Below are 235948 nucleotides of genomic sequence, written 5' to 3'. Positions count from 1 at the left end.
TTATGATTTATTTAGCTGTCGCAGCATTAGTTTGATGATAAGAGTTTGCCCTAATTGGATCTGAAGCAAAGGGGCACAGATGTACTCGATAGGTGTATTCTTGCAGTAGTGGAGGAGAACAAGAAAATTCAGTTATGTCGTATCCCAAGTTTAAACAGATTTTTAAAGAGAAATGTACCACAGTTTCAGTAATCATAAATTTAAGGAGTGTGCATCAGCCAGTGTAGTAGTAGGGATATTCAGCACAGTGGATTGATGACGCACACATTAGTTCTCAATTCACAATTTCATCTCTAACAGAGCTGTGGAGTTTCTGGACAAGCTTGCCCATTGTTGTGTTGAAAGGAGGTGTTCTTCTCTGGGGACGAGTGGGAATGTAGCATTTGGTTCCCATAACCCAGGAAACATCCTGCAGGCCTCAGCTGTGGTCAGTTTTCCAGGAATTGGCCTGTTTTCACAGGCAGCGTTCAGATATTGCATTTTGTTGTTGAGGAATTATGCACAGCCTGAAAGTCAATGAAAAGTAATCCACGTTGACTTGAATTAGTGATCTTCCCTGACTTCTGCCTGAAAGATCAAGATGCCGTTAGTGCTGCCACCTCTGATTGAGAACATGGAGATGCCGGATGCTAGCACAGAATTAATGGCAAAAGAGGTGGAAAATTGAATGTTTGGTGCTATGATATTTAACTTACGACAGCTCAATCTGTCCAAAAGGAGGTGTTTGTGTTTTGCTATTAAAACTGTTAAACTCCACTTCTTCAGTGTGTACATTTTACATTAGGTACAGCTAAGTTAATCCAGCCAAAAGCTGTAGACCTATGCATCAAGGTTACTGGTTAGAGTGCTGTTGCCACACTGCGACTGAAAACAGAATTTCTCATGCCACCAGTAGGTTCTGCCTTATCCCAGGACCCACAGTTTTAAAATTAGGTTTTGCACATTTCTCACGAGACCGGGAATGTCCCCCTCCGATCCTCCACTCATGGACTTTCTTGGCCTTTCTGATTTTTGTCTGCCCGATGGTTTTATTTTCCCAAGCCTGGGAGAAAACAGTTCCAACAGGTTACCACAGTCGATTTAAATGGCAGTCAGCCTAGAAAATAGTTAAATATTTTAACTAAGTTTTGAAACGCCGAGCCTATCGGAGAACTGAGAATATCGGAGTGGAATTCAAGCCAGAGGACGTAACCTTGGAGGGTAGCAGTTTGATAAGCTTGCCCTGAAGCGCTGGAGGCCAACACTGAACTTACTGGTGACTGATTTTTGAATTTGCCTGAAAGCTCATACACATTGGAGTATTTTCCTAATTTGTGTGGTGATTTACTCAGGCCTTTGACAGCTCAAAAGATGTCTTGACATTTTGCATTGCTCTACTCTTTCCATGCTGTGCTTTTACCCTTTTTTATACAGAAACACAGCTCAATCATCTGCTGAAATTTTAGCCACAGTGGTAGGTCTGCCTTTACACTGCAATATGTAACCTTTTAGCTTTATGGGTTTGTAGAAAGGATGATGATGATGAGGAAGATCATCTAAAAATGAGACAATTAACTTGTTTGGTAAATGTGATTGATTACCCACTACAAACTGTCATGTACTTTACACTGGCATTAATAAGTCTGTTATTGAACAAGCAGAATTTTGAAATGTTGCAGCTCAGCACCCTAAGTGGCTCCAGAACAGCACTGATGTTTGACAGTCATCAAACCTGACATAAGCTACAAAATTACCCTGTGAATCAGCAGTATGGGTAGGGCCCAACTCGACACAAAGCAGACCATTTTCTAATTGTATCGTCTGTCTTTGTCCCATATGTCTGTTTGTGACACTGAGGTACCTTCAGCAATACATTCTTTATGTTCGCTTCGGGGAAGTCGCGGTCAGTTTTTCACTACTGGAAACATTTAGGAAATACTGAATAGACACACACAGCAGCCCCGTTAAAAATAAGATCACAGCATAGAGTTTTGGTATGTTTTCAGGCAGTGACTTAAAATTCAGAAGCTTGTCTGCTGCAACTTTAAGATGAAGCTATGGAAGGACTTACAGTACATAAACACCAAAGCCAAAAAAAACAATCTCGTTCAATTTTGTATTTGAATACAATCTTACAGAAAATCTCCATTACGCATGTGTAAATACTGATTGTTAAGGCCCTTCCTAGTCACCTTATTCTATAGCATTACTGTGTAAAAATGAAAACATATGTCCTAAGCTCCCAGGTGACAGAACCTGTTAACATCCTCACTCTAAGTACAGGTTGGGCTGTCTGATCCAGATGCAACTCCTGTCAACCAGGATTCCTGCTGGGAGCAGGGTTGGGATTAGTTTGCCAGGGCTCTCTATCCACTCTCATTAAACAGTAACTCCTGTGACATCCTGTGTCCCCGCAGGCTCTCAGTGATGTCACTGAGGGACATGCCACACTGCTCCAATCGGTACTGACTCTCCTGTAAGGCAGTGCAGAGCTCTCCCTGGGCAGCTCCCAAGTGGGTGCAGTGAGCCAGGACAATCTGGGTCGGTATAAAAAAGAAAAATGCGAAACGATGTTAAAATAAATGTCACAGGGAGTTTGATGAAATATGAAATACAGTAGATGAAATTCTACTGTATCAAGCACAAATCACCAACGAGAACAAAAATGTTCTCTGCTCTGTATGAACAGCATAAAGCAAAATAGTGCACCTTTACTCCAGGATGAATTAGGTCCAGATCTTTCTGATCTCTACATCTCTAAAACCTGTGGAAAATATTTGACATGTGAAACCTGTTGCATGTTAAAGAGACTTTTAAGCAGTTTATACATTTAGTAGAAAACGGAGCTCACAGAGGAAGGTTTTAACAGAATATCACCTCAGCACACTGGGAGCTGAATTTGAATTTCGGTTAAATTGAAGATATTGCAATCTCTTAAAAATGGGTTCTGCAACTGAGAAATACAGGCATTAAGGCATTTGCTAATACTTTTTGTAGACTGTATTCCATAAGCTGCTTTGACTAGGAAAGAAAGTACTTAATAATCACAAGACAAAGTCTGTGACCACCACGTGCAGCAGGAGATACCACCCTCTCTCTCGAAAGAAGGTCATTCCCAGATCACAAAGGGAAATTAGATGCAGACACCTGTTCCAATATTTGTGTGTCAGTTTGGATTTGTTTTCAGAGTTCAGCCAAGGCCATCCATCTGCAACACCCTTCTTTTTTTGTTCAACATGATATATTGAGGCCAATCAACATGCTTTGTATTCCAGCTTCATATTTTATTTCAAACCAATTGCTGAAAAAAAGTTTGCTGATTCTCCAGGAAAGGAAGAATTGATTCAGAGATTTCAGCTTCAGCTGTCTGTAACTAAACAGATCATAATGGTGCCTTTGTGATTTCAGAAATACATTATCTGTAATGAAACAATGATAAATTGTCCTTGCTTCAGTTGAAGCATGACTGCATTCATCTGCATCTTTTTAGATTAAAACCTTTTCCCAATTCCCTTCGGATTCCTGGAGGAATGTCTGGAGCTCTGATTGGATTGATCCCATATGTGATCTTCTGTCCCTGTTTTGCGGGAACATTGATTTCTAAACCCCTGTAGTGGGTTTTTCTAGGATTTTGTAAACAATCAAGCAGTGATCGGCTATGCTAAAAAAAGAAAGTTCTTTCTTACACACCAGGAGTGGTTTCAAACGAGACATGGCAGGAGTGAATAAGAACATCCTAATGCTTCACTGATGTACTAGAAGATTTCAGACACAGTAACATGGGCCATTTGAGGAAAGCTGAGCTGCACAGACAGTTTATAAAGCTTCACTGGGTTACCTAACCGGATGTTTCACCATCTGCTAACCAGGCCTCTGTGCCCTCTCAAGAGGAGCCCATTTCTGACTGTCTGCCTAGACAGCAGCCTTTCCTACAGTAGGATCTCATTCTTGTGAGGGCCTCATGCTTTGGCAGCTCATCAGTGATTTCTGTTCCTTTGAATTCAGTCCATTAACATTTAATCCCTGGGTTGTTATTACTACAGCAAGCAATTATTAGAGCTTGAGTGGGCAGCTCTTCACGGAGGGAAAGGCCTTTTTTTACATCTGCTTTTTATGCTTGAACACGTTACTGATTTTTTGTTTAGGTTCCAGGGCTGTGTGATCGCCATGGCAATGAAAAGAACACGACACAGGCTCGTTCTGCCAAACCCTGACTCAGGATGAGTTAAATGATAACACCTCCAATTTTGAAATGACAGGCTGCCAGAATAGCTGTGCTGTTAACAGTGATTCATGAATGGATGTAGTTTAGTGCTTGCTATGGGTCTGTGGCATAATACACCTACTGTAGCCCTGGAACAGTAATAAAGAAGGCATAAATCATTCTAGCTTCAATTAGCCCAAAAGACACAGGGTAGGGTTACAGTCTGTGTGGTTTCCCTCCACTACCACTAACAATGACTTGAACATTTACAGTTTTATCAAGGTCTTTACCAATATTTGCTCAACCATAACTTCAATCACATATAAAATGTCATGCTATTTTTTACTTTAAAGATTGCAATTAACTCTTTTTTTTTTTTAAACGGACCATTTCTTCTGCTTCATACTTTGGAACCACTAACTATTGTCCTGGCTCACCACCCAGGTACTGCAGAACATCTCCGCTGTGTCCACCTGTCGAATCCCCGCTGCCACCAGGCAGGGACTGCAGCAGCAGCTACATGGGAGGCACACGTCTCACTGACGTCTCCACAAGCCTGCAAGCACTTGACAAGTCAGGCTACATTTTTTCCACCAGAGGGAGAGAAGGTCACGGCCAAATATTGCCCACGTCACCCTGTTGGCAATTTGATCATTGTATCTTCCTCCAGGTTGGGCTGTGGGCTACAGGACTCGACCCACATTCGGAACAAGTGCTTTTACATGCTTTAAAATGATGGTTCAACACCAGCGACTCTAGCATCACAAGGCAGAGGATAGGATTCCCATTCAGAGTGTCCAATCAAGCCTTTCTAGTATTTGCTGTGAAACCATCATTCTCAATCCTCAATATCATTGTGGAATGTTGAATTTTAAAAAAAAAGATTACAGAGGGATTTACGTGCTTATTTTACAAGTGAAAAAGTATAAACTAGTAAACTTAAGGTAAAATAAATTGGAGTTTTGGGGTCATCTCAGACTTTGCCAGAAAGAAACACACTAGTATTTCGAGTTGGGTAATCTTTCTAGAAAGAGTTGAGAAGTCAGGTGATGCCTCTGGCTAAGTAGCCATGGAATGACCACTAAACTAACATTTTGTCTTTAATTCAGACTTGTAGCTCAAGCGTCTTATTATTTTCCTTTCTATTTCGGTCTATCCTGGACATGACCTGCATGGTCCCCCTCCCACCAGCACATCTGAAAGTCTAATTTGTTGAGTCCTGGAGCCTTATCTGCTGTTTCTCTTCCTCCCCTGACACCTCTTCTCAGAGAGAACTCCTCCACTCCAGGCCAGAGCCGTCAGCACTTCCTCGGGTGTATTTGTGCTTTCGACACAAGGCAAATGATGCTCATTGGAAGCAATAAATGTCAAAAACGCCTCTCAAACAGGTGAACACACACTTTTTTTAAAAAGAAAATGCATCTTAATTTCACAAAACTACATTTTTGTAAGTTATGTTTCAATTATTGAAAACATCTGGAGTTTCCTTTTCTTTTACATATTTAATATTTTATGACTGACAGGAATAAGTAAGCTGAGCAGTGTGGGCCAAAGCATCACAGAACCGAATTCCACCCTGCTGTGCCCCAGTGTGTCCACAGCCAGTGGTCCAATGGGCAGAGTAAGGAACACTTTCTAGAAAGGTGAACGACAACACTATATTACTGTATGTCAGGAGTTACCAAAACATCTCCCCACTGGTCTTTTGACTAAAGACGAATGACTAAAAGAAAAAGGAAACTGCCCACAACTGAACCTAAATGCCCTTAACTACAGGTATTTACCCGGAGGGCTAACCTCAAAACCAAACTGAGTTCTCACAATTTTGAGTGGAGAGGCGCCCTGGCATCACCAAGGAAATGTTCCCTTCCGCTCATCTCCCCCCGGAAACAGACAGCTCCTTTCACTTCCTGGGTCGACCACTATGGGGAGCATGGAAGCAGGCCCTCGGCAAAGCCCTCTCATGATCTGTTATCTGTTCCGACATGGGAATTGACTCGCCTGCTGGCTGGGCCGGATCGTTTGCGTACCGTCCTTTTCCCTTTGTCTGTTGCTCAAGGTCGGTGTAAAACGCCTGTTGGGATGAGCTTAACAGCTGCTCATGTCTGAAACCCTTCAGCCAGCAAATCGGGCCCCTGGACACAAGTCAATATTAAAGACAATACTGGAGAAGGAAGGCAGTTTCGGGGGCTGAATTCAAGAACGTGCAGTGAACCCCTGGGATGCATTTTGGCTACCCCTGACCTGAATGACTGAAAAGAACTAAAAATTTACACCAAAGTGTTATTATCTATTAAGAATACTGCAGTTGAATCAACAAGGCCTTTCTTGTTTTTCTAATGAGGTGGAATGCAGTTAATAACACAGAAGTGTTAAAATACATTTAATAAGAATGATTCGCGAACTGACTGAATCGGGTTTTGAGACAATATTACCCGTGAAGGACAGTCAGAGCAGAAAGCCCTCGCTCCCACACCACATACACAAGGAATCTGCGTTAGATATTTAGGCTGACACTAAGGACAGGAAGGAAGGAGGATCTGTTCAAGGGCATTGAAAATGTTCGCAAAACACCCTGATGCCTAAACTCTCTACCTTGGATGTTGTTCCTTATTGTTTAAAGATAGTCCAGGATACTCTTTTTGAATTATTTTTCAAATGTGTGGTTTTAATGCAAAACTATTCCCTGAGAAAGCTGTGAAAGTTCAGAGAGTTGTTTTAATCATGCCCAAGACTTTCTTATTGATCATTAGTGGAATTCTATGCGGCTTCCTTTCCTTTACGATTTAGCACAGTGTAGCAGTGTTTAACATTTACTATCATTTACTATTTACTATCAGTTTTATTGCATTAATGAAATCAGTAAAGAATGGTACTTCCTTCCTTTGATTATCCCCCTTGATTTATTATAGTCATAACTCCTTGTATGTTCCCATTTGCCCTTTGTTTAATATCAGGGTAGGATGTGGTTTTGTAGACATACCAAGACATGCACAGTGCTAACCTTTATCTCTCTAGTTAAAATGTACTTTCTTTATCAGAAGTTATATGGATGAACGTAAACAAGCTATTTCAAACAAGCAGTCCAGATGATTTGCTGTGCAGGTTATTCAGTTTCTATGGCAGTTTCGTTTTGATAATAAGAAATGAATGCTAGCTGAAGCACCACATTCACAGTATATATGCTTGTTTCTGTGATAAAATATCTGCATTTTAGTGCATGCGGCACAGACACACACACCATGAGTACTTTCAACTGTTTTGAGAGTAGTTTTTTATGCACAGCTTAACTGTGTTGTCAGCAGGAGCATCAGACTTAAAAAAGCAGACCCTCAGCAAAGCCTGACATTACCTGTGGCTTCTAACACTGGAATCAAACCACCTGCAGGACTGGCATACCAGCTGTGTTTGTGTACCATCTCTCTCCCTTTGTCTGCTGGTCAAGGTCAGAGTTAAACACCTGTTAGTATGAGCTTAACAGCTGTACGGGTCTGAAACCCTTTAGCCATGCAAATCAGGCCCCCGAGCAAACAGCTTTCAACACTTATTCTTGAATGTGAACTTCTCTCACATAGATTGCTGGGTATGATCTTATTTTGTCAGCAAATTATCTCCCTTGTTTCTGTGTCAATAAACACAGAGCCAAACTGCCACGGCAACAGGGCAACAGGGGAATTATAATGACTTAATGGGCCTGCTCTTAACCACTAAGTGCTGTAACTGACTCCTACCCCCAGTCCCCGTCTCTGCTTCTCTTGATTCTGTCACCCTTTCTCTCACTGCTACGGTCAAAAACCAACACTGCCTTTGATGTATTTCCTTCTCCTACCATATTGTTTCCTGTATAGTGCTCTGACCTTTCTTAACAACATGTGCATATACCCGGTTCCTGGTCCAAGCCTTTGTTCTCTCTAGGCTCTACCAGTGCAGCTTTCTTTTAGTTGATTTTCCTGCATCACCTGCTTGACATCTCCAAATCATTCAAAATGCTGCTGCTTGCTTAATATTCTCCATGCCTTGCTTTTAGAAAATTCTTATTCTTACCTAAAGGCTACTTGATAGCTCTGTCCCTTCCAGCCTGCAGTCCCTCTCCCCTCCTCGCGCCCTGTCTCATCCTCTTGTCTTCTGCTGGTCGCTAGGCTGTTTCTTCTTGGCTTCTTGCTCAGTTGATTCTGGTCCTTAGCCACCCCTGTAGTGAGACAGGACACTATGGGTCATCTGGGCAGAATACCTTCCTGCACCTTCTTAAGATCCACCTGTTTATACCCTAACCTTTAGATGATTTACCATTCTAATTTCTTTTTTTTCCCTTAATTTCAGATACTGCATATTTTTCTTTTGCAAACTTTTATTTTCAATTATTTAACTTGTTTTGCCATTATAGTCAAACTGTTGTGTTAATTAATTCATGTAGTTTATCCCTCTTAACTATATGTACAGTAGTTTTACTCTCTTTAATTGTCAGCTCCATTGTTCCCTAAATAAATTAATAACTACTGCTTATTCACATGACAGTTACAGAAATTGTCATGTAATGAAGAGGATTCTGCTTTTCCTACTTAAGAGCTTAAAATATTTAAGTGTATGTCAAATACTCTAATATGTTAAAACTCCATCTGATTTGTCATAGTAAGGAACAAGTCAGTACTTGGGGATAACAATGGATGGCCTGTTTGAACTTTGCAGTATCTCAGATCCCTCACTCTAAGAAGCTGCTGTAGATGTGAGACAGATCTATTCTTATTTTCATCAGTTTTATAAGGAGGCTACAGTCTGTGCACATGCTGTTTAATCAACAGAAACAAATCATTAACATTTATCAGCAAGAATATTTGAAAGTTTTATACTTGCACATGTGTAAGTACTGTACACATCTATATAAATTGTATCGGGAATGCAATCTATGTTCAAACAAATATCCTGAACTTTGCACAGTCAATAATGTATTGGAAATTATTTTGCCTGTAGGTTTTAGGGTTCATTGGCAATCTGTGTATCTGTTTTAAGGCTGGCACCTCTTAGATCATCTTTCAGTCTGAAAATGAAAAAGCAGGACTGAAAATTGACATTGAAAGGTGTTCTTGCTTTAAACTGTCTCTGACCACCTTAAGGGGAAGCCCTGCCTATGTTTCTGTCACATATTGTCAAATATAGTTGGATTGTAATGGTTATTGTTAAGTAGGTGTCAAAGTCTGGACATTTTATCAAAACTTAGCACAGCCCTTTAAGCAAACCCATTCATCTATTTTCTAACTGCTTCTTCCAATTCAGGGTCGCAGAGGAGCCAGAGCCTGTCCCAGCGAGTAGCACAAGCAAAGTGGGGTTCACACTGGATGAGACGCTAGTCCATCACGGGGCAGACAGACGAACACAGACAAGCACACACTCCACTCACACCAGGGCCAGTTAACCTGCTAGTATGTCTTTGGACTGTAGAAGGAAACCACAGAAACACAGGTGGAAAATACAAACTCCACACAGACAGCGCCCCAGGTCCAGAAATGAACCCAGGACCCCAGCACTGCAAGGCAGCAATGCTAACCACTGTGCCATCATGCTACTATTTCATGTAAGCCACCTCCTACAAATTCATATTGCAATGCTCTCAAAGGGGGTTTGGCTGAGGTGGCAGAACCTGCCTCAGTTTATATAGCAAGCACGACTTGAGAGCCAGCAGGAAAAGCAGAATGATGTTAGCCTGATAACAGGTGCTATGAGTTGAAGTAGAGAGGTGGGGCATTCTCAGGCGTTTTGTTTAATTACCCTTCCCATTGTCTTCAGTTCCTTGGTAGTGAGGCTTCTTTTCTTTTTTCTGTTTCCCACGGATGTGGTTGCCACCTCTACATAGCTGAGGCGTATTTGCACAATAGTTAGAATAGTTTCTGCAAATCATGCAAGGACTCATGAGGGAATACTTGTACGCAATGCCTAGTGTAAGCACTGTCCCTGCTGATACACATAACCTGGCTTATATATAATAGTCTGTTCAACATTACACACTGTCCAGAAAAATGCCTTGATTTCTGGCAGGTTTGTGTGGTGACATACTGCAGATACAGATCAGCTGAATGTGTTCAGTCGGCTGTGGTGGTGTGTGAAATATTTCAGCCCGTTTCATCTCTCCTGCTGAAAGCATATGTTGTACAGGTGGACAAATGGTACATTCCTATCAGAGCCTATTCCTGTGTGTGGTCAACAAGGCTGCGTTCTGACTTCACAAAAGGCTGTTTATATTGTGGTTTCCCAGGAAATAATGACACCCTCTCTTTTTGAAGGTGCACAGCAATCAAGCTAAAGTTTTAATAAAAGCCTCCTGTTTCCTCCCACCGTCCAAAGACATGGTGGTAGGTCAACTGTTTTTTTGGAAAATTGGTGCTGGTGCGAGTGTGTGCTTGCCTGTGTCCGTGTCTGTGTCTGTGTGTGGCCTGCACTGGACTGGTGTCCTGTCCAGGGTGTATCCTGCCTTGTGCCTGTTGCTGCTGGGTTTGACTCTGGCTACCCAGCAACCCTGTGCTGGTTAAAGCAGTTAGAAAATGGATGCTTGGAATAACGTCTTCTCCAAGAAATTGTACAAAATTGAAACATATCATTTTAGATACCTGCACTTGTCAATAAACATACTAAAAAGACGACTTATTTTCCGTCAACAGTTATGGAGGAGGGAAATTATTTAATGTATAACTGAAAAATAATAATTTAAAGTAATTCTAAATCTGTAAGCTGAGACAAGTGGCCCATCAGGCTGCAGTTTATCCCAGTTTCCATGACAGGAGACAGACAGAGGGTGACTTTCCAACTGCCAGTTCATCCCTGGGCATCTGCCCCAGCAATGCTTAATCATTCAGACGGAACTGTACAAAGTGAGCAGGATTTGTCTGAACATAGAAAAGGTGGAGCAAAATACTTTGTTTAACAGTAAGACTTCTGTTTTACTCAAGACTATTCCACTTCCAACGTAGTTCTCGTAACAAAAGCAGGGAAACGGAAAAGGCAATACATTGTCTGAATTTCTTCTTAGCATTGACATTAAACACCTGCAATGTAAATATTCAAGAAACATTTCTCTCAATACCCGGTAGAAGCTGAAGTGAAGGGAAGCAAAACTTTTCTGTCTTGTGTCAAAAGGAGGCAGAATTTGCATACCATTTTGGTGTGGCACAGTGAGCAGGGTGTTGCTCTTAAACCTGGGAAACTGAAGCCGCAGAAGTGCTTTCACTTGGATTCAGTCCACACCTATTACCCAACCTCTTGGCACGGGAACAGATAGTGAAAGAGATTTGGAACTTTTCAGCTGGTTATGTCTGTAGCCATGGGAATAAGACACCAGCAGGTTGTTTCAGTATGAGGGAGAAGACCCTGGTGATGCCTAGAAATGTCAGTGCTGAGATGAACACGGGCTCTGACACAGGGTAATGGCTGTTATTTGAAATGCTGCAAGTGTGTGAAAATGAAACTCAAGGAGGATGAGTAACCATGAGATGGTTCTAACTGAACAGAGAATTGTGTGTAACGACTTTACAATTACATGAAAATTGCAAATAATTACAGAGCATTATTGCATGAAATTAAATTACCATTACCGACATACTAATGGGTGAATAAAGTTTTGTAATGACAATTAAGTAATATATTCCTTTTAATAGTAATTTACCTTTTAAAGGTAATATTTGGACAATGTTTTAAAAAAGTGCAATCCTTTCAATGATAAAATTCATATTAAATTATTTTTTTATCCATGTAACAAATATTCATTTTCAGCATTTTCAGATTCTGCTTTATTTTTAGAAGGTTACAGTGAGCCAGCCTGGCCCGACTTCACCCTGAGCCAGTCACCAGTCTCGTGCAGGGCCCGCTCTCACACACACATGGGGGAATTTAGAAGTGTTCACTATCCTCTACTGCATGGCTTCAGACAGGGGCAGGGGCCCGGAGAAAGCCCATGCAAACACACAGACACCTTGCAAGCTCCACACAGAAGGCACCATCAAACAGCAGCGCTCACCACCATGCCTCCACACAGCCTGTCTCAGGAATATATTTACCAGTAATTCCACTTGCACAGTTTAAAATATATATATTGAACCTCTGCAGGTGATTTAAAGCAGGAAATCAAATGCAAACAGCAGTCATTAATTCTTAATCACACCAATTAGACTCAACATTGCTCAATCCTGCTGGGCGTATTTGTATTTGGAATGTCATTACAGGTTACATTTGCATGTGTCTGATCCAGTGGGATTACAGTAAATTGTTAGGAGAAGCTGGCCAGGTGATGAGATGACTCAATGAAACCTTAGTTCAGCAACAGGTTTAGGAGAATTAACTATGAACAACCTGCTTTAATCCAAGCTGGACAGGACCTGACAAAAGGAGACAGTCAGAGTTCGTACTTGCAGAGACATGGAAATACTGGAATTGCCAGACCCACTTGGGTGGGGGTGGCTAAACCCCTGGACACTGACCTGTAGGCTGGGATTTTGTTAATAATGGAGAACATTATGCTTTAGCAACTGGCTCAGCTATTGACAGGAGGGTTTTTGGAAACTAGATTAAAGGGAGTTTTCCAGGTTTTTTGGTTTCCTAAGTGTGGTTACCGGGGAGACTTTCACAACTTTGTTTTAAGGGAGAGGAAATGTTTGTCTTGTAAAAAGGCAGCTGTGTCATGGATATTTCATCAGGTAAATTATGCAATTTGCTTCCACTCCTGGGTTAATGGTAAACCAATATTACAGAGGCTTGTTTCCATATGTGGACTCAATTCTCCTTGCTTGCACTCAATCCATGGCATATCGGTCGAAGGTGAGGAGCCAGACAAAGAGCGATCCAAAGCACACCCCCACACTGGCGCCGTTGAGACCTGAGAGATCCCTGCCTGACGCAGGAAGACCAGGAGCCACCCTAGAAGCAGTGTTCACCGGCGAGCTCCCGGTGGCCAGGCCGCCCACATGCCACGGGTGACCACATGGCAGCTCACCACCCCCAGGACGTGGCATGGGGGCCAAGTGCAATGCCTGTGAGGAGATGGGCATGGGCAGGCCAGATGCTACTCTTTATATACCGAGACACTGATTTGCTGGAGGCAACAGGTCTGATTTAGTCAAACTAAGTATTCAGCATATCCTGCATTCATTACCTTTGATCCTTGCTTCCCTCAAAAGGGAATGATTTAGTCCGTCCTTGGGCAAAGTGAAATTTCAGTGTAGTAACATGCAGGTCAGGATCTTCATTGCAGTGCTTTTTGTGTTGCAGCTCCAAAGTTCTTGAATCCTGAGTCTTCATCTGTCTTGTTTTGAGAAATTTGGTGAGATCATTTTCACCTGTTATTTGAGAAACTGTTCTTATGTATTATGGAAAACACAAAACCAGGACACACATCTAAAAGTGACCCATAGAGCGTTTAAAAGGGCTAAAACACAGCAGGACTGTAAGACTTCATCAGCTCGATTCTACCAAAAAGGCTTTCATTAAAGCAGACTTTTGTTATAACTGAGCTACCCAATGATAATCCAGAGATTTACACCCTGGGGAATTACAGTACTCTCTTAGACGGCAAGCCCAGTAATTAAACAGAAACAGAAGTGTAGTGCAGAATACATAATTATGTAGCACTGCATAAAGAAATATAAAGACTTGGCAGCAGACAGGATATGTCTTCCTGAAATGGTTTTTTAAAAAAAAACCCAATCCCAGGCAATGTTCCTAATGGAAGCCACACCTTGAAAGACAAACAGTCATTTTCACCCATGACTCATTCAAAAGAAATCCAGAAGCTATTTCTGTACCTTGCGATAACGTGCCCAGCAAGGGTCCAGGTAACCAACAGTCAATTCATCCAAACAAAGAGAAAGGAAGGGTTTCTCCCCCCAAGAAGCTGCTGGCAGCTCTGCGTGTCTTTACCCAGGGCCTCTGCCTGTGCCCCCACATGGCAACAACACAGCCCTCCCCAGTTCTCTGGATTTCCTGTTGGACAGACCTTCGGGAAAATCAAAGGAGCATTTGATAAGCACTGACAAGCCCCGTGCTGAGCTGAGGGCCCCTTGTTTGTAACTTTGATCATGTTCCTTTCTTATACGATATGATAAGACAGGTGAGAGGCTTGTTCTTTAGCAAAAAAACAGTTCACGAGGAACAACAAGCTCCAGGAGTCTAATGATTTGTGAATGTTTATTGAGTATTTAAGTACTGTCCACTAAGTTTTGTCTTAGCCCGCCCGGTGAAGAGGTAGCCCCCTGGCCACAGGTCGTCGAGGAGGCTGGACCCCCGTTCAGAGAGAGGAGTGAACCCAGGCAGCTGCAAAGGTGGACATGGGGTGTTGGGCAGACAAATGTGACCAATAATGTGAGATGAGGTGTGTGCAGGAGTGATATATAGACAGAAAGTCAGTAATGATTGTAACAGCAGGGTGCGATTGACCAGTCTGTTGCTATCCCTCCACAGCTTCAGTTAAAAACTTCCATTTCTCAACAGGGCTGTTCAATCCAGCCTTCCACAGGCTTAACCCTGCTGACTATAGTTTTACAAACGTTCTGATTATCAGTGCCTTCAAGGGGAAGAAAATAATTGTAATAAAGTAATTAAGTAACTACATAACAACTCTACATAAGGTAATCTGTAGAGTTTGGAAGGAACAAAAACCCAAAGGTCTACAGCACTTAAAAGAGGTTTTGGAAAACTTTTGTACCGATGGAATTGCATTTCCAAGGGTACCAGGTGTGGTACAGGTTTAATAGTTCAAGATTTTACCATCCATAGACTTCCATAGATCTTACAGTATGTCATTCGTAAAGAGCCTTTGCACGCTGTTTCAAGAATAATTTGGTGTGTCTAAAAGATTCATAAACAAAGGAAATGTAAAAAAAAAAATAATGAAAACTATTATCAATTTCTGCAAAGAAAGCACCCGATTCTGCATATTGACTACAGAGTTAATAGTAACAGATCAAAGCAAAAGCTAAAATAAAAGCCTCTTCCATCGGGGTCTTCGTTTCCCTTTGCAGAAACCTGTCCTGTACAAATTCTGGGCACAGAAGCAAACAAAGTGAAAATCTCCGTTTTGAAAATAATCTCCAGGGTTTTTTAGCTCTTCAGGAGGCTCAGTGATAAAGGCCAGTGAAACAGTTTCTCTTCCGCTTTCTTGTAGCTACCTGTAGGAGGGGTAGCATTTAAAAAGACACAGTATCGTTCCCCCACCCACAGACACGGCCTGCTCAGGCAGCGTCTCTTTCCTGCTGCTCTTCATTGGTGAGCTGCATGCCAAGCTGCTCCTGAAGCTCAAAGTGCTGAAGGCTCAAGTGGGTGTTTAGGATTTCTCCCACGGAACTGGAACACAATCTGGCTGCTTGTCAGCACTGGCTTCCGTAAACTACACACCCTCTTTTATAAAGTAACCTTTTGCTTTCATGAGCTGGGACTCAGGATAATGAAGCAGACCAGTGCATCTGGCAAACTTTAAAAGCCTCGGAAGTAATGGACACCACAACCTTTTTTCTATTGTGTTGGGTGTTTAGTGTTTTAAGATAATATATTTTTTCCACTTTTTTCTTTCTTCAAATAATGTTCAGTCAGATTCCTTAGATTAAGTGATAAAAATATTGTTGCTATTCTTTTCTGTGTCTTTTGTTGCCTCTTTCTAAATTCACCTTGAATGGAAACAGATTTTCCCTTGAGTCTCCTTCAACAGGACAGTGTCTCCTTCTGCTTGGGGTCAGTTTGTCACGGAGCCAGTCCTGGCAGGGTACAGTCTTTGCTGCATCATTTTGTTTTCTCTCTACTGCTTTAGATTTGTTATGAAAACTTTACTAGTTACTAGTTTATTTGGCTGATATTGCTACCTAAAGTGGGTGGCACAGTGGAGCAGTGGTCAGTGTTGCTGCCTCACACAGCACTGGGGCATTGCTAAGCACACAAGTTAAAAAGGTGTCTCTATTAGGTGTTAAGAAAGTCCCCTTGCCATTCTCTCTCTGTAGTTATGAGGCATTTAATATTAGATATAGAAAATATTATTGTCATCTCACACACAAAATGGATGGTCAAAAGGCCTTTAGTTCCACCAGTTTACAGGTAAGTCAGTCAAGAAGAGTTAAGTAAATGATCCTGTGAGCCTGGATAGGTGGCAACAATAGCACATCGTGGGCAGACAGACTGGTATCACAGCTAGGACTGGTTATACTTTACCTTATCTAGCTAATCTGTGCAGCTCTGGGATCCAGGAGTTGTTAATGAACACAAGAAGCACTCTTTGTGGAGGCTTGTTCACTAAAACAACATTTGGGGGCTGAGGTCTAAATTTGAATTTACAATCAGGAATCAGGAAGCTGATCCACCTCCATTCCAGGACTGCGCACCAAAAAAACCCACAAAAATTACATCAACAGCAAAAGCAAACTTGGTCTCTTCTTCATGTTTATCGTATTTTTCTGAGAAGAAACAAATTTGTAATTTACAAGTTTCAATCATAATCCTTTGTTTTTCTGCCTTTGTTTTCCTTTTTCTCTCTTTGGTGCAGGAATTAGAAGGAGGATTTTGTCTGAGATCATTTGGAAAATTATGCTTTAAACATTTCAGGGAGTGTAGACTGTTTTCAGTGTTAAAAGTGTATTTTCATTGCTTAAAAATAATGTTAATTCTAGGTGATGAACCCAGGGAATTGTGACTCTCAACTGTGAAAACTGAACTTAAAATCTTCAATGAATTACAAAAGATGAAAAACACAAAAACACACATTAATTCCTGGCTATTTTATATAATTACATTCCTACAATTTATAATTATATAATATTATACATAAATAAACATTGTTTAAAAATATTTAATGTAATAAAAACTTTGTTTATTTGGTACTATCCACATCTGCAGCACAAAAAAAACAAAGTATTTGAAAATCCAGTTCAATTTTCAATTTTGAATGTGGATATCTCCAAACTTATATCTAACATCTAATATTGTCTTAATCCAAAGGGAAAAGAAAAAAATATCTTTACAATTTACCTGTTATATTTGTTACATGTTCTAAGGTTTTTGATTTGTGTAATTAAATAACTAAAATACTACAATTAATTTTACACTTTCCATTTCATTTATCACCCAAAATAATTTTAGCTGGTGACTCTTCCATTGTAAACCAACATCTATTGAATTAAAACTAATTTTATCCTTTTTAGTTGTAGCCAAAAACAAAATATTTCAGTTAAGATTCTGTCCTTTTTGCAAGGACAGCTTGGAAGAATCACGTGTGGTTTCTAAACAGCGACAAATCACTAAACCAAAGTAATAATTCATTTTTAGCATTAACTGCTACCTTTAACTTAAGGCAACAACATGTTGAGATGTTTGTATTGACTCAGATGCATACAGAACTGGGAAATAGCCATCTTAAATGCGAAGAAAGAACCAAACTATTATGAAAGTCAAAGATCACAACGCCATAAAAACATAAAAAAAGAAGCTCCTGGCCATCTCATCATAAACAAGTGCATCTCTGAGTTTAGGATGAGCCCTGTCATCCACACATTGGCAATCTAGTCCATGTTATTTGTCACAATATATCCTTAGCTCTAGTGGCAGTGCATAACTGCTGTGGGAGTTGATTGGGTTTTGAGATGCCGAAGCAAAGCACTCCTGATATGCCAAACAACATCTGCCTTGTGACCTGCAGGACAATTTTTAGCTTGCACTTGAGGTGAGAAGGGCACACACTGATCTTGATCTTGGAGCTCACAGGCACATTGCAAAATGGCAAGTTGGTAATTTCAAGTTAGGAGGGCTTATATATAGTACAGTAAATATAAAAACTATAACTGGAGGTTTAGAAAAAAGCATAGCTTGTACATCAAGACTGAACTCACTTATGAGCTCTGTTAACCTGTCTGACAGGTCAGGGATTTATTACAAATAATCACATAAGGAAGTAAGATAATTATGAGGTCAGATGATTATCTTGGAGTTTAAATCCTGTGTAACACCTGTGGAGACGAGGGTGGGATTGATGGATATAAAGGCAGAGCTCTGGTCAGCTGTGCCTGCCCTTGTTCTCAACCTTTACCAGGGGCTGACTCATCTCTTTCTGGCCTTTTCGTTAAAAGGCTGGTGAACTGGAAGTGACATCATCAACTTGGCAAAAATAAAATCTCACACCACACATGTCCTCTGTTGCCGTCATCTCTTAACTTTCATCCTGGCGCTCATGTGTATCGGGTTTCACAGCTTTTTTTTGTCTCTTTCTCATCGGACTGAACAAAAATCCCCAAAACCTCTGCCAGTCATACTGCAGTCTGCCTGGCACCTCAGTAGTTAAATGGTCTTTAATAAAAAAAATATCCTGTTGTGAAATTCTATGGAAGCTTATTTCCAACAAAGGACATGCTTCTCATAAATAAGTTGTCGAAACTCCTATTAGATAAAAAAAAGGTTTTTATAGAAAATCCCCCAAAATGAAAGGGAACTTCTCTGGAGCAACTTCATGATAAAACATACTTAATTCAGAGCCAGTTCAGTTTCTACTGTTAGAATAAACGTCCCCTGAAACAGTGAGGGTTTAAAATCACACACATTCCTCCACATCTCCTTGTCACATTCCCATGAAATCCAGAAATAGAGCTGTTTCCCCTAAAAGCAGGACTGCAGGAGCCTGAGGTCTCGAGTCTTTCCCAGAAAGAACATCAAAACTCCAAGTCAGACCCAGACCTTCAGTCTGCGGCAGTTGCTGTGAATTAGGTAAATGATTTTTTTTTACCTTTTTTTAACAGACAAAAAGGATTAGAGGTGTCTATTTAGGAATTCAAACTCTTGAAATTCATTGCCCAAATCAATCCAGGTTGACATCCTCAAGATCACGAATGATACAAGATCTTGGGGACACAAAATTAGATCTGGAGTATTCAGACAGAAGACACATTTTAATGCAGAGAGTTATGGGGTTCTGGTCTTCATGTGTGTAAACAACTTGATTGGACTTTTGCCCATTTAGGTCAATAGCACCAGAATAAACTGCATATCTTCCTTGCAGCTTTTCAAGCATTGTTGTTTTAGGCGTAATTCATCTGCAATAGCCAACATGCCTTTTGTTGCAGATTTGATCTTAGGTCTTTTTAACCGGATCACCTGACTGAAGTGGCAGAGAGATCTTCAGAACATGTATTTACAGGACTGGATTGTGATTAAAACTTACTCAATCTCCTTTTCAGCATATCAATGAAAGTCTTAAGACTTTCATTGGGTTTATGATTCGCACACTGTTGGGACTTTCAGCTAGGAACAAGAATATGTCTGAGCTGCACTGAGAGTATCGCTAGTTAATGTTAACTGAAGAGGTCTCAAAGCATGAAATTGTGGGTTGATGTGTGGATTTTTTTTCAGATGTGCTCATGGTTACATCTTTATTAGGCATTTGAGTAGGATGCTTGTACTTCCTGCTGAGAAACTCTTGAGAAAGGAACCTTCTGGATACATGAAGGTGTGGACTGGCGGCTGTCAATTTAGTGAATAATGCCCTTCTGACCAGAACTTTGAGTTTCTGCTCTCTCTTTGCGCTGCCAATACAGCAGCCATACTGTTGTTGCATGATGAGCACACTATGCCTGATCAAGTCTTATTAGTGCATTGAATATTTTCACCATTACCTCTTTGTGTCCAAATCCTACACTTTTAACTAGACAGCCAAGCATTTTCATCACCCTTTTTAAGGCTTCCCCATACAGTCTAAATAACGAACGCAGAATATTGACAAACATTCGTACTGCTTTATCCAGTCCAATATTTCGTATTTGATATATTGTATAAAATGTACAATCCTGTTACTTTGTACAATACAGCTTCATGTGATTACAACCTCATCCTCAGCAGCATGTTTCAAGCAGTGCTGAGAAGTGCAGTATCCCTGCTATGTTCATGTACTGTAAATCCGAAGGATTTGTAAGAAAGGCTTGTCAAGAGCAATATTCCTGGTTTATCTGTTTGAACTGGTCACAACGCCCTCTCGCCCCACCCAGATGTGCACACACGGCAGGTTAGGAAAGCAGTGCAACGATCAAGTCTTTAAAAGGAAAGCTTTCCAAGGGACACTGGGTCACGTGTGACTTCAGGCAGTTGTAATAGAGAGCTCTTTGTGAGTGAGTGAGTCACTGTTCCACTCCCTGAGCTTCTAGCTGCCTGCTTGACCATATAGACTGGAGAGGAGAAGGGGATTTCTCATACAAATCTGAGAAGATACAGCTGTGGCTCAAGCCATTAACACACCCACCCAACTACTAACACTGCACAAGCACAGATACCTTCCCAATCTCGTCATCCCTCGATACAAGAGTTATGAAATACAGCACTGGTACAATACAATCTTGAGGATACGTCTTTTCCTCAGCTCTCTCAGACGGCGAGATCATCCACATTTTCCTCTCGTTTATTTTTACATTTATAGAAATGTAGTCTCTAAGCTTCTTTGTTTACAATTAAAGTGGAGAAAATTTTGGACTGGAACAACAACCAAACCATTAAAAATAATCGCAACCTACCCTTAACCTTTCCGTTTAGAGCTATGCAAGCTGTGTCCTAACCCACTTTATCACAGGCTAATGAGGCCCTTCGTTATTCTGGCCAGCCACAGATCTACCTGGAAGCAAAAGAGATTAATATGGAGAAAGATGGACAAATGCCACCCATTTAGGTCCCATACCAGTGGAATGGTTCCGTCCACTGCGACTTTCATTGCAGGACGAGGGGATTTTTTTGGTTGAAAATGGGTTATTTCCTTCTCTTCGCCCATGATGATCTGCAGTACTATACGACTAGTACAGATTTATGAGTGGCAAGTGGTTTCATCATTTAAATTCACCCCACTTTTTGTCTGATTTAAAGGAATGGCTGACACATTGTGTGGTACGTCCACCTGTCAGCCAGTCAGCCACCCCTCCTACAGATAGTAGAGGACATGCTGGGCGTCTGCTGTCTCACCACAGTTCTGAGGGTAGGACTTCCCAGCCCTTGTCCCAGGACACCAGATTCCATTGAATTTCCTTATTATATTATATTATTATGATGTTATTATAAAGCATCGCTATTTACACTTTGGCAATTGCTTTTCGGCTCTAAATTAACATGGAGATACTTGTATTGTCTTAAAAGCCGTTTTTTTTTTAAAATAGTAAATACAGAATTTAGTCAATGTTCAATGAATGTGGAAAGCCCAGTTAAGCTTCTGAAATGTTTATAAAGGTAATCATGAATTTCACTAGAGTTATAGTGTGAAATTAACACCTTAACTTGCACCAGGGTCGCCAGCTTTACTTGTCGTTTTTGCCATTATATCTATGCCAATTTCAGCCTAGAAATAAATATCATTAATGTTTCTGCTAAATTGTGAGCTGGACAAATGGATATGAACTTCCTTACAGCAAGATTTTCAAAAGGCATTTACTGTCTCAGAAGAGGAACTGTTTAACAGTACATGAGCGCAAGTCCCTGCTGTCTGACTACAGGGCTGTGTGAGAGGTGGGACAGTGCATGTAACTTGGTTAGCCAGCAATGTACACTGTTGTAGGTGCATGAGCAAACCAGACCACGTGCATATATTGCTAGATATGGAAATTGTAATTGTAGCTGTAGAACTCCTGTAGTTAAATCCTATTATACTGTAAATGTTACGAACATTAAATTTTGTGGTCTGACAGCAAGCCTTGAGACTGGTCATCATTACACGGCTGTACCAAGTTCCCACTATCCTATCGACCAACTGTAAACAGCCATGAGGTGGCAGTATGAATTCAAGCAGCACACAGCTGTGAAGAGGCTAGAAAGAACGATTTCAGACATGTCCATACATGTAGCGGATATTTTTTTTTCCACCGCAAACATAAAAAAGTCTAATTTCGTGGCTCAAGAGATTTTCTTGGATAGAGCACGTTGTTCTTGTAAGATGAGTTATGAAACGTCCTGTCCATCATTATTTTGCAGATAAGCGAGTGAGCTGTTGGAACCATTATACACTGTATTATATCATGTACTATATATACCGTATTATAATAGCATAGTCATTGACGCTGTTGTTCATGGCAAGCTGTATGCATAAAGAGTAATTCATGTGTTTTACTGAATCTTAGCTCTGTGGGTTTGTGTCTCAAAGCATAACACATAATGTTAGACTAATAAACTGAACCTGAATTATTTAAAAATGCTTTCCTAATCTAGTTTTGAGAAGCAGTTTGTAATTGTTCAGGAAATATTAAATGTTTTTACATGTACAAAGATAGCATGAACAGAATACTCTTGTTAGCCACATTACTGTTGTATGACGGAAGTGATCGATCTCCTGGCTCTGGGCGAGATTCAGACACACTATTGACTGTTGAGTGGTGCAGACTGCTGAGACACTTTATTAAACTTGCCAACAGACCCAGGGCCCATGCTTATGAAGTATTAGTTGCAAGGGATGTAGTGCAGGTTTAACAAATATATTATTGTTGCTGTATACGAAAGAAAGAAGTAAGTCGTAAGTTGTTGTTTTTAAACGAAAAAGAAATGTTTGTTATTTCGGAGTAGCCTAAATAAACACCAGTTTGCAAACATGACTGTACCGGTAGTACAATCCGAACTTTCGCATTCCTCGCAAGATGACCCTTTCTTAGAATTTAAAGTGGGAAAGAAATCTGTTCATTACGTTATTACTATACATTAGCTCACACTGAGATCTCACACGGCGTGATTATCGTGATCTTTGCGCACCGCCAATTTCTGCTTCGTAAATATGTCCTTTCGTGGCAAAGGTTTCACGTTTTTAGTTGCATAGCACTGTCCTAGTGTGGTCTTTGTAAAGAAACGGGATAATAATCATTATTGGCAAGGATATATAGTTCAGAACTTACTCTTCTGTTTGCATAATTATTATTATGTTATTAAACACTGAGATCAATGTGACAAGACTTAGGCTACAACTAATAAAAGTTTAGTCTTGATCAATGGCAGTAAATCATATTGTAATATATCATTCATCTCCTAGGAACGGAAAAGGTTTCTACCAAAGTTTAATCAACACATTTATTATTTACTTACCTTAAAACATTTTACTGCTTCCCTAAACAGATGAAACCTTCACATTTTAGACTTACAAATGTGCCATGGTATCGTCGAAATGTATGTAAGGGGGGGGGGGGGCTTTTTCTCACATTCATTTTAACCTTTACTTAAGCGTAGCTTCTACATAGGTGTGCACTCCTACAAACGTAAGGGCGCATTTTTATCCGAGTCTGTATTTCGCCGCAAACCTCGCCCTATCCCTTTCCACCTACACCGATTACTCAAGTAACTGGTGATGCATTCCTGGTGACGTCGGAAGTAGGATGGGCGAAGAGGAGTGGGTCATTATAAAATTTCTTGGCTTCACCTTCATTCAACAGCGTGCAAGACCGAGGACCAACGCGGGCGGAAAAGCACACTTTCTCCGGGGAGCTGTTGGGGCGCATTCGAGCAAACTCGGGATCTATACTGTATCTGTGGACTAAAAGTGAAATAAGTAACGTCTCTGAGATCGAACTGTGACTATATGCTTTTAAAAATGAAAATGTCGGCAGTCGAACTTTCCCAGGTTTTAAAAGAAGGGGAACTCGAAAAAAGGAGCGACAACCTCCTTCAGTTTTGGAAAAAGAAGACGTGCGTCCTCACGACGGACAGCCTCAACATTTACGCCGACAGCCAAAAGAAATCCAGAGGCAAGGAGCTCAAATTGCAGTCCATTAAGAAAGTGGACTGCGTGGAGCGGACGGGCAAATTCGTCTATTTCACCATTGTCACTACAGACAATAAAGAGATCGACTTCAGGTGTACGGACGAGGACACCTGTTGGAATGCGGTCATCACAATGGCTCTGATTGACTTCCAGAACAGAAAAGCCATTCAGGACTTCAAATCGCGACAGGAGACAGAGATCGCCTCCCCAGGACAGCATGAAAGGCGAATGGCGAGGTCTCCCTGAGAGGTCCGCGACAAAAGACCTGAAACAAGTGGTGAGTGTAAGACTCAATACCATTCATACTGTACATGACTAGACCGGTAATGAACCGGTAATACCATTCATACTGTACATGACTAGACCGGTAACCGGTGGGTAATGAATCTACACGTAAACTGCTTAGTGCATTAAAAGTTGTAAAAATGTACTTATGTGAATAAGATGTGAATGGCTTATGTCAAGTATCCCTGCCTTAGAGTAAGAATGGGTTTAGAATAATACAAAGTAAAGTCTTGACAGAATATCGGCTTCAGTATTCTGCATTTAGAAAGTCTAGAAATGTGTACTTAAACTATGATTGTTGATTAATTATGCGTAATTACTGTTGCATACTGACTTTTTGCCACTAACGTCTACAGAAAAGACATCTGGTTCAATGCGTGAATTCTAACCTAATTTGTTTAATATTTTCTCTTTTTTTATCTAGAATTTTAAAGTGGACCATGAAGAGTGCTTGGACCAAACGAAGACGTTATTAACAGGTCTGAAGATGAAGGAATGAGAAGGGCGGACATGTCCTTGGGGACTTCCGATACTGGGAGCCGCGTGTGCCGGCTTTTGAAAAGACTGAAGACTGCTTACCGAAAACCAAAGACTGAATCTTAAGACTCTCAAAGCTTCAGCACAAAGCTTTGGGTGACTGAAACGCTTCGCAGTATCACGTTTTAATTTATTTGTTGCAAGAAACCTCTTTTTTTTTGCATATTCGAATTGTTTTAAGTTATTTGTATTTTAACTTGTATTTATTGTAATAAATATGATTTTAAAAAAAGAAAACAAATAGGTCCTTATTTTTACCACCCTTGGGATAAACGATTTTGTGGCCACCTCTTTCTCCAGTAACAACCATTTCAAAATACAAACGCCAAACCCAAAGCCGTATATAAAAGAAGCTTTCACTAGGCTAACAGCTGAAAAAGTGGATGGGGAGAAGTGCAGTCTTGTGATGAATCTTTGTACAGAATTGGACAAATCTGTTTTTTTTTATGTCACCCGAGTTCTTAAAAGGAACTAACTTCCTGCCCCTCCGGTGGCCTCTGTCCCCAATCCTTTTTTATGGTGCCAGCAGAATCTTGCAAAACTAATTGGATTAGTTATTAGTCACTCTTGCAAAACTAATTGGAACCCCTGTTGCTGAGGAAAGACTATGGAACTATTAGTGTTATTTTGGTTGAACACTGACAACTAATTTTCCTACATTTATGTAGAAATAACTTTTTATACAAGATAAGTATTCTGAGGTGGTGATTTTCATGTATACAAAAAGTTTGCCAAACTGCGAGATTCAAATCTGTACTCTTTATCGTGCACAACAGCCAGATTACATCTGAAATGCACCAGATGCTGTTTTGTCCTTTTCAAAGAATCTGTTTCAGAAAGGTAGGATTCTAGAAATTTAGAAAGGAACACGTAATTATACCTTCTGCATGTGATATGCATGCATCTTGCAATTAAATAAGTATGGAAGCTAATCTCAGTATGAACGACCTGGAACACAACTGCCTGTTTAAACATTAAAGAGTTTTAAACACAGTAAAACAATGCTTACGGGAGATTCTGAATTAACAGATTAATATGTAGTTACAAGGCAAGCAGCCAATCTAAACCTAACTAAAAGTGCTGGGGCAGTCAGGTGATTTCCACCTTTATAGCTTTTATCAGAGACCACACATTAGTCACTCTTGATTCATTCATCAGGTAATATTTGATCTGATAAGGATTGCAGTTCCTCTGCTCACTTTTTTACGAGGGATTCAACAATGCCTTTGAAGGTGGTTTTATTATTGAGGTAGGTCAAAGCTGTATAATGGTTATAGCTGATTGTTGCCATGGTGATAGATGGTAAGAATGTGGAGAATGTGGAAGTTGCTAACGTATCATATCCTGTCATCTACCAGAGCACCATTCAGCAGTACACTGGCATCCCCCTTGCTTTAAAGCAGCAACACTTGACCCACTGTGCAGTGCGGGTTTATAGGTAAGGGAATGGTGGTGCGAAGAGGAAGTGACTCCTGGGGACGTTTTTTTGCAGGGACTGTTGTATGATAACCTAGGCAAGACCGGTGCGGTGAGCGTCTGACGACTGGTCAAAACCACAAGCGAACAAAGAGTGTACCTCAAATTCGTCAATGTTCACAATTCTTTTACCATTTCTATTTAAAACTAATATGTATTCAAAAAGGGCAAAGACTGAAACAATGATATAGGAGAGAACAGCCAGGTGACTTATCAAAAGCTTGGACAAAAGATGTAAGTAGGGGTGCTTAAAACTGATGAGTTGAAATCCATTTAATAAATATTCAAGTAAGTGATATTCCCCAATTATTTTTGTCCTTTTCCCTCAACACAATGTGTCAAATGTCCTTTAATAAGCACTCAGATATTAAAACAGAATCTATTCTGGACTTTCTGTTGCAGATGAACATTGAGATTCACTTCTGTTATATTTCACTGTGAATGAGCTGTAGTGGTGCAAACTGGGAAAGTAACACGTGTCATAACTGGGTAAGGTGCTAATAAAAATACAGAAGGCTGTGTCAGATTAATGTTAAACATAAATAAAATTGACTGGCTGTAAAACTGGCTGGAGAGTGGTATGCAAATAGCATTAGGTATACATTGTATAACTGGGACCTTACAGAGTTTACACAAGGTAATTGTGAAAAAGTCAACACAAGTTGAAAACTTCAGCAAGGTTTCATCAAAATGAAACCACTTTTCTAAACATTTTTTCTATATTCTAATACTAGCACTCCTCATCCCGTTTTTCTTCCACAAGAACACTTTCAGCTGCTGGATTCCAGTGGATTTTCCACTGGCTGTGAAAACGACAGCAGCCATGACAATATTGACAACAGGTTAATACAGGTCATATAGTTATAGCTCCTCATATGTAACAGAAAAATAAAGACTGACGATAAATACATACAAAACACTTCATATTCTCCAGTAATTATTTTCCCATTAGAAAATAGATATCAAGCATGATCAAAAAGGTATGTAGGTGGAAAAATTGCTTTGGATCTCACATTTCACTTGGTAAAAACTCCCATGTGACATCTACAGATTCTTTTACAAATTACTAGAAACCCATCCTTTCTCGTTTTTGTCCTAAGCTGTCCTCTCTGTATGGACCACATTTATATTTTTATTCCGCTCACAGTTGGGTTTTCTTCAGGATGAGAGATAATGTTCTCAAGACCATGTTCTACCTGAATCACCTCAAGTCCTAAGTGTAGATTGAAGAATGTGTCACATGGCCAGAGCTCGGAGGGGAGCTGGGAACTGTCCTCACCTGTCCTGTCAGCAGAGGGCTCTCACCCACACATGGTAATCAGAACAACCAAGATGCACGGTACACAGCAGCGTCTTGAGCAGTCATTATCACATTCAAAGACAAATTTCAAAGAAAGGCCGCTGGTAATATCTGACAACTCATTATACTAAAAAAAATCGTGAATTGTGATTTGCTTGGTTTTCTGAACGTGTACCAGAAACCCCTATTTCATCTGAATAATGTGAGCAAAATGAAATATCCTTCTTGTTTTGGTTTGTAGAATTTCAAGGCAGAGGAAGACTGTTTTCATCCATCTACCCATTTTCTAACTGCTTTATCCAAAACAAGGTCATACTGTAGGTCAGGCAGAACCTATCCTGTCAAGCACCAGGCGCAAAGCAGGATACATCCTGGACAGGACGCCAGTCCATCGCAGGCCACACACAAAGAAGCCCATTAACCTACCAATAGGTTTTTGGACAGCAGGAGGAAACTAGAGCACCCAGAGGAAACCCACGCAAACACATTGAGAAAGTCCAAACTCCATGCAGATAGCAGCCCGGGCCCCCGTGTTGCAAGGCTGCCAAGCCAGCCACCGCGCTGAAATCACAAGGCACACATCTATTTTTATGTAATTGCTAATACTGCAAAATGGCAAAATGAGATCAAATATTCTTTCTTGTTGTTGCTTTATTTGAAAAACTGATCACTTTCACTGTACGGAAGACACCCTGCTACAGGCTGATTCCAAATATTAGAAAACAGAAATTATCAGGAAATAATTCAGAGGATTAGGTATTTCTACAGAAAATGTGGTTGCCTTTACAAGTAAGTGCTAAAGAGCCATGCATTGGTTGAACCAATGCAGCACTTAGTACACAACTATTTTTTCTGAGTTTAGCAAGGAGGCCTATTCAGAAATGTCTACGTAGAATTGCTATTTATATTTGGAAAGCATTTCATAAAAATATATCTGCAAATTGCAGGTGCAGCTCGGCCATCAATAAATTAGGTGATAACATAATGAAATGTTTTCCACTGCCTGGATGAAACCATAGGGGACTGTATTACATATATCTCTATGCACATTCCTTTTGAAAAGGCAATTTTCTGCCATAGCCAGAGGTTGGAAGTACAAATACATTTTACAAGATAAAATAAAGAAATGTACTACTAACAGACAGGAATAATGGTAAGTTAACTGTGTAAAGTACTATAGTTTTGAACTAATACAAAAGGTTTTTGTCACATGGTAATTTTTCACAATAAGCTTTTATGGATCTTAATGTTTCCTTATACTTGTTCAAAACAAATCTAGTTGAGCTGTTTTGTATGATACAGTAGTTCAAAAAGCAAGTGTGAAGCTGAAAATGTACATGGCTTATTTTGTTAAAGGGTGGTGTAACTTTTATTACTGACAGAAAAAGTTAATAAAATCATAGGTTTGAGTTTTGGGACGGTAAGATTAGTTTTCCCATTTGTGTTCTATGCAGTAAACTTTTCCACAGGGGTATGTCTCCGTGACAATGAGAAAGGTTCACAGAGTGCTTGTAAAATGAGCTGGTACCCAGTCAGTTCTGAACCGCGGAACAGACTTTGAAGTAAGATCTGGCTATGAGCTGATCAAAGGAGCTGCTGATGTGAAGAGTTTGACTGGAATATGACGGGGTTAAAAATAAATCTGTATTAAAGTTCCCTGTTCTTAACCACTAACCCTTCACCTCCATGTGCTTGGTGAATGTGGCAGGAGCGGACTACCGCAAAGCAACACCAGCTTTACACTTCTCCTGCGTCATGATCAGACAGCCTGTCAAGTGCGACCCTGAGGCTCTCTGGTCTAACCTCTTCTTTAAGAGCTTTCCCTTTGTTCCCTTGAAAGACAGATTGACATGAAGCATGGTGTGTTCAGAATCTGGTACAGAAACAGCCATAAAATAAAGCCCTTTTTTACGACTGTTTTTTTTTTGCGTGTATATAGTTTACTTTTATTAGGTAGAAAACATTGGGGGTTGAATTAACACCTGCTAAGAAGATTCGTTGTCAGTGTTGATATATCTTTCTCTTAGCGATGTTACAGAGCAGGGGCGTAGCCAGGAATTGATTTTTGGGTGGGCCTGTGCAAAAGTGGGTGGCCGGGGCTCTAACTGACCGTCCTGCCAGCATAGGGGCACCCCTCCAATTTGCACTCCAATCTTCGAGCAGTATAATCAAACAGTCGAATTAGCGGCTCCTTTTATTTATATATACATACTGTCCCTCTCTCACACACACAGGTTAAGCAACAATTACCTAGGCTGCCGAACGCTACGGCGGACACACACACACAAAAACAATCAGTTCTTACCTCTGCGGTGAGGTTTTGGCCTTCTAGACCAGACGCAGGCGTCGGGGTTTGGAATTGAATATGGCGATAAATAGTCACTGTCTAGAAAGTCGGCAAATTCCCGTTCAAATGACAGCTAGTTTGCAAAAGTCTCTCATGTGAGGACTTTGTCTTTGGCTAAAGAAAAGCTGCAAGAGCTCATTTTCACTTGTCGCTTGTAACATAAGTATTTCGTATGCCTGCTTTTAGATTGTTCAGTAGTTTTACGAGTTACTCTGAAGTGAATATTTTGTTGCAAAACGCAAGATTCAAAATCCGTCCGAAATACTGTATTTAAAATACCATGCGGGGTTTACCTTGCCTTTAAATAGTCAGCGGACTTTGCGTAACATTCCAGAAGAACGTGCACGCACGTATGGGTTTCAGAGGTTGGAGTAAATGCATCGCAACAAGGGTAATAAGTAATAAGTGAGAATAAAAACTGCGAAGGTATTAAAATATTAAATTATGAAGATCTTGTTTGATCCTTCATGATGCTTTTAAACTTGTATGAAACCCACGAAATTAGGTATTCTATTTTCGATGCCAAAAGACACCTAATTTGGAAATTCAAAAACAAATCATGCAAACAAGGAAAAAAAAAATTAAATTACTTTGGATTGATTGGGTATGCCTAGGACTAATCAGGGTGGGCCTGATTACCCGTGGCTATGCCCCTGTACAGAGCAGCAATAGAAAAACAGAACATTAGGATATATAGTTAAGTGCAGAATTTAAAATATACAGAAATTATATCAAACTTGTTCAATGCATTAATAGAACATGATTTACAATGAAAATAAGATATTGCTGCTCCAGATTTGTTCCATATAAGGGTGATAAGGTATATTCCCAGACGTTAAGTAATGTCTTCACGCTGACATGCTGAAATGACTCTTTTCAGTTTTAAAAAAGGCTACAGGGGTACCTGATTCAAGTATACAGTCTTAGATAAATTCAACCTAGTGGATTTCTTCAGGATCAACAGTGAAACATAACTCTGAGGACACAAGTGGAGACAACAGGGAAATACATTTAAAATTGAATATAGGACTGGTTGAACTTGGTATCCTGGGTCCCGCAGGAAACAAGTGGACGAGATTCTTAACTGCCTACTAACAAATAAAAATGCAAATTTTGCTCCTCTTGAGAATTCCCCTCATTTTGCAACCTTTCCAAAACTTTTTATGTTTGAAGTTTTTGCAGAACAGAGACCCACAGATTCGCACCATTTCATCAGTTCTGTTTGATCCTCATGAAAGTGATAAGAGAGACGAAATACGTACAAAGTACTTGGAGAGACTTGTTTAGCTGAGGACAGATAGGCTGCCCAAACACCTGCCCCCCACCCCTCACTAATACAAGGAGTGAGCTGGGGAGTTTGCTGGCTTTAGATGGGGTGGTGGTGTGTGAGAGATATGTGGAAGAACGTCCTGGTTGCAAGAGGAAGTGTGTGAGATTAACTGCTTTGAATCTGACCACTCACAAAACAGTTTCTAATACAAGACAGCAACCAATGCCACACTCACTGCTTACACAATGTAACCTTCTTGTGTATAGCAGACTTGGGTTCCTTTTATTGATGAGTGGTCATCACTTTTTTTTATAAGAGCAACCATCCCTGTGTGATTTACCACAGTAATGACAGCCAAGATCTGAGGCTGAAAATTGGCCATTTGATCAAACCAACCGCTTCCAGACTTCAAGTAAGAATACTTGCAAATTAGAAACTCTGTATTCAGAATATTTCTGCACTTAAATCCCCTTGGGAAGAAATGAGGTTTAATAATAAATCAGGAATACAAGGACTAACAGCAAGGTTTTAATTTCATATTATAAAGCTGTTTTGAATTGATTTAATTTCCATATCTTCAGTACAAAATATAATTAAAAATGTGTTTTCAAAATAAGAACTTCTAACACTTCAAAAAGAAAATAGATTTTGAAAAGAAATCTAACCTAATGAATTCTGACTATCACAAACACACAAAACTAGGGTGATAGAAAAAAACATAAACGCTAGGCTGTATTTTATCTTGCTACTGAAATTAGAAATCTCAGAATTATATCTTCACATATATTATTTATTTGCTAGGCATTTAAAATTCTCACTGCTTCATAGTAGCTGACCTAAATTAAAAGTGTAATCAATGCATTTTCCTTTATACTGCATAAGTTGAACTCCATGACATTTCTCCATGCTCTTTATTCTGGCTGGATTGTTATCTTACTCTGAGGAATTCTGCTTGTGGCTGAAGAAATTCCAGTTATGTTACAGACAAAATGTGTGGCCACCACATTTTTAAACTGTAGCAGTAAATGAAGTCAATACCAGTACAGATTCTTCATGAATTATTTGGGCTTTCTGAAGGGAGAATGACAGGAAAGAGCTGAGATACTGTATGATCGACTCCTTCATAATGAAGGAATCCTGTAATTGGCAGACATTAATATGCATCAGATTTTGAGTCCCCTCACACATATATCTGCCAATTCAGGACTGCAAGGGAAAGCTCTTGTAATGGCTTGCTCTTGCTCTGATTTGAACTCTTCAACTTTGCTGTGAATTCGGAATGACTTTTTCATGTTGTCAGCCTTATGTCTGTGCAGGAGTTCATCCCTGACGCTGTTCTGGTTTTTGAATGCCACTTTTCACGAGGTAGAAGAAGAGCAGTAAATTGACACCAAACTGAATGTGGCCAAACGAAGAGACACCATAGTTCTGGTAGAGGAATCCTCCTATAGTGGGCCCAATAGTGCGAAGAAAGGACTGGACGGATGCACACAATCCCAACATTGTACCTACAAGAAATGACATCTCTTTAATGGCAAATACTGCATTTCACTATGGAAAAAACCCACAAGTAGGAATTGTATTTGTCATGTTCATTGCACGATGTAATCACAAACTAAACCACTGTTTTAACAAGTGTTAAGTGCTTTCAAAAGAAAGCATTGCCTCCTCTCCTTGTAACACAAGACATCAATAGCCCATAGGAGTATGTGGTGCTGCCAAATGGTCTCCAATGATCTCCATCTTCAGATGATTTGATGTTCTCTAATTCCTCTCGGGGCTTGCACAATCTGCTCCCCCACCTAATTTCCCCCTTACTTCAATTTCCCGCTTGTCCACCTGTTCTGTGTAGCAGGGCTGCTGTGTAGGATGGTGGCCAGGTAGTCATTGTGCTTCAGTGGTGGATGAAGTGGATCCCTTCCTATACTGCAGGTGAAGCACTTTATGATTCTTTAGGATGACAATTACCATTCAACTCCAAGGCCTATATTTGTGAGATTATGTTTGTTTTCATTACTATTTCAATAGATTTCAAACAACTACTGCCTGGTTTAGTGTGCAATTGCTTTGTGTCTTCTAAGGCCACAACAGTCTGGCCATGAGGAGGGGGCTATGGCATTCCTCACTGGATCTAACGACCTAAAGAGCTTCTGTGAAGGTGAAGTTGGGGTGGACAGAGTTTTATTTCAATTATAAAAACGTATTGTACATTCCCTACAAAATCATTCTGGGGTATTGAGTGCACTGAACAGAACATTGTTCAATCAGAAGGGTCTGATTGAAGGATCCGGTGTCATGGACATAAAATGGAACACCATTTTGAGATTTTAAAGTTCATGTACTACTTTTTACACACTGGACTGCAGTCAATGTTAGGACTTTCAAGGATCAATGTAAAAGATTTTGTTTTATAGATCTAATGAGATGTGATCTTTAGCATAATCCTATGAGCTTTACACTTTGTTCTTCAATCAATTAATACTATTAGGAAAACAGTTCCCACTAAGCACGTATTTGATAAAACCATCAGAAATATGGATCATTACAAATTAAATGTGTTCTTGAAAACACTGGTTTTATACCTAGCACAGATATAAACATTTGGATATGGCTGCGCTAGAAACAAAAGTTTTTGTAAATCCTGAATGTGATTTATTGTGCATGTGTGTACAATGTTTATACTATCAGAGTAACTAATAGTTCTTTATTTAACCAGATAAATCAATCTTTCTTTGTATAACACAACATTTAGAACAACCTTAGTAAACGTTGTGTAAGGGTACAACAGCAGTACCTGGCGATTTGAACCCACAGGCTCAGAGCCCAAATTATGACTCCCCACAGCAGTTCCAAATTAAACACAGCAGCCTGGCTTAAACACTCAGTACCCTGGCGAGCAACAGTCACCAGCCTTTCGGTTCACAGCCAAATGTACTAACTGTTGTGCTTAAATAACAAGACATCCTAATCCTTAATAATACATAGATACAGAAATCAAGTCTACATTCCAATTTTCAACTATGACTGAGTGATAATTTATTATCTTCCCTTTGATAGATTAACAGCCCTGTACACCAGTGTCTGAAAACTAAAGAGCAATAAATGAAAATCTCTAACCTGAGTCAGAGGCAGGAACACTCTTTGTCAGCATGCTGTCAGTGATGACATTGAATGTGCTTAATGAGTACATCATTGGAATTACAATGAAGCAAAACTGGATCACATTGAACATGAAGGCCTGAAACAGAGGAACATTAGTGAATACCTGGACATTCAGAATTAAAACCCTAGACACAGGCTTTTATACTGTAGGTGAAAACTGATTTGTTCATAAATTTTATATAGTTTTTGTCCCAATTCCATCAAAATGGACCCATAAAGAATTCACATTTATTAAGAATAAGTTCAGCACAAAATCATCAGATTTCAAACAAATTCAATCGCACAGCTTTCTTTAAGACCAAGAGGGGTTAGAGTGTACTTTTTAGACAATAAAGATTGGCAAAGATGGACTATTGTGAAAAAGCTGAATATCATTAAAGACTCTTACATGTTGAGTGACAACAATAAAAAGTCCAGTAAGATGATGACCTTTTTCCTATACAGCATAACCGTTTATCACCTTTAAGTCTCTGTTACACCCAATGAAGGTTTACGTTCAGGAGCTTGATCAATTAAACAAACAAAAGATCTTTTTGAGTTGGCTCAGCCTGCTTGGCTGAGGGAGCAATGGCCAGGCCACAGGACGAGACCAGTGGACCACTCCCAGCAGTGGACAGAGCCAAGAGGCTGATGCAATAGTGGTTACCAGGGAGGGGGACGGACGCATAGCAACAGCACTGGGAAGGTGTGTTAGACACCTGACACTTGTGCTTGTGTGAGAGTTTGGGTAAAGGAAGTAAGCAAATTTGGGGTCTCAAGCCACCCAAGTAAAACTCTTTTGAAATTTAACAGCGCTAGAGCCTGTTCAGAGTTTTCAAACAGGGACTCAGTCAGACTCCCGTAAAGGCATTCTGAACATAAAGGCATTCTTTCAGCTCAACTATGTCCACTTAGAGCGGACATTCTTAATCTTTTCTCTGCCTCTGTTATTTCTTATCTTCTGCCAGCTTGATGCCCTTATTTTAATGGAATTTCACAAGTAGTTACATCATCCATGTTGTCTGTTGCTTCACGGCTTTAGAGTCTTGGATCATATGGGGAGGATTACAGGGATGAGAGAAATACCTCGCCCAGGAGGGCTGTTAGGACAAATTGAAGTTCAATTTAGAACTGGAACTACGCTTTCGCTGTGGGATGAAAAAATTTGAAACCATGAAAATGGGGCCTGGAAACAGGCTCCACGTTAAGTACAGCAGCTGGAAGATAAGTTAAAGGTGGAATTAAATTCATTGTGAGTGTAAGAAGGAATATCCCGATTTATAAAGAGAGAAAACAGGTGCCCCACGCAGTTGTCTCAACCAACATGCAGAGTGTAACACAGCACAAAACAAAATTCCCTACATTTAAAATATTCAACAAATAATTTAGATGCGTGGAAAATGTCCGTGCTAGAAAATAATGATTTTGTGACCTCAGCACAGCTGTTGTGAGCTCTGGCTATAGGAAACCGACTGTGACTCTGGCTATAGGTTTCCTGTGCTTGAGGAGGTGGTTGGAAGTATCGTCTTTAAACACCAGTGATCTGAATAGTTAACCAACTGTCTGCCATTTGTTTCAGAGAGCTGGTAATTACAGCCTAAGGACACATGACATCCTGCAGGCCTTCAGGGGGTGGGGTAATAACTGACAAAGGTTAAGGGTTGTGAGGCTGCTTCCTATAGCAACAGCTTAGCACAGCACATCAGAATGTCCGGTATGCACAATTCTTGGAGGAAAAAAAACAAACATGTGATCTTGTAAAAGGCTAGGTAACCCGACACTTACTGCCTTCTTTAGTTTTGTAGTTTGCTTTTTGCACTGCAATGGGTTGTAAAATATTTAGCATAGACACAAAGCACATTAAAAGAAGCCAACTTTATTGTTGAAGGCACTTCACTAACTCTTTTCCTTGTCCCAGGTGACATTTGCCTGCCTTGTATAATTGCATAACTGTATCCTGGCATTCTACAAATGTTACAAATGGCATGTGAGCATTCAAGAAATACTTGATGATGCAGAGCTGCATCATCTGCACTAAATACAAAATGATCTAGTTTGGTGGTTGACTTTCAGTGCAGTAACAATTCCAAACACTCACTGCTGTTCCTATTCTGTTGCATTGTAAAGGATAAGACTGCACTCTATGTGCAAATCTCATCTATGACTAGACACTCAGTCTTCTGACACAGGGTGTTTTGCAGTATACAAAAATGCCTTTTTGTTAAAAAATTTGGCAGAAATATATGGTCAAAAATCTGAATATTTTGAGCTAGTGAGAGGTGCTGTTATTTACAAAACCTGTAGAATGAGGCACACCTGGTGTGATTGAGTAATTAGCACATAGAGAGAGTGAAATTCCTCATGAGGTAAAGAAGCTGGTGTGATAGATCCTGTGTGCAGCTAGTCATGACTTTGGGCTAATGAAGAGATTTACAAGAACTGCCAGGAGGAAAAAGAATTCAGAGTGCATCTAGATTCCAGTGAGTAAGTGCTGTACCGAAGGCTGGGCTCATTAGTAATTGTTTGAGGTGGTTCACTGGCTTGTGAGACTCTGTGAAATAGGAAAGTCAAGAAAGTACACTTTAGGAATATGGGTCTCAGACTGTGAGACTTAGGAGAAGCAAGAACAAAGCACCTGCTGCTGTGTCAGAGGCGCAAGTTCAAGTTATAATTAATGAGCAGTGTCCCTGGCCAAACAGGATCAGCTCGAAGAATTGTAGACTGGAAAAGCTAGTGATTGCTAATGAAGATCTGGTGCTTGGTGAATAGATGCACTGTAGTTATTTATAGTGTTTATTAAAGTAAAGAGTGAGAACTTGCCATTAGATGATAAAATAGAGATCAGAAGAATTTAGTGAGTTAAAGACTTTTTTTGTGACTATTGCTAATGGGTGACAAAGTTGAATTATCCAGTGTGTATTGACTACAATTTAAGACTCGTGCTTTTTATCAACAAAAAAAGTTGTAACTGAGTGAATTTAAAAGCACTAGTGTTGCTTGTGTGAGAGTAGAACAGTAAAAAAAAGGAACTGAAAAGGAAAATGTTAGTCTTCCCTGACGAGGAACCAACATTTTAATTCTAGCATGCCACAGGGGGTCTGAAAGAACCAGACCACTTTAAATGTGCAGAATCCAGAGACATGCTGGCAGTGATGGAATTACAGTAATGTTGGAGCTGGTGCCACAGATGCATAGAGCCACGGTGAGCCACATGGCAAAAAGTGATGCCTAGGTGGCTGTTGGTATAAGTTGTTTTTAAAATGTATAAGAATACAGGAACATCAAGCTGCATAATTGCAAATCAATGTAATAAAAGATTTGACATTTTTGTTGGTTTATTTTAATGTTTAGTAGGGATTTTTTTAAAACACAAAACGCAGATTACTTTTGTTGATGACTATGATCTGATTTTACATTAGTTTAGACCCGACCTCCTATATTGTTAAACCACGTGTAGTTATTGACAACATTTTACTGCTATGTTTTCACATTCAAGAACAACTCCCTAACCCTTATGTCAGTTCTCTAGTATTGCTTGTCATTCTCTTACTACCTTACTTAAGGTCTACCTTACTTTGAGCACCTACATGTGGACAAAGGATTGTGCACAGTGAGTATAAACTGTATTAAATAAAAGCAGTCAGTAGAAATGTACAGTACCTGTGCCAATCCCACCAGGCTTGTGATGCTAATGGACAGCAGGAGCAGTGTGCTTTCAGAATACTTAGCTGTCATCTTTCCAATCACAGCACCCTGTATGACCTGCAAGAGTACAAGTAAATAAAGCAGAAGTTGAATGAGTGGGAAACTTTCAGTACCCAGGAGCTCTACAAGAAAAAAAAAAAAGCTCAAACCGTCAAATTGACTAACATGCACTGTCACTCTAAAATAGCTTGCCATTAATGGAATGTTCCTTTTAAAGTGCAGCGAAAATAGCTGTGTGTCTCATCCCTGGTCCGGGGGGAACACTGTTTGCTGGTTTTCTTCTAGCTAAGCTCTTAATCTCCAGTGTTAAAAAAAAAGGGAACAAGAGAATGTCTAAAAGAAACTCCATGAAACACTGTTTCTGAGTACTGATTTGATCTTTTTAATTTTTTTTTCTGTCCTCACAGTCCATATACTGTATTAGGAGTTCCTGTGCGTAATTGTATTTATTGGTCTTCTATGACACCAGGACACCCAGCTGCGTTAACGGGATTTTACATGATAACATTTAACTGTGTTACACGACGTCATACTGGCAATCCTGATGTTCTGCTGCTGGGTAGCTATTTGCAAAGGGATGGAGCCCTATGCAGATAAGATATCACAAACAATATGGACTAAACAGGGAAATCCAAAGTCAAAGTCAAAAGACTAGCAAAAGGTCAAGAAGCCAAAAAGAAGACTCAACAAAACGGATTCCAACAAACTAGGTCAAAAGACAAGCCAAAAGCCAAAAGCCAAGAAGGGGACCAGGGAAGATATCACAGAAGTGTACAGTAGCTCTCAAGGTATAAACCAATACTGAGCACTGTGGGACCAAAGAGCTGGGTTTAAACCCACACTCAGAGAGTATGTACCTCATCCACCCCGGGGAGGCGTGGTGATGGGTTAACGAGGTCTGATGAACCTACTCCTATGAGGTACGTACTCTCTGTTTGGGTGCCCTCTGGTGGTGGGATGCTGGCACTGTAACACCTGATCCTTCCGACCAGTAAGACTGGTGAACCTGTGGTGCCTTTTAAGTGTGCAGTCACCACCTTGTGCTGCTCAAAGTCAACTGAAGTGAGAAAACAGTATGAAGTGCCATACAGTATGTTTTATCATCTTATATTCAAGAGGAAACGACAGGTTCAAGAAAGGGTCATGCAAGTTCTTGCATTTTCTATAGCAAAATCACAACTCGTCATACTCAAACGAATCAATCTGTTAGCACTGTGTTCTTAATAATCAAGGGTGAAAGCATGTTCATATATATGAGGTGAAAGTATTGCCAAGTGAAGTGGAGTACTGGTGGGAAAATGGGATAGACATTTATCCACATAAATGCCAAATAAAGTCGCTGATATGAAGGCTACTTCCGATTGTCTGTACCTGCTGTTCGTGTTCAAGAAAACATAAGTGAAACACATCACGTATTGATCACTAGTGGATTTCAAACCTTTATATCCAAAATGTGTATGTAACTTTCTCAGATAAAAGCTGACGGTACCGTCCTGATGAGAGCATGTCTAAATCGATACTGAATTCATGAGTTCTGAATGACAAGAGAACAAAACACATTTATTGAGCACTGCAGTGATGGCAGTGCAGTGCGGAGAGGATACACCTTCTAAACGGTATGAGCCTTTATATCGGATTAATATTGGTAGTGTTACCCAACAACCAGTTTTCAAAAGAGAAACAAATTTTGCTTTTAATCTAGTATTTAGACTGTTAAAACAGGGAAATTGTTCCAATCTTTCTTTTCATGTAAAACGGCCCCACGATGAAGTCAGAGCCCACATCGTGGCTTGTGTACTCTACTCAGTAGGGAGCCCTAGGAGGAATGTGACCTACAGCAAGGTGAGAGGTCTCTGCACAGTGGATTGCAGATATGAAAGCCATCTATTCCTCATCTAGAGACTATTTTGCCATTTGCTTCAGGGAAGTCCTGAGTCACAGCAGTCTATGACGTTGGTTTAGTTTTAGTTGGTTTAGTTGGTTTAAACAATGGTTTAGTTCTGCAGACCATTTACAAGATTCCTAACGTCAAAGCAGAATAGTTTTAAAGAGCTCTGTTGACACAACCAGCCCAATCTGAGTAAATAGCTCTACTTCTCTTACTGTGAACAATAATGTTAGCATTCTGAATTGTTCCAGGAAGCACTTCCTATAGAGTAAATAAAACCTGAAAAAAACTTGAGTGAAGATGAGTGACTATAATGCAGGCATCTGTGTTATGTTTGCATTAGATGATCACTCCCAAATGTGTATTGGCAATGCTGGTTTATTCTGCATGTTTTCCAATCCACCTCCTCCACTCTGTTGGCTATGATACACACTAGATGAAAAAAACTTCACAACTACAAAGTCATAAACTTTAAACTTTCTGGAAAGAAGGGCGGCTATGGAAGGCCTTTTCGGTAAAGTAATGTTTACGCGAACACGATGTTTAGATGGTAATGAATTTAGGAATAAACAATTCGTCATGCGTTATGGGGTGACGTGAAGTATTATGATTTTAATTCAGAGTCACAGGATGAACTGTAGACCTTACTGTCACCAAGCAGAGATAAGACAACACCAAATAGAAACACAATTGTAATCAGCACATTTTCTAGTTCTTAAAATGCATTTTCTGCATGTGAGAAAATGCCTTTTACTCTCACCTGAGGAGATGCATTGTTGTACAGGGCTCTAACTGCACGCTTTGCTGTCTAGTTCTCTGAAGCATCACCTGCTGATCCTGAAAGTAACTGCTCCCTAGCATGTAATTGGACCTCTCTGTATTCTGAGATGGAATGTGGGCTTTTATTTACTAGACAAAAGGGGGGAAGACGTTTACTGAAAAGCCAGGTAAAATATACTGTACAGCCCCTGCGTGACTCCAGAAACGAGACAGGTGAGCTTAAGGGTGGTGACAAGTAATTTCCTCCCTGGCTGTGACTCATGCTGAAAGACTTTGTGGAGAAGTGTGCTTCAGTTCTACAGCTACATGGCTGAATAAGGAACCAGCCACCATATCCTGAAATGCCTCTGAGCAACTGCTCAAGGCACCAGAAGACACACCCTATAACAGTCACCATGACAAATCATTAATGTATTGTTCTTATTCAAGCACATAATAAGGAGACTTCGGCTTGTTCTGACAGATAAAAAAGGACAGTTTAATACTCCGTTCATACAAAAGCAGAGCACACACTGCTATGATGTTCCTATAGTGAGGAAGACGCATATATTGTTATGTGAATTGCTTGTAGTAGTACAGGCCCAGGAGAGGATATCACATTATGGCCAGCAGTCTGCTACCCTTTCCTGCAGTGGTGAATGCCCGAGGGCCAATATATGATTTTCTGAATACTGTGTACATATAACAAAATTGTATATTTGAATATGTTCCTGAAACGCATCATTTATTTGCATTAATATTCATGAACTATGCCCATGGAAGCAGAACAGTGTGCGTTCAATTGAATGTTAATGACGTCTTTGAATTATTCCCAGCTGGTACAAGCAACTGTGCTCTATTTTTTCTTTTAATTTCATCTGTTGATTAAAGAAGTGACATCTACAGTAGCTTTATTACAAATATGGCCCATAAATTTCAGCCATACAAAATGTGGCCCTATGCATAGTGTTCACTGACAGACGTGTCCTTTTATGCCTCAGGAACAGCATGTTTCCTGAACTGAAGCTGTAACCTCACTTTCCACAAGGGAATACGGCAAACCATCACTATAGCATCTCAGTCCTACTGCATTAGGCCTAGGTCAGGCCATGTGACTGCTTGGATTATTTGAGATAGGTTTGGCTTAATCCTCTTGGTAAATGGGTATCCTCCTGGCCACAAGACGAAGAGGCTTGAACCCCATTCAGAGAGGAGTGACCCAGGTGCAGCTGCAAGGTGGAGATGGGGCTTGAGATGAATGCGAAGTGAGCTGCTTCTGTTCAACGGACAGAGCTAAGTTCTGTAATATTTGTGATTAATAACAGCTGTGTGCGATTCCCTTTCATTGTTATGCTCCCAAACTCCAGTTAATAATATCCAATAACTAAGGTGTGACTGCAATTAATCTTTTACAGGTAAATGGGATATATATAGGTCACAATTTGATTTTGGAGAAATCTTCCATGATAAAACGAAGAGGATTTGTCAATATGCTCCTCAGTAAGAGTTAAATCCCACTGAAAAGCAGACCTCTGTTGTTCTTTTGGAGATCAAAACACTTAATTTAATACCTTGGTGGCCTTGTAGTTTCTAAAACTAATATAACAAAAAAAAAGAACACAGTCTATATGAAATTCCGTGACAAGTAAGAAAGGAGTAAAAGTGCTATATTTTAGGAGTAAAGACACTACATTACGTGCTTGATTTGTTTTAAACGCATCCACTGAACCGAAAACACAGAAGGCTCACTTCCTTTACTCAACCTCACACCTTCCCTGCTAAGGTTACATTTTTTGAAACTTTAACACTTATTGCATAATTTACACAATGTGGGAATGATCTGTAGGACAAAGAAAATCATAACCTCAGACCCTGGGGACTGAAGTGTCTCCATGTTTTGACTCAATGTGCTTTGTCTTTTATTGCAGAGAAACGCACAAAAAATGTAGTGCATAAAAAATCCCCACTAGCAAGAGTTCTATCAGGAAGACAGCACATGAGGTTTTTCCAGTCTCATGAGTAGAGCTTCACGAATATTTGAGATTGAGCTGCAATCACACTTGTATATAGCCATGTCCACCACAGGTCTGCTAGAAGCCAGGCTGCAGTCCCACGTCCTGCTCCAGGGCTCCATGGTCATTCCAATACACATAACACAGAAAAAATCTGCATGAATACCTCACCTATAACCAAGTCCACCACTACTCTGTTGCATAATGTACCATAGTACATAGTATGTATGTAAGTCACCCTCTCTTTTATGACAACTAAAGTACTAAAACACTGGCTTTACAGTACGTTAATTAAAATAACAATGATCAACTAAAAGAAAGAACAGTAATCACAAACTTACTAAGAAATCAGCTAAAATAAACAACATGAATCCATCCTCTTTCCATCTACACTACACTTTCCATCTCTGCCTTCATGGCGAATACCCTGCTCTGTGATAAAACTGCCAATGAGCCCTTAAAGCCGTCTCTTGCCTGCCATCGCCTGTGCAGCTGACACAGAACCTGGAGCTGATTAACCGTTCAATACAGTACAAAACCGAGACCACACTGAGCTGTGGATGCTGGGTAGTGTGGACTTGTGGGCAGGGGCAGAGAGAGGCTCACTACCTGGATTCACCTCATGATCCCAGTCTGTTGTGCAGCTCCTTTGAAAACTGCAGTTCACAACCTTCGGCTCTGTTTCAGCCCTCTCTGTTCTTCGTCAATCCAAGACCCCATCAGCCAGACCAGATAGTGAATGAGTGAATTTGCTAATGCTCATTTTGAAGATGTCAGGACACAGCTGTACATAAATAAAATAATAAAATAATAATAAAATAAATTGGCTCATACATTTGGGTATTATCCAACACAGGAGCCGTAGAAAAGGAAGGTCAATCAAGGAAGGTAAATCGAAAATAATTTATTCACTGAAAATTGCATTCTTACTCGTTATTATCACATTGGAGTTCATAAATCACTGTTTATTGTTTTTATTTGACTTTCTTATAAGGTGTTCAATGCACAATCTGAATGTTAGGGAAACATCTTTAGACACATTTGAAAGCAACTAAGCGTAAATTAATCTGGTCTCCTGTAGGTGGCTTTCCTACACTGACTTCTGCAGACTGTCCCAGACTCCGATCACTCAACTGGAGGCCATATTTTATTTCACAGCTGTTACAGAGGTCTTCATAAAGGGATGTCAGAGAGAGAAATGCCTGTGTCAGTCTCAAAAGTGGGAAGACGTCATCGAGAGCCCTGCTGGTGAGAATAAGAGAAGCTGCCTTGTCTCTTGACACCATAACAGGGTTAACGGAGACATGGGGGCTGTGTGGGTGTGTGAAGAGAATGGATATCCTGTCACCCTTTTCATGCTATCAAGAGGGCTCAACTTTCAGCAAAACACAAAAAAAAATAACAGATTAAGTTCCTAAACTCTAAAACAGTCTCTGCAAGCTTGCCAAGGGGACCTCTCTGCTTTTGTCTTTTTCTGCAGAGCTTATGGGATTCAATTATTATTGACGTAATGTGTATTTTCTGTTTAAGAAAGTAAAATCTCAGGTCAAATGATAAAACCCTTTCCCTGTTATTTATTATTTTGATGTAGGTTTAGGATTTCCTTCTTCAGGCTGTGGCTGTCATACATCTCCATACTGCATGTCAATGCAATATAAGCAAACTAGACTTGGTCACTTGTCAAATTTAAATATTTAACCGTCAGTAGTTTAATGATCCAAGAATCATATCAACACAAATCTTACAGGATAAAACCATGTCAGCTCTCTGTGTAAAGTGATAATGCGTTTTCTGAATGGTCCTAATCGTGATTTCCAGATTAGGACCACTGATTTGTATTTGGGCTCTTTTTATGTGTTTGATCTTGAAGAAGTCCCCTGGATTGACTTGGTCAGTGTCTTTTGGGACATTGAATATCCGCATCAGTTTTGTTCCAGGCTAAAAAAGATTTGGTTCCATTAAACTGTGTGAGTGTGACGGTACCTTCAATCCACTCAGTACTCTGGCTTTAGCATTATACAGTATTATTAGACCTTAATACTGAATAATAATGAAGGACCAAAACCAATGCTGCTTAGAGAAAAACCTTAAAGGATTTAATCATGAATGCAACTAAAACTACAACAAAAAAAAAACAAAACAAAACCAGAACACATAGTGTGCCACAAAGAAGACAAGAGATGAAACTTGTTTCTCATCTGCCTGTATGTGTTCTGTTTTGCTGTGTCTATATAGCATTTGCAGTTAAATAGTTCAGCTGCGACTCCTGCAATGTGAGTTTGAGTAAATAAGGAAATGGAAAAGAAGCAGGTTGGAGTTACACAGGCTTTGCATCATAACACCTCTCCCCACTCTATTTCAGAGGTTATTTTTACCACACTGTCAGAACAGCAGACAGCAGGGGAAGAAAGCAGGTTCATGTGGAACATAAGTTATGAGATATTTACTGACGAATTCGGCCAACAGCATAGAGAAATGTACATACAAATGCTTCATTTAAGGCCAGATAAAGTTAGCTGTTGGTGTCTTCTCTGTAGCTCTCCATCTGTCCTTGAGGCTCACTTAAAATGAAAGCAGCAGTTCAGGAAGCTTTGAAAATAATAAAACACAAAATCCCTGGGTGTATTGACTGTTGTGTTAAACTCTAATTCCTTAATAACAATTCCCAACACTATCTCCCCTTCAGGACGCGAATAGATTAAACTTTACTGTCATACTGCGCTGCAAGTAGCTTGGATAGCTAAAACCAGCTCCTCACTAGAAAAAGAAAAGGCCACATTCTCCCCATGTAAACCCGCTCTCCACAGATTGATGTGAGAGGTGACTTCATTTCAGACTGCAGAGGACTGCAACACACTACTAGGCAATACTGGTCAATCAAGGACACCCCAGTAGTGCCTTAGAGCTCCCTAGGGAGGATAAATCAGCCGGGAGACTGATTAAGAGTGGGAACAATTTCAATAGACAGGTTCCATTCATTACATTCACCATCATCTGTTGGTCAGTTTTTCTGTCCTTCCATCTACACAATTTAAAGAATTTCCTAGTTTCCATTTGTGCAAACTTACAGTATCTACAGTTCTCACTGCATGGTTTTATCAACACTCTTATTTTCCAAAGTACTGTAGAAAAAGAACCTGAAAACCAAAGGTACAAATATTTAATAGAGCCATGGTGTGAAAAGTGTATAGATCTCAAACAGGCTTCAAACCCGTAATTTCCAATATTTTCGTTTTGTTAGGTTGACCCTGTTATCCAAAGCAATTTCCATTTGGACTCATTGATATGGGAATTTTTACTAAAGCAATCTGAGAGAAGTACCATGCTCATGGATACAACAGCTGGGCCCTATCCAGTACTCCAACTGCTTATGTACAACATTTGGGGTTTACTTATCTTTCTATTTAGGTCATTAAACTGTCCTTATTACCACTTCAGATTGTGTCTGCAGACGTATGCCTACCTTTCTGAATTTATGTTTCCCTTTCAAGACTGTTTACCATGAGCGACCCACTGCTTACTGTGCACTGGAATTGTTTACTACTGTAGATGCGTCATGTTCACTTTCATAAATCACTGAAGAAAGGAGGTGGGAGAAGTGACCGTTGGCCAGTCTGTCTAAACTCCTCCAGCCTGCCTACTCAATGAGTCATGTGATAATATATTTTTGTCAGTGAGGTGTTTTGACTGCGAGCAAATTGTACTACAGAGAAAATTGGAGAAGCCAGGTTAATACAGTCTGACAGAAAAGCAGTGCTAACTTTTCTAATCTCAAGGTCACGCTCTCCTGTGGGGCCAACTCTAAATCACACTAATATTGGTAAACCACTATATTCCCAGCCAGAGATTAAGATAACTCAATTTAAATAAGGGGGTACGTAACTTTTAAAGCACACTCACAAATTGTATTTTAGTTAATGTAAAAATATATACTTAATATATACTTAATGTAAAGGATTGCTGTCTTATAAGACTGGGAACCTGGGGTCAACTCCAGACCTGGGGTGCTATCTGTCTGTAGTTTGTACTTCCTCCCTAAGTTCAAAAACATACTCGTAGGTTAATTGTCTTCTGAGAATTTAGCTCTAGGAGTGACTGTGTGTCCATCCTGTTCTGGACTGGCGTCCCATCCAGGGGTGTACCCTGACCTGTGCCTACTGCTTGCCCAGAGAGACTCTGGCTCCCTCACGACCCTGAATTGGAAGAAGAGGTTAAAAAATGGATGGATGGACAATATATGTAAATGCAATTAAAAACTGGGTTGTGTGTGATGTACAGATACACATTACAGGAAAATACAAACATAAAACCATTTTAATCCAGAAAACTGGATTAAGGTGATGACAGCCAGAGTAAAGGGAATCTTTTGTGTTTTCTGGGCTTGGTGACTAAGGAATAAAGCAGAAGTTGGAAAGTTTGGTAAAGTTCAGGAAGTGTCTTCTGAGTGAGGAATTTATCAAAAAGGTTGTTTAGATGAAGAAACCTTCTTCAAGACAAGAAAATTCCAAACGAGATTATGATTTTTTCTCAGACGTATGGAAGCCTTCACAACACATCAACCTCTACATTCCTCCTTGTGTATGTTGTGATTAAGGCCAAAACAATACATAGTAACCGAGAAAAATGAAAATATTCCAAATTTGAGTTTCATAATCCCTCAAAATTATACAGCACAAAACACAACCAAGAACATACTAATGTAGGAGAATTCCTTTTAAGAGTGCCTTGATTTATTGTTCGTTTTACTGAGCTCTGAAGCTAATTACAGGCGTAAATTACACTGCGTAAGTTACAGTGATTTTGTGTGCAGAATTGTTCCTGAGCCCAGGAGTAAAATAACTTTCACTGTGGATGGAAATGGTATGTTTCAGTTACGGATAACTCCAAGCGAACTGTATCAACAGCACACAGAGCCACAAACCTGAACAGTATGTACTATTCCATAAATGCTGGGAACCTGGATTATTTTCACTAAATTACAGAAAGTTTGACTATGTAATTTAGATAGTCTTGTGGGACATTTCTACTTTGTCTAATTCCTATAATTTAAACAAAAATCTTCCCTTATAAAAATGGTTCTTATAAAGAATATAAAAAAGTACTTTTTCTCAAGAAACAAAGCAGCCTTCGCGTCAGGAATAAAACAGTGAACATGTGAATTGTTACATCAATCACACATTGATTTCTAAATGGACTCGGATTCATTTTTAACTAATAGATTGCTCAATGCATTCTCAGCACTTTGAGAGCTAGCTTTTCATCACTTTGGTGTTACCAATCTGTTATACCCAATATTAGTTTAATTGCTTAATTATCAAAAGCTATAACTTGGATTAATTATTACCTGGTCTTGATTCTTTATGCATGTGAAAATGTCTTTGAGAGGTACTTAGAAATTCTTAACTACTGACCATGCAAAAGAAAATCAGATCGCCAAGTTCTTACATTAAAGGAAAAGTATGTTAACCCTTAATTTCACTCACCTCTATAAATTTACAAACTTTCAGCACAACACATTTTCCAACATCTGCTACCACATATCATTATTTGTAAAACCCGCCAAGCAAATACAGGTTAATTCTTAATTCTCTCATTCTGAGACCCCAATCTTAACAATCATATCGCCATGCCATTCGTTGTGAGACATAGAAAGGAAAAGGTATTACCTTCAAAATGGAGTTCTCATGATTGAACACTACTAGACATGCTAACAAGAGCAGGAAAAGCCAGAACTATTGAGTCGCTACTGTTTTCTTTCTACAGCTGGAGGACTGAAACGAAATCCCCTTCCAGTAAGAACGAGCGGAGATGAAACCCTTCTTACCATCTGAACGACCCCAAAATAGGCCATGAGGTAGCCAGTCTGCTCAGCCTGCAGCTGGAAGAAGTCCATGGCGATGATGGAAAACATCACCTGAAAGACACCTGCACATGGAGAGAGGGGGACGAATGATTGAACACCAGACACACAACAAGGGACATTCCCTCCACCACAGTCCAGAAGAATTTGTATTATACTGGCAAATATTCACACCTTCATACAAATAGTTTGGGCCTGTCTGGGCCTTAGCTAATTTTGGAAAATGTGGGCTCTCCATTTTCTCAACCTCTGATCTTTAGCAAGAGATCAGGAAGCAGACTGGAAAGATAATGAAAAATATTCCAGCTGTTGCATTATCCTACATCGTTTATCGGATATACAGCTTGCAATCCCCATCTTCGGCTGGAAGTCATACAGTAGCTCGTCACTGCCAAGCAAGCCAATCCTGCATTATCAATCTGCAGAGGTAGCTGAACTGCCCACCTTTGAGTCTGAGGTTGTTTGCAGTGAGATTAAAAACTTATATTTAAACATACTGATTGTACCCAGCATTCGTTAATGCTGCTGTGTCCCATTGTGTTATTCAGACGTATTTGCTCTTTTCTTTCTTATGCTGCTGTTATTCAAAAACAGTCAGTGGGCCACTTAGCCAGGATGTCATTGTAAAAGAGAATATGTTCTTTAGACATCATTTTATCTCCATTAAATGATAAAGACAAGATAAAGAGAGTTAAAATACTTCATTAAAACGAAAACATTCACAGCCTTGTTGCTCTGAATCTATATGTACAGTATAACACAGGTGCATGGTATAATTTTAATCCTGCTGATTTCACCTTAGAGAATCGTGAAATACAGGAATACTGTAACAATCTTAGATTCCAGAAAATGTTTCCAACTTTTTTTCTTCATCCTTATTTGCATTCCTTTACAAATCTTTCAAGAAATCAAAATATCAGATGGAGTGAAACCGCATCCTCACTGAGGAAATAGTCATGTCTTAAGAATTTCCTGTTTCTTGGAGCTCAAGGGTCCATTCTTTGCACTGAGAATGAAGTCCAAGAGTTTGCTTCAGTACAGTGAGGGAGGTGAAAGCAGTGATGAGCTTTGAAGCAGTGATCGCTTTTCGTGTTTTCATTCTTTACAATGAAAGAGCTATTCTAAGTACAGTATGCCAACATCATGTCTACCATGCTATCTGGAAATAAAAACAAGAATGAAACTTTTTTGTCTTTCCAAAGCAGTACCTCATTCCTTCCTTGCATGTGTTAAACATGCAATGAAAGATTAACAGGAAAAAAAAGAAGATTTGTAGTTGAAAGTTAAAGCTCACAGATGTGTCAACTTCAATGGTATTGCTGGCGACAGACCAGTACCTGTGTTTGTTTTGTACATGTTTGTGTTAATGTTTTAGTTCTTAAGAATGGCGATTTTTAAGTTGAAGGCTGGTAAGTGACCTCAAACCTATGACTGCAGAGCACATCTTGTGGTTTGAGAATCAAGCGATGTGAGATTGATGTACTGTATGTGATGATTTAGCCACAGACAATTTTGGCCTCCTTGCTCTACAGAACTGAAACCCTTTGCCATTTTTCAGATGCATTTTAAAGATTCAGTGTGTAGAAATAGATATCAGTATTAAATAATCAGGCAGCCAACGATACAGGAAATAGTGTATGCAGAAAAACGTTCTGCCAAAATGCAGAATGTCTTAAACGAGATTGGAACAGGTGGATGGTGGAAATTTCCAAGTTCTTTTTACATGAAAAATAACTAGTCATTTTAAATGTTTGTGGAAAAAAAACATTTGCAAATTATTACTAATCAAAACTTTACACAAAAATCAATCTGTTTTGAAGATTCTGAAGAATATAACATAAATGCTCTTTAAAAAGAACATAACTGGTTCATTCCCACCTTGGGGCACTCCTGATATGATCTTCACTGCAAAGGTTTTGCGGACTCCAGGGAATTTCATGAGCCGTGTGATTTCACTCAGGTTGAACACTGAGCCAGTCCCAGCCTTCTCTAGAGCGACACCAACAAGGTTTGCGTATTATAAACAACAACAACAACAACAGAAGTGAAACCGATCTTAATATTTCAACAACATTTATCAACATTCAGTCCCAGACAGTTCACAATCCTGCGCTTGGTACAGACTGCAGTTTGGTGGGTTTGTGGTAAGTGACTAGAAAATAAAAGCTCAATTCAGTTAACTCAAGGAGATAACAGACTTATGAAAAAGTGAGATTTCAAAAGGGATTATTATATTTTGTTTTTCTGTCTGGTTTTTGCCTTTGGGTAATTTTTAACCAAAGTAAAATTAGAAATAAAATGCAAGACTTTAATATAGCACCATGTATAACAAGCTCCTTTCATGAAGAAAAACAAAGTGCCCTAACATCTTTTGACAATGGACATAATATAATATTCATATGATATCACGGCCACGTTGATTCTTGGTGAAAGTAATAAATTCATATCCATGTTAATATTTTTAAGATTCAACTGGTGTCAGCTTACTGGTGTAACATTTCCATTTTAAATTTCAAATTAGCTTTAGCCGGTATATGTCCTATACATCGCCTCACATTACAGACACTGTTTGTTTTATTGAAATGGTTATTAAATTTTGTATAACTGCGGCAGACAAGAACCATGAGACGGACACTGTAGGAAGAAAAAGAACAACTTAAAATAAGCTGGTGGCAATAAGGCTACTCAATTGCGTCTTTGTTACAGGAATCTGCATTTCATGTTGTGGAGCAGAGATTATCAACAGCCATCATTTATGAGAAGAGCACAAACAACTGCCAGGGGCTGTACTAAATAGATCTTGAGTCTTCATTTTACTGCACAGATTCCCCACAAAATGCACAACTGCATTCTGTCCCTCTCATTGAACTTTGGGCATAAACTAGTTCCCCCGAAAGGCTTTAAAATATTAAATTACTGTAAAACATATTTTACACCACAGCTGTTGTTCATTTTAACAACAAGGCTTATCACTTTCTTTCATGACATAATGATGGCTTTGGCTGAATATTCAACCACTGCAGAGAAAAAAAAATATTCATGACAGCAAAGAATATTTTTTTCCAAAATAAGAGAAACACCGTGACAAGAGAAGACACAAAGAGAGGATGTAGAGCTATACAGAAAACCAGAAACTGTTTAAAATCTGTTCCAGAAGGCATTCTGAGTTGTCTGTCTGCAATGAAGAAGTATTTATCAGGGTAAAACAGATGTTTAGTTTTTTTTCTCTTGGCAGTTACTGGATTACTTACCTTTGTGTTTTTTAATCACTGCCTGGAATAAAAGTCATAGGTTTACAGACGTACAGAAAATCTGGCGCATCTTTCATGCAAGGTACAGTAGTTTACCGGAGAAAAAGTTTGTGTTTTCAGTCTAAACATTGTTATGCGTCTGGATGGATATTTTATGCAGAGTAGATGAATGTTTTCCACACAGTGTTTTCACTATTTGGAAATGGTGTGGCCAGCATGGTGCTGTGGGTTCACACAGCTCCTGGGTCCCAGGTTCAGGTCCAACATGAGGCTCTTTCTGTGGGGAATTTGCCTGTTTCCTCTGTGCCCATGTGGGTTTTCTTTGGGCGCTCCATTTTCTTCCGATGAGAAGATGGTTAAGATAGTTGATGTCTTAAATTTTGGGTGTGTCCTGCACTGGACTGCTCTCCCATTCAGGGTGTAATCCAGCCTTGAGTCCCTGTACTTCTGAGATGCTCTGAGGTGCCACATCCATTACCAGAAATAAACATGTTTCTCATAATGAGTAGAGATGGTGTGTGAGCATAAGAACAGCTGTATACATTGGTAAAACACTTTGGTTTCTTAGTAACAAAGCCTCAGTTGATCTTAAACACAATTTGTGTACTAGGAAAACAGCTTGTTTGTAAGTCAATGTACATAACCGCAGTTATAAGGACCTTACTGTCAGTGAGACTCTGCACTCCAGCCTGGATTTTAGTATGTTTAGGAATGAATTTCTGAACAAGGATAGTGCTGACAAGACTTCCACCGGCTGCCACAAATGCTGCAAAAGATTCCCTGAAAGACACAAGGCAATGAGACACTTCATTTTTCATTTACACACTGTCTACCATGTGAAAACCCAGGCTGGACTGGCATACAGGCCCATAATTAACCAAAATTAGTTTCTGCTGAATGAGAAGGGCTCTCATTACACTTACAATTATGTATAATTTTAAGAAAAGAAGAGATAAACAAGAGAAAACTGATATTTGGAGCCATCCACCGATATAAAAATATCCTACTTTGTAGGTCACAAAAACACAACAAACAAAAAAACACCAAAAACAAAGAGCAAGTCTCAGCCTTTTAATTTCTTCACAGTCACGCTCGTACATTGCAAACTGTCTGATTGATGCTTTCAAATGCGCTGTAAAAATGGAACACTCTGTGCATGGTCACAGTCTCCATATTGGGCCCAAAGACTAGGACGGTCACTTACAGCTCTGAATGAATGTTAGAGGCTACAAGTCCTTAAGCTTCCAAATACCTGTCTTATAGGGGGGTATAAGAACAATATTAGGGACCCTCTATGTTGAAAATTACACAACAATTACGAGGCTTTTAAAAAAGTTTCGAAAACAAATGTTAGATAACTAGTCTTGGAGTAGATATGGTCTTGGAGTCAACCAACGCCTATAACAGCTACAGCTAAGGCAGCAGCGATTCAGCCTGGGTCTATGAAAATCGGAGTCAGAGGTGATGGGGAACCACTGCCTCCGCCGGCGTGCTCACTGCAGCCCCTGGCCCGAGCTGTAACCCAAGCTGGAGGAAATGCCATTCCCTCCCACACGCTGGGCGCCTGCACAGGACAACAGAGAGCAGAGTGTTTCGCTGCGAGGAGGAGGAGGAGCGCCTCTCACAGGGAAACACTGACGAGCGGCACAGCTGGCACAGGGGCAGCAGGAGCCGCCCACAGCGCAGCCTCTGTCAGAGCCTTCCTCACATGGCGGGACAGCAGGGCAACGGGCTTGACACGGCCCCTGCAGCAGAGCGGCAAGCTCGAATGGCGTGCGTCAGGCCCCCGCTTCCAGCAAGGATGTGAAAGGATCAGCTCCCAAATGAGAAAAAGGACAACTGCAATAACAGGAAGACCGTATGACTCCCTGCATGACTCCCTGCATGACTCCCTGCATGACTCCCTGTATGACTCCCTGTATGACTCCCTGCATGACTCCCTGCATGACTCCCTGTATGACTCCCTGCATGACTCCCTGTATGACTCCCTGTATGACTCCCTGCATGACTCCCTGTATGACTCCCTGTATGACTCCCTGTATGACTCCCTGCATGACTCCCTGTATGACTCCCTGCATGACTCCCTGTATGACTCCCTGTATGACTCCCTGTATGACTCCCTGTATGACTCCCTGCATGACTCCCTGTATGACTCCCTGCATGACTCCCTGCATGACTCCCTGCATGACTCCCTGCATGACTCCCTGTATGACTCCCTGTATGACTCCCTGCATGACTCCCTGTATGACTCCCTGCATGACTCCCTGCATGACTCCCTGTATGACTCCCTCCATGACTCCCTGCATGACTCCCTGTATGACTCCCTGCATGACTCCCTGCATGACTCCCTGTATGACTCCCTGTATGACTCCCTGCATGACTCCCTGCATGACTCCCTGTATGACTCCCTGCATGACTCCCTGCATGACTCCCTGTATGACTCCCTGTATGACTCCCTGTATGACTCCCTGCATGACTCCCTGTATGACTCCCTGCATGACTCCCTGCATGACTCCCTGTATGACTCCCTGCATGACTCCCTGCATGACTCCCTGCATGACTCCCTGTATGACTCCCTGCATGACTCCCTGCATGACTCCCTGCATGACTCCCTGTATGACTCCCTGCATGACTCCCTGTATGACTCCCTGTATGACTCCCTGTATGACTCCCTGCATGACTCCCTGCATGACTCCCTGCATGACTCCCTGCATGACTCCCTGTATGACTCCCTGCATGACTCCCTGCATGACTCCCTGCATGACTCCCTGTATGACTCCCTGTATGACTCCCTGCATGACTCCCTGCATGACTCCCTGCATGACTCCCTGCATGACTCCCTGTATGACTCCCTGCATGACTCCCTGCATGACTCCCTGCATGACTCCCTGCATGACTCCCTGTATGACTCCCTGCATGACTCCCTGTATGACTCCCTGTATGACTCCCTGTATGACTCCCTGCATGACTCCCTGCATGACTCCCTGTATGACTCCCTGTATGACTCCCTGCATGACTCCCTGCATGACTCCCTGTATGACTCCCTGCATGACTCCCTGCATGACTCCCTGTATGACTCCCTGCATGACTCCCTGTATGACTCCCTGTATGACTCCCTGTATGACTCCCTGCATGACTCCCTGTATGACTCCCTGCATGACTCCCTGTATGACTCCCTGCATGACTCCCTGTATGACTCCCTGTATGACTCCCTGTATGACTCCCTGTATGACTCCCTGCATGACTCCCTGTATGACTCCCTGCATGACTCCCTGTATGACTCCCTGTATGACTCCCTGCATGACTCCCTGTATGACTCCCTGTATGACTCCCTGTATGACTCCCTGTATGACTCCCTGCATGACTCCCTGTATGACTCCCTGTATGACTCCCTGTATGACTCCCTGCATGCAGCTGCTTCCAGTCAGCCTAAGGAGGCAGCAAACTAAAATGGAATTTAAAAGCCTTGTCACTCCACAGTATTATATTATATTGGGAAACTTTTCCCTGCCCCCCCCCCCAACAGATACTGATCTGAGCACAGTATCAAGTCAAGAAGTTGCTATAGACGTCTGACCCATGTAAATAATGCCAAGTGATGACAGGATCTGTTGTGGACAGCAGGGAAGGAATGCAGATGCATAACCTGTACCGTTTCTGCTGCTTCTAGAGGCTGGGGCTGCTTAGAAAGAGAGGAATGCAGAAAAATCTGTTTGAAAACAATACTACAGTACAAAAATTGTGTAAAACTTTGCCCAGATCTACACAAGATAGTGTCTATGAGGGGTCATGTAAACTCTGTGAAGAATATTTAGAGCATCTTTTTAGGATTTTTGGATGTTGACTTTATGTTATACTATGAAATTTCTTCATTTTAAATGCAGATAAAGCAGATAACAGAGCAGATAATGAAGTTAAGGGTTTGCCATAGGCACACCTTACAGAACAAAAACAGAAGTAAAACAAGAAAGACCAGCCTCATTAAAATATATACTAGAATGTGAATCCCTGTATGATGAGAAAGGGCAGTCACCTGTAAGGATTTGGTGAATATGGAAAACAGGAGGATGATTTCAGAGATTTAAGGGCAGAAGTAGATTGATGGAGTTTAAGATGAGGCTAACCTGAGGTGAAAAACCTGACGAGTGCCTAGTGAATTAGAAAGAGAAGGGGCTGCCAGTTCATACCATTGCTGAAGGGCTGGTACACAAAATCCAAACATTAATCAATCCTGGGGCCAAGCCTATGTGATTGAGAACTGATAATAAAAATTGCCACTCAAGCCAGTCATAAGCCTTCTCAGTGTCCAATGTCAATTACAATGTCTATCCGTGCTTGTATAATGTCAACATTATCAGATGCAAGGCCCCCGTTTATAATATCTGAGAGTCTGTCTGTTTGAGGTGTACTAAAACATTCAGTACAATGTCTATACAGCAAATCTAATTGTTTTCTGACAATGACACCAAAACATATTCTAACTTTACTTTAAGAACTGAAATTTTATATTCTGAGAAGATGATGCACATTCTTTAATGATTATGGGTTTTGTCCATTGGTAGTTGGAATGTGTATTTGAACCTAAGAACAGTGATACCTGACACTATAAAGACGGTGATGATAACGATGATGTTGACGACGAACTTGTATGACATAAACTATAATTATTATTTTTTACTTTTGTTCCGCAGAGTTGGTCTGTTTTTTCTGCCATCGCAATACTGGGCTACATTTTTCCCACCATTCAGAAATTTTGAATTCACAAGTGACCAAACACTTTTGGAGACCTCCGCTGAGAAACAAGTGCCTCTTCTGTTACACAAGAAACTTAAACAAAAGCTAACTGCTTATACAAGAATGATAGAGACTGTAGCTAAGGATGTGCAGACAGTCAACATAATTACCAGTTTCTATTTTCTTTAAACCTAAAGATATGGAAAACAAAGACAAACAGAAACAGTATAGTGAGAACCACAGCCTGGGGTCACTCTTACTCTGTGACACTCCTTCCAAACTCTCTTAAAATAATGGTAATAAGCAAACATGTAATTAAAATAACAATAACTACCGACAAAATTCTATCTGTATCATTAATTGATCTAATTACAAGTCTGAGATGTCACACATTTGTCTTTAGAATGTTTCTTCAAAACCACAGGTGCCAAAACTTTTAACAATAGCACTCGCTATTATCCGACCGGCTGATCAGATCTACGTCCCAACTCGGCAGTCTGAAGTTTTGTAGTCACCTCAGTTTGCAGTTGATCCATTGCAACGTAATACACAGAAGTAAAACAATTTGATTAAATAAGATCACTTCATAGGCCATATACAATTTCTTGCATTAGGAATTTGTCTTTCCACATACCCCAGCTTGCTCTCCATGAGACACACAGGCACACAGACAGGAAGAGAGAAGCTTGGGGTCAGAGCACAGGCTCAGACATTCATATGCCACCCCTGGAGCAGCTGGGGTTAAGGGCCTTACTCAGGGACCCAACAGAGTAGGATTCCTCTGCTGGCCACGGGATTTGAACCAGCAACCGTCCAGCCACAGGCGCAGATCATCAGCCACAGAGCCATCGCACCGGCCCCTGATTTCTCTATTCACTCACTTTATTCTGATTCGGAGCTGCTTCAGGGGCGAAGATGGGGCGGAGGGAGGGATGAGAAAACGAAACGCAAGTGAGTCAGCATGATGCGTGAGAGTAATCCGCAGGCAGGCGGAAGCGGGTGAGATTAGGGTTTGACCTCATCCCGTACTTTTGTTCAAAACTCCATTTCTTAGTTGCTCACCCACAGTATATCTTTTCTATCTGTTGTGTCTGCCCCATTGGACAACCTCCAATATTTCCTAAAGTGTCTACCATATTACGTCCATAGTCTTTAAAAAATATCAACACAAATATAATTGCAAGCGGTCTTTAGAGTATAATGCTATTAAAGGCCTTTAGGAAATTTGTACAGAGTAGTTTAAGGCTCCTACCCAACAGAAAACTAGGTGATTCTGCAATAAAGGGCCAGAAATTCAAAAATACAGGCTTCAATGTCTAACCGAACATCGCATGACTGCCAATACTGTCTTTTTACAATTGGCTAGATTACAACAGAAAAACAACTTGTATGGGGTTAGCAGAAACAGTCTAGTTAATTAAATGTATTAATTTGAACCACAGGGTATGATTTATAAATTAACACCTGAAAAATCTGCTCTGCCTTCAAAAGGAAAATATAAACCTTAACTCTACGTGACAAAAGATATCGCTTCCAATACTGGGCAGTTTCCCCATGTGTGATAATCTCTATAACCTCTATACTAGTGCCATCAATGCTCAGTTATATTTATTCACAAATTCAGCATCACCTGATAGTTAGGCAACGAGAAGCAAGATTTCTCAAGCAAATTAAAATGTAAGTATTGGGCTAAATCAATCCCACAGGCAAAGAAACGGAAAGAATCCTCTTCTGCCTGTTTTGTTAACTTCTCTAACAAAGACATTGTCTATGATTCTTTCTGTGCCTGCATCAAGGCAAGGGCAAGAAATGCAAGGAAAACATGGATGCCCAGTCTATTGTGGTTTTCTTAGAACTGATCCATATTTGGAACTATGCCGATAAAACATTTTTGCATGCAATTCCAAGCTGTACATTGTCATTTTTTTCTGAACTATCTCAGTAAACCCTAGAAAACACATGGAGAAAAAACACTGAAATGGCACAAACAACAGGCAACAGGACAGGATTTAGGAATAATTTCTTTGTATTAAACTTTTGAGACAAACATATCACAGCCGAGAGAACTCCTTAAATAAATTATTTAATGCAAAAAAGAAAGACACAATGCACAACCATGGGCTCTTTTCTACTTACAACACCACACATTACTCTCATATCTTTGAATAGGTAACAGCATGACTCATTCTGTCCTCGCTAGCTATACCTGAGACAGCTGTCCTAGTAAGAGTGATTACTAGGACATGGTTTCATAGGAACATGCTACTGGCATCTGTGAAGCGTGACTGAAATCTAAATTATGTCCAGGAATTTTTCTGTAGGACGGGAGTGATTTGCTCAGACTTGATGTAAGGCCAGTCTGGTTACTTGGGTGGTTCTGTGTAAATGTGTGTGGGGCTCAGTATCAAACATTACTCACTCTATCCAAACACAGCCAGCAGGACTCCAGGCTTTAATAAGAAAAAAAAGACTCCCTTATCTTCACCAAGTGCTAAAAAAAACCCCAAACACTCCCATTCTGCCATTTAAAAGGTCATTCTAACCACAATCTATGCTGTTATTCACTGTATTTTGTTTGTTTTCTGTCTCCAAGTCAAGAAGACAAGTCAATGTATGATACTGCATCACAGCTTGTAAAATAGAAACAAAATAAGATAGTTTGAAGTTTAGTCTTAGTTCTAATAAGCATCTTAAATCATGGGTACTTTTAACATAACTATGTTTAATATTGACAAATATAGGGCAGAAGGGTTATTGTTTTGTTCAGTTTATACCTGTCTTATAAATATAATTCCTGGCAAAAAAATAAAGACAACAAACCTATCTGAAAAAGGTCAAACAGATCACATGGCATCTCCTGCACGTTTAGAAGAGTTCTTTCAGTAAAACAAATTACATAAAATAACACAAAACACATTACTGGGGCAGTAAAGGAAGGACCTTGCTCAAGAACATCTCACATGGGATGGGACCCATCAGAGTCCAGAGCTCTTGCCACTACTCTACAGTGCTGCCCCATGGTTTTTTGAGGTGTGGTACTTCAGAATTAAGAGCAAAAACTTCGCACCCTGAATAAAGATCACATTGAACTTACCACATTCATGTTTCATAGCCACTTGATAATAGTATTTTTTGCCACGTACTGGAGGAACCCATGAACACAACCGGAAACCGGTTAAAAGCCAGGTTCACGCCACGTATAGAAAATACATTTCTACACAGAATGTACAGAAAGGACGTCCAGGATACATCTCTCTATTTCTGTCCAAGATCCTTTCAACACATTGGTCTGTCTGTACAAACAAGACCAGCCCAGCTGTTTTCCGCTTCATCGCACAGAGGCCTTCTGCTCGGAGAAACCACAGTGTAATTAAAGCAGCCCTTTAATAAATCCCTCAAATTGCACATCCTGCAGGCCACCTGCCATGCCTGTACCATGAGTCTACAACCAGCCGAGAAGACAAGTGCTGTCAGTGTTCGGATTACAGGAGGAATGTTACTCAGTGAGCACCATACTGTCTCTTCCGGTTGTCCATTATCTACAACTGCACTCCGCCAGAAGGTTTGTGGTGTCATATTAGGTCAAATATGACACAAAAATAACTCTTCAGAACAAAATGACAACTCTATTAAATATGACTAAACCATTACAATGAGTCAAAAAATCAATGTACACAAAAAATAATTTCTTTACAAAACTATACATTTCTAAGTATCAGTTTTTCATTTGTTATGAATGTGTATCTTTCTCTGACTGTAAAATTCTGTTTGTTGGAATAACACAGCTTTGCCTGGTTTGGACTCTTGCTCTCGTTTCAGCACGAGGATACAAATAGCAAGTTTTCTCTGAAGGCTCTCTGAACTGCTTTCACTCTGTGAGTTCCCACAGTCCCCAGTGCAGCTGGTATCTACTGGAGAAGTGGGGTGAAGTGGCAGAGCCTGGACAGTAACAGATGATGGCTGGACCGTAGGGCTCACCTGAGCTCTGAAGAGTGTACTGTACCTGCTTATGGGCCACCTAGGAACCTCTGAGGTAACCATTACATATCCATCCATTTATAATACTTTTTAAATCAAATGCACTGGTTTGCTAATCACCAAGTTTTTCTTAAAATTTTAGAGATGTAAATCAGAACAGCCAACAGCCAACAGTCCAACTTGGCTTTGTATGTATTTGGAGTTTTGAAATGTGTTTCTGGCAAAACTGACTTTTTAAAGAAAAGAACTGTACTGGGACTCAAGGAGTTTTCTTTTGATTTATAGGACAGATCTTTAATGAGGAAGGAAAATCACTTAAGAAAGTAAATTTATGTCTTTCAAATATAGGAAGGGTGCAGAGATGTTTGTACATGCCCTTGAATGACCTTTTTATTCTTGATTACCGCAACTTGCTGTTTCCAAGAATGCCTAATAATAAAATAAATAGGTCTAAACTTGTACAAAACACTGCAGCTAGATATGTCTCACGCAGCTGCTTCCTGACACATACCCTAACTATAGTGAAGTCTATTGCTTATCAGTGTCTTTGTCAATTGACTTTAGTAGCAAAATTAACAGGCAACTGGTCTTCACTGATTGGGAATCTTTTTGTTCTCAGTAATGACATATTGCATATTTTTCTAGCTGTTCCACAAGTTCACAAGCAACATTTTGGTTAGTAATTCAAAGACATCCTCTTCAATCACCAGCAGGATATTCACCTCCCCCAAGCCACCTCTGTGTATTCCAGCTTGTGGCTTTTGGGATCTTTGGGTGTGATTGGAATAGAATATGAAAGAGAAACATCTAATGTATGGCTGTGAAATCTGTCATTTAAAATCATCCATCCATTTTCTAACCGCTTTATCCAAAACAGGATTGTGGGGTATACAAAATCACAAATGGAAAACTAAGATTAAAAGACATCTACACATTCAATATATCAGATATTATTCTCCCTTCAATGACCACTTGCTATGATCACTTTCATTTTCTTTTTGTTATTGTGTCTTCAGCGCTTTCATGTCCACACACACTGCCAGCTTTTTCTTCTAGGGTAGGGACAAAGCCACAGGATTCTGCGTTTGAGTACAAATCTGAATACAGAGAAAAAAAAATCAAAAGCAAAACACATTGCCTGCATTCAGGAAGCAGTGCCGAATGTCAGCTCCAGTGACAGAGGGAAATGCCTGCTCTATGAGTCACCCTGCCTCTTCAAAGCCAGGCTGTCCTGTAGTGACACTAGGAATCTGTGTAAACAGAGCTAGGGGCTGTACAGTCTGGTGGGGGTGGTGAGACTGGAGCCAGCTACTGTGCACTGGGCAGAGCCTGGACAAGACCCCTTTCGCCAAGTTTACCACGCTAACACCGAGTGGCAATTCCTCACTTTCCCCATGGGGGAAAATAACAGAAATCCATTTTGCAAAAAAGCAGAGCAAAACCCCAGTAAAACTCACCCAGTGCTGCTGCAACCTTGGCAAAAACTGGTTGGTGTGTCACCTTTTCTAACCTCAAGCTACTGCACACTCCGTGAACACATTCAGAGGCCACATGAGTTCAATCATTGAAGACAGTTCCTTATAAGTTGTATTAATAAAAGTAAAAAATTCAGTTACTTAAATATTAAATTAAAAATAAAATTTGTAACTGACATCATCTTCATTAGATCACCTATATTCACAAGACCTTTACACTTTCACATTCAAATGAAATTATACAGTTAACTATAACAGGGCATGTTATTATGAGGTCTTTTAAAACTACAGATGCTGATTAAAATGATTTTATTGTTTCAAACTAAGTATTGCAGTATTTATTTACTGTACCCTTCCAAATCTTTTTCAAGCAGATACTGTATATTGTATTGTGGTTGGCACATTGGCTAACTGTGTCTTTGCAGTGCTGGTGCCCGGGGTTAAATTCCTGGGGTGCTGTCTGCATGGTGTTTATATATTCTCCCCATGCTCACATGGGTTTTTCCTCCCACAGTCCAAAGACATTCTGCTAGACTAATTGAGAAAACTGGCCCTAGTGTGAGTGTGTGTGTCTGCCCTGTAACGGACTGGCGTCCTGTACAGAGTGTATACTGTCGTGTGCCTGTTGCTTGCCGGGATAGGCTCAGGCTCCCCCCATGACCCTGAATAGGATAAAGTGATTAGAAAATGGTTGGATTGGTATACTGTATTGCACTGTGGAAGTAAATACATGTTTTGCCTTAAAGTCTACCGCCCCTTACAGCACACAACACAAGCACACATCCCCCCAGTAAACATGTCCAGGTAAAAATGTGTGGTGGGAAAAAAACAAAACCTAAATGACCACACAAGTAAAGCAAAGAGTCTTTTATGTCTAACAGAAAAAGAGTAGTTAACATTGTTGGTTTTGTAAAGTAACCAACTTGGACAATACGTACAGCAGAATATATACAGTATATATATATCATCTGTATATATGTGAGGAGATCCTAGGTGACTGACACTTAGTAACAGCAATTTAAACATGTTTAAAAAAATTATATAGGTTGATACTGATCACTTCAAAAATGACGTACAGTAACATGAATCTAATGTTTTATACAGTGAGTCAAAACTACAGTTAACTATTATGGGAATTTTATTTTACCATATCATACAGATTCTCTATTAACATTATATAATTTATGTTTCATATTTCATGCAGTGCAGAAAATGCCAGTTTCACAATCAGACTCTTGACTGGTGGTATGGTTCCATCTGTGATTACAACGCTTTTATCCATAAATCACCACAGGAAGGAGCTTACTGGAAACAGACAAGGATGTACAGCACAGTTCCAAGGCACAAGGTCATGTTTGAAAAACAGATCTTTGAAATAATACCCACGGGATTCATTCAAGCCTTTGTGAGGCATAAACCATGGGTTTTAGTGATTGTCGTCTTTAAAAAGAGAAGCAGATGTTCAGTTGTCTGCTTCTGCTCACTAATGGGAGTGACAAGGGGCAAATGTCAGAGTGGCTAATTGCGTCTAGCCCTGGGCATTACAAGTGCAAGTCTGGACATGTCACACAGAGGGACATAGACATTACATTTCCTAAATGGCCAGCTACAAGCAAATTGTCTGCATCCTCCATAAATATTACTACTGTTGCGTGCCTCGTAATTTGATGCTGTGGGACTTAACATACTGTGCTATACAGTAAGAAGCACAACCAACAACTGATGGCCTTTCCTCTCAGCAGACAAGAGCAATTTCGATTGTCATAAAATAAACTTGAGCTTCTTTTCTTAACTTTTTCTTGTTCTTTACAGGTTTAATAGTTTCCGGTGTTAGGTCAAAAGGATTATGCTTCAGGGACTGAGTCTGGAAATGCAGCAGAGATCAAAACTACTGGTTATATGACATTACGTGCAGGAGCACTATAACTCAGATAAACACATCCCTTGCACCTGGCAGTAAAACTGAAATGGAGACTTAAACTCTCATTCTGTATATGGTATTTCCGTACACAGGATTTCAATCTCCCTGCTGGAGGACGCTGAAAACTAAGTTTATAGGACACCCTTTGTTCTTTATATGAAATTCCCTTTCATATATCATGTACAAAATTGGCAAGAATCATTTATAGCTGCAGGCCACAGGCATGTCTTATTTATCTAAGGTCTTTCAATATAGTCATGAATCTCGTCTTTGTAGCTGCAACTTCATATCATAAGGAATCTTCCTGTGTGGCTTGAACTGCCCTGGGAAAAAAACTCCAGGCAAATCCAGTGTTCACAGAGCCTTAACCGACTTTATTTTAAACAATAAGCAGGGTGAAGAGAAACAAGATAATCAGGCAGGGATAAGCTGCCAGATCTGCACCCTGAGGCACAATGGTCCTCACAGCCAGAGTCCTACACTTAACCTCCGAAAGTCCACAATGTCCTCAAACTTGAAAGGCAAATGTATATATATGGGTGACAGACTGCTGAACTTTTATATCCCTGCACTCACCATTCTGCTTATTAAACTCAGAACAGCTGTTTCATAACGGCAACTGTGAGGCATGGAATTGGGAATCATTACAAGCCAGGCAAGGAGCAAATGGCGAGAGAAAGTTTCGCAAGCAGCTGGGATCTACAAAGATCCATATAGCACGGGGTCAAGATTATTCTCCGGTGACGAAAGACCGTTCACATTACAAGGACCATCGAGCTACTGGGTCGCAGCTCTTGGAGGTGAACGTTATTTATTATGAACTGCATCATATCTGCTGCAGGTATACTAAAGTAGGATTATGAAAGGCACATCAAAAACTCTGCAAACTATAATAACACTAAATTTAATTTGAGCACAATTTTGGTATTTTTAATATGCATTGTGCATATTATAATTAAGAGATATTTGACTACTATATATAGTAAACACATATCTAAGTACATTACCAGACCTTGTACTAAACCTATACAATCGAACTGTTACAGTATCTTCGAGTTTGGGTTTGTGATATAGTATCTCTGAGTTATGTATAACACAATTCAATTAACTGTCAATTGACTTGAACAGAACTATTGGCCAGATTCATGAAAAAAACAAGATCTGCAATTTCATACGTGGCTGTGTTGCAATGCTTCAACCAAAAAAAATCACTGGTTTAGGCTGAAATGGAGATTGGAAGTAAAAATGAAATAAAAGCCTAAATACAGGCCAATAAATACAGTTTTCAAGCACTTTGTAGGAGGCTTTGATTTAGGTATTATTTATCTGAACTGTAGTATGGATTTAACTTAATCTTCCAGATATATATATATATTTAATACTGTATAATAATAATGTAACAGATATTTTAATAAAATTATTTTGTAAACACAACACAAAAAAGCTAAGGGTCTTCATAATAAGTGGATCACAATGTTAGAATAGAATAAAAATACAGAAATAATGAAAATACAATATTGTGAATCCAGTAACAAAGCTGCTAAATTGCTAGATTATGAATTGCAAAGGGGAAAACACCTCCTACTCCTGCAGTACCATCAACAGACAACCAATTAACATTCCTAAGGGAAAAATGTTAACCATTTCCCCTAAAAACAATACCAGTGAGAATAGAAAGTTTACTGAGGCAATGTCCCATAATAAAGTGAATGCAGAACAGCCACCTAAAGATAAACTGGAGACACCATTCAATTAGTAGATCAGTGAACTGTCCATATCTGATAAAGAGGTTTTTCTGTTATTTTGAAAAGGCTATTTGCATAACCAGACAAACTCTAACATTAAAATTCAGAACTAAGACCCCATTTCTGTCTCTCTCGTTATTGTCCTTGAGATAACGAAATACAGAAATGGGATCTTAGTTCTCAAATAAGACATCACTTTCATCTATGCACTGAAATGATAATTTTTGAGTGAACTGTTCAAAGGCCCTGAAATTATACACTATTTTTTTAATCCAAGCCATTATTCTGTGATTACTCATGTTTGACTCCTATAACCACTCTCAATATAATAGTGGTCATATAAAAAAAAGGTTTGCCTGCAAATCCTAACAAACCGATTTAGAACAAAGCGAAACAGGGGACCGGCACTGACAACCATCAGGTGCTGCTGAAAAGCCCAGACGTGCTCTTCTGAAACTCTGATGACAAGGGGTGATACTCTTATCTGAGTGAGTAAGTTTCTGTGCCCTCGGGGGCTGTTTCTTCAGAGCAAGCCCTGACTGGCACTCCCAACCGCATCGCACTTTCAGCCTGTGTCAAACCCAGCACAGCCATGCACAGCGCACGCACTGTTCGGGAGATGTTTCAAAGTAACCGGGTCTGTCCACCCACGAAGGTTTTTGAGATATCAGACAGGCGTCTCAGCTGACTCTCCCGGGTGGTTTCATCACACAGGCCTCGACAAGCGAGAGGCCTATCATCTTTTTTTAGAACGAAAGCTTCATGGTTTAGATACCGTCTGGATTCCTAAGAAACCACAGCCCTCTGTGCAAGCAGATAAAAGAGGATACCCATGCTGAGACAGGTGGTTTGACCTATAACACTCACTCAGGTTGCCTGTGCTTCACAGAGCTTAGAGGGATGAAAATGGCTTGATGGAATAAGACAGTGCACAGTGAGCAAACACCTCAAAAGGGTGGTAGGGGATGGCAATTTCAAGGAGCTATGGATTCATGTCTTTAAAACAAAGGGATGCAGTTCTTCTTAAAGCAACTCCTAAATTCATCTGTGTCAGATTCTTGTAATCTGTGGCATTCTTGTAGTTTTAGTCTTGAAATTGCAAAGCTTTTCAATGCCATGCCACCAAATACTTCTACTTCCTGTTTAGACTGGCTAATGCAGATTGGCCTGTGTCCTACTATTAGAGAACAAAGAGAACAACTATCGCAGTGGGACCATTCCCACAGGTCACCAGCTCAATCACTGAAGGATGAAAACAACTCATCATAGGTCATTATTGCAGCCCCATAAACAGGGGCTTTTAGGCATCATGTGTCCTGCAGAGAGAAACTAAGGAAGAAAAAAGAAACCAGTTTTATTGAGAACAAATGAGAACTAATACATTCAAGCCATAAAGGATAAGAATTTATTCCTATTCCTTTATCTTCACACAACAAAGCACAAAAAAGCTTTCTTTCCTATCTGTCTGTTTCCAGCATGTTTCAACATGTCTGACTAAGGCCAGCATTGCAAGGCTTTTTCACAAGCTTCCATGGTAAAAGAAAAAAACAACATTATTTCCCAAGGACTGCCCTTCACCACAGTGTAAGCACAACCTTTATGTGCATATCCAGTGGATGTTTGCTTTACTTAAGTACAGTATGCTGCTCGGAAGTAAGATTATGTTTAAGACAGATAAAGCTTCAGTCGGAAGTTCTACAGGTGGGGTTTAGGATATCAAAAGCTAGCTAATCTGCACTAGGATGTTAGAGATTCACAAATAATTTACAAGGAATACTCAAAGATTTCTGAGTTACCGTTTCTACATTAAGTCCATAGCCTTTCCATACTGTGTCATTTTTCTCATTGTAGCACCACAGTTTTGACTTGTTGTTTCCTTAGCTACAAGCTCTTATAACAAAATTCCCAGAAATGCTCAAGAAATTACTGGAAATTATTCACTATTCTGTCACATTTGCCAAATTCTAGGTGTGATCAGTAAATAGCACTGATGACTCCGTTGAGCCTCTAGTTAAACACTTAACTATGATGTACCTCTACCTCACCATGATTCCTCATTAAATAAATATTTGCCTGGTCCAGTGCATTCCTTTTCAGTGCAGAATTCTGTCAAACTAAATATTAAATACAGCACTGCATCCATAAGGTAACTTGGCAGTGACCTACATATGATCCTTAAAAAACACATGAATCAGTTTCAGGGGAAGATGGGCATAGACACAAACACACACACACTCACACTAGGCCAGCATACTTTCCAGCATATCTTTGGACTATGGGAGGAAATTCAGCAGCATCCCAGGAACTGAACCCAGAGCCCCAGCCATGCTAACCACTGAGCCAATGTGCCACCCAAAATGCAGTTCTGTGCTGTGGATGATCATAAACACCCCTCTCCCCATTTGTTTCACAGAGGACTTGGAAATGCAAAAAAAATGAGGTTTCTACACCCTGTTAACTTCTTGTCTAGAGCAAGCAATACATGGAAACTTCGTGCCAACCCTCAGCCAAAGACTCCTCCCACCCATATTGAAGCTGTACCCTAATTGAAGGGCTCTGAAGTACTGCCACTGTAACAGAACACAAAGCTCCATTCAGTTGCACAGCACATACGTCAGCCTTTACAAAATCACTCCGCAGTCCAGATGAATGCCTTGTGGGCTCAGTGTGGGATACAGAGACCACCCAAACACTCACAAAGGCCAAGAATTCCTCTCTACTCTCCATTTTAAGGCCTGGCCTGTGACTTCTGTTGCTTGTCCTGCGTCACTGAGGCTTGACCAGCCTTGGAAGGAAGTTCATGATAACTGTGACAGGAAATCTTTAAAAGCACCCCTCGAACTTATCACAAAGCCAATCAGGTCTAAAATGATCTGATAATCTAATTGTGAATCTACTTGATCTCATTATTATTGCCAGCTGAAGGACCTAGATAAACACATCTATGAACACGTTCTATGTAGATTTTCACTGCATGTGAAACTGCAGTGTTCGAGATAATCAACTGAAAAGGAAAATAAAGGACGTGTGTTGTACAATTAAAACTATTCTACATGTTATTTGTTTCCAGATGTTTTGAACAAAAGTCATTCCTTGGTTGTGTATAAAGAGGATCACTCTGCAGCAGATGTGCACAAATTCTGAGTGTGATGCTGAGATGATGTCACATGAGAATGTTTTATCCCAGAGGTTCCAGTGTACGCAGTCTAAAGATACATTCCCATAAATTTTGAGAGGTCAGTAAATAGCAGGGACTTATCCAACCGAAAGTCCAGTAGTACGATTATTGCAACTGAACTGTTGTGGCATTACAATGTAAAAGGTTTTCTTCATTTTGTCTACATACACTGCATATTTATTTGTGTATTTATATGCATCAACGCAATTGAAATTCTGCATATCAGTATACTGGATACCAGTAATATTTTAAGAGTTTTTAACCAGGTATTAGGTAATTAGATATACTAATTGTAGTCATCCTGTCTACCTCAATGAGAATTCTCTAAATTACTTTAATTACTATTTGGATTTTCTCCAGCATTTTGTCAGCTCTTATATACAGTAAATAAAACCAACCCTAACCACACAGCTACTTTTTACTATAGTACCGGAAATGAATTCCTCTCTGGTGGTTGACATGCAAACCATGCCAGGAATATAGACGCCATCACATTTCTTCAACCTAATCCTTGACAGAATGTACGAGACCTAAAGAGAACTAATTCCCTATCTCTGTTCATTTCCTTTGATTAAGTACATAAATAAAACGTGAGATAAAAATCTATTTCAGGGGCTCTGGAGTGAAACCAATAATAATTGAAGCAATGTGCAGTTTAAACCTGAAGACTGAATTTTTTAGGTTTCTCTGCTTTTATTTTAATTTCTGTTGCTCTTGTCAACGTAGTAAACTTCAGTTTGACCTTAACAGTATTTCAAAGCGAAGCGCCGATGCACAGTCATTCCACTGGAATGGCTGAGGCGGCACACCGAGCTAATCTTTACAGCCCTGCCCGCACCCTGCCCTAAACCGTCTACAGTAAGTCACACAGAGGTGCCTTTGCACTTTCACAGCCGATCATTACCGATTCCAGTTCAAATATAACCCTCCCTATTCATAGCGGCTCAGGGTTTTATTTCTCACATACTGTAATACTCAACAGGTGCATCATCACCTTGAGTTCATGAGAAACAAAGCATTCCAAAGGATAAGCTTGTACTGAAAAAAGCCAATGCAGTTCGGTGGATCTTAAAAATCATTATTATACTAAGTTGAATACTAATCTTTAGAAATCATTTCTGTGTGTGGTGTTATGAAAACACTGTTTTCATATTAATGCAGATGGTCCGTTAACTATGCTTGTTGAGCTCATATTTAAATACATTTACTTTTTTTAAACTAACTCCACCCCCTAAACTTTGGAGGACTTCTTTATTTTTATTTTATTTTTTTTCACTCTCTCATTTTTGTTCTTATTAGACAATAACAAAACAAATCTTACATTCACAAAAAATATTAATTCAAAAACTTCCTACTGATATTCTACTAAATACATTTACTTTTAAAATCTGTTCTAGTGCCAATTAACAGCTGAATCCATGACACTAAGTGATACCTGATCATGATCTACTCTATTAACCTGTATTGTATTCAACATTTTCCCAGTTTATTTCTGCTTCAAACAAATACAGTTACTAAAAAGTGATAAATCCTTAATAATATTTATTAATCCTTAATAATATGCAAACCATTTAAAGTACTAAAAACTTAGCATGTAATGCATCCTATTAAAAACATTTACATAAATCAGAAAGCATATACAGACTCATTTAAAAAAAATTAAATGTAAAACTGCAAACTCTTCTGTGAATAATGCTCTTTTGTATACTTCCACTACATCTCCCTTTTGTCTGATTTCTTTTCTACTTTTTTGCCATTGAAAAAGTTCAATGTTAATGTTAATTTATGTTTTATTTAATGTTAATTGTTAATGTTTTAAAACTGCTGTGCCAAAGGTCTGAGAAAAAAACGTTTCTTCAAAGATTTCCAGAAACCAACAGAAACTTGAAAATGACAGATCGTCACACTAAAAATGAGCACACATAACTTCTTGTAAGAGTGTAAAAGGTACAGAAGTCCTTTATGAGACTTCTGAAAAGGCCTAGCGAGGACTCACTTGACCCTTAAGAAGAAAAATGTCAAGTGTCCCGCTCTCAGAAATGACAACAGCACTGTATGAGAATGACATCTGAAGACTCCACTCAACACAACAGCAAGACCCTGACACTGACATGTCACTGCCGGTAACATTTCTCTGAAAAGAAAATACACCTGACAAATAATCACAAATGAACAACAGAATCATTTTCTGTATTCTTCCCCAATGTCCCCAGCCCCCTAGTCAGCAAAACACAAGAAAGGTTAAAAAATATATTTTCAGCAATACAACACATACTTTAAATAAAAAAAAAATCTTTTCATTTTCAAATAAAAAGCCAACTGATTTCCTTTTCTTTGAGACTGTGAGAGACCAAGAGGACAGGGTTATAGATTGTACATGGAGTGTTAAAAAGTCTCTGCCCCCATACTGTATCGCTGTTTGAATCATAATGATAATGTGTGCAGTCTTCCCACGGAATCAGAGCATTTACAGTATAAACAACTATACTTCCCAGTGAGCAGAAGGGGGATTGTTAGTCAATTTCCTAGGTCACAGCTGTTGTTAATTAGCCTGTTACTCAGAGTATTAAAGGGTGTGGCAGCTACAACTCTAGGTCTCCTGTTTGGAGGAACTTTGTGCTATGGTGTTGTTTGACACATAGAGGAGTTCGATATTAAGGTAAAAAAGCAATTAGAAGCACAGAAAAGAAGACCTAGGTTAGAAATCTGCATGTATTCCCAGGGCTATGAGGAAGGCGATCGGTTGTCTTAGGAATCAGTACAACATTCTGGGACTTGGCGAAACACTGGGGAACTTTAAAGAGCACTGATGGAGCTCTAGTTTGCTCGAGGACACAAAGAGACTAGGCCAGACATGACATGGCACCCCAAGCGTCACATATGACATAAATGCAATTTGTGATCAAGAAAATGATGGCAAAATTGAATAAGAACACTGTAGACCGGATACTGAAACAGTATGTGCTCCTAGCAACAACGTCAACAAGAAATGTTTTTTTCCCCAGTTACACGTAAAAATTACGGTGGCTGCCTTCTTTTTAAAAAAATAAATCATTTTTTCCAGATTTGTTTTGGAATCCAGATATATGTGGATAGGACAAGCAGAATGGAGGAATGTCATCTTGGATTCCTTTGGCAGTCCTTAGTAGGCACTACAACAGTTGTCTCATCGCACCCAATGTTATTCTTGCCAAAACTCGTACAATGCTGGGACCTAGGAACGCAGCAGAAGACTGCAGCTTTCTTACAGCACTCTTATAGATATGGGACATCTACTGTATGTCCTGTCACCCAACCACTCACAGACCCCTCCTCGGTCCCGGGTGTACTGAGCTCTATATGCATACGCTGGCTCTGTTTCAGTTTACAGTCAGAATGAAGTAGTCGGAGATTACTGACCCAGTTAGGGCAAAGAAGATCCGGTCGAGACGAGTGTCCTAATGAAAGTTCTTCACACAAGCTGCCTTGGAAACAAAGTGGAAAAAAGGCGTTACAATCTGCATAAATCTTTTTTATATTTTGCTCAAGGTTTGAAATGAACACGTGTATCAGAACACGAAAAGGGAAATGAGAAGGTAATTTGACATCCATTTATTTTCTAACTGCTGTATCCGACACAGGGTTACAAGGGAGCCAAAGCCTGTCCCAGCAAGCACCAGGCACAAGGCGCACAGACACACAGATACAGTAGCCACACTAGGACCAATCCTCCCAGAAGCTGACCCACACTAACACAGGTGAACAAAATCAAGCAGACAGCACCCCAGGTCTGGAATTAAACCCAGGGCCCAGCGCTGCACGGCAGCAATGCGAACCACTGTACCACCATGCCACCCCTTTGTCATACAGCGTGCATTAGACCTGCCAACATTCCTGCGTTACAAAACACATTTCTTACACGTCCTTAAAATAAGACAAATATAGCTGATAAATACATATACCGTCTCATTTCATGATGACTAAAAAAAGATCAGTTCTCCTTCTTCAGTTCTTCCAGTCCTTCTTCATAACCTCTGGACTAGATTAACTGTGCTTTTCCAGATAGACTGCCTGATGATTTTGCAATTGTTATTCATGACAAAGTTGTTTTTTCCAGGTGTACTACGTAGGTGTAACAATAAGTTAATAAAAAATAATAAATTAATTTCTTCATAATGATTTGAAATATTGTTAATACTAATTCCTTGCAATAATATATGAGCAATTATTTAGAACCCAAAGGATCACACAATATCTTACACACAGGAGACCCATTTCATCCATCACTGGAGTGCAGCCCAGGCAAGAGGAAACTGAAGTATCCAGAGGAAACTCTGCTAACTCCACAGATGAGGCACAGCAGGTTGGAACTAAACCCAGGACACAAGGACTACCTGCTGTGCCTCTCAATAACTGAGCAATACGGACCATCACTCTTTCTCAGTTTATTTATGCGTACATTTCTCAAGTGTGAATAATACAAGACAATCACCTGCTGGTTTTCCATTCAGGCTGAGCTAAATTACTCAATTTAAGCCTGATTAGAACATTTGTAAGTTTTCTTTCGACTCAAAAGTTAGACATTTTACGGTACTTACAAAATATTACAGTTAGAAGACAACCTCCAAAATGTTTAAGACCACAAAACAATCAAACAATTCAAATGAATCCTATTATTAAGTGAATTAAGGGTTTAATTGTGTAACTGAGAGTTGGGCTGAAACACAAACCACCAGGTGTGTGGGTGTCCAAAATCAGGATTGGGAACCCTTGTTCTGCACAATCTATTAGAGCAACCCGAATGAATTCATTCTTCCTATAACTTTATTGTAGATAATTGTCTTTCTTCGATTTCTAAATATTGACCTTAATCACTGCTCTTGCACACTTATATGTTTCAGAACATCTGTGTTTAACTTCCTTAAGCCTTTATATGAAGTTAATTTGTCCTAGAACAGAAGAGAAGAGATGGAGCACAGTGATGCCATTGTTTGACACAGTCACAGCATTCACATTTTGCCCTCAATGGGACCGCACTTTATTACAGCCACTCGCTCAACAAAGTAGCGATGGGGCTATTTACATTGCTGTGAAGCATGAAATTGTCATCCAGTAAAATAAGAAAAATAACAAAACAAGATGTAAAAAATTACAATAAAAAGCTGCATGCAGGGTTACAGACTTCAACTAATTGAAAATCCCAGAGGAAAAAGAACCCCAAAAAAAACATTTAATTTTGTTTCTTTTTTTTAATATAGTTCATTAAAACTTTTCTGCCCTGAAACACTCAGCTTGTGTGCATGCCTGTACATACAGTAGCTCTTTCTTTAAGTGAGCCCTTAACTGGACATTTGCTAAGAAACAAAATTGCTCTTTGACTGTTAAACATGGAGCGCAATAGTACAGAGACAACCTCCAACATGACGACTGAGAGGGGTCTCCGTGTAAACAGCAATTTCCCTACAGCCAGCTCATCCCCTGTAAAACCTTCTGTGACACCTGGCAGGGTCATGATTCAACTATCGGGTACTTGTATGGGAAACAACCCATTTCCCCAGGAGACATACTTTTTTGTGCTGCCAGTGAAGACCATCCCAGCAAACGTCCTGTGCTGTGATATTATCCTCATTGATTCACATGAGGAACATTTTCTTTCACTGGTCAGTTTAGCCAGGTTCATTAGTTCACCCATAAGCCAGGTCTAATACTCATATAACTGAATTAAACTTGTTCTGAGGATCATTTATTCTCTGCGTTTCTTGCAAAATCATTACAAGTAGGTCCATTTTGAATGCAGGTTTCCTCATGTACATTTACTTTTCAGATGATGTGCAGAACTTTGTAACTTGGTCATACAGGTGTTAACAGACAAATTAAGCACTATATATGTGGAAAAGATTACGTAGAGTCTCTACGAGAAGCATAACAGAAGCAGACTACACTCTGCCACCAATATTGCCCTGACAATACTGATAAGTTGGCTTAAAAAATACATAACATTATATTAACTTAAAAGTAAAACTTTCTGTTTTAACGATTGAGAAGTACACCACAAGATCGATAATCAATACACCACACGAGAAGTAAATTATCTGGCTCCTTTTTAAATATTTGTCTGCCTTCACGCAACTGATGCCCAAAATTTCTGATGGTGTGAAAGTATGTCATTAGATTAATCTGTGAATTATCGCTGTAAAAGGAGAGATAGCCAAGATACAGCATCAGCTATGAATGGGAGCCTCACTTGGGCAGCTTGGAGCCTCCTGGAACTCCTGTGGCTCAACAGCACCACCTACTGTCACAAATGTAGACATTCTTTACCTGCCCAATTCTGAAATTCACAGTCAGCTTGATCCTTAGAGCACGGGGTTACAAAGATTAAATATTACTATTCACAAAAACCTTAAGACTCATGATAAGTCTATTATACTGCAAATACTTCTAGATATTTTTAAAAAACGAATCAAACAGGTATCAAAACAAGAAACATGAAAAATTTAAAAATTATGAGCTGTTTCTCTTGAGAGTACTCACCTACTACTATTAAGAAAGGATATACATTTTTCAGAATTCTCAAATTCTGAAGCGTTATACTGTAGATCAGAAGTCTTAAGCCAAATAACTCAATTTTAGGGACTGCAATAGTTTTTCAATCTAATTTGATATTTAATGGAACTTGAATGTATCTGCTTTTTACCAGTGGTACATCTGTATCAATTTGTAACAAAGTGTGTATACTGTACATGATGTGGACTTTCCTTGTTCTTACAATCGATACCAATTGTAACAATAAACTTACATATGTTTATTCCAAAGCTGTGATGTTTAAATATTATGATAGAAATATCATGCTATCATATTGATAATATTATGTTATTGTTCTAGATGTTTGTAAATGTTTTTGCGGTAATGTAATTCACTGGGTTTGCCAATAAAGGTCTTTGAAACTGAATTTACAACCGAATTACATTGCTGATCGCTTAGCCTGCAGTACCTTCTAGAGGAACATAAAAAATCTGCAAGGCCCGTGAAAATTGAGCTTGCCTTCCAAACCAGTGCCTGGCAAACCACAAGCACTGCAACTTCAGGAACTGCAGTGCAACTTCCACAAAGCTCAGCACTTACAGTACATAAATTCACCATCTTTTCTCCTACACTTACTTACAATTACTTACTACTGCTAGATCAACATTGATTAAATGTATCACCATGTTTCTAATTAGCTGGAGACACTTCCACTTTCATACGAAGCAATGCGCTTTAGTTTGATAGTTTAACACAATTTTTAGCTCCTCTGGCAAACCACAGTACGGGTCCCAATCCAAGAAAACAACTGGTTTAGCCTCAGAGACTGTGTGTTCCCTGTTGGCTACAATGATTAGAAGGCAGCAAAGTGTTGGGCCCAGTCCTGCCACAAAACGGTCGTGCAGTGTCAGCACTGTATAGTGGCAGTTCTGGTGGTGTCCCAGGTAGGAAAGAGTTAAATCAAGTCGAGTGTGTCCTGCAGCCTCACTGAAAGCAGTATCAAATAAGACAAGAAGCATGATAAGACGGGGTCTCTGACCTGCTTCTGTTTAGTCATGAACTCACGTGATTGCCTGCTTGTAAATCCACAGATTTAGCCAAGTTACAGAGCTACGCTACAATTACCTTTGCCCTCAAGGCACTAAAGCCCTTTCTTAGCTAAGCAGTGAAGCAATTACTCACCCTGTCATCCCAGCAAGCAGCTGGAAATCAAACAGGAGGCAAGGTTTGATACAGGCCTCAAGCATGGTTTAAAATACCTCCAAGAATCCTTCTATAGATATTAGACTTACTGCCAATGTAAAATTTCAGAACTTGTTAATTGTAGATCAGTTATCAAGCAGGTTAGTCCAGCGGAAGCCAATGGATTTTGTGGCGCTGTAGGCTAAACAGAAAGGCACTGTACGACAGTCCCCTGCCTGAGCTCACCCAGTGTATCATTTCACTGAGAAGACCCGAGACCAGATAGCTTTAATAATGCTCCGCTCTTTTGCTTTAAAAAAATAATCTGCTTCAAATCAGGGGAAACAAAGGGAGAGACACATCAATGGCGATTACAGAAACAACAACAGCAAAGACACGCTGCCATGCCTTAATCAGTGTGCAAGTCTGCGCCACCCCTGGACAGAGCCCGAAGTGAAAACCCACAACCTACCCGTAGTGTGTGCTGAGAGCGCCCCCCAGCGAGGAGCCCACAATCATGCCGATGCCAAAGCACAGGCCCAGCTTTGCCAAGGCGTCAGCTCGCCGTTCGGGCTCCGACAGGTCAGTCACCACCATCTGGGCTCCTGCGAAGGGGGACATCGCATCAGCCGCAGTCGCCAGAAGAGCGCCCTCGCGGCCTCTCTGAGACCCGCAGCCGAGCGGAAGGGTGAGCAGAAAAGACATCCAAGGGCGACACTGTGGTTAATTCTATCACCCGTCCTTCCTCTGCAAACAGGACGCAAAAGTCTGACACCAGCGTGGAAAAAAAATAATAAATTGCAACTTTACCAATAGCTAGATCCTTTTATGGCTCAAAACACAGGAATGTTAATGAATACAAAGACAAAACAAGAAACAAAATAAAGTTAAATAAATATAAAGGATTTAAAACTACCGTATAAGGACAAAAATAATTTCATTACTTCTAAAAGCAACCTGGCAATGTCCTTTGCTAGACCTCCCTCCGTCAGGACAGAGCAACAGTCCTACATGGCTGATCTGCACAAAATGATTTTACTGGGTTGACTTGTCTAGAGGGGGCAGAATGTTACTGTTTAAAGTGATTTACACATAGATCTGAAAAACAATGTCAGCCTGTGGGAAGCAAAGGATGTCTTCAGTCAGACCCATGTTAACATTTTACTGATTAGTGGTACTCGTCCAAATCAGGGGGGTTGCATGGTACTGGTCATAACTAAAGTAAATTAAAAGAGTAAATTTGATACACAAACGCAGATGGAATAACCTCCAAACGTATGCACTAGAAGTGATCATTTTTATTTCCTCCTAGGAACCTGTGCCTGGACGATGCTGGGACTCTTTAAGCAGCCGTACTTGGCGCACCTGGTAGGATGTGCATGAAGACAGCAGGCAGCTTGTGGATGAAGAGCAGGGGCACACTGTTGGCAACGCCCAGGAGCAGGAAGTATACCACCGACGCCACGCAGGACATGGTCAACGCAGCCCGCGCTCCAAACAGATCGGCAAACCTGCAAACAGCATCACATTAATGATCAGCAACACTCCCAGAGTCTGCCAGTATTTCTTCGAATCTTCTTTTAAGGGGGGCTGAATCACAGCAGGCCCCACCAGACACAGATCATACATGTGAAGGGACATACAGTATGTAGACAACATGGAAGCCTGGCTGAAGAGATCAATAATACTCAGTGTGAAAAACAATTTGTAGAACAAGTGTTTTCGAAGAGGTATTTTCATATTTATAAAGCCCTGATTTCTTTAAAGAGGTAAAGGTGTCTTTAAAAGGCAAGGATAGGGGAGGTAGTGCAGACGGACCATTATCTGATGACAGATCACACTCTGAACTAATCCATCTCCACTTCATGAACTCCGGAAAAGCTAAGAAAACAACACCGCAAGAAAGATAACCAGTTATCCAGTGCTGGTTTACCGTGATCGCATAGAATTTAAAAATAAAGTACAGTAAAATGCTCCATAGTTAAACATGCGTTCACCTTAAGAAATCAGAGCTATTAAATCGAGAAGTGATTCAATTAAGTAATTAAGTACTCAAGACTGCCAGACAAAACTGCATAAGAGAATGAGACTTTTGTTTCCCTGCTTTGTCCAGATAAGGACATCGGCGAGTCTACACAAACACTTTCAGAAACAACTTTTTCATAACATGTTTCTATAAGATCAATGCCTCCTATCTTGTCTGTTTTTCATACTTGCATGCAATACTCTGCACTTGACTACACATGGTGATTTATTAACATACTGACAACCTTTAGACACAGGATGTTAAAGAAGGTATTGACAGAGCACCATCAACTCTCCATGCGGGCATTTCAGAGTCCACACTTAAACTGCAGAGAGCGCACACACTCGATCTGAGACTGTGATTCACACAACCACTGTCAATTTACAGTACCTGTATGTGTTAAACTGGCCCATTCCTGAACAATCAAAGAATAAATATAAAGGTCAGCACTGCTTATTTCTTTAGAACTAACCTTTAGATCAAAATCAGACATGGGCCAAAGAGAGGATCACAATCTTCTTATCACATGTGTGTGGTACAATTACTAAATTATTTTCCCAATGGAACAGGTACAGCACAACTGTTCAAAGTCTGCCATTGTGCCATACTGCCTACCTGCCAAACACAGGTCCTCCCAAAAGCTGAATGACTCCCACTGTGGTCTGCAGATACCCAAACCAGATTGTGTTGAAACCCAACCTTTTGGCCAAGTACTGCAGAAATAAAAGAGAGCACACAGACAGAGAGAGGAGATATTACGCAGATTTAACAACTAAAAGTCTTTTTTTTTTCAGACTTCTACAACGCACTGGTAAGACCTCATCATGTATACTGTCTTCAGCTTTGGTCACCATACTACACAAAATATTTTATAGCTTTAAAAAGTGTTTAAAGTAGAGCAAAACATATTCTTGGATTCAGAGGACTGAATACATACAGGTACTGTACATAACATCTGTATACCTGTATATCTCTTAAATACAGTATAGAACAGCAGAGATTTCATCCAGGTATACTAAATCCTAAGGGGTATAAATTGGGTATATCTTATGGGTATAAGAGTATATATGAACACATAATGGTTGTTCTCTATACTTACAGGTGTTATAGAAAACTGGACGAACATCCAGGTTATCTCCAGTGCAGCAACTATGTACGTGATGAAGATAACGGTTTGCGTTTTTGGAGCTACATGCTTCTCCAGTTTTTGTTCAGACATTTTTATTGGAAACCAGCTTCCTATCCCTGTTTTCTTGTTTCACTGAAGACAGGCATGAGCCTAGAGGTGGGAAACATGCAAAAAAAATGGGACATAAAAATTTAAGAATATCAGAAAGGTTACAAATGATCAATTTGACACACTGAGATGGTTTTGTAGCTAGTGGATCTGTGGATCACAACCAGCCATTAGCCAAGATATAATTTTTGACATTATGGCTGAGTAACTTATCTCAGAGTCTCACAACCCCTTTGTGTAAAAACTGATTTTCTCCTGGTCTCATTTTTAAAATGTACTTCCCCATAGATGATATAAAATGACAAAATCAGACTGTTCAGGAATCTGTATTAGATTGAGTCTACATAAAAATGCTTAAAGAAACTGTGTGAAGAATGTAATGTTAATAACTATGTACTGTACAGTATATTAAAACAATATAAAAATGGTCTCTTTAAATGCTTATGAACATTAACTAACCTTGGTGCTCTTGTTCCGGGATGATATGGCTTTTCTGTTGTAGTTAACTATTCTTTTATTATCTCGCTATTTCACCGTCTCATCTGCAGTTGCCAATACCACAATAGTCCTTGGATCACACATTAATCAAACCGGCGGGAGTTTGCTCTTAACTGGGATTAGACCTATTCTTTCAGTCGTGGTTGTCATCATGTCGTGACGGGTTTTCGTGTCTAGAAGCAATGATTTCCTCACCTCCTAATCCGCATTTACAGTCCATTAATATGTGACTGTAAATTCATGTCCATAATGAATCATACTCTACGTTTGGGTTTTTAATGATAAATGATGCTGCAACGGCAACACTGAAAACACTGGAAATCATTGACAGAAAAGTACCAGGTCCCACTTATTTGTGTGATAATAAAATATCCCTCATGCCGAGAGTAAATATTACATATTGTAAATATTGCGGTAGCACATTTGTGGTACTTTCCATCCTCCTGTTTCCAGAAAGGACGGTTTTCCTCCTTAGACTTCAACAGATTACAACACAGTTACTAATATGGACCGAAGAATTTAACAATCACCACTGTTAAGTCAGAGGTCTATTTTGTGTCCGCCTGAGTGTTTTTCTGCTGATCAAAAACTACTGAACTACACTTATACGAGCCTTTAAATTGAATACAGTACTACACATTTTGACATACTGTATTGTACAGCCTAATTTGAACTTCTTATTTGTGCGCCACACTGCAGCCACAAATGATCAGAATGCACCGAAGTACTGTACATTAGCAACGAGTTTCTAGTTGTCAAAACTATACAACACTCCTTTTTTTATAACTTTGCGGAATCCCTACAAGGTTATTATACAATTCGTATGCTGGATATGAATTAGTGAAGACAAATATGAAGTCCTGACGTTTTTAAAATTCGAAATCCTTAAAGATAAGAATGTGTTATTCACGTAATAGTAAATGCACTGCACCTACTGTAGCGACGTTTGCACGCATGTTTCATTTTCTCTTTGAATGTTCAAAGCAAAATGCTTCCGGTCTTTAAGCCAAACTGATTCAGTTTATTACACGCAAAAGAATTGTTTTCTTGGTTTCTTTAGACTAATAGATTGGTGTTTTTGACGCAATATATAAAGATAAAAATTCAAACAACTCACCCGACAGGACTTCCTACTTGATTCTGATGTACACTTCCTTTCTTACGCTAGGTGGATTGTTATATAACCTACAGTAAAACTCGGGAGAGGTTTTAGCTGTTGCTGTCATTTTCAGGCAGCTTTAAAAAAAGCAAACATTTTAAGAGATATCACTCTGTACTGTAATGTCCAGTGTCTGCCTTAATTGCCCTTGGCTATCTCCTTTTATTATTATTTTATTGCACGTTTCACCGGATGGTGGGAGAACATAGCCAAGTAACGTCATGGTTTTCGATACACTCCGATCTTTTCTGATTATGGTGTTCTCCAAGAGATTTGGTACCTTTGTTGGTTTTGGTTATTCCTCTTAAAATCAGCGTTCTTTCGGGATCGAGGAGTTACAAACGCAGAGAGAGGTCGGAATGCAGTCATTCTTCAGAGGATGGGGTGTCAAGAGAAAATAGAGAGATACCTAGATTGTCTCTGCCCTGTTCCGTCCTTAAACAGTAAAGGAATCCTTCGGGATAATTGGGTGAACTAAACCTTTTTAGTTGTTTTTTTTTTAGTTGCTAGCTCCTCAAGCTGTTTCCGAGGAAAATAAATATTAGTAGTTCCATACAACTTCCTGTGCAGATTCGATCGAGGTAACCAAGTCCTAATGTCCTAATCCTCGATAATATTGGTGCTATGAAACTTTAAACAGTTCAAAAAAGTACTTTCAACATTCATCCTCTTTTGTGCTGAGCTAATTAAAAACCATATGGAATACTTGTTTTTATCCGTGGTAGGGTATTGCTTTGTGAATACATGTATAAAATATTTAGTATTTGTCATTCATTCCTAATTAGCTATGAATACTCCATGAATATGTTTACATAATTCACCTTGATTGATCACTGATTTATGTTAAGACTGAAAAAAATGGTCTTTGTATCAATCCCAGCTCCCATAGCATTTTTGTAGGACATATACTGTATACTGTAAGTGGTTATGTATTCACTGATGTCCACATATTTTATATTTACTTTGTCTTAAATATGTTTAATGGAAACAGACTGAAATAAGTCATATGGAACATGTGTTGTTTAAGTAGCTAATTTGATTATTTTAATGTCTTCCCATCAGTGGAAAGTACTGTAAACTTAGAGGCCTTGTAGCCATCGCACCAACCATAGACGTCAAATGTGATTCTACTCTTATTGGCCAGAATATTACGAAACCTCACTAAAATAAACTGTCTGGCTCCCTGGCAGAAATTGTCCTATTGAAAACACTGGTAAGAATCAGGTCATGCAGCTTGATACCACTCTCTGTTACCTTCATGACTTCACCTGGCTTTCCTGCTCAGATAGTGGGGTGGAACTAGTTGAAGGATTTGAAAACCTTGTGGAATACAGTACACGCTGAACCTTGTTCAAAGAGTTCGTATTGCTTTCTCATTTGTGGCCTGTATATATGTATATGTATGTTATACTATATGTACACTGGATTATATCACCACTGGTATAGTACTGTATGTTGTACATTTCTCATATGGTGTAAGTGCTGATGGGCTCATCATCTTTTTCTTTCCCACTGGAACGATCCGGGGTTCTTGAAGTTCAATGTTGGGTGTTTAATAATAATAATAATAAAATAATAATAAAGTAATAATAATCATATTCCTTACACCTGTATAGCACTTTTCTGGATACTGCACTCAAAGCGCTTTACAGGTAATGGGGACTCCCCTCCACCATCACCAGTGTGCAGCCCCACCTGGATGATGCACTTTCAGTCTCTCCAGGAAGTACTGCTGAAGGTTAAGTGCCAGCAATCTGAAAACACACCACTACACAAGATATTCATTACAAATACATTTACATTTTACATTTATTAATTCGGCAGACGCTTTTATCCAAAGTGACTTACAATGGGTCCAGTCAAGATGCAAAGTGCAGATAACAGTAGCATATATGAATATACAGAATATGTAGATAAAACATACATTTTCCATTTACTTAGATGGCAGTGCGTTTGTTATCCAAAACAAGTTATAAAACTTATTTTTTTATAAACCAAACGGCCTCTTCGTTTAAATCCAAAAGTACCAAAACTATTTGTTTTCGTTTTGCTCTTCATTTTGTGCACTTTTATTTTGTGTAGAAGTATGTGTACGGGATAGTAAATGAAATAGGATGAGAGTCAGTATGAAATCCCTCTTGATTAAAGATGTGTCTCTTGCTTTGGCCATATCATCTTCAAAAAACACACACACCTAGGATTGCTTCATTGCATAATTGTTCTTACATTTTTTCCACTGTAGAAGGAAATGGTTCGGAATATAAAACTGTAATGAGGCATAACTGTAAAGTGCACTGTTTTCATAACGTGGTGCTTTTTTGAAATGGTTATAAGCTCGGCAGGGCAAAACCACATGATGGTGAAACAGTATTTAAAATTCCATGTGCTGCAGTCAGGTCGCTGGCTCACACCAGCATTCAAGTGATTGTGAAGACTGTGCTGATGACCTCTTGTTTGCTTTAGCAAAAGCTGACTGAGTCACTCTGAACATATCAAGGACAGCCTTAATTTGCAATCAGGAAAAATGCAAAAATTCACATCTTAAAATGCAAATGCTAATGGGAACAAATGTCAACAAAAACTAAAGCACTAGCATGAGTGGTAGAAAAAAGTGAAACCCAGTCTGAGTCAGTCTGCAAATTATTTAATTAGCACTATACAGTGATTGAGCACAAGATTCTGATTTATGTTTTTAAATTTTACAAGGACCATCAATTCAACCTTGTGGGAAAAGGGTATTTAAAGCTGATATAGCATCCCTCCCTAAAGAATAAAACTTTCAGATTTTGGAATTGCTAAGTCTTGCTGTGCATGTACAGTATCAGCTTCCCTTAATGCAGGAGCACCAATGAGGTGAAAGAAGAAGAATCAGCCACAGTCTCCCATCAGCTTCCATTTGTTTTACCCATTTTTCTCTCAATTTAACCTGCCATGACCCATTAAGAGTGCATTTCATTGCAGCTAAAGTCAGGGGGGCTGAGTAGGCCTGCCCTTTTCTTGCTCCATGAACCCCTGTCATTTGAATGCCTCAAATATTGTGAAGCTCAACACAGGCTGTTCTGGGTCAGCCAGATCATGGGCTAAACAACCCCCCTTAAGGGGGTTTAATCAATAAGTTCCCAAGTCCCTGCTTAAGATAGCTAAATGCAGGGAAGCTATTACTGTCTGCAGCAATCCTGATAAGAGCTGCTTCAGACACATAACCCTGACCAGACTACTCTAGATCTCGCATCTTGTGGTGTCTCAGTCATAAGATTGCTCACAATGGCTACACAGTACTGAAGAAGGACAGGACATGAAACAACAGCATCTAATCCAATCCCTGAATTGTAGGAACTACAAGCTCTGTGTGGGAAGCAACTGACGCCAACGTGTTACTAAGTATTTTCCACATATCAACTTAAAACTTGTAAACATGTACTCTTCTTAAGGATTATAAATACTGTTTTGGTAAGTCATCATTACTGAAAGATGAGACCTACTTTATATGTACAAGTTAATATAAAACACAGAATTGCACAATGGAAGTTTGTTTTGCTTCTTTTTTTGGCTTTAGCATTAAGGCCCAAAGTTTGAAGTGGAAAAGGGGAACAGAACTGTGAGTGTTTCCTACAAGAGGCCTCAAAATCAGTATTGCAATGGAGAATAAAAAAGTGCACATCCACTATTACTGTGAAGGAGCTCTAAAATGCCCTGCCCCACATCTAGAAAATAATGTGTTTTTCATTTTTAATTATTCGTTGTTGTTTTTTTTCCCAAAAGTGCTTGGTGCCTCATCAGACAGCTCCTACTGGCATTCCAAATCTGACTGGTGGCGGCTCTTTTATTGCTGTGCAGAAGTGTCTGTCATTTGAAGACATAGTTGATGAAGAGCTGAAACAGCAGCAGGATACACAGAATGAGACAGTGCTGGCTGTTCACTTTAACGCTCTCCCGAGAATGTCCTCGCCGGAACATTTGTTGACTCAGGCCGCACAAGTTCCTGAGGGGGGTGGGAGTTAATAGAAATGACAGAAGACCAATTAGTTATCAGACCGGTGAGACACGAAGAAACAGAAACTTGATGGAGAACCTCACGAAGTATATTTACCTTTGTATATCCTGTTGGGTCTTCTGTATCGATGCTATGGAAGCCTCAATTTCAGCAATATCCTTGACTTCTTTGTTACATCTGGAGCATTGGGTCATGAATGCTAAGAATGACATGGCAATGTATTTAGATAGCAGGTAAGGTAATATACTTAATATACTGTACGTACTGTATACGTCTACCTGTGCCAGCTACTGTATGTCCATTGTACTATATACCTTAGTTATATGTTTGCAATATATACCTTAGTTATGTGTAAAATTGGGATACATCAATGTGAAAAATACAAATAATATGATGATAAACTTTAAAGGACTTCATCTACTGAATTGTAAAAAAAACAATTGATAACATATGACGAGTTTCCTAGCATGGTCTTCTTGGTTGCAGTTATAGTTTGCAGTTGAGCTCTAGTGGCTCCTGACAAGCAGTGAAGGAAAAGGCCGAACCTTCGTTGTCAGAGGACTCATGGTGGGGCTCCGGTGTAGTGCTGCTGCTCTCCGTGTTCTGACTGCAGCTGGACGGCTGGCTGCTGGTCTTCCTGCGCTGGCTCTCTTTCTGGGCCTGCAACACAGCAAGCCCTCTTGTCAGACTCTCTGTCCCACAGCACGTCCCCCCGTCACCCTCTGTCCTACAGCTCTCCCTCCCGTCAGCCTGTCTGTCCTACAGCCCTCCCTCCCGTCACCCTCTGTCCTACAACACATCCTGCACAAATGATCCATTCTGCTCACTGTATGGTTGCAGCACTAACTGGTATTCTGTGACTTCTAGACCTTGAAAAATTATTAAGGCTCCTTTGTCTCTCTTTAGACCTCTTCGCTCTTTCATACGCACCAAACAGGGCCACATACTGTCTATTCATGCTCACAGCCTTCTGGCCATCATCTGTGAGGAAAACAATCATCGCTCTCTGCTAAAGCATTCTGTACCCACCATTGTGGGTGGGAAATAAACATGCTATGATAATGTAGTTGGCAGATATTCTTGATTGTGAAGTTGCCTAACAACCATCATAAAAGGCATGCAATTTAATAGATGCAAAAATAGAAATAAATGGACCTATTCGATTTTGTATTAGCTGGCAGTGTGGGGGATTTTTGTAGCTACAGTAGATGTTGGCTGTGTACCTTTTGCTTTGCTGCTCGGTTCTGAATGTACGTCAGGCCATTTGGCCTCTGAGGCTGTCTCTCCTTGGTCTGGATCACCCCATTCTTCTCAAACTGGACCAGGCTGGTCTCAGGATCCCAGGGCCTGATACTAGGGAGGCAGGAAAAAAGTCAGACATCAGCCTACCCCTATAACACAATCAACTGAGCTGAAATTCTATCATCTCTCACCGAGCCCTAGTTACATGTCCCCCATTTGCAATATATTATTTTCCTAATTACAGAATTCCTCATTTTGACACAGGAGTGACAAGGGAATGACATGAAGGTCCCATGGTGTGGCACCAGCTAAACTTATGACACATTACAATGTAAATGGCTTCTGTTCTGTAGATACTCAAGGGTGAAAGCAGTCCCAGGGCTGTGGTGTTTTTAAGACGTTATGCAGAATCAAGGCTGAGGCCAGAAAATAAAAGCTTGTGTAACAGCTGTGTCATAAAGAGTCACGTCACAGAGCATTTCACTGGCTTCACATTGAGTCACTGGGCACTGAATATGAATATGTCCAGTGCTGGATCCTCACACCAAAGCAAACACCAGACGTACTCGGCATATTTGTAGCGCCACTCGTTTAAGAGGGGGTCGAGCTGGAAGAGCTGTGGAAGCCACTCCTTGTCTTCTCTCTCCTTGGCCGCCTGTCGCTGGGCCTCCTCCAGGACAAACTTCTCCTGAGTGGCTTTGTGTTGGTCGTGGCTGTTTATCGCACTCGTCACATGTTGCCACAACCTGAAGAACAAAAGCACACAGGGCCACGATGCAGAGGATAACCTCAAGGAGTCTGTGAGACAGCACTGAGAATAGGAGGGCTTTTCAGGGGGCTGGTGGAAGCAATTATCACTGAGTCCCATGTACTGTATGTTGTATATTACACCGTTCAGTGATTTTAATCCAAAACTGCGTCAGATCAAAAGCTGAATGGGTAAACTGTTTTAATTATGTCATTTAACGTGCAACTAGAAGTCTAACTGGAGTCAACATTTAATGGTTCTTGTAACCCACACCCTACCCTGGCCTGAAATGCTTATTTATTTCAATACCATTTTTACAGCATTTTTCAACCAATTAAAAATTTGCCTAAAGAAGACACATTATTGAAGACAATAATTTCCGAGAGCTTTTTTCCAATGGTTTTGATTGTTTTAGACTCATTTTTTGGTTTGAGTAATATTTTCCTATCTGATAACTGGAGGGCTGGAACAGACTGCTCTATTGAAGCCCCAGCTAGGGTTAGGGTTAGCATTCCCACACTACGTAGACATTTTTTATGCTCAGTGGTGGATTTTGGGTCCTAAGGGAATTTTAGGACGAGTGATAATTTAGCTCCTATCTGCAATGTTTTTCGGAGACATTTGGGTGCCTACAGTACACTGTTTTATAGCTAACACATTCTTGTACCTGAAGATTTGGAATTCAATACTGGATTAACACGAAGACCAATAAAATAAGAGGCTCTTAAAGCAGGAAACATGACTTTTCATCTTGTGAAAGCTTGACAACTTATCGACAAGGTCTCAGTAACTACAATAAAACGTTCACCTGACAAGCAAGGGGATAGTTCACAGTTCATTCAATAAAATAACATGTAGAACTAATAAGTATGAATTAAAAATAGTGCCAAATAACTGCACCTGAATACCTTTAGGTAAATTAAAGGATACTGGGAAACTACCTTTAGTGGGCCAAAGTATTCCTCATTTACACTGAGGTTTGCAGGGCTAATGTATTATATTGTTATTTAAACAAGAAAAACCCCAGCACTGCATTCAAAAGGCGTGTGCTTGCTAAGCGGGCCGACCATACCTCTCGGACTCAAACTCTCCCTGCTGGTCCAGCTGGACCACCTGTCTCTTGAGGCGCTGCCTGCGCACCTCAGGGCTGGGGTTCCAGAACACCTCGTGGTGGCCTGTCTTCTTCTCGTGCAGGAACACCTCCCCGTCCTAAAGTGGGCCCCGGGAGGAAGAGAATCAAAACACCCCACGTACATGTGTGAGCTCACCGCAAGCATGCAAGCACCTTCACAGCTTAAACCCACCCATCTGTGCTTAACGTCTTGGTACTGGAACATGCATGCAAATCGGGATTTCATCGCACTTGTGCATATGGCAAATAAACAGAACAGAACGATCCATTTTCTAACCATTTCATCCAATCAGGGTCGAGGGGAAGCTTGGGCCTAGAGCCTATTCTGGCAAGCAACGAGTGCAAGGCTGGGCACACCCTGGGTGGGATGCCAGTCCATCACAGGGTAGACCCAGACTCAAAAACACCAGGGCCATTGTTTCCCCTTTCCAGTACACTATGTCTTTGGATTGAGGGAAGGAACCAGAGCACATGGAGAAAGAAAACCAGGCGAACGTGGGGAAAACATACAGTATCAATTCAAAGCAGATACTGTAGCTCCCCAGGTCCACAGCTGAATTGGGCGCTACCATGCTGCCCCCCACCTTAAATCCCTTAAGAGTTAAATCACATGAATGCGCAAAACAGGTTCATAAACCAGGTGTTTTAAGAGTCAGCCTTGATGGTTCTGATTACACACATGAGAGAAAATGGCAGCAGTAATTAAGCCTTCTCTGTTTTGCTCCTTTCCTCCTCTTTTAATGTGGACCATGGAGACACTGTTGTTTCACTCGCAGTGCACACTAGTAAAGGGTGCACAGTCACTTACTGGAGCAAAAAATAATGTCAAGCTAAACACTTGTGAACCTGGTGCTCAAGAAATGTGAGGGTGAACAGCATTAGCCAAAACCTGATGCCCAGATCCGTGTCCACTCATAGGCGTGCAACCTTTCCATGATCTGCCATTTTGTTTTGACGTGAGCAGTTTTCATCTTTGCTTTGTCGTACCCAGTGTCCGTCAATAGTGGCCAGCACATCTTCACCTACGCGAATCTTTCCTGAAATCTGGTTCACACTGCTGGAACTGCCGAGGAAAGGCTAGGAGAAAGCACAGTGCTCATGGTTTGTCTTTTTTTTCTTAACAAAAACTTTTATTCAAAAGCATGGCATTGAAATTAGCCCTAAAGATATAATCTTTCTGAGGTACAGAATCCAAAATGTCATGCACAAATGCTTGCACAGTATTGTACTGTGGTGCAAGCAATTATCTAATGATTAACAGCATTAACTGCCACAATCATAATAAAAAAGGACTGGTTTGATGTTGTTTTAGCATTAGTTTTGTTTTGACTAAAGGTACGGATGAGGTAGAAAAATTAGGTACAGTAGCTCAGTTACTGCTCTCTGCTGCTATGTGATAATAATGCTATACCTCATAATAGGAGACCTGAAAAAGCACCAGTTCCTTACAGTTACTACAGAACAGCCCACAGTGTGCGAATTGTGAATAAAATCCGTACCTTTAGTTTAAATTCCAGTTCCGCTATATACTTGGTTTTCTCACAATCAATAGTTATTTTCCCTCCTAGTTCCATTGTCATTGTGCCGTATAAAATACCTGAAAATAGAAAATAAAAAGCAGAGGATGATGAGACTATTGTTTTTGAATGTACTGATTCCGGAATATGATTACTGCTCCTTCCTGGGATAGAATTAGGCATTTTGGCCTTTTGGATTCTGGAATGTAAAGACATGGTAGTTTCCTGGGTGTCTCATTTTAGTTGGTAGTTTGTTCACCCGTCTTTTAACAATAACAATAATGGTAGATTTGGTACTTCAGATCCCACAGTTGTTGTTGCTTCCAAATGCAACTGATTAAAATGCAGAATGTTCTCTAAAAGGAACAGCAGTGTTCTGAATATTCCTGAACAAATGCCCTTAGAGCAGGTTCAATGCTTGAGAGTAGGACACCCCTCCTTTATTGCATCATTTTTGTTGCTTTTATTATTGCTGTATTATTCTACTGTAGAACCACTTTTACTTGCTCAATTTGTGATCATTCATCTGTACAGTAGTCTGTGCGAATGCAGAAGCACTGCAGGAAGTGTTTTATAAAAAAAGGACGACAGCTACACGAAAGCCGCAGGACTGCAGCCCCTAATGGCGACGTGGCGGCGCACCTTTGCAGTGTGCGTAGGGCATGGTGATGACGTATTCCTCATCGCGGGCGAGGAACACAAGCCTGGCCTTCCCATCCAGGATGGCAGACAAAGAGTTGCCTGGAGAAACAACAGCAACAAGGTGTTACACCACCGCCTTCTCCTCTGCCATGAGGAGGGGAAGAAGAAGAGGCACACCGTACCATAGAACTTGGATTTCGCCAGGATGCTTCCGTTGATGCAGAACCCGTCCTTCTTGTTGCAGACGTAGAAGGCGGACACTGGGGGGTGATGGGAAACCTAGACGGAACATTAAAAAACGCTGCCTACTGTTTTGTGGAACAATACAAGTATTTTTACAGTTATGAGATAGGACAGAGAGAGGGTTGAAGGACAACCTGCACAACAAAATTCTCACGGGCAACTATTTATCATAAAGCAACGTACATTTAAATCAGCTTATCTTCTTTGGTCTTCTTTGGAGGGTCCAGGGAAATCAACTGGGAAATAAGCTGAGATGAACCAGAACTCAAAGCCGCCTTCATCCCAGCACAACATGAGATGCCTGCTAGTTTTACTGCACTACACGCTGGGCATCACTGAAAGACACCTTCCATGACTCGCTGCTTTCTAATCTGTACTGGTTAGTTCCCACTACCTCTCCCTTTTTACCGTTACAGTCTTTCCTTCTGCAGGAAGCAGATCTGCTGCCCATCACCTCTGGGCTGGTGTGCCAGTAAAACTACTTTATTTACGATACCTCTTCCATATTATATGTCATACATATTATATACTGTATGAACAGTCACACAACATGAGAATTCAAAAGTATCTAGAGACTTAACTCAGCTTTTTGTACATTCAGGGGGACGTCTCACCTGTTCTGCAATATAGAAGGTGCAGCTGTTGGTCTGGGGGTGGAGCCAGCAGCAGCGGAATGTCTCCCCGAGAATGGGGTTGTACGGCTTCTTCAGTCCCTGTCGTGCACAGAGAGCAAAGACCCGTGAGAGCTGGCGAAGTCTCAGGGACTACAGATGTGAAAGCTTTTAAAGATGTCATGTTTAAAAGAAGAGTGGTCAGCATTGCTGTCTTGCAGGCCAGTGCCCTGGGTTCAGTTCCAGACCTGCGGTGCTATCTGCATGGAGTTTGTATATTCTCCCTGTGTTTGCATGGCTTTCCTCCAGTTGCTCTGGTTTCCTCCCTCTAAAGACATAGTCAAGTTAATCAGCCCAAGGTGTGAGTGTGTGTATGTCTGTGTATCTGCCCTGCAATAATCTGTAACCTGCTCCTGTAACTCCTGTTCATTTAACAGTGAACAAGGTAACTGGAGAGAAGGGTGACAATGGGTGTTAAGTGTGAATTCTGCTGGACTGGACTAGTCAAACAGGGGAAAGCCTGTTTCACCTAGTGCGTTTGGACAAAAGGGCTTCTTAACTTAATCTGAATCAGTACAGATAACTACATGAACTCAGGATGTGAAGATGAAATCTGAAACAAGGAATTCAAGTGTAGCACCTCATGCCTCTTCCCCTCTTTACAATGAATGGAAGACAAACCTGTTAAAGGGTTATACTGCATGAAACTGCAATTCGTAATAGGACCTTAGACTGAGCCTTAGAATAAGTCCACCGGCAAAATGGTTCGCTCTTAAGAGAAGGCACATTCAAAGCCAATAAATATTTATAAATCAATAAGTATATAGTAAATCAATACTATAAAACGACTGAAGTGGCTGTTAACAGCCCCTATCCATAAGAATAAGATTTGCTTAAAATCTTTATGTCTGGCTTTTTACAAGGCATCGTTTTATTTCCAAGTAGGTAGCTGCGTTAGCTGCAAGTGAACAAGTAAAGTTTATTCCATGCTGAAAATAAAAGAAAGGAGAGACAATGTTACAGCTGTGGAGCTTTCTTCTGGTGTGGTACCTTCAAGTGTTGCTCCACAGCCAAAACATTGTGTCCCTTTTCTTTTCTTTACAGCATGGAATAAACCTTTACTTGTTCCTTTTCATCAATTTATTTCCTCACAGAATACGAAATGTTCTGCATGCTTTAATACTTTAATAAAAGAAATCTGATGTTAGGAAGCCCAGTTAATGACACAACATAGTGAGGATATAATCTTGAAAACTGCAGGGATTCCAAGGTACATTTGGTTCTGGATCTTACCTTTGGCTTCTTATAAAAGCCAGACAGATACCACCGCAGGACCTGCTTCATCCTACAGTAGGGGCTCTCTTCTGTGACAGCTCTGAGGGAAGGAGACATCAGGCCTGTTAATCTATCTGACTATCCTTAGTAGTCAGATAGATTAACAGGCCTTAAAACTAAATGTGCGTCGCACTACGTGTAAGGTGTGACGCACATTTAGTTTTTGAACGATGTTACTGTAAAAATGTAGGGTAGTTTAAAAGACAGTGACCTATAGGTGTCCCGAAAGAAATCAAATCCCGCAGGACCTTGCAGGCCACTCCAGCGCACTTGATGGGTCTCTTTAAATCACCAACATCAGAGAACTGGTAAAACCTGTTCAACTGGTTCAGTTAACTAATAGTGAGCACAACGTGGTAATTAAGAGCCGAGCCAGAATGAGAACATTGAGCACAAGCCTTCCAGGACATCTGGGAAACCTCAGAGTGGTTTTATATATCAACAGCGAAATAGAACTGTCCTGTCCCAGAGGTTACAAACATTTGCAGATCTGGCATGGGTCCAGGGCAGGGGGAGAGCTGGAGTGCTTACTGGGACAGGAAGTCGGCGTGGTAGTAGTAGTCGGAAAGCTTGTCCAGGAAGGAGCGGGGCTCCAGAATGAATGTGGGCAGGACGACACGGGACAGGTCCATCCCGGGGCGCAGCTGCTTCAGGAGGGTCCAGATCAGGCCCTTGTGCTCCTCCGAAACAGTCTCGGTCTGGGAGGCCTCCCCTGCCTGCACGAGAGAAGGGGCAGCACAGTCTGTCAGCAGAGCCTGGCAGAGCTCCACCTAATCCCGGAGGGCTGCAGGGTCCCCCGAGTCTCGGCCCACTTTATTTCACTGGGAGACTTTTGTAGTTGGCTTTTCTTTTCTAAACACAGTTTACAGTATATTTACAAAAAGGGCATTTATACGAAGAGATATTAAAATGTAACAAATGGGAAATAATAGTATTTGTGCATTTGTAATGCCTCCCGGTATATTTTTTGTCTGATATGTTAAAGTGAAAGTTAACAGGAAAGAACGGATAGATTTGACAATAAAATATGTCATCAAAGTCAAAACCACTAGTTTTATGGTAAATAATCACTACAGTTTTTTGTAAATATCTACTGCTACTAATATAGTACTACTATAATCTAGTTATACAAAACTACATAAACAAACATGGGCATTATCATTATTCGGTTTACCTCTGCCATCTCCTCCTGGGGCTGTTCAACATAAGCAGTGGCCTGAAGGCCGGGGGACAGGTCTCCCAGCGTGTCTGACTGGTCTGTGTCACTCTCTTCCGTCAGCCTCTGCCCATTCTCATTAGCCCCAGTGTCTGACTCCTCGTGAGCCTCCCTCTCTGACTTGTCAGAATAGCCATCGTTCTCCATGTGGTGATTTTCCAGCATTGACTCATTCAACCTTTCAAAAGTAAAAAGCAAACAAATACGTGAAACACCATCTTGGTGCAGAAAGTACACAGGTTGTCGTCTGGCATTTCTAATCTGTGTCTGCATTTCAGCTTGCAATTCCCTCAATAATTCATCAGCATGAGCAAGGGCGGCCTTTAGAGAACTTGTGTCCTGTCATGTCTCATCTGTCTTTCAGATGCCTCGGCAGATTCTCCAACTGTGGCCAGTGATGGTAGAAGAACAGGATTTTAACTCAGTTGGATCCTACCTGTTGAGAAAACAACCGCATCAGGAGCTGATCTGCTCCAAATACAGTACTTTTCTCTCCCTAAGTAACTTTACATATGGCAAAACCAAATACGTTCACTCATAAAGTCAGTTCTGACAAAAATCTCCTTCCACACCTTAAAATGTTTGTTTATACTCATGATCACTATTAGGATTAGAAAAAAAACATGCTCTGTATCTGCAAAGCACTGTACTGTACTTTTAGAACCAGCTGTATTTCTAGCTTCAGTTGGAACTCTACGATTATACTGACCAAAGCATTATTACATCATGTACCTGTCAGAACACACCCCACAGTACAATAAAGGTTTAAGCAACAACACCATCATCCAGTACTCTCTTTATTAACCATGACACAATCCTGAAGACATCATTAAAGCCATTCATAATCAATTACTACCTTCATAACTTAATCATAATTTTAGGTTTCATAGATGTCTTTTTCCATCTATAGCAGAAATGTTGCTAGGCTTTATGCAATTGTTATCCTTTTTTAAAATAAATTCAATAGCATAACCAATAATTATATAGTTGTATGCAATACACAAGAGATAACCTACTGCTTGTGAAAGCTTGTGAATTAATATATATAAAGGTAAAACCTGAAAAAGTACAGTAAAAATACAGAACATCAGCTTTTATTTCTGGATATTCTAGTGCATACATGTTAAACCATGTTAGAACAAAAATGTTTTTGTGTTAAATCTCCCCCAGATTCAGTTCAGAATAAGTGTGGGCACAAATTAAAACAAAGTAAATTAACCTAATGTAACATTAGTATTTGGTCGCATGCAATGACTGCTTCACGTCTGTGACCCATCGACATCACAAAACTCTTGATATTTTCCATTAACATGCTTTGCCAGGCCTTAACTGCTCCCACTTACAGCTGTTGCTTGTTTGTGGGGTTTTCTCACATTAGGTTCCTGTTCAACAAGTAAAATGCATATTTAATAGGTTTCAAATCAGGAATTTTGACTTGGTCAGTTCAGGTTTCCACTTCATTCTGGTGAACTCCTTGGTTCAGTGTACTGTATGTCTTTCCTTGCTGCAGGGTGAACTGCTGTCCAGCAGGTTTGGAGGCATTTTTCTGCCCAAGCCATGACACTACCTCCACCAAGCTTCACAGATGAGGTAGTGAGTTGTCCTCTCTTTCTCTGCTCTTTTGCCTTTACATCACTTTAATAAAGATTAATCTTCATCTCATAAAACTTTGTTTTAATTGTAATTTTCTTTACTCTCCTCTTCACAATTCCTTGCTTTTCCATCAGAGAAGCAGACCCAAATAGTCAACTCCAAAGACTGGGACCAGGGCTATACATTCACAGCACTTATAAGTTTTCACAACTAATGGACATGGAACACCCAAATAACTGGAAACACCTATCAGCCATTTGTCCCAATACTTACGCTCACCTGAAGTGGGGTATTGACCACAACAATTCGCATTGTTCTAATGTAGCTAAACGTGCATGCAAAATAATAGCAAGAAAAAAAATCTGTGGTTTTATGCTTCTGCCTCATATTAATCTTTTGATCTGAAATACAAATTACATTAATGCACAGCAAAATTTACAAGTCACTTCACTATATATATAAAGCTATCAAATTGTATTAATAAGAAATCAGATGAATTAATTGCTCAAAAATAAAATAAAATTGTATGTTATATGTGAGTGTTTGCAGATCATTTATTTAGTGGTGACAACAGGTGCATTAATTGCATGTCCTAACAAAGGTTTCCTAAGAATTCTCCATGTCGCTTCCTTTCTTATCCCTCCGCATGAAAAGTAACAAATGTGTTCAAATTTGACAAAATAGCAAAGAAAGGTCTAGAGGCAATCTCAGCTGAGCACAGTAAAGAAAAGAATCAAATCTCCTTCAAATGTTAAATATCAATTCTCCCAAGGTCACATGTACAGTACTAGATGTTCCATTTCACGCTGTAAATCAAATTTTTTTTTACCATACCCTAACCAACCATATCATTCAACCCTGAAATCTTTGTTACTGTCGTCCTTTAAATATTTTAGTAGATACAAAAGCTGTCACTACAACCTGTAATTACCTTCACAGGAAAGGGCATGTTCAAATCCAGCACGTTTTGTCACCTGCTTTGTTGTGTACACCACAACAGAAATGCTTTGTGCTGTCTGTTTTTCAAGAAAGCCAGTTTTTTAAAAACATGTTGAAGCTCCTGATCTGAACAATATCAGCCATGAATCTGATATACTGTATGCCTTGCATTTAAAAAAAAAACAACAAACATGCCAGCACATACTGCTTCACAGCTTTGTCGCCAGAACAAACAAAAATCTCATGCATCACTGATAACTGTCAATTCTTACCTCAGAAACAATACTAATTCCAACAGCAGTCTGACAAAAGCTTATATGAAAAGCAGGAACACCAAAAGGAGGGAATTTCTTTTCATGTATTATTTGTGATATAATATTTAGAAGAGCAAGGATACCATAGCCATTTTCCTTCTCTCAGCCTCTTTTGTGTGTGAAAGGCTGTTACTTGTGTACAGTCCACATTCCCAGCCCTTCCTGCTTTAATGTGTACCACATGACAGCTGAGAGCAGGAGCCAATGGCTGGGTGGACTGCAGTCGTACGTAGCTGATAACAGAGCAGCTCTGTTACAGAGCTGGGTGACTGCTGTATTTCTGGAAGACCAATCTGAGTAGCAGTCATATCACGCACACAAGCTACAGGAATAACACAGCAAATCTTACAGGTTAAAGATAAGGGAAAAATATGAAGGAGATGTTTTACTTACATTTATAATGTGTTATTGTCTTTCAGTTATTTATATGTATATTTCAGTATATGACACTAAGGTATTTAGTAAATAAACTAGACAGATTATTATTAACCTCAATTTAGAATGGCAGGATATATTTGCCAAGATTGAAACATTTATTACAATCAAAGAACCTTCTGATTTGACTATTAAATTGGTTAACTCTTTGTATTACCACATAAAAAACAACTGAACACTATCACTGTCTGTAAACAACTGTCAGTCTGTCACTTGCCTAAGACCGTTTGTTTCACTTGGTAATTAAAAGAACTGCACTCTTCAAATGCAGGTCTAAAAACAAAAGAGAAAGTTATAAATCCTGATCAGACAACAACATTATTGTGGTACTGTAAATTTAAAATAATAAAATTTTACTTTTTTTAAACGGACACACATTAGACTGGCTGAAACTAAAACTGACAACAACGTTTTTCTAATACTGCACAAGCAAAAGACCAGTGAAGGATGAACTATTATCTAATGCCTATTAATTGAGCACAGTAAATGTCAAATACACTGAATTCCGCTATTTGTGCTGCTATTCATTATGAATTAACTCAATACAAACGAAACCCACTCTAGACATTTTACAGGAAATAGAGGTGCTTAAGATACACAAATCAACTGGCCTGTGATATAAACTGAAAAGTGCCAAGTGTAAATGAAAGGGTTCTAAAATTATACAACGCACTAGTAAAACCTAATCTACAGTAGAAGTTGCAAAAAGATAGTTGTGCTGTAAGCAGTTCAATGACATGGAAGGTTTATTGTTTTAAAAGGTGTGATACTTCAGGCAGGTTTGCACAGGTTTGATAGTTTTGCATTAAAAATAATCAAAACACTAATGAAGTGAGCCCAGGGATAAATAACTTCAAGGTGATCAATTACTTGGGGCCTGAGGTCACAAGTAGAAACTAAGACCAGTGCATTCAGAACTGAAAATAGGTGACATGTTTTTACAACAGCCATGTCGCTACACAGCGCACTGGTATCCTTCATGAAATGGCTGTATTCTGTCATTTATGATGAGGCCTGAAACAAGTCTTGTTTACAAGCTTTCTTATATTCGTTCTCTTTCTTTGAAGTAACCAGCTATTGTGCTTCAAGAGATCTGGCTTGAATCAGAACTATACAGGGAGTCGGTGTCTGTCGGGCTCAGGCAGGGCTCCACTTACTGGAAGAGCTCGTGTTCGTACAGGGTGGAAGACTGCAGCAGGCCGAGGATGTGGGAAGACTCGGAGGAGAAGCTCAGGTCCCCATCACGGCTGGCTTTGGAAGCGGTGAGCTGGTAGAGACTGGAGCAGCTCAGGGCCAACTCTAGAGCATCCATCCAGCAGCGACCTGCACAGCACGGCACGCAGATGCGCGGGGGGGGGGGGGGGATACAGTCAGCGCTTGCGTCACACTGCTCCCCTCGTAAGCAAGCACAGACACGGTAATCCAACACACAGTCGCACACTCATACAGAACCAGAATTTCCACACTGCTTGTTATAAGCTACACCTCGACTCCGCCACACACACTGGCAGTAATAAAACCCCCACTGCTTCCAAAGTAGCTTTTGATGAAGCGCAGAGATAAGGATTAAAATAAAACGGAGACTGGCTCACCGTCAGACTCTGACACAGCTCTGAAGATCAGGTAGCTGCTGGGGAGGGGCTGGGTGATGGAACCCACATTCTCTCCTCTGGGACCCTGCAATAGAAGACATAGAAGTCACTGCTCAGTATTACTGCCAGAAAAAAACTACTCCTTGTAACCTTACACGGTAATTATAAGACATTGTTAGACTAATAAAAATCTAGCACTTATTTTTATACTGTCCAATGCTCTATATTTCAAACATCAACGATGTACTGACCAGCAAGAGGCCCCAGGGATAGAACAAACAGACACACAGAAACAGACAGAAGCACATATACTTTTGTTATGCAAAAGAACATTGTTTTGTGGAAAACATTACAGTTTACAGAAGAGCATGAAAGAGGCCACAAGTGTACAAAGACTTGACACTTCTGTTGGTTCCTAAAGCGCCCAGTCCTTTCACCTCCAGCCTCACCTTCATGGCCCAGATGGACTTGTCCAGGGGGTGGTAGAGTTTGAAGCAGAAGCCGTCCTTCTTGGAGGGCCTCTCGATGATCTTGCAGGCATTGAGAAGAATTGTCCCCACCCAGTGATCCACCTTTGGGGTCTTGTAGATGAGGAGAACTCCAGGCTTCAGCACACACCACAGCTTGGTCCAGCTCTTCAGTGTGCCACGGATCTGCGGGACAAGCAGAAGAGCTCCTTTCATTTTCTGCTCTGCAGTGAAATCTTCTCTGAATGAGTATGGCATTCTCTCCAGACCAAGTCTGGTTGGCCTACTTTGTACTGCTTCCAGAGCAGCAGTTCCCAACCTTCCTGATGGTGCTGACCCCTTTTCTTTACCAAACATTTAATGGATCACCGTGTGCTACTAGTTGCGTTGTTGTTAAATATGGATTTTAATGTAATAACAATAAAACCATCCACCCACGGTAAACATTCATAACATGCACACTTTAAATTGTGAAGTTCTTATTCATGACCTCAACTAATATCTGGAAATCATAGCAGTGCAAGTGGGAACATGTGTACTGTATATTGAGTAACATAAGGAAATAGTCTTTGAAGTAAGTGAAACAACATAAGCTATCACCTATTCGATAATGGAAATATAGATTCTCGCATCTGTATGCAATACCCTACATTTTTTACATTAAGTCCAGTTGTCTTTCAATGTCTGATTTTTTGTTGTTGGCACTACTGATATGGTATTTGCAACTCAATCTATCTTTTATCTTTTATCCTCTACAAATCTGACAAGACCCTACTCTGTTGATATAGACTAAGAAGAACAGTGGTCCTCCTCTAGCAACCTCACTTCGGTCTGAGGTAAAGTCCTCGTCATCTTCACATGACCAAAATCTTTATCCAATTGGGATTCCGACAGGTTTTACTTGTGAGAATGAGTCAAAATTTTTCATAAACATAACATTCTGTGAATCCTAAGGATATTGAACACTTTACTGCTTTATAATAATTCACCCACCTTGATATAAGAGTATCTGGGTCAGCGGTGAAAGGCAGTGATGAAAGGAGGAGGGTTACAGTATGGTGTGTTGTGTGGTCAGTAGGAGTAAATCTTTAAGCCTCCACTCTCCTACCTTAAGCCAGCTGGCCATGATGACAACACTGGGGTCCTTCAGAGCGCTGAACAGTTCCTTCGCCGCCCTCTTCTTCTCTTGTCTGTAGTTTTTCTTCTGGACCTGCAGGTCCAACACAGGACAAGGGCTGAAACAGCTGACAGCAGTCTCCTGACCTGCAGGATCTACACCGAGTCCTGGTTCTCCACAATGAATTAAACTGCATCTGAGCTCCTAATCGCCACACTAAATCAGTTATTGATTTGAAATGCCCACATTATCACTGCTCTCAGCTAATTAGCCTGTCATGATTTTCTGTTTCATATAAACCCCATGGTAATCACAGCCATCCAGGAGCAGGAGGTAATCCCACTGATGAAATACTGGAGCTTGCAGTACAAAATCATCAATCATCTCTACCTTTAACACTCAGTTTTGGGTTTGCCTAATGATATTCAAGTCGATTGCCCACTGTAACACCATCCCAAGAACCATATTGGTAAAACACCTCCTACAACAGATTGACAGAAAAAGAAAAAACAAATCTTCTAATGTCTCAAAAGAATCATATGGCAATCTGTGAAGTAAATTCTCAGACCGGACAGAAGTCGTGTGACATGTCTCACCTCATGGGGGCATTGCTGAAAATACAATGGTGGGCTTGCTTTCTGTCCATGATTTTGTTTAATCGTTATTTATAAACAACAAAATAAAAAAAAGAAAATAAACTACATAATTGCCACGTACACAATAAGCAATACCTTATACCTTCTGTATAGCACTTTTTTTACATGTGATTTCACATTTTGAAAGGAACTACAGTATAATGTCCTGCAGTTAATACTGATGACATTTCAAGGACCTCATTCACAAATAATTCTTATGTGCTAAGGTTCACATTATCCATAGGCTTGTCACAGGGAAATCTTTTGAGAATGCGTATCTATGTCTATGATACCATGGTACGGGCACTAGGTGGAGCCATAGTCAAAACTACCACACAAATCAATCCAGATTAGTTTAACCTACAATGGATGGGTTGTTTTCACAGGGTTAAAAATCCAGTGCTGTACAGTAAAATGCCAGTCCAAATGAAGCTGATGTATTATATTGACATTTTGATAGACTGTTCACGCTATTCCGTATTACTATCTATCAGGCTGATGTTCCTGCCAGTCCTTAACAATCAGATTTCAATTCTTACAGCAGGATGGTGGAGATTCACCTTGAAAATGCTGGTCTTTAAATGGGAAATTAGTGACTGCATAAACTAGCTCCTCTTTACACAAACACTTGGTTGTTGCGATTTCCTCTTCTGGCTCTCCATAGAATCTGCAATCGCAACTCCTTTTCATTAGCGTCTGTGGCTAAATGAGGATTCTCGGCTTGGTCTGAGAGCCTTTCCACTCTGTCCCGTCTCTGTGTCTGGCCTGCCCCCCTGCCCTCAGGAGTGCCTACCTTCAGAGACTCTTTCTTGGCCAGCCTCTCTGTGGGGGAGGTGCATTCCTTGTCATGGCCATTGAAGACCTTCGACTCAGCCTGAGAGGCAGTGAGAGAGGCAGAAAAGAGAGCAGAGCAGATGACTGTGAGGTACGTTAATGTCTGAAAACGTTGCATTATTAATTGTACTTGCTTTGGCAACACTGGAATTCATTAGTCATACCAATAAAGCCCTTTGAATTTGAATTTTCTGGTCTGCACCTTTTAGCCTGCTTTAAATCTTTAATTAGAGGGACTTAATAACTAAGTATAAAACCTGTGAAGCCTTTGTTACATGAATTGATGCAAAGGACTGTGAACAGTACTATTCTTTTTTTGCACTCTACAGCACACCATGTTTATCTAGGTCATATCAGTTTTAACATGGAAATTCCCCTAATGTTTTAAGAGCTCTGGTCATTTAGGAACTGAGCTGCTTAACCCTGTTTCACGTTGCCGTGTGATGCGCTGTTTTGCATTGCTCTGGGGAAATACTAGAGAACGCCAGTGCTTGTGCTCTGTCAGGGAGTAGAAAAGAGCTCAGAATCCTGCAGGAAACACAAGGATCGGTGCAGGTGTGCTGGGAAGGTCAGCATCCAGCCTTATGACATAAGATTCTCCTCATTGACATGCAAGACAGCTACACGCAGCTACTGTGGCTGCTGAGCACACCAGCCGAGCGCTCCAGCCATAAACCTGCAGATCCCTCACACTGCGAAGAGCGCCGCATGGAAATGTGCTGCTGTGTGCTTGAGGAAGAAGGACAGCAATGCGTACTTTAAACATTAATTAAGGTAAAAACGGAGTAATTTTGTGTCAACTGCTGAGCTTCCTAAAACGATATATTACAGAAATTAAACACCCAACAGTGCCTCAAAATGACCCTGCCCCTCTGTAATGCTATTCAACTACTGTATAGTCCAGCTTTCCAGTGGTTATTAGAACTGGTGTTCTTCCACAGTTAAGTATGCAGGGTTGGGCAGCATAATTCATTTTTCTCATAAGCAGGGAAAGGGATGTGGAAGGGGATATGATGCTTTAATTCATCAAGAGTCAATGCAGCAAAATTGATCGATGGCGGGATATGGCCAGGGCATCAGGGTCAACCGCAGAGCAAACAAGAATGGGTATAAACAGAGCAAATGACTTCCTTCTTCCAGAATTCACAATTAAAACTCTGACTCTAGTCAGACTGTCATAGTACTGTAATGTTTGCAAAGTTGTGTGTGTCTTCAGATTTATAGATTGATTGTTCACCAGCCCATTGGGTTGCTATTGCTAATAAAGTTCTGTGCAAGACGTTTCTTTCTCTATCATGACCAAGCCTCCATTTTAGGGGAAAAGGAGCCTGAAATGTATGCTCAGAAACACAAACCAGGCAAGATTTCCCATTTGTATTTCACCTTCATGGCTGCTTTGCTTTATTTCTGTATTGCACTCAGAAACATGCATGATTCAATTCGAGATTTTGCTGCAGACCACAGCAATCTTTTCAGATCAAGATATTCTGGTGCAGCATTTTCTTATTTTCACCTGAGTATACTATGTCCTACCTTGGAGGAACAAAGAGAAAACTAGATTTTTCTCTAAATGAATTGTCTTACTGTGACCGAGCAAAGGGCTTCATATTGATTCGCAGGGCTTATCTTTCTGCTGATCAAATGTTAGCTGATAATTTGGCATTGATTAGCCATGTGCACCATGTATCAGGAGAGGATCAAGCGCACTGACCCCTGTGAACACTCTCCCTTCCTTTGCCCCGATGAGATTACTCTCTGGATTCCAATTCAATTTCCTTTTCTCTAGTGACAGCTGTCAGAGCCAGCCTTCACAGTCTGAAAGGATTGATCATTTTGCACAGACACCTCACACTTCCAACAAGCCTACAGCAGCTCCCTTCCATCAGAGATGTCCACCCCAGGCTGGTTTATAAGTACACAAGCCACCTTCAGCACCCGCTAGTTCACCACTTAATTTCAAAGTCAACCTTTACCTCGCCCATTACTTCACAGCCTCAGTTAATAAAACACTGAAAAAGTTCAAGAAATGGCATGGGATAAAAATGGCATGGTTGTCTCGGTTCTTGCAGCACTGAGAAACAAAGAGGACAAGAGAATAAACCAGTAACTTTTCCATTTGGGGAAAACAGAGACCTGAGACCATGATTGTTCTACACCTTCATCTTTTTTAACATACAGTACTTCTCACACTTAAATAGACAAAAGATATATCTAATACTGTATATTTACCCTTAATCATTTTAGGACAAAACAAGAGAGAGGAGCTATTGCTTCTAGTGCAACTACTGTACAACATTATCAAATGTATCTTATATTACAGAGTTAGGTGATGGGTAAGAATAACTATAAAATATCTTGTGAATGATAGGAGCCTAAGAGCAATCCAAAATATCAGTTGTAGTCACAACAGCATTGGATACATTGTGGTAAAAGGCCTTACATGGTGTAGCCACACCTTGGACAGGATGCCAGTCCATTGCAGGGCACACACAGACTGACATACGCCAGAGCCAATTAACCTGCCAGTACGTCTTTGGACTGTGGGAGGAAATGGGAGCACCCGGAGCACCAGAGGCAGCACCCCTGCTCCAGAACTGACTGTAGGGCCTCAGCAAGGCAAGGTAGCAATGCTAACCCCCGCGCCACCGGGCCACCTTAACACGAAAACCCTTCCATTCCATTTGTTTACAGTACACAGGCATCTACATTTTGAAAAAGGAACTTAAACAAGTAATGCACAAGAGTGCTCCGCATGAGGTCAACATCACTGAAGCGTGCGAGAGAGAGTGCTCCACTCAGACTTGAGGCGTTTTCAATCGCACGGATGGCTCAGGTAAGCTCATGAACCCAACTTCAGCTTTCAAGAGCTGTGTAATCAAGACTGAGCACACGCTTCACAAAGACAACCCTACCGAACCACTGGCAGCGCTGCTGTAATTACCATTATTACTCATTCTGTGGAGGCGTGAGTTATACGAGAGAAGAGTGTTGATGAGCTTCTGCAATTTCAAGTGGAAGACTTTTTTTTTTCCCCATGGAAAGTGTCACACTGCCTGAAAAGTACCAAGGTGTGTCCGCTGAACCATGAGTCCATGTTCAAAGCTTATTTCCACTGCACAATGCACTCTTTCAAAAAAAAAAACAACTCCTACATTTGCAAAATAATAAGTGAAATATGAGAATAATTTATTTTCCCTTACCTGAATGGACTGTTACTAAATTTGGACACAGCAGTTTTTTAATTTACAGATGTGGGAAATACATTTTCCTACTGATTGAAAAGCTTCAAAAAATTCTCAGTTATCAACAGAATACCTAAACATTTGGTCTAAAAAATGGAAAAAAAGAATTAAGGATGGATATAGTAAACACTGTGTTTACTATAGCCATTCTGTGACATACACTGCAAGGCATTGTTCTGTGAGATATAGAAAGACGGCTGTCACAACAATGACAGGCTACCAACAAAGGCATCTGGGACCCTTCAATCTTACCTTGTTCAAGTAGTTTGGGCTCAGACTGCTAGCCAAAGTTCAAATGAAAGGTGCTTCTTTTCAAATATAGTGAAAACAAATTGTCCACCTTTGGATGTTGCAATAAAAAAGAATTATACTGTATGTCATCAATATTAAACAATAGCAAAGCATTGGAGTACGAGTATTACCTTGCTGTTGGGTGTCTGAGTGGGGCTGACATCGTCTCTCAGCACCGGCAAACCATTCCTCTCAGAATCGCTACCTGCCATGAAGCCACACAGAAATCTCTTTAGAGAAAGACAGGAAGAAATGAGTGGGCCACAACAACCCTTTTTTTCCTGCACAGAGAATAAAAGAGATCAAGAAGGGCAAAGCAAAGAATTTCCACATAACAACAGAGTTGTGACCCTTGATTTTGTGCAGAACTCAATCCTTCCCTAGCAATTAAGTTTCCAGACAGAACAATGGCAGCAACGAAAAACCCTAGAAATTCCCATCCGTCCACAACACTCTCTTCCCAGAACACAAAGTCCGGCAATCACAGAAATTATTGTGCTGTGAAGGAGCCAACCACAACTCTGAAAAACAAATTGATGACAATCAGCAACACAGAACAGGCTATGTGGTAGGCTTCTCACTGTGCCGCCTTGTTCAGCTGAAGCTCAACACTGTGTGATCAATGGTTTGCACTGTCAGATGTCTTATATATCGGCTGCTTCTCTGTCATGTCTCTGGCTCTATGCGATCTTGTTAAGGCCGAACATGACGTGCCAGTTGAAGAACAGTTTTGCCATCTCTTTGCAATTAGATGTCCCAATAAAGTGCCAAAGCAGTCGTGAAAAATAAATCCAATGGGATGTCTTGTGTCTCCTTGAGTCTAAGGAAAGATGAAATAAGATCTAATTTCTCGCTATATAACCATCCAGGGTGGATTTACAATAGAGACGACTGCAAACAGTACCGGTGTGAAGTAATAAAAGGAGCACCTTACAGTACAGTATATCAACAATATCGTTTACCTCCTATTTTAAACCATACTGTATTTGTTGCTATGTGGGTGATTCAAATTAATTTAATAGGATTCTCTCTTATGAGTTCTGCTCAGGAAGCTGAATGGCATCCTTATTTATTCTAACTAAAGCAGCTTCTTAGTAACAATATATCTAAAATAAATTTGAGCTGATATAACAATTAGCTAAAAAGTATAGTGGGGCACTGATTTATGGGCACTTTCCCAGCACACTTCTTCAACCTTCACCTCAATGAGGTTTACTTGAGGCTTCCTTCATACAAGAAGATAATCCTTCTACGGAAATGAGCAGGGCAGAGGTTCTGAGAGGAGCGACTGGTAAAAGTTGCAGGTTGAATGTCCAGACACTGTTGGCTTGAGGCTGGGCTACTGTATGTCAGTGGCTGACTGGCCCTCCCAAGTAGAAGCAGATAGCTGACTGGGGTTTCAGGCAGCTTATTTCTGGGGTTGGGTGGATTACAGTAAGTCAGCCAAGAATGCCTTACAGTATATCAGTGTTAAATCACTGTGTTTTGGGAACAGAAATGTTATTTATTTGTTCTGAAAACTTAGTTGGTTTTCTAGAAAATCGTAAGAGGGGACAGAACTGGACATGAAAGTGAAGGGCCTTGTTTTGTTTGAATGCTGTCTTACCGTTAATAATAATGATGAATAAACAATATGGTAATTTTCCAAAAGGATCACAAATAAAGAGATTTTAGTTAATAGCTTTTTTAATAGATTTCACTCGTATAGAGCTTTTCATCCCAAACACCAAAGCACACCAAAGCACTTTACATATACTGTACCGTAGCAGGGAACATTTCAGGCATGCATGTACCAGCAGCTACTTTACACAGCAAAGCCAGTGGAGAGGTGAGAAATTAACAATTAAAATTTAAAGATGCCAGACTGTGCAAGTCCAAGCTTGAATTTACTACCCTTCTGTATGAAAATGTGAGATGGGATTATAATGACCCAGTTGTTAGGACTTTTTTAATGTCTCATTTAAAGGGCAGAGCCTACTACAGCACAGCGGTTTAGAAGTTCTGATGCCACCTATTGATACACTAATACCACTTCCAATAACAACCTGGTTTCTCTCAGAGGTCAGGAGTGACCAGGCCCAGCCTTGCTTAATCCTGACAAGATAGGGATACAAGATGCTATTGCTTGCAGTCAGGACATGAAGCCAGTGCACGATCATGATGGTTAAAGAGGAACTGCAAGCCTATTTTTATATTTCAGGGTTAGAAAGGGTTAAAAAGAATCGGCATTGATGGGTGAATTTCAACAACTCAACAACGTGGGAGACTATACAGTATTCTCACAAAGTTCCTGTTGTGCTTAATTCGGAATTTGTAAAATTTGGGATACTGCCAATTCATTTATTTTGTTTCTGAAACTTACAGTAATGTCATTAAAGTTCCCCTTGAAGATTTTTGCTCGGGAATAAAATAGCGGGTATACGGTTACCTGTTAAAATTTAAACGGTTTAAATACTCACAGTAAAATATAATAGTCATCACAGTAAACCTTATAGCACGTGTTAGGGTTACAGCTGGGAGTATGGTTACTATCAGGAATGGGGTTTATTTGTGTTACGCATAAAACAAAGTTATAAGCAAATCACATGTACTGTACATTCAAGGTATATCAGGAAAGAATTACAATGTGTTTTAAAGAAACATCTTTCATAGATCAATACACAGCTTGTATAGGAAGCCTGACAAGACACCTGGGCTGAGAGGGTAGATGTCATTGTCTCCTCCAAACGAGAGGTTTCTGGTCAGCTTGCGTGGGTCGATCTTCTGTGGGGTGGTAGTAGGTGGACACAGAGAAAACCTCCTCCTGAACAAGTTCCCCTCCTTCATCGTGTCGTCTGTGGTAGTCTTCTAGAGAAGGAAAGAGAAGCCATCAAGGGGACAGCTTTCACTGCAAGCGGGCGTAACCACAAACCAATCCACACACGTCCATGCAGAATTATTTCTGACCGGGATTTTTTCTACTTTAGTCTGGACAATCCATCAATTTTCCAACTGCTTTTTCCAATTCAGGGTCTCAGGGAAGCCGGAGCCTATCCTGGCAAGCAATGGGCAGAAAGGCAGGGTACCTGCTGGACAGGACACCACTCCACCACACCAGGATCTTCGGACTGTGGTCCAGAGTCTTGTGAGGGCCAACTGGAGCACCCAATGAATACCCACTCAAACAAGGGGAGAATATACACAGCACTCCAGTTCCCCCTGTGCTGCGCGGCAGCCATGCTAACTAACCACTGCACCACCATGCCACCAAGTCTTGACAGTCTTAACTATAATATGAGTGGACTGTAGTGCTGTATGTTTGTTCTGTTCTTCTCAGTTGTCATCAAGACACTAGACACCCATTTTAAATGAAAAGCCAGGTAATAATCACACAAACGTGATGTACTATAAACAGCACTGAGTAGTATCAGTAGGTTTGGCTCAGGACTGAGGACAGAAGCTGCAGTCAAAAGTCTTGTGAAACAAAAGTTGTCAAGATAACAGAGATTGAATTACTGGTGCAAAGGAGATATGCCAAATGTAAGCTAGATTACACTTCTGTTCATAGCAGCTTTATATATTACTATAAACCCACAGAGCAAAATGCATGAATATTTCAAGCCCTCACTGAAAATGCCATGTACAAAACTTAAAAATACAAATAAAAAATAACTAACAAAGGACAAAAGGAGTGCACATTTATTCATTACTCCATCGTTTTATTTACAGTACAATAGTCCAAAATAGATTTAATTAGTAGAACAGAATAAATTAATAAAACTGGGTTACAAACAATCTCTAGGGAGAATATTATCCTGGCATTTGGTACAAACTGAGTTTTCAATTCACATGTACATTAAATTTTGTTTTTGATGTTTTTGTCAATTATAACACCCTTTTATTAAGACAGGAGGGCAAACACTGGTTCCCACACAGTCTTGCTAGCGTTATTGTGTTCAGCAGTCTATTTGCTACTCTTTTTTTCCGTTAAATAATGAACTACCCTGCTCAATGGGATCAGTCTGAGCACAATTAACCTTACATCACCACTGTCATGGCATTCAAAAAGATCATCAGCCTATAGTTCCATTAGGTATGAAAGAAAGGAGCCATTCAAAAAACGAGAGAAAACTGCCTTCACTCCCACTGCATTTTCACTAGGCATCGAGTGTGTCATCATGAGCTAACAATTCATTACCAGCCACTGCCCACCTCCTTCTGCTGCCTGCCTCACATTCAACACTTCGGTACAAAAACAAGAGCTAAAATTAGTCACAAGAGTTCAGCAAAGATCCACGCCTGATGAACAGTGAAAGCAACTTCTAGGATAAGAGACTCAAAGATGCCTTTTTCTGCCTTTACAAGAGAGGCTCTCCTTAGCTCCATGTGCGATGGGATTATTCTTTCTGCAATGCAGGGAAACAAATACTTATTAATGACTAAATTAAATAACTGGCAGCATAGAGAACATGTTTATGTTTAACTACATAAGTCTTAGGCTCTTGTGCAAACTGCACAGATGAAGTAGAAATCAATATTTAATATGTTTAATATCAGCTTAAATGTTTAGAAAAAGTGTTTATCCATTTTAGTTTGGCATGTATTAATGGCATTTTGTTTACTATTACTTAGATCTCCACTGTAAGGCCAGAAGGTTCTGATCAAAATGCCTTATGCAATACATACCATCAATTCCATCTACCCTATTGCAAATTAATTTAAAATAATCTGTGTCATCGACAAATAGGCTGCAGTTTTGCTAAGATGTTCTTCGAAAACTGTGAAGTCTAAAAACAAACCTCTCTAATACTCAAAGAGGTTTCAAGAGCAGCTTTTCCTGGGGCGCCCGATGTTTAAAAATACATTTTCCTCTCGTCTCCCTCCACTCCCAGAAGGCTCCCTTCCTCTCTCTGTCACTTCACATGATGGCCCTGGCCCGTGGATGAGATCTGTGACCCAGGCTAGCCCTGCAGCCCAAAGCCACTGGAGGACAGTACTACAGACACTGGACAGCTGTGACTCCACAGAACACCACTGCACACAGCTACCAGGACAAGTGTCCTTCTCTGTGGTTTAGAAGCCTCATCGACCAAGGAGGATGTTAGGAGTTTCCTAAGGCCTGGCTAGTAAGTGCTGAAAACCTGCACAAGGATGTCCAAAATCACTGTGGTTTTTCCTGCAGCTGAGTCTCTAAATGAGGGCACAACAACTGTTCAGGTGAGCAAGAAAGATGAAAACAAAAGCAGCAAAGGGCATAAAACAGCTTATAAACAAAATACTTCCCAAATGTAAGATTTGTGTTCTCTGAAGTGTCTGCTATGATACAATAATATACAGTATGAAATTTTGCTGTGTTCCAGAAATGTGGAACTATCCAAATCTGTACGTTTGTTAGATGAACCACAGCGTTCTCAGGTGAGTTTACAGAATAAAAAGATCACACTGTCCTAACCCTTTAGCTCTGGCCTTACAGCACTGGAGTTCTGTGCACAGACAGTACATCTAAAGATGCAAAAAGCGAAAATATGTCATTCTTCCACAATCAGCTATGCTAAACACGTTGAACACAATCTCACCTTGATATACATCCCAATAATAACATGGACAAAAGTGTAGCCTAATTTTACATAATATAAATTATGTTACCAGCAGACTGGATTTACATGCATTCACCACATAGCAAGAAATCTGCCTTCAAACTCAAAGCAATTTAGCAGGATGTCTGCCATTGTCTATTTTTATGAGGGCTTTTTTAAATGACATGATTAGAGCTACGGATCATTTTTCATACATACCTTAAATCTCCACTGTAAGACCAGAAATCTCAGGACATACAAAAAAAACTAATCAAATGCCCTGCACAATCAATTCTACCAACTCCATTTGCACTACTTCCAGATTTATTTGCAATAAGATCTAAACTAGGAGCAACACAAATAGTTGCATGTCAGCCGGTGTCTATTTGTACAAGGCTTTTAAGATGACATGGTTAAAGCTTAGGATAATTTATCTGCCATGGAAGTTGTATCCCATTTCCCTATTGGTGAAATCTATTATAGACAGATGCGCTATTTTAAGAAGGAGAAACATCATGTGGCCAGTAGGGATATTCAGGTCACATTGTGAAATACAAATGTCTGTAAGGCATGTTCTAACCCCCTCAGTATTAAAAAAGCTGCTTGTAAATAGCTTTTTCTCCTTTTCTGCCTAATCTTTCTCATTAGAAAACTGTACGCTGCCCCACGTTATTTATGGGACTGGTAAAAAATGGAAAAGGGGTGTGGTTTGGAGAGTCTCTTTTCGATGGTTATGTTCTCAAAGCAGACTTCAACTGGGCCATCTTTTGAAGTACTACTGTCAAAATGAGGATAGTTGCATTTCGCAGACAAAAAAACAGAAGTGCTCTGCATTAAGGTCTGCACCAAGTAAATACTATTATAGGCAGATGTCATTTGTCATAAGTCATAGGTACAGATTAGATATGCTGCACCAAGTTACAAATGGTCTTGGTCTTGAAACAATAATTCTATTTGCTCTACAAGATGTTGACAGTGACATTGTTAGTGCTGCAGATTTATTTCTTACAGTATGAATGGGCATCTAGTGTTCACATCTGCCTTAGACAATACATCTAATGCTCATGCTTCTTTCCTTTAAACAGTTCCTTTATTTCTAGATTTGGATAGCTCAAATTATCCTAGAAATCCCTGCCTCTTATGTGGGGTCTATTGCCAGTTTTCTAGTTTATCCTGGAATATTTTTTTAGAGATGACCAGATCCTTAACGAAGCAAAGAACCAATATCCAAATTCAAATTCGAGGAGCTTTATTGGCGGGGCCAATGAGTAAGTGTTGCCAAAGTAATAGCAATTAACGGAACAAGATACACGCTAAGTCTCATAGATCTCTCTGCATCATGATATCATAAGTCACCTATATACAGCTGAGTGTCTAATACACAGCAGTCAGCTGAGCCATACACAAGTTGCCTTGGTAACCACAAAGAAAGCACGAATACCCCGGAAAATCTCACAGAGATATTTACTTGTACAGTATAATTTTTTATTGATGTATAATGCTCTCCTAAAGTATCAAGACAGCAAAGGCAAAACTGTTAGTCTTGCTCTACAGTCCTGTGATTTGTATTTGTGATGATGAAATGAATACGAATCTATGGACTAGGACTAGGTCGCAGGGGAGCCGGAACCTATCCTGGAAAGCAGTGAGCAGAAGGAAGGATACACTCCACTGCGGACAGCAAAGCTGAACCTGATCTTGTCAGATCTCAGAAGCTACGCAAGGCTGGGCCTGCTCAGTACTGGGAAGGGAGATCTAAGAAAAACCCGATTGCCGAGTGGTGTCTGTAGACATCTACCGTAGGTGGCGCTCTTCTCTCTAGACCAAACTTCCCAAACCAGTATGCTCAGCATGGTGGCAATGCTGTGCCGAGTGTGAGATCAGGTGGGGAAGAATAAAAAGGAGGGAATGCATTGGCATGTGGTTTCAGTGTACTGTAAAGCTGAACTTTCGGTTGCTTTCTCTGACTGTCCTGCTTGTTGTGCATTTTCCAGTTTAATCCATGTGATTTTCTGTTGCTATGTTACAGGCTGCCAGGTCTTGTGCACTGTTTGTGTAGTGTCTGCTACTGCGCAGTGATTGTAATAAAGAGGTGCGTCAGCATCAGTCACAACACATCAGATCTTATAGGTCTCTTACAGGCCTCTTTAATCATCAGCGTGCAAAGGCTTGGAAAACAAGAGATCTTGCCTTAATATAAAATCATTTTAGTAAGTTGACACAACTAAAGATGAAAAAAAGTAAGGAATGGCCTACTCTGATCCTTCAGAGTTACAGGGCATTAATGTTTAAAATGATCTCTTACGTGCTCTACAGAGCAATCTACCTCCTTGGGTTGTCAAAATAAAAGTGTTCCAGCTGTGGTGACACGTGGCTCTCCACGACTCATGCTGGCTACCCTGGTCTACGTGTTGTAAAGAAGACCGCATTTCAGACACACAGAGCAAAACTGTGTCCAATTATCTGACACCATGTAAAAAACTCTGGGAGATTCTGTATTGATATAAAAATAAAGTAACATACAGTAAGTGTGGAAAAAGTGAAAGTTTCCTTTTAGACCTGCGACGGCTCACAAAAATGTACTAATGATATTGTTGTGCCTAGCTCTATGTTCTTGTTGCTTATAAATTAGTTTTGCTGTACAGCTTTACTCCCTCATCATATTAAACAACAGCCTCAGAGGAAAACAAGAGACCATCTATGAATCTATGGCAGAATTCCAAATGCAACTCAACATGAAATCATCTCTATTAAATATCTTGGTAAAACACCGCACACCATGTAAAACACAGCTTGAGCATTAAAAGTCATAACAGTCTAAAAAGTACAAAATTAAGATGACAAGAGTCTTCCAGGCTCAGAACCATAACAGCAAAGGAAAAGCTGTGACGAATTCATCTGAAAAAGTTAAAGGAATTTATAGTAGCAGCTTGCTTACTGGAAAAGCTTTTTAAAGCCAAGAAGTGGCAGAAAAAAACAGATTTTTCTTTTCATATCATGGCAGTTGGTAAGTTGGAAGCTGTTTTGGCAACACCCTCCTGTGAAATATAGCAATTGTTGCTATGGAATATGCTGGAGTAGGCAAAATAAATTTGCTTCTCATACATGCACACAAAGCACAATCAAAGTATACAACTTCCCAGAAATGAAATCAAGGTGGACATTTCTTTTCAGGTTTTTGTACACCAATTTACTCATGCTGATAGGGTGGTAAGCTTCTTCTTAAAGCATATCTTTTGGTGCGGCTTTCATACTTAAACTTCTTACTAATGGAGTTAGCAGCAAACAATTACAATAGCATTTAACATAAACAGTTGTCATTCAAGCCATGTAGTTGTTGTCATTCAACCCACCTTTTTGTGAAATTCCAAGACAGCAAAGAATATAATATTAAATCTTTCAGTGTAACCTCTCCTGTATATTGAGATAAAGAAAATTGAAAATTCCGTTTACAAATAGGAACCATAAAGCCGTTACTTTAATCCAGTCAACTTGTAAAATTTTCTGTCCCAAGAATAGGTAGTGCACAGGATTCAAGAACAGGCAGGATTTAGAAACTTTGGTCAAGACGTCTGCATGTACTGTACAGTAGCAGCAAATAAAACAGAAACTGCAGAATTCTCTACGGAATGAAAACGGTTTTGGTGCAAGCAAAGGCCCAGCCCTAGCCTTATTCCAAGATGGCACCAAGAGGTTTTAGTAACCTTTGCTGGCATTCCGATGTAACAGCAGCCCATCACACAATAAGATGCTGTTCTCTCACACAAAGGCCCCTCTGCTGCAAAACTGCAGATCCGACAGGCTGTCTGCCAAGTGGGCACGGAGACCCAGCGTGTAAAGAGGCTGCTGCAGGCCGAAGGTCATGCTGGGTTATCTTACGATAAGGGCGGTGGGGAATCAGCAGCACACACTCCACACAGAAACCAGTCAACCGCTGGGTTTGGGAGGGCTGGGACTAAGACTGCCCTCTCTGATCTGGCGTGATCCACACCGCATCTGCCTATTCCCAACCTCAGAGATTATGGAGGGATCAAGCTTCTTTGCAGCATAAATTCTAGCCTGCCAGGATCATCCGACAATTCTGATTATTGCCAGGAAAGAAAAAAAACCTGACAGATCTGCTTCAAAATTTTGAAAATTTGGTTACCAGCAGAGTCCTCTTAGTTGAATCTATTACTTATGCACAACACAGAAAAACACAAATAAAATGACTGACTCCTTGACTGGGGACACAAACCCACATTAACTATTTGGTGGACTGTAGATAGAAAATAAAGGAAGACAGAAAACAATGCTGAAAAAGGCTGGCTTTTTAAGTTACTGTCAGTGTTCTTCCAGGGGGGCTGTCGCCTTAGTCACTGTGCCACACCTATAGTACTTCTATTCTACTAATTAGTGTACTGCAGGAATGAACACACAGATCAGTGGGTGTGGTATTAAAAACCTGCCTTCTTTATTAAAAGGACGAGGTGCTCTTAGGCAGTACTCACTCATTTTAATTCTTCCTGCAGGCTGCTTTAAACAAATTCCACTTTAACTCTACCATGTTGCTAGTTTCTTTTGTAAATGGCAAAGGCAGGTGCTGTGCATTAAAACCCTCCGGCCATTCTCTGGTTTTGCACTCCCATCTGGATAATACATCCGAGCTATTTAAAAAAAAAATGTATTTAAAAGCATGTAATGAGTTTTTTTGGAGGAGTGTAAAATGGTGACTGTACTGGATTGTGCACTGCAATTCTCATTTTTCAAAAACGGAAAAATTGACTTAAAATAAACTAACAGCACTGAATTGTCCAGAGATTAAAAAAAAAACAAAGTACTGGATTGACTTTTTTCCCCTCGTCTCAAATATTTACTAGATGTATGCGACTGTAAACATTTGAAGTTGGCTGAACAGACATACTTTGGATTTTAAACAGCTGTTGTTGCTCTCTCTAGCTCTGGCAGAGGGAGATTCCCCGGCCTGTGTGAGTCTGCCTGTGCCTGATAATAGGACGAAAACACTGGGCCACTGCCAGTCCTTCGGTGCTGCAGTGCTCTCCCATTCAATCCCAAATCGGCCCTTTTAACAAATATTTGCACTGTGCCTGAGCGAGGAGCCACGGGCCTGCCAAATGTGGGGGGTGCAAAACAAGAAGTTAGCAACATGAGGAAGTTTGTTTTTTTTAGAGAATGTTTGTGAGCTTTCAAGGTAACTTTACATCTTGCCGACTGTATTTCAACGCTCCTGGAACTCTGGAGCTCAAGGTGACAGACTGCACTGTACATAAACCAGAGACTTTTCCACAGCAATTACCTTGTCAATTTAATTTAATCTGTTAAATTGGAAGTTTTTGTGGTTTCCAACGCTTCCCCATTTGTCATGCTTCTGCATATCCCCGTGTTCAGCTTGGTCCACGCTAAATCAAATGATGTTAATTTGTATCGAAGAATCACAGAGCCACTTCCCATCCCTGGGTCCACGTTCTGGATTAGTGTTTAGCAAAGTCTGATTAAATAGCCTGAATTAAGGAGGAAGCACTGTAACACCCGCGTTTCGGCTTTGTGACGGCTCTGCAGTTGAAACGCTGTCCGTCTGTTTCTTTTCTCCAGTGTGGAATGATCCTCCGTTGGTCTCTCTGCAGCTCACATACAACAGGGGCTCCCCACTCGATTCAAAACTCCAACTTGTTGTGCCCGATAGTCGAATTGATTAACTTCTGTTTTGAACCAGGCTGTCAATGTTGCAATTGGAGAAGTGGTGCAGGACTCCAGAGGGCTGCAGATTCAAAGCCCAGATGGGATTGTGATCTTGTAACCCTTAGCAAAGGGTCTTACAAACAGTAGATTGCTCTGATAAAATGTCCACTGTACAGTATAAATGTGTACTCTCCAGCTTGTCATTGTGCACCAGAATTTGTTCTTGATTTTAGGTTAATAAATGACTATTTCTTCACAGAAATAAAACAATGTCACTGAGCACATACTACAATATTAATGGACAACCCCCTTAGTCAATTCCAAATGGAATTCCAGTTCCAGTTCCAAGACAGGTCTTGTTTTCCATTATAGTCCTTAGAGCTTATTCAAGAGTGGAAAAAGCACTGAAACAGAAGCAAGTTATGCAATATAATTCTCTGTATTTCAATGTTATAGTTGTGAATATCACGCTTATCAACATATTAATAATGTATTTTATAATCCTTCTCAACACCAAAGTCAGCTGTCAGTAATTCTCCTGACAAAAGCAAGCACTTCATTTCCCTTTGGTCATCTCTATGTCTAATAAGAATATGCCTTACATCGTCATTTTTAAATTTTGGTCACAATCTTAAAGATTCAACAATGCTGTGCAAGGGAAAGGGAATGTAGATGATTTCTCTTTAACTTTCCAGTGGTGGAAATCAGTCTGTTATATTGAACAGTGGTTTGACCTGTTTTCATTTTTTACAAGATTTTTTGTACACAGCCAAGTGCCAGATGTTTCAAGCACACTGCCTTAGTTTGAGTAAATCTGTCTTAACAGACACAAAGTCAAACAGTAACTGTATCTGCTTTTCATCTTTTCATCAACTTGAGGAGGAGCAGAAGCTTGAAAAGTACCCAATGGCAATGCAACTGGAATATTATGTTCACTTTTGCATCCAGTGTGTAGCTTTCCTGGCTTTTTATGAACTTTAAAACAATTCTAATATGTATCTTAGAAACTATTTTGATAATGTTGTGGAAACCGTGGTTTAGCTTTTCCTTAACATTAACAGTGGAGTTAATGCCTTTCAGCTGTAGCTGTGGTCAAAGGGCACCTACACAGAGAAAACTTTTTCAACAGTTTTTTTTAAGAAGCCCCAACACACCAAGTTCAGTGACAATACAGAATCTCTCTAATCCTGCAGTGGGACTGCTGCTGTAGATATTTGTAACTGGAAAACTTTCCAACAGTGTAGGAGGTTTTAGATGAAGTAATATTTAGTCTTTTAAAATGTTTCACGGTGAAAAAATGTTCATTAATGGTCAGAACTACCAGTGACAGCACAGTTCACTCAATGCTTAAATTCCATAAAGAAAGTGATGCAGAGGACTACATTTGTGTACAGGCCCATAGACAATGTAATTTGATTTTTCTACATTAAGAGACAGTGCTAAGGCAGTGATTTTGCAGGGAACATACAGTTTTGAATTACAATAAAAAGATTAAAAACCATGCAACCACAACAGAATGGAACATGGTGCGTTATCACCTGGTGTTGTGAAATCCGACCTGGGCAGAGCTCACCCTGGGTTCGACCGAGAAGGCATCTCTCCCAGGAGCACATCAGTGAGTGCCAGCTGTTCGCTGACAAGATTCTCCTCGACAGATTACCCCCCGACAACATGATTACTGGGTGGCCCAATGACCTACTTTATTTCTAATGCAACAATCACATCTACTCTCAAAACTCAAAAATGCGTGGATTTTATGATTTTGGATTATTTTTTAAATAAATCACTTTTCATCCTTCAAAGTGATTCCAAATATTTTAGTATTCAAAGACCTGTGACAGTTGAGTACTGTACATCCCAAAGAACAATTTCCAGTTAGGGAGTAATAGCAAACAAGACCCCTGATAAATCTGGAAACTAGAACACATAAAATCAGTAGACAGCACTTTACTTCAAAAGAGGAAAATGAATGTATATAATCTAGTAATGAAAGATACAGTACATGTACAAAGATCAGTCGTCCTGGAGTCATTAATATATCTAATGTGGGAGATAATAAAATACCAATTTAATTAAATTACATTTACAGTTTAGAGTTAAGGGATAGTGGGCAGAAGAAAGTCTTTCAACATTTATAGCTCTAACTCAACTGCAGTTGGGACCTCAGATTTTGCCTCACTGCTTTTATAGTCCATGATGTCGAAGTGATTTACAGATTGTCCTCGAATCTCCCCGCCCATTGACTGTCAACCCTCACCCTATCCCCCCATCTCTAGGCATCACAGGTTAACAACTGCACTGGGCTAGACAGGAGCCACTCTCCTGTATTTCCCTGAAAGACACATTTTTCTCCCTCCATACGTCCCTTAATGTTGTCACTAAGACCAGTGTTGCATGTTTGTTTTAAACTTGAGAGTTGGCTTGTGGGGGGGTCGGTTATATTTTAAGGGTGCACATCGTGGGAAAGAGTCTAAAAAACGATTCGTCCAGCTGTGTCTGCTCGTTCAACAGACTCCTGGCAAGACCCATGAAAGCACTAGACTCAGAGCTGAATAAAAAATACATATTCCATCACCAGGGACAGGAGAACTATCAGCGGCAAGGTCAGCTGGAAACGTCCTGCGACCTTCTGATCTGCACTGGTAATTCTGCTGTGACCTCTATTTCAGACAAGGCACAGAAGCTGCTCTGACCAGTGTCACTTGCCCAACCAAACACAGACAGTCACCGCGTGCTTGCAGCACAGCTAGTCCTGAAATGAGACTATTCAGGACAACAGAACGGTTTATTCTCCTGTCTATTTTTGAGCATTTCTAAACTAATTTATTACCACAGCAAGAACAAAACACAGATATAAAACAAAAATATTGTACAATCTGAGCCTTAACAATTAGAATAAAATTAGGGCAGAGCTGGGGAGCAGCACGTGCAAGTAACAGCACTATGTACTTAGATGTTTTTTGATAATTATATTCTGTTCCTATTACTCATATCAGAGGGGAATTTTGAATACTGATACTTAAAAAGAGACAACTTTTTTCTAGATAATTCACAAGTAAAAAATGTACAAGTGTAAAGAATTTATAGGGGCCTACTGTATATGTAGCATACCACACCATTACAATAATACTGAATGTAGGCTAGTTAAAAAAGCATTTCATTATAAATCAATTTAAGTTGTGAAAACTGGGTTATAGAATGCCTAACATTTCCTGCAGGAGTATTCTTAAGGCACTTAGTTACAGTGTTTACAATAGTGCAATCAAATTAATACTGCCCTATAGAGTGGAAGTTTCAGCTTGTACTCGCTGAGCCACAAATAACACACATTCACATCCACGATCGATGTACATGTACATGACTGTTGTTCGATTCCAAGTGTGCTACAGTTAAAAGAAGGAAAGGCATACATCTTCATTCTTTTGCACCTGCTTTTTTTACAGAAACCAAGAGTGTCACACACAGCACCTTTACACATAAAAACTATCCCAGAGAAAACATATCAGTGAGTGAGTGCAATACATATTCACACTTATACTAATAATTAGGGTGTTCTTTGGAGGCCAACTCTGTCACTGCACATTTCTGTGTCAACATAAGAAAGGATACAAACAATTCAGTAACCAGTAACCACTACTCCTAACAGCTTCTGAACTGTGGTAAATCAGGTCTGTAGATATACAGGGCAGCACTTTCTCTCTGTGGTTACTGATCCAGTAAAACATCAAACACAAATTCAGTCACAGTAAAACTAACAGTTTAGTCATAAGTACTACTGTACTCCATGTCATTCAAAAATAATTTAAAATGACAGACTGAATTGAAACGGTACAACTATTGGTATTCTTCAATGTTTCCTGTGAGGTCTTGGCATTGATATCAAGCCATTAAATAAACCTTTTTTTATATTAATGGTCCACCTAGGAAACACTTCAGATGTAAAAGAAGGTCTATTTTTGTCAGTCCAGACAATGCTGTTTCAACTTCGGTAAGTTAGAACTACACACACGATTGCTATACTTGTTTCTGTTCTGTAAAGTTGTGCCTATTGCCCTTTCATTGAAAAATCCATTATTTCTCTGTAGAAAATCAGGTTGCAATAGGGCACATGAAAACAGCTCAAATCAAGTTTCAAAGAATTAACAAAACAATATTACAGTACATGCATTGAGTCTAACACAGACAAACCTATTTCAAATTACCCAAGGGTATCCTGCCATGTTCACTTGCCTGCTACAGCAGTGTGGCTGGGCTTCATGACTTTCAGCTGTCATCCAACTGCATCTGTTCTTTCTGTTCACACACACATCCATCTTGAACACTGGCCAGAGCTGCCTTAAAAGGAGACCATTTGGCTCACTGAGCTCGTTTAGTCCCATTGCCAGGACAGTGAACAGGTATCTCATCCCCTTGGCATCCCCACACAGAACAGGTAAGTGAAGCCAATCACACCTAACCAGTCTACCTGTGTGCGGACCCTCACCACCACCGCTGTGCCACTCTTCTCTGTGAGACCCCCAGACTGGGTTTATTCTAGGATGCGTCTTTATCGTGGCTCATTGGCTTCTTCACACAGAAACAGGCACATGACACTGGCAATATCCCCACTGCCCTGCTGCTTACAGTAGAAATGTTTTCAGTTTATATTCTGGTGTTTATTCTGGTAACCTCCTGAAAGCAGTAATGACTGAGTAAAGCATGTTGTGACAAAGCAAATGGTACAAAATTTAAGTGACAAAATCCTTCTCAGTGTTTAGGGTGTGTTAGAAGACAAAGATGAGTGCAGCTCACCTGTCATGGTAATTATGGTGTGAGCAATGCTAGCTGAGAGCACAAAGGGACACTGTAAGTGTGAGTTCCTTGATCTGACAGTGGAGGTATACCATCAAAACCACCTGTCAAGCAGCAGAAACTTATAACCATCTGCCACACAAGGCTGATCTTACAAGTCCCAGCTCTATCTTTGAGGGCACAACTGTGACAGGGTCCTGCTGTACACAGCGAGAGGAATGGATCCTCGGAAAAAGAAGCCTTATATCCTTAGGAGATGTTCTAATCTTACAAACATCCTTCCTGACACAATTGGATCCTTATTCCCAAGCGATATGTATTCCAATGGTGATTTCTCCCAGACTCACAGGATTGATGAATCCAACTACCGAGCCTTGAGTTCACGACAGATGTTCAGTTTTTGTTTTTATAGCAGGACAACTTCTATTTAAACAAGAATACTTTGCAGTTTATAAGCACTGTTAAGCTTTACAAAACTTGGAAAGTAATGAGATTAAATCTTTGCTCCTGGTTCTCTTTCTGGAACATTTTTTTCCATTTATCATTGAGCAATGGGCCTAATTTAATACAGTCATTAGTATTTTTTAAGTGTACCTGGGCAATATACAGTATGTTTAAAATAGATATTACATGACCTGATACAGTATTTAATACAAAACACATATAATATATGCACACAATAAACACAGACCAGTTTTTGAAATCTGAAACAGGTAGACCTCTCTCACTCCTGTGTAGCTGCTCACTGATAGCTCACTGAGAGAGCGGAGCAGCTGTTTACTGCTAGCATCCCTTTGCTCAGAATGCACATTCAACTACAAGATTAGACAGCCAAACAACTAAGGGGTGGGGAGAAATTTAAATCTAGTGGTACATGTCTTCCAGCAGCTAAACGAAGTACAGCTAAAATTCAAAACAGGATCTTTAGTGAAGGAGATACAATGTGTTTGATCTGCTTACAGGGGTTACAGGTATCAATATATCATGTTTTTCTAAAATACGCTCCTCAAATCTCAGCAGTTCAGTGATGTGAACATATTCTGTCAGTAAAAGAGGCCAGGAAGTATTGCTTTGAAAAACAGTTTGAGTTGACAATGCATTTAATCTAAAATTAAATTTAGACTAGCTGATGATTTCCTCCATTTCATTCACAAATTGCATTTGACCAATTCCTCTCATTCCTGCTCACTGCTAAAACTCATAAATTATTCAGTAGATGCTTACAGTGACTTATGAGAATAGAAGGTGACCTATGCATCAGAAACAACAACAGGAGCTCTGTTTAAATTCCCACGCAAAGGAAAGAAGGTTAACTAGCTTAGTATCATACTCAGGAAATCAGTGTTAAACTGGAGCTTTGAACTGGGAACCCCCTGGTATTATTCTTTGACAGTGGATAACTTCCTGATCTCTGCATTACACCATGCACAACCCTAGACACACCTTCATCAGATTGTTTGAAAAGGGGATTCTAGACTAGACTAGGCTAGTAGTGAAGCATTCATAATAGACTTGTCATGGATCTCATATTCACTGGTACTGATCAGTCCAGCAGGGTCTGGAAAGGGACAAGGAGTAATATTTCTCAGCGAGCAAGACCGATTTTCTTTGGTGACTGGAGTTCCCAGACTGTAACAAGCATCCCACATATGGGCAGAAGTCTAATGTGGGCTAGTTCTGTTGGAAATCTAGTCAGCACTGTATTTTTATATTATTTTAAACTACAGTCATAACCACAGATAAAGAGGGCTGCTTTTTCTCTGCCTCTCCCCAGCAACACTCTCTTCATGGTCCATGAGCTCCATTCTGTCCTCATTCTAAATTCAGAATGGAAAGAAGAAATGTCTCCTGAAAGGCACCGCTGCTCAGATTACAGGCACGTCTTATGAAACAAGCTTTTAAAACTTTAGCCAATCGGAGCAGAAAAGCCTACAGTATATCCATTTTGAGACGGCCCTAGTAACAACCTCCTCAACCTCCTCACTAACATGGAAAAACGTACACAGCTGTAGCTTTATATTAGAATCCATCTTTCTTTACTTTCTAACTTACTGAACAAAGTAAGGAGAATGAGTGCAATTAAAGATTTTTACCCAAAAGGGAACCAAGCAGAAAAGTGATGGCTTGCAAGTACTTCATGAAGCCTCACTATCCTTAATTTTATGACCTGCTAAAGCAGTGATGAGAACATGCACTTTTAAGTCAGCAAATACATTGCCATTAAATGCCAGTTGCTTGCAATGTTTTTGACCAGCCTATAGAACGGCCTCCGCTCGTTTCTTTTCCAAAACTGCACTTCATCATGATGAAAAGATCGTGTCTTCCATTCACTTTGACCAACTAATGTCGCTGACTGACAATTAGAAATTGTTTGCTTATGCTAACAAAAAAATCAAAGCAGCCTATTTATACCATTGAACTGCTGGTTTGAATGATCTCATACCACTCCATAAAATAGGACAGCTTACAATATCAGCCAGTTACAAGTGCAGCAAAAGACAAGATCACATGTGCCAGAGAACACATTTCAAACCTAGGACTAAATGGGATTAGCAGTGCTAGCAGTGATTTGGCAGTGTTTTGCTTTCTCTGGACATCTGGTGAATTGGCAGCAAGAGCGCAGAAGTAGGTAGATTGATTCACCTAAATGGGTGAAAGACTAGTTCATCATACAGCACCTGGTGAACTGAAAAGACTGGAAACTCTGCTTTGTCTTTTATATAAAAAAGTTGCGATCTCTCCAGATTCAAATACAATTCAACTAGAGACTTGGGAGGCGCAAGGTCTCACTCCTACCCATTCACTATCTAACAAGGTCTCGTTCAGTAATCTGGTGACCTAGAGATCAGGTTGTATCCTGCCTTGCTCTGGCCTACCCACAACCCTGTACTGGATAAAGCAATTAAAAAAAAATCAATGGATGGATGGTCCTCATCAACAAGTGATTTTTGGTGAACTACAGTACAAGAACAACTGAATTGATCGCTGCATAACTTCCATTACATTTTTAGTGGTTTTGAAGTAGACTTTTCTATTCACTGGTACAGTTTACAGTATGGAAAGGTTTAATTATGCACTGACATTAGTGAGTAAACAGGTCTATCTAGTCCCATTGTCAGCCATTAGGATCTAGTTATCACAGGATTTTCAATGTTAGCTTGACACTGGATCCTGTTAAACTCCTCTGGTCACTACTGAACATTTGAATAATTTGCACAACTGAGAAATTAAATGAATTGAGTTACTCCATCACCTACAAGGACTACTAAAACCCCACTTTAAACTGAAATACATCAGTCAAGAACATAACTTGAAGGAAACTAATTGGAAGTGTCTATATTTGTCATACAGTATCTCAAATTAACAATATAGTTTTAACTAGTCCAAAACAGGAACTTTTTGAGAAGGGACAGTACATCATTTCTCTTCTTGGATTCAGACAGAATGTCATTTCTGCAGCTGCGTACTATGTAAACATTGTAGATTCATTTTGCATAAGATTATACACGTTCGATGCAACACCTGGAAGAGCAGTAATGGATGGTGACAGACTATTTATCATACTCAGATAGCAGATAAAGAGAGTGATATTAAACTGAGCGCTTGAGAGATAATTAATGAGACAAAGTGACTGAATGTATGTGCAGCGCCGCACAGCATTTTTGTCCTAACAAAAGACAATCACTATTTTCTGAATAATTCTAATGTCTCCATCCCAAGTACCACTCTGCCCCTCTCAATCACAACCTCTTGATGTGTGGCAGGAAAATGAATCACCTTTTCACTGGGCCTTCTGGATCAGCAGAGGTAATTACAATGATAAGATGTGCGTTTTTAAACAGGTAGATCTCCCACAAAAGTCTGTGGTGTCTGAAAATAACTATTTTGCATGAAAGCAAGATTGTATGTGAACTCAAAATGGAATTTAGGCTACCAGATCATCATTCATTAGGTTTGTAAGGTCATTCTGTTTTCCCCAAAGCTGATGGGCTTGTTCATAAAACAAAATGCTTAGCAAGCTTTCAATTTCTAGATTTTCAATTACAAATTATGAAGCTTTTTTCATGCTACATAAATATGGACATCGACAAACTAAAATATTACAACAAATCTAATGTACCTAATAAATATGGATCGGATTTGATTTTAACTCAACAGAAGTGGATAAATATTCCAATTACAGCTCAGTATCATCTATCTCCAGTAGTACTGCTGCTCTAAATCAATTCGAAATAATCCATTAACATGGGAGGTGCTTACGTTGCATCGTGCACTTAATCAATGTTGCAATATCTATTCGTGTGTCAAAAATATCAAAACCTACAAGAATTAGGCATTAGATTTATAAAGTGTTTATCACACAATAAGTTTACTTTAAATAAGACCCCAGGTATGAAAAGCAATTTGAATATGGCACTGTTCCCTAAAGGGTTTATATCCCAGTCAGTCACGCCAATTCAAATAAATCTCTCTCAGCAGCTATTCGCATTCATAAATTTTGAGTACAAGACGCTTTAACATGGCATGATTTTTCATCCTCAAATAAAATACAAGCTAATTTAATCTCTCTCCAGTAAAAGGTCAGGACTTGCCCAGGGGAGTTTTCTGCCTTGCAGAACCTATGTTTTACCAGCTTCTCAGTGTGGCGCCTATTAAAAGTAAGTAACCTCTGAAAAGGATTTAGGTTTTCATGTTGATTCATCATTTTGCACATCTAGACAATGAGGAGAATACAATAATAAGGCCAACAAATATGAGAGGATATAAAACATAAAGTGCAGAATTTAAACCGAGTGAATCAATGTAAAAACGATATATATTTCTCAAGATGCAATCTGCAGCAGGCAGAACGAGCTGGGCATTACTTGGTTCTAGGGGTTACATGGGTCATTTAAAAAGCTGCCTGGTCTCAAAGACTTCTTCTAAAGGTGTTCATCTTGAGCTGTGGAAATTCAGAGGACGCCTGAAACAAGTATTCAGAGCCCTGAGAGGTACTGAACACACAAAGTCAAAGCTCAACCATGAAACCAGAACTTCATTATTATAGTGTAAAACCATAAGTGTATACAGAAATTATTTTATAAAGTATTCATTTTTATGAATTCTTTTGCTTCCAAAACAAACTATGAGGTGTTTCTAAGCTGACTATGATGGATGTTTGTGAAGGTGTCTGGATTTGGACCTTGGTATGATAAACTGCATTACTAATAACAGAACAAGCAAGATGGGCCAAATTGCCCCCTATTGTGTTATCCCTTATACTGTATACTCATAAAATAGAGTCCCTATATGCATCAGAGGCATGGTAGAAACTATGGTTGAAGTGTTTTGCATTTAATTTCCCTTTAAACAGCAGTTTGTGGCAAAATTGGTCAGAAACGTTTTAACCCTGTATACCACCTATCCTGTATGCAAGTTGAATGCAAAGTGATTCAAAGAGAAAGAATACCGAACCTGCCAACAGGAAGTGAATTGCAATTAGTGAAGCTCTGGACATCATGATCACCACACTACAATACTGTGGAGAACATACACTGTATATCTGAAAGATATTAAATACTGTGCAAAGTGAGACAATCATTTCCATACAGTCCATCAGCCAAACATCTGTTACCTATTACACTGTTCCTCTTCTCCATTGTTTTGCATTTAAATTTTAGTGAAGAAGCTGGAGTTGTAAAAATGTAGTATCTACCAGTTTCAGATTGACTGTTTGCTTCAAAATGAATACATACATATAATTCAATATGTTTTAATTATCAAATAACATAAATCACATATAGACAATATACAAACCTAGACACACTAGATACAGACTATTAGAATATATTCTAATGATTCTAAGACATTTACAGGGGTCATTTCCTGGAAGCATGACCTTTCAAGGAGATAAAAAAGCCTCTTCCTGAAGACTTCTATCCTCTGGCATTCTGTTCTGAGGAAGAACGTGGGACAGGAATGTCGCTCAAATACAAAATCCACTCAGTTCCCAGCCAGAATGATCTGTGCTGCATTCACTAAATCATCTGACAGAAATAACCTTGACACTCCTCCCTGCTCAAAAAGATGTAAACAATCTGCAGGAGAGATGAGTGATGACCTCGTAGAAGAACAGCAACTAGTTTCATTTCTAAACTGTGTGTTTCAGAGGTGTAACACATGAAGTACTGCTAAAAGAAGCTGACAGTGGTCTAAGTTCTTTCTTTTTGCAAAATCAAGCAGTGTATGTATTTTGTGCATTCTCCTCCATTGGCGTTTATGTTTGCTGCTGCTGGGCTTGCAAACAGTTTCTAAAGGGACCAGTAACGGTGTGAGCACCATGTAATGAAATCAATTCACTTCTGCACCTCGCCCCTTATGAAAACGTTTATGAGATGGAAACAGCATGCACACTTACAAATCTACTTGGGTTGCATTTTGACTAGGAATTAAGATTAAGAGATTGAGAATGAGACAGTCCTTCCATGATCTACTGCAGATCACATCGTAAGGTTTAGTCTCTGGCCAGACAATCCATACCTGTTAGGCAGAAAAAGAAAGCAAAAAATGCATTTTGCTGTAAATGTATTTGACTTGCTACAACAAAGCTTAGGATGACCAAGTACAACGAAATGTAATTGTTCAGGTGTAATGTCAATGGGATGTCAATGTCAATGATCATTGTTTAATAATACACTATAATATATGTAATATAGATGGATATTGAGGCCATTAGATCAACTCAGAGGTCCTGATGTCAAATTACATAAACAGAAAATATTAATAATAATAGAATTAATAGAAAGGACACTTTAAATGAGATAGGAAGACAAGACATTCATGCAGGCTACAAATGTTTTCACATTAGAAGGATAATGTTCTGACTGGTACCTTCTGTACTGCGAGGCAGCAATGCTACCAACTGTGCCGCTGTGCCACCCAGAATGGGAGACATTCATTTTCTGATCAAGATGCCCGGCTAGAACATTTCTCCATTGCTCTTCAATCACACTGAAGCTGAGGTGCTGTATTCCAAATTGAGACTTAAACCTCTTCTGGCTGATGTTCTGTACCATGAAAAGTAGCATCCAACCCAAGCTCTTGGATTACACAGCCTAAACACTGCCATCCCTCTGACGACAATGACCAAGCCATGACCTTGGTCTCATGTGGAGCCCTTTGTTCTCTCTGAACGCAACAGTATTGAGAGGACGAGGCGCTGACTGACTGCTTGACTGAGATCCCAGTCACACTGGAAACACTGAGCTGCTAACAGCCGCATATGCAGTCATGTCCATAGGGTGGAGTAGGCCAGTAGCAATACAGCCGCATCAATGCTTCATACTCCTGGGCTTTTGCACCGAGCACTGCTATGTGACCTATAGCACGTTTATATCAGAGGTATATACAGTAACATTAGCTATAGTCGTAGTTATAGTAGTATAGGATATAGTTATAGGAAAGGAAATCATACAGTATAGGGTACTCAAAACAGCTAAGACTCTTATCTATAGCAGTCTGAGGCATTTCAGCTTTTAGAAGCTATAGACTCTTGAAAGGAAAAAATGAACAAATATACAATACATGCAAATGCTTTAAAATGAAGGCCAAAAACCTGAAATGGCCCAAACCTAACAAGGGGTGATAGAGCAGCATCTTAGTTGCAAAATGCTATAATACATCAAATTAATACTCAATGGAATTCTTATCTTTTCCCCTTAAATCCTAACGGGAAATCATAATTGAAGAAAGAGCATTTTGAAACACTGCCATTAGTGCTTACCCTCACAGTGCTTTGTAGTGCTTCCAAAAATCAATCTTACAGTGAGTCATATATTCTGTTAGGAAAAAGTCAGGACACAATTGGCAATCATACTTATACACAGTCCTACCGCAGCAATTTATCACTCTCAGAAACACATCAAACCCTTTTAATAAAAGTATCAGGACAGCAGGTTTCCTAAAGAGCGCTATTCTCTGATCTTTAAAACAGTGCATTGAATATGACTCTCATTTCAACTGTAACCAAAGGAACCCTGGTTCTCGATGGTTTGTTGATTCTGGAAATTTAAGGCCATTCATTCCTCTCAAGGATGTTTTGTCTTCATTGGGTCTAGACTTTAAACATGCTGATAGCACTGGAAACTGTAAAACCAGCATTTACTGTATATGTAGTTTCAAGAAGTTTTTTTTTCAGAAACTATCTACTTTAGACGCTAAGCCTATATATCACAGGAACATTTTAGGGCTATATTTTAGGGCTATATTAAAAACATCAACAATTGATGTGTTGAATGAAACATCAAACTGCACAATGTCCAGAGTGCTCAAGTGAAAAACGGGCTTGTTGAAGACTCTTGATCTCCTCACAGTCTGCAACTTTCTTCTTCATTACCATTGGCCACGTCACACAGCATAGCTCCACATGTGCTGTTTCAGCACTGCATTTGCTCCTCTGCAGTCATGTCTATCACACTGGGCTGTGTTTGCTGTACAAACTGTGAGCAACCCTTCCAAATAGACCGGATCTGACAATCACCACATTCGCATTGATGTTCCAATGAAGATGGAAGTTTTCTAACTCATTTTCTAATTATAAGACAAACATTTCTCTAAAAATATAATAAAATTACAGTACATGAGAATTTAAATGAATGACAATCAAGTGTCCCTTTTAATCTTCCTAATTATAGTTCCATGTTGCTTTCTTGCTTTTCAAAATAATTACAAGCTTCTATAATATATGCCTCAAAGCAAAGCTACACTTTTCTCATTACAAAAACCCGGTAGCATGGCGTGCATTTAAGCATTCTGTTGTATACTTGAGATCTTGCAGATGACTTTTGGTCCTCCTGAGTTTGTCAGCAAGTTAATAAGATGACTGGAACACTCGGCTTTTGTGAAAAGCAAGACTATATAAAAGCCAAGATTCCAGCAGGATGATATTGGCCAAAATACCAGGATGCAGGATAGGAGCTAAAAGCAAGAGGATCCTGACACTTACACATCTTAGACAACTTCAAGATTGCACGATATGAAAGGAGATAGCTACAGTAGGCAAATGTCATCATAAGGAAAATCTGCAAAGATACAGGGAAAATTTTCAGATCTTCAAAAGAAGGAAGATGGTGCAGACCAAAATGATAAAGATCAGCACTGACACTACTAATACAGAAGGCATCTTCTCTTGACAAGAGTCAAAACCAAGGCAACAGATGAGCATTTCAAGTAAACTGAACTAGGAACTCCAGCCCTAGACAGGCCAGATTTCATCTGTGAAATCAACAGTATGCACGAATGCCACTGAATACCTCATGGACATGGAGAGCTTCAACCAAAAGCACCTGGATGCAAAGAACAACAAAACCTTGTACAAGATTCTACACAAAATACATCACTAAGCAATGTTAAAAACTATATCGGTTTGTTAAATGGACTCAAGAGAATAGAACTGAATGACTTTATTGAAAATACACTACTAAGGGGTTGTAATTATTGTCATTGTTTTTACAAGAGAAACGAACACAAGTTCAAAGTGAAAATCGCATTTTAGAAATCACTACCCCAATACATTTGTAGGGCGCTCAACTGCATAATTCGGATAAAGGCCGGCGCATTCCCACGACCCCTGTCAATCAGACACCGGCCCGATCCAAGTCCCGAAAACGACAACGCACAAGCTAATCATCCCAGCACGTCTCTCGCATCTCACCGCACCTGCTATTTCAACCTCCTCAACCTTCACTTCACCGCTTGGTATTAAACAGTCTACTGTTTCCCCGAGCTCTTCAAAACCTTGGCGATCCCTTTTTTTCTTCAAGCCTCCTGGAAACGACCCTGCCTGCATAACCGACTCCGTCTTCGCCTTGCCCTACTGGACTCGTCCACTCCCCGACCTGCATAGAGTTCTTCACACACTGTTACACACTGTATATTTTACCATCATTGTCATAGAATTTGATGATTTGCTCCTTCTACCTGATGCAATGAATGCCAATTAGTGGAACAATAAGCTCCAAACGGCACTTTTCTCTTTTTAAAGGCTCTTCAGCAGACAGGTCATGGCGATCTCTGCCCTTACTGCTAAAGCCTGGAGTTAAAGTGACAGCTGGTGCTCTGGTGCCATGAATAGAAAGAAAAAATACAAATAAAGTTAAAAAAAAGTAAATCTTGTTTTCTGCAAACTAGAAATTACTGAAAATGAGTTGAGTACAAAGGATTGTATTTACATGTTTATAGTTATAATCATGATACTCAAAGCAAATTTCAGTACTTTTCAAATCTCTCTTCGGGCACAGTTTTTTTAATGAAGTACATTACACTGCGATTCCAAAACATAGGTTTTAAGAAAGTACTTTATAGGATTATTTCTTAATATTATTCTTTAAAAAGTGAAGAAATCTGCTTAAGTAATTTTATCCATGGCTTGTGTAAAAGGTTAGATTTCCTACTGTATATAAATAAATTCCTGTATAAATCTGCAACTAGGTCAAGTTATTTTCATGGGTGATTACGAGAGACTAACAAATTCCATGTTGGAACTAGCTGGGATTTCTGCCTCTAAACAATAAGAAAAAACAACCTTTTAGGCATATTTTTTTTCATTTTAAATGTTAACAAACTAAAATTAGGACTAGTCCGATCGGAGGTCCAGAGCGTCGGGAAGAGTTCTGTCACAGAGCCAACGAGAGTAATTTCCTGTCTGGAATTTAAGCTTCTAACGCCCCCTGCAATGATATTAAAAAAAGGGTGGGGAAAACTGGGAAAATCAACAGAAGATAACCTGGATAAAGGCTCTAAGACCTTCACCTGTGCTTCTTGAGAAATTCTGTAATTGTACAGAAATGTCCCCTCAGACTCTGTGATCTCACTCGTGATCTGTGCCCGTGGAAGTCTCAGCTCAGAAAACAGTGAAGAGCTACCTGTACACACACTTTAGATTCTTATATCTAGAAACACAGGTGAAATAAATAAAATACTTCTTTACCATAAGCACTTACAGAGACAAAGAGTTTTTTTTCCTGTTTCTGTCCCTTTCCATTGGGTTCAGTCCTGGGATACATTCCCTTTAGTCAAAACATGTAGGCACTTAATTTTTCAATTAATCTTATAAGGATAGGAGCACTCAATGGACTCAGGAGCCTCATAACTGTAATATATTTGTTTCCTGTTGTTTTTATTCTTTGTTGGGTTTTTTGGTACATTTCAATATTGGAAATTAACTTCCAAGTTTGACATGTGAGTGCTGTGCACACTCTAAGGGATGAGGTGTCTTCTTTTCCTGATACCACAACGTCTGGCAATTTGTATGTAACCATCAGGCTTTTAATTAGTTTACTGAGTATCATCACATTTTTAGAAAATGCAGGACAGCTGAATGGTTCGGTAAATAGACAAGTCCAGTAACGTCTTTTTTAAAGCTAACTGTTGTCACCCTGTTACCATTTTCAGCACAACTGACTGACAACATGAAATCTGTTACTAGAGTAGTAGTACACGTACACAGCAATCTAGAGTACACTCCTTACAACTTCAAGTTTAAAAGTGTTTTACAAGACTCATACTTGCCTCAGACATCAGACTGTCATTCTTCTCTTTCATCTGGTACATTTACGCTCATGTATGGCTTTAGCTGGTCATTTTCAGCCTAACGTTAAAAAAGAAAGGACATTTGTTTTTTAGAACACTTACATTTAGCTAAAGTTTCCAAATCTTCTTGGCTTCTATACAACTTTTGCTGGATGCTTCATTCATTCTGTGACAAGAAGGAAGCCTAACAAGCAGGAATGTTCGTTGGAGTGTAACTACATTACCAGGAATCACTAATTAAGGAGATTGGTGCTTACAAATTGCTGAGGGGAAATGGGCACTGCTCGTTATTTGTATAAACGCATACTGTACATGTGGCATGTTGCAATTTCTGTATGTTGAAATTCTTACAAAACAATTCTCAAAACAACCATGGCCTATGCAAACAGCATCCAGTCTCATCCCCCACGTTAAATAATGACAATTGTGAAGAAGCACAGCAGGTTACAACACTTGTGATCAAGTCATACTGTGTATGTGAAAGATGCTCTGAGATTAATTTGAAAATTTCAGATGAAACACATTTCTGAAAAGCAAATGTCATTCTCTCTCGGGAAGAAAGGTCTAACTGCTGTGTCTTACCACAGCTGAAAAAACATTACACTCCTCTCACTATCCTGTCATTTTTTCCCAGAAATCGTCTGTTATAGAGAAATGACGTTATTGAATGAGCTGCTGATCAATTATGAGCCCCCAACTGCTTCCAGCAAAGTTTAGCTGGGAATAGAATTTGATTACCTGGCTGAAACTCTGGTCCAACTTTAATGAAGAAAGATTTATTTGCAAATGGATGCCATGAGCAGCTGTGAAATAACTTAAGGAACTTTTTGTGAAAGAAAAAAACTTGATGCTGACACCAGACAGCAAATCTTAACCAGCCTAGGAATACTGTTGAATAAGAAGTCAGATCTATGTCTAGGCTTCCTAAAATTCACATCGAACTGTGGGATATGAAATAAAGAAATCAGTTCTGAATACAGTATACTGTATTTGGATGTAATGCTTGACATTTGGTTTTTACTTACTTTGGAGTTAAATTCTTAAGGGCTCATCTTAGAAGAGAAAAAAGTTTATAATGTAAAACTATGTGAAAATAGGGGGAAAAATAAGGGAACTTTTTAAGTTACTGTAAGGCACAGAAAGAAGCATGAGTTATACATCTACTGTACTTTCTGCAGAAAAAGATATAAAAAGACACATTCAAGGTGCAATAGAAGTTATAGGATGTCTTTTTATTTCTGAAGCAAATTTAGTTAAACTAAAGTCTCTTCACCATGCAGCCAATGAGAAATGTTGTGAATGTACAGTAACATTAGAAAAGCTCCTCACTACCCCTGTGATTTGGCCTCCCAACCGCTTTTCCTAAAATTGATATTTTTCCACAAGCACAGTGCTGCTTTCCTATGCCACTTTCTGTGAAGCCCTGGAAGATGTTTAAGCATTGCTCTGCTCCATTACCCGGCTTGAGCTCGATCTTCATTAGCATGTATTTGACAGGCAGGATGACATGGGAAAGAGGGACACTGTCAGGAAAGGAAGATCATTCCAAAGCATTCCGCTTCTGCATTCTGCAAAAGGACCCTAATTATCTTCAACAAAGAGAAGAGGAGGCTAATTACAGGTATTCTGATTTTCCTGAAAGCTACGTCGGATGTATCCTCAGCACAGCGTATTACATAAGTGCTTGCTATTCGCTGTGATACTCTTCACTGATCTGCTCATTCATGCATTGCATTCATCTGTTTCAACAGGGTAGAGGAGTAACAGCAAATATTTTAAATGAAAAAAAGTGTAGGAGAAGAGTGTGAGCAGACAATAATATCATATAATGTCATATAGGTTTGCAACAGCCTAAGCAAGTCTAATGGAATACATGTGATTTGTCAAAAAAATGTCACTTGAAATGAAACTTTACCAAGCTTTTACTTGAAAAAAAAACCACTTCAAAATCTCTCTTTAAATTAAAATACTTGTAAGACATGCAGTAGGATAAATTTACTCTGCAATGTTTTTAGTGGGGACCCTAAAGTAAGAATCAAACTTCATACAGTACAACTTCACATCTTTAAGGGTCACATCTTAAAGCTCAGTTGTCTTGATAGACTTAAACAGTTAGAAATGTAGATTGTGGACATGACCTTAAACACCCCAGTGCACAGCTTTGGCAAAGCTTCTGCTTGTTTTTTCTATCAGTGAGCTGCAATGAAATTCTGACAGGAAACGCAGTAGCAGGTAAAACAGACCAGCCTGCCTATTTGTGAAAATCAACCTCGCAATACATACTGTAAAAAATTACTCAGCATGAAAGCGGGTTAGCAGCACACAAATGAAAATGCATCAACTGACAAAACGTTCTGAGTAGCAAGTTCATAAATATTATATGCAACGACAGAACTGTGCTGATAAGGATGAAAGACTTACAAGACTCGCAGGAAACCGCAGTGAGTAATCCACCTCTACAGCCAATATATGCTGGGATTTTGGAACATTGGCTATACCAAATTCTTCTTCCTCTAGTCAGTGAAGAGACAAGTTTATATCCCAGGCTGGAGTCTGGCACAAGATACCTTTGCTATGAACTTGCCTGCAAGTCACACGAGAGCACAATAGACCGTTTTGCAGACAGTTAAATAAAATCCCAGTTCTATTCCAATGAATGTTAACAGCACTATGGCTTAATCTCCATATACTATATAAGAGGCTCAGGCCAAAAAAATTCAAATTGCCTATCAAAGTAGATTATCTCTTATAATTTGCAGTTCATTTCACACCTTGCACATTAGAAAGGCCTGAGTGAAGTAATACAGTAGGTCAGTTACAGCAGGTCTTAAACACAAAGGCCTCTGGGATATGGAGCAATAGCTGCTTCAGTGCAGATGACAAACACAAATACTGAGCTCTGAAACTCGTTATCCTGTCCACTATAGTAAAAACAAACAAAATAATGGAAGCTAATATCCCAGAGCTAAGGTCTTCAGGGACAAATCCCAAGCTTACTCTTGATTATTGCACATACCATAAAACACATATCATGAAAGGAAACCTTGTCTGTGCAATGAGGGTCACGGATCTGAAGACTAACCATTAAAAGCCTGGTTTTAGTACTGTACATAGCATCAAAATGGGGCCCTCAGATCTGGGATATTTGTTTTTGCCCACATTGCCTGTGACAATGCAAGTTTTTGAATATTAAATACGTATACAATCGTAGGTGAGTTTGCATACAACAGTTCTTCCACACAACAGAACAGTTTCCATCATGCTGACCCCTCTGCTGCAGCTTGCACGTCATGCCTGTAGGTTGCAATGTCCCATCATCTCCAAACGGCTGGCCACTTGTAACTATTAGGTAGTGTAACTTAATAAATCTAAACCCCTTCTGTTTGGCTGGTTTAAAAATATAAATGTCAGTTTCCTTTAGGCAAAGTGCATTCCTATGGTTTTCATGGCTTACAAACCTAATATTAAATACCACCATCTGTCCTCACTCAACCTCAGATGTGCTTTTTTACCCTTAAATAAAAAAATCACATACTGTACTTGGCTGTAGACTATGCTTTTTAAACAGCCCGCGGCAAAGGAGTAATGAAGTATTTTGTCACTACTTGAATCAGTAATTTGAATGTACTCATCAAAGTTCATTATAATACTGCAGTTTATTTTCACTGAAGTAAGCGTATACAATAAAAAAAAATATTGTGATGCAACATTAGAAATGTGCACAACCCGATTGAAAGAATTGGCTTGGCTACATTATCATTTAGCATGCTGTTAAGAAGAGAAGAACATAAAATGACAAACTAGAGGAGGCTATTTAGCCCAGCTAGCTTGTCTGGGAGTTTTTTTAATTATCAAAATTAAGAGCACCTCAAAAGTACGAGAACTTGAAGTTTATTGAAAAAAAAATTCCCCAGGACAGAACTGTGCTATTTTTTTAACGTATCCTTCTGAAGGAAAATGTAACACTAACATGCTATAAAATACCAAGGGGAAAATAAAGTATCAGAGCTGAGAGCCTGTGTTTTAAGCCGGTGCTTTTATGTCTCTACAAAACAAAGCAAAAAAAAAGAGTTTTAAAGTCAATTACCATTTCTCAAAAATGAGCACAGAAAAAGCAGAACTGAATATAAAGAGCCACTCAGTATTCTGTGACTGCTACTATACACTGTGGCTTTCAAAAGCAGTATTATTCTCGAGCTGCAAGTCCTAAACCCAACACTGATAAGAACAAGACCTGCCTGTTTGGCAAGGTCTTCACACAGTCGTGGATTAATGTGCTTCTAAACCAACACAAATATTTCTTAAGCCAGAGTCCGAATAACGAAACGTACCTTTCACAACAGGAAATGCTTCACAAATCCTTCAGCTGCTACAGACTCCCACACAAGCTGGTTGTAAAATTAGAGGTTTGAAAATGGTCTTGGAAACATCAGACTAACTAAAACCCCACCCAGACATTTTGGAGGAACCTGGCTTGCATACAATTATGACTCTCCATGTGAACCATGCATTGGTTTGAAATATACTTTGGTTGAGGTGAAAGCCTAAACCGATTCGGAAGCACTAGAAATGGAATTATGAGTGCTGCCCTTAACTCAGGCTTGTGTATCTCGTTTTTTCTGCAAAAGCAAAAAAAGAAGAACGTAGAATATTTATTGACTGATAGATTGGTTATGTTTTGCATGGTGCATGCCCTCTCAGACTGTTGCTTCTGTGGAGTCAGCCACAGAGTCAGAATCAGATAAAGCCAATAAAAAAAACAGACCTACTGATATTACTTCTCCTGAACTGAATTACTTGGAAATGCTTTCTGTGCCTTTAAATTCCACTGTAAATACACGTGTGATTACAGATGAGTACCCCTAACCTAGATGAGAAGTGGACTGAAAGTGACACTGATTTGCCAGCACAGCCCAGAGAGACACAGCCGTGTCACTAAGGTGCCACTAGCTGTGATGTTACACAATGTCAAAAGACCGCTTGTGTTCAAATGGACTGAACTAAACTGGGACACAGCTACTGCTTGGCTGGCTTTCCTCTCTGTGCTGTTAAACCATGACCTGAGATTTGTTCAGATGTGAACCGCAAAGTCTCTCAAAGACACCTGTGAGACACTGGGTAAAAAAACTGCTTTCTTGGACTTGAGAAAAATAGTTTGGCACGCTTTCTGAGCACAATTTGTGGCCCCTTTACTCCATCTTCAAACCTTGACCATGTAATCTTCCTCTAAATATGAACTGTAACACCTGAGTTGACCAAGTTATAAACAGGATACGGCTGTTTGTAAAAATAGTGTTTACTTTTAGGTTAAATATAGGAGTAACATTGAGGGCCAGATGTACTAAGACAGACCAGTTGCTGTGCAAATATGACAGAATTTGCTGAGGTATTCTGATAATTTACAAAGTACACATTACATCCTACTGTAGTTCTCTTGTGATGCTCCGGCAAGGTCAGAAATACTTGAGCTTTGCGAGAGCTTTCAGAACAAACAGCATTGACTGTGGTTATAGGACACAGCCTACGAAGCTCCTCTGCATGCTGTCGAGCAGAAACAAATCTTTCAAAGCAACGTACCAGAGGCCGGACAGAACCTGGTTCTGGCAACGAAAAGGAAAAACTCTGAGAAGGGACATTATATACAGTACATCCATGGTTGTGTTTAAGAGACATAAACAAGCACAGAATACTTGGCTACAATATCTTTTCGTTTTAAGACTGAATCACATGTCTGTACATTCACAGAAAAGTGTGTTTCTTATTTCTATACAAATGCTCAATATGAGATGTTGGTTTTAGTATATTATCTTCAGTCAGTTACCTCCAAAGCATTGCATTCATAATACAGCTATACTGGAATCAATGCTGCTGTAACATCTTCTACCCAACACTTGGTAAACCATCATGAAGCAGTGTAAAAGGCTAATAATTCATAACACTTATAATTAAATGTGTATTTACAGGGGATTGCAATTTCTTATTAACATATACTAAGCCCCCACAGGTTTATATTATATTGTATTATATTGAAATATACATACAGTATAATACAGAATGTATCCATTTTGAATTTAACAAGGCATTCCATCTTTCCAAAATAAAAATCCATTCAACATCATCAGAGGTTACTGTATGTTATTCAGTCACAATTCTGTTATATAGCAAAATGGTTAACAAAGGCTGAGATGCTAGTGATCTGGGACAATCAAAGATTTCTTTCACAGAAGGCATTTACTGTCCTCAACAACTTGAACAGTGTTGATTACCAAATTCTGATAGAAAATCCCTTTGCTAGCAAAGCTCTCACTTCTATAGTACTGTACATCACAGGTTCCCTACTGTTTGGTGAAAATCCTGCCTATATGTCTCAAGAAACAAGTATTATTCCAAGATGGCAGGGGAACTGAATTCTCAGAGGAGCACTGAGCTCAAAAGGCATTGTTAGAGAGGCAGGCTGACTACAGCATATTTCCTTTTCTTAGCATTAGCAATCCCAAAGCATCTTCTATTAATTGGGTTTGTTTTGTTTTCAGCAGAATATGATTTAACCGCCTGTCATTTCTAACTTAAGTAAATTCGATTTATATCCATTTATACAGCACAATATTTTACTAGAGTAATCTGAACAAGGTACAGTACCTCCCTCAAAGGTACTAGAGCAGTGAATACATCCAGGGCTTGAACTCACAACCTCCCACTTACAGAGTCCAGATCCCAAACAACCTCATACTGACGGACAGCACTATAAGGGTACTATGTATGAACAAGTGATCCCACAATCTAAATTTAAAAAACTCTGCGAGGAAACATGGTGTCAGGAGCCTAGCCAAAACCTAACCTCAGGGTAATCATCACCAGGCTCATATCATTGAATCAAAAGGTCTCCATCAGGACTTAAACTGAATCCCCCTGATACAGTAGGTGCCCATAAACTGGAGCTGCAGCCAAGCATGCAAAGTCAGGTGCAAGGAGGAAAGACCTCAGCTGACTCTTGATGCATTTCAAGTAACACCTCAAGGAAGGGTCAATCCCAATCTCCTGAGACTACCCAGAGTGGAAGAAGAATGGCGATTAAGATCACTAACTGGTACTGTATGCCAGAGTAACACGGAGATGTCTGACAGTGAATAAAATCGTATTAAATTGCTGCAGAACATCTGGGGCACTGTGTTCTAATCACACTCTTAAGAAAATTCTATCATGTTTCTGCTCGAATTCACTGAGCTTACGAATCTCTTCAGACTAAAGCCTCTTGTTTCCTTGCAGACACGGTGAACCCTTTTCTGATATCAGTTTAAATAGATTGCCCAAGTCAACAAGAGCAATGCTGGGCACAAAACACCACCTCTCTCCAGGGATTCAATTATTGCTCTCCTGGGACACCAGCACCTTGTGCAGAGGTAAATGCTGCAGGTTCATTAAGGCTTTTAGAAGTTTACAACCCTTGGGTGATCAAGTAGAGGAAAATAATGAGAGCCCTACCTCAAAAGGGATGTTGCCAAGCTTTCTCAGATTAAAGCTAATGCAGTGACTTCTTAAAGATTTCAGTGCAATTGTTTAGACTCAGCTAATTATTTTTCCTTGCATTTCCTCAAAGGGGCATTTCTTGCTGGTTTTACTGTTGTCCCTAGGGCCAAGAAGCTGTTCATGCACAGATGTGATAAGGCTGGGTTTTGTCTATAGATCACAACAGTGCTTGTGAAGAGCAAATTAATAGCTAAAAACATAAAGGCAGGAAGGTTTGGAAGAGAAAGTGAGTGTGGTTGCCAAAGGTGCATTTCAGTTCAAGAAAAAATCCAGATGTGATTCTTGTGTTAATGCAGTTCCTGACGTTTGCCTCTGATTCGACATGTTCAGTCCCAGACTTCATTCAGGGCAGCATGTTTAATGTACAGTATGCACGGCTGTTGTTCAGTTAATCTGAAGCTAAAACTTCTCTAAGGGGCAACCCCCTTTCCCAGTACAATTGAGAGACCTCTAGCGTACATGTGGCTGGGAGCAGTAAGTAGAACGAGTCTCTTAAGAGCTGTGGCAACAAGCGACATGCAATAATGAGGTTTTTTTCTATGGTATTAGCTATTCAGACCCAGAGTTTAAAAACAAATGAGTGTTTTTTAGCATATACAGTATATGAATTGGAAAAATAATAGTGAAAATTGTTTAAAATAAAACCAACAGACAACACGCAACATAAAAATATAAAGTTCTCATTTGACCAAGAGTTATACAGAACTTCTTTTCTTAAAGATGAAGGTGATAAATGCTAAGCAAGACCTTTTCAATTTGCTTTCATAGCCTGCTGCTCCACTATACTGTACATGCTACTGTAGCTAACACATGAAACTACTTGCAAAACTACCTCCGAGGTAAGGTTTATAAAATCAACACACTCTGGCCTTCCATGTATCATGGGGAAAAGTGCTTTCAGTAATGGTTATTTTTTAAAAGAAAAGTATACCCTTCAAGCACTCAGGATACTTCACTTGTCACAGCACTTAACCCTGATTGAACTGCACATAACAAAAAATCTTGCTGGTGAGCAAATAACACTCAGAGAATGCATAATTTCTAAAGCACTTTGGTAAATCAGACTGTGGTTTTGTGAAAGTAAAGAAGCCTTTTTAAAGCCTTTGACTATGTACTTATAATGTATAAAATATGTGATATATATTATATATAAAGTGTCTATTTCAGTATGGAAAATGATCCCAACATCTTTGGTTTCCTTGTGACAGAATCTTTATAGTTGTGAGGTAATATTCTACAAAAAACACTTTTGGTCTTGTAGAATAACCACATGCCAAATCACATCTGAAAGTAGACTCTTATCTATCCAGGTAGGAAATATGCATATGGTGCTTTTTAGCATTTTATGATGGATTTAACTGAATCAACAAAACACTGTGCACATTAATAGTAATATTAACTGACACCATTCTGAGATGTTAAAATTGTCTTCCTTCTTGACATTCCAAGAATTGCACATGAGAAGAGTCTCTGAAAAAAAAGCAGGCCAATACTTAACATACTATAACCACATTATAGAGTATATCTAAAAATAATCCTCAAAATACATCTCCAATTATCAGAACTCCATCAGAAAGGAGATTTCCGATGTAGCACTAGGTGATGAAAAAGTTCACAATTACTTCACATACCCTCATAACACATTTTCAAGAAAACAGAAAGTTCTGGAGAAACAGGCTAAAGAACAGCTTGGTACATAAATTAACAAAAGTGACACACTGTGACACTCCAGTTTAAAGCACAAACATGTCTGTGTTTTTTACAGAAAGCACTGTTCCTCTGCTAGAAAGATGATAACCAGTTGCAAGTATTTGGTCCAAAACAAAAAATGTGTTCACTTGAACTTTAAAAAAAATGACATTTAAATTGATTACAAATATCCATGCTTAAAAAAAAAAGTTATATAAATACTTTTTTTTAAAATTAGGACACAGACTAATTATATTACTTTGCCACCAACAGCAGTTAAACATCACTAAATTTATTTTCATGTGGTCAAAGATAAACAGAGGCAAATGCAATACAATGCCAAGAAAAAGTATGTGAATTCCAAAAATAAATTTGGAAAAGTCAAAGTTTTACCATGATATCCAATAGGGTTAACAGTAAATGTCTCTTTAAACAAAATGATTTCTGAATTAAACAATTAGTAGATTCAGGGAATGTAAAAAAGTAAGTGAATGCCTTTCATTAGCTCAAAAAGAATCAGATGGACATTAATTAAGTTGATCCTGGAAGCTGAGTTGAGAACTCCTCACCCTAAATAAAGAAATATTGTGAGTGTGGTCTTCACCATAGAGGTGTGGGGGAAAAAGGCATGCCACTATCTAAGGAAATCTCTAAAAACCTCAGAAAAAGTTGATGCTCATCAGTCCCAAAAGAGTTACAAAATCAATTCTAAGGATTTGGGGCTTCACCAATCCAGTGTGAGACAGTCTACAAATTGAGAAAGTTACAGAGAAAAGTTACAAAGAATCTCAGTGCATCATCCAAGAAACTGCAGGCCACTCTCACCTTGGCTAATTTGACTGTGCATGACTCAACTATGAGAAAACAACTGGACAAGAATGGTGTTCGTGGAAGGATAGCAAGGAGAAATCCCCTACTGTTCAAAAAGAACACTGCTGCCTGTATGAAGCTTGTGAAAGAGCACACAGATGATCCATAAGACATCTGAAACAATGTTCTCTGCTCAAGGGGTGTCACTAGTTATTGAATCTAAAAGGCTCATATACTTTGCCACACATGAATATTGAATGTTGCATCATTTGAGGATAAATACATGTTGAAATAAATTCTTCCATTTGTTTCATCAGGTCACCTTCTGCCTATTAGGACCTAGATAATAATAAGGTTTAAAATATGTTTGAAAAAGCATTGTATATTATGACAGTACTGCTCAGCCTGGATGTACTAGGGGCTGCCTAAATATGGTGTGAGGGGCTGTACAAGGTCTCAGGCTTTGCGGAGGCCGAGGGCAGAGGGATGTTAGAATCGAAGAAGATATACTGTAGAAAGCCTGAGACTTGTTGTCTGGCTGGTGTGTCACCTACACCTCTGATGTCCAGGTACTGAGGCTTCAAATGACAGTGTTGGCAAACTGTGGCTTTTCCCCAGGCACCAATTACTGCAGAACAGTGGAAACTTCAGAGGTTCCCTGACAAAACACACCAAGCTGTAAAGTGTCAGATTAATTATGTCTCAAAGGACCAGACATGCTCAAAACTGGACGAGTTACTTATTAGGCTTTATGTGTTAATGTGCAGCAGGGAGAGCAAAGCACAACAGTAAAGTCTGTTGCACCATGCGAGACACACTCGATCTCCTTTACACAAGCAAAATCTCCACCTCCACATGTACTGTAGCTGTTTGATCCATTTAAGATTTTATACAATGCTGCTTATCCAAGATATTTCCAGCTCATGACAGCCTACACTGAAAGACCCAAAGTCACAGTACCGTTCATATGGATTAGGCTAAAAAAGCTAGCCAACAATTACAGGAATCAAAACGATCCCTAACTGGAGTAAAAAGCTTTCAGTTAATAGACAGCCGGATGATATTTTATCAGAAAGATTACTAAAAACACTCTTCTGGGAGTTTGTTCTACATTCAGATTAAAAACACCCACCACCTGGAGAGATTCAGACAGAATCTCAACAAAAAAAAAATGTGGTCAATGAGCTGCTGCCAGAAAACTTAGCACATCTCACATTTACTCATCTTGCATCACATTCTATCAATGTTCCCACAGTCCCTCAAAGTTCATTTTCCATTGTTTACCAGACGCGTTTCTGTTATCATGCAGTCTTGCCATTATCCCTCATAACCAATGAGCCATCAATATTTTGTAGTTTTTAAACTTCACGTTTTCATATACTCTATAGATTTAATCAAATCAAGGCAAAACACAAGCTTTATTGCCCAGCTGTCTAAATAGTTTTTGCTGTCACTTTATTTTTGTAATTTATGGATGTGTTGACAATGAGATAGTATAGGCCATGAACTTATTTCACATGCAAACATAGAAAATAAAATGTTAATTATGTAGTACACAGCCCTGGGTCAAAGTAGACCTGTATGCTCTTCATACAAACAGTATCAATATCCTACAGGTTAATAGATACATCACAACAGGTAATCCATTAAAAATCCTCAACGTTTAATGCAGTCCAACACCACTTGATGAATACCATGTCAAAAATGACCTCTGTAACTTAAAATGTTACCTTCCCTCACAAGTCTTATCTCCCAGAAACATGAATCTACCTTTAAAAACAGAAAAAAAAACTTCAAAATGTGTAACACAGGCAACAGAGGCTGGAGCAAGGGAGATGTGCCAGACATTCTCTTTGCTTGAGAAGCAGTTCATACGAGATAGATAATCTTTCATCTAAATGTATTCTTCTTTTCAGCCCTAGGTTACAGCCAGAGCCACGTATGACCTAATAGATGACAACAAGAGCACAAGCAGGGACACAGCTACTGGATGTAGCGTATTCTAAAAGTGCACATTCCACTCCCTGTATTTCCTAACAACTCGCAAAGATAAAAATTCACATTTCTTACTTTCTCATCAGAAAATGCCAGAAATACTTTTCTTGCCTTGAAAGGCTCTAAAACCCACAGGGGCAGCAAGGAAAACTCTTAAATGAAGTTGATCTCACAGTCAAAGCTGCGAGGTCAGAAAAGCACCATTCACCAAGTCTTTTTACTGTTCTTGTTGCAAACTTGCCAAGGGTCTGCTGTCCTCTCGGCTGACCTCTGTTACTGTAACCTGCCACCACCTCTCCCAAAGCACACAGAAAGAACAAAGTCACGTTTCTCCTGAAGGGAGATGCCAGGCATGGGCTCCTGTTTTGGTTCCCAACAGTGTGCACAGTGTTAAAGAGCAAGAGGAAGTTACTTACTTTGTGTTTCTGTTTTACTTCTTATCTGTGTGACCTCCCTTATTTAACAAGGAATATGAAAAAAACAAAACATTTTATATATACATTTATTTTTCTTTCAGTCCTGATATGCACATTCTATCCTCAGACTGGCAGTCAGAAATAACCTTTTGAAACAGAAGTTCCTGCTTGATTCTGATGTACAAAAACATTTGAAGAAAAATCAGATTATTCAGATTTCACATTATCAAGGCATCTAAACCACTAACAAGAGATGCTTGAGACATCTACTGTAGGCACACTCAGCTTCCTTCAGAAAGAGATCTCTGCATATATTACGTGGCTGGACATGGACATACACCTAATGGTCAGAGAAGGTACTGTAGATAGCATCCCTTTCTTTGTTAAGTACAAGTTAGATGATGGGCTATTGGTACTGTATGCTTCTGGGACTCTGTGAAATCCCAGCTCTGTGGAATTATGCTCAACAACTCCAGTACTATAGCATGGAAAAAAGATGAGTGAAAAACACGAAATATTTACTAAGCAGTATTACATACTCTAGGCTGTTCTAATTAGTTCCTAAATTACAGAATAAATACAATATATTCTGTCAATAATAAAAAAATAACCTACAGGTTTTTAAAATGTATTTATCGATAATAGGTTTGGTCCTAACCCTTGCTTTGGGATGTTTTTAATTACAAATGCAGAAGACTGGGAAAACAAGCTGAGAACTTAAACACAATCGTGGATACACATATAACCAACCTTGCTTACAAGAAACACTTCAAGTGGCTTGGGTGGGTGCATTCTGCCACAGACAGAATAAAGTCTAAGCTGTGATCCCTAGAAAAATCATGGGTCTCTTATGCGTGTTGGAATGTATGAAGAAGTAATAACAGGTAAAAACAACTTTGAAACACTGACTGACAATCTGAGCGATGGTTTCCACTGCAGAGAGATGCTGGGGAGAGTTTAAATTTCCCACCTCACTCTCTCCCTTCCTGCCTCCTGCAGCTATTAATTAGCTGGCAGTGCCGATCACACTCAATATTAACACTAGAAATAAACCTGTGCATTCAGACCTCCCCCAATTAAAATGAAAAGTGCCACTATTACAGTGCTTCTTTCCCACACACGCACAAAGCAATCAGTCCTTGCATGGAGAGAAGGGACTGTGAGCAACTCAATTACTCCCAGTGGAAAGTTCTCTTCCTGCAGCAATAAAAGAATTGCAGGCATGCTTTCATTTCTCTCTCCCCTTACTGTAGCTCAAATGATGGCATGTGTGGCTGCAAGACACAGTGACTAACACCCAGGCAGAAGCAGAGAAGATTCATCACAGTTTCTAAGTGAGGACGTCCCATCTGAATTATGGAAGAACCTACACTTAAGAAAAAAAAACAATCACACAGTGCCAAAGGTTTCCTTACAAAACAGAGATTTCTAACCTCATGTGCAGACAGGAAACGAACTTGGATTCCATCCACTTCCACTGAGAAATCAGCTATCGTGAGTGCCAACACAGGTTGCAGTGCAGAAATAACAGTTTTGACTGAAAGGGGATTATGGCTCAAGGCTGACAGGTTTGTTCTCGTCACTGTCCCCAGGGTAGCCCACACATTTCATCATTTCATTTCCTAAAAAATGATAAAAGCACACATGAAGTCCAAGGGCCAGCCCACTGCCTTCTCCACTAACAAACTGCAAACTCAACAGTCGACTTATCTGCCAGGCCTCTTACTTTAATGCAATGAAAACCTGCCACTAAGGAAAGAATATGTCACCGGGTAGATCATAATTTTGATTTAATCTGGGACAAGAAATGCAACAAAAGGAAAATGTTCACTGTATTTTTCAGGACCTTCATTTTGGAAACCTTTAGTTAGTACGTACAGGCTCAAATTTCCACCCTACGCTTACAGAGCTTCCCTCACATGGATATCTCTTAGATCTGAAATGGGCAAGTCATTTGTAACACCCAGAATTTATGTTAGAAAATTCAAACTGTACAGACGTTTCCTACTGCACCCTGATTGATTAACTGGAGTGACCTAGTACATACAACATGTGTTAGAACGAGTAGTAGGTCACCTTAAACGATGATGTCATGACCTCCAAGACTGACTTACTGTACCTGCCTAATGCGAAAAATCAATATCTGCATCAGCCAACATAATAATCTAAAAAATACAGGATGCCAGCAAAGCAGCATTGTCTCAGCTAGGGGTTTATAGGCCATATGTTTGTAACCCCTGAGGATTTGGCTTTAAACAGCACTGAGAACAGACACTGAAGGAGCAATTTATGCCTTTTGCACTTTCTAGCAACTTCACAGCTGATTGGTTTTGTTACTTACAGTATCTCACACTATTCCAGAGTGGTTCAAATAACTACAGTACTCTGACAACAAAACAGCATCAGAAAAAAAGGTCTCTGTGGGGCTAATCATAATGATGTGCTGGGGACGAATACTTCTGAAAAGCATCATCAAGCATACTTTTTTACCAAAGGATAACCATTTGCCCATGTATAACCCTACAATGTGAAGACCTAAGCTATACAGTATATTATTAAACAGAGGCTAAGTGAATAGGTAGCACCTATTAACGTTTGTAACACCTTGATTTACTTGACTACGGCTTCCATAACGTAATTACAATTAAATTGTATGTAGAATACAAGAGCAGGAATAAAGATAGTGATGGACCTTTAGTTTTGTAACACTGTAATCTATAATCACCCCACTGTCTGAATTCCACTGAGCAACTCCACTATCCAAAGCAATGTTTTCATGAAATCTCATTTTTAACTTCATTTTTCCTTCTTGTAGTTCAGATTACATTGTTTTGGGCATCTCTACTATTGTTCCTGTATTCATTCTCACTGATGACAGACCCTTAATTGAGATATCTAGAGATAATCTAACATATGTAATACAGCTGTGACAAAGCATGAACTACAACAGTGAGTAAAAACACTACTGCTTCTGGTAGGTTGTAGAAGACTGATATCACTAGACTTTAAATATCACTTGAAAATCCACTTGAAAAGTGGATACTCCTCTTATTTTTATAAAGGCTTTATTTAGTGCTACAGAATCCTGATTAGGGGGGTCTTTGATACAGGAAATGCCAGGGGGAAGGCTATTGCTGTTGCACTGCCCCTGTGGTTAATGCCACTTGCACGGGTTTGTGTTAATGAGCCCCCTGTAGTTTTTCCCCCTGCCAAACAGTGTATTCATGGCAAAATTAAATTTTAAGCAGAAAGAAGGAATTGAAAAAAAAGGCACATAATTAGAAATGACAAAACAAAGCAGGAACAGGGCTGCTATGTACAGAAACCATCTCACTACAAAAAAAAGAACCAGCTCAATAATTTCAACAAACAATGCCACTGTCATAGCACAGCATACGTGCAGTGCATGCAAGACAATGAGCAATGCAGACAGCTCTGTCCTTGAACATTATACAGTATACTGTACTATACAAAGGCTCACAATGACATCGACACCATAGCAATTAAAGGCTTTACCAATATCTACCCATGCATACTGCATTGACAAGCCAACAAGCAGCTAATTACAGCTGAGCCACAACCCTATCAGGACTGAGACTTACATAGGAAATGGATATCCAGATTCAAGTACGTTTAACCACTGTTTATCCTGTACAGTACTGTCCTATATTTCAATGGATAAGATGAATTCTCAGAAAACGTCTCACATTCTTAAAGTGTTGTTTTAATATTACAAATCTCTTATCACCCTCATCATCTGTTAACACTTTCCAGAGTTAATTTTTTCCTAAAGCTGGCTGTTTTAGAGGAAAACTCCACCAATTCCAGTAATCTTTGTTTTGATTACTAAAAGAAAGGATGGAATTTGTTCACTGCTTAAGTTAACGTTCAGCTCACATAACTTGCAGATTTTATATCAAGTAAAACAAAATTCTGTTTGCTGGAGATAAACAATCATGCCACCAAGGCCAGAGAACTGGGAGAGAACAAACAAGAATAATCAAGTATAAGAGTCACTTTCTAAGGTCTCCTTAGCACACCTACTTTCTAATCACCTACTGATAAGCAAGGTCAACAGCACAGTCTTAATACTCACATGTTACTATTGTCTGGTAATAGCAAACTTGCCTCAATGTTCTTATACAAATATTTAAAAAATCCAAAAGTAAAAAGCGTGTTTCACTGTACTACATTATTCTCTGTCTAGAATCTAACTTAGGACCATCAGAAAGGTTACAAATTTACTAAATTTCACAATCCAAAGGATACCTCAATGTCCCTTAGGCTCTTCCTTGTTACCCTAAATCTCAATACGAGACAATAAAACCGCCAACCCCATTTCAAACATCAGACTCAAAGTGTAAATGTCACTTTAAAATATATGTTTGAATGAGGAACATCTAGCTAAAGATCAGAAAATGTAAAGACCACTGTATGGTCCTGTATAAAATACATTTTCTAATGCACATACTGTACAGTTTTGTAGGATTTTACTCATACTGAAAGGCTACACAGTATATCATGTATACACACATTTTTATACATTCATACACTGTGCAATCCTCATCATACTCAGCTTACCAGAAGAATGAAATATATATGTGCAAATTTTCATCCAAATCTCTCTCTTTCCCTGTGCAGAAAAACGTCTCCACCTCAGTCTCGGCTCCAGCACATCTGTAAGCCAGTCTGACAAGATTCACTTTCCACCTGGGCAGTATTAGCAAATTCTGAACTTCAGCCAAAGCTGGTTAGTTCAGACATGACAAGTTAACACTCACTGCAGGCACTGGGACACGCCACTCCAAGTTAAAGAAATACCTTGAGCAACCCTTTTCCCTCTTCATTTTCATTTTCGCCCTGTATAAGCTCAGAGCATACCTGGACTTTCCATTTAAATTCCTGCTACAACGACCTCCTCAATCCTGATTGTGAGGAATGTGGAGGGGAAGTTTAGTGTTGCTGCACAAGCAACAGTGCAAAAAACAGATGCATCTCGAATAACTCTATAACCCTGGTAAAGCCTTAACACCTTGCAGAGACATCCAAATCCATAAGAACCAAGATGAAGACCTCTGCTAATGTCTGCATGAAGCCAGGTCATGTTCCCTTCCTGACAGATGTGCCTCTCTTGCACACAAAACAACTAATCCACTACCTAGCACCTCAGTTCATCCCCCAGAGGGCACAATTAAAGCCACAGCCTGCTTTAGACAGCAGTGGAAAAGGAGAAGTGTAGCAACAGGGAATTGGGTGCATGGTTTCACTTTGTACCAACAGACTTTGAGCTCTATGTGCTGTAGACCCAGTTCGCTTCCACAGAAAACTGAGTGAAGAAATGCCTTGCCAAAATCTGTGAAGACATTACTTGCATACAGCATTAAAAAAAACAGCCAACAGAGCAAGAGGCAAAACCACTCACTGGGCACATAATAAAAGACAAAAAGGGGGAAAAAGATGGCACTAACAACTGTGCTAGTGTTCTTGTGAGAGAAATGAAGGCACCAACCCTGGCTGTCCTGGAGCTGAGATGGGAAATACCCTCGTACCAAGCAACCTGCACAGAATACACTGCAGAAGAGGAAAACAGGAATCTTCTCAGCAACAGCGAGGCAGTAAAATTAAATTGCACCACCTGGTTAATAAGGAAATCAAAGCTGCTCAAAAGCAACTTTTGCAACTGAGGTGTCAAAGTGTGTTTGTCGGTGGGTAAGGATGAGGCAGCCAGAAACACCAGCCAGGAAGAAAAAAATCTTAAGTAAAAAAACCAAGGATGAGGGAGTGGCAATGAGAGACACTGAATCATTTTACTGAGTTTCACTTTTGATTTCCTAAATTGTGAGTTTCACGTTTGATTGAGCATTCGTGTAACAGCCCAATGCGCAATCCCTTACTGGTTCCAATGCACATACTATACCAGTATTACACTGTTCTAAACATCCGGCACTACAGCAGCAGACATATCACAACCTGCAGATCCAAACACAGAACATGTCCTTTTCCCAGGATGTGAAACAGAAAGAAAGCATAACAAATGGGTTAGTGTAGTGCGTGTTGGAAATCCATTTTCCATTGGGTTGGGTAACAAAGGCAGATGAGGACAAGTCTGCTAATGTTAGGATTTTGCTTCTCTTAGCTTCAAGACTGTACACGCAAGGACAGGAATAACACTCTCACTGTCTAAGGCTGGAGGGGCTCAAGCCTTTATTCTCAGCTCAGCTGGTAAGATGCCACTCTCTACCTAGGCAGTATAGCAAATACAAATCACTGGGAAAAATAAGAATAACACAAAAATAAAAATCAGATTTCCATGTCTTCTGGAAAAGCTCATCTCCTTGTTTTTCTAAAAATCCGTACTTCATTCTTGACCTACAACCGCTGACAAACTGCAAACTGCAGCACTTAAGAGTAACTTATGAGACCAAGATTTTGACACTTGTACCTACTGTATGTACAGTATGCAGGGAGCTGCAGTAAAAACAGAATGCAGAATAAAATTATTGTGGGACCCACAAGGCAAGGTACTAAGATTTGGCATTTCAGGCTATCCTGCTGGGTATTTTGAATATAACTGGATGGAGAAAAGATAAGGGCTACACTAAGAAAGTACCTACTGTATATTATTTGTAAATTATGGTCATAGATATAGGAGTCTGTTGTGAAACCTATTGCGTAGGCCAACAGACTGAGAGTTCACCTACCAGAGGGATCAAGAGCAGACGAGGTGATGTGAGAGGTTCTTTCTCTTTGTTCAGTGGTGGATGGATTTATAACACAAGATTAGAAGAAATGTGACAAATAAGACGTAGCCTTTCAACCCAACTAGCTTGTATGGATTTCCATCAGAGATCCCAAGAATTTGGGATCATGACTCCTAAATCGTTAGGAGTTCTGAACGCAACTGCTCTTGAGTGTGTTGTTTTGACTTTATTCATGTTTTATAAGAATTTGAATATTTAAAACAGGTCTTCTGGCCATCTCCTTTGCTCAAAACTGCAGAGCTAAGTTTTCCTTTAGCCCACACGTAACTCTAATCAATCTTCTCTTCTACTATTACTGTACTTCCCTTAGATTTACACTAAAAGTGAAATTCTCGTGCTTTTATTGCATCTTAAAATTGCTAAATCAAAGACTGGTGTCACTGAGGATTCATGATCACAGAATGATGCAGGGAGATTAAAAAAAACACAGAAATTGAAATTCTAGGTTGAATAAGTTAAAATAAATATTTGCTGATGTTTCCACAAACAAAATCCCCTGGGTCCTTCTGCGCAGCGGCAGGCTGGCTGTGAACAGGAATGTAAATGAAACGATATTGGGGAACAAGAGCAGTTCACTTCCTGTCAGGGCTCCAGCTGTTTAAGTGGCCTTTTGTTATGGACTTAAAAAAATAAGCAACCGTTGGCCTGGGTGGCTCTTCAGCGCTATGTGTGTGTATACTGCAGGTCATTTGCTGCTATTTTATTCTGCCTCACTCCACATGGGTAATCATCAATTCTGGCAAAAATGCAACCTGCAAAATAGTCCTGCAGGGCGCTGTATGATTCTGGGTAACCACTCTCCTCTCAACTACACCCATTCCCTGGCCTCTACACTGAAGTTTCCATTCCGCAAGTCTTTATATAACCCCCTTTTCACTCAAGTCCTACATGAACCTTTCTCAGCTGCAGCATGAATACTACCATTTCTGATATCTGACCATAAAGACATATTTCTGAAAGAAAAAAAATGGTACAGTAAACTCCAAATTTACCCGAAAAGTAAAAAATATACATAATACTATAGTAAATTAAACATTGGAAAGAAAATGACCTTTCATCAAACTTTTAAATATGACACATTTCTTTACCCTATACCGTACAGTTCAGTAACTAAACACAAAATAAAGTGACATGAAATTTGACAAAAACTCAAATTTAATTATGTCAAGTCATAAGTAACACAGAGAGAGGCTGTACTCAATTTTACTTTGCTTGAGGACACTAAATGAAGCCTTCCTTCAAGAAGTACTCCTTTAAAACTGATTTTTATTTTCTAAACTCACTGGCAGAGCAGGTTAAGAAGGCCAAACATCCAGGCCTCAGAGACTTAATCCGCAGGTGAAAGGTCATGTTTTCTCATTATGTGATGAAGACCAAAGGTCAAAATGTCATTTACACTGTAGTTATGAAGCAGAAACAAGGATTTTCAGGGGCTTTTGTTTGTGCATTCTCCATCCGTTTTTGCTTATACTCTTCCTCTGGAATGAAGAAGGATGTTTTCACTAAATTAAACACAATTAAAACAAAACATTTCAAACAGAAGTTACAAACTTAAATGGCTAAATCTGTCCTGTTTTTTAAACTACACAGAACACAGGTACAAAAGTGTTAGTTTACACTACATCTGGTAAAAACACAAGCAGGCTGACAACTATTAACAGAAATATTTCCACTTCCAAGGGGTAACAAAGCAGAAGTTGTTTATAAATACAAACATTCAAAATAGTTTCTTACAAGTGAATGCACTCACATTTCCCAAGAAGAAACACATTATTATTAATAACTGTTAGGAAATACACAGCAAATCTATTTGATTTAGATTTGATTTATTTCTCCAAAGCCCTATCTATGCCCACCGTATACTCTTTCAGCGTCGCCCCACAACCAAAGGCCTCATCCATGTGAAAGATTTATAAGCCCAAAGATAAGAGTCTGGTAGGTTTTAAATAAAAGGCAGGACCTGGGGGCATGACACACCATGCAACAGAAAATTACAAACCTTGTGCTTGATTTGATGGCAGGTTTCCATTAGGCAGAAGCAAAACGTCTCAAATGAGCAAAAAGTCCTCGTCGTGTATCAAGCGGTGTGTAATTTTTGATAGCCAGGGGTGGGTTTCAGTCATAAATCAAAGGAGATGCAGTAATAAGTCTTATAAGAGGAGAGGGATCATTATCCAGTGCATTTCAGCATCACAGACAAGACATTACAACAAGGATGGCTGTCAACAAGAACAGCCTAATTAATGCACATTTGGAAAACAACATTTTTACACCATATAATTTGGCCTGTCAACAATCAATTGAGCTAAGACAAAAAACAAAGGCAAAGTCAGGGAGGCACAAATCCAGCTGCCACCAATACACAGTGCCTTGCAAACCTACGGTACAGTATTCATTCCTTCCAATGGTGCCCCAAATGTGTATGCTTTTTAAAGTGGAAAGAAATTCGGACAAAGTCAGAACCTTTTGGTCGTAACGCAAAGGACTGGAATATCAATCTGTGGAATAAACCAGGCACAGATAGCAAACCGAATCTGATTAATGACCAAGAGAAAGCTTCAAATCCACTACAGTACGGTGGTGGGATCTCCTCCACTTGTTTCCCCCCTGTTCAGCAGAGCAATGCTGCAGTCCCGATGAGTCGTGTCTGCTGTATCATTTCTCAGACACCAGGTTTGTTGGCAGCATCGCTTCAGCGACCGTTAAAATCCATAAAGTGCTCCCACCTCCTCCTCTGCCTATGAATTCTTCACAGTTTAATTTTAAACTCGAGGGAATTCTGAGCCTTTGGAAAGACTCCTTCATGCCTTTTGTGCTGATATGAAATGTTTATCTCCAATTTATGACCAAAGCTCCGGGTAGCCCTTCATATGTTACAGAATACGTGAATATGTGAACAGAATGCACACATTGTTACTATTATCACAGCTTTCAGAAATGTACCGGAATTGCTCTCCAAGTACTTCAGCCGGTCAGTACAAGCGTGTTTAACACAAACAACAACCAGCCTCACGGACTGAATTCTTAACCCACATCCTCAACCGATTTTAGCATGTGTATAGCAATAAGCCATCACTGCTCGTCAAAACGCAAAGTCGTCAGAGGTTTCCGTTTGATTTCAACAGTGGAGTTAAAAAGTTGAACAGCAGAAATCCCACTGTCTTCTTGAAGCATCAGTGCTGACAGGCAATGGCATGCTTAGAAAAATACATCTGTGCAGCGTGTGCCCAGACACTCTTAAAATGTAAAGATGTCTTGAGAAAATTACTATATATATATATCAAAATGAACTAGTTCCTATGCAAGGAGCTCATCTGGTGAAACTGCAGTGTTTTTTTCATCAAAGGGGATTTCGCAACACTGTAGCCACGGACACAGGTGTATAAATCCCAGATGAATCACAGTTCGTTATTATGCATCAATATCAATCTGTGAACTTAACCACAAGCCAAATAAATCACCCACGCACTGCCAATTCATGTATGGTACATAGACGCACACAAACCAGGTACAGCTTAAACTGACACGGGAGAAAATGTGCTCAAATTCAAGATGCGTATATTTGCGACAGATGTGATATTTCAAGATGCTACTTTATCTTCTGTACTCAATATTCATATCCATTCTACCTTTAATTTTTGTCCATCAAAGCCGGCAGTATACAAAGGCAACCTCAAAAGAGTCAAAATAGAAGATAATGCAGCAAATCAATTAAAAGAGCAAATCCGAAGCAGTGAAATATATGCAGTTACGGGTGTTACAGTGCTCAATGACGCTTTTTTATTTTTCTTTTTTGAAGCATAGCCTATACTATTACTAAACATTACAGCGACTCCTCCCTAACCACTACTATAAAGCAAAAATTAAGGTCTATATGAAACTATGGACAGGAAACGTAAAGCTAAAGTTATGAAATATAATCTTGCACAAAGCCAAGGGCAGAAAATTGTATTTTTTCCATTGTGGTTTGGCATGTCAGAGCTGAAGCTTATTATTGTTCTGAATAATGAATACGATATATCCTTACGATGCTGTTGGTTTGAATAGTTGGGGAGGAAGACAGAAGTAAAAGAGAGAAAGCTGTGAGAGGGGGGGAGTGAAAACAGTATGTCACAGAAGAGGGAGGTAGGTTAGGTCAGAGTCCCAGGAGAGACTGATATTTTGTCTCCTCCGTAACAAAACAGTAATGTTTCAAGGAGTGTGAAAATCAATTTTTTACTCCTAAAATCAAAGAATAGCATTTGTGCATGTAGGAACTTATTTGTTTTTGGGTGCTTAGACTTCTTAATCAGTTATAAAGGAAAGCAGATCTAGGCATTAAGTGTTTTTCTCTCAAAAGGTAATTATTTTCTATGCAGACTCAAATACGATAGACATACAGTAGGTTATGAACAATCCATAAGTTTCAGCCACAAAGGGCCGCTGTCAGGATGTTTATGTTGATAGGCATCTCCCACTTGTCACAACAATGCAGTATCTCCATCTCTATAACATTTCCTTAGTTCCTCCTTAACTTCTGCAAATGCAATGGCTAAAAATAATTAAAATACAACATCCCAGATTTTAAAACAGATTTATATTACGTAATGTGCATTTAATATTGTAGAGCAAACTAAAATTCTCATCTAAGAAAATCACATGCTGTATGTTCTGTACTGTACACTGAAGCTCAGATAATCCCAACAAGGAAATAGGTCTACAGACAGACCAGAACAGAAAGTCAATGTATTTGTCAACATTACTTCACAGTACTTCTGCTTTGACAAAGCCTACAGTTAATACAGTATGCTGGCCTGCCTTTCAGCTTTTAACAATTGATAACAGCAGACGTATTTACAGCTTACACACAGCATGTTTTGTTTGGCTTTTACCTGCCAGTACTGTAGGTGGTCACTATAGAGGGTGACCTGCTCAATAGGGGCCCAACAGTCAGAAAATGCCACACCTGTGCTGAGCAGTGTATGGTAAACATTGCATTGCAGAAACACAGCAGGAAAGCTGGCTGCTCATGTTATTGGGCTTCTTTCAGTTATACCTCAAAGTACAGGATGGAGCACACTGGACAGAAGCTCCAACAATACTGTAGCTCACAGTCCATTATTTTGTGAATTGTATTGTTCTGTGTACACCCTTTACAGGATAAGATGGCCACTTCAATTACCAACATACTGTTCCTACAGTCATTGCACTAATGGGTGTTTCTGAAGAAATTGTACTCCTTGTTGTACACTGGACTGAAGGCTGTAAGTTTTTTAATCTTTTCAGTCTCAGTAAACAACATCTGAGAGGAGATCCAATGTAGAATCTGAATTTTAAAGGGAATAATTCAAGATGATCCAATTACTGTGACTTATTTCAAATTGCATTCACTGAAGCTATACAGCGAAGGCATGACTGGAAACATTAAAAGGCTGATATTAGAAAACATTTCTCATACATTTTATTCTGTATACAGTAAGTGCATGGAATAGGCTCCCGAGATCTAATGAAGAACAGTGATTACTTTCTGAACTATTCTGACATGTGAAAGTCACTTTGCATAATATATCAGAAGCTAATCCGTTCTAATGGTCAAAATGGCTTAATTTCAGTTTTATTAGGATCTGTCCTTATATTCCTTTTTCTATTTTGGATGGCTCTCAATGAAGTAAAGGAATGTTTTAAATATGGATAAATCCAATAATTAAATAAAATCTCACCTCATTTCAATCAATAACAGCAGCACTACTCTCAAATGATATGACATACTGTATGGCACTGTTGTTGATTTCAATATATAGGTCTAACATTCACGCTCATCCTGGACTTTACTTGCAGCATAAAATAAAAGAATTGTAATTTAATGTGATGAAAGGGTTACTGTATATTATTGGGACTGAATTTCACACAATAATCTGTCTGGACAGCTCATCTAACCTTGCGCTTTCACTGTAAACAAGTTCTCTAGATAGAGTCAATAGATAAAGCTTGAGCAAAAAAATACTAAACTTCTGTTGTGACAACGAGAAAAATTCTACACCACAGAAAAGTCAGAAAACGCATTAAGGAGAAATAAGTCAAAACTGACAGAAAATCAAACATTTCTGAAATTCTATCTCCACATGTCCTTTTTTTTGTATTCATACTGTACCTACGTTGCTGTGTCCTCTTGAATGTTTATAGTGCTTTTTTGGCTGTGATTATGTTTTTACATACAGTATGTTTGTATATTAAGTAGTATCCCGTGGGACTCTTGGGACGTTTGCTCCCCTATCTCAGTAAGCCAGCTGTCTCATGCAGGTTTGAACATAAGGGTGTAATGCCAACATCCTGTCTCTAATGCTCTTCCGACAAGTTAGCAATAGCAAGTGGACACCAACTCGAAGCAATAAAAAGCAGTAATTCAGTTATAGTAATTACTATAGCTCCTGCAGCAAAGGTTGACATATATAATAATCATAATTGCTTACACTTATATAGCGCTTTTCTGGACACTCCACTCAAAGCGCTTTACAGGTAATGGGGACTCCCCTCCACCACCACCTGTGTGCAGCCCCACCTGGATGATGCGACAGCAGCCATAGTGCGCCAGAACGCTCACCACACATCAGTTCTCAGTGGGGAGGAGAGCAGAGTGATGAAGCCAATTTAAGATGGGGATTATTAGGAGGCCATAATTGGTCAGGGCCAATGGGAAATTTGGCCAGGACGCTGGGGTTACACCCCTACTCCTATATACTGTAGATTAATGTATGGCATACAGTATAATGCTGTATTCGTCTATAAGGAGAATTGCAGCTCGGAGGAGATGCTGTATTTAACACGTTATTTCATACATACTGTACATATCTTCCAGGGATACTAACTGCATCTCAGACCCAGGCTGCTGGAGATCAATCAAATGAAAATTAGAGAAACAACTCAGATGGTTAACTGTACGGTTTGCTTTATGCGCCAATAAAACCGAATTCATTGAAACAGTCTTCACCTGTTACAAACATATATCAACAGAGTGGACTTTGATCCTGCATGCAGCCGTACAATACAAAACATCACCAGGTAGAGAGAATAGGCAAGTCTTTAAAAGGAAACCTCAGCACTAAAATGATGCCGATTTGACGTACTTTTTATCGAATTCATACAGTACAGACACTTCCTAATGGATATGAAGGGATGCCAATATACAATACTGTATAACTAACACACGTAATGTTTCACTTTTAAAGACGGATTTAACATTAAGCCAATCTGGTTTCATTGTTGCAAATCTCCGTTGCACCGTGAACACATCACAGAAAAAAATAGGTGTTAGACGATTACGTGACTTTGCAGTAGCCAACAGTATTTCACACCCGGCGCAGTGTGACAGCTGCTGTGAAGATTCTAGAATCTCCTCTGGCATCCCTCGCCTTATGCATAACGCAAATATCACGCTTTTTAACACCGTAATGTGGGTTGTTTAAACAGCTTCATGAATGATTCGCATCGGAAAAAAAATCACGACACAGACGATTTCTCTCTTCCTTCTAAAAAAAAATAATCATTTTTTTCCCCCTGCCGGTTCGTGTATAACGAAACGTCACGAAGGCACAAAATTGTTCGGGTGAACAGGTTAAGAGGCTGAGCTCACCCCCGGCACCCCTGCTGCTTGGGAAAAAGAAATGTAGAAAGCTGGACAGTCACTCATCCCAGCTCATCGTGTAGCTGCTGTACACGAAACACGTCACCATACCTCCAGGTCTCTTCACCTGTACCTACACCTGCCTGACACACGAGTCCCTTTGAATGGGTGTTTTATTTTGTAGAGGTACCAAAGCACAGCCGAAGCAGGAAAGCAATTTGGTGTAGGATGACATGCCCGATACGACTAGCTTCTACACCTGACGGTCACAACCAGTTGTTGAGAGTTAGGCGTGCTTGTGACGGCGTTCATGCGGCGTCTTCTCGTGGCGGAAAAATGTTCCAATTCCAAATATTTCAAAATAAAAACGCGTGAAAGACGCCTAATATGAAAAAAACATTAATTTTGTGACCGGAATGATAAATTACTTCCATATCCGTGTTGTACATGTGTTCACTTGGAACTGTATAGGCAGATAATTTGCACAATCGGTTCAAATGCATTTTAGAAACGTAAATATATTTGAAATTTGAAACACTGAATGTCGATATTAAAACATCACGTCTAACCAATGCTTTATCCCTCAGCCATTCAAATTCACGGTATGCCGACAACATAAAACTATACACATTTTACCTGCAGAACAGACGTCCTGTGTATGTTTGGAGAGATGTACCCAGTAACTGTCTTCAACCAAAGAGACAGCTGTATCCAAATAACTTCAATGCATTTTTCTTTCAGAAACACAAAGTTCTGTTGGAAGCATCAGTTTGTCCCACGTCTGGCCATCAAACCGAGAAACACAGATGAAAAAAAAATAGGTCTCAGCCGACCTCAGCGCCGGGGTTATCGCCGATAACGAAGACCACCGCTTGGATCAATCATTGCCTTTTCCCAGGACAGCTGCCGGCTGGAGGGACAGGACGTGATTCATCAGACATTGATCGTTCCCGCACCCGCAGCTCCCGACTCCAGCTGTCCAAAAATAAGAGAAGGAAAACACGGAGAACCCAATTTTTAAAACCAAAACAAAAATAAATGTGGCGAGCAATTCTTGCGACGAGCCGGAGAGCTGGGCTCGTCTCTTGGTAGCCGGGGCTGCGTTTGCATCAGTGGCGGAATGAGAAAGATAGCGGGCCAGCAAGCACTTACACCCGAAAACCAGGGCAGTACAGCTGTTCTGGAAGGCAATAGCAGGAAATACCAGAGAACTTCAGAGGAGAGCGCACAACATTGGGGAGCGGAGAAGCGCTGCAAACGTGGAGCGGAGCACGGAACTGGCTTGATTTATTAATAAGCCACGCTCGGCTGGAGGGCGTAATGCAAAGCGACGTGCACGCCGAAGAAAACCGTTTCTCCTTCTTTTCCAGAACTCTAATATTACGTTTCAAAAGGTAGGGGGAAAAAGGAAGTGTATATACAGTATATTGCATGCGAATGCAACAAACAGTACCATCCAGAGACAGTCTATCGCGTCCTTGTTTTAACTGAGGGATTTGTTTGGATCAGTGCTTCTTACAACTGGTTTGTCAGCGCTGCATTACGAGGAGCAAAAAAAAAAAACTTTTTACACTGTTTTGAAAGTAAGATGAACTATTTGTGCAGTGAAATGGCGACGCAAACCTTCCTGTTTATGAACTTCGTGAAAAACAAAAACGATTTGCCAACGTAAAGACATGACCTAACAATACAATAAAAACACGCGTTTGCAGTACTGGATATCTAATTTTGACAAACGTTTGACATTTATAACCTAATAAATAATTCCTTTGTCAAATTAACCTTTAAATGAGTTTAGGTTAAGCCTCCAATTTATTTTTATCTCCATCATTTACAGTCTCCCGTTTCCATGGTAACAGCAAGCTAGGGGGCCAAGCAGAGATTCCTTACAATCAGCAGTGTGGGTCACAGAATCACAACTTTGACCTACTAGAGCCTGAGTGAACACGGTCTTGTACTGAGGACCAAGAACGATTCTGTTTCAAAATGCATACTGTATCTGTAAAATAGCATTTTTTAAAGTAGCATGAGATATTTGCTCTGATTGTGTGTGGCTCTGTATTACAATAAATATACTGTAAGTTTTGCATAAGTACCAGCTTTAGCATTTAGTAATGAGATGTTTAATAGTTTAGAAGTTCTCAAAATTGCATTGAGCATTACTTTTTCCATATTTCCTTGCGGTGTGTTGTGATCCTGCCATTGAACACTGAGCTGCAGGTTTCTCTACAAGAACAAAATGAAATGAATGCAGGGAAGATTCTTGGCTTCAGAGGAACAGAGACATGTTAAAGGAAAAACGATACCTCTTTAGTCTTGAACTGACACAGTGGAACCAAGAGTAAGACTGATTTCCACATTAAAAGGTTTAATAAACAATAGATCATTGAAAACGAAGACCGATCGCAGTTTTTTTTTCCCGGACGAGTAGTTCCACGGACATTGTGTGGCACCATGAAAGGACTGTGCCAATGTGTTGATAGAGTAAGAAGATCAGAATCAGCAGTTCAAATTATTTTATTCCTTAAAATAATCTGGAGTTGGACCATGCTGTGCCCTATGTGTGAGTAGAAGAACGTTAAAGTTCTTCCTATATTTCACCCGGATGGAAGCTGTGTTGAAGCAGAGTACTTCTTAGCGCTGTAGCCTGTTAAATACCTTAGGAGATGGCATTGTAAGTAAAGTGATAACAATCTAATCTTCATTAAATAAAGGTATGCATCAATAATTTGGCATCACATAAATAAACAAGAATCTTAACCGTGCAAAGTTATGCAAGCAAAAGAAAGTTGGTCTTGTGACATTCCTAACATGTGCTTCAAATTCTAGCAGACGGTCAAACGTAACACCAAGGATTTTAACTTCAAGGGTCTGTTGACAATGCCATCCACAGCAACACCAAATTCACCAAATTTGGAAAGCTAATATTGGGAGCTTTCGAGCTTTTGAGCTTCACTCTTACCGTAGTTTAGGTTAGGTGCTGTTAAGTGTTGTATCCATATGTTACAATCAGATACCCATAAAGTTCAGAATCTGCAGTACAGCAGAGAAATCCAGATCCATGATGGCAAATAATCTGATTAAGAGGCAACATGTGAAAACTATTAGTGTTGGATCCGGCACAGAATACTGTGAAACACTCTGAGTAGTGTACTGTAAGTGGAAAACCATCAGATTTAAAACACTGAAGATTTACTGTACAAACTGGCTCCTGGTACACAGTCAGAAGACACATCAACAAAGCATAGCATCAGTCATCACCAAATCATTTTCCATGCAGTCCAGCAGGATGACAGTTTAAAATCCATACTTAGGAGAGCATCCAGAGAAGAATATTAAGTGAACCAGAGTCACTGAAGTCAGAAGCTATCAGAAAATTAAATACTTTAAAAGGGACTTTTTAGTGCTGTGTTGCTAAACCCAGACTGAAATGATATGAACATCTCATGAAATACAAAGATACAGGAAGTGGCTTTCATTACAATACATACAGTATACAGTATATCAGGATTTTACCCATAAATGAATAATCAAGATTGAAAGCTTTATTTACATTTGATTCATATTTACTGTTCTGCCTATATTTATAGGAAACAGGCAAGCTTTCAAAGACAGAGGTATTACACTGCCCTCTACTGTATGTCTGCTGTTAGATACTGCTCTTTAGTACCATTTTTTAAAATTAAGTGACAGTCCCAGCAATTCAGCTGCTGATGAATATATTGTGAAATTCTCACATGAAAATTGAATACAAGTAAATGTTTTCATGTCCAGTGTCTCCCTGATCTTGATGTTCTTAAAAGCTTACAATGGTACAGTGTTTTGTAGGAGGAGTCATGCTTCACATCAGACATTACACCGAGGTTCTGGTCCTGACGGGTTTGTAATTGAAGATTCTGTGGCACTATTTGTAGGAATTGGAGTATTAACCCTGGTGTCCACTGGCCCTGTGCAGCCAGGCCTGCCTGAAGTTCCCCCTTAATGCAGCTGGTAAGGTAGTCTCTTACTTCTTCACCTCATCTCCTGTGTAGAAGCACCTCTGGTATATACTGAAATTGTGTCACATCACCCAGGTGGGCACTGTCCTTGAGTGATGGATAAAGTGGGTCCCCTCCTTTAAAGCTATAAAAAGGTCTTTGGGATCACCTGGGATGAAAAAAAACACTATTAAAACTGCAGGGAGTCATTCTGCCTTCATGAGGTTACGCGATTAAAGACCCACAAAATCAATCGATCAAGTGAACTACACTAAACCATCACATTTGACTGTTCCTTTGTGAAGCCAGTTGTGAATGATAAGGTAGTACCTGTACTGCATGCTGCTTTAGCCCAGTCTGTGAACCCAAATCATTGTCGAAGGTGACAAGAAAATTAAAAACGATCAGACCACTTCTGCTATCTTAACATTCTTGTTGTAGACAACAAAAACAATACTGGCAGTATAGTATAGTTAAGATTGCCAAACCAGCGTTTAAAACCACATAATCAGAATCCCTTTTATTTGTACAAGGAATATACTCAGGTGTAGCTGGCACTTCAACAAAATTCTACTGTATACATACCATACACAAGCAGGACTATATACATCATTAGGACAGTGCCCTTACTTCATAACTAGGATGTAATCTTCTTGGTAAAATGCATATTTCACTAGAAAGATACCAAAACTTGATGATGAACAATAAAATAACATGCCTTTCCTTTTGTGAAGCAAGATCCCTTAGTTCTTCCATGAATCACCACCATTTCATCACATGCAGAGGGTTTATTTGCATTATCACACATATGAGACGTCATCTGTCAGTCATATCTTTTTCTGTGGATACCATTCCTTAAGGGGCCATACTAAGTACAGTAACTCAAGAATGAAAAGCTTAGAGAAAATCTCTCTAATATAAAAACACAGGCTTTGACAGTGACCAGAAATTTAAAAAAACAACTGCGAAAAGCAGCTAATCTTTGCATTGCTTTAAAAGAAAAAGAAGGCATAATGCAAAAGCTAAAAATAACATCGCTTTATTGAGGGAATGAGTCACTGAAATGACAAAGGTAGCTCTTTATCTGGAGCGTGGAACCTACTTGTTTTTCCCTTTTTCAGAACACAGTTTCACTACTTTGAGTGCTGCGTTTGAAGAACAGTTCGGAATAAATCCTACTCCCAGTCTATTGCTGAAGCTGAATTTCTGTAGGGTGAGACATACATTACTTTGAAGAGGGATTGGTTAAGAGAAAGCCTTAAGTTTTCCTTGTTGGGGGGAAATAACATAGCTAATCATTACTAAGGCATCCTCTTTTCCATATTACTTTTTGACTGATGCCTTTAGCAAAGGGCACTCACAGGGGTAACTAATAAACAATGCGTAGTGTGTGGAAACATAACTTTACCATTCATAGTAACAAAGTTAAAATGTACAGTAATTTTTGCATTACACATTTTGTGTTTTGTTCACAGCTCATTGAGCACAAGGGTTCCTTTTTTGGTTTTGTCTAGGACAGGGTTTGCATTATTAACCAGGTTTTCAAGCACAAAGCACAAAGCACAAAGAGGATCTGTAAATGGTTTCAGGGCTGAATAACAGATAATGATGGGGAAGTACTGTAAGTTAGTGGCAGCCAATTTTAAGAGCAGGAGCTCGATCTGGAGCATCAGGTCATGGTAGAATTCAATTTCCCTGTGCAACACTCTCTAGAAGAGCCGTAAATATTGTTTTGGTTCTGGAACACTTAGGCTCAAGGTTCCATTTTTGCACTATTAAAATGTATTTGTGACAAACAGCTGTTGTTAAATTCATGTGTGTATTGGTCGGTTCTACGGTGTGCCCCAGAAACCCTCACCAGATAAACTAGACTTAGTGCTATACTATGACTGCCAAGTTAAATCAAGATAAACCCCATTTAAGCCAGAGGTGAGTTAGGGTCTATAAACACAAAATGTTTAAAAGAGACAGGAAATAAGAATGACACCGTGTATCCACAACAAGTATGGCAAATACAAACAATAACCAGTACACAAATGACATTAACAACACTTGTTTACAATAACAATGGCAATGAATATGCAAATAAAATATCTAGTGTTTTATATTTCCTGTAATGAAGATAAAGATGAAACAGGTAAGTGAAAAATGAATCAGAGATTATAAGAGACCTGATTAGACCACAGTGCTAAACAGGCAATTTATGCAAAATTAACTCTGTACATAGTAACAGATGATGAGTGAAATATTCATATGTCTAACAATATTGCATTTTTTCCTCTATATCTATATCTCTATATCTATTTTTAAAGTATTTTTGAAAACTAATGCTTTAAAAAATTAGAAATGTCATGCATGAAAAAGACAACCCAGTTTGAAATGCATTTTCTGTTAGTCAGCTAAATAAGTATGAATGGAGAATTCCCATTTTGTAGAAAATCAAAGCAGAGACTTCCACCTTCTTCTTGTGCAGAGTACTATTTCTTTAACATTCTCAGCAGAAATGCAACTTGAAGACTCAAGACAATGTTATTAAAGTGTTCAGTTTCCTTGAGAATAAGTCCCCTGCCTGGAGGAAGAGAGTGAGAATTGCAACTCTGCAGCTTAGATGAATCACCTGAAAACACAAAAGGACTCTCTATCAGAGACATAGCACATCATTTCAATATATGCACTATACCTGCGATCTTCAGGCGTGAGTGAAAACTAAGAAAATTGTTTCATCCTGAATATTTTCCATTTGGCTTGACTTGGTGTGGTGTGCAGTAAATAATCACAACTACCCATACTTCTGTACTGTGACTGAGTGCCAAGCCATCCTTCAGCTGGAAAACTGACCCCAGCCTATCCCAGAAGAGCCACATAGCTAGTTGACCGTAATCAGTGCTTGCCAGTAACAGCAGGGAGTCCTATAATTTAAATCATAATTACTTTAGCCCCTATTTTTAATTGCAGTGATATACCTTCCAATCAAAAAATGTGCTCAGCTTCACCATTATTAGCCAGACAATTGGGATAATTGTCTTCCATTATTATCCTATGTGAGAAAAACATTGACAGTGACAGTTTCTTTTTCCCCTATACAAGCAACTATCCAAACTGAAAAGCAAAACAGGAAAGATGAAGGGCAAATTGTGGAACTCTGGTGTCTTTACTTTGTTTTGAAAGAGGGACTGGCCACTACTGTAGCTTATCCTTTAAACCCAGTGTTGCAATAGACTTACCTGTACACACAAGGCCCCATTAATATGGCACACTGATCACAAATGAGACATTATGGCTAGGTTCAGTGGTTGCAGAAATTAAGCAGGTCACCACTGGAGTTGTTTCTAAAAAAAGCTGATGATTTCACTTTAAGGTTTCATAACCTGAAGTGTTGGTTCTCCTTTTTCAGAAATAGGGTGTCACACATCTTGTATACATTTTATGAATATTGCCCTTAAACTTTAAAACAACATACATACAGATCAAATGCAACGTCTTCTCCAGATAGCTCATGTCCTTATCAGTCAATTTGCCCTGTGCTTTCATTGGACGTTAAACTACTGATCAAGCTACTAGGTACAGTATATTTTAATAAATGAATAACACAGGAACTGTTAGGGACTCTTTGTATAATATTCATGTTAACTCATATATAACATCTTTTTAAATATCTACAAAGGGCCACAGTTAAACAATGCCTAGTTCAAACTGCTTTCGTATAAAATACAGGTCAGAAAGATCCCCATACAATATCTTAGCATGTACACACACCGAAGTCACAAATGCTACAATAGATGACCTCCCTCCATCCAGCTATGGTATTATAACATCCCCACTTGCCACATACAACCTATTCTTGGTTAATTCTTCACTTTCAGCACTGTCTGAAAAGATTTATGTGCTTGAACTCAACACATGCATCAATTTTTAATGGCTGCATAACTTATGGAACCTCTTAGTGGAATTCATCTGTCATTGCTTTTTCTCCAGTATTGACAGCAATTCCACAAGAGCACATATAGCTGGTTTCACACCATCAGGTGCTATCAGCTCAGTCTCTGTCCCATCTTGTGCCTGCCTCCTGTGTGGAGTTGTCAGGCAGGAACTGCCTGCGTTCGTCCGGTGATGGATGCTCTGTTATATATTCATTTTGAGTCTTGGTGCAACGATGCAGACCAACTCTTCAACTGCCATTGTCAGAGTTGAAGGGTGAGCACAGTTGGTTTTGCTGCAAGAAAATGAGGATGAAGCAAACTAGGATTCATATATCAATAAAATAAAGCTACCATCTCCAAGTTAAAGGTTGCTTTTTCTCAAAATAGACTCTTAATGTGCACAGTTTGATCAATCAAACCACAGCAGAGCAGGATAAGTTTGCACTACAGCATCATCTGGCTTGGGGAAGCAGAAGAGTGGTGAGAGTTATCCCGAATTTTAACACTCACGGCTTTGGCAAGTACAGTACAGGAGAATGTGTGACTGATCAGGCAGTGAGACTTCCAAATAACTAATTTGGAAACAAATAACTTTTGCAACCCTTCCAGTTTGTAGTCTCTTACCTGTTCACTCAGAACAATTTACCAGGGTATCGGAGAATGATCCCTACAAGCTGGGAACTGTGGTTAAACACGGCATTCTCCACTTTATGAGCAAAATCCTGTGCAGGACAGGTGGCAGTCTCGTCCACCCTAATGCACTACATACAAGGTGAAAAATAAAGTCTCCACCTCTTCTATTGTGGAGCTTTGGTATGCAAATGACAACTACATCATTGCCCACTGGAGAGCAGACCTGCATGATTTAAAGCCCATCAAGCAGGTAATGTTCCCATAAAGGGAATATCAGGCCCTGGAGGCTGAAGGATATTCTGATTTCTGTTCCAAATGATCTCCAAATTACCTAACACGGCACGTACTTAATTAACCATAGTTAAACTATTTCAGACTTAGGAACTGATGATTCAAATGCTACTGTACCTGTGAAATACTCTATGCTGGTTTTGGGGCTGTCCAGGACCAGGGTTGGATAACCCTGCTTTACTGCTTTACTGGCTGAGCCAGACACCTCTTTAGCTAAACCAGTCTGAAATTGTGTTAAATTGACTCTGGCTAATGGGAAAAACGTGACATTTACTGAATGCAAATTCATGCAATTACCTAAATTCTGCATTTGTGGAGTTTTGCAACATATTCACTGGCATATCAAGCATGGCCTTTAACAAAACTGTCTTTTTGTTAAACACTGTCTTTTTTCCGTATGCAAAAAGGCAAATTCAATTTTTTAATGTCAACTCTTTATGGCTGCCTCGAGAATGACACCAGACTCAATCAATAAGAAGCCAGCTTCTGCAAAGTCAGTCTTTTTCTGAAGCATTTTATTTCCTTACTGACACACACAGGGTGATCATTTTTTGTGGCATTTAAGACGTGTCCTGTGATTACTCCAGGGCTGTTTCGAAGTAAACAGTGAAAAACAGTACCTCATCTCACTGCTTAATATTTGGCTCTCTGTGATGCTATAAAGCATGCTAACTACATGAAAATAATAAACTGCCCCTGTCAATTACTTTACAGTTTACCGGCTGCCGTAATGAGAACTGTATATTTCTCATCATGTACTGTACACACACAAGTGCTTGGACTCACAGCAGATGGGGACTAAGTCTCTCAGCTGCAGACCTACTGCTGTAGCTTGACTGAGGTGCTTTACCCCAGTATCTCCAGTCCAACCTGCTGTATAAATGGGAACCAGTATTGTTGGGGGTATGATTTGGAAATGATCTAATATACAGTACACACACACAATTCTCGCATTCCCCATCACAGAGGTGATGGTGTGTCCAGACGTTACGTGCTGCTGAACTGAACCATGTATCTACAGATTTATCGGCTGTACTGCTATTCTTTTGATGGCTGTTTATACCACATATTGAGTCAGGTATCTGGTTTAATTACAGTATGTAGCCGTTTCATTCAGTGCTTTGTATGCAGTTTGTCAAAATATCCACTAGATGGAAGCAATTCATTTGTCAGCCTGTTCAGTAAGTTCACAACATAATGATCACAGTGAAAATATAATCACAAACGATCAATGAATAATCAAGGTTTCCGCTGTTTTTGGTGTCTGGTTCTGTTGTGGGTTTGCAGTTTATTTTTACTGATCAAATGTTTTATCCAGTTTTCATAACACAACCTCCTTCCAACAGTGTTCAAAATAGTCTTGGATTGTCTGCTGCTCACTTGTGAGATCAGGATCAATATTGTACAATGAAACTGTCAAGAAGAGAAGAAAAGGATAGTAACAAGCATTATCCAAACTCTGAGTTAAATCCATTCATCCGTTAAGTCAGCTACAGGTGTATTTTATATATATATATGTTTTTATAATATGTCACCCTTTTTAATATCTTATAAAATGGAAAATTAGGGCTTATCTTTGTGACAAATGTTAATCCTCAAATTGACAAAGTTATTTTAGTTAATATACAGTATAAAATGTATTACAGATACTCAGATACTAATCTTAAAATATTTCAACCCAATGAAAACATAGAACTGACATACTACTTATATTTATGATGTAAAACGTCAAAAATACAAGGAAATAATGTAGAACACTTGGCAGCATGCAAAATTACTGATGTATGATAAAAGAGAACTATGATTCATTGTTGTACTGTTATTGTTTTTTCATGGGATGGACTATGAGGTTTAATTCATTTTCCTTGCAAAATCGGTTTGTTGAGTGCATTATCTACAAGGAGCTGAGAACAAGTTGCTAATGAGGCTATAGTGAAATAGGTACTGTGTCTACAGCCCACAATAAACCCATGCTTCTCACTCAGACATGACAGGTCTATTAGTAGTTGCGTCCCTCCTCCTTCTTTTAAATCATATGAGACACAGCGAGTTTTCTTTTTAGAAAGCTAGTTATTATACTTATTAGGATTCTGTTAGAAATCTACCACTAACACTGAAAATCTGTATCACAGTACTTTTTAGATACTCTTATAACTTGCTTGATTGGTTATTTCCTTGAAATAGAATCCAGTAAAGTCCAGTGTTACATACGAGGTTGCACATATGCATCTTTAACATTTAATTAAAACATACAGTACTTATATTATACAGTACTCATTTAATAGAGAAGACCTTATATACCTTTCTGACTGTGCTGCAGTCAGTGGGAAATAGACTGTGGTGTGTAATTGTGTGAATTACAGAACAGTTGCAAGACAGACAGCAATTGTCTAACTCAGGCTCCCGAGTGGTGGAAGTGCTTCACATTCAACCCAGGAGCATTGTTAATAGTCCTTGATGGCAGCAGGCTTGGGGTTTCCATCTGGCGATATGTTTCACTGATTAAGGGAAACAATGAGAAAGCTATTCATATATCTATTAACTAAAGAACTGTCAACATTTCAATGTTAACAACGTGGTATTAGGCTTTCATTGTGTACAAGGACAATACTAAATGTATTTTCTGACATTCAGAATATCTTCTATTTTTGTTCTGTTTTGGACCTTGTTGCACTGAATCTGAGGGAAATGAATATGAGCAACTTCAGATTTTTTGGAGAGTTTTTGTTTTGATACCATACCTTGGGTCCCACGTGTCCTTGAAACCTTGAGTGGGTCTGCAGTCACGAGGACACATGACAGCTGATGGAGGACAGTGCAGGCAGGCCTTTAGGCCTCTAGGTTTAACAATAAAGAAAAACTTTTAAAAACTCAGCCAAAAAATATGCCAGTTACGGAGCCTGGGAGGGCTTTTTCAGTAAGAAAAAAAAGTTATATCGTTTGTTAGTAAACGTTTAGTAAATCATTCCCTCGTTTTCTTTAATTCATGCATTTGAAATAACATTTTCTAACTGTCCTTTAGATACCACATAAATGCCTAATTACATACATGTGAGAATGTGCAATTCCACTCCTTCTCCCCAATAATTAGATAATTGTCACCCAGTGTAGCTACAGTATTTACAACATTTAGAGGTCATCTAGGTCACCTGTATCTGCAGCCCAGTCTTAAAATGCCATAGTAAGTGAGAAAGACCTTGTATTTCTTACATATGGGGTATTGATTTTTGATACCTCTTCTGGGTATAACTTTGATGTCCAAGGCAGTTGGAATATTGGGTCATAGCTGTGCTTAGCATCTTAAAGGAAGGCTCAGCCCTTGTGTCTTCCAACACCACATTATACTAAAACTGCCAACTCTAGAACACAAGACTGGTTAATGAGGGAACAAAGTGTATATACAGTAGCTAAGTGTAATCTAAATAAATTACTGTGTAAATAAATTGTATGTACGCAGCCGAAAAGCTAATGCACTAGTAGAGGGTTTTGGCTATGAATTGGACAAAAACTGGATGTAAAAAAATATTTTCTGCTATAACTAAAAGATCATCCTCAGACTTTGCATATCAAAAACTAATGCTACGGAGCAGTGGAAACTCAGATTAAACTGATAAGACTGCAGAAAGCATCTTTCTGAAATGTACATGCTTATCCTACATCTTTTCCCACATTGGTGGATAAAGTATGTCCACAAACTAAGAAAAAGGCCTTAATCTACTGAAATGCCTACAATACAAGCCTGGTTTCTGTTGAGATTCCAAAAATGAAAGCCCAGTGCTGTTTTCCGTATTTCCTTTGAAGTTGAATTTAATTTCTTTAATACTCTTACCAGAGCATCATGCAATAAAAACCAACAACAAAAAACGAAGGCTTCAAATAAGAAAAATAGATCATCATGTTAACCTTTTGTGTGGCTTAATGGTCCACAAATTCCATCCAAACACTATTAAAAAAATAACATTTGTATAAAAGCTCACAATTTACAAAACAATTAGCACAACATAAGTTCAAATGTATGTATATCCTCTGGAGATCAGGAAAGCCTCTTACTTGTATCATCTCTATCTTATCATATCCCACTAAGTAACCCCAAAAAATATTTTCTGTTCCGCACACAAGCTTGTAATATCATGGATAATTAGAATCATGTAGTCACACACCTGTAGATGCAGTACTTAAGATAATAATCCCCACCACTTTGTTTTATATCTTAATTCTGTACTTGTTTTACTGGCCTCTAGTGGAAACATTTGCTGACTGCTCAGAAGTTTTTAACATAGCATCTATCATAGTCTTAATTTCCATATCATATTCCCAGCTCCAGCACAGCAGTCTGAAGTAAGAGGCAGTAGATGGAGGAAAAGGCAGAGCTTAAACAGGCTCAAAAGAACAAAATAAAGATTAACAGTACTTTGAGCACACCACAAGTATATTCTGTTTCCATGTGACACTATAGATTATCACCAACTGCCCTGCTCAGATAAGAAACAGATAATAAATAATATAAAATGAATTGACCAAACCGGTGATCTGTGCATCTTTGGGGGTATAAATGTATTTGTACATGACTTTGAATAATGTTGCAAATGTTGATTTGTTGGTTTTTTTTGAAAGTCTGAATACATTTATGTGTAAATGGAGATAGTTGCACATTGAAAGACCTAAATTTGAAAGTGCTGAACATTTTAATACAGCTGACAGTCTAAGCAGTTAAATGATCAGTATAGATCAGTGATGTATACAGAATGCTTCAGTGTAATAAATATTTAAAATCTTTGAGGGGCTAGCTAAATTTCAGTTAAATAGATCTAGTAGCTGGACGCACATTTGTGAACAGTATGTTCCTCAACACTTGGTTGTACTGTCCTTGAGACAACAGTCATACAATTTGTGGAAGTTAAGCAGATCCCAGTGCTTTTCCTCTTTTCCATTAAAAGATCAGCTCACATACACCAGAGCAGGAGTCCCCAAGGCCAAATTTACCACTCAGAATATGGAAGAGAAATAAATCTCTTAATTAATTACAAAATTGAACTGTTCATTCTAGCTGCATCCAGATAATTGCCCGGATTGTTAGGAGGCTGATGATTTATCACCTTTTAATTAAACCTTGCTATTAGCACAATCCCAAAGGACGTAAAGGAAATAGCTCTTTTCTTCAAGGTTATTAAGGAGCTATGGATATTTAAGCAGCAGGTTCGGCTCATCAGGGGGACAACAGCAAGAGTTCTTCGCAATCACCTGCGATGAGTGGAATTCATCAGTAGGATGAACTTAATTAACGAACTGGTGATGGGGTTTTCCTTTATAAGGTCTTCACCATTGTTGTTTTGTGTGGTTTGCAAGATTCCAGCAGTAGAAGATCTGAAAAGAGGAATAGGATTGTGCCAGTAGAAGCAGGTGATTTTCAGTGGAATGCGTGGAAGGGAATTGTACAATTATGATAACGAATCTTCACTATGGAAATTACATTACCATCTGCACAATTTTACTGTGCTGCTCTTGAAAACACAGCCTCATATTGTGGTAACATACTGTGATTTCACCATGTTTACTACACATTTTACACAGTTACTACTTATAATAAAAGCAAGTTTTATAACTTTTTATTTTTTCTAAAATAAGAAAAATAATGTATGTACTGTATGATATCAAAACACTAAAATGATTCACTGAATATGCAAAATGAAAGGAGTAAGGTTGAAAGACGAAAAATGAGAGAAAAACAAAACTAGAACACTGTATGTACAGAAGTCAAAGCAGCATCATACTGTACGTTGGAATGAAAACAAAATGACTGTATATTTACAGACCAGTCCAAGGAAATGGCATAATCATGTCACAAATGAAGACTTTTATTTGTTTGCAAACATTTTGTCAGACTGCAGTAATATTTCAAAAGTTTTTTTAATGATCAACTCCCTTTGAGGTAATGAACTGTATCATGCTAAAAACGATGAAAGAATCAAGTGAAAAGTCATAGTCACATTTCAAAAACAGGGCACACACACCAAGAAAGAATGAAAAATCAGTCAAAACACAAATTCAAAGATAGAACATTTAATTCCAGGTTCTGGAATGTTTACCACAATATTTTGTACATTTAAAACTAAAATCCTTCATTATTTGGTATTCATATTGTACCTTCAACATCACAATTTTCTCAGAATTAAAAAAAGTCATTAAGCAACATGTTTTTCACAATAATATCAAATTGCAATACGTGCCTTAAAGACAGAATGTCATTTGGAAAAGTCCAAGCGTGCAGATATCTTATCAAAACAATTTAAATAGTGCCATCAAACCAAAAGTCAACAGCAGATAACAAAATTCACAGGCTGACAGATTTTCCAAAGTATGGTCTTCTTTCTTTAATAAGTAGATTTGCAGTCCCTTCTTAAATTAAAAATATATAATCTTCTTTTATTAAAGCTAATACTAAACATTATTATTTAAAAAAGAGGTACTTCCTACAACTGAGTACGAATGTGACTACAGAAACATACTGAGACAATGTATGTACAGTAATTTCAACTAAAAGTCCCTTTTTTGCATAATCTTTGGACATTTTGTACAAGGGAAGATGTTTATTTACAATTGCATAAAACACATTTCTAGTTTTAAAATTTATTGAAATGATCCAACCCAGTGTTATTACACCTAGAGAGGTCAATTAAATTTCTCATTCATTAAATGAACCACATTTTCTGTAAAATTTGACAGACTTACATCAGCTACAATGTAGAAATTGATATTTGGCCTCTGATAATCTGAATTTATCAAAAGAACTTGACAAAATGGTGCATTTTCTTTGCCTTCATTTACACACTCATTATTTCAGCTTACAGATATTCTTCAGCATCATAATTAATAATGCTCATTTGTAATAGATCTTAAATATATTAATTAAAAATGCAACCAGTGCATCGTCATAATTAGAAAAGTCGATCATTGTAGCAGTTTCATAATAAGGACTTTAAAATTTAAACAACTCTGATAGTCAAATAATATACAGTGTATTGCTTTTCATCTTCACCTCAAAACATTGAACTCTAACCAGTGCCATAAATACCAACTGCAGTATACATACACAAATATTTTTGCAATATATTGTCAACCTTTGGAATATGAGCATTTATTCAGTTCGTCTCAGCAGTGGAATTCTAAAGGTGGTTCTCTTCTTGCATGTAATGGAATGAGTTACCTACAGCATTGTTTTGATACACAGTACTCATTTGTGCAAAATTGGTAATGGATTCATACTAACTTCAGTTATCAGTGTACCACATATCACAGAGGATATCACTTCATGAGAGATCAGTGCTAAGAGGCTTTAAAAGGAAAGGAATGCTGTTTCAACAGCAGCACAGTGTACTATACATTGGATGTCCCCAGCAAACAGAGACAAATGTACTTAGACCAGTAGGATACTGCAATAAATCATATATTAAGGTGCAGCAATAAGAAATGGTCAAGATCCTGCTTTATCTGACATTTTGAAATGCTTCAATTCACGGTAAAAGAATCTCAGGATAAACTACAGTTACATGTTTAAATAATTATATAAAATCTCTATGCGTGAAATGTACACAAAATATTTAACAGACTCTTCTTTCTTTTAAATACACACACAAACACTTGAAAAATACAAATTAAAAACAGAGCTGACCTGAGCATAATATCTTTCATAAACTATGCAAGAGTATGAAAGCATAATTCTCTAACCTGAAATTTATAGTCAGACACCATGTATTGCACTGATAATTATAACCTTACTTTAGAAATATTAACCTATATTAGGACATAAAATGAGACTCTCTTTATAAGACCAAAGAGGACATTTGTACAACCCAGACTAAACATTTTACTCAAGTCTTCAACATTGCTTAAATGTGGAGTCTTGACTTCGGAGAGCCTTTCATATTGTTCTACATTTCATAAAATTGTTGACAATTCTTGACTTTCTCGGGCACTAAAAATATTTTTCAGCTTTTGACTGTATGGTTATTGCTCATAATCCCCTGAAAACTAACAAAGAGCAAAGGAGGAAATGCATTTGTCAGCTTGGCACGTTATTCAAGGCTTGTCTTAAGGCAATCCAGAGGCTTTCAGCTGAGTTATACTCTCAGAAGGTTTCAATACAGCATTAAGGCACTTACAATTACAGCATCTGTTACACGAAACACTGTTCTTCTCCCTTGTCTAAAAGGTCTTTTCTGATGTGTATATGAACAGTCAGCAGGATTTTTGTTACATACTCATTCTGTAAATATACTTTTCTACAGCAAACATTATTTTATTATTTAAGGTTTTGTATACATTCCCTTACAGTGCCTTTTTAAGTATCTTCTCTGTACAAATCACTAAATACATTTGATTGTCTCTGTGGAAACCACTACATGAATTTTAAAGCTGATTAATTTGCCCTTAAATGTTTACTATTGCAGTATGTCCACATACATACATGATAGGCCTGTAAAACTATTATTCCTAGTGCTTCTGTACACTGACGAGCCAAATTGCTAAAATGTGTTTACATTAAATACAATCATTAAAGTCTGGAAGAAATGTTTCCCTTTTTTTAAAAAAGGTAGTTTTTAATAACATAATTGCAGTGCAATCTTTACAGTATTGTTCTGTCTCTGCTTAGTAACCATTCTTTCCTTTAGATTTTACAGGATCAAAGTTCTCATATATGCTCAGAGCTGCTGTGTTTTGGTAGATTAAGTCCACGTTAGTTCCAGTTCTTGATCTGATAATGTCCATGGCACATTGGTTTAAAAACACGTATTGGTCCTGTAAAGACAAATCAAAGACAAAACCCATGAATGCAGGGCTCTCTTAAACCCCAAGAACACCTCATCCTAAGGGGAAGAGCTTCTAACTGAACACCAGTGATGTGCTGCAGGATCCATTTTAGGTCATTTTAGGTTCTTTGCTCCTCCTAAAATATATCAATGATTTTGATTCTGACATAGAAAATGGGTTAAATTTCCCAATGGCATAAAAATAGGAAGAGTGGCAAACAGATTCAGTGGCACAAGAATTTCAAAAATATGTTCAGGGATTGTATTAATTTATTTATGGGTCTGGATATTACCAGACGATCGTATGAGAGCAGGCAGTAGAAGTGTGAGCTTCTCCGTACCTCTGTCTGGACCATCAGCGGGCGGTGCATCCGAAGACTATGGACAATGCCGTAGACATCCACAATGCCCTCCCGCTCAATCTGGTAGATGAGGGTGTCAATCGCAATGAACGTTCCTGTTCGCCCAACTCCAGCACTGATTTCCAAAAAGGAAAATAAACCAAACACACTTCACGTGGGAAAATTGCAAAATATAAGTCTCAACAATATTCATTTGCTGATGAATCCGAGACAGTAAACATGTAGAATCTGTCTAGTATTATAAACAGTACAGTAACACTCCTGTACTGTGTGTGGTTACCACGGTTCGCAGTACAGAAGGCCAGTCTGTTCTACACATTGTGCCACACAATGACTGCTCACCTGCAGTGCACTATAGTGGGAGAGTTTCTGGAGAACTGGTCCATGTGTTCTCTCACGAGGTGTCTGAAACTGATCAGTAGCTCTGTGGTCTCAGGCACGCCATGGTCTGGCCAGGCAGTGAAATGGAAATGGCGCAAGTTGCGAGTTTCAGCTGTCTTAGTCTGAGACAGACAGAAAAAACACATTTATTTCCATTACAAGGTGTAAAAACAGAGCAAATTAATTACTCTGTATCAAACATAACATTGTCTGAAGCACCATTTCTGTGAAATTAGGAAATGCAGATAAGGTCTAGAAAGAAGCTGTGATAAATATGAACACACCTAAATATCTCTCCATCACAACCACAACTGTTGAATAAAGTCCACATTAAATCAGCTTAACTATGTAAATGTTGTTCTTACTTTAACACATTTACAGTATCAATTATAATGTTTTTGTTAGAACAACATAGTTTACCTCTTAGGAAGTATATGCTCATTATAAAAAAAACATCATGTTGTAGAAAATGGCACAATGTCTCGAAAAAAGATCTTACATTCTAGCTACTGGAGATTCAAATAACCTAATCTCCAGAGAGCATTTTAAAATCAGTCCATACTCACATTTTTTATTTTAAACTCTCTAATTGTCCAGTCTTCTAGGGGGATTTCCGAAGTCAACGTCACTGTTATGTTGCCACAGACCTTTGTCTGAGAGGGCCAGTATTCTTCACATTTCACCTAAACAGCAAGAGATTGGTTGAATATTCATTGCTGAGCTAGTATTGGAGTGTTACTGTGAGGTAAAGGTCAAATTCACAAATTCACTGTAGAGAGATCGTTCTTTTAGCAGGTTCCCTTACAGGTTTTATAGAGAACAGGAGGTAATTATTATTCACAGAGGGGGGAGGATTGTGGGAGTCTAGAACACGCTACCCTGTCATGTTGACACCATATTTTATCTCAGTAAATAGCTGGAGGAGATCATAGGACCAGTTAGCTACTACAGACCATAAAAGTGGTGGCCTAACAACTTCCTTCTGCTTGAGAGCTTTAGGTTCTTTTGTCTCTACTGATAAGTGAAACATGCCTGGTAGGAATAAGCTCTGTTCAGATGTAGCATCAAGTTTCCATGTCGCGCCTCTTGACTCACCCGTCCCTGCTCGTTGCACCTGGTCAGCATCACCAGCGTGTGGACGTTCTTCTCCCAGATCATTCTCCAGAAGTCATTCACAGTCCCCGGCAAGGGCCCTTGGGCGGCAATGTATTCCTTCTTCGAGTTATAGCCCTTGGAACCCAGAAATGTCATTACTCTTTATAGTCCCTTGTGATTATTATTTTATTTCCCCTTCAGCCACAGTGGGACTGGTCAATTAAATGATTGCATGAACACGGTGATAATGATCCCTCTGCCTATTACAATAGCAGATTTCTCCCACTGCACAGCATTAAAATCTATTTTGTGCTGTTCTTTTTTTTTTTAAAAGTAAGGTGGCAACAGTTTTTCCCTGAAATAAATCCACTTGAACCAGAGCCATCCTTGTTTTTTAAGAGACAATCCACAGTCATTAAAGAAATATCTTTAAGGAAATTAAATAACCTTGGATTAAATGCTTCTATGTTTCTAACACGAAATCTTTCTCAAAACAGAACACTTGACAGGATGTCATCTTTAGGACAGAAGACCAAGGGACTGTGGGATGGGCTACAGAGAGCACAGAGTTGGCCCATGCAACATAAATATACAGCAAGACCTGCCCACTCCATGCCAGACTGTGAGGCTATAATCCTCTATATTACCAGATGCTGGTATGAGATCTGGCAGAAACTCTTGGGGTACCTTCTAATTTGTGGTAGTCATATTGTTCAGTTTAATTAAATTGAACTTTTTGCTCCTCATTTTTAATGCATTAAACCTGCCCTCCCTAAATAGCACCTTTGCTTTTTGTTCATTTAGTACATTAGCAAAATGATTACTCTTAGCACTGCTTATTAATCAGTAGAAGTAAATTGGTTAGCAGGCACTATGGGGAAGTGTAATGCATGAGTAAGCCTGCTCTGCAATGCTCTGTGAGATATCTCTACAAAACAGTGCAAGATCTGCTGCTGTTTCTAACTGAGTCATCTACAGTAGCTGAGTCTTCTATGGCAACTAGCAAACATCAAACATTTGAGAGCTTCATCTGAAAATTAATGACAAGGAGACACTTACAGGCATGTAGTTGGCATTGATATAGTCATCACAAGGATTTCCTTGAACAGAAAGCTTGACCCTGCTGGTGTCATCTGGGTGAAAAACAAATCGGAATCTCATAAGAGAATAAATAAGTTTATTGAACACGGATGTATTCAGAAGAAAGATGCAGTACAGCTCTCTTTATGACATAGGAGAGTATGAAAAATGTTAGTGACTTACATGGCAGCACATTGTTGTAGCGGTTCTTTGGTTTGTTATCTGGTGCTAGGGCATGATTCTTGAGCTGGACTGTGCCCACGGGTTTAAGATCCTAAAGCACAAAGCATGATGTCAATGCAAATCTAGTTCATGTGCGCTTTCAAACAAACGCCCATCAAAACCAAATACAGTATGGAATCACAGATTACCTACTGCATGTGGAGAGCAGTATAAGAATGCAGTATCTACAGTAAAGAGGTTTGGACTGTATGTGTAACAAACTGGTTTATAGTAAATTTGGCTGACCAGGGCTTTTTACTCTGTACTCTGCTAAATGCAACCACACCTTTCTGTGGAAAAAACAAATTGAGTTTCAAAAAATGTAAAAGACAGGAGTTAGAAAACTAGATAAGGACAGTCAGAGAACAGAGAGGACAAAGCCAGTATGAGTATATGAGTATAATATGAGTATTTGTCAAGACCTGCCTTTAGAAGTGTTAACTTTGAATAAACTCTGAATAAAGTTTAAATGTAGTTTTCACAAGGTGTGATGAACGGGTGTCTAAGAATATTGACAATTTGCTACAGTAATCTCTTTAGTCAGCATAAATAATGAATTAATCTGAACAATGAATCTTACTTGTTACTTGAATCCTACTTCACCTTTCCTGATAGAAACGGACAGCTAGAGAGCCCAGCAGCACTTTGAAATGGAGCCAACAAAAACTGAATTCTCATTATTCTTTTGATATAGCCTTTTCCTATCGTCTTCTATTCAATTTTTTATTTTACCTCAAATTCTTCTGCAAAACCACAGTTTGAATCAGCCCTTTGCTTCTTGTAGTAGGTTTCATAGGCCTCAACTCTTACAGGAATGCCCCTAGACAAGGGAAAACATGGTATTTCAGTGCAGTTTCTAAATAATGAGAGTTTACCATTATTTCCAAATACAACTGAAGCATTCGCACAGAAATAAAAAAGAACTTATGAAGGATTTAAAACAAGAACAGTTTGTACCTGCTTGGTACAATAGCTTAGAGATCCAAGAACTACTGTACATTATTGACATACTGTATTTTCATCTTAATATGTTTTGCAGCTATTATTAATTAACACTACTAAGTGTTTTGAAATACCTTTAAATTGTAAATATATCAGGAACATGCAATAGGCATTTTAATGAAAGTGTGAAACCAATGAATGCAGTACAATCCCTTCTGCACTACTAAGATGACATGAAATAAAATCAAGGTTATTTTACATGAGTAGTTTGTGAGCACAGAAATTAAAAATGATTAGAATAGTGTATCATAGCAGCAAATTAACACACAGGCTCATTAAAATAGTGATGACAGAGTTTCTAGCTCATTAAAAATGTCAAAAATGCTGTTATTTACAATGTATAAACCGATTTTATCATACAGTACTTACCACATTGCTACATTGAAAAAGAACACTGAATTAAAGTTTACCCTATTACTTGATATAAGCCCATGAAAAAACAGATTACACTAGAGCACAACTGTCAGACAGAAATGAAAATACTGTAAGTGTGCATGGAGAGGTATACTTACACTTTGGCTCTGTAAAAAACAGAAAGAAAAACAATTTTACACTTAAAATGCAAATATCTCTTTGAAGCATGACACGTTTTAAATTGCACTAAAATACAGAAATCTATTATTTTAACTTTATTTTCTGCAGGGATAGTTTTGAGATATGTGACACATACAGTACTGCTGATGGATCACAACACAGGTGTGTGAAACATGAAATATCTTACAATATGAAAGTACCGTATCTTTAACTCTGTCTCTTGAAGTCAAACAGAAACTCAAAACATCCACATCAATGTTTGTTCCAAAGGCTATACATTAGGAGAGATCCTATAAAATGCAATTTTATCAAACGTTTTTTTTAAAATGATGTAAGTGTGACTTTAAAAAACTGCTGGTAGGTTCTGGACCAAAGTAAGAATCATATGGAAAGCTTCTTGTTTGTTTCACACATGGTCACAAAAGTTCTAAAAACTCACCTCAGAGATGTGAAAGGGACATCTTGAGATTTCTTGTTGGCCCGTCTGCAAAAATATACATAGAAATACATTCAGTTCAAGAACGTATGGAAATCTATTGTTTATATATGTCGATACTTTGATATCCTACTACTACTTGCTCTGTGATTAATTTACTTTTTCTCCATTGTTATTCTGTTTAGAGAAACCATTATCACTTTGATTTTAGATTCAGCAGTGTACTGTAAATAATATTTCCATGTTGTAGGACACAAAATCAGATAAGCAAATCATGAAGTGGAATGTATTATAAACTCCTACCTAGTATTTAACATTGCAACGAATCACATTTAATCATTATGCCTGCAATGTGAGTGAGAATCTCTCACATGGTAAACCAAGTATAACAACAGCACAGGCCACTTTAACCCTAAAATCGTTTATTCTTTGTAGAAGAGAAAAGGCCGAAGATCATCAGTTTGTAGTGACAGGCATCTGACTGTAATGACCAATAAAACTAGACGTAGTCATATACTGTAGATCTCTGTAGAAGGCCTGGTATATTGTAAAACAGAAAAAAGGGTAGTAAAATATTATTTTATAATAACTTACATGTACGGATATCTGATTTTAATCTATAGATTCTGAATTACTCTAATTGTGTATTTTTTTATATCCTGTTTTAGTTTCATTTTCTTTTGTAAACTTTTACCTCTTTGAGGTAAAATATTTCCTGATAAAGTTTTCCCATCAGTTTCCACTGATTTAATCAATGGGCTTGCAGGTTAAGACAACTGCTGTCACACTCACCTTCTCCAGTAGATCACTAGGATGATGGTGATCAGCAACAGGATCAGGAAAACAGACAGGGTTCCTCCCACAGCCCCTCCAATGACAGCTTCAAGGAAGACAAGAAGAACACAGGATATGAGGAAATTGGAGTGCCTGCAGAAAACTCATAAAAAAGGGAGGGAACATGCAACCTCCACACATAATAATGTATGAAGCTGCAATCAAACTTGAGGCTGCAAGGCAGCACCATGCTAGCCTGCTTTCACTCTTTTTAGGAACAAGTAATAGGTTTATTCCATGCTGAAAAAAAGAAGAAAGAATGGAGTGTTTTCTTTCTTCTTCTTTTTTCAGCATGGAATAAACCTATTACTTGTTCCTTTGCAGCCTACGCATGCTGACGCAGCTCCCCACCTGAACTACTTCACTCTTTTTATAGTATTTTTTGTTAAAATATTTTATTTCGTGTTTATTTGAACATTTTCGGACAAAAAACATTCCACAATTACAGTATGACGATCAGAAGGTATTTCCCTGTTATCAGTGAGAGTGATAACAAGTCAGACCAAAAACAAAGGGAAACTCATCTTGCAGACAACTTGCATGAACAATTTTTCTAAGAGAAGGAAAATTACAAAATTTAAAGTATCTTGTCCTACAAAAATTTAGGGAGCCATTCTTGACTTGAGTGTTTTGACACACAAGTTTGTCAGTGAAAGCATTGTGGTACAGTACAGTATATCACAAACACTTTGGTGCCAAAGAGAACTGTGGTTCAAAAGTCTGAAGATGGTAAGGTTTTAAAAGCTTCTGTTCTAAAGATTTGTCCTAAATGAAAAACAAGATAGTGATCAGTTCCACGTGCAAAACAATAAGAGGATAATTTGCAAGGATCCATGTAAATCTTTTAAAAACTTTATGACTGTATAGGGATGTATAGTGAAGGTGTAAGGAAGCAAAGGTTTAAAAGTTTTCTTCACGGGCAGATGTGAAAACAAAACTGAGGGAAAAGTGGAACAAGACTGGCAGATTTGCTACAAGGCATATTTCAAGTGGATAGAGATTTTGCAAAATGCTAAAATGTATTCATCACGTTCATTGAGGTTATATACAGTATATATGAACTTCTCTGGGCATAGGATTTTGACATGTTCCCCAAACCAAAAGGAATGAGTGGGAACCAGTCAAGACCACTGATCGAAGCTCTTGCATTTGAATGAGATTCAATAATGCTTGCTTAAAGCTTTTGATCCAACCGACCTCCAGGCCCCGACAAAAAAAATTCAGATAGGACGTAAAAACCACTCATACTAAACTTTCATCCAGATCACTAGCAGGGCTTACACATTTTCAAAGGGTGCCTAATAAATGCAAACATGCTATTTGTGCGTATTTAGTGCTGTACATCCTAATTACACCTTGGTCAATATCATGATCACAGTCCTTAATAAAAAAGCATCAGTGGAATTCTAATGAGCATGACAAAATACAGCAGGAACTGTAGAAATTCCATTGAAGTCCATACCTGGATTCTCTGCCAGGACGATTATATCTGAATATGATGATATTGACAGCAATGATGTTTGATGATTAATTAAATTATTTGTTATTTGCAGTTTAGTAAATGCAACAATGGCAACCCTACAGAAGACAAAAATACAACAAAAGAAAACTCAATTATTAGTCATTCAGTAATTTGCAAGAGATGGTCATTTCTACAAGATTTTGATTTATATTAGAAAAGATGGGAAAAGACAAATAAATATCTGGTATTATACTTGTTACAACATGTTATAACTAATTTAAATAAGATTCTCAGGCCTCTCACAGTTTGCAGGCAAATCACCAGATTGTATTGAATTGAAAGCAAGTCTTTGCCAGCTCTATTTACCTGCTAATACATTTTCTTCTTCTGGAGTGAACCAGTTTATTCTGCATTGCTGCTCTAGTAAGTTTGATTCTGAGTGGCAGCCATTCTTAATTTGAAACTTCTGTCAACTATCTGAGACACTTTTTTTACTACCCTCTAACATTTTTCTATCTTCTGTTTTCCATTTTTGCCTGTCAGCTTTAGTTGTCATTCATTAAGATCAGTACTTCTGCCTCCACCTACTGTATCTGATCATCTCTGCAGCATTGTTAGCCAGACCAAGAGGTGCTGACGTAAGGGCAGTGTTCTGAAGTGTGAATCACAGACATTTAACAGTACTGCAAAAAGGAGAATTTACAACTTTTGCCATTTTTTTCACATTTTTAATAAGCCTTTGATTGGTGCTCAAGCATAACTAAAGTCAGTATGTTGTAGGAGAAACATTATGAAGTGTGGGATCTGAACCCATGCATTTCTTTGACAATATTTACCTGTATTGCCCAGTGCGGCTCAGTGGACCATTTGTGTATCCATACTGTTTTGACCCATCTCCTATTATAACACTGTAGGAACCAACTGCTCGGTTTACATTCGTTGCTCCAATTACTGTTGCCAGGTAAGTCTTTATAGATCCACTGTAGGTACTGGATAAATCCGTTATATTGGGTTTACCTATAATGAAACAATTTGGATGCTTCAGTAAGTTTGCGCAAACTGTGCAGAGGGGAATGTTCCTACAGTACGTTTCCGAGTCAAAGTACTAACTTGATTCCAATTGAAAGTTTAAGGTGAGGCTTTAAAGTCCATCAACTATCTCCAATGAACTAGTTAGAACTGGAGCAGATTTGCTACGAAAAAAGCACGAGAATACACCATTTCCCTTTATGAGACTGGCAGAGACCAGTCAATCCAGTCTTTGCTACCAAAGGTGTTTCAATAAGTACTGGCCAAGGGGGATAACTGTAGTTATGCAATCAGTAATTTTACTTTGTATTGTCTTTTCTTTGTAGGTTTTGCTGATATTCAACCTCTTTCACATATACTGTACAGTAACTACAGTATGTTTAGTTTGATCATTGCAGTTTTTTTTTAATATCATAAATATATTACTTGACATTTCTCCAAATTAATCACCAATATCTATATTGGCAGGGAGTGAATACTTTTGCAAGGTACTGCATTCCAAAATCTTCTGATAAGATGGTCAAGAGAGAGAAAGTAATACAGCAATGTAGTTCAAACAATAAATGCTTTAAAGCTTTTTCTGTACTTTTTACTTTCTGTAAATTTTTACACTTACTGACTATGCCATTATTTTCCTGTATGTCAAGGACCACTGAAACCCCTTGGCACTGTGAAACACCAAATACATCACAGCACTTATTTAACATGTTTTTCTGTGGTTTTATTGTTGTTTTATGCTACTGTTTATGCACATTTTGACCAGTTGTGATTGTACAGTAAATCACTTTGGATAAAAGCATCTGTCAACTAAATAAATGTATATGAAATGTTAGTCTAATAGTAGTAGCATACAAGAGGCTTAGATATTAGAGGCACTGGAATCACTGAAGATAAACATGTCCAGAGCATAATAGTATTCTACCAACCTTTTAAAGGAATTGAAGGATTTCATTTTTAAAGATACAGTCGGTTAACATTCATTGACAGGAATATAGCACTAAAGCAGCATCTATCCATAAAAAGACTGTGATAAAAGTAAATCAAATACAGTTTTTATTGTCCAATAAGTACCATGTCTATTACGTGTAAAGGTACTGTATGGAGATGATATTTAGAAATAAACTAAAGGATCATCTGCATCAGACTCTAGGAGTCTAGGAGATATTCAACATTGGTTTAAGAAAAGGAAGGTTTTGTTTAACTCGTTTGTGAGACATGTTTGAACAAGGAAACAGTCGTAATTGATAAAGAGTATACAGTATGATGCAGTATACGGTGTTCTACTTTTTCAGAAGACTTCATCAAGTTCTTCAAAAAAGATTAATGGAAGACTGAGCTTGCCATGTACTGCATGTATTTTTATTATTGTTTTACTTCTGACAGCAAATTTCAAACCTATTCACCAGTCTCAAAATAAAAAGTACCTCATCAAGTCTTCTTGATTCATTTCATGTCCATCTATTATCAAATACCACATTTTTAACTCTGCACGGTCAGTTTGTGAAGACTTAATGTGGACCTTAAAATTAATTTAAAATCCACAATTTTATTGATGCAAATATTGAATTAATACATAGAGATGTGATTAGGAATATTTTATATCTTCCAGATTAACCCTAATCCCATAACTACAGAATATTCTTGTTATATATAATCATGATTTTAAAGCAGGTGTTAAAAAGCAATAGAATTGAAAACCTACTGTACCTTGTAAAGCAGAGGTAACTATTATCCCATAATTTGTGATGGGTCCCCTGGAGTCATTAAAGAGGCCCTGACTGAAGGTGACAGTAAAGCGGTCAAAACTTTTATCAGGAAAGTCTGCCACGGGAATATCAGTTCTTGCTGGAGGAGGATCTGGAAGGAAAAAAGAAAAAAATAAGTCAGCGTTGGGATACTTCCACTCATACTGTAAGAAGAAAAACAAGCACTGGGATGTACTGGGAACAAGCACTGTTAACCGACACTGTCAGACGTCAGCTTGCAAGCAAAGTACAATCTCTAAACATTGGCGGGAGGACATTGGAAGTCCAGCCAATGTGAGTGTGGCTGCTTATCTTTAGCCACCAGGCTGTGTCGATGTAGACAAAAGGCAGTCAAGTATATCTAGAGCAGCTCCAGAATTGCACTTCACCGATTTCAATCTCAGCTCTTTCAAGGGGGAAAAGCACAGTGCGGAGATAACACAGAAGCATCACACTTCATTAGCTTTTGTCACAGGTGGCCCATCGACGCAGGGGGCAGACTAGGCAGTAGCCAAGGATGCCAAGTGAAATGGCCCGCCGCCAAGGCGAGGTGGAAAAAAAAATTGCTTACACTTATATAGCGCTTTTCTGGACACTCCACTCAAAGCGCTTTACAGGTAATGGGGACTCCCCTCCACCACCACCAATGTGCAGCCCCACCTGGATGATGCGACGGCAGCCATAGTGCGCCAGTCCGTTCCCCACACACCAGCTCTCAGTGGGGAGGAGAGCAGAGTAATGAAGCCGATTCAGAGATGGGGATTATTAGGAGGCCATGATTGGTAAGGGCCAATAGGAAATTTGTCCAAGACACCAGGGTTACACCCCTACTCTTTTCGAGAAACACCCTGGGATTTTTAATGACCACAGAGAGTCAGGACCTCGGTTTTACGTCTCATCCGAAGGACGGCACTTGCTTACAGTATAGTGTCCCTGTCACTATACTGGGGCATTAGGACCCACATGGACCGCAGGGTGAGCACCCCCTGCTGGCCCCACTAACACCTCAAATAAAGTAAGTTTAAAAAAAAAAACTGAATGTAAAAAAAAGTCTCTCTTTCAATGGATAACAGAAACAAACGGATGGGCAAACCAAATCATTAAACCTCAGTTTAAACAAAAGCTAAAAAAATGAAAGAGGAGGGGGGTACACCCCCCTTAATTTAACTTGCCAACTGGCAGCTATTCTTGCTCTTGGCTGCCATCACCTGGCCTGGTTAGGTAATGCAAGAAGAGGGTTTACATTTCATTGACAGATACAGTACCTGTGATTCCCGTGCGACAGGAAGAGATGAAAGGAGGGCTATTTTTTCCACATCCTTTGGTCTGGATTTGAACACTGTATGGAGTGCTGTAATTCAGCTGTGTTTTATTGAAGAAGGTCTTCTGAGAAGAATTACACGTAGAAAGGTTGTTTTCAATCCCATTGACTTGCACCAGAAATCCTGTATTCAGACCTACAGGGCAGCTCCAGTTCATGACCAGGATTGCAGGCCCCCCATCTGGTCCTCCACACATGAAGTCTGTTATCACTGCAGCAGCTTAAGAAAGAACAAATCAGACATTGTTTTTTTAAATGGATGAAAAAAAAATCCACATCTTCCGTGATGAAAAGAAGAACTTTTGCATTTCCAGTTCAAATTAATTTTAATTGTCATTTAAAGAATCAGGCCTTTTTAAAAGACTGTGGGAAGTTGATTGTTTTGTAAAGGATGTGTCTGTTAGGCAACAATTGACAAAGCAAATATTTTTTTAACAAATTTAAAATGAACACAATAAGGTCTTCCACTTTTTTAAACAACAAACAACTCTCCCCAGATTCATGTGGATTTCCTCCCACAGTCCAAAAAACATACTGGTATTGTAGGTTAATTGGCTTCTTGGAAAACTGGCCCCGTTGTGAGTGTGTGCTTGTTTGTGTCTGTGTGTGCACTGCGATGGACTGGTGTCCTGTCCAGGGTGTATCCTGCCTTGCACCGGTTGATTGCCATGCCAAGATAAGTTGTGGCTCCAATGCGACCCTGAATGTTGGCTGAATGATTAAACTTCTTTTCCTTCAAAAATGTCAGCACCGAAGGCAGTGGTGGACTGACGTGAAATACTTACTTGTACAGGAAGTAACTGATGCAGGTGATGCAGATGTATTATCAGATGTCAGTGTTGTTACGTTGAATGTATAACTTGCTCCTGGAGTTAAGCCAATAACTGTACGATTCTCTGTTGTTTGCGTCTCATTTGATACCAGGCTTCCAGTGTTGTTTTGTACAGTTACTCTGTATTGATATCCTTCCTTATAATCTTTGGGTTTGTTCCATGTCAGTATAGCTGAGTCATTTGTTAAAGAGGCTGTTGTAAGAGACTCAACACTCAAGGGTACTGTCAGAAAGAAAATAATTTTAATGAATTTTTAAGAGACTGGTACTGTTACAAAACTAAAGGTACAGTACTCATCAAGATTCTGAAAAGGATAACACTGAGCAGCATGGGGTACAGATACAGAAGATACAGAATTACTTTTAAGATGCCCCTTTTCTAAATGAACACTAAACAAAACATGATTGTAACAAACTGTCACAGCTGTCTACAGATTGGTGAAAATAAAAACCTGTCCTTGAAACTTTCTTTCACGTTTTTTCAGGTACAAATTTGCATTTGCAACGGATGCTTTTATAGGCAGAGGCTTTGTGAATCTGCTTGCATAAAAGTTACAGGAAGTTATTTCTATACTTACTAGTTGTAACCAAATTATATATAACTGGATCACTCTGAAAGTCCAACTGTCCGACTGTCACCACAGATATGTTGTAGGAGGTCCCCGATTTCAGCCCACTTAAGGTAGTGTTGTTTTGATTTTCATATTTGGAGCTATTTTGATCTGGCTGCAATTTCACGTAGAAGCTGAAAGGAACGCTGTCCATGTCAGGAGGTGTGCCCCATGATAATGTAATGGAATTGCTTGACTTGCTCTCAATTCTGATTTCTCCAGGCGTATTTGGACCTAAAGAATAAAAATAAAATTCTTCTAAGCAAAATTTTATCAACTTATGTCCCTGAAAAGAACTTATATCTGTACCCATTTATACATCAAGCCTGTTCCAGTTTGTGTGGAATGTTTTGCCAAAACTGCTGCAAGAATGTCTCTTCCATTCTTACATACTGTATCCACCTGTATACGTGTGATACTTTGAACCTTATAGCAGACCGTGAATGCAAAATAAAGGCAGTGGAGATTTCCATAAGAACCTGGAAGTCCTAGACTTTGGTCACATCCCTACTGAAGATGTCCATGGCATCATCAAACAATGCACTGGGGCATATGAAGATCTGAAGACTTGTGATCATGACAATGTGAAGTACAACCTTAAATGCCAAGGCCATATAACTTTCCAGGCTCATTCCCCAGACATTACATGTGATGGGAAGAAGAGGCAGGAAGAAGAAGCTGACTAACAGCATAAACAAACTAACAACATAAAGGCAATGGGCTTTGTAGAGACTCATGCACTTACTACCAGATTGGGTGCAACAGAGACAGATCCTTGCTCAAGGGTACCACAGCAGTGTCCTACTACTTGGGGTTTGATCCACAACTTTGTCATGAGCTCCGCCCACTCCTCCACACTACTGCTTGCTTGACAGACGATATCGTACGGTTGTAGTGGTGTAGTGATAGTGTACCCTGCTTTACAGGTGTTTGATCTTAAGATCACAGGAGAACATTTTTGCTTGATGCTTACGTGTAGCATTTTGAACCACATCGGATTCTTCTCTAAAGGGACCACTGATGGTTGTCACTGTGACATTGTATATTGTTCCAGCTTTCAGGCCTTCAAATGACACAGATGTGTTGCCATTTTTTTTAGAAACTTGTCCAGAACTGTTTCTGATGCTGACTATATAGTTCTCCACATTCCCTTGTGGAGGACTCCAGGTGACAACAATGGTCTGATTTGTACCATTGTTTGAGACGCTGATGTTCGCAGAGTTTATTTTGTTTGGTTCTGTTGGAAAAAAAACGGGGAAACAGTTGTGCAATTTTTTAATCCAGCATTTGTAGAAAAGTCAATGAATATTCACGATGAAAATGAGTAAACATCCACAAAAGGCAAGCAGCTGCACTGATTTGAAAATGAGGTTTTTGATTTATTTTGCACTGTGGAAGCCCCTACAAGACCAAGGTCCTGGGTTATTATTATTATTACTACAAGGACAAGGGCAAGGTTCCAGGCTCCCTACCGATCTTTGCAATATGTCCAAAACAATGCAGCTAGACTTATATCACACACCAGGCACTGGCAGCATATTACTCCTGTTCTTCTATCTTAACTTTGGTTGCTTCTAAAGTCACATATCCAATATAAGATCTTGTTTCTGACTTTCAAGGCTCTAAACAATCTGGCTCCATCACACTTCTCTAAACTCCTCCATGTTTCCACTCCCTCGCTGTACCTGGGACTGCATCTTGGGTTGTGGTCACTGACAGGGGCAGGAATTCGCTTTGATATGATATTTTAAAGACAAATACCACAGCGCAATTTTGACCAAATTTGGAGGCAGATGTTGAAACTGAAAAGGTACAGCTGAAAGCAATGCCTTACAAACTTAGAAAAAACATTATAGGACTGAGACAGAGTCTAAAGGAGACTGATTCGGGTAAACTGTACGTGGGAAAAATTACAGTACAATTAAACTCATATTTTTGGTTAAGAATTCAAAATAGAATAAAAAACACTAGAATAAGCAGGCATACTTGTGTAATTGGAAGCTGTTCTTGGTTCTGCTCTGCTGTCACCCCCTGCCAGGGTAAAGACTCTGAAAGAGTAGTTTGTTCCTGGAATCAGGCCTGTGATCACAGCTGTCTCACTGTAGACTGTTGTATTTGGTCCTCCAATGGTCTCAACCACATAAGCATATCCATTCTTATAATCAGATGGTCTGGTCCACGTCAGTACAACTGCAGTGGTATTGATGGTAAACACACTTAAATTGCCTACAGGCAATGGTTCTACAAAAAGAAAACATAACATGACATCCAAATGCGTATTTATTCATAAATAAATAAGCATTACACTTATATAGTGTTTTTTCTGGACACTCCACTCGAAGCTCTTTCAGGTCATGGGGATCCTCTCCACCACCATCACTGAGTGGCCCCCAGCTGGATCATGTACTGACAGTGTCGGCAATACAAGGGTGTAGGTCATTTTTATAAAAATACATTTCTATGGCATAAATATACAAGCACATATACATAAATATATTGTACATACAGTACATTGTAACTTCAAACTAATCAGAGGCTTTCTCAAAGTGCGATAAAAATATACAAATATTTGGTTGCACTGCACACTCTAACTTAGCAAAAAAGTTCAAGGATGTGACATAATGAAGATTTAGCGATTTTCTAGAACAATTCATGCCCCATTTACCATTGCAAGCATACTGTATATTGGACTTACTTGTGAATGCTGAAACAGTGGCGGCAGAGGCTTCAGTGCCATCTTTGGCCAGGGTTTTTACATTAAAAGTGTAATTGGTGCCTGAAGTCAGCAACTGGACTGTAGTGTTCTCATACCTCACTGTGTAATTTGTGACTGAAATGGTACTGGAACTGTTCAGTACTATTACATTATATGTATACTCCTCCTTGTAGCCATCAGGTCTCTGCCAGTTAAGTAAAACCAAGTTGGTGGTAATATCAGTAACGGTAAGTGCTTGCACAGGGTTGGGTCCTGGAAGAAAGAAAATAATATTGTTTTCAATCAGCTGTGTTTTCCGGAAACGCGTTGCTGCCACCAAGGGGAAAAAATGTCCCCTTATCTTACAATAATCTAATTACAAGATTCTTTTCTCGAAGTATATACAGTATATACGAGATAGCAATGATTACCTCAGTGTTGGTACAGTACAACATGTTACATTGTGCACTAAACGCATCTAGAAGCTGCCGTGAGCTTGACTGGCGCTTTCGGTTTAATGATGTGTCAATGTCCAGAGCTGCAGAATTTGTACAGATTTACTTTCGACTAGAGTTCAGTCATAATGAAATCTTCCCATTTTTAGCAAATATGAACAGAATAATTTTAAGCATGAGGACCTGTTGTGTGGGATTTATAGATCAAAGCAATTATGGTTCTGTTATGAACAGTTATACGTGCAATCAGTTCCATTGCTTAAAACTGTAAGTCCGCACGTAGGTAAATAAAGATATTATATGACAATTGTGCTATCGCGTGATGACATAAAGTACGTGAGAATTACTATCTCGTAATTACGAGATAATTTTCTCATTATTAAGAGATAAGGGCAAGGGTTTTCTTTCCTTGGTGACAACAAAGCGCTTCTGTAGTTTTTGTCCTTCTTTTCATACCAAAGCAAATTCTGTACTGTATAGAAAGATTATTATCTCCAATGCGCCACTCATGCAGTCCAAAAATATTTAGGAAATTCTATGTAGTTCTTATGAATAGAAAATAGAAAATAAAAAGTTAAGACTTATTTCAATACAAAGATGTGCTGTGCTCATCTGATGTTAGGTTCTATTATTTTGATTAAGGACTGAAAAGTACTGAAACAAATTCCTACATGTTTTATACTTACACTGTATTCACTGATTCTTATTCTATCTATAAAAAACAATTAAGAAATAATCAGAAAAATTCACTGAAAGTCTGATTTATGAAGATAAAGTTTGATCTTTTGAAAATAGTGAACCATGTGAAAATAGTGAAGATACTGTACACTACCTTAATTTACTGTGGAGACTAAATTATCAGTCCAAAGGCCGATAATGGGTGGAGAGGGTTTTTTTAGAACGGTGGCCTTGAAATACTCACTGGTATAAACTGCTGTAGTGACTGGAACACTCTGGAGTGCCATCTGTCCCACAGTGACCACTGAAATCGTGTACTGAGTTCCAGACTGCAGACTGGTTAACGTGGTGTTGTTCTGAGTGACATTGTTAGATGTGCTTTTATTGGATGCCGACAGGAACGTGACAAAGAAGGAATGTGGGGTATTGTTCATATTAGGAGGCTCGCCCCAAAAGATAGACATGGAGTCATTTGCTATGCTTTTTATTTTTATGTCTCCAGGTGCAGTGGGATCTGGAATGAAAATCAAGAGACAGTGGTTGCAGATTTAGGTTATAATTGTTCAGATTTAGGCATTCTGTGCTGCTGACTAGAAAGTATTGAGCATTTTTTTAGTTTGGTGGTAAGTTTTTACAGCTCCCCACTACGTTTACGCCTGAGTGTCTGGGGTTTTGATTAAAAAAAAACATTTTCGCTGCCTTCCACTGCCATTAGTCAGCAAAGCAATTGCCAAATGCTTGCACTTGATTGATGATTACTCACGTATGGCACAACGTACACAGGCATTATTTAAGAGCCAGCAGAGACCATATTTGTAATTTTATAACAGCTGTCCTAGTGATGCTCTTCATTCTCTGAGTGTAGTGCTACCTCTGGTCAGTTGCTGTCGATATTGTCACAGCACTAATAAACTGCAACCTACTGTAGTTATTTAGATAGCATCATTAAAAATTACAGTCCCTCAATACTGAGTTTAAAGTCATCCCAGAAAACAAAATAAACATGCACAGAATTCTTTTGCAACTTCAGACTGAAACATACAGTTTTTGTTTGATTTGACAATATACTGTATGCAATACTTGGGGTAAATAAGCCCCATACCTATTTAATTCAGTTAATTTTTAGTTAAAATATGAATTGTATACTGCGGTGTGGGAATACTGCATGTTACAAATGTTACTACATAATGTCACATTTAATTTGACATACAGGTAAATGTACTTTTAATTCTTTTTAAATTCGCTGGATTAATTTCTGCATTTAATTGTACTAATTATTATTGCTGTAATCACTGAGGAACATGCATCGTCTTAAGTGATTACGTGCATATATTTTAACAGCTGTGATCTGCTGAAAATCTGCCTTTAGCAATGGAAACTAATATAGCTTTTGGAACTTACAAGTAGCATTTTGAACTACATCAGAATCCACATGGAAAGGTCCGCTGATCGTTGTCACTGTAACATTGTAAATTCTTCCAGGTGCCAGGTTGGTAAATGTTACAGAACTGCTGTTGGAGGTTGTGATTGTTGAGCCACCTTGGATCGTAATGTTATATGATTCCACATTTCCAGCTGGAGGTTTCCAAGTTACTGTTATGCTGTTAGTTGAACCATTGCTTGAAACCTGAATATCACTTGTTTTTATCTTTTCAGGCACTGAAAATTAAGAATAAGAGCAGATACAGTATAAGACAAATATTGTACTTTTTAGACATGATTTAAATGTCAGTTTTGGATAATTACTGAGAAAGTTCACTTGTGACAGAAAAAAAATACAACATAAGTTTAATAGTTTTCATTTGACAATTAAGAGCACTGAAAAAATGACTGAACAGATATTATGCCCATAACTCAAACAAGTTAAAATCACACATCACATCATCTTCCTAATAACAAGAAAATCCAGAAAGCTGACCAATAACTCTTTAAGGAAACATGAACAAAAGCTCTTGGTGTCATATTTGTGTAATTTGAAACTGTCTCTGCACCTCCTGTAGTCTTATTTTGTATTTCACTGAAAACCTGAAAAGTGTATTTGGTTCCTGGTGACAGCTGGGCAATGATGGTAGTCTCACTGGACTGTCTTTTCACTTGAACTGTTAAATTTGGAAAAGTCTGAATCACATAGGAATATCCGTTCTTGTAGTCAGATGACTTGTTCCATGTAAGCTTTATAGCTGTCGTGTTCAGGGTTTGAGCAGTCAAGCCTACAACTTTTGTGAGCTCTAAAAAAGTAAAAGAAGGATGTCGGCATGCTTCACTAAGACTGTACATTATATCACAACATAAGAACATAAGGAAGTCTTCCTCTTTGGTTGCTGGTAATGAATTAAACCAAGGATCTAATCCAGCAAATGTTTTTAAGGAATCCAGGGCATTGGCTTTGGCTAGCTGTGTGGAACATCTAGTTCCACACAAAAATACCAGAAAACTACAAAAACATTATCTGGATCAATAAAAAAGGAAAAACCGAAACAGAAAAACGTCAGACCGTTTTTACAATGAAGTATAAAAAGGCTACAGGCACGACTGAAGATTTCCAAGCAAGTGCCAAGACATCAAAGCAAGTGGAGCAATATGGAAGTGCAATTAAAAGTGCGGAAAAAGCTACCCTGCCATGCTGTTGAAAATGATATCCTGGCTTCTCTCACGAAATGGCTGTATGAGATCCTCATACTGTATCAGTACATTACTATCCACCAAACAATCTAGATGGGCCAAATGTCCTCCTCTCATTCATAATCATTTATACTTTTCTAATTGTATCATTTATAATCATAAGTCCTTATGCTTTATTCTCATGAATTACTACAGCAAAGCTTGGAATGACACCTGTAAAATAAGAAGCTGATCAGTTACATGGTTTTTTTAGTTGGTTTTCAAAAGTGTTCAGACACAAAAGGGACAGCAGTACATCCTTAGGTGCAGACACCGTCAATACAGTGATGTTGAAGAAGCTCAGACTTATCAATCACGTAACACCTCTATAGCAGAAAGACAGGTCACCCAAATGAGACTCCTGCTTATGCATAGACACTATGCAGACCCACTCCCTAATTACAGTATAAATCTTCCCAGGGATACTACAAAAAGTGGTGAGAGGGGTGTGTTCTGATGGAACACCCACCAGAGAAAGTGCTCCTTTATTTCCCTCTGGCCAACTGGTACAGGTCACAACCCACAACCACAACTGTATAATATTTCACTCAGGGCACTCTGGAAACCCACTGAAATGTATAATAATGTATAATAATGTAAATGAATTGTAGCCAGGATGATATATACTGTATACGTACTTTAAATCTAATATATGCTCCTGCTCTACAAAAAAATAATTACCATTTATGTGAAAATTATTTTGAGTAAAGCATGTAATGTATTACTATGATACTGTATATACAGTATGGTTATAAAAAGGAAAACAAATAAGACTTCAACAAACAAACAAGATCGTTGAAGACAATGTATTGATAAGTTTGTAAAAATCATTACATATTGTAAATGATTATACAAATAAATCCCAGGTTAAGAAAAAAGTCTTACTTGTATACTGAGAGAGGTTGACAGGGGCTCCTGCTGTTGAGTTATCTGCAGCCACTGCAATGACTGTGAAAGAGTATCCAGTCCCCGCAGTCAGATTAGTAATATTAAAGGCCTTCTCTGTCATATTTTCACGACTTTGAGTCAGAGAAAAGGTTGAATTTGTCCCAGTCTTCAGCACCTCAACTCTAAAGTAGGAGCTTTTTCCCACAGGCTCAGTCCAGTTCAGAGACACAGAAGATGTGGTGACTTGAGTGACAGTCAGGTTCCTGATGACATCAGGCCCTGTGAGTGCAGGTAAGGGGTTTGGGAAGAACAAGCACAAACATTAGCTGGGTTTTGTGATCCTGTTCGGAGAAGTACACTCTACAAACAATAGCAAACACTCATCTCTTTTAGACCTGTTTGAAAAGATTGAAGTGAATCAAATAAAGGGAAATAATTGAAATAAGAAAATTCCACCCATCCATTTTCTAACCTGCTTTAACCAAGTTGCTGGGGACACAGAGTCAAATCCAGCAGCAACAGGCATAAGGCAGGATACACCCTGGATGGGAGACAAGTCCATTCAACTCAAACCAGGACAAGGTTTCCCAGAAACCTTTTAAAATCCCCATACTGTATGCCTTTGGAGTGTGCGAGCAAACTGGAGCACTTAGAGGAAACCAATGTAAAACTCCCTTCTGGAGTTGAACCCAGGACACGAGCTCAATGAGACAGCAATGCTAACCACTGTGTCATTCTTTATTATACAATGCGCATATTAAAAAACATAACTTTCAGGCAACTGCAGAGAAAAAACATGATCTAGTGTCTCAGTCAGGAGAAGACAAAGTCTTACTTGTATACTGAGAGAGGCTGACAGGGGCTCCTGCTGTTGAGTTATCTGCAGCCACTGCAATGACTGTGAAATTGTATCCAGTCCCCGCAGTCAGATTAGTAATATTAAAGGACTTCTCTGTCATATTTTCACGACTTTGAGTCAGAGAAAAGGTTGAATTTGTCCCAGTCTTCAGCACCTCAACTCTAAAGTAGGAGCTTTTTCCCACAGGCTCAGTCCAGTTCAGAGACACAGAAGATGTGGTGACCTGAGTGACAGTCAGGTTGCTGATGACATCAGGCCCTGTGAGTGCAGGTAAGGGGTTTGGGAAGAACAAGCACAAACATTAGCTGGGTTTTGTGATCCTGTTCAGAGAAGTACACTCTACAAACAATAGCAAACACTTATCATCTCTTTTGGACGTGTTTGAAAAGACTAAACTGAATCAATAAAGGAAAATGATTAAATTATAAGAAAATTCCACCCATCCATTTTCAAACCTGCTTTAACCAAGTTGCTGGAGACCCAGAGTCAAACCCAGCAGAATCTGGCACAAGGCGGGATACACCCTGGATGGGACACCAGTCCATCTCAACTCACACAAGGATAAGGTTTCCCAGAAACCTTTTAAAATTCCCATACTGTATGCCTTTGGAGTGTGCGAGCAAACTGGAGCACTTAGAGGAAACCAATGTAAAACTCCCTTCTGGAGTTGAACCCAGGACACGAGCTCAATGAGATAGCAATGCTAACCACTGTGTCATTCTTTATTATACAATGCGCCTATAAAAAACACAACTTTCAGGCAACTGCAGAGAAAAAACATGATCTAGTGTCTCAGTCAGGAGAAGACAAAGTCTTACTTGTATACTGAGAGAGGCTGACAGGGGCTCCTGCTGTTGAGTTATCTGCAGCCACTGCAATGACTGTGAAATTGTATCCAGTCCCCGCAGTCAGATTAGTAATATTAAAGGACTTCTCTGTCATATTTTCACGACTTTGAGTCAGAGAAAAGGTTGAATTTGTCCCAGTCTTCAGCACCTCAACTCTAAAGTAGGAGCTTTTTCCCACAGGCTCAGTCCAGTTCAGAGACACAGAAGATGTGGTGACTTGAGTGACAGTCAGGTTCCTGATGACATCAGGCCCTGTGAGTGCAGGTAAGGGGTTTGGGAAGAACAAGCACAAACATTAGCTGGGTTTTGTGATCCTGTTCAGAGAAGTACACTCTACAAACAATAGCAAACACTTATCATCTCTTTTAGACGTGTTTGAAAAGACGGAACTGAATCAAATGAAGGAAAATGATTAAATTATAAGAAAATTCCACCCATCCATTTTCAAACCTGCTTTAACCAAGTTGCTGGGGACACAGAGTCAAACCCAGCAGAATCTGGCACAAGGCGGGATACACCCCGGATGGGACACCAGTCCATCTCAACTCACACAAGGATAAGGTTTCCCAGAAACCTTTTAAAATTCCCATACTGCATGCCTTTGGAGTGTGCGAGCAAACTGGAGCACTTAGAGGAAACCAATGTAAAACTCCCTTCTGGAGTTGAACCCAGGACACGAGCTCAATGAGACAGCAATGCTAACCACTGTGTCATTCTTTATTATACAATGCGCATATTAAAAAACACAACATTCAGGCAACTGCAGAGAAAAAATGTGATCTAGTGTCTCAGTCAGGAGAACGCAATGTCTTACTTGTATACTGAGAGAGGCTGACAGGGAATCCTGCTGTTGAGTTATCTGCAGCCACTGCAATGACTGTGAAAGAGTATCCAGTCCCCGCAGTCAGATTAGTAATATTAAAGGCCTTCTCTGTCATATTTTCACGACTTTGAGTCAGAGAAAAGGTTGAATTTGTCCCAGTCTCCAGCACCTCAACTCTAAAGTAGGAGCTTTTTCCCACAGGCTCAGTCCAGTTCAGAGACACAGAAGATGTGGTGACTTGAGTGACAGTCAGGTTCCTGATGACATCAGGCCCTGTGAGTGCAGGTAAGGGGTTTGGGAAGAACAAGCACAAAAATTAGCTGGGTTTTGTGATCCTTTTCTCAAAGTCATATCTACAAACAATGGCAAACACCGATCAACAAGCCTGAGCCTGTCTGGAAAGACAGCACTAACATCAAATAGTTTATATCAAGTGATACAACCTACAGTATTTGAGAATTCATATCTTGAGAAATGTAACATTCCAAGACTAAGAAATAAAAGATTAGTGAAAATACCGTAAATGCACAAAACAACAAAATGGTCCCCAGCCAGAAAAATGCCATGAGTTCTATAGGAGACAGTAACTTACCTCATTATAATCTGAGTAAAGACAATGCTCATTTAAAAGAAAAGCATAATGACATTAAAAATCCAGTTGAGTTCAAACTCTACATCTGACAAAGGGGCATATACTGTAGCAAGGGATGAAAAAAAGTGATTGTGTACTGAACTGACAAAATGAACTAGAATTGTCTCCAATTGAAAATACATAAATTGATGTTTAAGTCTGAAGAAGGCAAAGTCTTACTTGTAAATTTAAAGAGGTGGATAGGTGCTCCTGCTGTTGAGTTATCTGCAGCCACTGCAATGACTGTGAAATTGTATCCAGTCCCCGCAGTCAGATTAGTAATATTAAAGGACTGCTCTCTCATATTTTCACGACTTTGAGTCAGAGAAAAGGTTGAATTTGTCCCAGTCTTCAGCACGTCAACTCTAAAGTAGGAGCTTTTTCCCACAGGCTCAGTCCAGTTCAGAGACACAGAAGATGTGGTGACTTGAGTGACAGTCAGGTTCCTGATGACATCAGGCCCTGTGAGTGCAGGTAAAGGGTTTGGGAACAACAAGCACAAAAATTAGCTGTGTTTTGTGATCCTTTTCACAAAGTACACTCTTCAAACAATGGCAAACACCTCTCCACTCTCTTAGAGCTACCTGAAAAGATTGAACTGAAATCAAATAAAGGGAAACAATAAAATTATAAGAAAATTCTACCCAACCATATTCTAACCTGCTTTAACCAAGTTGCTTGGGAGGCAGAGTCAAACCCAGCAGCAGCAGGCACAAGGCAGGATACACCCTGGACAGGACACCAGTCCATTTCAACTCACACACACTCACACCAGGACCAGTTTTCCAAGAACGTTTTAAAATTCCCATACTGTATGCCTTTGGGTTATGCAAGTACACTGGAGCACTTAGAGGATACCCATGCAAACACAGGGAGAACATACAAACTCCATGCAGGAACTGAAACTAGGGCTTTAGCTCAATGAGATAGCAATGCTTTCCACTGTACCATCCTTTAATACACAATGTGAATTTAAAAATAACAACTTTCAGGTATCTGCAGAGTAAAAAACGTGATCTAGTGTCTCAGTCAGGTGAAGGCAAAGTCTTACTTGTATACTGAGAGAGGCTGACAGGGAATCCTGCTGTTGAGTTATCTGCAGCCACTGCAATGACTGTGAAAGAGTATCCAGTCCCCGCAGTCAGATTACCAATATTAAAGGACTTCTCTGTCATATTTTCACGACTTTGAGTCAGAAAAAAGGTTGAATTTGTCCCCGTCTTCAGCACCTCAACTCTAAAGTAGGAGCTTTTTCCCACAGGCTCAGTCCAGTTCAGAGACACAGAAGATGTGGTGACCTGAGTGACAGTCAGGTTCCTGATGACATCAGGCCCTGTGAGTGCAGGTAAGGGGTTTGGGAAGAACAAGCACAAACATTAGATGGGTTTTTTTATCCTTTTTGACAATGTACACTCAACAAACACCTCTCCACTCTCTTAGAGCTACCTGAAAAGATTCAATTAAAATCAAATAAAGGGAAACAATAAAATCATAAGAAAATTCCACCCATCCATTTTCTAACCTGCTTTAACCAGGTTGCTGGGGACACAGAGTCAAACCCAGCAGCAACAGGCATAAGGCAGGATACACCCTGGACGGGACACCAGTCCATCTCAACTCACACACACAGACATGGACACACACACCAGGAACAGTTTTCCAAGAATGTTTTAAAATTCCCATACTGTATGCCTTTGGATTATGCAAGTGTACTGGAGCACTTAGAGGAAACCCATGCAAACACAGGGAGAACATACAAACTCCATGCAGGAACTGAAACTAGGGCTTTAGCTCAATGAGATAGCAATGCTTTCCACTGTGCCATCCTTTAATACACAATGTGCATTTAAAAATAACAACTTTCAGGTATCTGCAGAGCAAAAAACGTGATCTAGTGTCTCAGTCAGGAGAAGGCAAAGTCTTACTTGTATACTGAGAGAGGCTGACAGGGGCTCCTGCTGTTGAGTTATCTGCAGCCACTGCAATGACTGTGAAAGAATATCCAGTCCCCGCAGTCAGATTACCAATATTAAAGGACTTCTCTGTCATATTTTCACGACTTTGAGTCAGAGAAAAGGTTGAATTTGTCCCAGTCTCCAGCACCTCAACTCTAAAGTAGGAGCTTTTTCCCACAGGCTCAGTCCAGTTCAGAGACACAGAAGATGTGGTGACCTGAGTGACAGTCAGGTTCCTGATGACATCAGGCCCTGTGAGTGCAGGTAAGGGGTTTGGGAAGAACAAGCACAAACATTAGCTGGGTTTTTTTATCCTTTTTGACAATGTACACTCAACAAACACCTCTCCACTCTCTTAGAGCTACCTGAAAAGATTCAATTAAAATCAAATAAAGGGAAACAATAAAATCATAAGAAAATTCCACCCATCCATTTTCTAACCTGCTTTAACCAGGTTGCTGGGGACACAGAGTCAAACCCAGCAGCAACAGGCATAAGGCAGGATACACCCTGGACGGGACACCAGTCCATCTCAACTCACACACACACAGACATGGACACACTCACACCAGGACCAGTTTTCCATGAACGTTTTAAAATTCCCATACTGTATGCCTTTGGATTGTGAAAGTACACTGGAGCACTTAGAGGATACCCATGCAAACACAGGAAGAACATACAAACTCCATGCAGGAAACTGAACTAGGGCTTCAGCTCAATGAGATAGCAATGCTTTCCACTGTGCCATCCTTTAATACACAATGTGCATTTAAAAATAACAACTTTCAGGTATCTGCAGAGTAAAAAACGTGATCTAGTGTCTCAGTCAGGTGAAGGCAAAGTCTTACTTGTATACTGAGAGAGGCTGACAGGGAATCCTGCTGTTGAGTTATCTGCAGCCACTGCAATGACTGTGAAAGAGTATCCAGTCCCCGCAGTCAGATTACCAATATTAAAGGACTTCTCTGTCATATTTTCACGACTTTGAGTCAGAAAAAAGGTTGAATTTGTCCCCGTCTTCAGCACCTCAACTCTAAAGTAGGAGCTTTTTCCCACAGGCTCAGTCCAGTTCAGAGACACAGAAGATGTGGTGACTTGAGTGACAGTGAGGTTCCTGATGACATCAGGCCCTGTGAGTGCAGGTAAGGGGTTTGGGAAGAACAAGCACAAACATTAGCTGGGTTTTGTGATCCTTTTTGACAATGTACACTCAACAAACACCTCTCCACTCTCTTAGAGCTACCTGAAAAGATTCAATTAAAATCAAATAAAGGGAAACAATAAAATCATAAGAAAATTCCACCCATCCATTTTCTAACCTGCTTTAACCAGGTTGCTGGGGACACAGAGTCAAACCCAGCAGCAACAGGCATAAGGCAGGATACACCCTGGACGGGACACCAGTCCATCTCAACTCACACACACACAGACATGGACACACTCACACCAGGACCAGTTTTCCATGAACGTTTTAAAATTCCCATACTGTATGCCTTTGGATTGTGAAAGTACACTGGAGCACTTAGAGGATACCCATGCAAACACAGGAAGAACATACAAACTCCATGCAGGAACTGAAACTAGGGCTTCAGCTCAATGAGATAGCAATGCTTTCCACTGTGCCATCCTTTAAAACACAATGTGCATTTAAAAATAACAACTTTTAGGTATCTGCAGAGTAAAAAACATGATCTAGTGTCTCAGTCAGGTGAAGGCAAAGTCTTACTTGTATACTGAGAGAGGCTGACAGGGGCTCCTGCTGTTGAGTTATCTGCAGCCACTGCAATGACTGTGAAAGAGTATCCAGTCCCCGCAGTCAGATTACCAATATTAAAGGACTTCTCTGTCATATTTTCACGACTTTGAGTCAGAGAAAAGGTTGAATTTGTCCCAGTCTCTAGCACCTCAACTCTAAAGTAGGAGCTTTTTCCCACAGGCTCAGTCCAGTTCAGAGACACAGAAGATGTGGTGACCTGAGTGACAGTCAGGTTCCTGATGACATCAGGCCCTGTGAGTGCAGGTAAGGGGTTTGGGAAGAACAAGCACAAACATTAGCTGGGTTTTGTGATCCTTTTTGACAATGTACACTCAACAAACACCTCTCCACTCTCTTAGAGCTACCTGAAAAGATTCAAATGAAATCAAATAAAGGGATACAATAAAATTATAAGAAAATTCCACCAATCCATTTTCTAACCTGCTTTAACCAGGTTGCTGGGGACACAGAGTCAAACCCAGCAGCAACAGGCATAAGGCAGGATACACCCTGGATGGGACACCAGTCCATCTCAACTCACACACACAGACACGAACACACTCACACCAGGACCAGTTTTCCCAGAAACATACTAAAATTCCCATACTGTATGCCTTTGGATTATGCAAGTGCACTGGAGCACTTAGAGGAAACCCATGCAAACACAGGGAGAACATACAAACTCCATGCAGGAACTGAAACTAGGGCTTCAGCTCAATGAGATAGCAATGCTTTCCACTGTGCCATCCTTTAATACACAATGTGCATTTAAAAATAACAACTTTCAGGTATCTGCAGAGTAAAAAACGTGATCTAGTGTCTCAGTCAGGAGAACGCAATGTCTTACTTGTATACTGAGAGAGGCTGACAGGGGCTCCTGCTGTTGAGTTATCTGCAGCCACTGCAATGACTGTGAAAGAGTATCCAGTCCCCGCAGTCAGATTACCAATATTAAAGGACTTCTCTGTCATATTTTCACGACTTTGAGTCAGAGAAAAGGTTGAATTTGTCCCAGTCTCCAGCACCTCAACTCTAAAGTAGGAGCTTTTTCCCACAGGCTCAGTCCAGTTCAGAGACACAGAAGATGTGGTGACCTGAGTGACAGTAAGGTTCCTGATGACATCAGGCCCTGTGAGTGCAGGTAAGGGGTTTGGGAAGAACAAGCACAAACATTAGCTGGGTTTTGTGATCCTTTTTGACAATGTACACTCAACAAACACCTCTCCACTCTCTTAGAGCTACCTAAAAATATTCAATTGAAATCAAATAAAGAGAAACATTAAAATTATAAGAAAATTCCACCCATCCATTTTCTAACCTGCTTTAACCAGGTTGCTGGGGACACAGAGTCAAACCCAGCAGCAACAGGCATAAGGCAGGATACACCCTGGACGGGACACCAGTCCATCTCAACTCACACACACACAGACATGGACACACTCACACCAGGACCAGTTTTCCATGAACGTTTTAAAATTCCCATACTGTATGCCTTTGGATTGTGAAAGTACACTGGAGCACTTAGAGGATACCCATGCAAACACAGGAAGAACATACAAACTCCATGCAGGAACTGAAACTAGGGCTTCAGCTCAATGAGATAGCAATGCTTTCCACTGTGCCATCCTTTAATACACAATGTGCATTTAAAAATAACAACTTTCAGGTATCTGCAGAGTAAAAAACGTGATCTAGTGTCTCAGTCAGGTGAAGGCAAAGTCTTACTTGTATACTGAGAGAGGCTGACAGGGAATCCTGCTGTTGAGTTATCTGCAGCCACTGCAATGACTGTGAAAGAGTATCCAGTCCCCGCAGTCAGATTACCAATATTAAAGGACTTCTCTGTCATATTTTCACGACTTTGAGTCAGAAAAAAGGTTGAATTTGTCCCCGTCTTCAGCACCTCAACTCTAAAGTAGGAGCTTTTTCCCACAGGCTCAGTCCAGTTCAGAGACACAGAAGATGTGGTGACTTGAGTGACAGTCAGGTTCCTGATGACATCAGGCCCTGTGAGTGCAGGTAAGGGGTTTGGGAAGAACAAGCACAAACATTAGCTGGGTTTTGTGATCCTTTTTGACAATGTACACTCAACAAACACCTCTCCACTCTCTTAGAGCTACCTGAAAAGATTCAATTAAACTCAAATAAAGGGAAACAATAAAATCATAAGAAAATTCCACCCATCCATTTTCTAACCTGCTTTAACCAGGTTGCTGGGGACACAGAGTCAAACCCAGCAGCAACAGGCATAAGGCAGGATACACCCTGGACGGGACACCAGTCCATCTCAACTCACACACACACAGACATGGACACACTCACACCAGGACCAGTTTTCCATGAACGTTTTAAAATTCCCATACTGTATGCCTTTGGATTGTGAAAGTACACTGGAGCACTTAGAGGAAACCCATGCAAACACAGGAAGAACATACAAACTCCATGCAGGAACTGAAACTAGGGCTTCAGCTCAATGAGATAGCAATGCTTTCCACTGTGCCATCCTTTAATACACAATGTGCATTTAAAAATAACAACTTTCAGGTATCTGCAGAGTAAAAAACATGTGGTCTAGTGTCTCAGTCAGGTGAAGGCAAAGTCTTACTTGTATACTGAGAGAGGCTGACAGGGGCTCCTGCTGTTGAGTTATCTGCAGCCACTGCAATGACTGTGAAAGAGTATCCAGTCCCCGCAGTCAGATTACCAATATTAAAGGACTTCTCTGTCATATTTTCACGACTTTGAGTCAGAGAAAAGGTTGAATTTGTCCCAGTCTCCAGCACCTCAACTCTAAAGTAGGAGCTTTTTTCCACAGGCTCAGTCCAGTTCAGAGACACAGAAGATGTGTTGACTTGAGTGACAGTCAGGTTCCTGATGACATCAGGCCCTGTGAGTGCAGGTAAGGGGTTTGGGAAGAACAAGCACAAACATTAGCTGGGTTTTGTGATCCTTTATGACAATGTACACTCAACAAACACCTCTCCACTCTCTTAGAGCTACCTAAAAATATTTAATTGAAATCAAATAAAGAGAAACAATAAAATTATAAGAAAATTCCACCAATCCATTTTCTAACCTGCTTTAACCAGGTTGCTGGGGACACAGAGTCAAACCCAGCAGCAACAGGCATAAGGCAGGATACACCCTGGATGGGACACCAGTCCATCTCAACTCACACACACAGACACGGACACACTCACACCAGGACCAGTTTTCCCAGAAACATACTAAAATTCCCATACTGTATGCCTTTGGATTATGCAAGTGCACTGGAGCACTTAGAGGAAACCCATGCAAACACAGGGAGAACATACAAACTCCATGCAGGAACTGAAACTAGGGCTTCAGCTCAATGAGACAGCAATGCTTTCCACTGTGCCATCCTTTAATACACAATGTGCATTTAAAAATAACAACTTTCAGGTATCTGCAGAGTAAAAAACGTGATCTAGTGTCTCAGTCAGGTGAAGGCAAAGTCTTACTTGTATACTGAGAGAGGCTGACAGGGGCTCCTGCTGTTGAGTTATCTGCAGCCACTGCAATGACTGTGAAAGAGTATCCAGTCCCCGCAGTCAGATTACCAATATTAAAGGACTTCTCTGTCATATTTTCACAACTTTGAGTCAGAGAAAAGGTTGAATTTGTCCCAGTCTCCAGCACCTCAACTCTAAAGTAGGAGCTTTTTCCCACAGGCTCAGTCCAGTTCAGAGACACAGAAGATGTGGTGACCTGAGTGACAGTCAGGTTCCTGATGACATCAGGCCCTGTGAGTGCAGGTAAGGGGTTTGGGAAGAACAAGCACAAAAATTAGCTGGGTTTTGTGATCGTTTTTGTCAATGTACACTCAACAAACACCTCTCCACTCTCTTAGAGCTACCTAAAAATATTCAATTGAAATCAAATAAAGAGAAACATTAAAATTATAAGAAAATTCCACCCATCCATTTTCTAACCTGCTTTAACCAGGTTGCTGGGGACACAGAGTCAAACCCAGCAGCAACAGGCATAAGGCAGGATACACCCTGGACGGGACACCAGTCCATCTCAACTCACACACACACAGACATGGACACACTCACACCAGGACCAGTTTTCCATGAACGTTTTAAAATTCCCATACTGTATGCCTTTGGATTGTGAACGTACACTGGAGCACTTAGAGGATACCCATGCAAACACAGGAAGAACATACAAACTCCATGCAGGAAACTGAACTAGGGCTTCAGCTCAATGAGATAGCAATGCTTTCCACTGTGCCATCCTTTAATACACAATGTGCATTTAAAAATAACAACTTTCAGGTATCTGCAGAGTAAAAAACGTGATCTAGTGTCTCAGTCAGGTGAAGGCAAAGTCTTACTTGTATACTGAGAGAGGCTGACAGGGAATCCTGCTGTTGAGTTATCTGCAGCCACTGCAATGACTGTGAAAGAGTATCCAGTCCCCGCAGTCAGATTACCAATATTAAAGGACTTCTCTGTCATATTTTCACGACTTTGAGTCAGAAAAAAGGTTGAATTTGTCCCCGTCTTCAGCACCTCAACTCTAAAGTAGGAGCTTTTTCCCACAGGCTCAGTCCAGTTCAGAGACACAGAAGATGTGGTGACTTGAGTGACAGTCAGGTTCCTGATGACATCAGGCCCTGTGAGTGCAGGTAAGGGGTTTGGGAAGAACAAGCACAAACATTAGCTGGGTTTTGTGATCCTTTTTGACAATGTACACTCAACAAACACCTCTCCACTCTCTTAGAGCTACCTGAAAAGATTCAATTAAACTCAAATAAAGGGAAACAATAAAATCATAAGAAAATTCCACCCATCCATTTTCTAACCTGCTTTAACCAGGTTGCTGGGGACACAGAGTCAAACCCAGCAGCAACAGGCATAAGGCAGGATACACCCTGGACGGGACACCAGTCCATCTCAACTCACACACACACAGACATGGACACACTCACACCAGGACCAGTTTTCCATGAACGTTTTAAAATTCCCATACTGTATGCCTTTGGATTGTGAAAGTACACTGGAGCACTTAGAGGAAACCCATGCAAACACAGGAAGAACATACAAACTCCATGCAGGAACTGAAACTAGGGCTTCAGCTCAATGAGATAGCAATGCTATCCACTGTGCCATCCTTTAATACACAATGTGCATTTAAAAATAACAACTTTCAGGTATCTGCAGAGTAAAAAACATGTGGTCTAGTGTCTCAGTCAGGTGAAGGCAAAGTCTTACTTGTATACTGAGAGAGGCTGACAGGGGCTCCTGCTGTTGAGTTATCTGCAGCCACTGCAATGACTGTGAAAGAGTATCCAGTCCCCGCAGTCAGATTACCAATATTAAAGGACTTCTCTGTCATATTTTCACGACTTTGAGTCAGAGAAAAGGTTGAATTTGTCCCAGTCTCCAGCACCTCAACTCTAAAGTAGGAGCTTTTTCCCACAGGCTCAGTCCAGTTCAGAGACACAGAAGATGTGGTGACTTGAGTGACAGTCAGGTTCCTGATGACATCAGGCCCTGTGAGTGCAGGTAAGGGGTTTGGGAAGAACAAGCACAAACATTAGCTGGGTTTTGTGATCCTTTATGACAATGTACACTCAACAAACACCTCTCCACTCTCTTAGAGCTACCTAAAAATATTTAATTGAAATCAAATAAAGAGAAACAATAAAATTATAAGAAAATTCCACCAATCCATTTTCTAACCTGCTTTAACCAGGTTGCTGGGGACACAGAGTCAAACCCAGCAGCAACAGGCATAAGGCAGGATACACCCTGGATGGGACACCAGTCCATCTCAACTCACACACACAGACACGGACACACTCACACCAGGACCAGTTTTCCCAGAAACATACTAAAATTCCCATACTGTATGCCTTTGGATTATGCAAGTGCACTGGAGCACTTAGAGGAAACCCATGCAAACACAGGGAGAACATACAAACTCCATGCAGGAACTGAAACTAGGGCTTCAGCTCAATGAGACAGCAATGCTTTCCACTGTGCCATCCTTTAATACACAATGTGCATTTAAAAATAACAACTTTCAGGTATCTGCAGAGTAAAAAACGTGATCTAGTGTCTCAGTCAGGTGAAGGCAAAGTCTTACTTGTATACTGAGAGAGGCTGACAGGGGCTCCTGCTGTTGAGTTATCTGCAGCCACTGCAATGACTGTGAAAGAGTATCCAGTCCCCGCAGTCAGATTACCAATATTAAAGGACTTCTCTGTCATATTTTCACAACTTTGAGTCAGAGAAAAGGTTGAATTTGTCCCAGTCTCCAGCACCTCAACTCTAAAGTAGGAGCTTTTTCCCACAGGCTCAGTCCAGTTCAGAGACACAGAAGATGTGGTGACCTGAGTGACAGTCAGGTTCCTGATGACATCAGGCCCTGTGAGTGCAGGTAAGGGGTTTGGGAAGAACAAGCACAAAAATTAGCTGGGTTTTGTGATCGTTTTTGTCAATGTACACTCAACAAACACCTCTCCACTCTCTTAGAGCTACCTAAAAATATTCAATTGAAATCAAATAAAGAGAAACATTAAAATTATAAGAAAATTCCACCCATCCATTTTCTAACCTGCTTTAACCAGGTTGCTGGGGACACAGAGTCAAACCCAGCAGCAACAGGCATAAGGCAGGATACACCCTGGACGGGACACCAGTCCATCTCAACTCACACACACACAGACATGGACACACTCACACCAGGACCAGTTTTCCATGAACGTTTTAAAATTCCCATACTGTATGCCTTTGGATTGTGAACGTACACTGGAGCACTTAGAGGAAACCCATGCAAACACAGGGAGAACATACAAACTTCATGCAGGAACTGGAACTAGGGCTTTAGCTCAATGAGATAGCAATGCTTTCCACTGTGCCATCCTTTAATACACAATGTGCATTTAAAAATAACAACTTTCAGGTATCTGCAGAGTAAAAAACATGTGGTCTAGTGTCTCAGTCAGGTGAAGGCAAAGTCTTACTTGTATACTGAGAGAGGCTGACAGGGGCTCCTGCTGTTGAGTTATCTGTAGCCACTGCAATGACTGTGAAAGAGTATCCAGTCCCCGCAGTCAGATTACCAATATTAAAGGACTTCTCTGTCATATTTTCACGACTTTGAGTCAGAGAAAAGGTTGAATTTGTCCCAGTCTCCAGCACCTCAACTCTAAAGTAGGAGCTTTTTCCCACAGGCTCAGTCCAGTTCAGAGACACAGAAGATGTGGTGACCTGAGTGACAGTCAGGTTCCTGATGACATCAGGCCCTGTGAGTGCAGGTAAGGGGTTTGGGAAGAACAAGCACAAACATTAGCTGGGTTTTGTGATCCTTTTTGACAATGTACACTCAACAAACACCTCTCCACTCTCTTAGAGCTACTGTACCTGAAAAGATTGAAATCAAATACAGGGAAATACTCAAATGATGAGAAAATTCCACCCTTTCATTTTGTAACCTGCTTCATGCAATACGAGGCTGCTATGCAGGCAGAGTCAAACCCAGCTGTGGCACTGCGACATTCTTTGTTAGACAATAAATAACTTTCAGGTGTCTGCAGTGTAGAAAAATGTGATTTAGCGTCTCAGTCTGCATAAGGCAAAATCTTACTTGTATACTGAGAGAGGTTGACAGGTTCTCCCTCTGTTAAGTCATCTGCAGCCACTGAAATGACTGTAAATGTGTATTCAGTCCCGGCAGTTAAATAAGTAATTTCAGTGGAGTTTTCTGTTGTATTTTGTCGACTCTGTGACAGAGAAGAGTTTGAATTTGTCCCAGTCTCCAGCACCTCAACTCTAAAGTAGGAGCTTTTTCCCACAGGCTCAGTCCAGTTCAGAGACACAGAAGATGTGGTGACCTGAGTGACAGTCAGGTTCCTGATGACATCAGGCCCTGTGAGTGCAGGTAAGGGGTTTGGTTAGAGCAAGCACAAAAATTAGCTGGGTTTTGTGATCCTTTTCACAAAGTACACTCTTCAAACAATGGCAAACACCTCTCCACTCTCTTAGAGCTACCTGAAAAGATTAAATTGAAATCAAATAAAGGGAAACAATAAAATTATAAGAAAATTCCACCCATCCATTTTCTAACCTGCTTTAACCAGGTTGCTGGGGACACAGAGTGAAACCCAGCAGAATCTGGCACAAGGCAGGATATACCCTGGACGGGACACCAGTCCATCTCAACTCACACACACAGACATGGACACACACACCAGGACCAGTTTTCCAAGAATGTTTTAAAATTCCCATAGTGTATGCCTTTGGATTGTGAAAGTACACTGGAGCACTTAGAGGAAACCCATGCAAACACAGAGAGAACATACAAACTCCATGCAGGAACTGAAACTAGGGCTTCAGCTCAATGAGATAGCAATGCTTTCCACTGTGCCATCCTTTAATACACAATGTGCATTTAAAAATAACAACTTTCAGGTATCTGCAGAGTAAAAAACATGTGGTCTAGTGTCTCAGTCAGGTGAAGGCAAAGTCTTACTTGTATACTGAGAGAGGCTGACAGGGGCTCCTGCTGTTGAGTTATCTGCAGCCACTGCAATGACTGTGAAAGAGTATCCAGTCCCCGCAGTCAGATTACCAATATTAAAGGACTTCTCTGTCATATTTTCACGACTTTGAGTCAGAGAAAAGGTTGAATTTGTCCCAGTCTCCAGCACCTCAACTCTAAAGTAGGAGCTTTTTCCCACAGGCTCAGTCCAGTTCAGAGACACAGAAGATGTGGTGACTTGAGTGACAGTCAGGTTCCTGATGACATCAGGCCCTGTGAGTGCAGGTAAGGGGTTTGGGAAGAACAAGCACAAACATTAGCTGGGTTTTGTGATCCTTTTTGACAATGTACACTCAACAAACACCTCTCCACTCTCTTAGAGCTACTGTACCTGAAAAGATTGAAATCAAATACAGGGAAATACTCAAATGATGAGAAAATTCCACCCTTTCATTTTGTAACCTGCTTCATGCAATACGAGGCTGCTATGCAGGCAGAGTCAAACCCAGCTGTGGCACTGCGACATTCTTTGTAAGACAATAAATAACTTTCAGGTGTCTGCAGTGTAGAAAAATGTGATTTAGCGTCTCAGTCTGCATAAGGCAAAATCTTACTTGTATACTGAGAGAGGTTGACAGGTTCTCCCTCTGTTAAGTCATCTGCAGCCACTGAAATGACTGTAAATGTGTATTCAGTCCCGGCAGTTAAATAAGTAATTTCAGTGGAGTTTTCTGTTGTATTTTGTCGACTCTGTGACAGAGAAGCGTTTGAATTTGTCCCAGTCTCCAGCACCTCAACTCTAAAGTAGGAGCTTTTTCCCACAGGCTCAGTCCAGTTCAGAGACACAGAAGATGTGGTGACCTGAGTGACAGTCAGGTTCCTGATGACATCAGGCCCTGTGAGTGCAGGTAAGGGGTTTGGTTAGAGCAAGCACAAAAATTAGCTGGGTTTTGTGATCCTTTTCACAAAGTACACTCTTCAAACAATGGCAAACACCTCTCCACTCTCTTAGAGCTACCTGAAAAGATTCAATTGAAATCAAATAAAGGGAAACAATAAAATTATAAGAAAATTCCACCCATCCATTTTCTAACCTGCTTTAACCAGGTTGCTGGGGACACAGAGTGAAACCCAGCAGAATCTGGCACAAGGCAGGATATACCCTGGACGGGACACCAGTCCATCTCAACTCACACACACAGACATGGACACACACACCAGGACCAGTTTTCCAAGAATGTTTTAAAATTCCCATACTGTATGCCTTTGGATTGTGAAAGTACACTGGAGCACTTAGAGGATACCCATGCAAACACAGGGAGAACATACAAACTCCATGCAGGAACTGAAACTAGGGCTTCAGCTCAATGAGATAGCAATGCTTTTCACTGTACCATCCTTTAATACACAATGTGCATTTAAAAATAACAACTTTCAGGTATCTGCAGAGTAAAAAACGTGATCTAGTGTCTCAGTCAGGTGAAGGCAAAGTCTTACTTGTATACTGAGAGAGGCTGACAGGGGCTCCTGCTGTTGAGTTATCTGCAGCCACTGCAATGACTGTGAAAGAGTATCCAGTCCCCGCAGTCAGATTACCAATATTAAAGGACTTCTCTGTCATATTTTCACGACTTTGAGTCAGAGAAAAGGTTGAATTTGTCCCAGTCTCCAGCACCTCAACTCTAAAGTAGGAGCTTTTTCCCACAGGCTCAGTCCAGTTCAGAGACACAGAAGATGTGGTGACTTGAGTGACAGTCAGGTTCCTGATGACATCAGGCCCTGTGAGTGCAGGTAAGGGGTTTGGGAAGAACAAGCACAAACATTAGCTGGGTTTTGTGATCCTGTTCGGAGAAGTACACTCCACAAACAATAGCAAACACTTATCATCTCTTTTGGACGTGTTTGAAAAGACGGAACTGAATCAAATAAAGGAAAATGATTAAATTATAAGAAAATTCCACAAAATTCCACAAAATCCTTTTCACAAAATCAAGTGTGCAATCAATGGACTACTGATCAACTAAATGAACCTTTCTGGAAAGACAGTACTAACATTAAATAGTTAATGAGAAAAAATCCACAATCTATTAGAAATTGTGTATCTGAAAAATGATAAACTTATAATAATTCCTTACACTCCACTGAATGCACTTTAGAGTCATGGGGACTCCCCACCTGGCTGATGTGACAGCAGCCATAGTGCACATAGTATGCTCACCACACATAAGTTAAGCAGAGGGGAGCAGAACAGAGTGATGAAGCTAGTTCAGAGATGGGGATTATTAGGAGGCCATGATGATAAAGGCCAATGGGAAATTTGGCCAGGATGTTGAGGTAACAGCCCTACTCTTTTCGAGAAATGGACTGGGATTTTTAATGACCACAGAGAGTCAGGACCTTGGTTTTACATTTCATCCGAAGGACGGCGCTTTTTTACAGTATAGTGTCCCTATCACTATACTGGGGTATTAGAATCCACACAGACCACAGGGTGAGCGCCCCCTCCTGGCCTCACTAACACCTCTTCCAGCAGCAACCTTAGTTTTTCCCAGGAGGTCTTTCATCCAGGTACTGACCAGGCTCACGTCTACTTAGCTTCAGTGGGTTGCCAGTTGTGAATTGTATGGCGATATGACTGCTGGTCACAAACTAAAAAACCCACAGTATTTAACAATTTCTACTGCATCAATAAATGATTCCCTAACATTGCAAGCATAAAAGTTAATGTCAATATATTGCATTTGAATCCATAAGAAACGTCTTTTCATACATTAAGTGCGTACACAGTATGTGATCTGATTGTTCTCAGATTCCAGCAGTAATCTAAGTACATGTGAAGTTGTTTTTCCAGATATTTGGAATGTGTATATTGTCTCAGCACCAAAGTATAATAAAATATTCCAATAAAATCAGCTTTTGAATTAATACCAGTATGGCACCAACAAATTGTCTCTATGGCTTCGGTAAAAATAATAAAAGTGCATCTACACTTCACTTTATGAGCTTTTTTTCAGCCCATGTTACTCAAAAGAAATAAAAAATAAATTGAACAAAACAATAAATAAAAAAGAAAATTGTGTTCCTTTATGAAAAATAAAAGAGAAAAATTCAGTGGCTAGAAGACTTTTGAGTGAAAAAATACAACTGAATACCAAATGTGTTTTCACTTACTGTAGTTGAAGATATTACTGTAATAGAAACAGACTCCAGAAAGTCTTATTGTCTGTTATTTGGAGGACTTACTTGTAAAAGTAGAAATCAGAACTCCAGGTCCTTCACATAATTTATCTGCAGTTAATGCCGTAACATTGAATGTATAGTTGGTCCCAGCAGTCAGCCCAGTCACGGTAATGTTTGTGGTGTTTGTTATAGATTGATTCCCAGTCTTCACCACCTGTACTCTATAGAAAGAGCTATTGCCTTCTGGTATAGTCCAGCTGAGGGAAATGGTTGATGTCGTGACTTCAGTGACTGTCAGGTTCTTGATCATATCAGGACCTGTGCATGCAAGGGAGTGGCAGAAGATAGTCTCGTGAGCCATTTAAAATACAAAAAGAAAGGAAAGGTTCCATTTATTTAAAATCATGCACTCCTTATCATCGCCAGCATCACCCTCATCACAACAAGCAGGTATAAGCAAGTGGTGTGTGGTGTGTTCAGAGCTGCAGTGTCCCTGGCCCTGCCTCCCCTCTGCCCTGGTCACCAGGGCGAGAGGACATGCAGGGCATGAGGGTATTTAAACCCTTTCGGTCTGTCCTGGGCAATCTGGCAGTGACTCCAGCCCTTCCTGTCCCTGGTTTCCCGTTCTCCTGGGCTCCGCCTGGGATCTCTGGCCCGCGGCTTTGCTGTTCAGAGGGTTCTGGCTACTGAGAGGGGACCAGAGGAAGGCCCGGTCCAGACTGCGCTGACGGAGCACGCCTGGCCCAGTCTCTGGAGAAGACTGGACCCCCGTGAGGGCAAGCGCCATGGACCAGCCCGGCTCCTGGAGTACCTTGCCCGGCCGAGGTCGGACCCCTCTGCCCTGTGATGCCACCTGGACGGACCACAACTACGGACTTTGGGGGCTCCTCCCCATCCTGCACCTTCTACTCCTGCGCTCCAGTCCGACAGTTCGCCTGCCTGCATCCCGGGCAAAGTCCAATGGGCTGTCCGCTACCCTGCGCAGTCCCTTCTCCAGGAGCCCAGCTGCAAGAATCTGGACCGGATCTGCCTCCCTGTGCGTCCCTTGCGTCCGGACCCTGGACTGCAGATACTGCAGACAGTATCGCCTCAGGCTGGCTTTGCCCGAGGTGCAGAGAGACGGCCACTATCCCTGGACTGTGGTGCCCCTGCTCTTGGGTCTGTAACACCTGCATCATCCGCCCCATTCCTGGGGGGCGGAGCTGGTTGTAACAAGTGGGTTATACTTACAGATGCAGGGATGACTCATGTTTTAACGACTCGGTATTGTCCCAAAATGATGTAGGTATCACATACATACAGTAATTTTTTTACATAAAAAAACACTGCTTAAAATTCTTCAAAGACAGAAATAACTTAATTAAGGTGAAACCCGATCCACATGGATGCTGAATTTGAAGAGATAAAGATTTTGACAGTACATCTTTATAAAGAAAAGTAAAGTGTTACCTATGTGGCAACCATAAAAAAAACAAAAGGCATTACCCCTGGTTAAAAACATTATTATTGAAAACCACAACATGGATGGAAATACATTAATTTTGCTAAAAAAGTTTTTAAATGAAAACAGGTGTACTTACATTGTTGCCCACATGAAACCTACAAGGAAAACAAAAAAAAACAAATTTAATGATGTTGCAAATTATTCATGTTTGATTTTGCAAAATATAGAGTACTGTATAGCCCTTATTATACAGAGACTACTGTACAACTTGATGTAAGATTCAAAGATATATTTGGTAACACAAATATCAAAACAACCAATTAAAAGAGCAGGAGGAAAATCTAAGGACACATGACACAGGTTAATGAAATAACATTAAAACCCAACTTCCATTCATTGATCCATCATCTAACCCCTTCATCCAATTCAGGCTCGTGAGGGAGCTGCAGCCTTTCCCAGCAAGCCATGTGCACAAGGCGGGCTACACGCGGCACGGGACGCACACACAGACACACACACACTCACACCAGGGCCAGTTTTCCCAGAAGGCAGTTGTCCTACCAGTGCAGTATGTCTCTGGGCTGTGGGGGGAAACTGGGGCACCTGGAGCAAACCCACCCTAACACAGGAATGCTAACCACCGCACCACCCAGCAAGTTCAGGACTGAAATATACTCACTCATTGTGCTACTCTGCCCTCTGGTGGAGCAATATAAATATGACAATTCCATAGCTAATTTACAATAAATCTACTATATTTAATATTTCTTTCCCTGCACATAATACATATTTTTTTTTGTGGGATCAATCAATAAATGGATATTTGTTTTATTGAGATCAATTTAAAATTCTAAATTAGTAACCTGGAGCATGATTAAATTTGACAAATTGTAGACACAGAACAAACCCTGATTTAATCAGATCCATTGAATAATCCTTTATTTAACCAGATAAACCAACTTCTCATCCTTGCTCATGGGCGTAACTAGATCAATCATTTGCCATGTGCGAGTAGAAAGTAGCCACAGATAATTTAAATCATAAACGACACTAAAAAGATAATTATATTAATATAAACAACAACAGTGCCAATTCACAGATACAACACATTTAAACATATTGTGATTCTACACTCATCAGTAGACAAGCGTATTCTTAATCTGTGGATATTTACATATTATATTCTCACACACACGGTTCTTTTCAATCCACTACACTTCTAAACAAGGTGCATTTACACAGGGTTTGCCACAAGAGGGCATGCACAAGCAGCTCTCAGCAGGGCAGAGGCAGTGCCGAGCAGTTATACTGTACAACACTGACCAAGGTGAGAGGGACAGACTGGCCAGTTCACTGACTAATCTAGCTAATGAGTCCCACAGGTGTGCGAAAGAGATGAAGCCCCCTTCTAAAGAGTGATCTTCCACAAGCTGAGGCTCTCATCAAGTCTCAGTGCAGAAGGCGTAGCTCTTCCGTAAAAAAAACAGCGAGATAAGGACTCATGAGACCCTGGTCAGGACCCTAGATAGTGATAGAGCGTGAGTCAGTAGACATCTCTTTACACTGGATAGGTCCGTGCCTTGACTTCAAAGAGGGGAAAATCTCCCATAAACTAGCTCCACCTCGGGGTAGTCAGTGCTCTGGAAAAACAAGAGAACAGATCTTGGCTGGAGTTGGAGCATTTAAGGGTATATTCAAACTGGATTAGTTTCAAACCAGCTTGATGAATCTGCATGCTAGCCGTAACTTATCTGTTACAGAGACCATTTGGAAGTGGGCTAGAGTCTGGTTCACTTGCTAATTTTAAGGAAACTTAGTTTGCTTGTGCTCACACTACAATAATCAAGTAAACTGTTTTTAGATTATGCCTTTACATTAGATTCCTTAATTTTTTTCCATTTCAAAATACATATGATATTTTTTTTACTATGACCAGTGTTGTTCACAACAGTTGCATCACAACTCCTGGGTCTAATTTGTGAGCTGTGGCGCCTTCTGTGTAGAATTCGCACAAACCCACAAACAAATTTGAGTGTGTTTTGTCCTGGTGCTCCAGCTTCTATGCACTTTTCAAAGACATGCTGGCTAGGGTAACTTGTACTGGCAATGCACAGGCTTCCTTTCCAGGGTGCAGACCTGCTTTGTGCCCTGTGCCCTATCCTGAGACAGACTTGGTGTCGCTGCACCTATAACCAGGAAGTGGCTTTCTGATAATGGATATTGGCTAATCCAACACAATAGAAAGCAAAAGAAAGCCAATAGTGTATATCCTGTACAAACAGATTGCATTGTCCCTAAAACAACCCATATTGGTTTCTTTTGTTAACATGCTTCTATTTCAAAAGTATACATTCCATCTCAGCCTTGGTGTGGATATTATCTTTTGCTAATACACTTTTCAAAGCCTTGAGAACAAAGGCCTCAGGTGTTCTGAGACGTTGTTTTTGTGAAATGGGTGACTGGTTTCTTAGTGGATAAACTAGTTAGGAATCTGCTGTTGTTGAATAAACTCTTATCTAGGTCATAAATAGCCTGATTCCTGGAAATGTCCCCTGCATTTCAATCCTGTGGATTTCGTGTTACTGTCAGAAAAACAAACTTACAAGCTGATGTAGATTCCTTTAGACAGTTTTGTTTGAAATTACTTTGAAAGAAAGCAATTTCCTTGATTGACTATAGCAGCAACAGGATAAGAAATGCATTTGAGGTTTTCCCAGTGGCAGATTTGTACTGATAATTCGTAATATAAAAAATTAATACAGTTTCTGAACATGTGCTCTACTGCAAAATGAACATTATTAGTGCTTTAAAGTATCCAGCTTCAATAGCATAGCAGGATAGGGCGTTAAATTTCCTAAATTTATTTTTTTTTCATGAAAACAAAAGCTGACATTTTTGTAGGGGGCCACCTTCATCGGCCTGAATTGGAGTTTCAAATGATTGTGTTTGTGGTTTTAAGAACATACTATTCCTACAGTTCACCCCTTCACGGGTTTTAGTCAACCAAGAGCAAGGTAACAGAAAGGCTGCCAAGGACGAGTTGTTGGAGTAAGTGGTGTTGATGGACCAGTGAGTGGTGCTCTTTCCTCTGAACCCTAAATTAAAAAGCCTATGCTCCAGTATAATGACTGAGGACACTGTGTTGTAGAAAGAATTCTCCTGCGGATGAGACGTGAAACCCATGTCCTAAGAACCTGTAGTTTGGAATTATTTGTAGGAGGAGGAGTGTTAAATCCATTGTTCAGCTCAGTAATTCTGAGCCTTGATAATCTGCCCTCCCTTAATTCAACTGGTGAAAACAATTTCTTACTTCTCTACCTAATTTGGTGTGTAATGGAGCTGCTCCTCATACATGATAAGTGCTTTGAGATACTTTGATATTAAAAGTGCTACATAAATGCAAATAATTAATTAACAGTAGTTGAAGTAGGGAGCTGCATTAGCATGCATAGGCTGCAAAGGAAAAAGTAATGTTTCATCTGTGGAGCCTGAAGAACACCTGAAGAAGGCTCCACAGCCGAAATGTGTTGCTTTTCTTCTCTTTTCAGCATGGAATCCACCTTTACTTGTTCCTAATGAACTAACAGCTGCCCTGGCACCAAGGAGAAATGCCAATGGGATGGGGTGTAGATAGCATGTTGAGCTGGGGAACTGTAACACACCATGAGACTTCCTTATTTAGAGGCCTATGGGTGCCTGACAGAAGCTCTGCTGTGTTTGTCCACCCCTTGTGCAGCGGATTTATTGCAGCGTTCATCTGCCAAGCTTCCCTTCAGATGTGATATTGAGGAAATACTTTTTACTAACTTCAGCAAAAAAAATGCACAAAAAAAGGAACAATACCCCAGTGCTAACATGATCCTAACATGATCTTTCAAGATCTCAGACCTTGCCATAGTTTTGCTGTTAAACTAAATTAATAGCTATTCATGTCACAGGAAAGTTTTGCACTAAGACCTGTTTGGTTTCCTAATTTTTGTGACAGTTACAGCTCTGGTCTCCGCCTGCTAGCTAGCGCTGACTGAGGCTTGGCACTTGCTGCAGATCTTATTGCTGTGCTCTGAAGAGAAGGGGCATGTGTCAGAATCTACAGAGCTTGAACATTAATTAATGGGAGGGTCACTTTTACAAAAGCAAACATGCATGTTACTGTGCCTTCTGTTTAGATTAGGAGAATCTGGAAAATTCTATGCTTAAGAGCTAAGCTACGTTTATTAGGTGTCTGTCATTTTAAGCAAGTAAATCACACCTTTAGAAGAGGAACAGCAAGTTAAAATGAACAATGACTGTCATAGCATATACTGTAGTTTATTTACTGTGCCATGAACAAGACTCTTACAAGTGAAACATGAGCACAGCTTCTGCTCTATGTGTTGATGCATCAGAAACACAGTTCTGCCTACAGTTTGAGAAACATGAACAGTAAGCAAGTGAAGGAAGGTATGTAACAGTAAGCAATTCTATGTTATATGGGCTGCAGCAATCATTCCAGGATGATGTTAGCACTTGCAAAACAAAATAAACTTCACATCGCGCCTACATAACATGCTACAGAACAGGAAAGACACGATAAAGTTATTTGTCAAGTGTAACAGTGTTCAGCAGAAGTGAGCCTGTAACAGAGGTGACATCATGAAGCCTTGAAGCCTAGACAGCTCTGCATTCTCCAGCAGAAGAGGACCAAGAGAGGACCCGGTCTTCAGGTGCACTGAAGCATGCACTGGTGCAGCCTTATCTCTACTGTTGGAGACCAGCTCTAGCTGCTAAAAAGGGCTCACTCTGAGACACAATTCCAGCACAGCAATATCTGTGGGCTTGTCCGGTTCTTGCATGTAAAGTGTGTGCAAACACTGAAACACTGAAACACTGAAACTCAGCTCTGTAGTTCAGTGTGCAGTCTCCCTGTGGACTGGGATACCCCTACAGGAAGGTGTATGACCACACTACAGGTCCTCATTGCAGTCTAAATAGAAGGATGCCATTTATATACTATATACTATATTTATTCCAACTTAACTAGAGATGATAACTTGTCAAATAATAAACAGTGATGTCTTCCTTTAAAATTACTGATTCCATTACATATTCCCACTCATGCCATTTTAAAAGATACTAAATTAACATAAATCTATACTATTTAACTAATCTAATAAGTACTGAATGGACGAGGGATGTTTAATCCTGGTGCAAGGGGGCTGGTGTGTTCCCAGGTTTTCTAAATCTCAACAAAGCACAAACACCCGAAGATCTGGAAGACGTTGTTAATTCTAGTTGCAACGAGGTTCTGAACTGGAATGATGAAGTGCAGATGGACAGGTTCTCCAGAACCAGTTTTGCATACCCCTAGACGAACAAGACTGAGAAATAAAACTATGAAAATGTGGTCTCAGGATGAACCAGTTTCCTTTGTGCTTCCTGTGTTTTATAAAGAAACGTTGAAGAGGCTTTACTAATAAAGCAATCTAATTTACATACTGTATGAAGTTCACAGTACATAGGAAACAAATGATAAGTGTGAAAAAAATTGACTTTTGGTTTTTTTTCTCTGTTGCAAAACATGAAAAAAATTAGTAACATCCATTCTTACATGTTTTCTGCTGGTTAAGACTGGACCAGTGTCTTTGCTCTGCACAATATAGGAAACATTTCTAAGGATGCAACAAATCCATCAGATGGGAAATTCCACATGATGTTTAGCAAAACATTATTCACAGGAGTGTAAACAATAGCTGCAAATTACTGGATTTGCAGGTGGTTTCGTTTTTCTCTGTAATAACTCACCTGAATAAAAGGCACATTCACAGGTAGCAGAAATCAAATTACAGCAAAGTATGGGATTTTAAAGAACAGACTAAAAGCCATACCTTTTTAATTTTCTGTGTCAAAATAACCACTGCACTGAGACTGAGCAAGAGGTGTCTTCCGGGTTTAGTCACAATTCATTTTCTTGCTGCTTGTGTGAAATGAAACTGTACTCTGGTTCTTTGAGCAAAGCATAGCCACACAGACTGGGACATGCCAATACTGTGAGCAAGATGCCTAAAGGGTGGTATTCAGAAGGACAAATCTGTTACCTGAGAAACTAAAAAGGATCTTTCCTTTCTTAAGCAAAACCTAAACTGTATCTGTGGTCCCCTTGCCCCCGAAGGATCTAGTTTTGAGGCTTACATTTGGTGTGACAGTGAGTTTCTCAATTGTACTGCATAGCTATTGAAAGGTACAATTAAAAAACTGAAACCTCATGGGGTAGCTACAGTACATAGCACAAAGGCTTTATTGTAAGATGTTATTTTTAAAAATGACAAGTGAGCAAAACGTAAAATTTGTGTGCTTGTGACATTAAATGAAGGACTGAAAGGAGCTCAGTACCCTTTTTCAACATCCCCAGTCAGATCTGAAAACTAGTCATGAATGCTAATCGTCACACAGATGGGCTTTGTGAACTAACTGCTAACGGCCGTGGTTACTTAACCATAGTACTCTGGAGCTGCTAAACAGCCATGGAAAATAATCAAATCAGCAGCTCACAGAACACAAACTACAGTACCAAACAGCCGAACGGCCGCCTCTCATTAGTAAGCTTCCTTATGTTCTTGTGATCCAAATTTATATGTTCCTATGAATATGATGGATTTTAAAGCCCTGCTGTTGCTTTTGTTTTTAATAGATTTGGGGTTGCTAATATATTATACAGTATAACCACACAGCCAATTAGTGAGAGCTGTTTTGAGATGAACTGCACACTTCGGGAGAGCAGCAGACACACAGACACCCCTTCCACGAGCTGGTCGGAAGACCCTTTCACCATCTGGCTTCACGCTCTGCTGGGCCCAGAGTGCTGGCACTGATTGGAGGAAGGGCGCATGTCTCGATGATGATGTCGCTGCATGTTTGCAGACAACAGGTAGGTCAAAGGAGTCAGTTGTTGCCAGAAAACGAAGACATTTTTCATTGTGTCAATGTAATTACGGTATCACGCTTCAGCATTTTTACTGTGCGTTCCTACAGCTGCAGCAGATCGACTGTTTCCTCCTACCTTAAACATGAACTCACCTTTGTTTTTACTGTTGTAAGCTAGGGTGTGTCACTTAGGAAAAAGCAGGCAGGCAGGGTCTCCTGTCACATGAGATACTGTCTCAATCAGTACTTGACAAATAAGATGTTAACCCAGCTTAGTTCCTGAGGTGTGCCTGTGTGTTACAATGTCAGTGGTTTCACATGTGCCCAGTATAGCACCCTACAGTACCAGTGCTTCTCTTGCAAGACACCTCTGCATACATAAACTCTTCTGGGTAATTAGTTTTTGCTGGGTAACAGAGTAGCATGCTAGAAAGGACAGGAGCAAACGCACCATGACGTGAATCTCTTGTCATAATTATTAGGCGGCTGAAAAAAAAGGTTGCTGGAAACCTATTGTTAACGTTAAGATTATTAGTCCTATTCCACCAGTTTCTAAGACAGAAATGTCTAAATCCACATTCCTTGACAAACGTTTACAAGACTACAGGCTCAACAGACACTGCAGCAAAACAAAATCAATTAAGGTTACATAGGTCACATAGTTTGGCAGCCATGCTAGTGTCTTCAAGAATTCAGGGCTGTTTAAAAACAAGAACTTCCTCCACTGAAACTGGTAGTGGCAGAAGTACGAAGATCAGGCTACAGATTATCCTTATGTCCAAAGCTCTGACCGGCTCCACTGGACACATGGTATGGAGGACATAGTGGACTTGTCAAAAATATTTAAATGGCTTATTTTTTTAAACTGTTATGATGCAAAAATCCAATCTCTGCCCATTAAACCGTAAAAAAGGTTGTCTGTCAAATTTCTTTAGAGGCAGGCAGCTACAGTTCAGTTACAACTGGTATATATTTGCATACATTGCAGTATTTATGTGTGGAACAATGTAATAGGCTTAAAATTGTTATTATTACTAGATAGATAGATACTTTATTGATCCCGTAAGGGAAATTGCAGTGCAACAGCAGCTTTACACAGACAACACAGCCACAGTGTAATGAATGATACAATAATAATAATAGTACAATACATACAATACAATCAGTACAGTGAGGGGTGCACTAAAAGAGTTACTCACAGTCCGGACACACAAAGAACAAACTAGAATGGTTTGTACGCAGTACGCAGTACGCAGAAAAATCGTATCACACATATGAATATAAATATAGCTGTAAGATGTACTATGGAATGCATATGCTATAGGAAACCATTAATGCTCTGTCAAGCCTTTGTACTGCACATGGCCTGGAACCTCTCATGAAGTGCTTTGGTAGACCATTCCTAGAACTTGGGTAGCAGAGGTCATCAGGGTGTGCGTCAGCTTGCAGCTACAGTATATTTATCATGAAGGTTTAGCTCACGACAACTTACTGTACGTTTGTAACAGATACTGAGCTGTAAGAATGTACAGAATACAACAGTGCAAAATGGTGCAGCAGAAATATTGTAGGAAATACTCTATGAAAACAACACAAGACTGCAGAAAACAAGCTGAAGGATTATGGTGGTGCATGAACATTAAACCAGACTCGTCCAATGCTAGAATAGAATAAAAGGTTTACCAAAGGTGGCAGCAGAAAGATGGTGATCTTCCACAGTGGGAAGGATGATGTAGCACCTCTGTACAGATGACACAGTTCATGCATTGCAAGCAGATCAACATTTGAATTTCAAATTGGAAGAGGAAAAAAAAGTCAGAGAAAATGGCAATGGAGATTTCAATAACAATGTGACATTATAATGCAAGTTCTTCCTTATACACTTCTCATAAATGACATAGTGTACTGGTGTCAGTTACATCATGGACTGGCATGTATGTCGATGGAAAAGAGGGATCAAAATCACAGCTCCTTCTTTATTCCTTCTACCAGTGCTTTTGCATTGCTGTTACATGTTAAATGGTGTTATACACAGTAGCTTGTTTTAATACGATCCACAGCCCATAACTAGGTGGCACATCACCAACTGCTGGAGACTGAACACAGATACAAAAAAAGAGAAGTAAAACTCAGAACATGAATACAGAGAATAATCCTCTTCCTCTAGCTGTCAGCTGTTATTGAACACATGCAGAAACTGGGAATAAATTCTCCTGTTATCTGCTTTTTCATCTGGATAGATATTTCCTTAACTTCCTGATAGCTTGCAAAAGCCCCTAACCTTTAATCATTTCTGAAAAATCAAAATCAAACATTTCTCTCAGAAGGCTCTTATTCCCATTAGACAGTACTTGGTTTATCACTGCATAATAATTACATTAAAACACATAGAAAGCATTAGAGGATGAAAGGTCTATTATATTACTCCCTATTTTGTTTTTAGAAGAGGTTTTCCAACTTTCATAACCCTCATGGCACTAGTTTGGGGGTAGTCAGTGGAAGCCAGCAGGCTGTTTCGTGTATCACTGATGTCAAGTAATTTCTTGTGGAAGCTGTGGATGGCCTCAAATGTGTTGTAGATTAGTCATTCTTCATCAAGATTCAACAAAACGTCATTGTGACACTGGTTAAAAAAACTATGTCAAGACATATTTCTAAAATCTGAGAGTTCTATAACTTGCAGATGTTAGCGATAAGTCTTTACTCCTGAGACAACCTAGTGCATGTAAAAAGGTACTTTGTAATTGATTTTTTTAAATAATTACATTTACATATTACATTTCATTTGGTGCTAATGCTGTACCATGTTATACTGTAGGTTTTTATGGCTGGCACCTTCTTTAAGGTGATTAACAAACTTGAAAGATAGTCAAAGATCTACACGTTTTCCCTCCTTATGACAGTGAAAATGATGATTTTTTAAAATGCCCTCAGGGATTCCAATACAAGAAGAATATTGAACAATGCCCCCACTTCTGATTTATGCAGTGGGATACTCTGTGGCTCTGTGGTTTTTTTCCTTGCTACAAAACTCTGAAAGTACTTCCCCAAGGTGAGTGAGAGAAGTTACAGAGAGGAGTGTTTCAGTGGCGCACAACAAGGTCTTATCATCTCTTAATACTTTACAGCCCATAGCCATTATAGACTGAAGATGTTAGATTTTAAAGATGGCAATATACACAGTAAATTCAATGAGTACACATACAGTATATAAATAAATCCTTGTAAAATACTACAGGTATCAGGACTTTGACTTCAAGAGTTCATCACTAATACACCTCAGCAGCTCAGTGACCTGGAGTTATACTGTACACTAATATACCCTTCTGAAGCACATTTGAAAACATGTTCAGTTTACAATATCAAAGGGTGTATTTTTGCACTACAGCTACATTGGAAATCCAATATTGTACAAACATGTATTTTAAAAAGGCATAGAACAAGTAAGTGAAGGAATAACTAGACAGAACGTGTGAGGAACAAAGAGAAACACAGCCCACGTCTTCTGTACAGTCTGGTTTAGCAAAGACAAAGCATTAAAATACAGAATGCACATAAAAATTAAGTCTGTAGATGCCTTTCACCCAAGTTAAAAATATTTTAGGAAACCAAAAATTATTTACAGTTTTTGAGGCTCAATTAAACGAATAAGGGTGGAGAAGATTTTGTAGGAACCTAACTATGCCATCTTTAGAACTACTATAACCACATTGCAAATGCTGTATTGTTCCCGTAAAAAAATGTATTATTAACAAATGGGAAGGAAAATAAAGTGAAAGGACGAATAAACAGCCTTTTTACTTCCTTTTTTTTATAAAAATGCCGTTTCAGTAGTGTTTCTCAACATAGGGCTATTGACAGCAAAGTAACATCACACACACAAAAAAAACAAATCTTTAAACAGCAAAGCATTTTAAGGATTCGCTTTGGCTTACTACAGTCTTTTGAAAACAATAAATAAAAAAGTACAAAAACCCGTGCTTTATCTGATTCAATTCAACCATCACTTTTTCAAGTCGGTCATTTTGAGTGCATCACACCAAAAACCTCTTCGTCAAATTCCAATTTATGCAAACTGAACTTGAAAATAATTTATCCTCTTGCCAGAGAGATGCATTTCTAATAATTTTAAATATCATGAATAACACGGGGTGTCAATTATCTCACTGTATTGAAAACTGTACCTCCCTGTGTGCATTGTATACAGTAGCTGGAAGCACAATTTTGAAAGACGTTTCATAAGAAAAACAGACGTGCTTCTGCAGAGTGTTCAAAAAATGTCAGTGTTAGTGGCATTTGCTCAGTTACTTGTTTTCTTCTACGTTTAGCTGTAGGGGAGATATTGAGTGGGCTATCATCTCGAAAAGTGTCTGTGTTACAGTACAGTCATGCTGGTATCTACTAACACCTCTGCCAGCTGCTTCTCTGCAATCTGCCCTTTTGCTCCACATAAATTGCTGCTTTCAAACCCAAAGCTTGCACACATACCGACAGCAGGGGACAAAGTAACAGGGAAAGCAGAAAAACACGAGCAAAATTAAGTATAGAAGCTTCAGGAAAAATACAGGAACCTTCTCTGCACACAGAAAATGGTGCAGGTCTGAAATAAACTCCCCAGCCACGCTGCTGAAGCAGCCTGTAAGATACTGCAGTTTCTATAACACCAGTCTCATTGATCAAAAGGAATCAACATAGTTCACGTAGGATGGTGGCTCCCTGAATGTTTAAAGTAAGCACAGTTTTAAAGTATTAGATGGAAACTGAAATAATATAATGGATATCTAAAATCCAAATACTACATATAAAACCAAAGGAGAAATACAAAAGGTGCATGTGGCATACTCAGTTCTAAATAATACATGATCATTGTAAACAAGAATTGTCTTATTCTGATTTCAATTTTTCCAATAATTACAACACAAGCAATAACCAAACCGTGACACTTGAATTTTGAGGTGTTGAAAAGATATACTAGCATCCTAAAATTCCTTATTTCTGCATGGCTTCTTAAAAGCAAGGAGTCCAATTGCTAACTGTTTAGCCAAGCATTCACAATGCACTTACATAGTCAAAAAATTGCTGCAAACACTTTTTTTTTCTCACTACCAGTTTTATGCTAACAGAATAGACAAGAAACTTCCTCTTTTTTATTCTCCAGAGAGCACTGTGGGTTTTGCATGGTTCTATGTGAAATGCCTTTTTTTCTTCTTTTTCTGACACAGCCACAAGTTAAATATAAACTTTTGAAAGTTTCCAGAAGTCAAGGCCAAAAACCCAGTGCACAGGCCATGGCTGTTTTGTAGGTGGTTCAATGAAGGCTGATACAGAATTGTCAAAGCCTGCAACCTGTGTGTTAACATGATTCATTAATGATTAAAGGACCCTTAACTGCAAAACCAAAGCATGCCTTATGTGGTCATCTTTGCAGAGTAATGTTACTATCAGCTTTCAGTGTCCATCTGCCTACCTTCTGAAATGCCCAAGGCTAACCTAATATTCTCCCCCAAGGAAGACTGCAGTTATGAAATGCCCTTCTATTTCTGCATTTGTTTCTGAGTGGTGATGTCTCTTTCAACAGAACAAAAGATCTCCTAGTTGATCCATTAACCTACTGTATGTGGGCTTCTGAAACTACTCAAAACATTTGGTACCAAATAACCCCACTGCTTTTGCACAGACTGTATAGTATTTCATGATATAAAAAAGGCAAAAAATAAAACAAACACTGCTACCAGCTTTCATCATATAACAGGTAAACAATTCACAGATACCAGAATCTTAGTTTAAAGATTACTTTAAAAGTTTTTAAAAAATCATTTAACAATTGTAAAATTTGACTTTTTAGGTTATAGGGACATACCTTGTTTTTAAAGACAAATTCTAGCTTCAGTCACTTTCAGGATGATAATTCACCTCCAGGTTAATACATAATCATGTAAAAACTTTACGTGTAACAAGGCCTGCCAAGGGTATAGGGGTTTATGAAAAAACAGGGGATAATGCTGAACCTTTGCAGAATGAAGGTAATCTGATGAACTCTACAGTTCAGAAAGCATTGCGTGCCAATCTAACGCAGAACTAAACTCAACTAATCTAAGGATTGCTTTGTTGTGAGGCTGGGAGGGGAGTGTGTTTATGCCTTCTGTTGCCTTTCTCAAATGGTAAGTGGTATCAAACACTGGAAGACAATCAAAAAACACCCAACAATTTAGGGCAGCTGCTACTGTTATAAATTCAGTAAAGCGTGAGTTATACTGATGGGCAACTGCATTCCCTAGCTTAAAAGGGTACAAGAGCCGCTACTGGCTCCAGAGTTTCCAGAAGAAAGGCCTTATCAGGCAACACAGCCGAATTATAATGGAGTGGCGTTCTGTGGCAGGAAGAGATCCGTACAAAAAATGCATGCTAACACTTCCCCCCCAGACCTCCTCAAGGGAGAAGCGTTTCAAAGGGAAGAAATTCTCTCCAAGCCCTTTCCTTATGCTATTCATAACAATAACATTCTACTCCAAACGATGAACTCAAACCAAATGCTTAAAACAGAGGTCACATCTAATACAGCAGGAAGCTCCCTTTGTGAAAGCTCCACTTAGTTTTGTGAACTCTGAGGCACACCTTCATCGCAAGGTGTAAATGTAGACAGCAATGTGGCCACCAAATGCTTCCCACTCGCTCAGCTGTGTTGACAGCATAACAGCTGTCCAGAGCAAGGTACAGTCAAGTGATGTACTGTAGTTGTGACACTCTAGTTGACCAATAACGTTAAAAGAACCTGACAGGCAGAGTATTTTACCAATATGCTCCCACCTACTTGCTGTATCTTAGTAATCAGGTTGTTAAGTTACCCCTTTTAATCTTTATTTGTAAAAGTAAGAAACTAGGCAAAGTAGCAACACTAGGAAAAAAGTCTCTTGCCCAGTTATGAAGCAAATAAATCAGGGAAAAGTGCTATATTTGTGCTGCAATGCAATTGTGGATCCACACTTTGCTCAAGGTTTGGTTTAAGCACTAGGGCTATAGCCACAGTGGTGGGCATAATATTTGAATCAATATTATGTGAAAAAGTGATTTTGTTGTCAGAGCAAAGCATGCAAGGTTTAAAATGGCCTCCTTTCAGTACAATCCCCTGCGCCAAGAATTCTGCAGACTATTTTGCGGCTGATGTCTGGTCAGCAAACTTCATCTCCTACTCTACAGTGACCGATTTAGCGTGAAAACTGCAAACTACAGTACATGTCATCTGTGCTGGAAACCGCTTTTTGTTCACAATCTCTCCAGCACCAGTGCCATGACTGTGGTGCCCCTGCAACCGAGCTTACGAACACTGGGACACAGTGCTGCAAACATGGTTTTAAATTTGAAAATGCATGAGTTGTTATTACTGGCTATAAATTACAAAAAAAATAAGGAGAAAGAAAGCAATTCCTAAAAGGATCATATAAGAACAGGACTAAATTCAAGAAAAGGAATGAATCCCCAGAACAGGCCAAAAAAGTATTTTTATCAATATTACAACAGCAGAACAATAACAGATGCCCAGATCTATGAATGGGAAATGAAACAATGTAATGAAATAAATATTTCACCAAGGCATTGTGCAACAAAGGCAACATAAGAACATAAGATAGTTACAAATGAGAGGAGGACATCTGGCCCACCCAGCCAAAGTTCTATATTAAACGGTGTTACACATACTAGAAGCACTTACAGTAAAATAAATAAACCTCCAGAGTTTGATGGTATGTTACCAATTGTACTTAAGGAAACAAGAGAAGCTATTCAGAAGTCATTAACAAAAGTCTTCTGCCAAGTCTCTGGAGACAGAGGTAACACCCATTTACTGGAAAAATGCAAACGTAGCGCCCTCCCATACAAAGAGAAAGAAAATTAAATCAAGTAATTCTAGACCAATAAGTTGAACGCCTATTACATGTAATATGATGGAAACAATAATTAGAACTAAACTAGAACAGATGTATGTAAAAAAAAGGATTATAAGAAATAGCACAGAAAAGGTAGGTCTTGCTCATCTAACTTGCTAGACTTCTTTGAACAAGCAACATCAAAAACAGAGCACAAAAAAACAATGCTTATTTTCGCAATGAGCTTGATCAAATTAACCAGAAAAGAACACCCAGACTCTTTTCAGGGCTTACTGGAATGAAGAGTGAGTCTAATGACCCCATTAGCCCTGTGGAATGTTTTAATACAGACAGTATACAATTCCATACAATAGCTTTGCCAGTCTTACACTGCAAATATGACATAACGTAAGGATGCACAAACCCCTTGTGAAATTCACAGTTTACTAATACAGCTCATTTTTCACTGTCATCCACGGCCTCTACTTCTGCTTGGCCCTGGCTTTACTTTCCTGCTTGGTACGCTACGCATACGGTACTTTTCCCTCATTAATTATTTCTAGACGCTCTTCACATAACGCCACAGGAAATCGCATGCGTGTCTGAAGTAAATTCCAGCTCTCATTGTACATTCTCACATGTTGCAATTTAGGATAAGACTGTGTCTCAGTTCCTTATCCAGCACAATTTATACTAGATCTTCACTAGTTTTTTTTGTTTCATATTGCTGCTGATGATGCCTGAAGAAAACTTTTCAGGTCTTTTTTTTTATTGGGCACATCAGTGTGACAGAAGAACGTTCTTCCTTTTTCTTTTTTTCTGGAAGACTGGACCCTACTATTAACATGTCACACTAGCAGAAGCTGAACACTTTTATGTTTTTTACCATAAATTCACACGACAAACAAAAAAAACACCAAGAAACTTCCCAATGAAATGAAAAGAGTAAAATGATTCTCTAGCCTTCTTAATTATGCTTATACAGTACAGTATGTATATAGATAATATATAACCAATGTATATTATTTTGTACATTAACAAGCATATTCCTATTGTTATCTCACAATTACAGATATCACAATGAATTCCGAGGAAACCTTCTGCTGCTTGGGAAAGATGTCTGGAAGTTTATACCCCGATATTCTTCAATATCCAGGGATATGACATGAGCTTCTGCTATAAAGTGTAGAAATGAACATCACTGTCTCATTGTCAGTATCACTAGAGGAAAGGTCTGTTTGGAGTAGTCACACAGCAGACAGGATTTAAAAGATCAATTGCTTAAATCGTTTTAAATCTTTTTAAATCTCCTACTGCAATGTGTTTGGTTTCCTGGCAGCTTCCAAATTTAATAATCAAAACTCTAGTTGTGACTTGCAAGTTAAAATATTTTAGTGGGAGTTTGTTGGTTCAGAGAGTAAACAACTGAAAGGGACCCACCTGCCAATTCTGGCATTTACTATGGTCTTGCAATACCCTAAAATTGCTTAAGGGTGTTTTCGTTGATTGAGAAATTAAAGGGTGTAGAAATTAAGCCAACAAGGAGACAAGAGAAGATAAGGCCATACTGACCAAGTATATTCTGCCTTTCTAGATATCCAATATGGCTTTTAAAGGAAAAAAAAAACTAAAGTTGCAGAATCACAATAATACAGTAAACCCGGGTATAGGGAAACCTAGATTAATGTCCAGGGGGCTTACGTGACAATTAAGAGAGAATAAACAATCCATCCTCTCACCCATTTTCTAACTGTCTCATTCAATTGAGGGTGGCAGGGGGAGCCCAAGCCTCTCTAGGCAAGAAAGGTGGGGTCACCCCGGACGGGACGTCGGCCCATGGCAGGGCAGACACACAGAAACACGCACACGCTCACTCAGTCCACTCACACAAGTATGTCTGTGGACTGAGGGAGGAAACCAAAAAACCTGGAGGAATCCTAAGTGAACATGGGGAGAACATACAGACTCCACACTGCTAGGATCTCAGGAATTGAGTCCTGCGATGTCGAGCGATGTTAGCCACTGCATCACCATCCACCGTGAGAATAAACAATTAAAACTGAAACAATAGGAGAAACTAGATATTTGATTTCCCTCATGTCAGATTAATGTCCTCAAGCAAAAGGTCTAATTGAGTTGTATACAATTCAGGATCTGTCCTCTCTATGTGCCCTTCTGAGTGTCCTAACGTTAACAAATGTCAAATAACAATAGCATTCGCTATCTTTCTTTACAGATTACATTGCTTGACCAGAGCTTTTAAGTTATGAAGCTCCCCAGTAAAAACACGTTATGATCTTTCATTAATTGCAGAAAAAACACCCAAAGCTGCTAACTCTAAAATATTTTTGGATGCTGTTAAATACTGTTGGTATTTTCACATTTTCATTTCAACTCCTAACAATGAATCTCATTGATGCCTGGTGCTAATAATAAAATTAGAAACCCACAGCAGTACAGCATCAGATAAAAATAAAAACACAAGCAGAGAATTCACAAATGTGACCGTTTCTTATGTCAAGCAACAGAAAGTATGTCAATAACATGAAAAGACTAATTCGAATTAAGTCACATTTTGTTTTTTTTATGTTCTCACTCATGGGAGTTATAGGTTATTTTAAAAAAAAGTGTTAACAGCATCTTTTGAACACAAGCTCTGCATCTCAAGAATTAAGCTAATCTTACATTGAAACTAAAATAACATCCTCATTCTTTCTTCACAATAAAGAAATAAGAGGACTGACGTCTAGTCACTGTTGCTACACCCTGATAAGAATTTAAAAGAAAAATCAGCATTTATTTTCCACACAACACCCATCCAAAAACCACAGACTTTTAACTTGCTACTGTAGAAATATCCAATATAAATAATTTTCTGAGAGAATGCTGTTTGACAATAAGAAGACACTCCCTAGTCAGAACAAAAGGAAATTTACATTTAACAGCAGAAATGTTATACACATCTACTGTCACCTACTTCCTCCAAGAGTCAGTTTTACTACCTCATTTTGAAAAACTCTATTACTTTGCCTTTTCTATCTATCTAACGTATTACTGAGAGCTACAAATATTAGTCTATAGTAAGAGGTATCCTATACTCCATAGTACTCATACCCAATCTTTGACATGAATGTAAGAATCTAAGGTAATATACATGAATGGGCAGAGAAATATTTAATGGACAGAAAACTGATACATTAGCAGTGATAACTCTAGATCTTTAAGGTCATTAGTGAGTACCACAGGGATCCGTTTCAAGCCCACTGCTCTTTACAGTTACACAATGATCTAGATTCTGCTACAGTCTGCAAACTTGTCAGACTTGGAGATCAC

General features: G+C 39.6%; 4 protein-coding genes across 8 annotated transcripts; 1 reads left to right on the top strand and 3 right to left on the bottom strand.

Moving 5' to 3' along the window:
* Positions 1-23574: 23574 nt before the first annotated feature.
* On the top strand, positions 23575-24957 carry phlda2 (pleckstrin homology-like domain, family A, member 2). The gene is made up of 2 exons (XM_088934957.1): positions 23575-24171; positions 24604-24957. Exon 1 carries the CDS (start codon positions 23712-23714, stop codon positions 24138-24140), a length of 429 nt encoding a protein of 142 aa, XP_088791083.1. The 5' UTR covers positions 23575-23711; the 3' UTR covers positions 24141-24171; positions 24604-24957.
* Positions 24958-31615: 6658 nt separating this feature from the next.
* Positions 31616-79748, bottom strand: slc67a1 (solute carrier family 67 member 1). The gene is made up of 10 exons (XM_088935177.1): positions 79568-79748; positions 79084-79181; positions 77808-77953; positions 76915-77047; positions 52390-52505; positions 50353-50463; positions 48439-48539; positions 37911-38012; positions 34227-34347; positions 31616-32617 (listed from the first exon to the last, which is right to left on the bottom strand). The coding sequence occupies exons 1-10, from the start codon at positions 79685-79687 to the stop codon at positions 32430-32432; spliced, it is 1236 nt and encodes a 411-aa protein (XP_088791303.1). The 5' UTR covers positions 79688-79748; the 3' UTR covers positions 31616-32429.
* Positions 79749-83142: 3394 nt separating this feature from the next.
* Positions 83143-161097, bottom strand: osbpl5 (oxysterol binding protein-like 5). Of its 5 annotated transcripts, none has more exons than XM_088934695.1 (23): positions 160529-161097; positions 133074-133152; positions 108192-108348; positions 105633-105706; positions 101928-102008; positions 100491-100592; positions 99365-99568; positions 98916-99000; positions 98481-98646; positions 94001-94220; positions 93358-93542; positions 92785-92866; positions 91495-91593; positions 90820-90916; positions 90638-90736; positions 89978-90075; positions 89466-89555; positions 88419-88555; positions 87165-87344; positions 86580-86709; positions 85902-86016; positions 85453-85555; positions 83143-85344 (listed from the first exon to the last, which is right to left on the bottom strand). In XM_088934695.1, exons 2-23 carry the CDS (start codon positions 133113-133115, stop codon positions 85209-85211), a joined length of 2682 nt encoding a protein of 893 aa, XP_088790821.1. In that variant the 5' UTR covers positions 133116-133152; positions 160529-161097; the 3' UTR covers positions 83143-85208. The 5 variants fall into 5 exon arrangements, with proteins under 5 accessions (XP_088790821.1, XP_088790822.1, XP_088790823.1 ...); XM_088934696.1 differs by lacking the exon at positions 160529-161097 and adding an exon at positions 146965-147078; XM_088934697.1 differs by lacking the exon at positions 133074-133152 and having other exon boundaries at positions 160529-161074.
* Positions 161098-174757: 13660 nt separating this feature from the next.
* On the bottom strand, positions 174758-213344 carry ptprjb.2 (protein tyrosine phosphatase receptor type Jb, tandem duplicate 2). The gene is made up of 42 exons (XM_088935187.1): positions 213221-213344; positions 212336-212617; positions 211713-211994; positions 210833-211114; positions 209956-210237; positions 209076-209357; positions 208198-208479; positions 207321-207602; positions 206431-206722; positions 206034-206050; positions 205551-205844; positions 204662-204976; positions 203798-204119; positions 202930-203243; positions 202056-202337; positions 201185-201466; positions 200365-200646; positions 199521-199802; positions 198679-198960; positions 197841-198122; positions 195696-195953; positions 194539-194808; positions 193162-193434; positions 192453-192707; positions 191440-191703; positions 190434-190700; positions 189809-190078; positions 188968-189243; positions 187665-187814; positions 185765-185945; positions 184929-185044; positions 183425-183512; positions 182636-182680; positions 182028-182038; positions 181393-181583; positions 180622-180712; positions 180418-180491; positions 179359-179493; positions 178830-178946; positions 178225-178385; positions 177862-177997; positions 174758-177509 (listed from the first exon to the last, which is right to left on the bottom strand). Exons 1-42 carry the CDS (start codon positions 213342-213344, stop codon positions 177360-177362), a joined length of 9123 nt encoding a protein of 3040 aa, XP_088791313.1. The 3' UTR covers positions 174758-177359.
* Positions 213345-235948: the final 22604 nt, after the last annotated feature.

This window comes from Atractosteus spatula, chromosome 16 (genome assembly GCF_055471065.1).
Source record: "Atractosteus spatula isolate fAtrSpa1 chromosome 16, fAtrSpa1.hap1, whole genome shotgun sequence".
NCBI classification, from domain to species: domain Eukaryota; kingdom Metazoa; phylum Chordata; class Actinopteri; order Semionotiformes; family Lepisosteidae; genus Atractosteus; species Atractosteus spatula.
The sequence above is the reverse complement of the archived record's forward strand: the minus strand, read 5'-3'. Positions and strand labels throughout refer to the sequence as shown.

Coding starts and splice junctions, on each gene's coding strand:
- phlda2 (XM_088934957.1), top strand. CDS start 23,712: ATGCTTTTAAAAATGAAAATGTCGGCAGTCGAACTTTCCCAGGTTTTA.
- slc67a1 (XM_088935177.1), bottom strand. CDS start 79,687: ATGTCTGAACAAAAACTGGAGAAGCATGTAGCTCCAAAAACGCAAACC. Junction 77,954..79,083: donor GGAGGACCTGTGTTTGGCAG/GTAGGCAGTATG, acceptor TGCTGTTTGCAG/GTTTGCCGATCTGTTTGGAG. Junction 50,464..52,389: donor AGTGCAGAGTCTCACTGACA/GTAAGGTCCTTA, acceptor GTGTCGCTCTAG/AGAAGGCTGGGACTGGCTCA.
- osbpl5 (XM_088934695.1), bottom strand. CDS start 133,115: ATGTACCAGATGAAAGAGAAGAATGACAGTCTGATGTCTGAG. Junction 94,221..98,480: donor TACGAACACGAGCTCTTCCA/GTAAGTGGAGCC, acceptor TACTTTTGAAAG/GTTGAATGAGTCAATGCTGG. Junction 91,594..92,784: donor GCTTTTATAAGAAGCCAAAG/GTAAGATCCAGA, acceptor TGTGCACGACAG/GGACTGAAGAAGCCGTACAA.
- ptprjb.2 (XM_088935187.1), bottom strand. CDS start 213,344: ATGACAGAGAAGTCCTTTAATATTGGTAATCTGACTGCGGGGACTGGA. Junction 203,244..203,797: donor CAGTATACAAGTAAGACTTT/GCCTTCACCTGA, acceptor ATGTTTGTGCTT/GTTCTTCCCAAACCCCTTAC. Junction 177,998..178,224: donor CCCACTATAGTGCACTGCAG/GTGAGCAGTCAT, acceptor TTTGGAAATCAG/TGCTGGAGTTGGGCGAACAG.